This window comes from Ischnura elegans, chromosome 3, assembly GCF_921293095.1.
Source record: "Ischnura elegans chromosome 3, ioIscEleg1.1, whole genome shotgun sequence".
NCBI lineage: Eukaryota > Metazoa > Arthropoda > Insecta > Odonata > Coenagrionidae > Ischnura > Ischnura elegans.
In genome coordinates, this window is record NC_060248.1 from 124830071 (window position 1) to 125047918 (window position 217848).

At 38.0% G+C, this 217848-nt stretch overlaps 6 protein-coding genes and 1 long non-coding RNA gene across 18 annotated transcripts; 3 read left to right on the forward strand and 4 right to left on the reverse strand.

The window, feature by feature from the left end:
* Positions 1-26065: 26065 nt before the first annotated feature.
* Positions 26066-41153, reverse strand: LOC124156519. 5 transcript variants are annotated; one of them, XM_046531105.1, is made up of 7 exons: positions 41132-41153; positions 39888-40079; positions 38626-38736; positions 34176-34302; positions 33169-33293; positions 29240-29491; positions 26066-27433 (listed from the first exon to the last, which is right to left on the reverse strand). In XM_046531105.1, the coding sequence occupies exons 2-7, from the start codon at positions 40043-40045 to the stop codon at positions 27367-27369; spliced, it is 840 nt and encodes a 279-aa protein (XP_046387061.1). In that variant the 5' UTR covers positions 40046-40079; positions 41132-41153; the 3' UTR covers positions 26066-27366. The 5 variants fall into 5 exon arrangements, with proteins under 5 accessions (XP_046387061.1, XP_046387062.1, XP_046387058.1 ...); XM_046531106.1 differs by having other exon boundaries at positions 26066-27430; positions 40937-41140; XM_046531102.1 differs by having other exon boundaries at positions 40937-41140.
* A 97-nt stretch (positions 41154-41250) lies between these two features.
* LOC124156518 (coiled-coil domain-containing protein 63) lies at positions 41251-69256 on the forward strand. Of its 2 annotated transcripts, XM_046531101.1 has the most exons (12): positions 41296-41310; positions 41440-41610; positions 41710-41861; positions 41998-42166; positions 42279-42422; positions 48848-49029; positions 55810-55997; positions 56647-56816; positions 58510-58620; positions 62232-62379; positions 63509-63758; positions 68556-69256. In XM_046531101.1, exons 2-12 carry the CDS (start codon positions 41605-41607, stop codon positions 68731-68733), a joined length of 1698 nt encoding a protein of 565 aa, XP_046387057.1. In that variant the 5' UTR covers positions 41296-41310; positions 41440-41604; the 3' UTR covers positions 68734-69256. The 2 variants fall into 2 exon arrangements, with proteins under 2 accessions (XP_046387056.1, XP_046387057.1); XM_046531100.1 differs by having other exon boundaries at positions 41251-41610.
* Positions 69257-77164: 7908 nt separating this feature from the next.
* On the reverse strand, positions 77165-89978 carry LOC124156522 (coiled-coil domain-containing protein 42 homolog). 2 transcript variants are annotated; one of them, XM_046531113.1, is made up of 6 exons: positions 89021-89973; positions 88718-88928; positions 83515-83679; positions 82733-82900; positions 78518-78751; positions 77165-78366 (listed from the first exon to the last, which is right to left on the reverse strand). In XM_046531113.1, the coding sequence occupies exons 1-6, from the start codon at positions 89128-89130 to the stop codon at positions 78172-78174; spliced, it is 1083 nt and encodes a 360-aa protein (XP_046387069.1). In that variant the 5' UTR covers positions 89131-89973; the 3' UTR covers positions 77165-78171. The 2 variants fall into 2 exon arrangements, with proteins under 2 accessions (XP_046387069.1, XP_046387070.1); XM_046531114.1 differs by lacking the exon at positions 83515-83679 and having other exon boundaries at positions 89021-89978.
* Positions 89979-90083: 105 nt separating this feature from the next.
* LOC124156523 (protein NipSnap) lies at positions 90084-101820 on the forward strand. The gene is made up of 5 exons (XM_046531115.1): positions 90084-90191; positions 91510-91692; positions 91775-91940; positions 98280-98547; positions 100561-101820. The coding sequence occupies exons 1-5, from the start codon at positions 90118-90120 to the stop codon at positions 100707-100709; spliced, it is 840 nt and encodes a 279-aa protein (XP_046387071.1). The 5' UTR covers positions 90084-90117; the 3' UTR covers positions 100710-101820.
* A 767-nt stretch (positions 101821-102587) lies between these two features.
* Positions 102588-151420, reverse strand: LOC124156521 (serine/threonine-protein kinase Tao). Of its 5 annotated transcripts, XM_046531108.1 has the most exons (19): positions 151337-151420; positions 151142-151236; positions 150236-150392; positions 138184-138287; positions 136932-137220; positions 131361-131556; positions 130686-130838; positions 129916-130091; positions 124058-124220; positions 123510-123685; positions 120666-120875; positions 118872-119075; positions 116189-116370; positions 115759-115909; positions 114892-115131; positions 113758-113970; positions 112469-112651; positions 111375-111493; positions 102588-106640 (listed from the first exon to the last, which is right to left on the reverse strand). In XM_046531108.1, the coding sequence occupies exons 4-19, from the start codon at positions 138243-138245 to the stop codon at positions 106520-106522; spliced, it is 2838 nt and encodes a 945-aa protein (XP_046387064.1). In that variant the 5' UTR covers positions 138246-138287; positions 150236-150392; positions 151142-151236; positions 151337-151420; the 3' UTR covers positions 102588-106519. The 5 variants fall into 5 exon arrangements, with proteins under 5 accessions (XP_046387064.1, XP_046387063.1, XP_046387066.1 ...); XM_046531107.1 differs by having other exon boundaries at positions 151142-151409; XM_046531110.1 differs by having other exon boundaries at positions 118872-119072; positions 151142-151408.
* Positions 151421-162584: 11164 nt separating this feature from the next.
* On the reverse strand, positions 162585-200504 carry LOC124156524 (SH2B adapter protein 1). 2 transcript variants are annotated; one of them, XR_006864342.1, is made up of 8 exons: positions 199452-200490; positions 199272-199373; positions 198988-199109; positions 183850-184088; positions 181475-181668; positions 178067-178333; positions 172454-172519; positions 165306-165394 (listed from the first exon to the last, which is right to left on the reverse strand). XR_006864342.1 is itself a non-coding variant. In XM_046531116.1 (7 exons), exons 1-7 carry the CDS (start codon positions 200127-200129, stop codon positions 165197-165199), a joined length of 1800 nt encoding a protein of 599 aa, XP_046387072.1. In that variant the 5' UTR covers positions 200130-200504; the 3' UTR covers positions 162585-165196. The 2 variants fall into 2 exon arrangements, 1 of the variants encoding a protein (XP_046387072.1); XM_046531116.1 differs by lacking the exon at positions 172454-172519 and having other exon boundaries at positions 162585-165394; positions 199452-200504.
* A 1046-nt stretch (positions 200505-201550) lies between these two features.
* Positions 201551-204742, forward strand: LOC124156526. The gene is made up of 3 exons (XR_006864343.1): positions 201551-201647; positions 201962-202106; positions 204427-204742. It is a non-coding gene; the product is annotated as an uncharacterized LOC124156526 (long non-coding RNA).
* Positions 204743-217848: the final 13106 nt, after the last annotated feature.

Below are 217848 nucleotides of genomic sequence, written 5' to 3' on the forward strand. Positions count from 1 at the left end.
TCTGGTGAGTATACCATACCCCCACACACCCCGGTATTAGTTGCACCTAAGCCTCCCCCAGCCTTAATTCCCGGCTGCGCCCCTTCGAGGGACCAGTTCCTTCCTTATCCAAGGCCTCCTAACAGTTCGAGAATTTCATTTTGGGGTGTTCGAAGGATCCACACGGGATTTGTACCCAGGTTACAACGTTAAAAATTGTACGCTTGTTGCAACTCTGAGTTTAAGAAAATTATTCCCATTGCATTTTTTTCTCATAAATTACTAAGCTGAAGTATTTAACCGTTGTTCTGGATAGAAATATGATCATCGCGGATCAAAAATCGCGATAAAAATCCGCGATCCTAAAACGCTCTTCAGAAAGAAGATCTAACGAGCGCTACACTTAATATACCATTTGTATTGGCGTGAGAGAGAAAGTCGATCGGGGGTGGAGGGTCATACGATCGCAACTCCCAGGATTACGAACCACCTTCTCCCTAAGATCGTTCTATGGTTTCATTTCATTGCGCTGAGGCTGTCCGTGCAAAATAAAGGTTGCCATCTGCCCTCACGTTGTCTGTGTGAGTGAGGTGGAGGCAAGGGGAACGGAGAGGGTTTCCCACGCGAAAAGAAAGAAGGCTTCGTTGGACGGGCGAGCACGAGCGGATATCGTTTCCGGGATTTTGCGAGATTCCATCGCTGTGTGACGCGCTGATCGCCAAAAATAAAGAAGAGGAGGAGGAGGAGTATATATATGAGAGGGAAAAGGAGGGCCTCCAGGCACCCTACGTATTCTGGAATCCTCAGTCAGCGCATGCATTATACGCAAATACGACTGCACGTACATACACAGAGAGTAACTTCGTAAAATTAACGAGTTACCGGTAACTATAGCATTTTAGGTTACCTCCAACGACAACCATTTCATTTCAGTATTAAAATAAATATATAAAATAATTTAAAAACCCTCGAATTTATTTGAAATAAAAAGAAGCAAATGAATAGAGTAGCTTCCTTCATCAAAGTAAACGAAAGGCATTGATTGCGATTCGTTACCCACCATTATTGTGTTCACAATATACAAATTATTTGGTTTTAGAAATCCCAGTTTAGACGAATGTTAATGGTCAATTTTAACCTCATTTAAAAAAGGCCAGATTGGCGCCCATGCGATGCCATTCCACGTGAAGTCACAGGGACCTAGTTTCTATACGAGTAGATAAGAGTTTTATATCGTCTGAGATTAGCAATGCATGCATGAGGCACAGAGCTCAGGGAAACATGTCTTAATAATCACCTATTAAAACTGCCTAAGATCGGAAAGTTTCCTTCGTTTGATAGGGTATTAATAATCCTTTTTTAAGCCAAGCGCTACCTGCATCGTAGCGGTGCTCTTAGCCTCGCACCAAGGTGGCCTCACACGGCGACAGCCGGAACCAGAATGGCATCACATGGGCTTTTCCCAGCATTCATACTTAGCCGTCGCGTTTTCGCACGCTTGAAAATTTTCACAAAAAATTTTTCAAAAATAGATGTCGTCCTTAAAATATCAAAAAGCGTGAAATGCGTACTAAATGAGTAATAATCTTTCGATTTAGGCAACTAAAAAAATAGGAAACCACCCTATTACTCTCGTGGCAAAAGGTCCCACGTTAAAATTTTACAGATAAAAGACTACTACATGTTCCAAAACAAAAACGTGGTGTTCGTTATTACCAAATTCGTTTTTTTTAATTCGCTCAGCGCCAAACAATCCGAAACAGTTTTTAATCATCGCAAATTGTTAAAATTTATACAGCAGCTTAGCGATTGATACAAATTTAAATTGTCCAAGATAGCGTCTTAAGTATGAATGGCGTAAGAAGGCATTGTCATCTGGTTTTGATCTGTTCTGAAAATTTTAAGTCGAAAGCTAATCGGCAAGTGGGCTAAATTTGAGCTGCAAGATTTTTTCCGAAAGGGCAAAACGCAAAACAGAAAAAGACAGATATAGAGAGTCTTCGCGAAAACTGAAAAAAAATTAAAATATTACTCACATACTCAAATCATAGCTTTTTCTATCCGTTGATTTCAATAATCTCTTATATCATAGTGACTGAACTAAATGAAAGAGTACGATAACCCTTACGGTAGTCTTAAAAACTATGCACCTGTATCAGCAGGTGAAATGCATTTATTATTTAAAAACTAATCAATGAGTGTAAAACGGTGGCAGTATAATTTTCCAGCAAAAGCTTAATCCATTAACAGTAATGATATCCTTAGATTGGTATCCTGCAACTCTCCATTTTTCTATTTCTTAAGTCAGTACCTCAATAAATGTTCCCGCCTCAATATTTCTCACGTCATTCCTTGTAACACGTGGCCAATCCGACGAATTCTTTGTTGGCTTATTTTGTTCCTCTGATCCATCTCTACACTTACTCTTCTCGAACTTACCTCCACGTCTCTCACCTCATCCGTCCATCTGATATTCAGCAACCGCCCCCAGCACCAAATCTCCTGAGATACAATCCTTTTCCGATAAAAATATTTAACAGCCAATTCAGAAAACAACTTTACCAACTTCAAATAACAGAATTTCTCTTGGAAAAAAGTTTTTACTTGTACATAATATCATTTCATGTATCATTCCTTTCGCAGATGATGCAAGACGTATGATAAAGATGCGTTGAAGTGATCTTTAAAACTCCCACCATTAACGAGAAATTCACGAATCATTTGCATACATTTCCTGGCTTAGAAAATCAAGAATAATTGTATCAACCCAGATAGCACAACCATTTGTATACAAATGGTAAATCTTCTGTAACCTTACAAATTGTACCGATTTTTGTAATACAACTGTATTACAGTTGTATTCAAACGTTTTGTATACAGATGATTTGTAATACAGTTGTAATACAAAGGCAAAATACAAGGGAATTTGTAATACGATTGTAATAGAGGACATTTGACACTGTATTACAATTGTAATACGATTGTAATAGAGGACATTTGACACTGTATTACAATTGTAATACAAATGTATTACCACAAATGTGCTGTCTGGGAAGTTATTATTGATAGTTATTATGATTTCTTGATACCTTTCCATCGTGGAAAACGAAAGAACAGGCTTTGTTGGGTTCTCTAATATATTTGAAAAAGCACGACGCGGGTTTCGTGACGACGTAACCATTTTATGAAACTCGGGTGATGTTTTTTTCAAATATATTAGTGAACCTAACAAATTCTATTCTTTCATTGTCCATAATTATATCAAGGGCAGTGGCGCTGACTCCGTGGGGCCTGAGGGGGCCCGAGCCAGGGGCGCAGCTAGGAATTAAGGCAGGGGGGGGGGTTTAGGTGCAACTAATACCGGGGTTTGTGGGGGTATGGAATACCCACCAAGATAAGCTGTAGGTGCGAGATTAATAAATTGCGGAATTTTAAGATGAATGGTTCAAAACGGTGATTTTTACGGCTTTCTGAGGGATATTTTATCTATACGTACACTTTTCTATTAATAATATGAATCCAATCGAGAAAAATTGATTCAAAATTTCTCTGAACTCTGGGGGGGGGTTATCCCCCAACCCCCCCCCCCCCCCCTCGCTGCCCCACTGGCCCGAGCCTCCTAAAAAATTCGTTATGGGTGTAAGGAAAAAATGTGTCCATCTTGTGTCGATTTTCCCCGGAGCGTCCAGATATCGATATTCGAGTTATCAGGGTTCTAATGCTGATTGTATGACCCTTCTAAAATGCTTAAAAAACTTAAAACTCACTACTTATAAAATTTCTCAGGGCAAGATCCCCCAATATTTTTTGTAAGTCGGCATTCCTTATCAAGGGTCCCTACAAGTGATTTCCACAAAAGCATGGCTTTATCCACAAAAGCGTGCCTCTGCTCAGTGATATCCACACGTAGAACACGCGACGTGAAGGAAACAAATTTCTGGTCCCAATCCATAGGTCCTCGCGTACGGCGGAATCATTCATATGCACCTTAGCCCGCTCATTTAATAACGCCCTGTCGGATGACCAGAGACGCGACTGGTCAAGGACGAAGGTGATGCGACAGCTGGCAAAAAATACGATGTGGCCTAGCTACATAATAATATAAATTATCTATCATGATATTAATGTTTTTACTGATGACTGTATTCCTTCATTTCCGTATCTATAACCTTGTGAAGAGAGCCCTGGTCCAAAGGAAGAGGGGGCCGGATTGTGGCCTCATCTGGGCCAGATAAAAGAAATAAATCTAATCAAATAAATCAAATCCTGTCGCGTGCGCCCTTGCCACGAAGGTTTTCTTCATTCAGCCCCTGAACCCGCATGACAGGAATGATCAGGGGTGTTACCTGATTGCGAGGGGCAATTACGTTTACACAAGAAAGAGTCGAAGTTTTTTTCGGCGACATACTTTTGGGAGCGTGAAAGCCTAGTGCGTTAAGCGCTTGGCCGCTGATCTTGGAGATCCGGATTCAAGTCCCGAGTACAGCCTCGGGACACTTCCAAGTCAAATTTCTCGAATTGCGAGGTGAAGGAACAGGTCTTCCTGCCCTGAATGTGTGAAATACATTCTCCTGCGTCTTAGTCCGGGGTAAGTTCACCTATCCAAATCAATTGTTGGGTAAATCACCGAATGAGTGAATGAATCATAATTCGTTTTCAAACTTAGGCTGTCATCTTGAAATTTTCGATTTTTCGAATGCGAATTTTTTCCTCCTCAACATTTATCTGCACCTCGAATAAATATTTAACCTCTGAGAAAACATTAAGGGGACAATTTCATATTTAAGCAAATATTGACGAAAGTCTTCCCTAAATACGCTGAAAATATAGTAGCGGATACGGAAAAAAACTCAAGGGCGGGGGCGCAAAATATTTGTGGAGAACTTTTATCGGAATGAAAAATAAGTCGCATTCAAAGTTTGAGAAATTTTCATTTAAGCTGATTTTACACAAATACAAGATAATTCTATCTTATGATATAAAAAGGTTACAGTAGTGGTTCTGATATGTTAGGCAGTGCAGATGGCTCCGCAAGGGGGGGCTCGCGCTCCCTGCGCCCCCCATATGTATCCGCCACAGTGAAAATGTCAAGATATTGGCATGATTAATACCGTCGCGAGAAAGGGCGGTGGAGGTATAGTGATACGACCTAATGCCTTTCGGGAGATGAAACTATCGAGTGGGCCTCCAGCAATCAAACACCATTCAAATAGTTCATTCGCAAGGCATTTTTCTTCTAAAATGAAAATTCTATGAGAGTATCATCCTACATTAGTGTTCTCAATAATCACATCAAAACAGGAATAGGTAATCACTTCATTAAGTATTCATGCGTTTTTTTCGATAGGTCCCGTGGAAAAATATTGCGAGGCGATATTTGAAACCGGGGCTCATTAGAGCCTAACGCACATCTCTTATGGTCACAAAGTGACTGTAAGAAGCAGGGGCGCAGCTAGGAATTAAGGCTGGGGGGGATTAGGTGCAACAAATACCGGGGTATGTGGGGGTATGGAATACCCACCAGGATAAGTGGTGGGTGCGAGAGATATAAATTGCGGAATTTTAAGACAAATGGTTCAAAATGGTGAGTTTTTACTGCTTTCTGAGGGATATTTTATTAATCCTTACACTATTCTATTAGTAATATTAATCCAATTGAGTAAAATGGATTAAACTTAAAAATTTCTCTGAGCTCTGGGGGGGAGTTTATCCCCCAAACCCCCCCCCCCCCCTCGCTGCGCCACTGGTAAGAAGAGGTGTCGAGTTTCTCGCCGAGTGCATGGCATTATGATCATGGCGTCGAGGGCGTAATATGCCATCGTCTCCAGACTTATGACTAGAGAATGAATCGCATCGAATCATCGCAATCCCTCCACCGCCCTCCTTCGCAACATTTTCATTCAGCGGATATGACGTAGACTCTCGTCCATATTTTCCTGCGTTTTAAATATGAAAAAGTCCCCTCAATGTTTTCTCGAAACTTTTCGCCGCCCTGCGATGGCGGAGTACGCCCTCCGATCGTCGCTGCCGTAACCATGACGCCCAAAGCGTTGGGGAGCCCCAGACCGTATCAATCCGCAATCCGGAAAGCCAGAGAGCCTTCTTCGCTCACGATCCATTCTCCCTCATTCTCATTCATTCTCACTCGTGAACCGCACTTTCATAGCATTTTTCATAACAAATCATTGCATCGATCCACTTGGTATCGAACATCTTCCAAAGTTTTAAATTTTCGAAAATAAATCACCACTCAAAGATAAACAATCATTCATGTTTCACTATAATCCCTATGAGAGGCGGATACAGATGGGGGCACAGGGGACGCGCCCCCCCCCTTTTTGGGGCCGCCCACATCCGCATTGCCGAGTATCGCAGAATTACATTTGTAACTTTTTTATATCGTAAGATGGCATTGCCTTATATACGTGTATAGTGAGTTTAAATAAAAACTTTCTTAAACTTTGCACGCGGAATAATTTTTTTACGATAAAATTAAAGGTAGCTCAAGATATCTTTTGTGCGCCCCCCCCCCCCCCCCCACTCGAGTTTTTTCCTTATCTGCTACTGATACCTGTTAGGGCACGTTTATTTATCCGGGAATCTATCATAAAAGTAGATGCAAATGTATGACCATGCATGCATTTCAGATGCGTTTCAAATAATTACCACTGCCATTGAGGGTTTATTAGCATTAATATCAAGCGATAAAAATCAAAGTGAATGAATAAATAACCAAAGCATTAGCTAGATGACTTCCGCAGCGACCACCACAAAATCAGAATGATCTATACAGCCGCTTCCACTCTCCCGGTCCAAGGCGTCAATTCTTGGACAAAAACCTATAATAACGCTAACTAAATGGTCCTCGAATATTTAATGGCAAGCTGTGAATAAATTTTCGATTACCCTGAGAACTAATCATGAGGAAACAATAAATATTTGCGTTCCATGAATGAAGACTGTACGAAGAAACTAATAAAAAAAATTATAATTTCCTGCATTGCCTAAACTTTGAATGAAACGTTATAAAATTACTCCATCTCCTTGAAAGAGATACGACATAAAAAAAAGATTTTACTCATAAGGCGGGGATTCTCATAATACAGCACGTATCAGGAATATGGATTCTAAAGCTTGTCGCGAAATGATGCGAGTTTCGGCACTCACTCATAATCACTCGAATGAAAGACTTGAAATTGGCTATGCATTCCGAATTTCGCTCTTTTTCATTCAAACTATACACGATACAGTATGATATCCATAGAGTTTATATTACTATAAATGTATATGAGTGTAGAGTATTTATGGCGATAGCCTTGTGGGCGGAGGGTTTCACTCCAGACCGAAGACCACCAAATTCAAACTCCGCATGAAACTGTTAGATACCAAAAAATAATCCTTCGAGTTCGAAAGGGACTAGGGAAAGGAGCTGGCCCCCCTACTTTAGTTCGGGGTGAGCTTTCCCCCATCCAAACCAATTTTCGGGTTGTAGTAGTGAATGAGAAGGGGTAAATCGCTGTTGATAAATTTAAAAGTTGATAAAAAGATAGATATAAAAATGACGGCAACCTTCACACATAATTGACAAATACCGAAACAAAACTTTCAGTTTTAGAATATTTTCCTCTGCCGAACTGAACATAATAGTAATGACTAGAGATGCGTGAAAATCGCAAATGCGATAAATGCTATATAGATGCGATGTGCGCAAATAAATGCAACATTGATGCGATGACTGGACTTTTATGATATTTTTACGCAAATTTGCCTTTTCGACGGCAAAATTCGTACAATTTGTGCCGAGCGCAGTTTAAATGCTCCACCGACACTCACCGCTTGAAAGGATGTGAGCGACTGGCCTGCTGCTACTTGGCTGGGACTTTACGTGGCCGCGAACTACAAGTGGGCGCGGGCAAGCTACACCTCCGCCACTATGTCTTATTCCTTCATTTATTTTTGTTCTACAACATAATTATTTAAAATATTCTGTATTTTGTTATATAATTATGTTTCACTACATTTTATCGTCATCTACCTCATTATGAAAATAAAAAATAGACGCTACAAAATTCGATAAACTGTTATTGAAAGTGCGATAAAATAAAAATGAAAGTGCGATTTTCACGTATCTCTAGTAATGACCCACGTCGAGTGGAAAATTATTTATTTATTTATTTCCAACTTCCCCGTAAATAGCACCGCGCGGCCTTTACAACGGTGGATTAACACATTACAACACAAACATCCATGCCCTCGATAGGGACCGCCGACCCAGGCGGGATTCGAACCGACTCCCTTCGGTTAAGCAGGCGATGCCTTTTACCCCTCCGCCACCGAGGCCGGTCGAGATTCTGTGATTCTGTCAAGAGACGCAATTATCTGGCTGCACCCATGCGATCCCCAACATCCATAAAAAACATCCCTTGTGCTACATCTAAGAGTAGAGCAAGCCTTCAAGCTTGACTGCCGACTAAAAAAAACTGTTAGCGAAGCGGAGGCACGGAGAATACACAGACGATTCCGTGTGTTTGTTTTTTGGTTGTTGACTGACAAGATCAAGCAGAGCGAAGCTAAAAAATGGGGGAGCCTCGATTTCCGCTTTAAACATTAGACCCGAGATTGCATGTAGCTATCAAGGATGGAGGCGGGAGACGGAGCAGAATGCCAGGAATAAAAGCAGTACGGAGGACTGACGCGCAAGTTGTAAACGGTTAGTTAATCTTGGCTCGTTGAAAACTTTTTTACTTTATGTACCTCTTAATGTGCCATAAATTAATGGTGAAACGTTGGTCAAGGGAAAAAGTAATTGTTAATATTCCACCAAAACGCTGGGAAAAAACAATATTAGAAGAGTGGTCAAAAAAGAAAATATAACGCACAAACTACCGTGTTACGCTCGTAGTAGGAAAGTACCATGGTTCATGTACAGCGAAACCAGTAACATATTTATTTGATGCGTAACCACGGTCGGTAACAATTTTTTCATCGCTGTGAGCAGCAAATTTGAGATTTCCAGCTCTTGCTGCTTATCTATACGAATGAAGTAGAGATAATTCGTTCGAGGCAGAGCGGTAGGGTATGCAGCGAGGGAGAGTGCGTAAGTGAGGAAGAAAAGAGGGGGACGGGTGGAGTGGGAGGCGATAAAGGAGGGCGGGGGCGGAGTGAGGCAGCCCGAAAAACGGGTCTATCTGGGTGAGGCGACGAGTGTGGACATGGGGAATGATTACCAGACGAGGTTCCGCGAAATGGCCTCTCCGCAAGGTATTCGACAACGCCAGCGTCGGCAAATGATGTGGGCGAACCCGTGGCCGGAAATACTTTTTTGCGGGTTCACCTGGGTAGCATTTCCATTATAAGCATTTGATACTTTACTCGTGAGCCAATGAGCATGGTGATAGGGAGGGGGCAGTGGCGTAGCCAGAGGGAGGGTCCGGGGGGTCCGCCCCCCCCCCCCCCCCCCGAAATAAAAAAACAAATTATTTTCCTTTATAAAAGAAAATAAAATATTGAAAAATGATGAATTTTTCGAAATATTTGTACAGCAAATGAAGTTTTTTCGATTACGAAGAGTGTCAAAATTAGTTTTAAGGCCGTTTTACACGGAGCACGTACTTGCACAATCTGACGTGTGTACGAAGGCGCAGTCAAATTTGCGTCGTGTAAAGCGGTGAATTGCTAGAACATATGCGAGAATGCGTGGACGTGAGACGGCAAAATAGCCCGTTCTAATTTCGTTCATGCATTCGCGCAATTCCACGCCATTTTAGAAATTAATGCAGCTCTAACCTAAGCAATTCCGTGCCCCGTGTAAAACGGCCTTAAAACCCTATACTTAGTACCCTGATTTTCAAAATTTTTCCGCCCTAGTTTTGGACCCCCCGAACGAAATTCCTTGCTACGCCACTGGGAGGGGGAGTGGGTCAGGAGAGAGTCCTTATGAAGGCTTCCGTGGGATGATTTAAATCAAAATGTAGGTATGACGAGCTTTACTCCGCGGCGATGCACATTTACTTGCGGACGACAGTTTCGCCGCCATAGCAGTCGGCTTCTTCAGGCCATTGAGAAACGACACAGCATGAAGAGGGAGGATAGGGTCAGAGGAAGACGGATTGGGGGGTGGCGTGCAGGGGGTGGGGGGGATGCGCTCGGGCTAATCCAAATCCATGACATCCGATGCTGAGGCGTGAAAAACAAATTGAAATAAGCGCAACTTTCCTATCGAAACTATGTATACATATCGATGGCTGAGTTCTAACAACACGTATATCAGAAATAGCAACTTTTCAGGAGAGCAAAAAAAAAAAACGATTAAATTTATCTCCTTGTACGCTAAAATAAAAAAAAAAAAAATCATAAAACTGAAAAAGAAGCATTCATTTACAAACAAAAGAGTTGTTTTTTGCTTGAATTTTATCTTTTAATGTTATTACACTTTGTTTAAGATACCTGTGTCAAACTGGCCACATTTTTAGATACGTGTTGTTAGAACTTAGCCATCGATGTGTTCATCTGTATATTTAGTTTCGGTCCAAAATGGCAAGTCAGTTTGTTTTATTCTGTTATCAATTTACAATGCTTGGAAATTTTGCCAAAAGCTACAAATTTGCCAAAACGTTGGCATCAGAATAAATTGACTTTTGATCAGGGCCGGTTCCAGACATTTTTCTAATGTAAGCGAACAATACCCCTCCACCCCCACCCCCTCAAAAATAACCTTTGAGGTAATAGGGATCTCTCTGGAAGCGTTTTAAAATAAATACAAATGCTTTAGGAATAAGCGTTGAGACTTGAATATCAGCGTGAACTTATAACGTGCTCGCTCATACATATTGAGTTTGATATTTTTAGAGTTTAAACAGCAATTTCCGCACGATCGTCGGAACGAACTCGAACTGTGCCATTGCAGGCGTTCCCCGGAAAACACATTGGCATGTCTGGAGATTCAGCCCTGACTTCACGGTAATTTCATTAAAGAAGTTTATCACGGACAGGATATCCATATCCGATCGTGATTTAGAAATTGAGAAACTTGATGTAAAGAATGGCGAATACGCATCTTTCCGGGTATCTGTGAGTGCTGACGTTGGTAAATCTTTTCTGAGTCCAGATTTTTGGCCTAACTATGTGTCGATCAAGAGTTTTTTTTTTTTTTTTTTTTTTTTTTTTTTTTTCGGAAAGATCGCGTAAACCTCCCTCAAGGATAGTTCAATCAGATCTGATCGTTCTACACCTTAATGTGCAATGTTTACGAAATAAACTTCTAGAACTTGAAGTACTGGTCAATGAACTTAAACCAGATGTTATTTGCTTGAATGAACACTGGCTGAAGTCTGATGAATTAAAATCAATGTGTCTCTCAGGGTATCGAATTGTTACTGCCTACTGTAGGTCTAAGTTAAAAAATGGTGGAGTTATGATTTATGCTCATGAATCCATTGATATTTATCCTGTAAATGCCCCCATTTTGAACGAAGACCAAATCTTTGAGAGTTGTGTGACCGGCGTCACTAAGAATAACAAATGTTATGTAATTGCTTCTATTTATAGATCTCCTCAAAGTGCCTTTAACGATTTTATTGTCAAATTTAATGTTTTCCTTGAGATGCTGCTTAAAGCACCGGAGCCTTCCAATATCATTATTGCAGGTGATTTCAACTGTGACTTGCTTCAAGATTCAAGGGATCGAACTGACTTTCTCAATTTAATCACCAGCTTCAGTATTCAAATAACTAACTTCAAACCAACAAGAATAACTCAATCATCACAAACACTTATAGATAATATCCTCACAAATATTGATCTCAATGCCACAAAAACTGTTGTGGTAGAAACTGACATCTCTGATCATTTTCCCATTCTCACTACAGTATCAATCAAAACTCATTCTACACACAAAGTGATCAATAAAAGAAATTTCAGTGATCACAATGTCGCATATTTTCAATACATTCTTCAAGCTCAGGATTGGTCTGATGTATATCGTGCTAGTTCCTTTGAAAAAAGCTTTCATGCTTTTTACACTACCTTCCAATATCACTTTGATGTGGCTTTTCCGCTAGAAACCAAGAAAATCCAGAATTACTGTAAACGTAAATCCTGGGTCACCAAGGATATTCAATTTTACTCGAAAGTCCTTAAAAACCTCGCAATTGAATCAAAAGCATCTGGTAATGAGGATTGTAAGGCACATTACAAGGAAATGAAAATATGGTATAGGAAATTAATTGTAACTGCAAAAAGGACATTTAATGACAATACATTATTTAATGCAACCAACAAAACAAAAACTGCCTGGAAAATTATAAATGCTGCCAAAGGAAATCTTAAAAATCACTCTCTACCGAAAATGAAGGACACTACAACAGGCGCTCAAATAAATTACACTGCCCTTGCTGATCTTTTCAATCAACATTTCTCCAAAACTCCTAGCTCAACCTCATCCAATAATCCTTTCAGACCGTCATTCACCACTACTATGTCATTCTTTACCAGTCCCTGCAGAGAATCTGATCTCAAGTCAATCATTACCAAACTAAGCCGCAAAGAAAGTACTGGGCCAGATGAAATAACTGGGAAAGTGATATTATCCTGTTTTGATATCATAAAGTTACCTCTAATACACTTAGTGAATGAATCACTGAAACTGGGCATTTTCCCAACACCACTAAAAAGGTCAAGAATAATTCCTCTCTACAAAAATAAGGGCAGCATTGATGACCTCAATAACTATAGGCCGATTTCACTACAGAATACATTTTCCAAAATTTTTGAGAGAGTCATGTACACTCAATTAATATCCTACATGGACAAATTTAACCTCTTTTCCAAAGACCAACATGGTTTTCTTCAAGGTAAGTCTACCACTTCTGCAATTTATCGAGCAATCGACAATATACTACTTTCCATTGATAACAAATGTGAAACTTTGGGGCTTTTCTTTGACTTCTCCAAGGCATTTGACCTTGTGAATCATAAGCTGCTCTTGTGCAAACTAGATAGTATGGGCATCAGAGGCACACCTCTCAACTGGATTGCATCGTACCTTCACAATCGATCTCAGACGGTAAATCTTTTGATCGATGGCACTAAACATACCTCTAGTATTTGTTCATCCTCAATGGGTGTCCCACAAGGGTCTATTCTTGGACCTTTTCTATTCTTGATATACATTAATGATTTACCTACAACTTTATCATACACAGATAATATTACACCAATCCTATACGCGGATGACACAAATGTGATCATCTCCTCCTCTTCACGTAGCTACCTAATTGATAAAGCTAGGCAAGTTACGGAAATACTTGGTAAGTGGGCCAATGAAAACCATTTAATTGTAAACGCTGAAAAAAGCAAATTGATTCATTTCTCCAAAACGAAAAATCTCTCATCAAGCCTACTTATTAAGAGTAATCACAAATCAATTGAGCAAGTGTCTTCTCTTCAGTTTCTGGGTGTATGTTTGAGTTCAAATCTTTCTTGGAACCAACATACTGATCTCTTGAGTCATAAACTAAGTTCCACATGTTACCTACTAAGACAACTCAGTAGTTCAGTAAGAAGGGATACACTCCTTACTCTGTGCTATGGGGAGTTTTATTCCCATATCTTACACAGTATAATTTTTTGGGGCTCCTCTCATATCAACTCATTACGCATTTTCAGACTTCAGAAAAAGGCTGTAAGAATAATAGCCCAGAAACCATCCAGATACTCATGCAGACCCCTATTCAAGGAGCTAGGCCTTCTGCCTCTGCCTTGCATTTATATCATGATTACTGTGCTGTACATCAAATCTAATATCATAAGCTTTCCCCTTAATAGTGACCATCACCCCCATCACACAAGATGCAAGCATGACATACATTACACTACTACAAGAACAAACTTAAACAAACTGGGCCCGAGGGAAATGGGGGTACGACTTTATAATAAACTCCCTGCTGATTTAAAAAATATTAAAAAATTTAATGCTTTCAAAATACAATTAAAAAGGTTCCTTCTTTCAGGTTCATATTACTCTTTGGAAGAATATTACATGAGCTAAGGGCTTGATGGAATGTTATACGTGATTTTTTTTTTTTTTTTTTTTTTTTTTTTTTTTTTTTCCTTTCTTTGTTATGAGTGTTTTATTATATGTGATATATATGTACACTTATCTTATGCTTGTGATGTTTTTGATGGACGTGCCTTATACCTGTGCAAATGTACCTTGGTCTTTTGGGCAAATAAAACATATTATTATTATTATTACACCCATGTCTCGTATAGCGCAATTTCGATTAGCGCAATTTCGATATAGCGCAAATTCGTTCCTCGGGGAAACATTGCAACGCAGTGTAGCCTAATCAAAAATTTTAAACGCTCTCGTGATAAAACGTGAACTTGTGCTAAGTACACACGTAATTTCTATCAATTTACGCATATTAATATTATTTCTTGCCTCAAATCTTCTTTTTTGTTTATATATTAATCGAAATTCATTGCTGTGCAATTGCCAAAAGTATTACTCGTCATTGGGTCCAGATAGCCGGCCTACCGAAGATTTATCTCGTCTCCTTAACAGAATGATAATAAATAATTTAGATCGTTAATTAAGCGTGGGGCTAGTGGAAATGAGTTTTTTTTTCAGCAATACGGTTTGAGACGTATTTTTGCCGTCGTAGGTTACCGGGCGATTGACTTCCAGGTTAGAGGGTCTACGCTAAAGCCTTCAAGGTCATCGGTATTCACGGGGGAGAAATGGAGCGGTGGCTGAGTTGCGCATGAATAGCATCAACACATAAAAGGGTCCGCTATAGAGTCTCAAACACAATGGCTTCGTTCCCTCCCCGCAGTCATAGGCCTTCTGCGTCTCAGGAATACAGTTCAGCAGAAGAAGGTGATTTAGATAGAGCCATACAGAGTAAAAACCAAGAGAATATGGCAAAAAATAGGAATGCGTGTAGAAAAATCAAGAATTTATCAAGAAAAACCATAAACCTAGAAGAGGACTTGAGAGAGGTCAATTGCTTTGAAAATGGAGAGCGTCAAAGCGATATTGCGTGGAAGTTTAAACTCACGATGCCTTATTTTGAATAAAGACGAAGCTAAAATATCAGTGACCTCAGCCGCACCAACTTCAACCAAGCGGTCTACACATACGGAAAGTTCATGGTGAATCAGTACAAAAAGACGAGAGTGGTAATCGCTCCGAGACATTTAGTGAAAGCGGTTGGTTCCAGAATTTAAACGGCAAGCAGGAATTTTCAGTGCGGCGATATCAGGTGAATCTGCAAGTGTTGATAGCGCAGCCACCACAACATTTTCTGATGAACTCCAAGCTGTGATTGAAAGTGGCTCCTTTCCCCCTCAACTAGATCTAGTGTTGACGAGACGATATTCTTTTGGAAAAGAATGCATTCTCGTTCATTCATTTTCAGGGAAGGAAAACCTGGGTCAGGTTTCAAGGCATTTAAAGACTGTTTCACGTAGCTGCTAATGACTCGGAGGACTTCAAATGAAAATGATTTATCATTCATAAACTCCGCTAGCTATGAAATGGCATTTAAAGTAGCATTTTCCTGTCATTTCGATGAGCTACAAAAGGGCCTGGGTGACACAACAGTTGTTTTTAGACTAGTTTGAAAAATCGTCAACTGCCGGCAACGCATTACGATCCCCTGAGATAGCAGATGTTAGCCCACCCGCACGACAGGATGGAATTTCGAAAGCACGTAAGAATTTTTTTTAACGTGAATAAAAGTCTTTGAATGCGTGAATACTATCTTTAAAGATGTTTTAAACTATAAATATTTATAGAAATAATGTTTTCTAAGGCTTTTTATGGGAATATAGATGTTTTAGAGGAAATTCAATACCAAAGACCTATGCTACCAGGAACGCATCCCTATCTTCCCTATGTTAAAACGCTCTCGTATAACGCAAATTCGTATAGCGCAAAGACCCCAAGGAACGCATCCCTTGCGCTATACGAGACATGGGTGTATTATTGTGCATACAATTCAGAGTAAAAAAATTAAATAAATCAATAAATACAACACAAGCAGTGGCGCCGACTCCATGGGGTCTGAGAAGGCCCGAGCCCCCTAAAAAATACGTTATGGGTAGGAGGAAAACATGTGTCAGGCTTGTCGATTTTCCCCGGAGTGTCCAGGTATCGAGATTCGAGTTATCAGGGGTCTAATGTTGATCATATGACTATTCTAAAATGCTTCAAAAACTTAAAACTCACTACTTATAAAATTTCCCGGGGCAAGATCCCCGGTTTGGGCCCCCCCAATTATTTTTGTATGTCGGCATCCCTGAACACAAGTCAGCTTTAAAGAAATTCCATCATTTATTAACTCAACAATTGAAAAAAACTTAATAAGTTTATACTTCGAACACTAAAAAGAAATTTTTCTAGTTCACATTATGCCAAATCAGCATTTAACATTGGAGTAAACTGATTAGTAGTGAACATTGGACTGAGCGCTTCGGCTGCGGCGCCCCCTTTTGCCGGGCACCCTACGCGCCCGCGTACTTTTCTTACTGCTTAAACCGACCCTGCATTTTAATGTTGAACTTGAACTGGAGAGGAAGATTAAGCACCAGCAGAAAGAATATACATATGGCGGTCAAGAGCTGAATTTACCAAATACAGAATTATATGGGTGAATACCTTGACAACAATCACTTTGCCATTCCATCACTGAATTATTTGTACTGCACATCACACAGATCCAAGGTCGCCCACAGGGTCCTCCCGGATATTATATAAGGCCCTCCCAGGCCCATATGTTTTTAGGAATCCCTTAGGGACCCCCAAAAGAGAAACAAAAAATTAAAGGGGCAGAGAAAGGTCACTTAGGTGTATATAATTGGCTCATTCAGTGTCCGTGAACTATAAATGCAGAGCTAATTCCTCTTTTCCATTCATTCCACAGGCAATGCCAGCAGACTCTGATCTTAGCACTAATCGTAAGTACTGTAAATAGTTTATCATGAAATTACATTTAGTAATAATTTTCGATTTCATTTGAAAAGATCGCATAACCACTTTTATCCTCGAGAGATTAAGGGAAGGCTAACCCTTAAAAAAGCAAGTGCATATTACATCATTATCAGACGTGATTATGAGCTGGAATCCAAAAGTAATTTACAATGAAACTCTTTAATAAACCTCTTATCACGAACCATTTGTGGCCCATTTCCAAGGTCCCCTTTTTTCTTTAAATTTGACCTGCGTGGATACAACAACTGTTACAAGTCGTGACGTCAATACTGCAGGCCTCAGGTCTGAAGGCCCTCGAGAAGCCAGGGGCACTTACATCACCTTCCATTTTCCAAAGATCCTGCAAGTGCGTGAACTGTAAAATGAAAGAATATGCGATACAAGCCATGCGTGCAGGGCAAGCAGTGTATTTATAGGAGCAAACGAATGAAGAATCAAAATAATAGCAAGATAAAACAAGAGGCGCTAAAATATATTCGATACAGATATACAGTGGAGCCCCACACGGAAAATAGTTATTTATATATTGCCTATTTTCATCTATGAAAAGATGTACATATACCTAATAGATGCCTGTTAGACATCGATTAGATATATCTATATCTTAATGAAAATGATGCTGAAAAGCGAAACCGGTCGTTTTAATAAATGTAAAATTGTGGAAATTGCTCCTGCTTTTTCATTTTCATTATGTCACGTTTCCACTCCATCTCGCCTGAAACCTCAGACTATATATCTATATCTGTTAGACATCTCTTTGTCGTGCAGGTAACGAGGGGCGATTTTGGATGCATCTCCAATAGTGTGTTTTAAAACACATCTCATGAGCTATGGAAGCGATTTAACATTTGATTGAGGGACAAATATTTTGGTTCCTTACTCGAGCGATGGCAGACTGGAAAAATTTTGTGACGCTTTGAACGATGCTTGGCGACTTTTCCAACTATATCTATATATCATCTATTTTCATCTGTGAATAGATGTATATATATATTAGGTGTCTATTTAAGAGATCTATAGATAGATATCTATTACACATGATACATCTATTGGATAAAGTGTAAACTTCTAATAGATATGTACATATAGATAAATATATTTCTAGATAAATATATGTCTATGAGATAACTATATAGTTATCTCATAGACATCTACTGTAGATATCTATTAGACATGCTGCTGCTTTGATAATATTATACATATCTAATAGATATTTACGGTAGATGTCTGTTAGATAACTATTTATCTATATGTAGATATCTAATAGATGTTTATTTTCTGTGTGGGGGTTGACACTCTTGGCAAAGGAAGAAATGGTATCTCTGTTGATACCAACACTGGCGGACATATGGAGGCTTTAGCTCCCCCCCCCCCCCCCATTGGGTCAAAAATACACTAGATAAAATCGAAATTTTAGGAGGTTACCACTTTGTGTTAAACCATTTTGTTATATTATCCTGTAAATTTACATACTACAACGAATTAAAATATAAATTAGTTTTAAACTAAGGTATATATTTCATGATTTGGTACTAATAAAACGACCTTCTTCATGTGCATTTTTTTGCCAATACCAATACCAAGTACCAATGAATCAGCTTAAAACCGCCCTTTTTGAGTCTTGAAAATCCCAAATTTTCAAAATCCCTGAACTCTCTTCGGATGGGGGTAATTCCAAAGACCTCTGATTAGCCCCCCACCCCCTTGGTCCAAACTTAGATTCCCAACTGCAGTGGACACCATCATGGATACCAGTTGATATGTTGATCCACATTTGCTCTTCAGGTTAAATCGTGCGATAGGGCAAGGCATGACTCGCGCAAAATCTCATTCATGGTTGCCTTACGCTAAGGTATTAGAATTGTAACAACTTAGCACATATCGTTCCCAAAAAATTGTAAAATTGGCATCTCCTTTCACTAGATAACTTTAATCGGACCTTAGCACAGTGAAGTATACTGACGAGCTGTGATGCGGTACTTTAAGGGGTCTGAATTGCCCATGTGCCCTCATGCATGTATCTTTGAACCGCGTGCAGACGACGGCACTCTCTGGTTTGTCGCCTCTCTACTGGGTGGTAAGTGCTGAACTGCCTATGCTGCACTACTGCGGCAAAGCTTCGCTCCCCCATCCCAACAAGAGCTGCCAAGCGTGACTGAGAGATGGCGAATGAGCAGGGACTTGCTGGCCTCAGCGATGACTAGCCTTGCGTAATTCCACTATCTTCAGCGGAGGAGATTAGCGAGGCTGGGTGCAGGAAACAGAAATGCTAGAGGTTCTCCAAAATTAGTGAAACCGAGGGATGTTTTCCATCTTGTAATGTCGATTCTTCGGCAACAAGCAGAACAACTGGTGTCGTACCCTTACTCTACACCATTTTCTGAACTTTCCTCAAGACTTCTCAATATTTTCAATTTCAATTTAGCCATTTGCAAATCCACAGATGAACGAAAGTTTCGACACTGGCTTTAGCCCAGTTCAATTGACAGCAATTACGTGCCAAGATTAATAAAAAACAGAGGGGTGAATGAATATATGGTATGTATATCCTTCACTTCACATTCATTGGCAATTTAGCAATGGTTAAACTAGTTGACATTAAACCCAAGTATCATTGGATCAGTTCAAAAACCTATGAGGGCAAAAAAGATGACTTTATTTGCAAGAACACTGGAGGATTAGGAGCCCCTTGAAGATTTAAGTCCCAAAGGTCCTGCTTTTCACGTCGGCATGGAGTATGCTCACTTGCAAAGGTCCCAAGAGGCAGAGCACCACTTTGGGAAGCTAAGATGAGTGCCCTATCGAGGAACAAACCTATTTCATGAGTGACCAATGATCGACAGTGGTAAAAAGCAATTCTTCCCACAACCACATTGTAGAAATTGAGGAGAGAATTGAAAAGAAAGCCTATCCCCTTCCAACTCTTTTTTTTCATCAAAACTTTTCATAACCCAGCATATCTCCAATGCCATCCCCAAAAATTGTATAACGACACTGAATTCACATTGATGTTCTGCAATTGTTTCAGAGATGGAACAGGAGAAGCAAGCAGAAGGAAATTTTCACACAAGGGTAAGTGAGAGAGATATTTTCAAGCTGCAGAAGTATATTAGTGGAGGATTATCTTGTAATTTATATCTAAGTCACAACCTCATCTGAATTATTTGAGCTGAGAAATCAATTTCAAAGTTGAGGCCAGCAGGGGTTGCGGCAAGGGGTTCAAAGCATCCCCCCAAATGTTGGTTGTCATTGCCTACAGTAAACCTTTAAACAATTAACACCCCAAAATGTAAAAGCTAGTCCATGTAATGTATATTTAGAACCCTCAAGACAGAAATAAATTTCTAGAAATGATGTATTAGATATAAGTAGATCATTGCCTTCAACAAAATTTGAAAGAGAGAGAAGTATAATAGATAATCAAGATATATGAACATCATCTAAAATTGTAACATAATAAAGCCTAAAGATGGAAGTACATACCTACGTACATAAAATTCAAATTATAAAATATAAAACCATTTCACACATTTTTTCCAAATTTTCAACTCCAAATGGAACTAAAATATCATAACAGTGATTATAACCAATTTCCTATATTGTATGAAAATGTTGACATTCAAATTTGCACTCACAGGTGAGGAGGCAAAATCCAATGGATCAATTGGGACAAGAGGGTAAGATGCCCGGTGGAGGTGGACCAGAGGCCTTCAAACCTCCAGCGGGTGGATTCCCAGGAATGGAGTCACTTCCCTCCGACAAAATGTCATTCCCCAAAATGGGCTTTGGCACAGGGAGATAGCAACTTGGGCGTGTGAAAAGGTGACGATGGAGCCGCAACGCAAAAACGCAACAGTTACAACAAGAAATTTAAGCAAATAAAGAAAGTGACACTAATTATATAAGTCTTTCATGCATTCAATGAGATAATTTGACCACCTTAATAACAGTGATGATGATAACTGATCCCTATTGAGTCCCTCCAGAAAATCATACAAATGCATTAATGCAAGAGGGTATATGTACTTACTTTTTGCGATGAATTCTCTTCCTTATTCTAAAAACATATGATTATCAGGTGGGTGTCAATGCACCTAAATTTAATAAAAAATTCTGAATCATATAATCAATAGTTTGAGGTGTCGCTTGGTAAAATTGCCTCATTTAAGATAATATAATTTATTAAATTTCAAAATTAATTTTAAATCAGCAGTTTCTTTGCATGGCGACGTCATCAGAGATTGGCAGACACGTGCCAAAACTGGTTGTCCAAACTTATACGTAACATGACATTTACCAAGTTTTTCATTAAAATTTTTGAAGTTACGGGTCTCAGCTTTGGATCAAAATTTGTTCATAGATGTAGCCATCTCAAGAAAATGTGTGTGTCGTGAAAAAATTAATTCCTTCAAAATTTTGGCATAAAACAAGCCATGAATCATATTATTACATCAGGTATTAATTTTGGAGGAGTCCAATCTCTCATCCCCACCATATTTTAATTGGTGTATTCAATAGCAAGGGGGACAATCGACCACCTCACCTCACACCTCTCGACCAATGCTAGAACGCATACTCACGCCAAGATGTTGTACATCCAAATTTCGATTATCATCTGCTTGAAATTTTCACGCCTGTTTTTGTGTGTATCCTTATGGGGATGCTGTAAATGAAAATTGAATTGTCACATAAAATGATACATGTGACAAGGTATAAAAGTTTAACTTTATTGACCTCTCCCATAAGAACAATACTATTGGAAGCACATTTCCCACACTTTGTGTACTCTGTCTAAGTAGTGGTAGTGGTGCAGGTGGTGTTCTGAGCTCCACATCTCGGGGCCAGGCTGCTCAGCTCACTCGAGCAGTTTGAGCCGTGCTCACAGAGATTTTATTAAATATTTCAGAGGGGTTGGATTCAAAATAATTTGCCTGGCGCACACTTGAACCCAAATCCCCCTATTTTGAAATTTGTCACAAATGTGTCAGATTTCAAATGAGCCATTTGTAACGCCAATCCAACCCTAATTTCTTACGAATGGATATTACATAGTTTCTTCCAGTTCATGCTATCAAACATTTTTTTTTAAATCCACAGCTGAATCAAACATACCCAAGTTAAAATCTCAGTTCCCCTCTGCTGTGGTCCTCATCATTGCAATTGCATTTAAGGACGGCTTCTTCCTGAATATAAACAGATTGTAGGCCAAGTGCACATTAGTACTAACCAACTTTCATCGACAGTAAATCCTCAACTTACGAACTTTCAGAGATAAGAACATTTATTGGCAGAAATTTCAAGTTTGGCATTGGCTGATGCAACTGGTGGTGTGGCATAGAGGAACTTGCACTTTTGGGGCTTTGGGTGTTATGTGCATGTGATGAATTCTTTGCCGTGACATTGTTAAAGAAGTCTAACCCTGATCATTTTGCATTGTTCATGTCATCTAAGCCACCTCATTCTGGAAACTTTATGCTATTAAGGAAACATTATGGAAAAATCATGATATTTCACAATGAGGGTGGATAACCATATATTTTTCAAGGAGTACCTAAACATCATCACTCTACTGTTTAAATTAGAGATGGGTCGAATAGCAGATTTCTCGAATTCGAATATCGAATTCGAATATTAAATCATAGCTCGAATATTCGAATACCTCGAATACTAAATGATGAATGCTGGAATGTTTGACTCGGTTGCCTATGCAGCAGGCAACACAAGATTTTGGGGAGTAATTTTGATTTCCTTAAAATGATTCGAACAGGAATTTAGCTGATTAATGAATAATTTTATTTTATGGAAACAATTGGGCATATAATTAATTCAACTAACATCGCTTTACCCCCACTCCTGCTGCCAAGTGCTAGCTGACAATCTGAGGCATTTTGCAAAATACAAGCTCTTTTCCACCGGATTTTCTTCAATTATTTTCAGTCCATCTTTGGGAGTTCTCACGAGATAAGAAGATGAATTGGAATTGCTATCAGGGAGAAACCAAATATTCTGAGAAAATATCCTTTTGTCTGTGACTGTAACAATAAAGATTTATAGCACCACTCATAAATTGTAACTTGATATATGTTTTCGGAAAAAAATACGGCATCAACTTCCGAAAAGCTCTGCTGCTCATATCGAGTTTCGCCAGAATGCTAAGTCTCCCTCGTGTTTTGACATTTATTTCTTTGCGTAAAATGCTTCAATAAACTCAGAAATACGTCGTGTTTGGTCTTATTCTTTTTGAAATTACGCGCACATTACTAATATTTCAATTCAATAAAGGTGTAACATCAATTGACGAAAGTCATTCTTAGACACCCTTTGTGCTAATACATGACTCATGCAGCGGTTGACCTCCACAGAAATGGGGAACTTCGAAGCTGGTAGGAAAAAAAAGGTCAGTGGGGGAGGAAAGGGAGGGCCCGAAACACGTTTCTATTGTTCTCGCGTATTTTTTCGAAGCTAAGGTCTTCGTAATATGATCCCTGCGGGAGCTGTGACCTTTTTTTTATTTTGAAGAAGAGGAAAGCCTCAGAGGGGGGGGCTAGTGCTGAATGGAGAGGGATACCGGACCTTGGGAAATGCGCTAATGTAAGTATCCCACGGTACTCACACAGCAGTTGACCTCCAGAAATGGGGAACTTCGAAGCAGGTAGCCAGAAAAAGGTCAGTGGGTGAGAAAAGGGGGGAGGGCGTGAAACACGTTTTTATTGTTCTCGTAACTCGATATTTTTTTCGAAGCAGGGGTCTTCGTAATGCGATCCCTGCGCGAGCTGGGACCTTTTGTTTGATTTTGGAGAAGAGGAAAGCGTCAGAGTGGTTGAGGCGAGTGCTGAATGGAGGGGGATAGAGGATCGTGGGAAATGCCCTAAGGTTGCTATCCCACGGCACTGAGTTTCTCCTGGTGGGGGGAATCGGGGATTTTCGGATTTTTTCACCCGACTATTTTCGGTTCCCCTCGTCGAACACTTTTCACCGCTAAAATCCACGAATTTGATGCAATTCGTCAACTTGCGTAAAACGGCGCTGCGAGCACTAAATGACTACAGTGCTCTACATTTTTCCGAGTCACTACCAACGACGTGCGTGCGACAGTGTATGACGCGAAATTCAAAGTATTCGAGGCGGTACTTTTCGCATAACTATTCGAAATCTCGAATATCGAATACTTTCTAGTATTCGAGGTATTCGAGTATTCGCGGATACTATTCGCACATCTCTAGTTTAAATACATATATCTGAACAAAGCAAGCATTGTGGGTTTAATTTTATAGCATCGCATTAACATAAATGGCAAACCATCTTACTTTAGCTGGATATTATTCCTCCATAAATATATGACTACTTTCTCATTGTGGTTCAATTTCATGGAGACAGAATAAATATATTTCCTGCAAATTATACTGAAACATTCTAAATGTTTCATCATCAACGTTGCTGGCGCTGATGATAAAAAATCAAGGCTTTAAGAATAACTTTTTTTAATTAGGTAAAAATTGAATTAAAGTTAGAAATCCAAATCCATCAATTTTCCATTGCATGAGTTCACAAACTACATTTCAAAATTATGAAAATTATGTGAGAACAATGAACAAAGACAGCTTTGAGAAAAATGCATCATGGAATGAACATATGAATGATACATGATCTCATGAAATCATCCGACTCAATTCCATGAGATTTTAGATAAACTCAACAGCACTCTACTAACAGAAGGATATTCAAAGGGGAGATATTTTTCTGGGCAATAACGCTATTTTCGTTCATTCATCAACCTTGATTATAATGGCAGTTGCATGAATTAATTAAATTGCTCACTCAAAAAGTAATCTAAATACCAGAAAAACCTTATTTTCGAACATCCTGGGTCCAATGCGTTTCGGATTATTGATGGTATTGTACTTGGAGGGTGTAATTGACAGCAAGGTAATTTGTGCAACGAGGCTGGGAGAGAAGGATTGATAAAACCCCAGGGTCAGCATTAGCCAGCTCTTGAAGAAAGGCACCAGGGCTTATTGTCCCATCTGCCAGACATAGAGTTGCAATGGGAGAGCCCGTCACACAACACTCAAGCAGGGATCGGGCCCTTCGAAAATCTAAATCTCTGATAAGTTTCTGCCACTGCCACGACACGAACCCACACTCTAGCCACCACATTGACCTGATCATTGATCTTCTACTCCACCACCTCATCAATTATTAACTTGTGATGCATTAGCAAATGCCCACGGGTGACAGTGCAGTGACGAGCCAATACTCCTGCAATGCATTAAATATGTGAATTTTAGCGTAGATTTCGGAGCGTATACTTAGTAGAAGGTTTCCTCTATTATTCAGTCAGGTTGAATTGTGTTCATTGTGTTGTGCTCGAATGCATCATATTTTATAAAAGTTAAAGATAAGTGATTTACAAAAAAACTTTGGGTGCTGACGGGTTAATATGGATGACTTTCATTGGGTATCTCATTTCTTCAATCCCCAATATTGGTTTGCCACCACCATCATCAGCATAACAAAATTTCCCTGGTGTGAATTGAAACTTCAGCCTTGAGGCATATGCTACAAATGTTTACAATTACACCAAGATTTTCAACCAAGGGAAATTTTTCAGGAATGGAAAATTATGTTTCCCTTTTAGTAACATGAACATCTGTGGTGATGCTTGTTGTGTACACAAGATTATAGTGCTTCACTTTCCTGCCTCCAAATGAATAATTGTAACCTAGAAACAAAGCAGACTTAACGGAAAAAGTGCTCATGCTCCCTTTCCATAAAACCTCTGCTATGAAACACCCTCAGTTTTCTTTTTTTCTCCACTAAAAGTTTCACTAGAGAAATTCTACTGTACCTATAAACGTAACGTGACTACTAATACAAGAGTAAACAGAAGCCACATACATAGGTTCTTAATTTCCTAATACCACGATAGCAAATTTAATGACTTCTAAACCTCTTAGGTCATTGTAATGCAGTAAAAAAGAATTTGCTCAAGTTTTCAACTTTTTTAATTTCTTTTATTTACGCATTCATTTTCATTCCAAAGAAAATTTCACAAAAATCACAAATGAGGCAGTCTTTTTGCTTCATGACACACAAGAGAATTGACACACATGGAAGATTTCATAAGAAATACTGTAATCAATGCTGGGGTGAGGGAAGATAGGTTGAAACAATAGACTCGCATGTGGGGGAGGCATGACTCAACTGCACAAAATGAAATGGTGATGAAGACAGATCCCACAAGGCTTCATTCAGTCAAAACGATTATCATAGCTTAGCCTCAATAGCAACAATGGCTGGAAGCATATTAAAACTGTCTTCCAAAGATCACAATGAAAAGCTCACTTGACTCATCATATTTTCATATCTGATTACTTGGCCCTTCTTATATAACAATGAAGGCAAAAATTCTAAATATCTTCAATTCAAAACAAAAATCCCCTGATATTATATACAAGTAACAAAGAATCAAAATTGAATAGTCATAAAAAATAGGACAAATAACTAATGTCCAACATTTTGCAGGCTTCTAGAAAACATTTTCAAAACATTAACTTCTAATGTGACTACCAGTACATAAAAACCTTAAGATAACTATGCCATTGTCATTGTTAGTAAAGAAAATGTAATTGCTAGGAGTGGCAAAGTACATGATGTAGAGAAATTCATCATGGGCAAGTGGAAATATTTATGAATGTGAGTAAATATAGGACACCTGTGGAACCCTAGACTGCAATGGAACCCTATAAATCATATTATGTACGCAGTGAGAAGACTGTGATCCCTTCAAGTGATATTGGCAATAATGAGGGGGAAGAATGATATTATTTGTGCAAATTTGAGAAGTGAAGTTGTGGACTCAATTACACAATGAGATACACCCTCGTTCATAAATTTTCAGATACATTCTACAGCACTCGTGAATGCTTGTAAAAAATATAAAATATTAACAGCAAGCACAACCTTTATCCCATACATCCTATAAATACAATTCACGACATTGAACGTCTCCACTGCAGATGCTGGCTACCAAGACAGAAGATTTGATGGCAAAAACAAAATGCACATGATGCACCAGAAAAAAATGAGACACACTCAAAATCAACTCATACAAACTACAACACACATTTTCCAGAGCTAATGAGAAAATTCTTGGCTCATTGCAACTCCACGGCAGTCTAAAAAATATTCATATACAACAGGCATCCAAAATGAGAGACTGAAGAGGTGAAGAAGGGAGACCAACTTGAACTCAACCATTAGATGGAGAGAGATGGCAGCAGTGAAGTACATTCTTACATTTAAAATACACCATTAGTCTCTCAAACATGTCTCATTATAATTTACACATCCAGTACCAACCATTCAGAAGCATACACGTCATCATAAGATCAACACTCCATCTCATCCACTGCTGCCATACTTGCTGAAGGTGCCCGACAAGCTTGTGAGAATCTGCTGGAGGAGAAAGAAACATCATTAGTAACACTGCCATTACTTCTGGCTGTCCCATTAATGCTACTAAAAACAGGATACATTTTTCACAGAAAAAATCAATTACTCAATCATATGAGTATACTTAATAAACAAATAATTAAAAAATCGCAACAGTTCAACTTGAATTTTAGGAGAAAACTGGGAAAGCTCATGCTGTGTACTTTGATTAAATCACCCTCATTAGGAATTGAGTGCAAATATTTAACAGAGATTGGATTCAAAATCATTTGCCTTCCACAAAGCTGAACCAAAATGAGTGGACACTGAAGAGACAAGAAATTTTGACAAACTTTATTAACAACGATTCCTTAAAGAAACGTTCATACAAACTTTGTTGTTACAAACCTCCAGTTTTTTGGTCCCATGAACTTCGTAATAACGAGAGTCTACTGTACTTACACAAGTTGTTTTTGTGGATTATTTAATTGAAGTTATGTTGATAAGGGATACCTCTGGCCTCAAATGCTCGGAACAACAAGCAGCCATAAACAAAACAGTGGTGCGAGTCATTTCCACGCAAAACTCCTCCCTTGCCTGCTAGCACCATTACACGGTGGCATAGTGTAGCTGCATCAACCAGCACTCCAGTTGAGTGAATGTTATAGCTTATAACGTTCACTTTACTCCGTAACTTCACATATCTAGTGAATACAAATTGCAAACACTTTTTATAAGTTCTTCCCGCTTAAACATTGGGAGTGACGAAGAGTACACTCAAAGGCCACTATTTTCATCACAACAATCCCACATTTTTTGTTCCGCATGGTCAAGAATTGTCGTCCATTATTGACTGACTCCTTTATTGTTTCACTCCTATCGTCACAGAGAGATTGTTACAAACTGCAGTATACATTTGTCTATTGGAGTGCTTGCAAAAGAGCTAATTTGTAAACTGTGTACACTGCATGAATTAGTGAAGAGAATTAATCCTAATCCTTAGCATGTAATAAGACGTTCCTATGGTATGGATATCTTGTTGCTTTGTTTCTCTCCATTAAAATGTTACTTCAGATAGAATGCTACGTTTTGCATGGAAATGACTCAAACCACTGTTTTGTTTATGACTCCTTGTTGTTCCGAACGTGGTTTTGTGTGGTTCCGAGCGTTCGAGGTCAGAGGTGTCACTTGTAAGTTAAGTATGATAGCATTCATGAAAGAAGTGTAACTTAATAAGTAATATTTATGAGTTTTGTTTTTAAGGTTTCCGCAGCGATTAGATGCACCATTACAATCCATTTTTGGGTTTACGCCTGCGTGCTAAGTATTTAAACTCGACAGGAGTCTCCTGACGTCGTTACCAGCAGGAGGAACAATACGTCGAGTTTAAATAATAAGCACGTAGACATAAACCTGAAAATGGATTGTAATAGTGTTATATTTATGAGGTCAATTTTTATTTTAGAATGCTATTAAGTTTCCTGCATGATTTATCATTTACCAATTTTCTTGCTGTTTGCCTTTACCTCAATAGTTTAAATATGAAATTTGTACCATGCAAAAATGCCAATGTCGTTCATACCTGCTAAGCCCAAAACACAAACGGTTGAGACAGGTTCATGCATTGGTAAGAAGCAGTATTTGACAGTAATCCCTATTTTTGCACCCCAGGTGATTATTTCTTGGCCATTACCTTTCAACTTAGGTGTTTATGATGGGAATTTTTATAATTGAAGTCTAATATTAGTAAGAGTCTACTGCATCACTACTTCTGCCCATCTAAAGCACATTTGTCTCAAACGAAAAAGTTAACAGCACTGGAAAACTAACCCTGTGTCCATGGAGTTGAGATCCAAAGCGATGGTGTTGTTGTTGAATAAGGGTTGGTTGGCAGGGAGAGGAGTTTGGTCCAATGGCCGTAGCTGTGCACTCACTGCTTGCACCGAGTCCTCGTCCTCCTCCATTCCACTCACGCTCTGCGATGTCTCGGCTTTGGGAGCGAATCTCTCATCTGACCTTAAATGCTTGAATATGGATCCCGATGGTGGCTGCCACAACACTAATGCCATTGACGGCTTCTCCCTGATTTAAACAAAACATAATTATAACTCCTTCATATCCAAAGGACAACTCTACTTTAGTTAATTTCACCTTTTAAATGACTTTTTTCCAACCCATCCAATTTACGACACAATATCGCAATAAAACAACTCATTTTCAGAGTAAAATGCTTTTGTTGTTAGCCAATTACAGATAACTTTTTTAAATTTGGGCACGCACACATCTTTAGCCTCGGGGGCAATCTATTAAATAGTCGTATTTTTAAGACATGAAAAGAATTTGGCTAATCTACAATAAGGGACATCTAGGGTCTCACTGCTCCTGGTACGGTGGGTATGTATGTTGGACCTTTTCTCAATGGAGCCAAGATTTTCTCTTACATTGCAAAGGCACTTAAAAATATACAGGCTACGCAGAGTCATAATGCCCAACTCACAGAAAAGAGGCTTGCAGTGATTCCTAGGGTGTAAGAATGAAATTATCCTGGATGGCAAGTGGCCCCATTGTTCGATACCATATCTAAAAAAGCCTACTGCATGAGGCTCTCACGTCAATTTATGGTCCAGTTCAAATCCAAACAACAAATGGTGGCCGGTGGATTAGCAGCAGTACTTAACGAGAAGACCAGTGACTGAGTTTTATTATTATTTAGAACCAGACCATTAGCAGAAATCCAGTTGGAGGCTTCAGATAAAAAAAAAGTTTGCAGTTTTAGTCACGCTGTTATTCTTGTGAATTAAAGTACAGTGGAAGCCCCTTATAACGACAGCTGTTGGGAACAGAGAAATCTGTCGCTATAGTGAGTTGTCGTTGTTACCGAATGCAATTACATCATCACAAAAAAATCACTCATCAGGCGTCACCATGGCTGTTTCTGCTGAGAGGCGAAAATTGCAGCATGATAGCCGTTTTAAATCATTATTTTGAACATTTAATTCACTAATGATCATATTCACTTGCAATCTATGATCAAATCATATGTAATTAAGCAGGATGCTATATGCCGAGGCATTAAGAAGTCGATTTTAAAAGTCCCAGCTTCAGACTCACTCGTACTGAACTGTGCATTATGAGCTGTTATTATCCTTATTTCTTGGATGCTCCATATATATATGTACGTCATGACTACCAGTTACGGCTATGCATCAGACTTTAAATGCTAAAACTTCGGAATCTGTTCAAAAATTCATACCTTCTATCTTTCCGAGTAGTAATGAAAATGATGGGTGGCTGCTGCAATTGGGTGACGAAAGGAGCGTGATAAAATTTTAGGGTTCCACATGAGCAATGCAATTCTATCTTTTTCAGGTAAACGGCGGAATGAAGGTGGAAGTAATCTTCTTATGCTTCAAGTCTGCCTGCATGAATGGTTTACTATCGTGTTTCAAAACAGCCGACTCAAATGCTATCGGAATCACGAAACCGAACAGCATTACGGCATCTAAAAGCATATTAGTCATATCAATTATCTTCGGTGGAAAGGGTGAAAAACTGTTTCAAATAAATAGAAGGCCAAATGATAAATTAAGTCCACTCTTTGTCTGTCTATTAGCAATATTTATGTTTCGTAGAGATTCACGCAATCAGACGCAATATCAGCGGATGCAGAGACCTCTAGCGGCAGTAGCGCACACTTTTTGATAGGAATGCTGACTGGAACTGAAGAACGCTCGTAGTGTTAGGCGGCAATAACACAATTTTAACGTTTCTTAGTTCTATTGGTGGGTGGGCTGGGCAATTGTCAATGAATAATAGTACTTTTTTATTCCTTTCACCAATCCTGGCATCAAACGCTCGTAACCACTGCGTGAAGATAGCAGCCGTCATCCAAGCATTTTTATTTGCTTCGTAAGTGCAAGGGAGAGTTTTAACTCCCTTAAAACATCGGGGATGGGCGAATTTCCCCACCGCGAACGGTTTTAACTTATCTGAACCATCCATATTGGCGCATAAAAGAACAGTTACGCGGACTTTACTTTTCTAGTTCCAGTGGCGAGAGTTTTGTCCGGGAGAAGGTTAAAATATATGCCCGTCTCATCCGCGTTGTAAATATCGCAGGGGCTGTAATTGTCCAAATAGTCTTTAAGGACCGGAGCCCAGCCTTCCACAGCATTAACGTCAACACTTGATGATTCACCGGATAGTTTGTGAAGGGATATCCCCTTCCTATTTTTAAATCGTGCAAACCATCCATCCGAGGACTTAAAATTGTCTTCACCAAGCCTCTCACACAAATACTCAGCTTTAGCCTTCATCATTGGGCTGGTGATAGGAATCCCTGCGGCTCTGTGCTGGCAAAACCACGAGAAAAGAGCAGTTTCTAGCTGCGGATGCTCTCCGGGCCGCAGGTGTTTTTGAGTGCTTGGACGCCCTTCTTCAAGCACTGCCGAACGAATTTGTTCTTTTTTCTTTAAAATAGTGAACAATGTCGATGTATTAATTCCAAATCGCCTCGCTATTTCACTCTTTGAACACTCTCCACTTTCACAATCTGCAATAATTCTCATTTTGGTTTTTAAATCCAAGGACTTGCGTTTACCAGCCATGGTGCTAGCAGACGGGCGGAATAATTTTTAACCTCACTGCGGAGGCGCGGGAGGGAGATGACAAAAGAGCAATGAAATGTGTACTCGAGAAATTTATTAAGGAAAGAAGAATAGGAGAATACGGAACATGTAGACGTCGACGTTGGCGGAAAAAATGCCGTTTTAAAAGCATTGAATTCCAGAGATGTGGCACGTGGTCAAAAAGTCAACCTGTCGTAATTACGAATGGCGCAAGAGAGGAATCGAGCCATTATCGCTAATATGAATTTATTTTACATATAAATCATAGGGTTTAAAATGGTTCCTTGGGTAGCTGTCGCTAATTCGAGCTTGTCGCTATATCCCGTACTCGTTATAAGGGGCTTCCACTGTAGTATCATCAGCATAATGTATATACTTGCAGGAGACGTTAGACGGTAAGTCATTGATTATAATAAGGAATAAGAGAGGCCCAAAGACTGAGCCTTGAGGAACTCCATATTTTAATTTTAGGGGTGAAGATAAGCTGTATTAAAACACACTGGGATCGATCCGTGAGATACGATTCAAAGACTTGTAGTTCAACATTTATGAAGCTGTACTACTAGATTTTTTGAAGAAGAAGAATCAGATGAGCAACACAGTCAAATGCTTTAGATAGGTCACATGAAGTAATGGTAATGGAGAACGTATGTAGAAAAGCATTTAGAATTTCATCCATGGCGGACTCAACGGCTGAAGTGGTGGAGTAGCCTTTGCCAAAACCAAATTGTGACGGAGAAAATAAGTTGTTAACTTGAAAGTGTTCATAAACCTGAATCTTAATAGCTTTTTTGAGAATTTTTTCAAAACACTGGGATTATAGAGATAGGTCTATAATTGGAGGGTAAGGTTCTGTCACCTTTTTTATAAATAGGAATTGTGTTCGATATTTTCAAAGCATTAGGAAAGATACCCAATTGAAAACATGAGTTTAAGATTAATGCCAGGGGTACATCTATAATATTTATGAGATCTTTAATTAAGTTGACTTATAAGTCTGTAAATATTGGTGCACTTGGAATATTTTAAGTTATTAATGATTTGATGAATTTCATATTCAGTTACCCACTTCTATTTGAAGGGAGATGTGATTGCTGGAAATTTAGCAAAGTAGTGCATAGCAACACTTACAATTTGGACAGAATGGATGGAGGAATGATTGGTTCACTCTTGATATTCTTCATCTCCTCACTGAGAACAAGACGTTTCAGATTCCCATCCTCATCCTTGGGTTTGAAACCAGAAAAATCTCCCATCTGCATTCAAGGAAAATAAGACATCAGAAATGGCCATAGAACATGCTGAGAAGAGTGTTAACAACATTTCACATCTAAACGTTTTTTCTTCACCTTTCTTTCTGAAAGAACTCATAAATTGAACACCAAAAACATCATCACAATACTTACGGTTTGAGTTAACAGTGCAAATAATAAAAACAATTAAAGAAATGACAAACACTGCCCACTCACAAATTTTCAAGCTAATTTCAAATTGGTCTACTTAATGCCAATTTTCCCAAAAATTTACCCAAATTTTGGACAACTTTTCCTAGGAACCAACCACCATTGACCAAATGGGAACTCGAATCTAACCAAATGATCCAACCACCTCCCCCCTTCCCTCCCATGGCTCAATAACGTAATTGAAACAAATGCTATAAGTTTGTGTTACACAAAAAGTGAATCTCAAAAGAACAATGCAGTCAATCTGCGCCACTCCCTCAACACGTGCTCTCCCAGTGCATAGGGGTAGGAAGTCTGGGAACAACATCAGCCACTTTTGACATGATAGTTTAACATCCTCTGAAGAGATCCAATTAGTTTTTGGGAGTTCTGGGGCAAAAAGGTCGGCTTTTTTTAATGATGATAAATGATACTCTTTACCCAATAAGTGAGTCAGTGGATACTGAGTTGAGGCAGCATGGACTAAATACATCAAATTTGTTGTTTGGATCAGAGGAGAGTATGGGAGAGATCAGAGCGAGGAAGGGTGCGAGAGATGAGAAAAGAGGGATAGGAGTCAGTTGGCGAGGGTCTGACACATTAATAATTTGGCATATTGCTTGATTGTTGGCTAATTAACTCTCAATTTTTATTCAACATGAACTAGCATAACACACTACTTTACTACAATCATACCTTTGGATCTGGGGAAACAGAAGCTGGAGGTAATGTTTGATGTCCAGTAAAATTTGAGCTTATGTGCATTTCACTCAAACGTGCAGCCATTTTCTCCTCAGTGATTAACTGTTTTGTAAACCTAAGGCTGAAAAATAAGTCATTTAGTGAAACCAACTGCACTTCAAGACCAACAAAAATTGGCAAAACTTGAACAGTGAAACTTATACAAAGAATTTGACAAGCATCACAGCAAAAATACAAGTAACACTTTCACTAATATACACAGAAATTCTACTTTAGTGAGACAGTCATAAAAGGCAACATTTCCAGCTTCCTTGACAATTATATTTTTCCCATCTATAAACAGGAGTGATGTGATGACAGGATGAATCTTTGATACGATTACATCTATTTAATACCCAACTTTTCCATTACAGCAACTAGCAAACTGCAAATTGCTAGCACGAAAAACACCCGAAAATGGCTCCAAATATACATTATCTTTGAGATAACCACATAAGTTGTTTACAGTGGTAACTTCAATGAGTAAGCTGAGTATTGTGTTCGATGTGAATTCGAGTAGCTGAAAAATGTATACTAAGGTAGTAACACTCGCAATGGGAATGAGGTACAGCCACTTTCAAAAGTTTTAGGGGAAAGTTAGTGGTGCTACTTCTGCTTCTCAAGGACATTTTGTTTCCCTAGCTCATTTTGCTGTCCTTGCTTATGCTCTGCAAATATTGTGTGCATGAATAAAATTGCACTCAAGGGGAGAAGTTGTTGAACACTGTGCCCCACCACCTGCCTCTTGAAGCGGGCGATCTGCAAGGAGTTCATTACAGAATATGTTTGAAACCAACAGAAATCAAAAACCATTTATAAATTTGCGTTAACCGAATGATATGTACAATCCCTTGGTGCCAGCCTATAATTAGTATGTTAATATGAACTGACGCTGGCCTTTTATCCACCCTTTACCACAAAGTTACCATCTTTTTAATAATTCCCATCCTTTTAATATAGCCATTCTTAAAAATGTTGTAAACCATTTCCCAATTCCTAATTTTTATAAGACTCATTGCCATAAAAAAGTATATTAAAAAATTACAGTAAATTTTACGATTATTAGAAAACTGTAAATAAAAACAAAACATGAGAACTAATTGAAAAAATAATATTAGTAAATTATCCTACGACAGAGACCTGATCCCACAGCCTTCACCTTCTCACCAGCACATACTCTCCACTAAGCCACCTCAATGCCAACAAAAAGTGGAATTCTCCAAGTTTTTAACATATTGATACATGTTTTTATCATTTTTAAAACTTTGATTTATTGTAAAATTATCACTACTATCACTTTGGCATATTAGCATAATCGTCATAACCTACTGCCACAATTTATGGACTCAAATGTCAATCCAACTGTCATGTATTACCATTATAAATAAGAAGGCATTCTTACCTCAAATTTCTGTTTCAGGAAATAATTTTGAATTCCCTTGAGAAACAGAAATGGCACCTGTGCCCACTCTGACTTTGCCCTAACACTTTTCGAAGTGACTGTACAATACATTAGGAACCCTCCTTCGTTAATAAAACCATTCTGCCCTTGTTGTGTGTTCAGCTTTCAATTTCTCATGACAGTTTTCTTGGATGATAGGTGCTTCATAGTTTAGTAACCCAAAGTTATGTTACATTATTTTTAAATACTGGAGGGATAGTATATTCTCAAGAACTAACACAGCAGAAAACGTGCTTAGGCTACTACATATACTGGTTTACTTTCGACAAGAAATGTGAGAATAACTTGAGACAGATTCAACATGAGCAGGAGACATAGCAACGAAAAATTTACAACTTACACCAAAAGTACTACTGTGTACTTATTCTTCCCATTAACTTTCAATGGGAGGCGGCCAATTTTCGGGGCCTGATCACCTCCTCATACATGCAGCAGATTCAAAATGAAGCATTAGTACTCTTATTAATTCTTCATGTTAATTTGAACACTTAACTGACAGAAAGGTACGTTTTGTTCACATTCCTAATGGGAAGGAATCACTCCGGTGTGTATGTTTTTTCTTGACTTCAAGTTTTCAAATCAAATCGCTCGTCTCTGAATGACTTTTATCAAAATTTAATACATGCACGCAACTTATATTCCAAGCATTCTTGTGTGATGAGGTGAAGGTGGCTTCTAAAAGGAAATATGTAATTGATCTCCATCTTCATCACTCACAAGGAGACTTTGCAGAAGTGATGTCAAGAAAGAAGATGAAACCTTTTTTATTTGAAAGTAGACACTTAGATATGAATACTGTTAAAGGGTTTTGTCCATCTATGCCTGAGTTTGAGAGAAAAATTTAAAAAATTTGGTCGGATCAAATTTAATTTAAAAATTTCACCCATTGTTTCAAGGTCGATTTGGACTAGTGGTAGCATACCACGTTTTCGTTTTGAAAGACCAGGATTCAAGACTCAGAGGGAGTAAACTTTTTCCAGTCTGCCACCTTGTCAATTTTTTGTAATCTGTTCCATCTTCTTCAGATTTGTTCATTTCGCATGTTTTACATTTTTTTACTAGACTGCTTTTTGAGAATAAGCCCTAAACTGACATTTATGTAGCTAGCTAACCCTTGCTTTGAATTATTCTTTCCATTGCCAAGATTCATCCAAGCAGGAGTGATAAAACTGTGGTGCTGGCATCGAAGTGAAGGGAACTCATTTCCAAAGCAAAAGATTTTTAAAAATTACTGTCTTCGAAGATTTTCCCAGGTTCCATATTGGACAAAGATCATTGGACAATCAGGGGGAACGAAACTTGACAAGCTTGAAATGATCGACAGATGGGTATTCGATCGCTTTGTGGAAGCCAGGAACAGGAATGAGCTGGTGATGATCTGGACTTTACAAGAATAGGCTATTTCAGCACATATCTCCAGGATTTGAATTCTCTGCCAGTGCTTCATGGGTTGCATCTTTCAAGAAGAGACACCAAATCGCGCAACGTAAAATAACAAATTACGTGTCAATAAAAAAAGGTAAACAGTGAAAATGCAACTATGTAGCAAAATAGTATGTCCTAGTAGGTATAGTAGTAACTATACCTACACACCACTGCCATAAGACACTGACGCAACTAGTTCTGTGAAAAGCATGAGAGGAGTAAACATTCATGTTCACTTACGAATCATCATTTTAAGACTGTCAAATATGTTATCATTGAAGCCATCACACAGAGGAACATAATTAATGATCATGTATTCAAGACCCAAATAAAAACTCTTGGGTTTCTTTGAGTTAAATTCCATTCCATTGACCTACACATGCATTCGTGTAAGGGTTCCCCACTGGGTTCTCATGCCCACTGCAGCTGACGTTTTGATGGTGAAGTCATCCATTGTCTTCGGGCAAGACATTCCAACAGAGAAACTGGTGTCACTTATTTACAGGATTTCTCAGATCGTCCAAAAGCTGCCAGAGGCTTGCTGTCATTGCTCTTCTCCAGGATTCCTCTGAACGCCATAGCAGCAATGGACAAGTTGACACAGTGGAGAACCCAAACAGACTTCACTCATACCATACTTTTGGAAAACAATAGATCTTACTGCCACTCTGTGATTGCTACACTTGCTGACCCATAATGTGATCAGCATTCTACCACCATCGGCTTCTCTACATCAGAACTAAGACTAAGATTCACACAGACTCACACTCACTTGTAATCATTGGCAGGATCATTCACAACATCCACTCTCCCTCTTCTTTGGGTGCTTATTATGCATCAGCTGGAAATAAACACCCTTTGAGGAGACATTTTACTGATATACATGCAGCTGGCACTGCTGACAATCTTCAAGGAGATTCAGGTAAAGATCCAACATCTGCCTCAGATAGAAATTCATCGTTTCATAGCATACAAAAAGCAGAGGGAGAAATAAGGCGTTTCTTTACCACATGGGGCCCTCTGATTCCCCTAATAATTTAATTTCTATGTGAATGAGATTCCAAAGCATCCATCAAATTTCTTTCAACTGTGTCAACTCCAGCTCAATTACTAGTTTCCACAGATGTCAGCCACATTCTGCATCACTTGTGATGGAAATTATTTTTGCAAGGATGCATCTGCTCTAGGTAAAACTTCCTTTTGAACTTCTAAAGGTACGATGAAGAGAGAAGCGAAACTTCAGCAGCAAACGACTAATTATTATTTTGCATGAGGAATTTGAAAAGTCTTGCACTTCAAGAATTAAAACATTTGCATACTTGTGCAGCACAAGGATTATCTCCTTTGTTGGCCAATGACAATAATGGCAGCTTCCTCAGGGATTAATTCAAAGGATAAGGTAGTAGGGTTCCAAGAGAACCACTGCACTGAATCCCCTATTCCAATGCCAGCATCAAACACACTTCCAATCTTTCGTCACATAACCATTCCAAAACACCATCTACACCATCAACTTACCCATCCGCATCATCTTCCAGTTTCCTTTTATTATGTACAAAATCTCCAAATTTGACCACCTCTGCTCCAGTTTTGATAATATTTTGAACAGGAGTTGGTTCTGCTGTAAATCTGAAAAGAGAAACACAAATAAAGAATAAAAATATGGCCATATTTCAGGGGAAATGAATGCAAAGAGGTGGTCAAAACAATAGCTGTCAGAAAACATGAAAATAAACTTTACCCCTCCCTCCTCTACTCATCTGCCCAAAATGATGACCACTCAACCATCAGTGCCTGTTTGCAGTTGTTCTCCGCGTCAACTTCATTAACCCTTTCCTAATTACATCTATGAGAGGTAAATGTTTTCCATTGCTAGAGCCGACACTAGGTCTTTTGCATATTTGCATCACCGATATATTTAATCCATAAAAGAAGCTAGTATAGACCACAAAAATTCATTGCATCTGATTCTGATGGCAACAGTAGTTTTATTCAAGAGAAGTGGCTGAAATACAGCAGTTTCGATGGTCAACTAGTCCATCATACTGAGGGCTTAACTGCGACATTCAGCCATGAAAACCCATCCATTGAAACATTAGCAGTAACGCAGTGATTACTCCTTAGAAAACCCATGCAGACTTCACTGACTACATTGTCTCTTATCTACTTCAATGTATCTCTTTAGTCAGTAGAGAGAGAAACATTACTGTAATAAAGTCAATGAAAAAATATTCTCTTGGAAAATAAAACGTACAAGAACATGAACTAGATTTTTAAAAATTTTAAAGTGCACGCAGGTGCACCCTTTTGATGCATATTTTGGCAATACCTGCATCTTAATGTAAATATAGGGCTGATTCTTCTTCTGCCTTGCCTTTCTGGAATATTCTGGACTATTCTTCATTTTTAAATGTTACTGGGAACCACAAATTATGAGTATATCCTGGCTTCCAGTGATATTGATATGTGAAAAAATAATGGTCCAGAATGGCAATGGAATTGAATTCCACATAAACATGTGGATAATCACGTGAGCAGTTCACGAAAAAGAATGTTAAATATAGCTAGCTTATATATCCTATGCACTAACTCTCTTCGTGTGAGAAGTATTAAGAAGTATGTAAAGAGAGAGATACGAACCAAGTGGGAAGGAGGAGCTGCCCCTAAGTCTGCCCCCTGTTCATCAGATAAGTAGCACCCTATTAAAGTTTTCTTAGTGCACTCTCTCTGAGTAAGGGGCATAATAAATACATGATCTATACTTTCAATTGTCAACTTACCGGACCACTGCAGGTTGATTAGCCATTGGTATTCCCCAGGGCATGCTAGCTGGAGGTATTTGCAACCACCCAGAAGCTCCATCACCTCCATGATTAAGGATTTGGGGAATGACAGGGAAGCTCATGTTCCCAAAGAATGGTGATCTAGATGTCTCCATGAATACACAATTAAGTTTCTATTTCGGATAAAACCTGAAAAAAAGGATCCTGGTTGTAGAACTCTACACTGTGAAAGTAGTAAGCATAAATAGGCATTTTGACGTGCATTATGGGCAAGCCTGCTATAATCGTTCCGGCCGTCTCCTAAGGTGAACGTGAGATGCGAATTGCCATAAAACGCGTGGCATACAAATATAACAACTGATTACGACCAAAAACACAATTGCCAAGCAACCAATACACGTTTGCCACTGGTAATCATCAACTTCACGACCGATCACTACCTTAGCCAACTCCAACAAGAAAACATTTTAATACTATTAATAACAACAAAATGGCTAGTTGGTTGTTTTTTATAAGTTTGAATACACACCCATTAACGATAACAAAAAGTACTGAACATTAAATGCATTACAGTATAAATTAAGATTCTACTACTCTAACTTCTACAAAAATGTACCTTTAGTGCACATCAAGTTAATAGCAGTTGACTTCGGAGAGAGAAAGAACTAATCACAATTCATAAACAATGACGAGCTAAAAATAAAGCTGGCATGTAAAAAAGTGTTACAACAAAAATCTTACGCAAGCCTATCATAGAAAAATAAATATTTCCCCTGAAATTTCCGTAGAAGCCGTGCAACATCACGAATGTTTTTTTTTACCATCCTAACACCTCGATTAACACATCTCTCCACGACGTGCAAAAAATCACATTTTAAATGTAAATCAAGATTAAGCAGGTTAAAGTAAAAGAGTGACGCTTTTTTCGACATTAAAGGCTGGATGGAACAACGGATGCTCATCGAAACCGATAACCACCTCAATCACCACGCGTCAAAACAACATACATAGGACGCCATCCACTCGTAAACATAAGAAGAGTTTACCTTTAAATGCCCGTCTCCGAGATCAATCATATGATCAGGGCCAAATACCACTGCCTATACCATAAAGTGCCAAATGTACGTTCTAAAAACACTTTGCAAATCTATCAAGACAGCTTGCCCCCAATTTCAACAGGATGTGAACGGTATTAACGTTAAAAATCACATTCACAACACTACAAATCTACTCGCACCTACTTCAGCTGTACCACACGAGCATCACGGATATCTGGGCGTGGATTGGCTGCTACCCACAATGAAAATCCAATAAAATTGCTGCTATGGTTGCGATGTTCAACTATTTTTCATTGCCGTCTTTCGAAGTAGAATTCAGTGGAAAGAATTCTAATTTCCGCCAGTATATACTCTGTTTGAAGGTACCAAGGGATTGATTTTATTCGTGCCGCAGAAATATGACTTTCGTCTTGAAATATCAATATGAAATTGAAATTATTTTCAACAACAATGGCTCCGTGGTTGTGCAAAAACTTGTCGTTGCGGCCAAGGCGACGATGGAAACTCTCGTATCCATGGCAACAGTTGACTCTGTTGACTGCTATGAAAGATGGAACTACGGCAGAGATGCCTGGAAGAGCAGAAATACTAATATCATGGGATAATCTACTCTTGTGATAATTCATTCATCGGAACAGTAAGCTAGTTAGAATACCATGGCAGTAAGTAACTATTCTTGTAAACCTCCAGCTTCAAGTTTCTTCATCAATACTAATTAACATTCTATAACATTTGAACAAAACGTTTCTTTATACATTAAGGGCTTAGTGAGAAAGCCAGCTGCACAGGATGAGCTTGAAATGGACCAAATGGCTGAGGCTGAACTTGCCCGGCTGCAACGACAATATCGCATTATGGAGGGCGACAGGGCAGCCTACTCTGAGGAAATGAAATTCATTTTATATAAACAGAAGTAAGGATATTTATCACTGTCCCTTTATTTAAAGTGTTATTATTTCATAAATTTATTGTTGTGAGTGAAGTATTTATGGCAAGTTAAGGATCCAATCGCTCAGCAATTCTGATGTATAGTTTTGATGCTTTCACAGAAAAATGATCGAGGTACTTGAGGAGGAGAAGAAGGAGCTATCCTTAAATATTAAAATTGCAAATTCTCCTTCGAATAAGCATATGGACGTGCAAACTAGTTCCACTTTGAATCAACTTTTTGAACTTCATGAAAAATATGAACAAGATATTAAAAATGAAAAAACACAGGTAAATTGAAGTTATGGTCAAGCTTCAATTGAAACTCAAACCATGAATATAATTTGCAAAATGAAATACATCCTATTAGACCTGATCCAGAGACCTATTTTTTTATTTTCAGATATCTGAAATAGAGTATCAAATCAGGAAAGTCCACAAGGAAATTGCAGTCTTGAAAAAAAGTGACATAAGCGACCACACTTACCAGTCAAAGCAAATAGCTTCCCAGAAAACAATCAAAATGCTTGAAAACAGGTTAGATAATGTAAGTTAATTTTTGAAAAATCGACAACAAAAAAAAGTATGTGTACTTATATGTCCTTTGAAATTCGTAGTATTTAATTTGTTTGTGAGGGCAATGTACAAGATGTAAAATTTATATTCATCAATAAGGTTGGATTGCATTGGAACAATGAATGCTGGGCCTTTTCATCACAAATCAGCCATATGGGTATCAGGTGACCATCACCAATTTCTAAGAAAGTTACCTTATATATGAAAGCAATATTTTTATGATGAATAGTGAATACTTTATCTCAGCTCAGAGCTGAACCGTTATAAAGTTTCCATCCTTTGAACATTGCCGAGTCAGGCCTCAGAGTAAAAAATGAAAAATCACAGAAAAACTGATAAATGCTGATTACTAAGGAACCATGGCCCATAAAGCAGTGGTTATTGTTTCATTTTGAAGAAAATACTTTTATGCACATTCTGACATCAAGGCATTTAAAGCAATCATAAACAAATAGGAATTGTTTAAAGAATAATAATTAGTCGTTTAAAAATTTATTACTAAAAAGGCTACCTTTTATTTTCTTTAAAATTTCTCAGTGGGTAGTTTAAATGTTCTGCTATCAATCAGAAAAATAAGAAAGGTAGTAATTTTATACTTTTTGTTTTAAGGTATGTTAAAGTTAGGCATGTTTTGGACTCTTACACACCAATATTGCATACCTACAAGGGAAAAAATGAAGTTTCATTGTTGCAAGTAGTAATTTTCCTTACACTTTTAGATACAATTATACAACAGCTGTTGATAGGATTAGTAGTATCGTGTTAGTTTATCGTTGTTAGGTTGTTTTCTTAGGGTATTAATAATAATAATAATATTTTACACATAAAACAAGATACACCTTGCATTAGTCTTTGTCAAAAATTGATGTACAAAATTACAATCAGATTAATTACAAACACAGGAAATATTATCATTGCAATTAGAGGAAATGTTAAGTTACAAAGGTATCATATGTCACTATTGAGGAATTCTTTAATGGAGTAGGCCTTTTTTAATGAGCCAGATATGCCCAACTTTTTTACATTTGGTAGGAGTAATAAGTTTGGCTTCAGAAGGCACCTATTGAACAGGTGCAACTTAGTAGTATGAAATGTTTTATAGGTTATGGATAGTTGGCATTAGGGGACATTAAGGATATTCCCGTTTCTGGTGATGTGGTTGTGCACATTTTCTCTTGTCTCCAAGAGTTTAGATTTACATTTACATCACAAAGACACTTCATTATGTATATAGAGTACATGATCAAAATGCCAAGCTTGGTGAAGAGTGGCTTACAGGGTGCGGTCCGTTGAACGCTACCAATGCTTCGGAGCGCCACCAAGCGGTCCGTTATTCGCTACGGAGCGCTACAGGTTAGGCTGTGACGTCACGGCAAACGTCATACACCCGTTTCCCGCCTCGCTCCGGACCAGCTCCAGACGCTCCCCTGAAAACTTGGGTCAGCGGAGGAGCGAGTCAATTTTTGGCGGAAATTCGAAGGGAATGCACTGAGGCAATGGAGAGTTTACTCACGTTGCAGATGATGGACGCTGAATGTGGACGCCTTTCTCCTATATAAGTGACTACGAAGTAACGGAGTAGACGCACTTAGTAAATAGATGTAAATTTAATGGTGATTTAAATAAATATATAGCAAGAACTAAATATCGACAAACATTCTCGTATCTCCCCCGAAATGAACTCAAATGTCTTTGGAAGCAGCCTTTACATACAAAAGGCAACAAAAATTATTAAAAGGGGCATGTAATATAAAGAAAGGATTCTAAGAACATATATCGACAAATTTACTCATGCCATAAATTAAAATCTGAAGAAAAGTAGGGTATACATGAAATAGAATAATGTTTTTTAATAGTCGTTAACCATGATAAGTTAATATGTTTCAACTGGGAAAACGGTAGAGTACCTACTTTTTCCTTTACTAGGGTAATGAGTTTCATTGAGAAGGGTAGGCGAGGGTTGGTGTGAGAAATACAGTCCAAAGTTTCTTCCTTTACTATGTGGAGCCTCGATATTGAAAAATAAAATTCATTTTAATGATATTCAAACATATTTATTAATATTCAATGATCATAGTCACCTCAATTTGCAATTAAAACCACATCTTCGATTTCATAATCCCAGTTTGCCCACCCTCGTTCATTTCCGCCATCTTGACTTCGCTCCTGACCGGTCCGAAAAGAAATTCTCGTAGCGAACGTAGCGCCTATGGACCGGTGCTCCGGAGCACTTCCGTCTGTAGCGTCTGGTAGCGAAAGTAGCATTCATTGGACCGCACCCACAGTGATCCCTGGGCTGGGCACAAGAAATAACTCTTACTGCCTTTTTTTGCATTTTGAAGAGGCATGTGGAGGATGAAGAATGAGCCCATAGCTGAATACCATAATTTATATGGCAGTGGAAAAAACTAACCAATTTAAATAAAAAAGAGTTGTATTAACGATCAACAATAAAGAAGATGTAGTAATAAACGCCTGAATAGCAGCAGCTGAAAGATCATATTGGAGCGTAGTAAAACTATTTAAAAATAAAAGTCAAATAAAACAAAACTTATAATATATAAAATATGTAATAGTCATGCCAATATTATTGTATGGCTCTGAAGGATGGGCTTTTACAAAAGAAGCACAAAAGAAGCTCATATTTCTTCTGAAAACAAAGTTTTAAGAAGAATATTCGGCCCAATGAAGGAAGTAGAAAGATGGAGAAATAGGAAGAACAAAGAGTTGAGAGACCTATATTAAGGACCAGATATCAATGGAATAATTAAAAGCTAGAGAATAAGATGGCTGGGCCACCTCCGTAGAAGCAGTGAGGACATAATGCTGATACAAGTTCTGGAAGGCGAACTCGAAGGCAAAAAACCGGTAGGACAACCAAGAATATGCTGGGGCGATGAAGTTAAGAAGGATGTGAGAAAGATGGGAGCCCAGCTGGATATGGCAGGGGACCGTAGAATGTGGAGGCGCCTAGTTGGTGAGGCCAAAGACATTCTAGGTTTCGAATGGCCACAGGAGTGAGTGAGTGGAGTAAGGCAAGTATGCCGGGGTCATGTATTCTTTTGGGATCAGTGCTTTAATTTTGCGTAGCATGTACACTGCTTTCGATAGCTTACCTAATGTGGCTATCACATGTGGTTCCCAGCTTAATTTGTGGTCCAGTTCAATACCGAGCAGCTTGATAGTAACATTTAAACACGCTGTATTACATAGGAAGAAAGCAAGTGATAGGGTTTTGTCGTTGTTTAAAACTAACCCATTGACAGAAAACTATTTAGTTGCTTCAAACATGATTGAATTTGATGCAGTGCTGGTGTCAAGAAGAGTTTTTGAATTGTGAATGAAAGTTTTGTCATCAGCATAGAGTAGCGATTTCCAGGAAATATTTGATGGCAGGTCATTTATTAGGATGAGAATTAGAAGGGCCCCAAGAATTGAGCCTTGGGGAACACCATAACAATTTCTTAAGGGAGACAATAGATTACCATTGACATTAACACATTGAAGGTGATCTGAAAGATATGATTCCATGAGGTGAATCTCAAGATTACCGACGCCATAATAGTGAAGTTTTTGTGGAAGAATTGGATGTGAGACACAATCGAAAGCTTTGGATAGATCACTGGCAGTTATGGCAATAGGTGATTTTCCCTGGAATGCATGTAGTATTGGTTTAACGGCAGACTCTGAAGTGGTGGAATGGCCTTTTCGGAAGCCAAATTGGGAGGAAGAAAATAGAGTGTGAGTTTCAAAGTGATGGTGCAATTGATTATGAATCGCTTTTTCAAGAATTTTTCCAAAGATTGGTATTATTGAGATAGGTCTGTAGTTGGAAGGCAGAGTATGATCCCCTTTTTTGAAGATGGGGATGGTTTTTGACATCTTCTGCAATTAAGAGAAAATACCTGACTGGAAGCAAGTATTGAAATTTAAGGCAAGGGGTTCATCAACTACATTGCCAATTTTTTTTATTAAGTTGACTGATAACCCTTATATCTGTACTGTTAGAACATTTTAAAGAGTTAATGATGATTCTGATCTCATAAGGGGTCTCCCATTTCCATCTAAAGGAGGGGGCTGTACGTGGGAAATTCTGAAGAAAGTCCATTGCGGTGTTGTCAGTTGAGTCAACCCTGGAGGCAAGTTGGTAAATGGAATTTATAAAATACTTCCATAGACAACCAGATGAGATCGGGAGATCAGAATCACATTTGGAATGACCAATTTCCTTGTTTATTATTTTCCAAGGCGCCCTGCTGTGATTAGTAGCATTGCTTATAAATTTTAGATTCACATTGCACTTTGACTGAATAAGGAAATCGTTGTATACCCTCATAAGTTGTCGCCAGGTTCTTTTATCCTCCTCGCTTTTGGAGGTAATATACCTATGGCATAGTTGGAACACCTGAGATCTAAGACAGGAAAGTTCTGGGGTAAACCATTTCTGAGATTTTTTATGGGGAGCAGGATGTCTCGTAAGTTTCTTGGGAAAGCAGTTATGAAAGAAAAGGATAAAATTTTCAAAAAAGCGTGAAAAGTTATCATTACCATCTGAGAATGTAAGTATGGAGTACCAGGGAATATTTAACAATAGGGATTGCAATTGCTGAACCCCTTCTCGGGTGATAGGGCGACTAAAACTATGTGTGTTCTTGATCTTATTTTTGTTATTGCCTTTATCAATTTTGAAGTGAAAGTCGAGGGCAGAGTGGTCTTATATACAGAGATCAATGACTTTGATTTTGTACTTATCTGCACTGAGGCCTGTAATGATATTGTCGAGGCCTGAGTCTAGCCTGGTTGGTTTAAAATTAGTTTAATGCAAATTAAATGACTCTAGTAGAGGTATTAGTACAGTAGAAGCAGTGGAAGATTTGCATATATCAACATTAAAATCACCACACAAAAAAATTTCATGTTCAAACCTGGATAACATGACAAGACTGCTCAAGTTGATTACCAAAAATTTTGAATTCCCCAGATGGAGACCGGTATAAACAGACAACAATTGCATTATACTCTATTAAGGACATAGCACACATTTCACAACGAAATTCTACACAAAATCGACTAACATCAATTTTCTTACCAGCAAAATTTACCATTGAATAAATGACCGTCCCACCATTTTTAGCAAGTGACTCTTGAAAAGGATGACTCATGGATATAGTTTTCAATGCTATTGAGGGACATTTCCTCAGAGCACAGCCAATGTTCTGTGAGGCAAAGCAGATCATACTCATAAGCATTAACAGATGCCTCAACCATGTTGATCATATTCCTTAGGCATAGGACATTTAAACACAGTAAGGAGAGGGATTTCAGGTTACCTGTGGGCAACTGGAAAGACAGCATTACGTAATTCTCACCTGAATTAGTCACACTCAGGGCCGGCCTTAGGACCACCCTGCCCCGTGTTCGTGAAAAAAATTAAAATACCTATACAATAGTTTCAAACAAAATATGTATATGGAACAAGTGAAGAGAGATGTGAAAGAGAAGAAATACGTAGGTGTGAAAAGATTAGCTGAAAGGAGAATAGAGTGGAGAGCTGCGTCAAACCAATCCTAGGATTGTTGACCAATGATGATGATGATACGATAGTTTTGAATCAAGGTATCATAACGGCGTAATTACGAAGTCTGAATTTGGGAGGGGAACACATACTTAGCCAGAGAGTGGTAGGGATTCAAAATGCTCGAGTTTGTAGATAGGGTATAGAGTTTAATATTTTAAGTGAAGGGCCCCGCACTGAAGGTTCGCCCCTAGCCCCGCACCTGCTAGGGCCGGCCCTGGTCACACTGATTTAGTTTTCAAGCTACCAGTGACCTATCTTGTGACTCGCTAGTTTATTCATAACCAAGCTAATAAGAGTTGGTTCCTGGATGAATAATATGCATACATACAGTGTATCCAAGGTGAGAGATATGGTGCTGTACTGGGGAATGTGTTTTGTGAAGTTATCTTGTGTTTCCAGTTAGGTTAGATGTTCAATTACCTACAATATTTGATGTTATTATCCTCTTCAATGGAGTTGCTGATAGTGATGTTGAAGGGAATATGCAAAATTTAACGAGAAGAAGTTCTTGCTGAAGTGCCCTCTAATTGAATATCATTTTGGCACCAATTTTTGTTCTCTTTCATTCAAGTGAATGTATGGGTCATTTAATTAATTTCTAGCTATAAGAGGGTAGTTCTGGTATGCTGGCTTGACTTTCATTCATACTTACCAAAACATACACCAATAAAACTGAAAAGTTGGAGCAACAGTAACCCTCAAAAAATAACCTGAAGTTGCTGTCGAAAAATTATTGACAGTGAAATGTGTAGTAAGTTGTTTTCTTTCACAGTATTTATTGTATGGTACCTCTTTCTGATGTGTGTCATTTTCACCAGGTTAGTGTTAAGTTCAATAAAACCCTAGCAGTGAATGCGACTCTCAGAGAAGACATAGACCACCTACTGAAGGAGAGAGGTCGCTTCAGTGCTCTTTACCAACAGTTGATTGGGCGAGTAATCAGCGGGAAGAAAATTATGAATGACCTCATTGATCAAGCCAGCCAAGCCTATGATCAAAGGTTGGTTGTATCAATATCCACATCAATCTAAATCTAGTGCTCATATCAATGGTGTTTGATTTGTGTGAATATTATATGAAGTGCATCTCATTTTTGAAAGATCAGACATATGTGTTTCTCTGTAAATGAAATAGCATGTATGTTTGTGTCTTCAATTTGTTACATTCTGTTTTGTTTCATTTTTAGCAGCATTGTGAACCATATTTTAATCTATTTTTAAGCTGTAGGAAAATTTTGTTTGTACATTATTCTCTTCATGGAGAGGCTATTTTTTTTACATTTTCCAATGGCAGATATATCAGACTTCAAGAAATGTACTTCTCTTTTTTTATACTAGGAATTTTATGCTCATAACTTCACTCCTAAAGCTCAAAAATTCCTTTGCTATATCCTTTTATTACAGAAAGCCTGTGTAATTCTGAGTTTGTAGGGTACCACCTATTTTAAAGTAATAGTTGGTTTGATATTGACCCATTGAGCTTTTAGTGGGTATCTATGGAACTGAGAATGATTAGCATGAATTAATGAAAAATATTGAAAGATAGAGAATAGAGAAATTACTTACAACACCAATAATGCAAATATGTGAAACTTGCCATGTAAAATGCTGCTCAAACTTTTCAAGGGTGGCGGTGTCAGAGGAATGGTTGAAGCAAGAACCGAAGGGCAACCTTGAAGGTTCTTCAACCTTGAAGGTTACATTACGCATTATCAATACATGATGCTTGATCACAAAGTGTATGCTTGAAATTTTTTGCATGAAGAACTAGACAGATCTTGTGTATAAATTATCTTGTAGCTCATCAAATATACTTTCTGATGCTATTATGTTGGTTATGATAGCTTCAAACTTTTTTAAAAAAGAATCAATCATGTTGTAAAAAACACCAACAGCATATTTTTGCAACAAGAAAGATTTTCTAACGACTCCTTCATTTTTACTCTAGTTGATTTTGATCATTTCTCATTTAAAATTTCGATTCAAGCGGTGTTAAACAATTTGAGGTGATTTTAACCATGAAATCTGCCCTTCTCTGTTACTTGATGTCCAATACATATATCAATTGCAGTATTCACACAAAAAGCCCCCATATCACACACCAATCCTTGCTTGACATTCAGCTCCGATCTTTCTTTAAAAACTTGTTCTCTTTTTTGTCGCACAAGCTATATTTTTGTTTTTTATAACTTTTTTTATTAGGAGTAGTTTTTGAGTTATTCATGAAAAATCTTTTGAAAAAGTGATTTTTTCCGTAAAAATGCTAAATTTTCAATCATAAACTATTATTAAAAGTATTGTTTCGTTTAAAAAAATTTCATTTTACATTTTTTGCTAAAAATTTGGTCAATTTTCAGGATTACTTGGGGGGAAAAAATTCCTCCCTTAAGAAGTGATGTAAACCACCAAGAGGGTGTAATTGCCATTTGGCACTATTATCACTAATGCGTGCTGACACATTCAATAAAATATTGCAGAAGTATTTAGTCAAAAATAAATTTTTAATATTTTATAATCGTGTATTTAGGGTTCCCCTACACTTGCAACTCCCAATTACCCCAGTTGCACATTACACGTGCATGCATCTCACCCTCCCTCCATGTAATCCATAATCTTTATAAGAAATAAAATCAGACGCAAAAACACCAAGTACTGTATATGTCAGAATATAGTCCCCCCTGTTTTTCCAAAAATGCTTGTGGTAAAATTAAAGGGGTGGACTATATTCAAACGCATTTTTTTTAGCTTTTCCCGAAACTGAAGCCTCAAAATTAGGGGGGGGGGACTATATTCAGAGGGGGACTACCGTATAAGCGTGTGTAAGAGGCACACACGTGTAAGAGGCGCACCCCTATTTTGAGGAAGGAAGCCATAAAGAAAAAAAAATTTACGGTATTTTTTTTATCCTATCGTGCGGTGTTGAAGACGTATGCCTGGAATTTCGACAGTTATCGAAATTTCCTCTTTCAGTACTATTTGAAAGAGGAAATTTTGATAACTGCGGCGGTAATAGCGGCATAAGAGGGAGTAGAAAGAGTTCCGATCCTCTCTTCGCATACGCCATCGCTCTACGTTGCTTGTCCTACTCACGAACAATTTTGTTTAGAAGCTCTCGCAGGAGTATTGCAATAGAATTGCAGCCGTGGAAAATTTTAAGGCAAAACACGACAGGCACATAGCATGAACCTTCCCAAGAGATTGGACAACAATCGGGGAAATCTCAGCGCCTTAGGATAAAAACCACGTCGTAGATTTAAGGCCCCTTGCACACACACCGATTTTGGACGGCCGGTAAAATATCGGCCGTCCACATTCCAATAGTGAACAATGGGAGAGCATTGGAGCTTGCACACGTACCGAACGCGCGCCGGCACCGGCTAAATGCCGGTTAGCTGCCGGCCATTGTCACTGTGGATCGCCGTCGCCGGCTCAAAAACATAGCAACTTATCGTTTGACCAGTAAAAATCCGGCGTGTGTGCAAGCATCGCTTCGCCGGTAAAATATCGGCCGATATTTTACCGGCCGTCCAAATTCGGTGTGTGTGCAAGGGGCCGTTTTTTTCCTTTCCGGGACTCCATAGGAAAATAGGAAATTATCAAGTTACAGGGGATCAATGGAAACGAGTTTCATCCCTACCCCATCTCACCAACTGACCTTTTTCGGTCTACCAGGTTCAATTCTCCGAGTTTCTGGAGGTCAAATGCTAGGTGAGTCACCTTCTGAGCTCGAAAATATATCTCGATATCTTTCAGCAATTGTATGACACGCACGAGGTTATAAAAAGAATTAGACCTAACGCGACGTATATCTGACAGCATTTACGTTTTTTGAGCTCTAATTGATTGACACAAAGATTTATAGCTAAAACAAGGCTACTAATATTCAACTTAGTCCTAACAGCACAATTTCGGAAGAAACAAGCGTAGCATAAGCGCATTCAAACAAGACGAGACGGACTGGAAACTTTAGGCAACGCAAACTGCGTATATCACATTGCTGCGCCTTCGCCTCTTCACATTAAAGGCAACGACGTCACATGCAAGATCGGACGTGTTCTTCCCTTGTTCCTTCGCTCATAGCCTCGTAGCTTGAAATATGGAGCGCGCTCCTTCCCCTCGACCTGTCCTTCAGCGCTAGTCCAACAGTGAACACACTCGTTCGAATTTTTTAAACCGCAGGTTTTGACACCAATATAATTTTCAGTTGCAAAAATCCTCATATTAGCGTCTGAAGATAATTTTTGAAAAATCAGGTGCTCAGCGTAATGGAAATTGCTCGGCAAGACAGATATTGACTATTAACCAGGTATGTCCTTCAAAACTACGCGTTTCTATACGTTTGATAAGCGATTACTATATGCAGTATAAATGCCGCGGGATGCCCACTCGTGGCAGTAAATTTAGCGCGCACTCCGGAGCGAATCCCCCCGCGCGATCTTTTCAATGTTCACCTCTGGGGTACCGACGTGACGGCGCGATGCTTACAAGAAATTCAAACAGGAGCATTTTAAAAATACGTCACTAAGGGAGAAACTCCCCTACCTGCCGCTTGATTTTGACCCAGGGTTTAGGATGACTGACTCACGCTGTAAACCAAGGCCCCTCAGTTCCCCTTGGACTTGCAACCGGGTAGGGGAGGGGGGGAAGATAAAAAGTTTGTGTAAGAGGCGCACCCCCATTTTCGTCTGCAATGTTTGGGAAAAAAAGGTGCGCCTCTTACACGCGCTTATACGGTATATTCGGAGAAATACGGTATATCATGATCATTGTGTAACTAATAATTGAGGATCAGGTTAATTTAAGGATAAACAAAGCTTATTATTTCCATTAGAATTCCCCATGTGAAGCATAATTATTTTCTTTACTGTCTGACAAGGAATGTTTCAAGTTAACTTGGACGTCTGCTCTAATACATATACACCCATGCCTTGTTTAGCGCAAGGGATGCGTTCCTTGGGGTCTTTGCGCTATACGAATATGCGTTGTACGAGAGCGTTTTAACATTGGGAAGGTAGGGATGCGTTCCTGGTAGCATAGGTGTTGGGTATCTAATTTCTTCATAACCATATAATTTCCCATAAATAGCCTTAGAATACCTCATTTTTATAAATTCTGTTGTTTAAAATATCTTTAAAGATAGTCGGCACGCATTCAAAGACTTTTATTCAAGTTAAAAAATATTCGTACGTGCTTTTGAAATTCCCTCCAGTCTTTAGGGTGGGCTAACATCTGATATCTCCGGGGTTCGTAATACATTTGCCGGCAGTTGACGATTTTTCAAACCTGTCTAAAACAATTACATATTGTGTAACCCATGCTCTTTTGTCGCTCATCGAAATGACAGACAAATGCTACTTTTAATGCCATTTCATAGCTAGCGGAATTTATGAATGATAAATCATTTTATTTTGAAGTCCTCCGAGGCATTAGCAGCTACGTGTAACAGCCTTTAAGTGCCTTGAAACCTGACTCAGGTTTTCCTTTCCTGAAAATGAATGAACGAGAATCCATTCTTTTCCAAAACAATATCGTCTCGTCAACACTAAAAAGTAGTTGAAGGGGAAAGGAGCCACTTTCAATCATAGCTTGGAGTTCATCAGAAAATGTTGCAGTGATTGCACTAGCAACACTTGCAGATTCGCCTGATACCGCCGCACTGAAAATACCTGCTTGCCGTTTAAAATTCAGGAACCAACCGGAGCTTTCACTAAATGTCTCGGAGCGATTACAACCCTCGTATTTTTGTACTGATTCACAATGAACTTTCCGTATGTGTTGACCGCTTGGTTGAAGTTGGTGCGGCTGAGGTCACTGATGTTTTAACCTCGTCTTTAATCAGAATAAGGCATCGTGAGTTTAAACTTCCGCGCAATATCGCTTTGACACTCGCCATTTTCAGAGCAATTGATCTCTTTCAATTTCTCTTCTACGTTTATGGTTTTTCTTGATAACTTATTCATTTTTCTACCGCATTCCAATTTTTAGCCATTTTTCTCTTGGTTTCTACTCCGTATGGCTCTATTGAAATCACCTTATACTGCTGAACTGTATTCCTGAGACGCAGAGGGCCTATGACTGCTGGGAGGGAAGGAAGCCATTGTGTTTGAAACTCTATAGCGGACCCTTTTATGTGCTGGTGCTATTCATACGCAACTCGGCCACCGCTCCATTTCTCCCCCGTGAATACCGATGACCTTGAAGGCTTAAGCTTACAATTAGACCCTCTACCTGGAAGTCAATCGCCCGATAACCTATGATGGCAAAAATTACGTCTCAAACCGTATTGCTTTAAAATAATCATTTCCACTCGCTCCACGCTTAATTAATGATCTAAATTAACTATTGTCATTCTGTTTAGGAGAAGAGATAAATTACTTCGGTAGGCCGTCTATCTGGACCCAATGACGAGTAATAATTTTGGCCATTGCACGGCAATGGATTTCGATTAATATATAAATAAAAATAAGATTTTAGGCAGGCAATACCATTATTTTGCGTAAAATGATAGCAATTTCGTGTGTACTTAGCGCAAGTTCACGTTTTATCATGAGAGCATTTAACTTTTTTACTAGGCTTCACTCCGTTGCGATGTTTCCCCGAGGAACGAATTTGCGGTATATCAAAATTGCGCTATACGAGGCATGGGTGAACGATGAGTCGCAGAAGAAAACGTGATTGATAATAGAAGATTTCTTCCGTGGATAAGGAATTGGAAATGTAAAAAATGTTATCTATGGTCTTTAAATGTACAGCAGACTTCCGATTATCCGGCTGTGGTTTATCCGGGTTGCGGATTATCTGTGCATGATTTTTACTCTCGCTCAATTTTTTCTGCGATCTTTATTTTAAAAATGGATGCAAAATCATTGGAATTACTGCATTAATGCTAGGATAAACCAGGCTTATTATTTCTGTTAGAATTCCGTTAATAAAATGAAAGTGATCGCGTGTTAGCTGCATTCAAGGGAGCACCATGTTCCTGTTTTCCAAGCCTCGCAGTGCGTGACCGCACTCCTATAAGAAGATTGTGAACTGGCAAAGAAAGCTCTCATTGAGTTCGGGAAGCACTAAAAAATAACAGAATGACTACATTAATAATAAAATAATAATAATATATTGTTTGTTTTAGGTAAATTATGAACATTGCAAAACATTTAAGTGAAAGTTTGGGTTATCCGTGTTTTCCAATTATTCGTGCCGTCTCTGCCCATCATTAGCCTGGATAATCCGGAGTGTACTGTATTTGTGATGTCGCAATACAGCCCTAGGGAAACAGATTTCGTCACAGTCAGGCATATTTACATTGCGACCAGTCGAGGTCGAACTGGAGAGGAAGGGAAGGCAGTGGGGAAGTGGAAACAGAGGCAAAGGTAGTAGTGATTGTATAAGTCACAACCAGGCACTCGCCAGCATAGACAATTTGCTGGAGTTTATGAAGCATTCAGAATATGAGTGCAATGACATAATCGCTGCGAAAAGATTCACGGACGAGTGAAGAAAGCTCTAAATGAGTTCTTGAAGCATCCTAAAAAGATGGACTATGTGCTCAAATAGTAATATATTATGTATTTGATTTACGCAAATCATGAGTATTTAAAGAAATTGAGATTTTGGATTATTTGTGTTTTCAGATTATTTTTGCCATCTCTCTCCATCATTAGCCCAGATAATTGGGAGTTAACTGTAATAATTTGTACCCTGCTGTTCATTGATAATTTTCTCACAAGTAACTTTACAGATGATTTTGAGTTCTATTGATGTGACTTTCTTGTTGTGTTCAGGGAGGAAGCCCAAGCCAAGCTTCATGCTCTGCGCATGCGTGGGGCACTTGAGCAGCAAAAACACAGTCATGAGATGAGAGAACTGCATCGGCGCTATGACCATGACACCAAACTGCAAGATTTCCTCACAACCAAAGGTCAAAAGAGAACTATGGCTGAACTGGAGGCCAAAGAAGCGCAGAAAAAAAGTTAGTTTATTTTCTCCTTCCACTCAAGTGCTCAAAAGAGGAGCAAACCATAAATGTTGAAAAACTAATAAAATCTTATAAATGTTGGGAAGAGGATTAGTGTATTAAGACATTTTAAATGGGTATCCATTTGGGAACAAAATATATGTTGTTCTCAGTTGCATTTTTGCATGATTCTTTGAAATCATGACATCACTTGGGGATCCTTACAAGTTGCAGCTAACCAAAATACATAACTAATTTTAAATCTGAAAACCATGTATGTATGAAGGTAAGCTCAGAAAACTGCTTTTATTGGTAAGCAATTGTTGTTACATTGTTCTATGCTTCACTTTATTTGCGAAAGACTGTCTTGAGCCATTGCATAAATGCATGAAATTAAAAAAAAAAAACTTCATTAGAAATGAGGACTTTTTTTTGGAAAATAGCTAATTTTTTTGAGTTAAAAAATTAAATTTTTATTTTCATAAAGGCTGATAAATAAGCTGCTGTTAATCAATTTCTCAAATTGGTCATTCAAAATCAGTTATGTGGAAAATAGTAATTCTGTGATCACTCAGATTTCAGAAATCAGATTTTAAGTAACAGGTGGCCAGCTAACGTTTCATACATTTTACTGTGACATTAAATTTATTTTTAATTTCCACAGTTAGCCAGAGGGAAACTATGGAGAAGATGATCTACACCTACCAGTCACTTCTTGAACAAATCAAAGAATTTTGTGGAGAAAGTGACATTGACAAACTCGCAGCTCAGTTTATCAAACAGGAAGAGGAGAATTTTGCTCTATTCAACTATATAAATGAGCTTAACAGTGAGGTATGTGTTTGGTGATGTGGATAGGGTATATACCCAGTGATTATGGTATTTAATAATGAATTCGCAGCCGGCACAGCCCACATTGCCTCCATTAGCAAAGTGCATGCATGGTGGATTTACTTTGTTAAAGGATGCAGTGTGGTTCAATTTTCCCTTTCACCTCCATTTCTTGTCGCATGCCTATGCTGATTTAAAATATCACTTTCTGCTCTAGCAGTTTCACCTTTTATACCAGCTGGCACACTATCATGCGTGTACCTAATATACAATTAAACTGCAGGCGTGCAAGTGTATCATCTTATAAACGAATTTCATTTTACACAAGTAAACTAACTAGAGTGATGGTTACAAGCATGGCCCATTGAGAACATTATATTTACAACATTAATATCACATTTTTTACTCTACTTGTATCTGTGGAGCAAATGATTCTCACCAAATCTCCTGGTGAAGTTTAATGATGTAGTTTTAAGGACATATCTCAATTTTGCATGTTTGTATTTGCCAACGTGAAAATTTCAAATCCTATGGAATGTGAACATTGAATCTCTGTATTTTAAGGAGTAGATATAATATGACAAAGCCTATGTTTATATCATGTAAGACCAAGCAGGTGAATAAAATTTTTATTTATTTATTAACACAAGAATGACCAAGGGCAGTCAATTGATGGCTCATGTTTTTCTTTCCCTCACTACTTTGTGATTTTTTGATTTTATTCATATATATTCAGGAGGCTGAGGTTCATTTTTTCTATTAGTAATTTGGAGCAAATGGTTCTTAAATGAAGGTGTTTCTGGGGAGAATACTTCAGGTCATGAGCAATGCCAATTACTTACATATTACTCATAATGACCACGAGCAGTCAAATGACCATTCTTGTAAACAATTTTAATTTCTCCTGGTGATGCACAAAGGTTAAGAAAAGACTTAGCTGTTTCACAAAATAATATATATTTGGGACCGGTTTTGATACAGCGTATCATCATCTGGTGATGATGATACGCAGCCAGATGATGATACGCTGTATCGAAACCGGTCGCAAATATATTTTATTTTGTGAAACAGCTAAGTCTTTTCTTAACCTTTGTGCATCATGAAGGAGTTTCACCATGTTACGCCAACCACCATCGCATTTCTCCTGGTGAATTGTAACGATGAATTCTTCTTGGGTTTTCAACCAAGTTAACTCAGTCGTGTAGGCCGACGTTTCAGAAGATGACTTGTGTGAAGTTGGACTTTCATTTAGTAACACCAGTTGAAAATGGGAGACAAGTCGTCTTCTGAAATGTCAGGTTTATAATAATACTTTATGGTTATTATAATATTGTCACTCTGGGATTTATTGGCCGAATAATATCACCCCTTAAAAATTTTCATTTTCAATTTTTTAGTCCTTCTATTCCTGATGGTAATAGGATGTGTAAAAATTTGAAAAAAGCACACTTCCTGTGCTATATGTTTGCAATAATATAAAAGATTTTATTAGATAAGAAACATGAGTACACTTTCGTAAAGCATCAAGTGGTAAATTGTCTTGCCACGTGTGTGTATGCTCATAGTAATTGTTATCAGTTTTACCATTTTTTTCTTGGTGAATCTGATTAGTTTTCCCACTAACAATTCTATTGTTCCTTTTTAGCTTATTCTCATTGTGATAGTAATGGTTTTTGCTTTCTTCCATGGTCCTAAGCTGGAGGTCCTGAAAGAGCAAGTTGTGGACTTGAAGGAAAAGATAGAGGAGCAGAAAGGAGCTGATGCTCGCAGGGAGTTGCAACAAGAGGAAACTCTTTCTGAACTTCAGGTTATGGCTTTTCTAAACTAAAAAAATTGACACTTTTTTTTTAATCATCACAAATTACTTACTTAATGCCTTACTGCAACTACAGAAATAACAATATTTATTATTATTTCTATAGTTGATAATTCTTTCTTGATATAATCCCGCAGCAAATAATATTTGTTTGTTGCGGGGTTAACCCAATATACAAAATTAAATTGAAAGAACTTACAAGAAAATTACAAGAGTGCGTTACAATACAATTACATTAGAATTTACCTACATTGAAAGATTATTACTTTTAAATATAACAATAAATTATTATTAATGATTGCAATCCGGCAATTGTTTTTTATATACCTGTCATAAAGAACATTAATTGGTTAGGTATCATTTTGTTAGTATGTTGACAGCAATTACCGTATTTCTCCGAATATAGTCCCCCCCCTAATTTTGAGGCTTCAGTTTTGGAAAAAGTTAAAAAAATGTGTTTGAATGTAGTCCCCCCCCTTTACTTTTACCACAGGCATTTTTGGACTATATTCAGACATGTATGGTATGTTAGCATTTTTCGCTTAAAAGAAGCATGGAAATTATCAGTGTCAATTTCTTGTGATGCTCTGTTGAATAGCTTCTATGACCTGGTGATAAGATTGTTAGAAGAAGTAAGTAATATTGTGAGACAGCGCCATTCTCATCTGTCGACAACCCAGATAGCACAAAGTAAGAGAGTTAACCGTTTCTTATGGTTTTCTTACGGAAAAAATTGATAAGCAGCTTATCGTAAGCTAAGGGACTTATATAAGGCTAGGGTAAGATGTTAGGGACGATTAGGTAAGGAATGCCGTCAAATATCCTCAGGCAATGTAAGTCACTTCTGTTGGAGCGCCAAAGGCGGCTGAACAGCGTACTACACATGCTACGCGGCTCATCCCGACATGAATTTAAAGGCTATTGGTGAAATTAAGCGAGTTTTTATAAGGGCTTAACAACTGATAACAGATTTTCCCGTAAATAGAAAAAAATTAATAACTGCAAGCGACCGGCTAGTGAAGATGTAAAGCATAATACAAATACTCTATCCATGCGGTGGAAAGAAAAAAAATAACATCGGGGTAGATTCGAACGTGCGACCTAAGTAACCGAAGTCCTGTACGCTGTCTACTACACCACGGCAGTTGTAATAATTGGGAGGCGTAGTTACCAATTAAATATACAATTATGTAAAAAAAACTTGTTTGGCATGTGCATGAAAAACTGAAATTATTCAAGGTCCATACATTTTAACATTTATGACTTTTAAATTATGGCTTGATAACCCGATGACTACAATACGTATATTAGATGTTCCTACCGGCATTTTTATATTATTCTACGTCGCTATTCTTGTGAAATTGTGTGTTTTTCTTACGACCTTCGTTTTGCCATCAGTTCATAAATGTGAATGATTTTCAAATTATGGCGGTATGATGTTATTACTCCTCATAATATAGAAGCGCCAATAATAAAAACATTATTTTATTACATAAAGGCCTTAATGAACACACTGAAACGATGGGATAATAACAGCATCTACGGAAGTGCTGAAAGTTTGGCATCCATTTTGCCATTACTCTGGATGTTTGTCGCCCTGGCCGTAAGAAACCCATAACAAGCTTACTTGAGAAGCGACTTCCTTATTTCTTCCTTTCACCTTATCTCAATGACTTATAATGTGCTAGTTGGGAAGGTGAAGGACCGATTACAATATTCTGTGTCTGTTGCCCAGGCTTTGCTCAATGGTGAACGTGCCACCCATGGTAGAGTGGGGTGGTTCCCTGATTTTGGCTTCAAATTTAAGAGCTGGGAGCCAGGTGCACACTTGGGATGCACCGCCAAAAAAAAAAGGTACGACGCAATAGACAGGCACAGGATGTAAAAATTGGGTAACGTATACCTATTTTGTATTCTGACAAAGGCAATAGATGATTTCACAATCACCTGGCACAACTCCACACGTTGCAATCTTTTTGAAGATGGGTAATCTTTTAGTCTTGTCAAGCCCGAGGTCACATCCATTAAAAAAATTCACTTACTTCTCGTTAGGTTTTTACACTAAAAAAAAAAGAATCAACATGACAAAATTTTGTCATACAGTTGCTGTTGAGCACATTTAGGAGAGGAGAACTCACACCCCTCTATGGCCATATGGTGACCTCCATAGTTCGAGATAAATAAAAATTTTCTCCCGTAAAATAAACCCCGCAACAAAGAAACATTGCAAGTCAGAGAGAGAGAGAGACCGAAAAGAGGAAAGCAATGGTGGAGTGACTCAACATTCCGGTGTCGGGAGCAACGGGCCGCTCGAGGGAGGACCTTACATGGGCGACGACGAAGGTGTGAAAGGCCTTCACAAGGCTCCTCCTGACTGAGGGGAACGGACGGATGGGTGGAGGGAAAGGGAAGAGAAGAGGGGAGGGTGGTGGAGGACTAACCTGAAATTTTCCACAGTTCTAGTGCTGCCGATCGCAAACAACCCCCAAACTAAAATCCACAAACAGCTGATCGGTTGCACTGAAGTCGCGGTGGGAACGGTACAATTGTTTCTTAAGAATTTTACAAAGAAAGTATTGCAATTTCTTCTTGGGGTAACTAAACAATTAGAACTAATGATTCTAAAGAAAGTAAAACTAATAGTAAAAAATGTAATATCAGATCATTGGATGGTATGAGCTTTGGATAAATCATCAGAAAAATTCAATTTTAGGGGAAATAATAATAGTGCGTTCTATAAACACTTAGACTTACAGTACAAGGAGAACATTAGAATCCTACACTAAAAAGGGTGACCTAATGTATGATTTCATGTAGTTCTAATTTTTTCATATGTTGTTAGGACCAGTATCTAAGTTAAAAATCCATATTTGCAACTGCGAAAGACATGTCTGGCCCCCACGAAAATTTTGCTCTTTTTTTATATTTACTTTTTATTCCCAAACTATTTTATTTGGGGTAATTAGTTGTTATGACTTTTACAGATGAATAAATTTTCCACTAAATGATACTTAAATAAGCTCTGTGCATGTATAACTTCTGGGAAAAGAATATGAAAAAAGAACATTATTGTGCCTGGATGCCAAGTGGATTTTAGTATATGTTGATTATGCTAACACCCTCATGGATGAATATTTTTTTCTTTCTGATTTCACAAAGCATTTCTAGATAAAATGCTTACCACATAACCTTATCTTATTTTTTCATGTTTTTTGTATCACCATACTGTAAGTATGAACTTTTCTTTATAATCTGTTTTGCACAGAGCCTTTTTCTTGATAAGTTGTATTAACCATGCTGCTTTAATAATTTAATATTTTTTTGTATAATTTTTTCATTAAGCATTTCTTTGAGTTCTACTATTACACTGTGAATTTCTTTCTTTGTATCTCTTGGCTATTTAATGGTAGCACCACTACAGGCATTGCTTTAGGGGCTTCCGTTTCCTCATTTTATTATCTTTTTACAATTCATGTAAAAATGGGATGGAATTAAAAAAGATGTCCCATACTACCATTATAGTCAAAAGTCTTTGGTACTAGCTGAAGATGACTAATCTATTGGTGGTATCACTGACTACTTTAATTTATATTCAAAAACAGGATGAGTTGAAGAAATGCATGGATGAAAGCCAGGTTGCTGAGAGGAAGTTGCAGAAGTGCCAGAATATTTTGAACAATCTGCTTGAAGGAATTGAAGCTCTCTTTGCCATCACACATTGCGACAACACTCCAATTTTAGAGTTGCTAGGTAATTGATTGATTTATTCCTGTCATGTATTTTTGTTACTGTAGACACAATCTTCCTTTGAGTCCTTTAGTATGTAGTTTATCTGCCAAATGGTTGTTGACTCATAACTTACACTTGTGCTATGCAGGACTTTCCTCAACTCCTATCCTAATTGTCATCCCTCACCACTCCCTTAGTGAGATTTTTTCTTCTCCTCATCACTTCATACACTTCCCCAAGTCCCTCAATTGTGTACTCGATTGCAAAACTCTGAATTTTTGTACCCGAGGATGATACTGATATTTCAAAATATATTGCATCATGAAAAGAAATCAGTGGGAGAAAAAAAATCATGTTTTCTTTTGTCTAGAGCTTCCTTTCATCAGTTGAATTTTGAGATAATGGTTCAATCCTTATGAAATGTCTGTTTCAATTAGGTTGCTGTGAAATCTCTTCTTTCAAATGAGATGATGATGTTGCAACCACTGGTACGTAGAACGTAGAGACTGGTAATCTCATGAATCTTCATGAATCCAATTGAAACTCAAGTCTAAGGATTCAACATGATTTGAGCTATCTCCTTGCCCTAACTCCCCTCTTCTTCTTGTTATAACTCTTTTAATTTTGTGCAAATTTTCTGATGAAATTATCACTTAATGAATGACCTTTCACTTGAGAAAGACTGCTACCTATTATGCTCTCTGCAAGTGCTTTTCCTTCTTCATCTACACTACTCAGCTGCTCCGTCCCCCATCTCATTCTATAACACATTGCCATTCACAATTAACATACTCACGGCTTACATCGAACCATTTTGCTCTACCACACATTTGGAAATTCTACATGGTGTATTTAAGGGAAAGGAGAACATTACAAATATAATAAAAATGATATAATAATTCACTACTGAGGGAAGTGTGGTGGGTAGAGCATGGAGATACTAATCGGCGGGTCCTGGGTTCAAATCCTGGTACAGCCATCGAACACCCTTTGGGAGAATTGGGATTCTTGAAGCGTGAGGTAGCCCTGGGAAAGAAACTGCCTAAGACTTACTCAGATAAGAATTACTCAGACGAGAAAATGTTTGAACACTATTGATTTCCATGAAGCTTTAAATGCAAGGCCTCATTTTTATCTTGTTTATTTTCAGGAGATAATACTCATGTAACAACATTTAATGTTATGCTCTACCTTGGTATCATAGAAAAGAGGTGCATTGACTTGAATAATGTTGTGTATTATTTGGAGAGAAAGGCATCTCCTGAGGTTGAAGAGTTTGATGAAGATTATTTGGATGATGAGGATGAAGTGCCTGAGGAAATTTACATGAGAGTGGAAGGCTTAAGTAAACAGAATCCACCAAACATTTCGGAATTGGTCGCTGAAGTTCCTTGCTCCCTGTAAGTTTTCTAATACTTTTTATTACTGTGCTATTTTAAAGATGTGAGAAACATATAAGTCCCTCCAAAATCATTACTCTTTATCGAATCCCAAAGTTTTTTGAACCATTGCCCTGCCAAGTTTCATACATTCATTCCTAACATCCCCATTTATAAAGTAGGACCATAAAATAGAAATTTGTCCTATACAGATAATGGTGTTAGGTATGGAAATTTTCTGAGTTGATTTATTTTCTATTATATCTTGATGAAAGTTAATTATATGAATTAAGGCTGGTTTATTGAGGTTATTGTGATTATGTTGGCTTATAAATGCACAAAACAAAGTACATGTGAAATGATGCTGTGATGAGGTGTACTTAGAGCTGTGTGAACAGGGATTTTTTTTAGTCTTGTGAGATCAAATGAGAACTTGAAACAAATCTTAAATGTCTAGCGATATTTGTGCTTGAAATCCAAGATTTTCTTCCTTATTTGACATTTTTTTCCTCTGGAGATCTGGTCTGTTTCTCAATAAAAAATATTCTTTCTGTGGCAAAATGTTGCCATTTATTAATAGTATCATCAGGGCGTACAGTTTCAGCATTTACTTTGGACAGCTCTCATAACTCCAGTACCTCCCACTCAAATTATGTATTATACAGAACAAAATGGGAGCCCAAACGCAGTTATGATTTCATCCACCCTTCGCCCAAAATTGCATGCAGAAATCTGCATTTGAAAATATGCCCTCTCTTTGATTCTGCTGAGCTCAATAAATACCGGTCGCTTATTTGAAAGAAAAGAGTATTTTTGGAAGAATGTGGGTTGAGGTGCCTTTAGAAAAATCTTGCAGGTTCTCAATTGGGGCAGTGATACCAGAAATGCATAATCGTATCCAAAGGGACAATTCTTGGCATCAATGTGAAAGATTCTAATATGCATGTGACAAATACTTCTATTACTAATTGGTGAAGTCAGTCAGGACATCTTTTTTATCTTAGCAGTGTTCTTGTAACATTTCTGATCATGAGGGTTTATTCCATGATGTGCTCCAATTATTTTTTCCTTGAACTGATTTTGTTTTAATTTCACATCTTGCGTGTGTGAGGAACACCTAGAATAGTCTGAGGTAACTATAAAACTATTATTCTTCAATTTATCAATGCTATAGTCCAAGTTGTAGAAGCTTCTTAGTTCACTCTACATCAGCTAGTTGGAATAAAACTTTTATGTAAAAGAATTGGAAATCCTAGCAGTGCCATACATTTTGCTTTTACCATTGCTAATCTTAAATACTCATTCTGAGTGAATGTATTTCAGTGAATAATCGAAAGACTCATTGTTAGCACGTTCCCTGCCTCTGGACGAATCCACCCATTGCACCAAAGTGTTTTTCTTTTTCCTTTTGCATTAATACTTGAATCCTTTCTAGTTGAGTTTTCATGTGCATTCAGCTAAATGCACCCTGTTGGTGATATCAAATATGCAACACCGAAGTTGCTGTGACCAACAGCATGCTAAGAGAAGCCAGAAAAGTGACTCATTTTTCTATCATTATGATTGAACTGGCATGAAGATAAAGTATGCGTTTCGGTCATTATGACCTAAGCAGAGGTGAATTTGTTAATGATTTTGTGGCCTACAAAAAAAAGGTGCATAAATTATCCCTATTTTTAATTTTGGCTGAACCGCAGTATAAAATAGCTCCATATATGTAACAAAATTTGCCATACTTATAGCGCTCTGTGTTCCGAACAAAATTCTCGTGTTTATGCATAGGCAATTTCACCATAGCAAAATTTTTCCAGTAAGGAGGTATGGTGGAATTCTATCTATAGCTTTTACGGGAATGGACGAAAAAATATGATCTATGTTGACAAATGATGAATGTAGGAAAGTTTGGCAAGGTTGCCTATGGAGCAGGATTTTGACGAGTAATTGTAACATTCTTCGAAGGATTCATTCTGAAATTTAGCTGTTTACTGGAATATATATTAATTTTATGGAAACACTAAGGGAATATACTTGGTTTGACTAATATCTCTTTTAAATATCCCCTAAATACCCCCACTTGCTAAAAAATGTTTGCACACTGTCTCTGCATTTACACTGCCATGACTGATTTCTCTCTGATGTAAAAATTGCTTGCAAGTGTGCATATTGTAAATAAATAACATCCAATATCCATAATGTGTCAAAAATTGCATAAATAAAACACTATATTACATATTAATTATTCTCATTGTCTGATATTTTAGATTGCTTCAAGCAGGTGCACAGCTAAGAATTAAGGCTAGGGGGGGGTTTTAGGCACAACTAATACTTAGAGATGTGGGGTATTGCATATCCGCCAGGGTAAGCAGGAGTTGCTGGGGCCCTCCTGCAGAAAAATTTTAAAATAATGGCTCAATGGCGAGTTTTTTGCCTTTCTGAGGGATATTTGATTAATCCTAACACTATTCTATAATTAATACTAATCCAATTAAGTAAAATGGATTAAACTTTATAAATTTTTTTCTGAGCTCTGGGGGGGTTTTATCCCCCAAAAGCCCCCCCTTGCTGTGCCTCTGGCTTTAAGGACTCATTGAGAGCTTTCTTCACCTGATTGCAGATCTTTTTAGAGGTGTTAATGTCATTGTCCTTGTATTGCTACTGCTCCATGTACTCCAGCAAACTGTTTCTGAAGGCAAGCGTCTGGCTGATAACGAGTGACCTTTGAAATCTTTATTCCCTTCATCTCTGCTTCCATCATTTCCTTCACTTCCACCACCTTATGGCCTTACCTCCCATTTGACCTTGACTGACCACTGGGTGAACATGCTTGACAACAAAATCTCTGGTTCTCTAGGGCTGTATCAAAAGTGCAAGCAAGGCATTTTGCAGTATCCGCATACTACCCTCCTCTGGATTCTTTTCTACTTCTTCAATTATTTTCAGTTGATCTTTTAAAGTTCCCACATGCATCTTTGGGAGGGCCATGTTCTAAAGACAAATTAAATAAAATCAAAACTAATAAAGTGAAACGTGACCTTACTTAACAGAAATAAAAACACTCATTAGTTTGAAATCAACCCACACTGGAAAATACAGAACTACTCGTAACCGTGCCTGTTGTGTGCAAACTTTTAAAAAATCATAAAATATACACAATAAAAATATTACCCACTGTTTACTTGTATTCAATGTTGGCATTATACATTTGCCAATGTTGGTAATTTTTTAGGTGGCTTATTGAGGTATTGCTACTTAGTGATGGCATAAACGACTCTTTTTGTGGAGCTGCCTCACCGCTCATAGCATACTCCTGAGAGCCGCTTGCACGGTGCGACTCAGCAAAGCACTTCTGGGTTGAGGGGAGTGGAAGAAAGGGGAAGAGGGGAAGGTGGTGGGGGGAGGATTTCTGAAAGAACATTTCCTAGATCACCATTTGAAAAATTGTATTCAAATCAATCACGTATTGCATAGTCACAATGTTTAACAAGTGATAAAACTGGGGAACCATTTCTGCCGATACGTTATATCTTTCATGGAAGATGGAAAATGTATTCTGTCTCCTGTGCTGATGGCAATCTGAGATGATGGCAATTAAAAAAATTCTGTTGTAACAAAATATTCTCTCCAAAACTATATAATCATGTTAATAATTCATAATTAATTTCATCAATTAATCATAGTTGTTTGTGTTAGAACAAAATTTCATTTTTGTCTTGCATTATTTTCATAAATTGCTGTTGTCGAAAACTTTTACATGAGCATCTTCCACCATTTTTCTTTCACGATGCATGAAACATGCAGGAGAGTGAATTACGATAGGGGTCATGTGAGATTCTTTAGCTTAATACCCAGAAAACGAATCGGGAGAATATTTCTAGCGGTGTGAAAAGGTGGGCAGTGGGCTACCCTCGAAAAGTCCCATGTGCTCCCTTTGACCTGCCAAACGTGCAGTGAGCCTCACACGAAAATGTTTGTGGAAGGAGTCGTGTGCTCATGGAGTCAGACTTCCACCGCACATGACTCCAACGCGTACATTGTGCACTGAGGGAGTCGTGAGCACCAGGAGTCTTGACTTCACCCCGCACAATTCCAGCGCTCATTGTGCACGAAGGGAGTCGTGTGCGCATGGGGCCGACTTCTACTGCTCACGACTCCAACATGTCCAGTGTGTGCAGTCTGCGGAGGGGAGGGAGTCGCAACTCACCAAATAAGACTCTCTCACCTCACAGCTCTATCTGCTGAGTCGCACATTTGAACTGACTCACTTGCACAGTGCCCATCACTATTGCTACTTTTTTATTTATGTAAAAATGTCATATTTTTTAAGTATGTACTTCAAAGTCATCTTCAATAAAAGTCACTGAATGGAAAGGGGGTGGCAGGAGGGAGTGCCCTTCAGAATCTTAATTTAGGGAAATTGTATCTACATGCAGGTGAAAAACAGGTGACTTTGCCTCCACCTTGTTTATATCTGAGTGTTGCCATCAAGCATGGGTTTGCTTTCCTTGTCACAATATTTGATCAAATTCGGAAATAATCTGAAAGGGAGCTTAGAACAGTAGTGGCAAAGCATGTTCCAAATTAAAGCAAAAGCACACGTAGAATTTGTTTGATGTCTTTTACTTCTCTTGATCCAGGAGGCAATGTTCCTCAAAACGAAAAACTTTCATTTCATAATGAAAACTATTGCCGCCTGAATTTCTGGAGCATGCTTTCAACATTTAGCAAAAAATGCAAGCATTCAAGATCACTACCCATTGACCTCATTAAGAGGTATGGATGCATGTATTTTTAACACTCAAATAATTATTTCTGATTTAGATGCCTGGAGCAACAAGTTGATGCCATTGAAGATACAGAAGAGAATAATGAACCTTTGGATCAAGAAGGAGTAAAGGAAACAGTGGAAAAGACCATTGAATGTCCAGGAACAAAGGAAAGACTCCACAGTGAGGACAAATGCAGAGCTCCATACTTGCAGAAAATGTTTCAAAGATGATTTTTATCATTCATATAACTGTATTGTAAGTTTTTAGTCATCCCATGATTTTATATTTCATGTTATAAATGCATTTTATGTTTACGTACGACATTCTAAAAGTAATTAAACAGGGATAATTTTTAGTGGTGTCGTGGCATATTTAGTTTTTTTAGCAATCTTATCTTTGATTAAACTCATTGCTGAAATTTAAGGTTTGATGTACGTTTATTCAAAGCAATGCATTTGGAGTTAAAATAATCATGTTTTAAATTTTGCCATGAGCAGTAGTATTTTCTTGATAGTTGAATTCTACATCTTTATTCAACAGTGTACCTTATGGTTGATTAAATTTGAATCACATTCATAAGCAAATAACTAGGTAGGTACATTGAATTGGGCCAATGTGATCCAAAAGTAATTTTCCTTATAATTAACAAATTATTACCATCTCTACTTGCAAATATACTAAGGAGAAAAATAAAATTTGGCAAACCAAATTTTTGTCAGATTTTTTCAGAAATAAAACAAATATGTTTTGCGACTTGTTTACTTTTTCTGAAATTTTAACCTCATCTGACTAGATAATATTTTTAGTGTCCAATGTATATTTTGCAGTCTAAAACGGTAAAGCATTTTTCAAAAAAGAGGGACTTTGTCTCATTTTAATGGTCTTGAATTGAAGAAGATTTTTGTTTTAAGGAATATAAAAAAATTAATATTGTGTATAACAAATTCAAATTTTCAAATTGAGTGAAAGGTATAAGCTTTGAGTTTGAGCAAGTGAACAATGAAAAGAAGAAGTTGGTGAGAAGATTCCAGGGGGTGATTGGGAGCCTCCCGGGCAGCTGCTGAGGGAGATATCCGGTCCTTTCATGCTGATATTCCACAACCCAGGAAAGACTTGGTTTTAAAAATTTTTAGCTAAGCATCCAAAGGAATTACTTTTCACTTCTATCATGCTGATTTTTGAGTTAGGAGGAAACTACAGCTGTAGTTTAAGGCCCTATGAGAATTTCAACCACTCTAGTTGCAAGGTGTGATGATTATTTTAATGGCACTTTCTACATTCCAAATCAACATAGTATTTAAGCAAGAAAGTATTTAAGAAAATTGAGAAGATCTAAAAAGTGAGAAGCCAGTGGCAATGGCGATGAAAAATGTAATTTCAATGCTACGTTTTTCAACAAAAATTTATTATTTTTTATATTTTTAACTATTTATTTTTTTTAACCACAAGAACTGCTGACTTTGTTAAATTCAGGTCTCCAATTAAAAAAACAGTTGACCTTTTAAACAATTGCATACTTTACAAAAGGACTTTGGCATAATCATTTTCTAATCAAGTAAAGATGATATGTTAAATTTGGCGGAAATGGGCGACTCAAGGAGCAAATACCTGGTCAAATTTAGGCGGAATGGCTCCAATATATAATTTTTTTTCGTTCAGGGCTCGCGGATTAGGGTGGGCACGGAATTTCTTCCCTTTTTTTCCACTTGGTGTGTCATAAGTGAGCATAATTTGGGATCCAGGTTAAAATCCATTCAAATCAAATGATTTTCTTGCTGGAAGTTTCTTCCTTGAGTGTCCATATCTTAGCACTTACATAAGTGGATGGCATTTACAGTCTCCCAATTTTTAACTCAGTGCTCTTTAAGAGAGCTGTAATGGGTGGACCCCTGCTGCAATGAGTTCATCTCTTTTATTATGGTTATATCTAATTTGTTATTCTTGTACCCTTAAGGGGAGCATAAAATATTTGGATTATGCTTTGTAAATATTTGGTAAAGAAATGTTGGGAATAATTTATGAAATATCACTCACTCAACCTAAAATGACACTTATTGGTAATGTCCCAGTATAAAAGTGTGTCTTACTATATAAGATAGTGTCCGCCATGATACGGCGGAAATCTTTGATATTCAGCTTGGTAAAACCACTTGTCTGTTTCCACATACTTTTATTAACACCGACCATGGTTTCGGCAACTCGTGCCATTAACGAGTTGCCGAAACCATGGTCGGTGTTAATAAAAGTGTGTGGAAACAGACAAGTGGTTTTACTAAGCTGAATATGTCTTACTCTCAGGATTAACCTCTTGTGTTCTTCCACTGCCCAATCCACAAACTGAGCATCACATCACGTCTTTGTAAGGGTGATCATGAAAGTGACAGTAACTAAATTAACTTGATGACAAGTATGAACTACCTCCATCAGAGGTTGTTCATATCTAGTGGTCCTCACCAGCAGTGGATCCAATATAGGACAAGGAGGCCGGGACTATGGGGCTCTCCTCTCCTGTATATATTTGACAACTGAACAAAATTACCATTTTATATAGTGTAAATTGGACACCCAAGAGGGGGCTATAGCACAGCCACCTAGAGAGAAGGCCCACAGTTCATAGGCGTGTGACGCCACTCATTGTAGTGGTACCGCCAGAGCATGGCAGAACAGAAGTAGTCGTGGTGCTATCTGCAACAGTGTTTTAGCCACCGTAGTGAAAAGATAATTGATACCTAATTTACTCAGTCAATAAGAAAATAGTCAGCGGGTTCCGAGAAAATACTGACACGCATAAACAAGAATATTTTTCAATCTGAAGTTATTCATTAATATTGCGTCTAATCCACGTACCATATAACCTCGCCGTTCTCCAGAAAAAAAACTATTAATAACTCATTCATAAATTGTCGTTGTGAACTAGAAGTACTACATAATAAGATTAAAATCTGAAATAACTATCTAGAAAAGGCTCTTTGCATCCAAAGAGAATTTATTCTTCTACACAAAAGCGTCTCGAAATTCGATAGCATTAAGTGGTGATGTCAAGTATTTGATTAATCCTGGTTGCATTCCATATACTTTCCTTGGATAAATAATTTATTTCTGGCAGAGTAAAAGGTGTTCACACAAGGTCTCAAATGGATCTATTAATTAAGAGTGAAATTCTTCTTTATTTTGACACTGAATTTGATGTGCCCATGGGCTACGAAAATCTTACCCTAGAGCCGGATGAAAAAAGATTTTCAATGATAATTACTTGTGAAATATAAGATCGTTGACACATATGCTATTATTACGCTCAAATACATCAAAATGCAAGCTAAAATTTACCTATAGTCCACCCTCGGCTAATAAAATGTACCCGTCCCAGGCGCTTAAGTATTTGACATATCATTTGGGATGAGCAAAAGTTTCAATGTTATTTCAGTAGATGTATCAATCTGATAAAAAATCTGTTAGTCCTGCCAAATCACCAGCATTAACATTTGTATAAAGAACACGACGTCTCTTAAATCACTCTTACTTAACATGCATTAAGTCATCACCACAAAGAATTTTGGGAGGAAAGAAAAAACAACAGATAAAAAACACAAATATTTTATATTTTCGTTAGTCAATCACAATAATACCTGCAATTTTCTCTCATTACCATGAACTAATTTGGTGAAGCAAATACTGGTATTCTCTTTTGAACAAAAATTATTTAAAAGAGCACTGGCAGAAGCCATAATAACTATCTTCAATAGTTTCTCCAACGAATGTCCATTGTCACATCATCCACTCACAAAAACAAATCCACCATAGTCCTAGGCCCGTATTCTTAGTCGACCCTGTAGGGTCAACCGACCCTGGATACGTCATCAGCCCCTACATGAACCGATCTCGCCCTACGTACGCCACATCAAGCCCTACATATGGTCGTTTTTGGAACTAAACGGGCCCTACTTGATGTAGGGTACCCAAACCAGCCCTACACCCTACAAAAACATGGTGGCCAAATATCGCCTGCTGATCACTTCGATTAAAGAATCCACTTTACAATGGATATTAAGGGAGACGAGCTCACACAAACCATTTTAAAATGTACAGTAGCACAGCGGAAAGGTAATAATACTACCGCTTTATAACCACTAAGTTAAATAAATTATAAAATTGACTGAACTAATAAGAAAAATAAAGCGGTATACATGCACCTTGTTTCTATGAATATATAATAATATTGTTCACGATTGGCACTTGCTATACTTTTGGGAAACCAATACTTTGTTTACGTATAACCATAGAAAACGTATTTTCATGCCACTATTTGCCACATAATAAACTTAACTACGGAAGTTGAAAGCGAATGACGAAAGAAATGTAAGTTCCCACGTCAATGATCATATTTTCTCTGTACTTATTACTTATTATCTTGTACAGACCGCTTTTGAAGTAAGTTAAAGACAATAAGGTTCTACCTTTGGCTCGATATGAGAGTATTTGTAGCGATAATTAAGGTACCGACATGACCTGGTGGACGACACCGATTGTTTATTTACCTTGAGGCATTGCCCTAACAATACGCCCGAAAATTATCGGATGTCTTTTCGTAGTTTCATAGTTAGTTCCCATTACACCACCAGAATGGAAAATTGGCGCTGTGCCATCATCTACGTCATCTCAGAGAACTTGACGATGGAATCACCCCCGCACCACTTATGTAGGGTCGACTGAGAAACGCATGTAGGGGCCTTTTGTTATGTAGGGACGGATATGTAGGGTCGACTAAGAATACGGCCCCAATATGTCACTTCAACCACTATGTCATTCTGTCTTCTAGATGATAGCTTGGTAACTATGAAGACATGGCACCTTCCTCCAATCTGGGCACCATTAATTCAACACGAATTACCTTTCCCATCTTCTCCCGCAAGACCACAGATTCTTTTCTGATGTCACTCGCTGTGAAGTGAAGCTCACACAACTAAAATTAATAAATAAGAAAATACCATGTAAATTATTACGTAGTTATTTCATTTCCAATTTTAGGCATTTCTGCATGAGAAATATATCTAATGACTAGGCCAGTAAATATAGGAGATCATTATATACCTTAACGATTTTTTTTTATTTAAAACTAGAGCATAAGATAATTTCATGATGAAAGCAGGGCACAGATAAAGTACAGTTCATTGCACCTCTTGTAAGAGAAAAACTCATATTTTCATTTCCGGCTGTTCATACGCACAAATAACACATATACAGGGTTTGTCCGGAAAGTTATAGGACTGAGTCGATTTAAAAAAATTTATTGAGCCAATCGTTACAATTCTTTAAAAACTTTCAAAATAGGCTCCTTCTGCATCGATGCAGCGCTGGCGGCGCGATTTCCAAGCATTGAAGGCGTCACGGAAGGCATTCTGTGGAATTGCCTTGAGAGCTGAGGTGCATGCTGCTTGGATCCCTTCTGTTTTCTCAAAATGCTTGCCTTTCATCGGGCTTTTCAGGCAAGGAAACAAAAAAAAAGTCCGGGGGGGGGGAGGGGGTCATCTGGGCTCTAGGGTGGCTGCGGAAACGTTGGGATGCCGGCCTTGGTTAGGTAGCTGTTCACAAGAAAGGCGGTGTGAGCCGCAATTTCTAGTCGCCAGTGAGCACTTTTGGGACCATCTTTGCGCACACCATGCGCATGTTCAAATGCTCCGTCACAATTTCATGATTTTGATAAATTTAATATCTGGACAAATAAACGAATACTTAGTCGACAGTCTGAGTTCAAAACTTTGCGCACACGAGTCACATTGTCGGTGTTTGTCGAAGTCGCAGGTCTTCCAGCACGGTCTTCATAGGCGACCTCTTCCCGGCCCTCCAAAAAGGCCTGGTGCCACCGAAACACACCACTTCTTGCTAAAGCAACATCTGGGTAAGCCTGCTTGATCATATCAAACGTCTCTGTCGCAGATTTACGGAGTTTCACACAGAGTTTAATCGCGTACCTCTGCTCTAACGAGTGCTTGGCTTTCATTTTCGGCTTGCACCACTCACAGAAACACGTCACGCAAAAATGTCTGTCCTGACTCTCCAGGTGCTCGGAGACAAACGACCAGCCGCTCGTTCGTTAGCTACGAACACCCTCTACTGAATCCAATCGGTGCGCGCACACTCCGAAGTACAGTCGCGGCAGAAGAAAATCAGACCTATTACTTTCCGGACAAACCCTGTACGTTTCTGTCGAGACTCATGAATTTCTCATGATTAGATACTTTCCATGCAATTTATCAAGTGAGTATCGTTGGTATTACGAAATGATACATAAGCTGAAATTAATTTGAACTCAAGAACCCTAGAAATGTATGTGCTTTCCCCCGTAATATAAGGTACTTCCCCGAAAGTAAAATGACTCTGGTAGTTTCATCGAAAATACCTGAGTACATAACTTATCACATAAATAATTCAAATTGCTTTTCAACTCTAAGTTACAAAAGTATAGTTAAATAAGCAATGTTTTACTGAGTTTCAGACGCATAACACAGCAGATGGCAAAATAAGAAAGAATATTCAATACTCTAAACTTGGCTGCAATATTATAATTCCCAGCAACTCCTTCAACCTCACGTTTACTAAACGAAATACATAATACAAAAAAAAAAGACAGCTAAAATACAAGAATTTCCAATTGAATTGTCACCAATATATTTAAATCACCACTTTTAGTACCGGAGACATTCATCAACATCCCCAAGCCACATATAGAAACTACATCCAAATAATTACGGCGAAAAAGGGTACATACCTTACTGTTTTTCGTGGAGGTGAAATTGTCTTTTCTTATCCCCCAAATAACTTCTTCTTCAACTCCGGATTTTCGGAAAGCTAAAAACTTGAACTTTGGGTCCACTCCTGGAGTTTTCTTCACATCCCAGCACTACACACGCGAAAGGAACTTTTAACAAAAATGCCTTAAAAATACACATTTCTGAAGGCCAGCGAATGAAATTCAAAAATGAGGAAACTTCACTATCCTCAGAAACTAATAATAACAAAAACTAATTCCTAAAAAAATAATTCACCAACTGACACCACAAAAATCCCTAAAATGTGGTAAAACGTAACGTAAATTCACCCAACAGCAGCCGGAACAACACAGCACTTCTCGTGGTGACGTCAGAGTCACAGCCTTCGCTTGTGATCGGGCCTTCTCTTTAGGTGGCTATGGCTATAGCCCCCCAAAGCTCCTATCGGGATCAACCACTGATCATCACCACATTAATGACTTCTTTACTACATATAAAAAATTTTGATGCTTATATTTTTGAATGCAGCTATGACCTCTTGATGCCTCTTCCATTGGAGATTATTTATGAATCGTCAAATTAGATTTTTATCTTTCATAATCGTGTGAACTTGAAATCAAGTTCACTTATGAGTATCACCACAACTTGATCAGAGGTTTTCATAGTTGTAAAAAAATGCAATGCCATTTCAATCTTATAAGAAAAGAACTTTAGTAACTTCCACTCTTTTTACAGTCTTTATATCAACTCACCAACCTGTCTGTTTGTCTGGTACAAATCTTGTAACTGAAATTTGACTCATTCCTGTGAAGCAAAAACGCTGAAATTTTGCACACTTCTTCATTTCCGATGACAATACATGAAAATATAACTTTTTCTCTCCAACCCCCCTTTAACCACCCCCCAGTCAACCTATAGCCCCCCAAAACATGTTTTTGATCAAAGAAGTTCCAAATGGTCGATTTTCGTGTTTTGCGACCACAGTAAAAGTTATCCACCATAAAATTTCCCATCGACTCAGCCCTAGCTTGGGGGATTCGTCTTGCTTTACTCGGCGAGACCCCCGCTTTCGAAAATTTTTCAAAGTCCCTCCGTCGTCTCGGGTCCGGCTTCGGACTTGGAAAAATTTCGTCCGAATTCCGTCGTCCCAGGTCCGGACTCTGGACTGAAATTTTTCAGCACTTAGATTTTTTTCGAAAATCGTCAAAAAATTTTTCTTCCCTTCGAGCGCCTGCAGATTCGTAGTAAAATATAGTGACTTTTTTAATACGTCACTTTTGGTTTTTCGGGGTCACTGAGTTTTTTTGCTTTGTGTCATATATAAACGTTGCTCATCCCCTGTAATCTAAATATAAAGGCTGGTTTTAAAAAAAAAAAATTTTATAAGAGCTTATTTATTTAAAATGACCAGTTTCATCTGTGAGACCATCTAGACCTTTGTCTGCCTTGCCTTATGAACAGCTCCCCATTACCCCATCATACATTTACCCATTATACCTTGTTCCTTTAACCATTCCGCTATTTCTCCTCATCTAGTACCCTCTTTCACCAGACCTCTTCCCCACAGAGACCCTAACTTATCCTGTGTGAATAATGAGTAATACAGGTGAAGTCTTCTCCGAAAGAAGAAAGGAAATTTATGAGTAAAAACGCACTCAGCTAAGCCCAGGGATCCTGCAGCAGTGACTGTGAGTTACCATTCCAAATCCCCCTGGGTGCATGGCCCCTCGTTGCACCCTTCCTGTTACTTACTTAACCAACCTCCCCCGCTTTCTTTATCACCTAAAAAAGTTAGTTCTTTACTACTTTACTGTCCAAGGTCAAAAGTTCTTAGGTCCCATATCTTCATACCATCATTATATTTTAATAGTTTTGATAATATGTAGAGAGAATGGATTCATATTGAATTTTTATTTTCCAAAAACATTGGAAGTACTAATTCCATTGAACATGCAAAGACAATGAACGAAGGTAATACCACAGAACAAGGAAATACAGAGAGGTCATAATGAGAATACACCATTATAATCTTGTTATTGGAATTTTGCGTGGTGGCCATCTTAAAATGAGTTAAATGTGTTGACTGTATTTGATAAATTTTTATGTGGAAAGTGCAAAGTGTTTCACTTCATATCCAATATGAGTTTTTCCAATCAACTTATAATGTCTTAGACTTGCCCATATTTACTAATAAAACACCTTACTGGATTTTTCAGAAAGCTGAAAAAGTTGTATATATGTTGCAGAGAAATTTTTGCAGTTAATGGCAAAATACCATGCTAAACTTCTTTTCCTTTCTCTCTTCTCCTCGTCCATTTCCCCGAAGAGCTACTGATATCATCGACTGTTTAACATTTTTTAAATTCAACACAAATTAATGCCAGATAAAATATCTGAAATGCTTGTTTACTGCTTATGGATCACAATAAACTTATTTAGAACATGGTCAAGTATGCTTTGAGGGATTATTGCTGTTAGCACCCTCTGTCCTCTCTGTATTTACTTACTCTTTGGTAGAGCTACATGAATACATTACTACAGTTTACTCTTCAATTTACCAATACATTAAATTATTACAAAAAATTCAATGTGAACAGTGAAAAATAATGGTTGATTCTACTTAATTACACATAAATGCTGGGTTGTACTCATGATCAATAGATGGGATCAGAATGTGCCCATTCATGAAATTTAATTTGAGAAGAAAAGTCGTGAGTGATTATGTTTTTGGACAGTATGCATTGTCCACCCCCAGATTTGTACAGTACTAGATGTACTTAGACAATTTTCAGTGAGGAAAAATTTAATGTAGATGTGTGAAAATTATGAAACATATTTTTATAAAGATATCGGATAACATAATCCTGAAGTTTTGCAAATCCCATTGTAGGCAGGAGATGATTAGTTGTTTGATGGTTTTGCTTTGTTGGAATTGATCGACTGGAACTGTTCATAGTCTTTGCTCCACTTATCAAGCTCCCTCTCAGAGGGTATCATTGGCTTGTTGCCTCTATTTGATCTATTCATGATCCGCTTAGCTTCACTTATAACACAATTCAGCATGAACATGTTGTCCACAACATACTGCAGCTGCTCCTGTAATAATTAAAATTGTATAGTTTTCTTTCATTAAACAGTAAACGATGTCCTGAGAATTCCAAGCAACCATGGCTTATTTCATGTTAATAGTTAGACTCAAAATTTTCAGTTATCCATCCATTCGGACAAAATTATGCTAAATGCTTACCTTAAACTGACTTCTTTCGAATTCTGGTTCACGGTTACGAGCAGCGCACATGTTCAAATATAAGAGCCAGATTCCTTCAATGGCTTTTGTTATCTCAATATACTTTTGAGTCTCCATGTCCCTCACTCTCTCGATTGCCTGGGACCAGTGCTCTATCTCTGTCTGAATGTGGTACTTCTTGATGCGGAGGTCGGAAAATTGCCAGGCCAACTCTTGCATCTCCCTGATATTTTCCTGCAACATCATTTGCATTGAATAATGTCTACTTATGGTAGAATTTCTTTCATTGATAAACACTTTTCAAAAAAATAATTTTTTCACAACCTGCAACAGCCGGATTTAAGAACATATTCATTACTTGACCTTCCCCGCTGGATTTAATGCTGGCTGTGTTATTTTCTTGTTCCCGACATTAGAATTGTTAATATTTCAGTAATTATCATAGGTAATATGTTCTTGACAAAGAATTTGATTAATATTAAATGCAGATTTATATTTAACATACAGTGTGCATTTTTATTCTCTTATAGTGTATTTTTCTTCCATTTCGTATTTTTAGCAGAACAGTCACTCACTTACAAAAATTGAATAGATACATTTTTTCCCAATTATCCTAAATAACTTTCCAATTTTTCCTGTTATTTTTCAGAGGGTTTCTTACTGTTCAGAAAATAACTCGGGAAAATGATAGAAACATATTGATTAAAATTTCTCTAACTAGCCTCATAGTTCATTTGATTGGAATAAATTGGTGCAAATTACCTAGAATTATAATTTCAGGGTATTTAATGACATGGATTGCATGAATTACAATCTCTTGCCTTTGTAGCAACTTCCTTCCATTCAAGGACCTTATCTGTATTGTATTCTACAATAATTTAATTAGGAAGGTCGTCATTTAGCACTTTGAGCATGGCTTGGTGGGGCAATTTTTTCAATAATTTCAAAAATATGTTAAATCTTACTTACCTTATTGGGTTAATTTTTTATCTTAATATTGATTATTCTTTCTATAGGATAGGTGGGATGATATAAAATTACATTCTCTGTTCTATTTGGACTGAAAAAATATTAATTTTAAGCGGTGTGAGACCTAATATCACATATGAATAACAACATTATAGTTAAAATGCATATGGACGTAATATTACATCTTTTTACCCTGTAAGTTTTAAATCATAAATATTTTTCTACCGCCCTCCTCTCCTGTAATGCACCTGCAATTTTCCCTCGATTATATATATGTTTGTAGCTAAGGCGTTAAGTTAAACGTTATCTCTTCATTGCTGTTTCGCTAAAAATTACCAAATATTTTAGTTATAGAATGCTGCATAAAATGGAAGGCCTTCCTCAAAACAATATCAATTTCGTTCAGGAAAGCAACTATGCTGTTCGTCCAGCAATACATACTATGTAAATTCTGCATATATAATCCTGGACATAAGTTCTCGGGTGTGTATGCAAATGATGGGCAAAGAAGACAGATGTGTTGCCTAACTTGCAGGATGTTAAATGACCACTTTGAATGTATATGATGCTGAGCAAAAGAATGCTGGTAATATAGAATTTATTGAACTGGTACTTGGCCTAATGATGAAATCTTCAAGCGAAAAATACCATGACAAATTGTAAGGCTTCTTTGTTTTCTCTTTTCATGAGAGATATTTGGTGTAATTTTCAGATGGGTTAAAGAATGAAGTTCCTTTTTCCCCCAATCAATTCTTGTCTACAATATTTTTTCCTCGAATTACCATGTACAGGATGTCACATATTTTTTAATATGATTTTTCTCAAGCAGATAGATGGGTTGGCCACTATGGAGTTCACTGCTAGTTGTTACTATGACTACTAATGATAAATAGTTAATTAATGGACTTGAAAATTTTGATCTATCAATGTGTAATGAATTCAAGAACTACAATATGTACATAATTATGGATGGTCGGGTCGGATACTCGGATCAAAATATCTGGGGATAATGCACTTCATTGGATACTTCGGATCCAAATTCGCTGTAGGAAATGAATTTTTGATCCAAAATTTTAAATTAATGCTTCACTGAATGCAGCATTCCATAAGAGTGGAAAGCTCTCTCACAATGTGCCATTGCACTGCGATCTGCGATGCTTGTCCTACTCATGAACCATTTTGTTAAAAAGCTCTTGCAACATAGGTACCCAGCGAGGGCAAGGAGGGGGGAGCTGCCCCCCCAGAAGCAAAAATTGCAAATGTCTTTAAGGAAAATCATATTTTTTCAAGCAAATAATTTTAAAAACTAATAAAGAGGTGTTACAGTTTCCTTAAAATATTGGTTTCATTCACTTTTTCCATGCTCAAATCTTACCTATAACTCGAACAACCATGGCTTGCCCCCCAGTTTTGATCCTGGGTACGCCCTTGCTTGCAAGGGTTATGCATAAGAATTTCGGCGACCACAACCGTAACCATTTAGATCCTGAGTATGGAAATAAGCCGTGGAAAATTTTGCAGCAAAATACAACTGGCATATAGTGTGAATCTTCACAAGAGATTGAATAACAATCAGGGGAATCTCAATATCGTAGGATCATAACCACATCAAAAGTCCCTACGTCGCAAATTTCACAAAACTATCTTCGGCCCTTCATCAACCCTAGACCCATGCCTCCGACATTCCTTTTTCCTTTGCCAGATAACGCTGACCATAAATCATTAGGGTCAAAAGAAAAGATCACGAAATATAAAAAGTAACATGAGAGCAATCGAAACACGTTTTGCCCTGTCTTACCAACTGATCTTTTTTCGGCCTACCTGCTTCAGTTCTCACCTTTTCTGGAGCCCAATGGCTAAGTGAGTCACCTACTCGGCCCGAGGGTAGGTGGGCAGGAAATATTTTGGGAATGGGAGAGCATGCACGAGATTCAGAAAAAAATGAGACCAAACACTACACATTTCTGATGGTATTTTGACTGATTGACACAAAGTTTTCTGGTGAAACAAGACTACACCAGTATTTAACACTGTTCAAACAGCACAACTTTCAAATGAACAAGCTTGCCATATACACACTCAAACACAAAATGGACTGGAAATGTAAACTGCACGTATCGCATAGCTAACCCGGCTTCACTTTGAAGGCAAGAACGTCACGAAGTGGCAAGATCAGACATTGCTTGGAAGACCATTTTACTACTTTGCATTTAGTATTAGAAAAGTTACCATTTTAATTCAATGATGTGCTGAAAAAAATATCTTTCATAGCGTGGAAACATTGTAATTGAGATGAGGAGAACTCCATGTACGCCATTTTCACGCACTGTGGCATGAAACTCACACGAGGAAGTGCAAAACCCACCTCACCACTATTGTAGCTTCTGCAATTGAAATACTAGTCATTATGCGATGAGAAAGTGACAAATTTCGAGGGAAACATTCGATAATTCATTCAAAGTTTGAAACCTGTTTTCATTGCCGAACACAGGCATAACTGTTTCAATCATGAGCATGTAAAGATATTTGTATTTTTTTTAAATAACTTGAAGGCTAATGAAAATTATTTATTAAAAATATTGAAATGCGTATGACAATGATAATAGCATTCCTTTGATTGCATGTACCCAGAAGAAACAGGCATAATTGCTTTTTTTATAGCAGACAATTACAAATGAAATGCATTTCGATCCGAAAATATCCAAAGTTCCATTGCCTGAAATCAAGGACCCAATCCAGATCTGGTTAAAAAAATCCTTGATCCATCCATCCCTGATTATAAAAGATTACAACACACTTTTCTTTGTTTCAAGTATGACACATATTTTGGTACCCTATGAAATAGGTACCTATCTTTGTACGGGACTTCTGCCATTGATGTAACCACAAATGCTGAGATGGGAAAGCTTCAAGGTCTATTAAGAGTATTAGTTTAAGGACTGAATGCCTTAAGAAATGTAATCCCTCATAGTGTATAGAACTAAGAAGTTAAAGAATATATAACTTACATAAAATTAATCAGTTTGTTATAAGGGAGCAAATGTAGGCCAAAGTTTCTGTATATTTCCCTGCAAATCAGAGGGTATAAAAATACAAATTTCTGTACAAAAATGCCAAAATAATTCTCTGAATATTCACGATTTTGAAAATTCAAGCATAATCAATGTATTTCATGTTTTTCAAGGGCCTGTGGACAGCCAGGACATTATCATCAAGAGCAGATCAACAGTTAATTAGGATACATACCTCAGTTAGGACTTCAACATCCTTCCGTATTTTTTCTACCACATTCACATTGGCTTCGTGTAGTTTTTTTAATTTTTGTCTTGTCTCAACAAGTGACTCGTATCGATTCAGGACATCATCAATACCTCTGTATTCAGGATAGGAATCAATAACTTTCTGGAGGAATTCCTATGGAGGAGACATTAAAAAAATTACATCCCCTTGACTACTTTCTATAAGTTATTTCACTTCTTGCACATATCTTATTGGTATGTGTTTGACATAGATATCCTTTTTTGTATTTATTTTGACAACAATTAAAATTTTTTGACCCACACAGTAATAGAGAAAGTTAAAAAAGGAGAATGATGGTTAAATATCTATATTAATACCATTTCCCCCTTACTGTTGATTTTGAACAATCACGTCCTTTCTGAAGCACTGACTTTACTCATTCTTGTGGCTGTCTATGCATTTTTCTTGAAGGAAAGGGTTGATGGAGAGCATAGAGCATTATAATTAGATTAAGGTCATTTCATTGAATTTTAAAAAGGCTTTTTACTTTAGTTTCAAGATTGCCAATATGTACTAAGATCAAGTCACCAATGATGAGTTAATTTTGAAAGGATTCATATCTTCACTCAAATTGTAGAGTCAGTGAAATTAGGGCTCTTTGTGTGTAATAAAATGAAAGGTATTTTTATAAAAAATGATAGCTTCTCCATATAAGAATAATTGTTAAAACATCTGTTTTTTCCTGACCACAAAACAAAAACCTTGACATCTCATTTACTTGGAGTTACCTCATATACTTTGAATTCTTCTACTTTAGCTGACAAGGAAGCTTCAGCTTCATTACACCACTCAAGTTCTTTTTCCAACTCCTCTATCTCTTTCTTGATTCTTTGCTCTTCACTAACCTCTCCAGTTATTTGTTTCTTAGAGCGCTGCCTTTCCTTATAGTTTTTCTAAATGTTGGAGGAAGAAAGATGTGTGTAAAAATTAGGTGTATGAATAAATATAATGGTAAAAATTTGCAATAGATGGGAATTTCTTAATTTAAAATGAAAATTATCATTTGCCAAGCATGGCCAATATCATCATAATGTGCAAATTATACGTTGCATTGGTAATCAATCTAAATGAGAAACTTAAGGAAAATAGTTGAAGTTATTGTGAATAGTGAAAATTACTGAAGAGAGAGACTTCAACCATAATGCATGATTCTTCAAGGAGGGAGGAAAATTTAAATTGGATGAAAATGAAGAGAAGAACATTGCAGACGAGAATGCCTAAATTGTAACAATGAAATTTTTGCTATAACTCATTTACATTTATATGATTATACAGAACCGCTTATTTCAATAATTTCACTCGCAAAATTTTGATGGTTAAATTATATTAGTTTTACTTTCTTCGAAGTTAATCAGCTTACGAAAAAAATGAGAAGACCTTCCTGTGTGTAATTGAAAAGAGACATAATTACTCATTAATAGTAAGATATTCCAGACATGTGTAATGGCACAAAGTTTCAGGGATCTACAAAGCTCTCTTGAGTCTGAAATTTGGCCTAACTTGGTCGCTAGCTCACTCCTCGGGCCACTGGGGCTGATTGGCAGGATATACAATTTAAACCAAGCTAGAGGAGGGCTGGGCCAAGTGGGAATGTATTGCACAAGTTGTGGAGCTTTAAAAATGTGGAAGGGAATCACAAATGTTGGTGTTTTTAAAATGCTCACTACATATTGGCTGAAGGGCTTTGGTGGTAATGTATCATCAGCATTGGGGTGGATGGGCACCCCTGGCAGAGAGATACTTGTATTGTTATGCCACAGCGCATCCACCAATTATAAAGGTGATCCTTAGAGGTTTTGATAATCGCATAGCCTCAAGGCCAATTCTTGATCAGAGAACTGAAGCATTGGCCATCATGTGCTGCTGTACATGTTCTTTGTCCCAAAAATGTACAAACTTGGCAAATCACAGACACAGCCTTCAAGTTTGCAGGAATTGCATTCTGTGGTATGCGGAAGCTTCTTGGACCTTAGGGGCATTTAAATAGCACTATACATCCCGGAGGAACGGAGCGGAGTACATGTATCGCCTCAATTGCACCGACTGTGATGCGATTTACACCGGCCAAACAGGGAGAAGTTTTTTCATCAGAGTGGCCGAGCACCAGATGTGTCATAGACAGGGGAAAGATCATTCACATTTCGCAAAACATCTTATAGACATAGGGCACAATAGTGACTTCACCCCAACTATTCTTCACTTTGAGAAGAAAGGACAGAGATTAGATGCCTTGGAAGAGCTGGAAATTTTAATCCACAGGGATTCATACCTCATTAACGACCACCTTTACTCTTCTCCCTCCACTTTCCCCCTTACTCGTTCACCCCTCCACCCACAGTTATGCCTAACTTAACTCCAAACCCAACCCCTACCTCCCCCTAACCAACAGCTCCCGGAAATTTCCCTACCCAACCTTATATATACTTGTCAATTTACCTGTAATTCTTCACCTTGACAATGTTATGCTGCAACGAAACCATGGTTGGTCTCAGTAAATTACCATGTGGAAATAGCAAAGGTATTATTCCTTCTATTCCTACGATAAAGGATTTCCACAAAGTTACGCCCGCTACTATTAATTAGCACTATGCACATTGGAATTGAGCACTTTAAGACTAAATTTTGGTGATCCCCCTTCCACTGTGAATGGGAAGGCTACCCTGTTATACTCCCCCCTTTGGTATGCTACCAATTGTACCAGCCCACAATATCAAAGGGAGAGCATACCTATATTTTTTTTAATGATATCTTTTTATACTAAATAGCCATTGATGTCATATATGTACCCACTCTCTTAAATTCAGGAGGATCCATTTATAAGTGTTGAAGGGCAAGCCTTTACTGGGGTTCACCTAAGTAAGCGATGTGAAATTCACACAATTTTTCATGTAGAAACACCATGTACAAAGTACTGACGGTTGTAAGCTTAGTGGCACGTGCAAGGCGAGGCTTTAGGTATGGACGAGTCCCATTTGAAGAAATTCCGTCACTCAGGGGTGTAGGTTAAAATTTCCATTTTGGCTGGGAATTTGACTTCATTTGCAGTCTAAGCTTGGCTCAGTCGCCTCCCCTCCCAAGTTCCCCCACCATGGCCAATTTCCCCTCCATTCAATGGAGTTCTGTGCATTCAGGGGCCACCAAGTTTTGACATGAATGTATGTACATGATTCCATAAGTGTACAGATTATTTTTACGAAATAGTTTCCCATATCATAAGATATTTAACATGAATGAAAAATATGACGAGGGACTTTGCTAAATACTGTTGAGGAAGCTGCCTAATTCACAGTCCTTTTCGAGTTTGAAATTGGGAAGTCAAAGTTATTGATGTGCACCATGGATGAAATTCACCAAGAAAAAATGATTTTTATTTGCCGGGATTCAAACCCAGATCTCCCGATTATTGATATGGTATGCCTCCAGCGACACCACCAAGTCATCTTTTTCCAAGGAAAATTTCAGAGTAGGTTAAACAAACAAAGTGTTGACATCCTCAGTGCTTAGTAAGCATGACCTCCACACACTCACCCCAATGTGTGGCCTTGAGACATCAACATCTTATTCAGTAAACCCATTCTGAAGATGGCTTGGCTGTGTACATGGTGGCATATTTGACTGGCAGAATATCCAAGTGTGAATCCTGTCTACGTCAAATGTCATGGCAAATTTCATCCTTGGTGAATATATCTTTGCATACGTAGATTGAAGGGGAGTGGAGGATTACTCCCCCATTCACTGGAGTTCTGTGCATTCCGGGGCCACCAAGTTTTGACATGAATGTATGTACATGATTCCATAAGTGTACAGATTATTTTCACAAAATAGTTTCCCATATCATAAGATATTTAACATGAATGAAAAATATGACCAGGACCCCCAGTGGAGGATTACTCCCCCACTCCCCAGACGCTTCAATAGACAAGATTTTTAATATGGCCCCGTTATCATTGCGTTTGTTTTGCTTTGAATAATCAGTAGAGTTAAATGATGGAGGGTACTTAAAAAGTTCATCTTTCACACGTAAATTCAGGTATCTATAGTTATTTCCCAGGTAAAATAAAAAAAAAGTTAGCGAACTGAGATGGTATGAGGCGAAAGCCATCAAGGGGACAGAGAGCATGCCATGCAAAGATGAAAATAATGCTTATTGATTTATCCACTATTGATTGCATAGCATTCCACCAAAAGAGAGACCTGCTTACAGCGGGAAACTTAAATATAGAGGTAAAGAAACAATTTATAAGAACCTACATCTGGAGTATGCTCCTATACGGAAGTGAGGCATGGACAATGACCGCAGCGGAGAAAGCAAGGATAGAGGCCTCTGAAATGTGGTGCTACAGAAGAATGAAGAAAATCAAATGGATCGACCGAGTTAGTAAGGAGGAAGTCCTAAGAAGGGTAGGAGAGAAGAGAAGCCTCATGAAAACCTTAATAAGAAGACGGAACAACCTTATAGGCCACATCTTGAGACATGATGGCCTGATGAAGACAATCGTCGAAGGACAGGTGGAAGGCAAGAATGGAAAAGGAAGACCTCGAACAAAATATATGGAACAAGTAAAGAGAGATGTGAAAGAGAAGAAATACGTAGGAGTGAAAAGATTAGCTGATAGGAGAACTGAGTGGAGAGCTGCATCAAACCAATCCTAGGATTGTTGATCAGTGATGATGATTGCATGTTAATTATAAAAAAGTATAAGCTGACTAAAGAAAACATATTTGAAAACTGTTTCTTTTGAAATACCGAATGTGTAACTGATGTATAAAAAAGGAAATATATGATTGCAATAGGTAACTACACAAAATAATTATTATTCCCTAGCAATCAATAAAAAAGAAAATAAAGAAGAAAGCATGAAAAAAAATGTGAGGTGTAAGATAAACCAAGTGTGACTAGTCATCATCAAAAAGCAGGCATGGGTGTTAACACTGGTAATTTATGTTATGAAATCAGTACATGGGCTGAAGTTTTTATGAATATAGGGGCAGCGATAGAAACTGCCTAGTCAGATAATATTTAACCCTTTCGTGCCGAATGTCAGGTGGAGCCAATGGGCATTTTCATAAGCAGAAGACCTGACGTCGGGTAGAGGTGTCACGGATATTTCAATGTAAACAAATGGACGTTGGCTCTAGCCAATGCGAGGGAAGGGAAGTGACAGCTGAGGTAGCAAGTGTCAGATGTATTCAGGTCCGGCCTGAGACCCAGCTTAGTGAGTCCGAAGGGCCACTCCTTGGCAATTGAGCCCGACCCTCCCACCCAGCAGGAATTCAATGGGAAGTGGTCATATTGCCAATAGTTTTTTCAATGATAAATCTTGTTGTATGCTAAAATTTTTTAATACGTTGAAATGAATTCTTTGATTTGGTCTGTGCATAAGCAATTTTTTAACAAAATTTTAGTGTTAAAAATAAGCAATAAGCCTTAAGGCTATAAGCCCGGAAATAATTATTATTACCTTGTATTCACTAACTTTGTTATTATTAACGCTAGAAATCTGTTCAAAATTCCTCAATGCTTAAAAAAATGTCAGTAATTCTTTTAGAAGAGTAAACTATTGAATATCAAATACAATATTTGGTAACAAAAAACACTTGGTAATGTAATAAGTTGACTGTGAATTTGTGCTATGATAGGGATAGAGGGTCTAGTTCAGTGGATGGGGTAAGAGAAGAGTCCCAAATCTGAGGGACAAATTACCAGGGTAACTCCATCCCAAAAAAGAGCTCCGCACGGAGAGGTTTAAAATATTCTCATGCTACTTGTAGTAAAATTGTATTAGTATAGGTACACATTGAGCCCCCTATTTTGTATAATGCTAAAATTATGCATATTAAACAGTTTAATCTTCCATGTGTTCATAATTCCTCACACGAGCTGATATCTCTGTGAAATCAATTAGTTAAAAATCCTTCATTTTAACTTACCTTGAGAACTTTCTTATTTTCCTGGAATGAATTATGAAGCTCATTCTGTTTCTTTCGCATCAGATCCCAATTTTCATTTACTACTTTAGCTCTCCTGTCACAAGCAGCTTTTTCTCTCTGCTGGGCTACATTAATTTCAACCAAGTCTCGCTTAGCTGCAACAAGGTTTGCATCTGGTGAATCACGGGCTACATCCCACTCTGGCACTTTCCTTAAATGTTGAAGATTTCATTTAAGCAATGGGCAATGCATTGAAATTTGGTGATGATGCCAGAATCAAATTAATAAGCAGCATAATCCCACTTTATCAGTTCAGATTCCAATTTTTTACTAATTAAATAGTCTGCAACTGCCTTTTCTGGTGCTGTCTCTATGTCTGCTGGATATGATAAATCATGTGGAATGGAATCCATATTGAATAAATTCCTTCTGTATTTAATTACTCGAGAAAGCTTTACGGAGATACTAAAGCATTAATACCGAAGGCGAGGAGTGGTTAAGCGGAGTTAGTTTTCCTACGCTGCCATGGCAACTGATTGTTACGGAGTAAGTTTCCATAGTTACTTCAGGGCCTAGAATATAAAAATATGGGGAAACACGTGTTTCACACTCCTGGAATGTATGAAGACATGTGCTCCTACATTAAAAATTTGAAGGCGGCAGGTCTTGACTAATTTTTTGGCGGCGCGTGACGGCTTCCTCGCTGAACGGCGCGAAATCGTCATCACCATAAAAAAAGATTAAGCATCGAGTTTCTAGAATTAAGAAGAGCTTATTAAGCATTGTGTATGGATCATTGGCACTGATCATATTCAAGGAGATACAAGATCTAGCTTTCAGCCCACTCGGCGCCGTGGCGTTATCGATGTTGGCGGCATGGTAGATATTTGTAGGTATTCGAGGTAGAGTCGCTTTAAGAGTTATTCCCATCCCAGAGAAAGACCAAAATAGCTACAAAATACCATTCAAGATATTTGGTCCATCTGATATTGAAAAGGGAGCAGCCGCGTTTATGACCCTTACGCTAGGAACGTTCGCAACGTAATTGAAAAATACGCGGTCTAAAGTGTCGCCATCTGACAAAAGTTTTATATTTAGCCCTTCCAATCAATTTAGCTTACAATAAGAAGCCAGAAGCTAATATGTGTCGGTAGGAAGTAATAAAATTTTTTTCTTTACGATTTTATCAAATACATTTAGAAAAATCGTTGTTCCCTTACTTCTTCCTAATATTTACATGTTGGCAGTCTCTCACGAAATGCATAGTTGCGCACCGCGGCGTGATACCCATTCCCCCATTCCCCTATTCTTGTACCTAACCACCCCTATCATTCCCCGCTCCCCCCCTCCGGCTGCCATCTCTTTACTGAACCAATTTCATTGACGTCACGATACACATCATGGCGGCAGCCTTTGCGAAGTTGAGGGCTCTTACGTCCGCTAAGTCGCTATCTATAACATCTCTAGCAGCAAGGTATGCTGTCACAAATAAAAGAATTTTCAGAATTATTCAATAATTAAATGTGGTAATGTGATTCCAATTTGTATTGATGAAATTGAACGAGACTCGTATTCTATGGTATATGTACTCCTGAGAAAGAAATTAATATTGTGGGAAAGAAGGCGTAATCGGCTATGATCTATTATCCATGTAATTCTGTGTTATTTGAGGCAATAGAATGCATTATTGTGGTGTAAATGATGCCCGAGTCCGCCAGCTCAAGTCCATTGTTGCGAGGAAGTGATGCCCTTGATTCTTCTCGGTTACCGGTATAGCGGTCAGCGGAATCATTGTTCCATTTCCAAACTTAGTAACAGCACTTATTGAGCTTTTTATATGCATTCGATGAATCGAGTGTTTTCATTTGAGTAATTTTTTGTGTTAACTATATCGTGCGTTTATCGTGAATGGTTGTCGTGCTTGTTCGCTATGGCATTTATACATAAGGAAAAACGGTAAACCTATTTTGAACTCATTTGGAGTCATTTACGTCAAAGGTACGCGTATATATCAACAAATGACCATGGAAATATCCATAATTAACAGTTTCTTTTACATGGCTGTTGGTCACAGCCCTCTATAAATAATGGCATTGGTTTGCCTTATCTTCAAAACGCCGCAGAACTCGAGAGTTGATCGTTTGCCAGTAGTTATATTCGAACAATGATGAGCTGCATATTGAACACTTTCGCTACTCGCAACATTGCGCCTGTCTGTACCACTCATTCAACTTATCATCTTACCTACCCAAAGCTTGAAATTCATGCTCTTATTAAACAATTGGTGGGAAGGATTTAAACATGATATTTAACATTGCATGAACTATGCATGCGACAATGTATGCTCGATATGCATGCGAACAGCTGTGTATGTCTTCTCTTGGTTAATACATGTATGGTAAAATATTAGTGACCAACAGGAGTTAATATTAGTGACGCACACAGGCCTTTAGAGAATTTGATAGTTCAAAGAAATTCAAGCGCAAGAGGCTTCTAGTTAATGGGTTGGATGGGATTGGTACATGGAGGAAAAGCCTGGGTGTTATGAAGGCTGGAATTTTAGTGTTTTCTGAGGCCACAATGTACATTCCACTACTGAGATGTATCTGGTGATATTCAGTCTACAATCAAGCAAGAGATAAATTCCTTGCAAGCCTCATGAAGATTCATTAGCCAAGAAATATAGTGGCATTGATGTGAATGACTTGACTAGACTGATTTGATGAATTGACTAGACTGATTTGCCACTTTTCTATTGTATTATTTACTGTACGATTTTATTTTCTTTGAAGATCCATTTCATCAAGCACAGTATCATGTGACAGCAATGAAGGATGGCTGAGCAAGTTGCTTGTTCGGCGAATCGAACCAACAAAGGAATCCCATTCCCGTATGCTCTCTGACAAAGAAGTTATATATGAATTACTCACCCATAATGTTAAACCTGATAAAATGGACAACTATTTACAGAACTAGTGAGTATGTAAATCAAGCAGAAGTGATGGAATTTTTAATTTTTTTGAAATCGGAGTGTACATTTGATGAGTTTGATTTCAGCCATGAGTCAGTCAAGATGGTTCACTCTCGGCCTGAATTGCATTGTGAATTAGTTGCGAGTTGGACAGTGCATGTTGGAGACCAGGATCAGACCCTGCATCTGTGGAAGTATACTGGTGGATTTGCTGCTGTCGATAGTGCTCGGAAACAGTTGCTTCAGGATAAAGTTAGTCTCTTATTCTCAGTTAAATATGGCAAAAATTGAGATCCAAATTAATAAAAATTCCATGCATGCTCTTGTTATTATATATTGTTTTATGCATCTCACCATATTCATATTCTATATAAATTATTTAGATTTACCTTGTTTCTATTAATAAATGAGTACCTCTTTCAAATGTTTGCATGAGGAAAATCTCTGAAGATTTTTTCTCCATATTTTATAGAGGTGCATTTATTATTTTCACTATCATAAGGGCCCCCGCCCACTGGCATCTTCCTCAAAGCTACTAAATAGTTGCTTTGTAAGTGCGCGGGGGCCCTAAAATGGAGTCCAAATTTTTTTATTTTTAATATCATGGTGGATGTCTTCTTTCAATTCTGTTTTCACATGGTGAGTTAATTTTTTAATTAGGTTCTTTTCGTATCACTTATTGTGTTGATTGGCATTACATTTGCTGAAAGGAGTAGTTTAGAAAATGTAATGCTCGAATGCGAAAGGAAAGGAAAGATTCAAATTTCCTGTGGAACGTAGTCAAGAGCAGAGTCTCTTGCAGTCTCTAACTTGGCTTCTCAAATGGTTGAAATGTGAGTGTTGAGAATGTTACGAAAAAAATAAACAAACGAGGACATGAAATTATATCTAGTGGGGACCACTTTGAACTCATTTGGTATGGAAATGGCATCCTTATGTGACATGCTTCCCAACCATCCAGATTAAATGTTTGTTTAAGTATTAATTTTGACTTGAATTTAGAAATTCTGAGTGCAAAGATATTAAGTCTTTTCAGAACCTTGAACCATTTTAAATTATCAAAATTCTCCTGTGTTACTTAAACCTGTTCAATAATTGCAGTTTCACTTTTTGGAGCCACCTGGACATAGGAAAAGAATATTTATTTTGTACGTTCCACAAATGGTTAATAACAGAAAAAATAAATGGTTAATAATGATATTAGCCTACAGTAAGTGAAGAAAGTTTTCCCACACTAAATTTTGGAAAAAATAATGACAGATGAACTTTTTAACGACTTTACCCTGAGAGCACAAAGTTAGCTGTATACAAAATTTTAACCAAGTGGAGGTGTCTTAATCTGGTATACAGCAAACCTAATGGTTTCCCGTTTACCAAATGTAGGCATCTACATTTGATCTACACTAGGGGCAAATGTCGCTTTTTTTTGGGCTACTGGTAATGTATAATTTAGGTGTACGGTTTTACCAAATATAGATGTAAAATATTTTTTTACCAAAACATTCATATACGAGGGTGGTTTGAAAAGTTCTCGGAATCACCACGAGTTGTCAGCACTAGTGCAACGAGCTTTTCAAGTGATATCCATAGGAATGTTCGCTGTAAACACATACCACGTCAATTCTCGTGGAAGAGAACTGGCGGTGACGTGGCTTTTTTGTTGTTCCCGCATAGTGATTTGCGAAGACGGAAAAAATCAAGATTCGTGCAGTGATTAAGTACTTCGTGAAAATAGGTATGAAAGCATAGGACATTCATGCCGATTTCCAGAATACACTAGGGGACTCTGCTCCTTCATAGTCAACTGTTGCCAAGAGGACAAATGAATTAAAATTTGGTCGGGAGAGCTTAGATGATGGTCCTCGCAAAAGTCGGCCAAGAAGTGTCACTACTCCAGAAATCATTGTAAAAGTGCACAAAATGGTCATGTAGGATCGCCGATTGAAAGTGGGTGAAATTACTCATGCTTGCTAGATGTCATCTAAAAGGGTATATTATGTTTTAACTGAAAAAATTATCTCCAAGATGAGTGCCGCGACTCTTGACGCTGGATCAAAAACGCATGAGAATGGACATATTGGAGCAATGTTTGATCCGTTTTAGGGGAAACGAACAACGAAGTTTTTTTTGGCGCCGGTTTGTGACTGAAGATGGTGCATTTGGGTGCATTACTATTCCCCAGAAACAATATACAGCCAAAGCTGTGGAAACATGATGATTATCCACCACCAAAGAAAGCAAAGACAACTCTTTCGACTGGAAGGTCATGGAATCAGTGTTCTAGGATGTGAAGAAAATTCTGTTTGTAGATTGTTTCCCCAATAGGCAAACAATTACCAACTCTGCTAACCTCTTGGACTATTTGTAACAAAATTACACGAAAAAAGGCCTGGTTTAGTGAGGAAGAAAGTCATCTTCCATCAATGCAATGTGCGCCTGCACACATGTGCTGTCGCTATGGCAAAATAACATGAATTATGGTATTAATGGTTGCCAACTTCTGCTCACTTAATTCACCTGATGTGCCTCCGTCAAACTTCCATCTCTTCCCAAAACTGAAATTTTTTCATGGTGGACTTGGTGGATAAAATGAGTTGACAACTATTTTGCAGGCCTAGAGAAATCTCATTTTCTAGATGGGATCAAGGCACTAGAACATCTTAGGACCAAATGTAGTAATCTACAAGGAGACTACATTTAAAAACAATATAAGTTTCAGTGATGTAAGAACATTTTTTCTATTCCATTCAGAGAAATTTTCAAACCACCCTCGTAATATTGCTAATTTAGTAGTAATATGTAGCTTTTTAACTTAAAATGAATTTATGACAATTTTGATGACCAACCTTTGAAGAATTATCAATTACATATACTTACTAATAACATATGATGGCATTTTCAGCAGCAGCATAGCAGTAGGATAACAGTTCCAAACTCTTGGCAAGGGCGTTCAGGCTCTGTAAAGTTCACCTGACTGTCCAGACAAGGCGGGATACCATAGAGGTTCTTCTGGTCATGGGTTCTGCATAGGGTTTACGTACCTACATGCTCAAAGAAACTAAAAGCAATGAAACCAACAATAGCCTAGAATGATGGACTGATAATAGGATACGACTTAGGCAATCACTACGCAATGAAAGATAAAGGAATTACAATATGGAATATGGTTTATCCTGGAAAATTGAAGAAGCAAATGAAATAAAATTCAAGTTTCACTTGGGATACTTCAAGAAGTTAGATCGGAAGGAAAAGGAAAAATTGATAAATGAAATGCATATGTGCAATGTTTATTTAAGATATCAGAGGGAATGACCTGTACATGCAGACTTGAATAGATAATGAAAGAAATAGACAAAGTAAAATGGAATTTGATGCCATTGGAGAAAAGATGCTTATAATATGGCTAACAATGCAAGGGGGCTCCCAAAAGTAATGGGAATAGTGCTTTGGGAGGGGTGTCTGAGTGAGGGATCGCTTTTTCCCGTAAAAGGTTCTAAGCCTTGACATTTTATGAGTCAGTGTGTGTGAATCTTGGTCGCTCCAAGTCCATCCGTTTGTCTGTGGGATTTGTTTTGGTTAACCAATTTTTTCTGTTTCAATGAAAACGTGTAATGGGTGACTGCTGGGAGCAATGCGGGGCTGTGAAGTTTTGTTTTTTGTTGGGGAAAACTATTGAAGAAACTCTATTGATGATGAGCACTGCTTATGGGGATAGTGCCCTGAGTGAAACACATGTCTACGACTAGCTTTCGCGTTTCAAGAATGGAGAGATGTCGATTGATGACCATCCTTGTTCAGGGCATCCGTCAACATCAGGAACGGACGGCAATGTTGCGAAAATCAATTCCCTCATTCGTGAAACCTGTCGCCGAACCATTGACGAACTTTGTGAGCTGACCGGAGTTGCATTCAAAGGATTTTATCTGACGAATTACAAATGAGAAGGGTTGCAGCCAAACGTGTCCCTCGCCTTCTCACTGACAACCAAAAGGAGCGTCGCAAAAGAGGATCCAGATTTTTTTGATCAAGTGATTACTGGTGATGAATCGTAATAATATGGATACAACCCAGAAATCAGGCAGCTATCAAGTCAATGGAAGACAGCTGTCTCCCCCACCCAAAAAAAGCACACCAAGTGAAGTCAAATATCAAGACGATGCTCATTTTCTTCTTCGACTGCAGAGGTGTTATGCAGGCGGAATTTGTTCCTCCGGGCCAGACGGTAAACCAGTAGTTCTACTTGGAGGTTAAGGAAAAATATGTGGAAGAAAAGGGTGGATCTTTGGCACACAGGTGATTGGTTCTTCCGCCATGACAACCGACCCGCCCACGCTGCACTGTCTGTGAAGCAGTTTTTGACAAAAAACGGCATGACGCCAATTGTACAGCCCCCATATTCACCGGACATTGCCCCCTGTGACTTCTTTTTATTTCCTAGACTGAAAAGGGACGTGAAAGGAAAATGCTTTGGAAATGTAGAAGAGGTGAAACAAAAATCGCTGGATGGCCTAAAGAACGGTGAAAATATTTAAGTGAATTTCAAAATTATTTTGAAGAGTGGAAGAAACGATTAGATAAATGTGTTGCAGTGAATGGGGATTTCTTTGAAGGTGATAAAAATTTGTGGAAAAATATTGATCAATGAAAAGTTATTGAGTAATTCCCATTATTTTTGGGTCCCCCCTTTTAAGAGCAAGATTTAGGGAAATTAATAGGAATCACAAAAACACTAAAATCTGATGCTTTCCCATCAAATATATTCGGAATGAATAGAGGCAGAATGGAGGGAGACCACCCGGCTGGAAGCCCGAATAGCCTTTTCCAAGCACAAAAACACTTGATTGAGAATGATAGTCGATGTTTTTTCCATAAGATAACTGTACAGTTGTTTTAGGTTTACTCCTGCAAATTCAGTCTCATCAGAGACGACTAATTCATTCACTTCGTCCATTTTAACAATGTATTCATTAAAACTTCCACTTATATTAGATATGCCACAATCTGAAAAAATATATCTATCTAAATTAACGATGAAAAGTTTAAAATTCCACAAAACTGTCTGTTTAAGGCAATGTGATTTTAGGAATGCCAGTTTTGCGAGACTTACCAAATGAGGTCAATGCCTTTTTTCTAAGAAGCAATCGATTTCTTCCATGCAACTGCTTTTACAAATGATTTACATAGAAAAGCAATCCCTAACAACCAAAGAAGGTTTCCATGTGACCATATCCTGAAACATATGCAATTATTCAATCGTAGTATATATCGCGTGTATTCATGGTACTTGCTATTGCTTGTTGGGGTGGCTCTGCCCCCCCAAACCCACCCGTCAAAGGCCTGCGGTCTTTCACAGTCACTCTGAAGGTCTTACACTTTTTGTCTGCCGTTTGATATTTCAGGATCGTTCAATTTTCCATTGGCTAGATTAGATAATAGCCACATTCCATTTTCACGTAATACGAGCGCATGGAACATAAATTACATGATGGAAATAAATTTTTATAGAAGAGCAACATTTTCTGAGGAAAATGCTTTGGAAATGTAGAAGAGGTGAAACAAAAATCGCTGGATGGCCTAAAGAACAGTGAAAATATTTAAGTGAATTTCAAAATTATTTTGAAGAGTGGAAGAAACGATTAGATAAATGTGTTGCAGTGAATGGGGATTTCTTTGAAGGTGATAAAAATTTGTGGAAAAATATTGATCAATGAAAAGTTATTGAGTAATTCCCATTATTTTTACTAACTATAGGGACTAAAAATATATAATTATATATAATAATATATATTTCTATGAGTCTGACATAATCTCTAAATTATTCGCTTCAATTACAAAAAAAACGTTGAGAGTATGTTCCGCTGTTGCACTCAATTTATTCATACATCATTATGTAATAAATTTACGAAGTACAATTTTAATTGATAAAGCGAGTAAACACTGTTAAAATGTAGTTAGAAATACCAGTTTCTGATCGAATAAACTTATAAAGAGTTGTCAAAATACATACATAAACATTACTGACGGTCGTCAAAGGGACAATAAGCCGAAAACACTAATATTTCTATGAATCCTATTTTTCAAAATCCGCTATAAACCACGTGCAAAACGAAAATCAAATGTAAGAATAAGCATGTGTAGTTATTTTTCTTTCAAATGGTGTATGTTTCAACTGTACCTGGCCATTGTCACTAATTTAAATGTGCAAAAGAAAATAGGTCGACAGGCATCAATAAAGTATGTATTTCTTATGGAAATGATTCGGGGCCCGTTCCAGGGCCTAATGGGCCCTGCGGAATAATATTCACACCTTTTAAGCCTTTCCTGGATGTTCATAAAATATTTTAAAACCTAAGTTAGTCAAATCGGTCCAGCTGTTCTCGAGTTTTAGTGAGAATAACGACCAGCAATTCATTTTTATACAAATAGATTTAGTTGTTACATACTAAAAGCATTTCAATGTAAATGTTGGTCTAAAGTGAGCTGGAAAGGTGATTTAATAATTAATGTAAAACATTTTAGCATGGGATTGTAAAATTAATTGCAATGCTTGTTGCCTTGTGGTACTGATGAGCTTTTGATTTTGCATTTCAGGAGTTCATGAGCCTGCAAAAAGAACGAGGGTCTTTCCTTCGATCTCGCCATTTACAATATCTTCTTGCATTCAGCTACTGGCCCCCAGTGGAGCCACGTCAAGGTTCTAATTTATATGAAATTCGTAGTTACATCTTGAAGCCTGGAACCATGATTGAGTGGGGAAACAATTGGGCAAGGGCCATCAATTACCGCCGCAACAATGATGAAGCCTTTGCTGGCTTCTTCTCACAAATAGGCCGCCTTTATAATGTACATCACATCTGGTGTAAGTGCAATTTTTAATGACTTGTTCCATCTCTGTGTTATGTAATTCATATTGGGAACATTACCTTGTGTTTGCATCCTTTTAAAGCTGACATTTGATTGTTGTTTAAGTTCCCTTTGACCACAATCTTGTCACAGAGGTTTGGTTTTCATATTTAATTGACCAAAAGAGCTGTGTTGTAGTCATTATAATGGGCTATAGGAGCAGCCAGGGAAAATGAAAAAAACGGGATGGAAAATGTATTGTTTCAGTAGGGGAGGGTAACGATGGAAATGAAAATTGTGATGAGTAACTAGAAATTACTAGTTGAGGAGGCAGTATTTTTGTCAGAGTAACTAACTAGTTTTTAGGTTTGCTCGTGAAAGATTCCAGGCGATTCACAGATATACCAGATTCATAATTAGAAGAGAGAATATATGAAGAGAAAAAACTAGGTATTGCAGTCTTCCAGTGGAGGATGTTAAATTTGACTACTACTTGGATTAATGAAATGTAACAATGGTTTTAAATCGTAGTCGATGGCAGATGGGTGAAGAAGTGGAATTTGCAAGTGGTGCAAGTGTGTGTAATGCCTGATGTGTGGTGGAGGATAGTTTGTGGGAGGCTAGAGACATGGAAACCGAGGGAGAAGATTTGGGAGGAGTTTAAGTACAAATAAGAGGCAGAGGAGAATCATAAATGAAATGATAGGGTAACGGAGGAGGGAACAAAGGAGAAGAATGTAGATGCACAGCTGGGTTGGAGGAAATGTGCTACTCACATGGGGTGGGTAGTGAAGTGGTGGCAACATTCTCTTAAGTAGGCTGTTCCACTGATGGAGTGCGTACATAGGTTGTAATGGAGGCGTGGGAAAAGTTCGACATTGGTATGTAAGTGGGTGGAATAATGTTGAAGTCTGCTTGGGTTGCTAATTATGTACCAGCAGCTGATTATTCAGTCAGTATGCGATAGGCTTACAGGTGTGGGTGGATGTACTACATTAATAATGTCAACGGCGAGATGTTAAGGTTTACCACTTGAGATACCGAAGTATGTATATCCTCTTCTTTGGTGGAGATTTGTTTGCTTTAGAATACTAGGTGGTTTATACTGCCAGATATACTACATGCCTCAAGGAAATATGTTTTTGTGAATAGCACCTCAGTCCCGAGTCTATATCCAGAACTTTAGATGAGGTAGATGACATTCTTTAGATTATAGGCTTTCTCAGTAGAAATTGTTATAGGAAATAACTATAGATCAACTAGGAGCATTTGCACCAACGTAGTGACCTCCACCATAGAAGACGTCTTGGTAGTTAAAGACAGCTTGGCATAATAGGGGAGCACATTGCTGGAGAAGGAAAGGAAGGGTGAGAAGGCATGCTGGAAACAGTGGTGAATATCAAGCGTGAAATGAAATTTTGCTCAAATGGCTGAATCCCCCATCAAATGTCCGTACTCTCACTTATTTCAGTTCCATTTGGCATTGATACAAATTTGTGGGTAATCAAGTGCAAGTTCTTTAATTGCATGCTATCCATTGTAAATATGTGAGTGAATTTCAGTAATGAGGTTAAAATAAGGCAAGAATATAGAAGGTGAAGGACGAAAATGCAACTTATTTCCCTTGGTGATGAGGTTATTTACAAGAATGGAGGTTTCACGAAAACGGTATTTGCTTGTAGGTTTTATGATAATGGCCCATCAGAAAACGATTAAAAATTATGTTCCTCTTGATCAGTAAAAGTAGCTTCTTTATTCCATTAGGCATTCTGTGCATTTGTCTTAGTGTCAGCATAACTATGTATACATTTTACACATCACAACTTCCCCTATGCTGGCATTTGCCAAATGGAATATGCTAAAGTAAAACTCCTCGAGTGTGACTCATTTTCACTACAAAATTGTGCCTCTGAGGTGGTTCTGGAAGAAGATAGTATGTAGATATATTTGCACGTACATATTTTCTCCTACAATTTCCTGTGGTAAATTGGTGGTCCTGATAATTAATGAATGTTTTTGGTTCCCTCAGGTTATGGTGACCTGCAGGTGAGGAAGGAGACGAGGGAGTCTGCTTGGAGAATGCCTGGTTGGGACGAGTGCGTAGCATACACGGTGCCTCTCATTCGAGAGATGGACTCGAGGATCTTACATCCCACCATATTCTCTCCGTCTCAGTAACAAAATAATTCCTACAAAGTTGATTTATTGGATGGGCATCTTCATGTATTGTGGGCAAAATATTTCTTAGCCATGGTTTGAGAATTGAGATATTTGTTTACACTACCATAAAATCACCGTGCGCTCACTGGGAGTACCATGAATTATGTGCTGTGGTTCTTGCTGTACAAGGCCAATCTGCTCCAATGAAGTCATTGGCAGTTAGTATTTTATTAGTATTCATTCTCACACAAAAAGCCTTTGCAGGTCACTTTAACTTTGACAAGCCCTCTCAGAATTTTCAGGGACGGAAAAATGATTCTGGAGGTCTCACAGCTGTATTCCTTCCCCCATTGGGCTATTTTTTTTTAATCCAGTGGCAATCATCATCTCCTGAATCGAAAAGAGCTTTCAAATATTTTCCCATAGGACATATGTTGACTTGCATTGAGGAAGCTTCATCTTTTCTTGCAAATGAGGAATGTACCGACAATACAGCCGAAAATATTTATACTGCTCATTGTGAGGATGGATTACTCTAGGTTTATGTATGCAAGCTCATTACTCTATTTCTCGTGGTTCCTCTCATTGAAGTTTTTAAAGTAACTTGTGATGCACAGCAGACGAACCATTTTCCCACCTCTTCTCTTTTTTAAATAAATATCAAGCCTGGTGATGTAACCATCTCTGTTATTTTTGTAAACTTGAGATATAGGTGTTAGGTTTTATAGTGCATTATTGATAATGGCTTATAGTTTGTAATTATAAATATTGGCAAGTAAACTTAGTACAGGAATGTTGTTATTTATGATTTTGTTGTATATGGAGAATGAATGCCTCATGACACACCCGTTCGATTAAATTTTGTTAAGATAATGTTCATGTTGAGTAGTTTAAGTGTGGACATAGGGGATTTCGATTTTATGAAGTGAATGTGTTAGAAAGAAATCCTTAAGCCACATGCAAGCAGCTAAACAATGGATACCCAACTTGTTAGGTTCGATAGAACCAAGCTTCTGATGACTGCCAAAAGCCAGCCCATGCATTTGGTGCATCTAGTCTGCAAATGAATACAATAATTTTTTACAGATTGATGTAATTGAGAGTTAAAATAAAATGAAGTGTGTTGAGACATGAGCTTTTTCCTTCTACTGACATATTTGATAACAAGCACTCTATTTGTTGGAAATATTCAATACTAATTTTTGGGCTTCGCATTAAGACCCAACATGTAACTGGTCCTCATCATCTGAGATAGGTGTACTTCAAGTGACTTTTATTCAAGAACCAGTCTTTCTGATCTGAGCTCCATTTCAGGTGCGGTCAGCACAAACGTGCAAGGTTCATACCAATTCTCCATTTCCCTGACTTTTCCCAGGTTTCGAGATCTATTTTATTTCACTGGCACTAGTCATATTTTGGTGCTTTATGAAAAAATGCCTCTAAGTATCCTGTGAAATAACGTTAAGTATAAAAAATAGAGTGAGTGTTGTCCAGCCAACAAAGCAACCACCTTTCCCCACTCCGACTTGGCAAGCAACGCTCAACCAAGCATTCGACCACAATTTTCAAACTTTCTGTGACTTGGGGATTTGTCCCTGACCATTGCCTGATTTCCCTGACTTCCAGTCCCAATTTTTATTTTCCCAACTGCTATGAACCCTGTATGAGAACAAAATTATATGAAAACTTATTACCTGCATTGATGAATCACCTTTGCTACCCAGCCCTATGGCTCACTGAACATCTAATGCAAACATAGGTCTACCAGTGTACCATGCAAGAAATATAAAGTGTACACTATTTCAGGAGGGAATGTGTACTGAAAGCCACAATTAACCTCCTTTGAAGAACAGGCATTTCAAGGTGTATTGAAGACACTTGACCACACAGTGGCCGTTCTTGAAAATCTTCTGCCTTTATTAATGGATCAGGGTAAATGATTACAACTGGAAGGATAGGTGTTGGGCCTGAATGTCAGCAGAATAATTACAAAATTACAGATGTCAATAGCAGCAAGGAGGCATTATAAGACGGAAGTGTGAGGATTTGGGAAGGGAGCATCCTAGAAATTAGTCACTTGTGACAAAATCCACTTGCTGTAATCAGCCAGAGTCAAAAATTGCAAAATTTTTCCCAGCAGCTATGAAGTTCCTCCACTGCCAACCAAATACAATTTCAGATGCACTATGCAGTAGAACTGTGTCCCATTGACAAACACACTCACATGCACAAACAAGTACACTGATGCAACCTTGTGCATGGCCATACGCTAGGGCTGGGATGCCACAGCACCCTAACGACCAGTTACTTTTTCAGAATACCCAGCCCTTTTATTTCACTTCTATCAAAAGAAATGCGCCAAATGAAACGAGATATATAGAGAGAGAGATAAATTTGCTTCTGTTACATCACAAAGAATATACGCATATATTAAAGTCTGAGCACACGAGGATATTGAGAGAACTGTAAGATTAAACTGACCCCAAAAACAGCAACTTAATTGTATAAACCAAAGATTACCACTTCTGATCACCAATCCAACATTTTTATTTACATTACTATTTTGGGTAAGGTTTCTGGGTTCTATAAGGGTAAAACTGCAATAATTTAACAAAAGTATGACAAACACTTCACTGAAATATTACCACAGTCAAGCAACTTTTAGCACTGGTTCCACAGTGATAATCAGCATAGCACACAGATACTTGAAAATTATATATCTATAAAATAAAACAAGCCAAAATTAAGAAGTAAAAATCACACACAAACTTGAAATGATCATTACGGAATGATTAGAATAATTTACCGATTGCTACCTTTTGTTTTTGAGACCATCTAATAAGGTAGATACTATCATAAATAATCCATTAAAATTTATTACAATGGAAGGTAGGTTGCCCACTTAGATCAGACATCACACATGAAAGTAACAATATCAACTATGTTCCGACAATGTAAGGAGATTAGCTATATGAGCCTGCAACAAGCCATAAACTGGGTTAAGAAAACTGGAACAAATGATCATATGACTAAATGAGTAGCTGAATATAGAATCACACAAATTATGATTCAAGGGTATATTGAGAACAGATCCAAAGCTAATTAAAGAGTATACAACTATTGCGAACAAATATCCCTTTGCCTTTCATCATGTGCTTCAGTTATGTCATCCTCTTTGCTTTCACAACGACAAGACAAACTCAAAAGTTGCAATATGATACACTATCTCTACATTTTCAAGATGCAATCAAATGGGTTCCTCTTGTGTGAGGCTTTCCTTGTCACCACCACATCTGCACATACTGTATCTGACGCTGGCATCGTAACTTTGACTAGGAGTGTGTGGCAGCATATGAGGTAATTGAGTAAATTAATATATAGGCCCACAATGTTTTCGTCATTTAATGTATACCATCAGAAGGTGAGAGATGAAGAAATAAATAGTCACTGAAGAGGGTGAGAAGAGTAATATTTGGTTTGGCACAAACAGTTGGCAATACAGTGTGACTGCCAGACATGAAAAAACTATGGTTAAATTAGCCAGCACATGAATGCTTCTACCATATACCAGTCCTTACTTGGAATGCAAAAAAAGCAATAACTTAGCTCATTCAAGAGAGCCACTCATCATATGGCCAACCAATTGTGAGGATAAACATAGGATTTGGCCACCACGTGGACCAAGGAATTAAAAACAAAAGGGAAGAAGCAATAGAAGTTAAAGAACTTCAAGCCATTAATACACCTGCACTTCCACTGTATGAACATTAAATGAATACATGATTAACTCATGATTGTGTATACAAGTATACCACATCAGGAAAAAGCTGAACATAAACTGAAGCTACATCTGCTTTCCTTTTGACAAGTATAAAATCTTTCCAAATGCTCAATTATAATTCACATGAGAAAATTCCACAGCACCTAAAGAAGGAAAGGGAAATTTTCGTACATATCCAATACAATTGACTCATTAAAAATCTAGGAAATAAAAGGATAAAACATAAGAGGCAATACAACAGGATACTGAGAATGATTTTTCAGTATGTGAACTCTTCACTTTTCAAAGGTATTCTAAAATAATATATGAATATTCAATTAAGAAGATAGACAAGGATCTTGTTTTTTTTTACAACAAGGTTCTCACAGGAGGAACCTTTATTCACCCAATATACATACACAGTCCACGCCAGCTTCATATGCAACCAGTCACGCAAGTTGCTGTGCCTTCATCAACCATCTGACACACAGAGTGGGTGGCACGCTTCTTCCGAGGGCTCCTCTCACGAAATGCAAACGCACCAACGGCACAATACTACATATTTGCAATGACACACACACACACAGTCACCTGCTCTCACCACCATCAAGAAGTAGGCTCTTGCTTCTCCTCAGTCTCACACAAGTGCAAAACGCACAGAAAACACACACTTGTTTCCTATCTCTCTCATTGGCCAAACGCAGAGGAGTGGGTGGTGAGGAGGGGGATGAGAGAGGTGCACACAACGACAGATTAGAGAAGGCAGAGCAAGTTACGACAAGGGTAAGACTAGGAGGCCACTCGAGAAAAAGCCATTAAGTTACCCAGCAAAAGTATTAGAGTTTTTTCAAAGTTAATAATAATTATAATAAACGACAACACCCAAAGTGGTGTAGAGCCAAGGTTCAGACAAACAGATAACGAAAAACATTGACACGATGGGTAGGGGCCAATACATTTACACAGGGTCAGGGGAAACAAGGCATTTGTGAGGAGAGGATGTCCTACCAAGGGAGGAGGGGGGAAGAGGTGGGTGGGGGGGGGGGGGGCTGGAGGGGGGGAGGGGGTAACAACGCCTGAAACATTGAGCTGCACACCACCTTGAGGGACGATTTCACATGCGCACGCACACACTTTTGTTCTCACTCCCCACTCCTCTCTCCCAAACATCCTGAACTGCTTAATCATACACTCTTAATACTCACACGCACACACACACACACATATATTTATTTATTTATATATATATATTTATATATAAGCTTTTACTTTGATACACATATGTTTACAAAAAAAATAATAATTATCATCATTGTAATAATAATATAACGTTTGCATTTACCTGTCCTTCCTTTCCAGAGTTCCAATCTTCATGTCATCACATTCCCCTCGTGATTTCTTCCTAAATGAACGCTAGCGCACCCCAAGTTCAATCCATTCCAATCTCGTCAAGACCCTAAAAACCTTGCGCATCTCCTTCTCTCTTGATTTCAGCAAACACACACTCAACGCACATTTGTATGTACATGCCCTGTACACATGTTCATACGCATACATCAAACATAAATATATGTTTATGTAGAGATCTTCTGTGGTGCTTGATGCAGTGGTGCTCCCTTTCCGCCACTCGCAGAGTCCTTTCCCAGCAAAGGGGTGATAGGGGGCGGTGCAGGCAGTATGGATACCTTGTAGGCATGTGTAGCTGTGTGCATATGCGTGCGTCATGAATACATACACCTACATGTACTTCCATATGTACACACATTCACATACACACGTTTCTTTTTCCTTGTTAGAAATATCATTGTACAAAGACGTTTGAGGGTGAGGGGGGAAAAGGAGTGTGGATATCGTTTGGAATGGCTCTGGGGGCGGGAGGGGAGGGAAAGAGACCAAGTGGTGAGGATGCGGGGAGGGGAGGGGGGCTCACAGCTGGCTGGCCCCCTTCTGGCTGGCTGGCTGCGAGTGGTTGGGCACAAGACATTGAATGAAACGAAGAAGAAGAGTAGTTGAGCGGCAGGAAGGAGCAGGAGGTGGGGTGGGAGGGGAAAAGAAGGATTGGAGGGGGCTAAACACTGCCGGGTGGGAAGGACATTGAGCTGTTACTATGCGCCAGACTAAGAACACTTCCAGACAGGCTTTCGTCATCCGGGTACGCCTCCTTGGACGCCTCTGCAATTGCCAGGGCACTGAAAGTAATGACAAAGTGGAACATATTAATTGCAACACTAGTTAACGGCAAATTATCGCCTATGGAAAGCTGAATACACAGACAGCATGTAGACAAAAAGTTGGACCAACATGGAGTACATAGAATTTTTTAAAAGTTATAGAGATAAAAAAACAAAGGATAAATAAAATCAAACTTATGTGACAACAATATGCAAATGGTGAGCAGGAAATCAACATAAAGTGAATAATTTCTGCAGATGGAATACACGTGAAACCTAATTTCTTTAGTTTTAAAATGAGTGGGTTTGTGCAAGGAAATTTATCTTGGGGGTTGCATGCATTTGTCACCAGGCAGGCTTGTGATTACCATACAAAAAGGCTCTCCACTCACTTTTTATGGCCAATATTCCAGTAATATTGGACAAAATCTTTAAAACAGTGATTATTCTCTTTTAGCAATGATTAACTCTTTGAAGGTCAACACTGTGAACAATTACTGTTGAATTTTCATCTAATCATTCGGGGATTGATCAAGGCGTGGAGGATGATACTGATTTGAATACTTGACAATCTGTCTACCTACTACTAGGACTACCTAGGATGGCCCCCCTCAACAAATATCCTAGCCTGCATCCCAATCTCCCTTGCCACCTTCCCCTCCCCACAGTATCCCTGTAGCCAGCAGTGATCCCTTTCTGCTACAAAAGAGCATCTATTTGCTTGAACTGAAGTTCTAATGCAGCAGGCAAATTGTCAAAATGTCCCACCATTCTTGAAAGAGGGGAAGAGTTGCCATGATAATCACCACAGAATAGAGGGTGAGTTGCTGTGAAAGAGAAGGTAAGTCACACTGGGCACTATCCAAAACAGTTGGCTTTACGCTGAGGATTACGTCCAAAGTTCTCATACCCTTGGCAAAGGGCAGAAAGACCTTGACTGTGGCTGGTCCACTCGATTGCCCTCAAATGGGGACAATTGAAACTACAGTTGGGGAGTCACGTGGTCCCTACCTACCTAAGCGAGGAAAGTGCGAGACGAAATTTTCTAAACTCTTGAGGCTCATTTCTCCACAACCTTGAAACTGTTAACCCATTATAACCCAATGTTGCTTCAAAGCAACATAAAAAATGCATAAATTTTCTGCCCGATTTTGGAAATATCTAATCTATGCATCATTTTTTGGTGTACGTTGTAATGAATAAATATTTGGCTGACGCGATAATTATGTTTAAGTGCAAAATTTTCAATTTTTCAAAATGAAAAATCCATAAGTTTGATTTCTCCCTGAAGCAGCTCTGGGTTAGAAAGGGTTAAACAGCGACAGGAGAGATTTAGCTAGCCAAAGACTTAATAATTCAAAGGAGTGTCTATTGCAGAGTTGAGGAAGTGGAGTTGTCATGCTTCCAAAATATCTAGGCTAGAGAAGCCTTGATTGAATAAGGATCAGAGCCTAACCTACAGTGACAGAACCTTGATCTATTGCTCCTGCATTGATTATTTCCCCAAATTTATCGTTTGCCGTTCCTGGTCCCAAATAAGGTTCCATGTAGACAATGTGATTTTTTCCAGCATCTATTCCAGCATTTCCCGATGTACCGTTTTCCCACTTAGGTTGTTTGAAGATCATGGTGCCAATGTATTATTTTCTTGCATTCATTGTTTAACAAAACTCCCTTCAGCCTCCGCTCCCCTCCCCCCCTATGATGCTTTCCTCCTCACCTAAACCAAACAGAAGGCCCCACACACCCCAGATCATGGCTAGCACAGGTTTCATGTCACAAAACCATAACTCATTAATATCGAAAGAAAATATCAAGTTATGCGAAAATATTAGAAACGTGTTTCACCCTTCGCCCTTTCTCAGGTTACCTGTTTCAAAGTTCTCTGTTCTTGGAGGTCAATTTGTGCAATAGTCACCCATTGGCTCAAAAGGTGTCTAAGAATAACTTTCGGCACTTGGTATTATACCTTTATTGGATTGAAATATCAGTATTATGCACCTAATTATTTTAAGAATGAGACCAAACACGACATATTTCTAACATTATTTAAGCATTTTAAGCAAGGAAATATTTGGTAAAATAGGATGGCGGCTAAGCATCCTGACGAACTCGTTATACTCGCAGTAGAGCTTCTCGGCAGTAGATCTGGTAATTTTTTTCCGAAAACAAAATATTGGATTACAATTTGGAAGATACAGTAGACTCTCGTTGTTACTAAGTTCACAGGACCAAAAAACCGGAGGTTCGTAATAATGAAGTTCGTAAGAACGTTTCTTTTAGGAATCGTCGTCCAAAAAGTATAAATAATAAACGGGTTTAAATTATGCGCAAATACATAAATACTGGAAAATTAGTATCAGTTTCAAAAGAGAATGCAGCATGATGCAATTGAGGGTTGATATCCTCCTAAATACAGTAGGTCCTCCATATACGAACTAAATGCGTTCCGAGACCTTGTTCGTAAGTTGATAAACCTACAGTCCAGTCACCGAGAGTTGTCGGATGACAGGCAGAATGGTCTAGGTCAGGGTAGGGGGCAAGGTTGCCAGGTGAGAGATGGAAACTCCTACTTCACTTGTAAACATAATGGTTCCGATAAGAAAGGAGCCAGAAGGTACGACAAGCCCAAAGTAAAAATCACTTGTTTTGGTGATTCGAAGAAAGGGTTTGTTTTGGTGGAGCAGGCTTATTACGGTACTCCAAATGCATTTGACAACGCTGCATGACTTGTGGCATGAGGTGCGTTTGGGGGACAGCGATTGGCCGCAAACCGTGATGGCGCAAGGTTTTCCGCCCTTCCTTTTGTGCTCTCATCGGACAACTCTTGCCGGCCAGACTGCATGCAAATAATCAAGGAGTACGGTTATCCTGCTGAATAGAACACTGCATCACAACTGTGCGCAAACTTATGATTGTGAGGAACTGATCTAGCTGGGCTGGTATAACACAGCCAGAGCCAAAAGAAATTGCTCCCCACAGGAAGGAAGAGAGGGCGAAACGCTGAAGAGTTCTTAACTTCACACCGGATTCAACGATACGTTGTTCAGATTGTGCCCAAAGTGCGAGTTCCTATATGCCACACCACGTAGCATCGGTTAAATCGAAAGGCACCAAATTTGAAATTTGTGAATGCTCGTATTTCTGAAAGTTGGAAAATCGTATGTCCGTGGGAAAAGAGACCAACTGTATGTCCAATATATGAGCGGTAACGAGTGGGTCCACCATGATTCCAGAGGAAGGAAGTTTTATTATATGATGTTGCGTGCCTACTGAATAAAGAACCATAAAAGACACCCTTGAGCATAGTACACGAGAAGAACTTAAACGTGGCGCATTTATTAAAACTTAGCGTAGTGCATACCAACCTAAATGCTGTTGCTTATTCGTGGAATTTCGTAATTAAGTTCATTTTATAACCGCCAGGACCGGGGCTGAAGTTCATAATTTCGTAAAAACGAAAATTTCGTAACATTTCTTTTATTGTAACTTGGAATGGCCTTTTCGTCGGGACCAACGATTTGCTTCGTAACAACGTTGTAATTGTACTCTGTGGAAAAGTCGTCATAATTACTACTAATGTCTGAAGTACTTGTAGGATTGCATTCCCGAACTCTTTTCACATTTAAATTCAAGAAAATTAGTACTTAACTGCAAAAAACCTACCATGTGAATTAAAATCACAATGTTTTCATAGATTTCCCAGAGGATATAACATAAAAACATCGTCATTCTCCTGTCATTTGTTGTATATGTATTATGAGGACAAGTTAAGCTAAGTCGTTCCTTCTTTCTCACAGATTACACGTAGAAAATGACAATAACCCTGACCTATATGATTTGATTTATTTAAAAAATAATAAAAATTTGGCAAATTTTCCTATACAAATCTCGGCAACAGCAGTACACATTCTCAGAATGAACCCATATCGATGAATATATCGATATTGATATGATGATTAATAAGACATTTAAAGATTATTATAAGCAGATTTTTATATTCCACTGTTTAAATTCTCTTAAAAAATTTGTCCAATTTTATCTGCTTTCTATTTCTTACACGAAAATTAAGCATTATTGGGTTAAATTTCGCATGGATATCCACAGCATCATCTGCTACTGCAACACTTATCAAGTAATGACGCGTGTACTCCTCACACTGAGAAATGGATTTGGATGCATCATGGTCGTAGAAAGAGATATGTGGGATGAATGTAAGAAGGTCAACGGCTGATAATAATAAAATAAATAATGAATTCGGAGGTTTACACACTCGGAATATACTAGGAAACGACTTGCGGGATGCTTCATGGCAAATAATTAAGTGTACAACCCAGGAAAGCGCCACTATTTTAAGTTTACTAATCAAATAGTTTTACCTGTATTTTGCTCAAATGGTACTGGGACCGAGAGAAAATACTGTACTAAGGAGGAAAATGTAAGGAGGAGGAACGTACTAACCAAGTTCCACTGTACATAAAAAAATAACTCCATGAGTTGGGAACAATTCTTGTGGAACCTTGAGACCTGAAGTCACAAAAATATTTATTTCTGGAGAATGTGAGACATGTGGTAAGAAAACTATGCATTCATGAAAATTAAAATAATTCTTCCCTTCGCTCACAATTCAGTAGCTTGCATTATGAAAGCTGGACAAAAGCCTCTACTTGAGGGGGCAGTCTTGGAGAAAAGGAAACCACACTTGAAGTGAAAAACCAATAGAAAAAGTCATGGGGGAAATAAAAGACGAACCTGAAACCCAATCGGGCAGACTCCTCATCAAAATTCTCCAACTCACGGTCTTGCCCTTGGTGGAGCAAGCGGATCCTCTCCGATCGTTCCTGAAGAAACTGCTGAGTTTCCTCTTCCATCTGAGCATAGAAGACACAAAAGCATCAAGATTAATTTTCCATTGTGAGGCTTACTTCTTCCCTAACTATTCAACAACTTGGTATTTTGCAAGACTCATGAATCACGGGAATACAAGGTGGCAATCAATGATAACAGACTAAAATGTAATGTTCCAAAGATTTACAAAAACATCTACTGAAAAAGCATTTATTTACATTTACTCGCACACATGCAATGATGTTTAAAGCAATTCCATGTCAAATGATAACAGAAAACCAAAGTAAACATCTTATGAGATTTATTAAAAATTCTTGAATTTACGTAATTCGATATCACAAATTGCTGATTTTTTCATTTCAATGACTCTGCAACATCATCAGTTTCCTGTATCCATAAGATAAGAGTGCTCTATTTTTGGTTTAGTGATGCTCATGTTCATAATACTTTTAAATACAAAATGAGCCAGGTTAAAGGACAGAGAAAATATGCTAACCACTAAGGCATTAAAATCACTCTACATTGAGTTATTTTCTTAGACAAGGTGAGAAAAGCATCTTACAAAGGCAACACCACATTGGTGCAGCCACAATTGGTGGTCAAATTTCAGTCATCTCACCACTTGTGAGCAGCCACTATAGCAGCCCACTTCATGGACTGATCGACTTTCAGTCACAGGAGCATTTCATTGATCAATTTGCTAAGTAGGCAATTTTGAGAATGGATGCAACATGAATGTGAGAGGATAAATAGACTGTGCTCTAATCTGTTATGAGGTGCGCTAGACAGCATAAATACCTGGCACATCAGTGTGCATGTTATTGTATTACTTTGATGCTGCCAAATGCCTCTGCAGATTTTCAAGCTCAAGTTAAATCTCATTTTGTGATGCGAAGATGATCAAAGGATAATCACAGCCAAGTGATTATATTTGAAAGGTCCAGTCCATGAGCAATGTCTTCCTCTAGCTTTCCAACACAACAAAGGCCCATTTATACCTTCTGCTCAAGAAGAGCCCTTCGCACTGACACACGGTCCTCCAGCTCCTTCCGCTCCCTATTCCTCTGAGCTTCTGCTTGCATCTTGTTCTTCGACTGGTAAGCCATCAGAATTTCCAACTCATAATGCAGCCGCTCCTTCAGCTGATGACATTCAACCTCCTGCGACTCATCCAATCGTATCTATAATCAGAAAACAGCAATGGGTTAACACTTATAATGGAATGGCGCTGACCCGCCAGATGCTTCTTCAAGTGCATAAACAAATGGTAGTCGCTTGGCGCTAGATCGGGACTGTATGGAGGGTGGTTTAATTGTTCCCAGCCAAAAGAAGTGATAAGGTCTTGTGTTCGATTTGCTGTGTGTGGATGGGCATTATCGTGGAGCAAAACGACACCTGCACTCAGCATGTCAGGCCTTTTGTTTTGAATAGCGCGGCGCAGTTTTTGTAAAGTCCCACAGTACGCTGTTGCATTGATTGTGTCGCCGCAAGTCAAAAAATTGACCAACAACACACCCTTCATTGCGGGACAGTGCCATTCCGATGATGACGAAGTGAAAACGACCGTGAAGCAGTGGTTGTCTAATCAGGCGGCAAGCTTCTTTGACGATGGCATATAAAAGCTGGTCCCAAGATACGATAAATGCCTCAATAGTAAAGGGAATTTTGGAGAAAAGTAAAGTAAGGCCTTTCAAGTGAATAAATTATTTTTGAAAAAAATTTAAATGTTGTTTTTTTATGTCAAAATGGTACTTACTTTAAAAACACCCCTCGTATAATCTATAATACATAAAAATTATGTATTTTTGGACTATAGAAAAATTTCAAAGAAATTAATAAATGTTTCTATTAATTCTATTTTTTATATCGGGGTAAACTATAGGACTGAATAATGTTTAAACATTTTCATTATTTACAACAAAATATGCATTCTAAAAATAAGCAAAAGCCAATTTATTAACTTAAATTAATGTTTGCAACTTATTGTGGAAGATGAGTGTTGAAGACGTAGTAGTTTTCCCTAAGTTGAGTTACAAAACTCATGAAGTTCACAAAACGGCTAATTTTACGGTGCGCGGAGTCAAATATTGCACTCGTGTGTCTATATTTTTTAATTTTTCATAAAACAAGTCGTAAATTAGAATTGAGAGTAAAATTACCTTTAAAATGACATATTATTCATTATTATGGAATGCACTGAAGTCCAGATATAAATTTGCAAAGTACCTCGGCACATCATTTTGACGCCGACAGTAAGGCTATACAGAGTACATATGTTCACACTTACCGATTGCTTCTGCAGCATTTCAGCAATGCTTTGTTCATACTGATCGCCTAAGAGGGCCAGCTTCCGCCTCTGCTCGTCCTTCATCTTCTTGATTACAGCCTTTTGCTCCTCCTTTGGCGTTGTTTGAAGTATCTGTGCTTTCAGTGCTTTGTACTGCCTTGTTTGGATTTTGCACGTTTCTCTAAACTGCTTACGTATTTGCATTTCTTTTTGCTAGGAAAATTGGAGGAAACATGGAATTACAAAAAATGCATGGCTGGCTCAATATTGTACGATATTCCATTTGTACTTCCTAAGCATTAATTGTAATCGTTTTCCAAAAATGACATAAAACCAGTCTTGAATACTTCTACGATTTTCTCATTTCACTATTCCATTTATTTAACTATGAATTACCCCTACATACAATGAATCACATGTTTTCTGTCATAATTATTTTGGTATGATGGAAAATATGTAAATATATTTGTTCATGTTCAAGAACTCAGTAGTACACATAAGAATAATATACCCACACAAGACTTTAAAAAAAAAAAAAAAAAAAAAAAAAAAAAAAAAAAAAAAAAAAAACAAACATGAAGCCTTTAAAAAGAGCAGCATTTAAAAAAAATTTCTGGTGCTAAATATGGGAATAACATCAAACGTTGGGTTGATAAATATTAATTCTGGCTTATTCTACAAGCGGAGAGCAGATATTGTCCTGCACACGGATAAACAAGTAAAGGCCCAGGACAGAATTTGCATGAAATTACTATGTCAAGCTGCACAAACTATATGATACCACACTAAGCTTTCATTTACTCTAAACGTCTGATAAACAGTATTTTCTACCTGAATGACAATGACTATTCGCCATGAACAGATATTTTGAACTGTTCTTTTTACTGAACAGGTTCAAAGTAAATGGTTCATCAAAATGAACAGTTTAACCCACCTCTAGTAGGCATACGTGGATGGAGCCTTAAAATGTTGGCTTCCTCATTTCAAGTTGTTTAGTCACCACAACATTCATAATCTAGTTGTAATCAACATCTATCCTCTGCTTAGACCACCATTACTATTATATCCATGGTAAAAATTCTTATTTTTAACCAGAAACCAACTAAATTAGTTTTAAGTATCCAGTCAACTCACCTTGAGGCACTTTGGCTGTTGTTTGAGCTCCAAGGCATGCCTCTTCCTTAGTTCTCTCTCTGAGCGCTGCATGTAATCCTGTTGATTGGCTAACTCAGTGTGATGCTGACGAATTACCTGCTCCTCTCTAAGCGTATGAACAGCCTTTTGCTGCCTATACTCCAAATCTTGAGTCTGTTCGTGGTGACGTAATAATATTGCATGAGCCTGTTCCAACTGCTGTTGCCTCTTATTTAATTCCTGTAAAAAAATTATGTTGCAAATAAATTACAATGAAATTACCAAATGGATGAAAATAAATGAAAAATGCAAAGAAATTTTGATGACAGCCAAACTTTGACTTTTAATGTAGTTCGTCAACTTGCCTTTAACGGTGCTGCATGCACTAAACGACTAGAGTGCTTTACAATTTTCCAAGTCAACTACCAACGACAGTGTGTGGTGCGAAATTCAAAGTATTCGAGAGCATACCTTTAGCATAATTATTCGAGACCTCTGAATATCGAACACTTTCTAGTTTTCGAGGTATTCGCGGATACTATTTGCACATCTCTAGTTTACTGTAATTGCAACCTTCCACACTGAGTCAATGCTTCTCACATGCGACAGTGTAGCACTTTTAGGCCTACACTGAGGGTTGATTTAGCATTTTTTAACTTCAAAATATAAATCTGGTGGATTCATATGGGGACATAAAATACAATCGCACCAATTATTTCATTAACAAGATTACTGCGCATACATCTCCATAATGGAGCCTTAACCCCATAACTTCACAGGTACATATAATCAAGTGCTGATTTTGTAGGACCTTCCCAAAACTTGTAAGGCCAACCATTCAGATGTTCTACGTATTTAAATACTCACCTCCCTCAATAATTCTTGTTCTAAACTATGATAGATGAGGATCCTTTTCCTGCGGAACTTCCTAATTTCTAATTCCAAGTATTCCTTCTGAACACGAACCATCCTCTGCTCCTCTTGGGCCTCAATTTGCTTCAAGTTCTCCTTATGAGTCCTGATGAATTGAAAACAAAAGAAAATATGAAGAGGAGCATGCAACAAATTAAATGCTGTCAACTTTCCCAGAAAATGTCACCAAATGATTTATATTTCTGAGGTTAGATGAAAGATGGGACTTTCAAGTCCCAATCTCGCCCAATAAAGACAAATTATTGTCATTATTACTTTCCCTTAATGTAAATGTATTCCTTGGCCTGAATGTTTACAGAATGAACTAATAATTTAGGTATTGGTGCAAAAAATTGGTACCCAAAGGTAATTAAGAGAAACTCACTGGAGAGTAGCATCCCTCTGCCTCTTTGGTGTGGATTCATCAAGACTCAGTTCTCGCTTCCAACGTTCCTTGTTCTGCTTGTATTCCTTCTTCTTCTGCATTTCAAATGCCTTCCGATCCTGCTCTTGCCTTGAGGAAATATCCTTGACTAATTTCTTCTCCGAATTCCCATTCTGCTTCATCTGTAAATGTAAATAGTTATTAATTATTTCTTCAATGTAAATAATACAATTTGTGTGCTGCAAAGCTATTTCTTAAACTATGTATACGAATGGTAATGCCACCGTTTCCTCAAATTTATTCTTCCTAATAAAGAAGTTTATCTCCTTCAAAATGATAATGCAATACAGAAGTGAACAGAAATTTTCAAATCTTGATAGAAGCAAGAAATTTGACTGAGGGATCCAATAATTACACATGAAAATACTGGGACAAGTATTCAGAACTAGATCCTCTGAACTTGCACCCAGTTCTCCACCACTAAAGCTACTAAAGCATTTTCCTTCCCATTGTATTGGCTAGCTTAACACTAGAATGCCTCTGATTGTTTGCCTACCAAGAAAGCCTAATGCGGCCATTTTGATGTCGATTGATAAATCATTCGAAAGCAGGTTTATTTTATTCTCATTGAACAATATTAGATGATAAATATTCTTAGGAAGGATTCATAACCTCAGTGATCACATTACTACACACACACAATATTTGCTATCGTTAGGGACAAAATTATGTCAATGTCCGAGGCCTATTCAAAAAGAACACACTGATATAGACTCAACTCAATGAAAAAGAAATACAGTAGAACCTGGAATATACAACCATCAGTTATGCGATGACCTCACTTACACACAGATTTCTACTGGTTTCATAAATAACCCCATATGAACCCGTGTATCTCAAACCACAGTTATGAAACTTTTAATTTATATAATAATCTAGGTTACAACAACGTATTTTTCCAGTCACATGGTATGAAATATACTCACTTATACCACTTTTTGTCAGAGAGTTGTTCCATGTGAAAATTGCATCACGCACGGCCAGAATTGTGAACTACGGAATATCTATATCTCATGGAAGATTTTCTAAAATTTTGCTAATGTTATGTTTTCCATAGCTTTATCGAGATAACAGCCAAATGAACCTTTAAAAATTTCCCATGCCAAAATTTTGGCTTCCATGGCCATCCAAAAATGATAGTCGTATTTCGAGTATGCATGTTAAGTCGATGGTGATTCAATGCGATAGTAAAAGCAGCATTCATTACGCGTGCTAACCCCACATGAGACGAATGGAGTCGAGGGAAAGTTGCTTGTGCGGCACCCTGATCAAAACTGACTTGACTTGTATGCCACAATTAGTGGTTTTAAATGTAACACAGTTGGACCTTGTATAGCTATTAGCTTAACTTCGCAAGGAGGAAAGCTTTCATTTTCAACCGAACGGGAGTTAATATGAATTTCCTCAGAGAAAAGTGCACATTGTAAGTCGTCACGTTATCATTGAAGTCAAATTCATGACGTGAAAGATAAGGCAGTCCATTTTGACTCAGGAATGGCTAAGCACCATTATATCCAATTTAATACAAATGGTTTCCGACAATGTCACCAAAAATGGGAAAGCAAAGCATGAAGACTAATTACAGGGCTTGTGAGTCGAAGGTCCTGGCATTGCATTTGCAGAAGGATGCCAAGAGAGAAGCACTATTCCTGTGGGTTCTGGATTACCGTATAAACACATGCATATATTTTTCCATCCCTAAATTTGATGTTAATTGAAAATAGATTTTTGATCATAAAAAGAATATCTGCATAAGCGTATGCAAGAGGCGACCCCTATTTTGAGCATTGGAGCTAAAGAAAAAAAACTTTTCGGCATTTTTTTAATCCTATCGCAAGGTGTTGCAGGACTGCCAGGACTTTCGACAGTAATAAAAATTTTCACTTTCAATGCTAATAATTCACGAGGGATTTTTAAGCTAAATTTACACGATATGTATGGTGCTCTGAGATAAGAAGGTATTCACTTGTAGTCTTAACCCTATGATGCTTACCAGGGACAGTCAGGTCGGATACCTCAGATCTATATATTCACCTTAATGTACTTCCATTCCTAATTCGTTCGAGAAATTAAATCTGAATCCGAAATTTTCAATCAATGCTTTAGTGAATGCAATGTCCCATAAGAGGGAGTAGAAAGAGTTCCGATCCATGTCCCATCAGAGGGAGTAGAAAGAGTTCCGATCCTCTCTTTGCATACGCTGTTGCACCACAATGCTTGCCCTACTCACGAACAATTTTGTTTAAAAGCTCTTGCAGGAGTATTACACAATTGAATTTCAGGCGTGGAAAATTTTAAAGCAAAACACGACAGGCACATAGCGTGAATCTTCCCAAGAGATTGGACAACAATCGGGGGAATCTCAGCGCCATAAGATAATAACCACAGCGTAGATTTCACAAAATCACCCCGGCCCTCCATCAGCCCATGCCTGACACTTTTTTCCTTTCCGAGAACCCACAGGCCATAAATCACTGAGAGCAAGCACATATTGTTCCACATTGTAGGCTATTTTTTTCCATTTGCTTCACTGTATTGATAATGTCTAAGCTTGCAAAAACTGTCTCACTGCTTTCATGATATAAAGCATTTGCGAGGGATCTGAATGGTCTGAAATGCTTACCTTCTTTTCCTTCTCCTGCTGATGCCTTATCTGTAACTTCTCCAGCTCCTTGCTGAACTGCTGGAGAAGACTTTCATACTCCTTATCGAGCATCTGCTTGTGAGCCTCCATTTCCACTTTGCAACGCTCTTCAAGCTTGAGCAGGGCACTTTGGTGCTCACGCCTCATCCGTTTGTAGCCAGTCATCTGCTCATGCATCTCCTCCTTTGAAAAATCCAAAATCGAAATCACTCAAAAGCTTATCAGTACTTCAAGTGCGACCTTAACTAAATAATCAATAATAGTAGCAAAACTTTCCACATGTGGTCACTAAAAACTATTAATTTCACCCATAAAATCCTTAGACAACCAAGTGAACAATGGTAGATTCCAGTAGTAAGTGATCGCGAAAGTTAACGGAAAATGACAACTGTGTATATTTCTTATACCATTTGCTACAGTGGCCAACATTAGGAAATGAAGACTAGTGATTGAAATAAGTTTTAAACAGTAGTTGGCAATGTAAACATGACTGACTGAATTAATTTTATAACTTGAGAGTTTTAAAAGTAGTTCGCCAGAGGAAATTTTTCTTTCACAAAAACAAATGAGTCGTCATGATCACAATAAGCCCTCTGAATCCTTGTAATCACACTTTTGGAAAATAAGTGGATTGCAAATTAAATGTGACAGAAGTAGACTATGGTTGGTAATTAACAATATAAGACTCCCACAGGATGTTGTCTATTAACAGGAGATTTGAAATATCATTTCCATGGTTACGGGTAATTCACCCTTGGCATTACTTGTCCAATCAGCGAAATTTAAATTATGTATTAATTTCAGAGTTGGGGCAGAAAGAACATTATTGAAAATCATAAAAAAGAGAAGGGGGAATTGGATTGAGCATGTTATGATAGGGAAGGGGATTTTAAGTGGAAAAGTATAGGCAACAGTGGAAAATGAAAGGAGAAGAAGAGGAAGACAGATGAAGAAAGGATGAGCAGAAGAAGAAGAAGAAGAGAAATGAAGGAGGTGGAGACAGGTTAGGTGTTGATTGAGACCTGCCAGTGAGCAGACAACCAGTTGATGATGATGGATTTCTTTCAATTTTCAAAGATAATTTATATATATTATAATGAAAGCAATCAAAAAGGAAAATAGTTTAAGATCACAAAACGATCCCTAGTATGGATAAGGGAAAATTTATACTATGATGAGCAGACCAATAGAATATGCCACTCTGTTGTCTGTCTGAGGGCTTCCATCTGTGATAAGAAGCATGAATGGTGAATTTGCCATTGAACATGTATTCATTCAATATACAACCATTTCAATTGTTGTTTCACAAGGTTTAGGTTCTGACAGCATCATTGTATAGCATTCTTTGAACTTATCGAATAGATATTTTTTGTGTTCCATTACTTTCTACAAATACCAGATAAAAATTATTCTTCTCCATGCTCAGATTTGTCATGGTTCTGCCATAGAAAGTTGGATCCTAGTATGTACCAGAATAACCTGCACAAACTACAATGTGCACATATTTCTGGGCAAACTTGACTCATAGGTGAAGTGTGTGGTGATTGGCTAAGTCAAACAAAAATATTTAATTAAAAAATCAAGACACAATCACAAAAAAGTAAGGAGAAATGAAGATTTTTATCAGGGAATGTCAATAAGAGGATCTTGTAGCAACCCTGACTCTTCCACACCGTGGTGAAGGGATGGCTTTATTTCTCAGATTCCCTAGGCCAGAAACAACATTGAGAGTGAATGGTTCTTAAGGGAACGCCTCGAACGAAGCCACTCTACCTGCATGTGCTCCTTCTGCTGCTTAGTCACAATGGACGTTGTTCGTATTGTAGCAAAGTTGTTGGCTCCACCACTAATACCAGCACCACCACCCGCAAAGCTCAGGCCCACTAGGTCCCCACCGGCACCACCTCGGCCACCACCACCGCTGCTCAGGCCCGGACCCACCATGTTGGCCATGCCGTGATCAGCAGCAGCAGCATTACTCACCTGAGGAACAAAAGCAATTAATCCATCATATAGACACATTTTGAAACCACAATCAATAAACCACTACCACAAGCAACAGTTCCCATAATATAAAAATAACACTTTAAAGAATTATTTACCACCAAAACTACATACCAAAATATGGAAAGAATTATAATGTTAAGAAAACTGACGCTGCCTTCATTAATGTGTTGACAGGGTGGATTGTTTTGCCAAAGGCACATTGAATTCTCTGCAAGTCTATAAATCCATTTACTATAAAACAAGGGTACAACCAATTACATGCATATACAGTAGAACTTCTTTACTACGTTTTTTAAGGGACCACAAAAAATGAACGTGCTAACCAGGGAAATAAATAATAGAAATTGGGGTAATTGCAATCCCTGGAAAAGCTGTCATAATTACTATTACCGTCCAAAGTTCTAGTAGGATCGCCTTCCTGAACTCTTTTCACATTTAAAATCAAGAAAATTAGCACTTAACTGCCAAAAAAATATCACATGAACAAAAATCACAATGTTTTCGTAGATTTTCCAGGGAAAATTACAGAAAAATGTCATCATTCTCCTGTGATTTGTCGTACATGTATTAAGAGGACAAGTTAAGCTAAGTCATTTCTTCTTTCTCAGAGATTATTCGTAGAAAATGACGATAACCCGGAGTATATAAATTGGTTGTTTTAAAAACTCATAAAAATTGTGCAAAATTTTCTTAACCATAAATCTAGGCAACATCCATACACATTCGTTATCAAAATGAACCCATATTGATGAATATAATGATTGATATATCGATATTGATATGACGATTAATAAGACATTTAAAGATTATTATAGGCAGATTTTTATACTCTTCAGTTTAAATTCTCTTAAAAATTGGTATAATGTTATCTTCTTTCTATTTCTAGCACTGAGATAAAATATTTTTGCCTTAAGTTTCGCATGGATATCCACAGCATCATCTGCTACTGCAACACTTATCAAGTAATGACGCGTGTACTCCTCACACTGAGAAATGGATTTGGATGCATCATGGTCGTAGAAAGAGATATGTGGGATGAATGTAAGAAGGTCAACGGCTGATAATAATAAAATAAATAATGAATTCGGAGGTTTACACACTCGGAATATACTAGGAAACGACTTGCGGGTTGCTTCATGGCAAATAATTAAGTGTACTCCCCAGAATAGTGCCACTATTTTAAGTGCACTAATCAAATAGTTTTACCTGCATTTTGCTCGGATGGTACTGGGACCAAGAGAAAATACTGTACTAAGGAGGAAAATGTAATAAGGAGGAACGTACTAACCAAGTTCCACTGTACATCAAAAAAATAACTCCATGAGTTGGGAACAATTCTCGTGGAACCTTGAGACCTGAAGTCACAAAAATATTTATTTCTGGAGAATGTGAGACATGTGGTAAGAAAACTATGCATTCATGAAAATTAAAATAATTCTTCCCTTCGCTCACAATTCAGTAGCTTGCATTATGAAAGCTGGACAAAAGCCTCTACTTGAGGGGGCAGTCTTGGAGAAAAGGAAACCACACTTGAAGTGAAAAACTAATAGAAAATAGTCCATAAATAAAGGGGAGATAAAAGACGAACGTGAACCTAAGGAGGTGCTAAGGAGGAACATAATGACCAAGTTCCACTGTATTATGTTTTTTAATATACAGTGGAACCTTGATCTATAGTTTTTCAGGGGGATGGATGAAAAAACGATGAATGCGGGAATGTCTGACTAGGTTGCCTATGCTCCAGGAAACGCTGGATTATTGCGAATAATGATATCCATTTATGGATTCAAACAAGATTTTAGCTGATTACAGGAATTACTTTATCGAAACACTTAGGTCATATAGTTTATTCGACTTATATCTATTTCCAACATCCTAAAGGAACACGCCACCTTGCCAAAAAATGTTTGCACTCCACTCGGCATTTGCACTGCTTTTATGGATTTCTGTCTGACGTAAAAATTCTTACCCATCAAGCCATTTCAAGTACACATATTTACGAGAGCAATGTGCATGTTATGCCTAAAACAACCACTTTTGCCGATGCAGTGATTGGTTGTGAGGTGGATCACAATGGCCAAAAATAGTTAATTTTTTAAAATATTCCTTTCTAACAATTAAATTTTTAATATGATTAAGGCAATGTGTAAAGCGTTGACAAAGTTGTGCTGAGATGACACATTACTAGCTAGCAAGCATAGAAAATAATTGTTTTATGAGGGACTTGGAATGGTAATAGAAGGCCTTAATAAGGCTCACTAATGATACTACAGGTACCACTCAAACTAATAAAGATTGTAAAAATATCAATGAAGAGTGAAAAATTATGCATAAGTGGTCTGAGTCTGAAAAACTGGAGTTTAGAATACACGAAAAAAGAGTTTATTTTAGTGATGCATTTAAATAGAAGAAAAATGTACTCAACATATCTTTATGAAAAAAAATGGAAAATGCATGGTATCCAATTGAAAATTACACACGCATGGCTTCTGTCCTTTCTCAGTCCAATTCAAATGGCCAACAAATTACATGGATAATAGTAAATATTTAAAGAAATAACCACTGCTTGAAAAGCAGACGTGAAGTGACACAACTGCATGCATGCATTACCTTATGCCTATTTCTTCCCGAGGGATAGTTGTTGTCATTGCCATCTGCATTTGGTGGTAGGCTATTTGTAGAACTACTTTGTGAGCTGGCACTGACACCCATTGAATGGATACTATGCTCCGAAGTTATGCTATTGCTCTTACTGCTGTCACCTCCAGTTTGCTCGTCAGGAGTATCTGGAAAAAAAACAATTCATGAATATTAATACTGAAAATGATGACCAAATAATTATACACACTCTCCATTTATGATACAGATTCTCAATTATTTTCCAAACAAATGTATGGTCACACCAAGAGGGAGTTCATTAGTGGAGATATCCTTTCATATGGCTCATTGCCAGCCTCGGTGGCGCCAGAGTAAAGTGCTAACCTAGAGGTCGCGGGTTCGAATCCTGCCGGGGTGGTTTGACCACCATCCAGGGCACGGATGTATGTGATTGTCAAAAAAGTTAATTGTAAGAGAGGACTATCTAGTCCTAAATTCGCTTGTGAAATAAAGACGACATTATTATTATTATTATTATTATTATGGCAAAGGGCACACACCATCAGCATCCCCAGCAGCACTCTCCGTTTCACAAGCGTCCACCATAAGAATCTTCTTCATCTTCCTATAGTTGAGATTGTCAAGTTCTCGAACTGCAGCTTTGGTCCTCTGTATAAGGTCAATTAACACATGCGGTGACCTTTGTCTCGTCACCATTTGGTGCTGGAAAATTAAGGAAGACAAAAAATTAGGTCTCTAACAAAAGAGCATTCCAGCAATTCATGCCTTGACCTACTAATAGTGTAGACTCTCATTACCAAAGAGTTCACGGGACCGAAAAACCGGAGTTTCATGATAATGAAATTTGTAAGAGTTTCTTTCAGGGATAATTGCAAGAAAAATGTACCTGGCCAAAATTTCTCGTCTCTTTTATCTCCCAAACTTATAGTTGCATCGCGGAATAGCTTCATAGTCATGTGTACGATATAATTTAGTGCATATACATAAAAACAAGCGCATTCAGTAGATTTTATCAATAGAAGAATGTGGCTGAATTCCGGTAGATGTCATTCATCCCAGCACTTCCCCAATCATAACATATCATAAGTAAAAACCAAATAATACTAACTGTAATTAAACCACAGAACAATTGCATCCACCATGGATAGTTCAATGGCAGTTTCTTGTCGTCCTCCTATTGTCATGACCATCCCGCGTCTAACACATCCATGCGTGAAATACTGCTGCTGCATTACGCAATCGAGGGTTGATATTAGGGATGAGTCGATTCCAAATGTCGATTCTCGATTCCACCGATTCTCGGGCACGGAATCGGAATCGAGAATCGATCGCCTAAAGTCGATTCTGATTCCATCGATTCCAGGAAGATAAATGTTTTGAGCATAGACTATAAGTTTGGGGCATAAATGCTGCCACACACCTAAGCGGCCGCGGTGTCAGCCTTGCCCGCGCGGAGGATACGCCCCGCACGCGGGTGCTGCGACAAACATACCTAAGCGGCCTCGGAAACATTAAAATGTCGGCAAGAGCGACAAACCGACGAACCCTGAAATACCTCGTGTTCATGAGCAACTCTCAGAGAAAAAAAATTGGAAACCACGGGATCGGGAAGCAGCGCATGCGTTTTCCGTTCTTTTATTAACCGCTGGTCACGGCAAATCAAATTGTTACGATTATGAATCACATTCGGAGAATTCATCTGGACCACCAATTTTAAAGTATAATAGATCGAAATATATTTTTTTACTTTCGAATGATATTTGAAGTCTGATGATAATAAAAACGTGCAGAGAGCGGTTTTTTTTATATTAGTAACTTTTTAGACTAACACGCACCTGCGTCAATAATAAAAAAAAAAACACATTCGCGTTTGTATAGCCCAGTTTCATCAATGCAACCCTTGAGGAAGTTGATACTTGCTTGGCATAAGCCGCCGCGGCTTCCGGGCGGATTCGACAGGTTGCGTTCGGCCGCCACCGCGCACCCGCCAGGCTGCTCTGGTATGTATCGACGCCATGAACGCTACTTTATTGTTTAGCCACCGCGGCCAAACGAGAATGTAGCCACCGCGGCTATTGTTATTTTTAGGGATGGTCGGATCGGATACCTCGGATCCAAATACCCGCGGATATTGCCCTTCATCGGATCCAAAGTCGCGGAAGACATCGGATCTGGATCGGAAATTTTAAATAATAGCTTCAGTGAATGTAACGCCCCATAAGAGTGGAAAGATTTCCGATTCTCTCTTCGAATGCGCCGTCGCATGCGATTATTGTCCTACTCATGAACTGTTTTGTTTGAAAGCTCTCGCAGAGGTTGCAAGTAGAATTTAAGCCGTGGCCAGGATTTTCAGCATTTCAAAAGTAACTATGTCGTAGATTTCAGAAAACCACCCTCGGCCGTCCATCAGCCCGTGCCTCTGCTGTTTTTTTTTCGCATCCGAAATCACACGGACCAAAAATCATTGTCTTCTAAGGAAAATATCAAATCACACGAAAACAATTGAAGCGTGTTTCATCCCTACCTCGTCTCACCAACTTACCTTTTTTGGCCTATCTGCTTCAATTCTCCGTTTCTAGACTACAAATGCTAGGAGAGTGACTTTCTGGGAAAGTGTTAAAATTAGTTTAAAACCCATTATTTAGTGCCCGGTTTTTTCAACAATTTTCCCCCCTGGTTTTGGATCCCCCCCCCAATTGAAATTCCTGGCTACGCCACTGCTCCTTCCCCTCCACCTCTCCTTTACACGCTTTTGCTGCCCACTCCTTCCTCATGCTGAGCGGTTGAGCACCTCGTCGCACGTGACGTTATTACCGTTTTAAATACTTTTAATTGTGTTGCTGATTGCGCAGTTGCAATGTAATTTAATGATGCACCAATAAAAATGTCTTTCATTGTGTATAAACATTTCCATTAACAGGAAAACCAATGAATGCAGTGTGCGTGCACTATGGCGTAAATAATTGCGAGGATGTGCTAAATCCACCTCACCATACTGAAGCATTTTCGGATGAAACACAAGTCCGTATGCGATGAGAAAGTAAAATTCGGGGGAAACGCGTGTGAGGAAAATTTGAATTCAGTCGATAGCAGGGGGGTAGCCAGGAATTTTGTTAAGGGGGGGTCCAAAACCAGGGGGGAAAATTTTTAAACAACAGGGTACAAAGGAGAGGTTTTCAAACTAATTTTAACGCCCTTCATAATAGAAAAAACTTCATTTTTCAGAGATTCTTTTTTTTTCATTTTTGTAAATTCATGATTTTTAATATTTTGTTTCCTTTTATGAAGGAAAGTAATTGTGTTTTTATATTTTGGGGGTTCCTCTCGCTACGCTACTGGTCAGTGGTTCATCCTAAGATTTTTCCTATTTTCATTTCCAAACCCAAGCGTAACAGTTTAGACCCTGAGTAGGTAAAGATGTTTTTAAAAATCAACTTGAAAGCCCATAAAATAATTTTTAATTTATAAAAATATAAAAATGTGTATGAAAATCTAAAAAGCATTCCATTGATTGTATGTACCCACAATAAACTTGAATAATGACTTTGTTTAATGGCAGGAATTCGAAAATGCATTTGGAATCGAAAATATCCGATTCGAAAGATCTGGCTCCAAAAATCCTGGATCTGTCCATCCCTAGTTATTTTATTCCATTCAATTCTTAAAGTTTAATGACAGCGATGCTACAGATAAATCAAAATCCCACCTGCCATAAGGAGTAAGAATCGATGGAATCGGAATCGAGAATCGGGAATCGATTTGAAGGAATCGAAATTGGAATCGGAATCGAAAAAAAGTGGAATCGACTCATCCCTAGTTGATATATTCCTGAATACAGTAAGTACTTGACAAGATGCATTCTAATACCTTGTTCGTAAGTTGAATTTATTTCTAGTTGATAAACCTACAAAGGGCATCGAAAGTTTGGAATCCTGCAGAAGACAACACGGCATTACAATGTGTTGACTCACGATAGTGACCAACTGATCTAATAGCGCATGTGGTGTGGCAGGAGCCAAAAAAAATTTTCTGTCCACAGGAAGGAAGAATGGGCAAAACATTGAGCAGTTACTGACTTCACAATGGATTACTTGGCAATTTTCTTGGAGTGTGCCCAAAGTCCGAGTTCCTCTACGCCACACCGTGTTGCATCAGCCAACTCCAAAGGTGCCAAATTTGAAATTTTTGCAGGCTTGAATTTTTCGAATACAGTGGAACTTGGTTAGTACGTTCCTCCTTAGTACGTTTTCCTCTTTAGTACGGCGATTTCCCTCGGTCCCGGTACCATCCGAACAAAATACAGGTAAAAGAATTTGGTTAGTACGTTTGAAAAAATTGCGCTTTCCTGGTTAGTACGATCAATTGCTTGCCGTGACGCAACCCGCAATTCGTTCTCTAGTGTCTTCTTAAGGGTCGCAAGCGTCTGAATTCATGATTTAATTTATTATTATTAGCCATTAACATTCTTCCATTCATTCCACATCTCTTTCTTCTACCGTAATTCATCCAAATGCATTTCTGAATTCTTGTGATGTGCTGAATAATAAAATGCGGCCATTTTTCGGGAATGTCAGACTATGAAAAACTACAGCCAATAAGAAGCCCCAATTTTCCCCACCCCGAGCTCCTCACCTTCTGTTGCCTTTGGAGCGCTTGGGAGTGCCCACTGCTGCGCACCAAGTTCGTGAGTGGGCAATTGTTGCTATTGCACGAGTTATCATGATGATGAAATGAGTCTTAACGGTATTAGACAATTCCCACATTATCTAAAGCAGTGCTGCTCCATAAACTCGACATCGTGCGTATTTACTTGACTACTGTTGCGGGAGCAGACGATCCTCTGGATCTCCACGCGAAGCTTAGCTTAAAAATACTTGATCTCGGAACGAAAGCAGACGACATTAGACAAATTTTGAAAGTAAATTTCAACTGTTTAATATAAAATTTTCTTGTAATTACGTCGTAATCTAATAATCTTGCGTGTCATCAGTCGATATATCGATCGATTTTACAATCGAAATGGTATAATTCCAGAAGCGAATGTCTACGGCTGTTGCCGTAATTTGAAAGTCAATATAATTTTGCCCAATTTTTATGATGTTTAAAAAACCAGTTGACTTACTCCGGGTTGTTGTTATATTCTCCGAGTACGCTGTGAGAAAGGAAAATGACTTGTCTTCGCTTGTCTGAGCTTCACTCGTCCTCGTTCTGTAAATATATATAGGATAAATCACGGGAGATAGACGCCGTAATCATGGAATCTCCGGGATGTCCATGAAAAATTGCGATTTTTATTCACATGGTATTGTTTTTCATGGTAGCGCTCATTTTCTTGATTTTAAATGTGAAAAGAGTTCAGGAAGGCGATCCTATGAGAACTACCGATAGTAATTGTAATTATGACGACTTTTTCACTGATTGCAATAACCCCGACTGCTATTATGTATTTACTTTCCTCGTTAGTACGTTTTCCTGGTTAGTACGTTCATTTTTCGTGGTCCCTTCAGAAACGTACTAACCAAGTTCCACTGTATCTGTGCCTCTGAAATTTCGTAAATCCTAAGAATACTAATTTTTAATTTAAAAATTATAAAGTTGCTAAATAAAAATTAAATTATAAAGTTTTAAGAAGCACTTAATCTTCCAGTCTAATATCACAAACTTCACAAGTACGATATTTTTGGCGTACAATTAGTGCTGTAAAGTACAGTAGGTGAGGCAGTTGCACAAGTGCTCCATAAACCTTAGTGATAAATTATGGATTTCCTGTGACAATTTGTGGTTTCACTCTGAAGGGAGGGAAATTAAGAGAATCGCCCAAAAGGTTGACTGGTAGGTCATGAGCAGGAATTCGAGTCAAAGCCTCTCCTATTGGCCTACAGCTGCCACTGCTCAAAAGCCCACTTGTGTGACCGCATGATTGAGCACCAGCTGAATTAATGGGAGGTTACTGTTCCAAGGATGAAACTATGGAGCCTTAGTTTTCTTTGTCCTGATATTAACATTTATAACAGCTCCTTTTCTGGGTAGGACATAGTATCAAAACTTGCAGTATTTATAGCATAGTCATGAACCTTACGACTACAATTCGGCTGCAATAAAAATGACTTAGAATGCCTCAAAAAAACTGTTGTTATTTTCATCACAGCCACAATGAAGTCGATAAAATGCACTTCAAAATTAAATGTTCAGTCCAAGGCAATGAAGAAATGAAAAAGAACAATTAGGATTCAAGTAGTTTCCTTTGACCCTTAATATTACTTCGTTATTTCTTATTGACACTCGAGAGTACATTATTTCTGGGCATAGCAGGTTTTGCTTTTTACAACATTGGGAACTCTTAAAAATAAAAAAACAAATTTCTGAACTCTTGAATAAAAATGAAAAAGCTACTTACAGACAACAATTTACCAGATGTAGGACGATCATTTGGGTTCTTCTGCAAGCACGATTCCACAAAGTGACGGAAGACATCAGTCCATTCTGGAGCATGCATGAGTGGACTATCATTCTGGGCAATATGGTACAAGGCACTCATTGCATTCATGTTGAAGTACGGAGGCTTCCTTTCGGCTGGGGGAGACAGTTCAAAAGCATGATTTAGAGGTAGAAAAATTGTTACATTAAAGTAATTGTAATTAATTTAGATTAATTTTTAGACTTCGGATAGTTTCAGGAAGGCTGGCTTTGGGGCTCACTATGATGCAGTGTTTTCTTCTGAACTTTCGTCAATTGCCAGAGCCTTTTCTAATCAGAATGCTTTCTTACATTAGCTTGAAGTTATTTTATAGAATTGTACAAATTCCCAATTTTGAACTTGAATGTTCTTGTAGACAAGGAAAACTTCTGCCCAGAGCTAAATGAATAAAACCAGAATTAGTTATGAATGATTTTGAAAACATTTAGTGGAGAAAAGAAAACATCAAATTTTTACCAAAAACTCTTGTTTATCTGTACATGTTCCAGTTGGACATGATCTTTCAGCAACTGTATTTCTCCGACTATAGTGTCCCCATCGAATTTTGTAGAAAACATTTTTTCAAAAATAAGACTCTTACACTCAAATATAAACTGCCACTTTTCCTCCAAATATTGTGGACATTAAAGAGGTGGAAATATATTGTGAATAATAGAGTAAATGTGGCATGGAACCCACAGATTACTCACCTAATTCAATGCACGTGATACCTAATGACCAAACGTCAACCTTGCCATCATACTGCCCCTCATCCATGGCAAGTATCACTTCTGGAGCCATCCAATATGGAGTCCCAACAAAGCTGTTGGCTGGGCATTTGATACTGGCAGAACCAAAATCAGCTGTGAATAGGAGAAACATCAGCAATGGATTAACGCAACATCTTAAAAGACACTTCTTTGATGATGTTCCCAAGGACTTAGCTGAAAAATATCTTAGGATGAGAACTTAAGAATAAGAGAGACATCAAGGAAAATAATTTTAAGCATAGAAAAAATTCGTCATGAAATAATTACTAATAGCGGGCATAACTTGGTGGAAATCCATAATCGCAGGAATACCAAAGGATCAACAACTTTGCAATTTCCACATGGTATTTTATTGAGACAGACCATGGTTTTGTTACAGCGTAGCATTATCAAGGTGAGGACGCTGTAACTAAACATGGTCGGTCTCAATAAATTACTATGTGGAAATAGCAAAGTTGTTGATCCTTATATTCCTGGCATCATGAAAATTAGAGGGACATGGCTCCTCAGGAAGAGATTGTAATGCCTGCTCAAAAGATAAAAAAATACACAAGCACTCTCTTTTAACAATTCACACCAAATAACAACACTTGAAATATTAATCTCTTCACCCACCTAGCTTCACTGTGCCATTTTCCGTGAGTAAAATGTTCCCTGCCTTCACATCTCTATGAATCCTACCAAGGGAATGTAAGTAGTGAAGACCCCTGAGCACTCCCTCACATATTGCTGCTATTTCTTCCTCTTTCAAAGGACGCTTATGGACTTCAATAATATCTGATGCTGAACCTAAACAATACTCCATCACAAGCTGAAACGAGAAAGAGAGTGTTCTTTTATAATGGCTATGGGGACTAAGTAGAAAAAATATGCTACTTAAATTATGCATAAATCAATCAGGTTATCTGTAAAAGATATTATTTAAAAATGATTCAAAAATTTCAAGGCTATATAATGTTCAAAAAATTTTCATGCTACATTTTCAGATTTTTAATAAGCAATATGCATTGTATCAGGCTTTAATTTGATTATGAATAACCCACGCTACATCCATAGTATTACAAGAATAAAGTAAATAAAATATTATGAATATTAGGGAAAGAAACGAAAGACGAACAACGCCAGCAAAAGTACTAATGGCTTGGGGATTTTCACCAAACAGCCTGAAAAAATGAAATAAAAAACTATGGGGACACAGGGATTACAGGTTACAAAGGAAACGAGGAGTTGCCACACCTAGGGGATTAACAACAGAAGAAGTCTCAGCAGATTCCGAGTCAACAAGTATAAAATACGCTTTTGTTCAGCTCATCATCATCATCAGGAGTCATCAATCCATAGATTGGTTTGATGCAGCTCTTCCTCTTCTCCCATTGGCAAATCTTTCAACACCTACATAACTCTTCTGCTATACATTCTTCACTGTCTGCTTTATGGATCTCATGTGTGGACTACCTCTGCCGCTCTTCCCTTCCTCCTGCCCTGTTCATTTTTCCATCAAGTCTCATGATATGGCTGATAGAATTGTCCTGACTTCAACCCTAGGTTTTCAAAAGACTCCTATTCTCCACGACTCTTTGTTTGCTAGCTCATACAACACATTCATTCGACCTTCATCATTCTTCTGTAACACTGCATCACGAAAGCTTCCAACCTTAATTTCTCAGCTGCTGTCATCATCAATACCTTACTACCATAAAGAAGTATCCAGCAGACTCCCAATTGTCCGGATACGGCTTATCCATGTTGCGGATTATCCGTGCATGAGTCCATACTCCTTTGATATTTTCCGCGATCTTTGTAAAAAAAATAAAAGCAGGAAATTTGCATTTTAATGCATGGCTACACGGGGCACATTACTTACCTGTCAAAGCATGCTGACTTAATCTCTTCACTTTACTTAAATTCTTGAGCCATATTTCTTATACGTGGGATGGTTCCGAAAAATATCCAATCCTTAGTATTTTCACTCGAGTAATGCGCTAACTGGTCTAGTCGATCTATACATAATCCTTTTCAACATCCTCAGTTTAGTGTTTTAAGTCAACGAAGATGATTATCCATGCTTTAAATGACGACTTTCAATACTAGTATTTTATTAAACTCGAAAAATCGGCCTCAGTTACCGAGCCTCAGAGTTCTGCGGCGTGTAGCTCAGCCTTGACGCATGATTGAAAAATCGCTCTTATTTCCTTCGTCTCAAACTTTTTTTTCCAAGATTTCTAATTAGCACTCTTTAGAAATCTCCACTTTATATTTTGATTCAAATTTTCCGAGTTATATTTTTCGTAAACGAAAGATAATGTCTACTTTTTGTCAAATTTCACGTGAAAAATGGGTCGGCCATTTTGAGTTGTAAATTCAGACAGATGAGAGCCAAAATCTTCAGAAGTCATTAAAAGTATAGGCAAAGCACCAGGTCAAAGGAATATTGCGTTTTTTATTCCATAAAACTCATACCAACGCAAAATCACCTGGATAAATTCAAAGATTTTTTTGGGGTAAAACGATATCTCACATGGCATTGAAAAATTGATCATGTTTGGGCCATTGTATCTCACTTAAGGGTCGTATTTACTTAAATGGCATATAAATCTATATCTGGTAATGATTTATGAGTATTTACGCTAATTTTCACGTCTCTATCCCCAAAAAGGTCATTTTGGACTTTGTTCCAGCTTTTTCCGATTTTGGACCAGTGTGCGCCAGGTAGGAATACGATCGGCCGCCGCGGCTGGCATAAAGGTGTTCGGCGCCCACGTCGAAAACTATTGTGTATTCGGCAAGCTGAAACTACCAGGCCAAGGAATTAGAATGACTTATCGGCTTTAAAAACTGCATCATTACATGAGTTTCATGATAGCGCTTCCTGTCGGCAGATTGCTGGACCTACTAGCCTCGAAAGCTCTGTAACCTGAACTACTCGACTCGAAATTCATGATGCTACTCGAAACGCTCGAGTCGAGTACCAACTACTCGACTCAATATGAATTTTCGAGTACTCGCACATCCCAAGATATATGTTTTGTTATTACGATTACGTGGTGCAAAAATTTGAATGACTGTTGGAAATGCGGTCGTACATAAATTTGTGGTTTGATGTACAACTGGAATCGGAATCGATTTTTCACTTAGGCAAGTACTTGTTTTCGATTCCGGTTCTTGGTCGAGAATTGAGGAATCAAACCAACACATCACTAGTCGATGCATAGATTTTCAGCTTGTTTCTAGTCATTGTGTTATCCACAGTTAATAAAACTATCTCATGGTATCTCTCCGTCACTGCTATGTCATTGGCAACTTGCAGCATGAAAATATTTTCACCATGGACTTATGTCAATTATTCTTCAGCCATAATAAAAAACTAGGGATGGGTCGAATAGTAGATTTCTCGAATTCGAATATCAAATCATTGCTCGAATATTCGAATACCTCGAATACTAAACGATGAATGTGAAAATGTTTGACTAGGTCGCTTATGCAGCAGGAAACCCAAGATTTTGGCGAGTAATTGTGACTGCCTTTTAAGGATTCAAACAGGAATTTAGCTGATTAATGGAATATTTTAATTTCATATAAACAATAGGGTAGTTTCCTTCATTAAAAAAAATGAAAGGCATTGATTGTGATTTGTTACCCACCATTGGTGTATTCATAATATACAAATTATTTAGTTCTAGAAATACCGGTTTAGACCAATGGCAATGGTCAATTTTATCCTCATTTGAAAAAGGCCAGATTGGCACCCATGTAATGCCACTCCAGTTGACATCACAGGGACCTATTTTCTACACGAGAGGATAGGAGTTTACATCGTCTAAGGTTACCAATGCATGCATGAGGCACAAAGATCAGGGAAACATGTCTTAATAATCACTTATTAAAACTGGCTGTGGTCGGAAAGTTTTCTTCGCTTGATAAGGTATTAATAATCCTTATTTTAGCCAAGCGCTACCAGCTAGCATGGTACTCGGCTACCTGCTAGCATCCTGCGTCGTGTTAGCGCTCAGAGCCTCGCCCCAAGGTCACCTCACTCGCGGCAGCAGGAAGCAGAACGACGTCACGCGGAGTTTTTCCCGGCATTCATACTTACCCGACGCGTTTTTGCGCGCTTGAAAATTTTCACTTTTAATTTAATCGCAAAAAATAGATATCGTCTTATAAAAATCTAGAATCGTTAAATACGTACTCCAGGAGTATTAATATTTCGATTGAGGCTATAAAAAAATAATAGGAGAGCACCGTATTTGAGCATTACGCCAAAATGCTAAGCCTTCGTCGTATTTCTTCGTCTTACCGGCATTTATTTTCCTGCGTAAAATGCTTAAATAAAGTCAGAAATATGTCGTGTTTGGTCTTATTCTTTTTTAAATTACGCGCTTATTACTAATATTTCAATCCAATAAAAGCGTAATATCAATAGCCGAAAGTCATTGTTAGACAACTTTTGGGCTAGTAGATGACTCATGCAGCAGTTGACCTCCAGAAATGGGGAACTTCGAAGCAGGTAAGCAGAAAAAGGCCAGTGGGTGAGTAGAGGGGGGGCGTGAGACACGTTTTTATTGTTCTCGTGTAACTTGATATTTTTTCGAAGCTAAGGTCTTCGTAATACGATCACTGCGTGAGCTGGGGCCTTTTGTTTGATTTCGGAGAAGAGGAAATCGTCGGAGGGGGTGGGGCGAACGCTGAATGGAGGGGGATAGCAGATCGTGGGAAATGCGCCAATGTCACTATCCCACGGCACTGATGAGTTCCTCCCTATGGTAGTTTCATCTCCTGGGGAAGAAGGGTGAAACGCGATTCTTATTTTCCGGTAACTTGATATTTTTTTCGAAGCTGAGGTCTTCGTAATACGATCCCTGGGCAAGCCGGGACCTTTTGTTTGATTTCGGAGAAGAGGAAATCGCCGGAGGGGGTGGGGCGAACGCTGAATTGAGGTGGATAGCGGATCGTCACTATCCCACGGCACTGAGCTTCTCCTGATGGGGGACACCTGGGATTTTCGGATTTTTTTCACCCGATCAATTTCGGTTCCCCACGTTGAACTCTATTCACCGCTCTAACCCGCGAATTTAATGTAGTTCGTCAGCTTGCCTAAAACGGCGCTGCATGCACTAAACGACTAGAGTTCTCCTCATTTTTTCGAGTCAACTACCAACGACGTGCGAGCGACAGTGTATGACGCGAAATTAAAAGTATTCGAGGTATTCGAGACGGCACCTTTGGCATAAATATTCGAGATCTCGAATATCGAATACTTTCTAGTATTCGATATTCGAGTATTCGCGGATACTATTCGCACATCTCTATAAAAAACCTTTTAATTTCTTTCTGGAATACAAGCAATGCATTCCAATCCATGTTATCAAAATCCTGTTCTTAGTCCACAAACATGACTAATGCATGTAGGTTTGTTCTTCTCCATTCTCTTCTCAATGAGCAGCCTGAAGATCAATATGGCCTTTCTTGTGCCGTTGTTTTTCCCAAATCCGAATTGGCCTTCATTCAGGAACTCTTTACCTTTCAATTCCATTCTCCAGTACATGATTCTTGTTTTCTTCAACTCATGAGTAAGACTGATGGTCCAAAGTCTTCACATTCTTCTGCTCTCTTCTGTTTTGGAATAGGAATGACGATGCTCTTCTCAAAGTTCCTTGGAATATTTCCTATTGCGTAAATGTCACAGACGGTTTTGCAGAGCTGAGTTTATGTCTTTTCCCCTGCATTTTTAATAAAAAGTGGAAACTGGATAATTCGAACTTCTTTAATTCGAAATATTCTTTAATTGGAATACTTCTCTTGGTCCCTAGCATTTTGTATTCGAACAATGCTAAAAAATCATGGATAATTTGAATTTCTCTAGCTTTCCTCATTTAGTGACTTCTTTTGTTCTCTTTTCTCTAGCAGTTGAGTTATTTTATTGCAGTACTTCCTTCATCTTTCAATGAGTTCTATGACTCATCCTTCATGCTTACACGTTCATCCTCAATCTATGGATTTTTAATGAAAATATTCCAGTACAAATGTAGCACCTTTACCTAAGGCACTTACTACACAATCCTTCAAACTCCTCTCCTATTATCACATTTAACAGAAAAAAGTATGATCATCCTACCCCAAGCACAAAATTCAGGCACTACATAGGCACTTATAATTAGGAGAAAACACAATAAACCTTAACCTTACCCATGCCGTATGGTCCCGCAAATAGCATCCTTTGTACTCAATCGTGTTGGGGTGATTGAGCTGACGAAGGAAACGGATCTCTTTGAGTATATCTTGCCATTTATCCACGCTCTGCTTGCCAAGATAAGACATCTTCTTGATGGCAACAATCTCCTTAGATACCACATTACGAGCATAATACACAGCACCAAAGCTTCCATGGCCAATCTCCCGCAGGTCTTCAAAGATCTTATCTGGGTCATCTTTGTCAAAGAGTTCGGCTATCTCAGGGTCCTTCAAGCTTCCAGGCCTGAAAATTTTAATGGAGCAATGAAGAATGTGCACAAATGATCACAAAAATTATGAATAACTATGTCCTAGCCACAAGAGGGGATCCATACATTTTAAGCTAAAAGATCAAGAATTTAACAAGCCAAATATATTTAAATTGCAGTGTTAAACAAAGCTATAATGACAGCCCCTGTGAAAGCTGCAAGAACCAAATTACAATCATATCCTATTTAAAGGTTGGTGTGATAAAATTAAAGAAAACAATTTGAAGGCTATAAACTAACATAAATGTGTTAAAAAAATCAGGAACTACAACAGCCATCCAAATCACCTGAGCATATGAGACCTACCCACCTATTTCATATACACCCACTAAATGGCAATTCGAGTCACAAAACTTGTCCATTCATGTGTTCACTTGGCCAAGTCAACATTATTCTCAGAATCTCATTCAAGATCTCCAATTAAAAGATCACCTTAGTCTCCGCGGTATGAATACACCTCAAGACCCCACCATTGAAAACACTGATAATTTTTACATCAATAAGAAAGATGATTTCATGCACCATGGTAATTGAAGATACTATTCAACAAGCAATTTCTAGATTTTATCATGGCGAAATATAAAGTGAAGCATGAAGTAAAGTGAACAATTTGAATGTAAAATTTTAATAAAAAAGTAGCAGTTACAAAAGTATTTAATAAACACAGTGAATCTAAGTAGAAAACGATATTTTCATATTTTTATGACACATACTACAAGTAACACACTTTGTCATTGAATTATACCTTTATCCCCCTTCCCATTTAATTTATCAAGCCTTCTCTATATTGACTTTGACATGGCAAGAAGTCAATTATGTATATCCATGAAGACAGAGCAAAATAGCAACTTGAAAGTGCTTTCCTCCCACCCTGACCTGCAGATGCATTTAAGAAATGACGAGGTTTAAGAGGATTGGAGGGGGGAGAGGTGATTTACCCAATGTGGAGACAAGGGGCCGTGGTTGGCCTCAGTGCAATACGTGTAGCGATGCCACTCATGCTAAAAGTGGCAACAGAAGCCAGTACGAGTCTCCTTCAGTCCTGCAAGTTGAATTGTAATGTGTGAATAGATGTGAGGTGCTTCGGATCACATGTGAAATGAGATTCATCTTCAGCAATGCATCTTCTCTCAGATAATCCTATTAAATATAGTGACTGGTTCAAAAGAAGAAGAAAAAAAAATAAAGTCAAAGAAAAAATCGTATTCTACAAATAGATTAAAACTATTTCTATTCAATTTAATTCTCAATTAACTTATACAATAAAAAAGTAATACTATTGCACATAATCTAGGGTCATTATAAACCAAAGTCTGTATACCACAAAACTTGATCTTGGTCTAAAAGTGATTATCCATGCATTGTACACGCTCAATTTTGGCGTAGTGGTAAATCGAGCATCACAGCGGCATAGCATCCTAGCCGGAATGATATCATGGTTGGAACTGTCTTAGTTTAATTTGCATTGCACTTAGGACCCAGGATACATTGACCATTTAACTTTATCTTTCAAACGTTATCACCGTAAAAGTCGATTATTTATGTCGAAGAAATAAAACGTTTACTTTCTCATATACTGCTGGCTTTTCTTTAATTTCTGTGCAATCTTGTTTTTATCACTGTTTCCATCCTGCTAGGCATGAAGTAGATATTCCAATTGTAACATAACGATGATGAGTAGTAATTCAACCATTAATCCTAAACAAAAAATGGGGAAAAATCCATTCAGCCACTTCTATGTTATGAGCGTTCTACAATGCACAAGTTAAATAGAGATTCATACTATGATGATTTAGCTAACAATGCCTGAGTTCGCAGAAATTCTTACATATGGAATGTCTTTTAGATGCTACACAGAGATGTTTCTCCTACATATGGAAAAAAATCTCCACAGATTTACTCAATCGTAGTCCAAGAGGAATAACCCTACCTCAAACATTAGCTAATGAACTGCTAAAAACATAATGACATTATAGTACCGTGCACACACTTTTTTTTTAATGAAAACAAATCAGAAAAATATATTTAGGGGATAATTTACGGTTTCACCATTGTAGACACTCGGAATTTGAATACAAGGGTCACTCATCTAATGATCAGGCAATTGACAAGTCCCTGCATTTTTTACTGCAAAGTAGGCTATAAGTTATTCTAGATCTTCTAAAGTCAACCTAGTTTGGGATGTTTATGTCACGCTAATCCACCATGACAGAGACTTAAATAAAAAGTGCGAGTCTAGCAACTCTTAGAGCTTGCACACCAACTTCTGACTTTAATTCACGACATATAATACTGTACTAGGAGAATTACAAATTCAGGGAAGATTTTATACCCACCAGTATTACATAGTTCATGCATGTTGCATGCATATTAGTTCATAGAATTACATTTGTACACATTGTAATTGCAATCTAAGTATTAATATTGGATAATTGGGGATTCATATTATTTTCACATTTAAAAATACTCTCAGATGAAAAGAATCGGGGGAACAGGATTTAGATTAGTCCACCTGCAAGTGCAACAACATATTAATTTAAGTAGAGCGGGACTAGCCAAGGTGATATCTTTACAGAGTCACCCACAAGGCACAATTTGTGCAAAAATTCCACACAGAAAAAAAATCATTTGCCTTGACCGGGATTTGTACCTGGATCTCCAAATTTCTGGTCGAGTGCTTTAGCCAGTTAAGCTACCGAGGACTCATTCCCCTCTGTGGACATTTGTGGACTGTACCCGACAAGACCGCTGTGCATATTATGCCACTAGCAGTCCAAGTATTGCACGACAACCGGAGAGCTAAGTCCAAACTTTGAACGCTTAGAATGGTTCGCTCTCGACTAATTTGAGTCAATACTGAGACCAGCCAGGTGATATCTTCATGGAGTCACAAATTTCCACACAGAGGAATGATGCCTCAGGAGTTGAACTGGCTGAACCACTCAACCAGAAAGCAGGAGATCCAGGTTCAAATCCTGGCAGTGGCGTAACTGTGGAGGGGGATGAGGGGATAGATTATGAAAGCCCCCCCCCCCCCCAAAGCATCAGAGAAATAAAAAAGTTATTTAAATATATTGCCTAGTTTTGAAATGTGATAACTGCATATGCTTAAATTTAAAATTTTAGGGTCAAAATGATGTATATTGCAAAAAAATGTATATTCAGGCATGTCATTTTTCAAACATTTTCCCGTCCCAGGCCATCTCATCCCCTCCCAAAGTGTATTCCTAGTTACGCCACAGAATCCTGATTAAGCGGAGTGATTTTTTTCTCCGTGGAATTTTCGAGCATCATATGAATTAAAATGCAATTTCCAACCAACTGAACCATTCCCTTTGGCAATTTAGTCAGCCCGCAACAGGAATTTCCTGATGCCCTGAGGGCAGCAGATATGAAATGTAAAATGAGTCAAAAGCTGTATGTCAAGAGGCTAGTGTCGGTGACTTAAAATAAAAGACCAGACAGGTCACAGAGCATGATACAAAATCACTAGTGCTGTGGTACATGGTAAATTTTGAACACAATTCACATACAACAATGATTTTATGGAAAAGATTAAGGGGATATTAAATCTTGACAAAGGAAATATTATGATAATACTTTTAAAACTGAAAATAAAAATAGGAAAATCTGAGGCCTTATATATGTAGATATGTACATGCAGTCGATCTACTCTCTATCAAAACACCCACTTTAGTAGAAGATACTGGAAAAATTACATCACACATTAACCAGATTATAAAATAGGCTACCAACTACTACGTGGTGACTTTCTTCCCTGCATAAGCAAAAATTAAACACAGGAATAATAATTTTCTTTGACTTGAACCCCTCCAGAGTTCAAGTCAAAGAAAATTATAATTCCACTATAATCTACTTGAAGGATTCTAAAATTTTTACAGATGTTTTTTTTTCACTAATTAAACTGAATGAAATATTCCCCGTAGATATTTTTGGTGGCCCTGGGGAACATGCTGTTTTGCATGTACATGCACACATAATTAAACAGGCAGCTAAGTTAAAATGACATTAAGGCCCACAGGGTTGAAGCCAAACAACAATAACAAAAGGTCTGAGGTTTCAGGCGAGATGGAGTGGAAACGTGACATAATGAAAATGAAAAAGCAGGAGCAATTTCCACAATTTTACATTTATTAATACGACCGGTTTCGCTTTTCAGCATCATCAGGTACAAAAATATCAAGTGTGCTGTGCTTAAATAGGAAGGTAGGTACCTTGATATTTTTGTACCTGATGATGCTGAAAAGCGAAACCGGTCGTATTAATAAATGTAAAATTGTGGAAATTACTCCTGCTTTTTCATTTTCATTATAACAAAAGGTGTTTGCAGCAGGAAAGAAGCATAACAAACACAAAGGCCTTAGTTGGCTGCAAGCAATTAATCTAAATTAAAGAATCCTTATTCACGTCCAAGTGAAGAAAGACGTTTTTTTCTCAAAAGAATTTTCATATATTACCTAGTTTCCAGTATTTCACCAAATTTATACTGCTAAAAAAACTAAATGAGTAAGTCCTATAAAGCTAAAAATAGGAATCTGAATAGTTTTAGGAAAATGAATAGGAACAAATAGATAAAAAAGGTTAACCAAAACTGTATTTTTAAATCAGGGCAGATACCCAAATTATAATAATCTGAAATTTCCTGACTTTCCCACACCAGTGTCATAAGTTTCCACTGCTACATAAAATTTGTAGAGAGAGTAATTATATCTTCAAAATTGACAAAAATGCATTTAAGTCATTGAAAGATTAAACCTAACACGGAATAGTTAAAATTAAAATAATATTTCAGTGAACGGTTACTTATCATAACCTAAATAACAAGAAATTGCACAACTTGCAAATATTTGATTAATTTTATGACAAAAGCAAGGAATATGCCACAATTTCATTCTGAGTGACACAAGATAATTCAATGTTGATGCAATGTACCAACTTTCCATTTTGAATTTCCATGATTTCCAGTTCGATATTTTTAATTTCCATCACTTTACATCAGTGGCAATGCAATTGCACACAGCAGCTAAGGAAAAAGGTGCTGAAAATGCAGTAAGATGCATTGTGAAATGACATTAATGTATTTATTCCAGGAGTATGTCATATTTTAGTCAAAATTCAGAAACTAGACAAAAGTAAAATCTAAGCAGTCTTAGCACAACAATCTGTGACCATTAACCCTTTTAGTACGGCGCGCTGATATATCGGCTTTTAAGTTATTGTTTTTAAATTTGAGGACATTGAAATAAAAAAACTCATACATCAGTAAACGTATAAAATGTTGTTGTTACATATTGTCCAATTTAATCTCATTAATTAAAAAAACTGCTTAAAGATACCTAAAAAATCAACTATATAAGGTTTATTTTTCCTATCAGCTAAATTTTATTCAAATACCCTTCGCATTTTTCGACTGTACTCCGGGAAGAAGGATAGCACTAAAAGGGTTCAAAATCACATAAATGGAAACTAATCCTTGGCCTGCTTTTGTTGCAGCAACCTGGTCAACCTTTATAGTTATTTACATGGCCCTCTCAGTCACCAAATTACCCCCCTCGGCCTTAACATCACCCAAATTTAGTGCTAATTACCCCATCTTTGCTGTCTTCTTAACACCCTTCGTTGTCATTTTTCTTAACACAAGCAAAACAAAATGTCCACCTCGCTGCTCAAATGAAGCGATGCTCTGAGTAATCGACTATTTCCACCTTTATGCCATGCCACCATAGATTTTCCCTAAATGGAATCTATTTTCCTGGATATTTCCCCGAATTCCAGTCTGGATTTTCATTTCCCAGACCAGTGTGAACCGTGCAATAACAGCATAACCACTGTGCACAGAAGTAGGGCCAGTGTCCATCAGTAATCTCAGAGCTCCAAAATGTTGAAGATATACCAATGCATTAGAAGATGAGAAATATCACCATTCAACTGATACAACAGATATGATTTTAAGGGATATTCTTCATTTTCCTTAACACCCCCTGACATTCCACTCAAAATGAAATGCCCTGAAATGCGTGAGTACTCTGCTACTGCTATATGTCCGTGGGTGCATTAAGCAAACAGCTGCATGGCAATGTGTCCCACTCCTAAGTCCTGGGTGAGCAACTAAAAGGTACATACATGGTGGTCCGAAGCCAGCAACAAAACAGTAGTCATGTGCCACTCTAGTCACCACTAGTACTAAGTAGTTTCCATAGGGAATAAAATAAAACTGATACAGCATACCTACTGCTAAATCTGTGATGTTGAAAGCCCAGGTTTAAATAAAAATGTCTTAGTGATATGCAAGATGAAACTTATTTCAGTCCTAATTAACAAATTAAAGAATTGCATACTATTAATTAGAACTAATTTTCAAAGAATCAAACACAACTTCAAAAAAGCATTGGTGCAGTACTTGATAAACTATCAGTTTCATTACTCACATCACTTTACTCATTCCGACAGATCAAGTAAGAAAAATAAGTTTCAAGTCTTTATAATTGGGATAATCATTGAAAACATGGCTTATAAACATGTGTGGTTAGCCATGATTTGCCTGGTGAATAGGATATTGGTTTCCTATTGGTCACTTCATGGCCAATCTTCAAAAACTTTTGAAATAAGACAGACATCTCCGAAAGTTACCTACATATGAGAAAAAATAACAGAATGAAGCTCATCATTACAATGAAAGCATAACAATGATGACAACACCACACTAAGTACCACACACAATTTTTTTCCATTCCTCAACTATCAAAGTTGACTTTTGCTCAATTAAATCTTAAAATAACATTCATAAAACCAATGCTCTTTTTTATGGACACATTGAATGAATGGTTCATATATCATTCCTTCACTGATACCTGGGGTGGAATTTCATAAATCTATGAAACTATCCAGATAAAGCAGTAGAGGTGATGCTTTCCATTGTAAGAAAATATGCAGCACCTTTTAGGATTAGGCTTAATTCAAAACACTACACCAAGCCCTTCATAATGTCAGTAACTGGTTGATGTTCAAATGGCAGAAGCTGCTCTATAATCAATAAAATAACATAGGGAGAAGTGTTATTTGCCAGTCCATTAATTGTAGTAAATTAATTTCAATAATCAATAACATGGGATTTAATTAAGTCTAATACATATTTAAGTATGGGCATTTTTCATTTCTTGTAAGAGCACGCTGCCTATTTAATTCTCTCTTGCTGCCATCAGTATAATGCAAGTTTCTCAAACAGAGATAAATGTTACTAAATTTCTGTGGGATTTTGAATGTAATTTTTTTGTAATGAAACCATGTGTTAACACATGCCATGAGGTGTCACCCATCAGTGGGTCTTCCTCCCTGTCTAACAGCAAGTTTTAGTTCATCAGTGGTTATTTAAAATAAGATTAAAGCCTCATTATACAATTGGGATTCAGTATTTTGTAATTTACCCTGAAATTTTCTATTAAGTGGCCATCTCTCTCAACAGTCACTTTTTCTTAGAGCCAGCAGTTTTACAGCATTTCCATCAATTGCATGACACAATGGGAACAAATTAAGATTGTAATCAAAGTCACTCAATGGGTTAAAGACACCTGTATATTCACATGATCCTCCCCTAATGCTATGATAGGACGGTGACAATGACGTTGGTGACAGGAGCAATGACCGTGAAAACTGAAAGAAAGATTAATAGAAAAGAACAGGCAAGAGTGCTATGGTGCGTAAAGCTACATGATGTAGAGGAGTATGCATGAGTTCAAGATGAGGGTGTGGATGGAGACAAGGAGGGGAGGTCTTTGAGGAACAACAGACGTGCTTGCCATGGTACATCAGGAGGAGAAGACGAAATGAAGATGAGGCTGATAACGTGGATGGATTGTGAGATGAAGAACTAAGTAATGCTGATGAGAAGGAAAGGGTCAATGACTTATTTCATTTAGAATGCAATGAAGAAATGCTTGTCTATAGAAAAAAATATTGCCACTGATTGGACGTCCTAACATGGAAAGACTCAAACAGGTCACTTTGCTTCCCTGCTAACCTAGCCCTGATGGCCACTTTATCTCATGAAAAAATGAGTACCAGCTATAAATAAACTACAAGGAGCACTTATTTGAGATTACAGCATAAGTGAAAGGGGGAAATAACCCAGTTAGAGATTACTGAACCGTACAAGGTCAATGGCTGCGATCATGGAAAAACATTAGCTCAAAACCTGGGCAAATTATCATTGGGAAGTCGAGTTTATTTTGTAATGGTGAGTCCAAAGTGAGGTAATTTTATGTTTCATAACTTTCCACTAGTGTTATGTTAACTATTACCATAAATCATGAATATATAAAATAACCAGGCCCTGCAAAACAAATTTCCAGACGAGGGACTAATGCAGCTAACGAACAACAGAACTCAATTTTGGAATAATGAGGGATTTCATCGGACGAAGCAAATAACCAGATTTAAATATACCAGGATGAGCCACGGTGATATCTGTATGGAGGCACCGGCAGGCAACTCCGTAAAGTTATCACCATGACTAGTGCCAGCCAGCACACTTAAATTCGTCAAGAGCGAACACCTTGAACATTTGTTCAAAGTTCAGACTTTGCTCTCCAGCTGTGGCACTGTGCGCACGATTTGTACTGCATGTCGCATCATCTGCTGAACAGTCGATACTATCTTGCCTAGTACAGCCCTCCACAGATGGGAATGAGTCTTCAGTAACTTAACTGGCTAATGCACTCGACCGGAAATCAGGAGATTCAGCTTCAAATCCCAGTCAAGGCAAATTATTTTCTCCGTGAACTTTTTGCACAAATCAACAGATATTTTTCATTTATCACAAAATGGATTTTTAAAATTTGTACATCAAAATTTCTAATTTTCTTATTTTTTGTAATGTACCTGTATCTATGGTAATGATTCGTAGAAGGACATTAGACCGTACAATAAATATTATGATTATCTACTGGCTTTCCTTTTAAAATAACTATGACACTGTTCCACAATTACTTTAATGGGTACAATGTGTTTTGGCTCAAAAAGCAACTGTCTTGTACATGATGATGGTTTTGTAAGCCAAAGCGTGTTATTCCCATTAAAATAATTGTGGATAAGTTTGACTATACTTTACAATAATACGACCGACTTCCACTACATCTTACCTAAATTGGTTGAATTTATACAGATTTTCCTGTTCTTGGCTTTTGGACTACCAATTTGATTCCTCATACACACACTGATTAAAAAAATGACCAGATATCCTTTAAGTGAAGTTTTACACTTGCTAAAAAATATGACTACAGTGAGTCCTCGTTCCACGTCACCCCGTTTAATGTCATTTCGCGATAACGTCATGAAAATTTTGAGACCGTCATTCGTTTATCGCACCTACACTTCGCGATAACGTCAGGTCTTTTAAATTTCGCGCGAAAAAAAAAGGCGAGGCGGCGGGCGTTGCAGGTTGTTCGTTTTGTGGGCGGTAATACAGTCAGTCTAAGCAAAGTGTAACACGGTGTATTTTTTCTTAATTGCGATTACGGTTTTAGCAAAAATTTCTGCAAAATGCATTCTTGCGTAGGTGCGCAAGGTTTTACTTGACATAATGCTTTTCAGGAACCTAAAAAGTGATTTCAAGGCATTTTTCCGAGAGTTTATGTCGTCACTTTTTTTGACGAGTTCACAATAATTTTGGTTCCTGCAACAGCGACGATGGTTCAGCGATGATGATGCCCAGGCGACGCTCGCCCGGGCGACCACCATAGCGAAGCCGAAAAGCAAATGCTGGAAGATACAAAAATGGAGAAGGATTTACGTCACTGCTGCTATTGTCGTCGATGAAGACAGGAACTCGTATTTATGCGATAGCTTGGCATTCCACAGTAAAAAATGCCCCAGATATAATACGCTAACATTTTTTTCGCATAGGAATTGTGAGGTCTAGGAGCCGATATTCACTTTTTACATTGTTTTTAATGGGATATTATGCTTCGATTAATGTCATTTCATTTATCGTCACATTTTTCAGGAACGGTAAGAGACGTTAAAACGAGGACTCACTGTATGTACCACCAAGCCAAAGCCTTCATTCAATTCAGGATAAGAAATGCATTTTACACAGATTTCAATCAAAAGAACATACAGCCAGATGGTTAACCACATCATCCCAGATTCTCTAGTAGTTCCCTGTCAGAGTATCATCCTTAACGCTGCAAATTCGACTTTGCCTGCCACCCATTAATATTTTTCAAATTTGGCAATATTTATTATTGGCAATGGATGAAAGCATTTTTGTTAATTAATACAATCTTTTTAAAAACAGTTTCCAAATGCTTACACACATGGTTTAAAACCTTGTTCCTTTTACTGGCAAACTTTACATATCACGATAAATACATTCAATTTCCAATCAAGACAAAATTAAGGCAACACGCAACTCAATATAAAAAACATTTACCAAGCCAATAGCAAAAAAAATCTCAACGCATCATACAGTTCCTAGGAACACATGAATACATTCTACTGGGCTATTAACAAATATATCACTTTAGATCCATGCTTCCACCAACAAATTAAGTCCAACAATAAGTGAACCAAAGATAAATAAATATAGCAAAATAGACATAATTTAAGAAAAAATACTTGCTTCCACAGAGAAAAATAACCTATTCAGCCATGGCTGCTCAGAACTATTAATGAATGACAAACCAGCCCAACAATACCAGTGCTTCAAACAAATATTCACGATCTCCAGTTTTCGTCAGTCACAAATGCAAATCAGTATTTTAAAGAAAGAAAACAAAAATGACAAAAACTTGATATCTCTTAGCTGGGTTAAAAAGATTGAAAATTAGGCAAATGGTAAGGATAATTCCAAAAGTAGATGAGCAATATGATCCCATAGAAATATTTTCTATGTGCCTATAAAATAGTAGGGATACCAGAGTTTACTGTTGTACCTCGGTAGCAACCCAATCAGTTGCATGGAAATAAACTGGAAATAAAAGGAAACTTCTTATTTAGTTTCCTCAATATCATCAGAAGTTTATCCTTACGTTAATTATTTTTATGAAAACGGTACAGGTTTTAACACTTGGAAAAGAGAAACTCAGTACACTATTTTCTTGAAAATTCTTCACGTTCTGACATGAGATTTCATACAGTGAAGGAACAGAATCTCATAAATGAATTCCACAGAGAAACCTTAACTATAGCTGTATGAGCACTAGAAATAGCTCCAATAGGAAACTCTGCTTTCTTCGTACTTCCTAAACTTGATTGCAAAAGAAAATTTAACAGCTCCGATGGCACAATTGGCAATCATTGGAATAAAAATTATACTTATTAATTGCTTTTTTCCTATAACGCTTGTCCTTAGTTCAGAGATCAGCTTCATGATGAAGGAGAGCGAAGAAAGATGTTCAAGGAAGGGAAATGAAACAGCGAGCACACATGCAACTTCGACCACTGGTGACAAACCTAGCAGGATTAACAAGCATTGACTAGTCAATTGTTTATCTCCTTCTCATGGGAAAAAGCAGCTCTTAATGTAGCTCTCCTGGGTGGAAATTTTGCAGTACAAATTGATGCAAACTGAATTCATAAAGTTTTGTGGTTTTAACTCCAAAATTTGTCAATTGTGCACAAAGGCTTTTAAACATTTTTAAGTCCTGAAATAAAAAAATGGCTATTTCCTAAAGCAACAATTAAGGTGCTATTAAAATAATTCTTAAGTTGTTCCCTGGGGAATTGGTCTAAATTCCATCACTGGATGGAACTACATGTCACTAAATGGAGAGGTTCTTTTAAGAAAATAGCGTTCAAAGTCGAGTTATCATTTTCAGGGCATAAAAATCGCACCTCAACTTATTATAAGTCAGATAAAAAATTTGTTATTGAAACCATGAATTTCTGTTGCCATTTAAGAAATGTATAAGTATTATCAAATGGGTAGATACATGGATACAGCACTTCAAACTGGGAATCTCAACTTTATGTAAGGATAGTAGAAAAATTGAACATAATATGCCCAGTGAAGTAATGGAGTAAAACTCTTTCAGTGAACCATCCAAATCAAATAAATATAAACAGTATGATATTAATTGGATGAAGAATTAGCCAATTACCTTACTCAAAATAGGAAAATAGTCAGAGAGCAAGAACCAAAAACTCGCCATCAATCACATACACTATTATAAACACGACTCTCAGAGATAACCTGTAACATGTACCAAGGAACACGCCTGCTACTCCCAAGACATTTAAGTCCTGAACTCAAGAGGATAAATAAATGTAGTCACCAAACCAATATCACTTAAACAAAATTACGCAGTTAAAATTCTAAACAGAAATGCATAGGATATAGAAATTATCTTTAATCAATAGTAAATTACCAAAGTCTCTAACTAATACTTGTAGATTCCCCCGGGAGGTACATACTTCTTTGATAGTTGAAAATTACTCACGATAACGTATTCACATCATGGTGCAACATTATGAAATACATTTCCCGGATTAAGAGCAGACACAACAATTTCGAAGGGGTTTGATCAGGATGCTTCCTTGAGAGGTTCCAAGGGTCATTAAGGGATGAAGCATCGAAGTGTTGATTGGCCACGGAATGACCTTACCACTAGTGTCACTGAATTAACTTTTATTCTTTCCAAGAAAGCTACCAAATTTCCAGCTAGTATAGTAACAAAGCAAGAGATTGATCACTTTAAGCAAAGACGCCCGTGAGCTACATGACAAAAAAATAGCTAAGACATCAGGGCAGTATGTCCCCTAAGAATGAGAAATGGGCCTGGAATTGTCGATTTAAACTGAAAATGAATTCATCAGCAATTTAAGTCAGGGCCCATAAAATGAATGCAGTACTTTTAAGAGAGATATGAAAAATTTTCACAAACAGTCTTCTCGGGAAAAAGCAATCAACTCCTCTAACTCCACACAAATTAAACATCTATTGATGGCTGAGCTCTTAGAACAAGGGCTTACCTTGGAACAGCTGGCATAGTAAATCTGTCACGTTAGTGTTGCACCCGACCTGTGTCTACTCGGTGGAATGCAACTGCAAACTTTATTGTGCGACATACAAAGTTGGCGTCACACCGGATTGCCTTCAGCCATTTCTACCATGTAGTTCGACCATCACCTAAATAAAAAGTAACAATGCAACCGAAGATTAGAACCAGTTTTTGCAAAGTTACGTTTCACACTTCACATTAAAGAGCATAGAAGCATTCACTTCTCTTCCAGGAAGAGTAAGGGAGCAGCGAAAGGCGAGTAGTGCTGCAAAGCAACGATCAGTTTCCGTTCTTTAACACTAAAAAACAAATCTAGCAAGAAGCATAGTTATGCAGCAGTAACTTTTCCTCCTCCCCAGAAATGAAGATTAGATCACCTATCTAACGAATTAAACGACGTACTTGCCGACAACGGTAAATTTTCAACATTGTTTACAAATAAAGGGATCAAAGGTTCACACAAATATGGTCCCTGTGCTCCCGGCATTGTCAATGCACTGACAATTTTGCATACCCGCGATCTATTGATGGCACTTCTTCCAAGGGTTAAGAATGACAAAACAAACAATGCTACCACTAATGCAGCATAAAGAGTTAAAGTCTGATGCTATATTTCTCATTACAATATCACTATCTTAAACATAATATTCACAAAAAATCAATCACAAATTGTTTAGCTATGACATCTAAGCTTAATGGACTTCGCGAGGAATAGGGAAGATGATGAAGTCGTTTCGGTCTCGGCAAGACCGTTTGGTTCTTCCAAGTATTTTTCCTGCATATCATAACTATTCATTCATCGAAATACGAAAATTAGAGCGGTAAAATACAACCACGGTTACAACAATAAAGTAATTTGACAAATTCTGCCACTTACCATAAAATTTTCTCTTCCAAGATGGCGTCTTTCAAGCATGCGCACTATTGAATTGTAGTCCGGATGCACGATATGCCTTGGTTAATTCTTTGCACCTTACATGGGATAGAATTTAAAGAAGACCATTATTGCGGCCGATTACAGTGATTCTCAAGGTCATAATTACAGAAGACAAGCCATTAATTCAAAACCGACATTTCCCTGGCTATTGAATTGGCTAAGCAGTCTAGTCCATTCTCAAAGAATAATCACAACAAGAAATGAAATGGGTGGAATTTTCGATTGGGTGTGCACTGATATTTCCACTTTTTGTCCGCTAGAGGCCAACACCAACAACTGTCAAAGAAAACTTACTTAAATACGCGGTTAGTTTAAATGCTACCCGATAGGAATATTGCTCACAGAATACTTAAATTCAACTTTCCACTACGCAGGAGGTGGATTTAATAACTTATATTTTGCCTAATCTCATTGTTTACCAATGCTTCCATTTTTGCGATAGTGATATCGTATGGAAGTATATGTGACACATACAAAACTGCTTTATGATTATTAAACATCTGAAAAGGCTGTAATTGAGCCTTACTCTCAATTTCATGAAAGAAATTACCTGCGTTCCGTAAACTTCGACTGCAGAAGCAAAAGTGGGAGCGCTGAAATGCAATGAAATCCACAGACTCTTCAGTTATTGAAATACAGCGGGCAATTACTAAATAATTTCGCTTTTAACTAACGCACTTATGAAATAAATGAGGAATTCATTTCCATTGAATCAGAGAACCTTTTTCAGGACTTTTATTGATATATTTGGAAACATCCCACTACTCCCTGTAGGGATCTCGGAAAATGAAGGCAAGTACGTAGTTACAAATAATTCCGTTGTGTCTCTACTCATCAGCTCGAGAACGAAGAAAAATAGGAGACGGCGCCCTCGGGATGCAGCACGGAAAATACGTTATCTCAGGACAAAAATAGCGGGACATTTACGCAACAGGAAATAGTGGACCAAACCATAATTGCGGTCAATTCGCATGAGATAAAACGCTAAGCGCTTTGGTTTCATATCCCAAAACCACAGCGGGAAAAATAAGTCTCGAGGGTCGGAATCATGCAGTTTATTCGCTTAAAAAATGTATCCACTTCAAACATTCAAGAATGAGGCAATATGGTACACGATGGTGGAGAACGTGCAAGCAGCCCTTCCACAGCATTAGGCAGAGCGACGCAACCATGTTCGGTCATGCCCTTGCGTGAATTTAGCAGTGATGACTTGCATAAATACATTTAAAATTATAGAGACCCAAATCTAAAATTCAACTAGTAACAGATTTTAAACAATGTTTTAGATGCATGATTTGATGGCACACTTTTAATCTTCACTGAAATATCCATAACCTTAATACTTGAACACAAAACAAGACTAGAGATTGTTGGTAAACCAGCAACTTTTCTACAGTAATCACACTTGGTACCACAAGCAGCTATGGCTGTAATGGAATATGCCTGCCATTTTTAATAACTTTACAAAATAAATCATTGTGACTAATTTTTCTACACAAATTCTATAAAAAAATGTTTCACAAATGAAATTGAAAATTCACAACAAAGGATGACATTGACATTCAAAATAGGTAGTCATATAGTCAGTCTTAAACACTACAAAAATCATGAACTGAATACAAATGTAAATGCAAAAGATAATATACAAGGAACTTCATACCTCTAATAAGGCCAATCATAAAAACTTTGTGCTTGATGAGGCAAAACAATAAGGTTATTGATAAATAATTACCATGAAATAAAATATCGAGTAGAATCCCACAGATACATTAGGGGGGCCTATTTGGTATATTTTCAAGAGCACTACCATAGTTTTATTACATAGCCAGTCATTCCTGGTGAGGTATTTTGGAACCAGGAACTACCAGCATGGCATTGCCATTTACAATTCTTTATTCTAAAAATACCATCACTGCATCTTGGTATCTCATTCAAATACAATAGCAGTCAACCGCGCCTCATAGTAGGTACAGTTCTCACCATCGCAGGAATGTGGTATCAATAGCTAACCTAAATTATTGGCACTGTAGCAATAAATCCAAAAGGTGGAATCTTTGTACTATAAAATACAACTAAAAGCAGACCGTAACATATGTTTGAACACACACTTTGACACAGGATTACACTTACAACAGGACTTACTTCAGTCATAAATTAGACAATACATAATTACATGTAATGAGAATAATCACAGTAGTCTGATCTGTATGCATAAAAAATGTACATCTACACACCATCCAAGGGATACTGAAAGACAACTTTTTGTTGCGTTTTGTGGCACCAAGCAGTTAATGTTCATAAACCAGCACACGCTTCAATAATCATTTGTTTTAGCATCATAAGCAGCCCTCTTTACCAGCTTCAACTTCAGGAACAACAGGCACAAAGCTTTCACAGTAAATACATCCTCACTCAATCCAAACCAAGCATAGAACCTTGTGGTATAATACAGTCTTGAAACTTCCAGCACACAGAATCTTTGAATAATAGTACATATTTCCTAAGTGACAAACTGAATATTTGGTCACTTTTCTGTGCACAAAGCATCTGATCTAAAACACCTTACAAATAATGGCAGGAGATAAAATGAGAAGAAACTGAAAACCACCATAAGTAAGCATACAGAGAATAGCCATATAGTTCCAAATGAAATAAATCATTTTGACTACAGCTTATATTAATCAACAATTTTGTGTACATTCAGAAGCTAGTATTGAAAAAATAATTTTTAACAATATTCATTTATGTACCTCATCCTTACATCAAATAACTCCTTTGGTAATAAATACAGGCATAATAATTAAGATTCTATCTATCTATTCATGAAAATATTTTATATAGAGCTATGTAATGAAAGAATGACAGCATAATATTTTACGGTATCAGCTAGATTAAGTACATACCAATATGAGCAGACTCCACTCCACACAAAATTTCAATGTAATGAACCCATATTTTTATATAAATTTACAATCTTGTATGCATGATTTCATACAAGAGCTAGGTTTGAATGCAAGATGCCATCATCAATTTTATTTCTATCCATGGTAAATTTAAATCCACCCATCATAATCTTTCAATCAGCTAATAGAAAAATAGTATAAGATGTAGTTATTGCTTTGAAAGCAACTTTATTACATTTATTATTAAAAAAATAAATTTAATATCAGTGAAATTTTGAATTTCAAAATGACTGTGCAAACTAATATAATCTGTGGAGAGTGGTTCTTAGAAACAACTTTCAAGAGAGAATTTCTGATTAAGTCAGTTTTTTCCTCGTAATTTATTCTGCAGCAAGTAAAGCATTATTACTTAATATACAGAATAAAACTGGAATCAATAATCGACTAGCATACATTGAGGAGCTCTCGCCCCACGTTTACAGTACAAATGACAAATTAGCATCACGGAATAAAACCACCGGCGAAAGCAAAATTTTAAACTTGGGCATCTTTGAGAATTAAAAACAATTGCATTGAAAAGAACAGAAGAACAACAGAATAGGGAATCCAAGAGAATTTCCCATTTGCATCGACAAAAGAGAAATATAATTCACACAAAAATATGACGACTCGACAAAAGAAGAATTTTTCACATTTCAATAGGCAATTGATTATGGTCACAATAAATAATACTGATGCAGAGCATACTAGATAAACTTAATTTGATACAATTTTAAAGCAGCTGCAGTAGAAATATGAATACATGTGGCTTGAAAATATATATATCCATCCATAATTGAAAATGCTAATTAAAAGTGGGTACATCTGAATTAGCTTCTCCCATGCTTGCATTTGGCGGAGGGGTGATCAACACAAAAATGGACAAGAGCTGCAGGCTCTACTGTATTTACTCGAATGCATGGAATGTTCTTTCCATAAATTCATAACTAATAGTAGAAAAAACTAATAAAAAGAGTTGTGGTCCAGTTTAAGATAGAATTTTAATGCATAGAAAACAGAGGTTTGAAACTAATAGACAGCAACTATCAGGTAAGGGGTCCCCAAAAAATGTTTTCAGCACTCAAATGGGCAGGGGAAGGGGTGGGAAACAAGAAAACATTGCTCTATGCCATTGCAAACGTCTCCTGGCTGCCCTATGGCAGTTTTCCCTGACTGGACACACATTGAAAACAAAAAAAAGTTTTGACTTGACTCCTAGATAATGACTGGAGGAAAATTAAAATATGAATGGAAAGCACAGCCCTCCTCTAAAATGTTTTCCATTGTCATGACTATCCACATTAAACCTTCTGAGGAGACTAGGGCCATGTTTCCTTTCACACTCTGTTTCTTTGATAAATTTACATTTCATAATGTCTGCCACTAACCAGCAATGAACTTAACTTTCATCAGTATTAATAATGAAAAACACTTTGTTACTTCCACAAAATTCACAGAGTTTTATTTTATTACCGGTTTCGGCTATTACAACATTTTCAAATACATGTATTTGTGGATGTATTGGAAAATGGTGTATTTGAAAATGGTGTAATAGCCGAAACCCGTAATAAAATAAAAACTCTTTGAATTTTGTGGAAGTAACAAATTGTTTTTCATCATTAATATGGAGCCCTTCCACCACGTAAAAGCTTCAAGTTTCGATTTAACTTTCATCAGTATCCAAACAAAATATTTAGCAGATTTCATGAGATATATACTTTCTCAACACGTGCAAATTCACAACAAAATATCATTACAGGCAACCCGCATCCCATCTGAGCTCCTCCGCCAAGCAAATTTCTGCCAACGTACCTGACTGGAGGAGCCTATTGACAAACATTACACAGGTATCCTAAAATCATACATGAACAAGGAAATGAGATAAAATGAATGACGAAACACAACCAATATAAAAGAGGAAGAATTGTAACACTCGAATCACCAACATAACCTATTAATTAATCTACAGTACACTCCCAATTATCTGGGCTAATGATGGGCAGAGACGGCATGAATAATCGCAAAACACAGATAACCCAAAATTTCCCTTTAATGTCTTGCAATGTTCATAATTTAGCTAAAACAAACAACATATTATTATTTATGCAGTTATTCTGTTAATTTTTAGTGCTTCCCGGACTCAATGAGAGCTTACTTCACCTGCTTGCGATCTTTTTCGGGGGGATAACATGGTTGTACTCGTATTATTAATGCTCCACGTAATGCCTGGTTTCGAAAACCACACATCCATGGCTGAGTGATCATGGATACAGACAAGTGGTTTGCACAAATGCTTCAAAACTACTGCTCGACTTTGGAAACTACACTGTCAGGCACTACGCCAAGTAGTCACATCTCGCACAAGTTGCCGGCGTTGCAACTACTGCGGGATGAGCATCCGTGAACACGGAGCGCATGTAGTGCACTGTGAGGCTTGGAAAACAGGGACTCAGTGCTCCCGTAAATGCAGCTAGCACCCGATCGCTATCATTTTACGAAGGGGATTCTAACGGAAATAACAAGCCTGGTGTATCCTAGCATTAATGCAGTAATTCCGATGATTTTGCATCCAATTTTATTTTTTTAAAATAAAGATCGCGGGAAAAATTGAGCGAGCGTGAAAATCATCCGCAGATAATCCGTAACCCGGATAAACCGTAGCCGGATAGTCGGGAGTCTGCTGTATACAGTAAAAGTCTTGCATTGATAAAATAAAGAGAGGGTTCTGAGTAGTATGCTTAAAGTGCCAAGGTCTTAGATTGGCCCAGGGTTGGATACTTCGCAACTTCCCCAAGATTATGGCAAGGCCCTGATCAACTGATTTCCTGTAGTGTATGAGAGCCATTACATAATCAGCCAGCAGAAGCTAATTGAAAATGAAATTAACTGCAAATGTAGATTCACAAATTTGGTGTTTAGCATCACTGACTGGATTACACATGAGAAACATTACTTATCCGGCATGAAGAATGGCAAAGGATGGCATATCATGACATATTTAGATCAGATGACTATGAATTCAAAGAAAAGAAATACATTAAGAAGAAAAGATAAGTTGAGGGGAGAGAGGGTGGATGTGGTAGCAAATCAATCTCAGGAGAGCTGACCAATGACTATGATTAGGAAGCTTATAATTAGGAAGACTGCTTAAAGATACAATAATTATGAACACTTTTTCATCACTGGTGAGTGCTTTGTTTCCTCATTGTTGATTTTTACAAGGAAAATTATAGAGATTTTGGAGAGGTGGGGCACAGCACTCCCCTGGTGAAGTTAACGCTGAGAAATAAAAAAAATTATGGGTCACTTAACAAAAGCCTTGATCATAGACAGAGATTGTTTTGAGGGGTTTATTTGGGACATTTTGATTTTGTGGAGGGGAGGGGGTTTACAATTAAGACTGTATCTCCTAAACATTTCGAAGGGGGGGGCGGAACTCTTGACAATGACCTCTTGCTTGATATAGCTTTGACACACTGCCACGTAATGCTTGTACCACACAAATGTGGTAGCTTGCCCAATAGACAAAATACCGTAAATGTCTGAATATAGTCCCCTCTTTTTTTTCCAAAAATGCCCATGGTAAAAGTAAAGGGGGGGACAATATTCAACACATTTTTTTAACTTTTTCCGAAACTGAAGACTCAAAATTAGGGGGGGGACTATATTCAGAGGGGGACTATATTCAGAGAAATACGGTATGTAATAAAAAGAAGAGATGTGATTGATGTGGTGGTGGATGTTGGCTTCCCAATGGAAGTGCATAGGCTCAAATTGTAGCAATGGTGGAGGTTTTAGAGATGAAGCCTGATCCCTGCTTGGGTGGTGTATACAATATAGCAATTGATTTTTATACATAGCTGCGTAAAATGAATATACAAGGAGCAGTAGAAAAGTCCCATTCTAAGACTCAACTTAAATAACATAGCTTACACAGAAAACAGTCAACAGGTTCGAAGACGGTCAAATGATTAGACATGACTACATATATACAGTGGAACCTCGTTAAAGCGAGTACGGGCTATAGCGACACCTCCGCTATTACGAGAGATAGTCGATGCACCGTCAATTGACCCTATAATAAGCGTGTTAAAAAATTCGTTTTTACGAGACCCTTTCGGTGTTGGCTCTCGCCATAGCGAGGGTTTCACCGCCGGAAGACTTTCATCAAGACTCCTTAACCTCTGTAATTGCTAGCGATCTGTTAGAAATGAAGTTAATGTAGTGCTCAGTCTCAAATTTATGTGGTAAACTGTCGTTCGATAAATATAATGATTGACGAAACAATGCTTTGCGTGATTTTTATTCAGTGCGGCGCTACTAAATTGTTTGAATAGTTAGTCGTTATTTGAGTAAGGAAATTTAGTGATACAAAAAAACATCGCCTTTCGTCTGGATTTATGCTTACGTTTATCAGATAGATGTTTATCTGTCGCCGCACCACTCCTGTTCCTGTATATCTGTTCGCAACAGGTATATTGGCTATAATTTGCTCCACCTCCGATAAAGCGACAATTCGCTATAGCGAGTGTTTATTAGTGCACCGTGGGGTGTCGTTATATCGAGGTTGCACTGTACTTTGCTTTGGTGGAATGAATTTGAGGAAAGTACACACTTATTTGTTTACTTGTTGTAAACAAAATGACTTTGACAGGGAAAACAGGTACAAAGAAAATCATACAGTGCTTATGCAATGGATCAATAAGAAATCGTATATAGAATCTACTGTTTAACAAGGCACGTACTTGCAAAAAAAAGTATTAAAATCAACAAAATTAACACCTTCTGATGGGCGAAGGAACAATGATGTTTTAGATGTGATGGAAGATTTTGCGATGAATGAAATCATCATTTAAATTGACCACTGGTATGGCCCATGGGACAATATTTTCACATAATCATCTGAAATGCAACACGAAAATGAGCTTATAATATGACCACACCAAAAGGAATAAAATGAATTTCACCTAAAATTTGCAGGGGCCAAAAATATTAACATGATTGTTTACAGATTTTATAGGACTATCTAACAGATATCAAGCCTATTACCATAACTTTTAAAAGCAAAAGTTATGATTAAAAATATGAACTTTTTTAATGATGATATTTTCAATAAGGAATTAATCTTATCAAAAACAAAAATGACAGAGACATTTCTGCAGAACTAATATACTCCAGTACATAAAGAGTTCAAACCCTAAATTCATTATGTCCTTGTTATTCCAGGAATACTATATAGGATGAGATGTTGGCTTCATATTGATACATACATGTAGACTGAAAGTAATTCAAAATTTCTAGGCAAACAGTCAGAAAATCCAGGAAAAACTCTTGAAAACCATGAGTTTTATATGATTTGTATCATCAACTTGAACGTCTTCCTGTGGCTGAGAAAAGGTCAAACTATTTATACTAACATGTAACTGACCTCCATTGCTACGTAAAACTTGTTGTTGATTTTTTTCCACTTACACCCTTCTATTTCAGCAATTGTATGAAGCAAATCAGCTTTCATTCACACAAAAATGACTTAAGGCAAAGATAAAATTTTCATCACAACTCTCATTTGCATAGTATATAAACCAAGGAATCATGGGCGTGCCCAGCAGTGGGGCGTATCCCCCCTAGAAGCAAAATTAAATTTAGTTCAAAGAAAGTTTTGAAAATTTTTCTTTAAATCCAAGAAAGGCGATATTAGTATAAAGCATGCAATTAAAATAAAAATATTTTTCTGAGCAAATAATTATATAATCTAATAAAAAGCTGCTATAATTTTTTTGAAATTTTGGTTTCCATAACCTTTTCTGTGTTACAACCTGAACGACCTTGGCTTGCTCCCCTCTACTTTTGATTCTGGCTACGCCCTTGCACGGAATAACAACATTTGAACTTAAGAGCACTTGAGGAACTTTGGTAAATCAACATTGTTTATAACCCAAAACTTAGGCCAATTTCCAATTCTTCGCACAGCTATTAGCTATTTTTAATGAAGATATTTTAGTGCCTTATACTCCATTAATTTTTGCCCTTATTCATCAATTAAAGCATGTTTGGAGAAAGAATTGATGAAATATTAAATGAAACAATTAACAAAAAATTTGCTTCAGAGCTCTCAATTGTTTGAGATAGGAAAAAGTAATTTTTTTAAGAAACTATATTAAAGTTGAACTGAGTCGTTCATTAGCTACCTTCACTCATTCTGCATAACTTATTTCTCATTTCCTTTCTTAACAACCATGTTATTTTTCACTCCAAGATGCCCTCTTTCATGATTAAAAGTTTAATTAAACTAAATATGGAGGAAAAGCACAATAAAGAGATGACTACAACACTGCACAATCAAGACATTTCACATCATTTCAAAACCGATCAAAGCTAACACTAATAGTGGGATGATTTTAGGATGAAAAAGTTAAACAAAGATGATATTTTGCACCTATCAGGCCACACCTTGAATACACAGCTAACACATAGATTCCAACAGAGAAAGCCTTTATCTGTGAACACAATATCATACAAAGGAAAGCTGCATGATTTGTCATAAACTGCAACGAGAATAAAGACAGCATTATGCAGCTTCCAGAAGAATTAGGCTGGGAGAGTCACAAGAGAATATAAGGCTAAGTGCCAGGCTTAGATTGCTTGAACAATTAAGAATAGATATCTTTCAGAGCAACATGGAGAACATCTTAGAACTTTACTGTATTTCTTGATAGATATAAATGATAAATTACATGACATATTTTTTCCAACAGATAGGTTTAGTTATTCGTTTTTCCCCCCAAGCAATAAAGGTCTGTCATAAATGCTTAGCGGAAGTTTGAATGAGCATTTTTTTTTTAAGAGCTGGTATCCTAACAACCCCAGCCACACGTCCATTGAGGCAGCTAGCAGGTTAATATGCAGGTGTTATTATTCTCTTTATTTAACGAGGTTTCGCGCTATTTTTTTCTAAGCTATCAACAAAGAACATGTTCCAAAGGATTGATAACTTTTTTGCCTCCTCACCAGCAAGAATGTAAAGGAAATGGGATGATCAGGGTAAATTAGAGTGGACGATTAGAGTAGTGGTGGCCAGTCAACTAATTGCCAGGTTGGCAAAATAAATAAAAATTCTCCAGACCTTGCGATGGGCATCAAAATATAACTTTAGAAATTATTGTGGAGGGACCTCAACTGCCTTGGCCCTCAAACAAGATATCAACAAAAGTCAATGCATAATATTTTATAACACAGCTTTTTTTACTAAAAATATCTATCATAATTGACAAATTAAAACAATTTCTGAATAAGTCCATTCCCAGATTTGAAGGCTTTCAAGGATCCATTAGACAATGTGTGAAGCCAATATAGGGACAAGAGAAAAGCATCATTTAGCATGCAAGTGAGACATGGACATGGACAGCAGCAGAAAAATCAAGAAACGAGTGTTGTTCGAAATGTGTTTACAAAAGAATGATGAGGATCAAATGGATTGACTGTGTGAGCAATGAGAAAATTCTAAATAGAACAGAAGAGAAGTCTTTTGAAAACCCCAATGAGAAATAAGAAGGCAGAATAACTTAATCAGCCATATCTTGAGGCACGACGGCCCGATGAAGACAACCTTCTAGGGACAAGTAGATGGCAACAATGGAAAAGAAGGGCCATGAATAAAATAAATGACCAGGTAAAGGATTTGAAAGAGAGGAATACTTGGATTTGGAAAGATTAGCTGAGAGGAGAATTGAGAGGAGTGCCACGTCAAATCAATCTTAGGGTTATAGATCAGTTAAAATGATGAGTTTACTCAGGATGCAAATAGAATTGGAATAGGGTAGTTTCCTTCATCGAAGAAAACGAAAGGCATTGATTGCGATTCGTTACCCACCATTACTATATTCATAATATACAAATTATTTCGTTTTAGAAATACCGGTTTAGACGAATGACAATGGTCCATTTTTATCCTCATTTGAAAAAGGCCAGATTGGCGCCCATGCGATGCCACTTCACTTGACATCACAGGGACCTAGTTTCTACACGAGAGGATAGGAGTTATACATCGTCTGAGGTTACCAATGCATGCAAGAGGCACAGAGCTCAAGGAAACATGTCTTAATAATCACCTATTAAAACTGGCTAAGGTCGGAAAGTTTTCTTCGTTTGATAAGGTAGTAATAAACCTTTTTTAAGCCAAGCGCCACCAGATAGCATGGTACTCAGCTACCCGCTAGCATCCTGCGTCGTATCAGCGCTCAGAGCCTCGCTTCCACAAGGCGGGTGGGGAACCAGGAATGAGTCACACGGACTTTTTCCCATCATTCCTCCTTACGGGTCGCGTTTTCGCGCGCTTTAAAATTTTCACTGGTCATTTAATCGCGAAAAATGGATATCGTCATTTAAAAATCTAAAAGTGTGAAATATGTACTCCAGGAGTAATAATCTTTCGATTTAGGCAATAAAAAAATAATAGGAAACCACCCTATTTATGACAAATAATTGCCACAAATTATTTCATAAAAAAATGAGAACAGGAGTCCAGGATAAATACAGTTTACAAGCAGCAATGGAGTAACTGACTGTAAATAACAATTTAACAGCTGGAAACTGAAATCTGCCTGCTTACAAAAAGTGCCTTCCCATCATCACGATTTCTGTCATAAATCATTGTTAAGCCTCAAGATGGTCTGTCCTGGCCAAACAGAAGCTTGAAATAAATGAATGAAAAACATCTCATATTGCCAACAAAATAGCTAAGCTAACAAAATAGAGGTCTCTGATTCCATGAAACTTAAGACTTACTACCCAGGTGGCTTCTGAAATGATTTACGACTAAAAGTGTAATTATTACCGTTCCATACGCAATGGCAATACATATTTACAGAATTCATGAGAAATCCTGATTCAGATGCGAGCCACATACAACAAAGATTATTATTGGATCCCACAGTAGCACTGAAGACATGCCTGCATATGTTTAACTTCCCAAAAGTCAAAATAAATAATAAGAAAATGCAATTAATTTGCCACAAGTCCACAAGAAAAAAAATTTAAACTGTCAAACGCAGCCAGGTGATGTGAAATTTAAAATATGGTCAACCTACATTGAGCTTCTGGATCATCAGCTTCTGCAGAAAACTTTCTTTACATCATCAACAGATGCACCAGCTGTATGTAACAACAAAAGCTGTATGTATCTGATAATTCATGATCATCGGAGTTAATTCGCAAACTCTCTCCACCCGAGTTATTTCTGTGAAGAGACAGAAGTTTCTTTATTTTGGACAATCAGGGATTCAAGGTAAAGATAACGTTTTATATAATGTCATCCAACACCATTCAAGTGCAACTGATCGATTTCATCCATCCAGCACATGGTACTACTAGCACAAGGTAGGTCATTCCCATATCCAAAATGAGACCAGTTCTGTGTATGACGTCATCAGAGTGCAATTTGTGGTAAAGGTGTACAAAATTGTAAACTAATAAACAAAGATAAATGAAAAACTATAACATTGGCACTGAAGTTGTGGAAATAAGATCAAATAATTTAGTTTACAATGACATCAGCAATGCATCAGGTCACACAAGTACAGAGAATTCTCATTAATACGAACAACCTTCTTACCACGTTCTCGTTATTACGAAGATCGCATTGTGTTGATTGTTGAGATTTGATGTTTACCTAATCATAAGTGGATTTCAATTTGGCTCATCGGAAAAATTAAAACAGTATGGAAACATTTTATTAGTGCATAAATGCACATAGTTGCGTGGTCATAAGTACATATTTGAGATGCATTGTGTTTCTGATGTGAACTTTGACTTCTCCGACAGTTCCATCGATGGTGTAGATTGATGTAAGAGAAAAGAATGAAAATTCACTTTTCCCGAGAGAAAGTAAATAACACTCCTTAGCTACCAAACCTTTGATATACAAAATCGTAAATCCGATGATGTCACAACTCATAGCAAAACGACCTTCATTGTCTTAGCAGTACCATGGCCCAGAAATTTAGACCCTTTCTTTTCTCAATTGACTTTTGGCTAGTGTAAGGATAAAAGAATAGGTATGTTATACCCCAAAACAACTAATTTTTTTCATGTGGAGCCCATGAGTCACATTCTATTCAGAGGCCAATACATTAACTTGAGATAACTCAATTAAGCTCTCTTGAATCTGGGCCCTCAGCAACTAAATTGAACGGAATTTTTCTTTTTCTTCGAAATTTCAATTCTGAATGGAGTACTTAAAAATGACCTACTGAAACAAGATGCAAGGCATAAAATCACACTAAAACAGGAGAAGAAATTAACTAATAAAATTCCTTGGCTCACATAGTCAAGGTCAATTCTTAAAATCCTCATAATTTGGTTACTGGGAAAGCTTATTTCCAAATATTCCACTAAACCTTTTCACGAGTGTATAAACCTCTCTAAAAATCATTGACACGTATTAATATATACATACTTGCTTTACTTCATGCAAATACATGAAATATTCCCTATGATTTTTCACATTGCCTATGATAATTGACTAGCACTCATGTAAAGCAACCTTAAAACTTAAAATAGTGATAAATATTATCACAAAGCAAGCTATACTTATGGTCCCTCCACATTCATCGCAATCACTGATGAGTTTTTGGTCACCATTCATTTTATAAAAATCTGCAATATGTAATTGCAGAAGACTATGCCACAGTCTGCATTCCTTGTGAAAATAATACCCTCCATTATTCGAGTAAATATAATAGGCAGCCTTTAGATGCATCACAAACCTAACATTTTCCATTTTGCCCCATTAAATATGGCCATTATGGAACTTCATTCTCAAGTTTTGTTTTCCCGCCTAAGCCACATGGAACTCAAGGAAAGAAAAAACACACACCAGCGAGCATTCTCACCCTTTTGCTAAGAACAATTTTCAGTGCCCCAAATCCAATAGATACCATCGTGGAGAAGGTACAAATATGTGAGTGAGCGCACCGTTCACAGCACAATTCCCAATCGCTCACTCCTGCGCGGGAGGCCCCGACGCCCGGCGCGAAGACAACAGCTTGTTTGAGGGTCATACGAAGCTGTAGGTGTTCTCAACGGCACGGCTGCCTCCTCCTCCTCCACTGCTCCCCCCGCTTCCTCCACTGGCGCTGCCTGCCACGCCCCCCACTGCGCCTCCTTGCGCAGCCAGCTGGCTCTGCTGCTGCTGTTGCTGCAGGCGCTCCATTGACTCGGCACGTGTGCGCACTGAGCCCCCGTGCGTGGCCACCTGAATGAGACAAAAGAGTCCATGGGGACACCTGTGCACATGGCCACGTGATCCTTGCGCAAGGGTTAAAAGATTGCAATCACTGAATGGGTTAAGATAGCGACCAAATGGTACCTTTGAAAGAAGGGAGTGAGTACATACTGACATCTTCATCTGAAAAGGAAACAAAGAGTGATAATACAAAATAAAGATATTGAGGATTAATGAATTGATTATTTGGAAAATGCTACACATGGTAGAATCAACAAGCATGGTACATTTCCAAGCTTAACAAAAAAAAACCTGTTTTGACAGTTAAATCCAATTGCCTCTGATCCATCATTCTAAAAAAAAGAATCAGACTTGTCCATCGCTTGTCCAAGGATGCAGGAGGGGGAAGGTGGATCTGGAGTTGTGATGATGAGTAGACACCTTTTCTAGACCTTTTGGCAATTTCTATAGCCTCCATGTAGAAGCCCTAAATCAACAGAAACTTTGGTTAGTTAACTGGGTAACTATGCTAGCCATTATCTGACCACTCCCAGGCACCGCAGAGCCATAGACATAGGTAAGAAAATTATCAAGCTATCAAACAGACAAGCAATCTGATCCTTCATGGAATGCAAGAAACTACCATCAAGAACGTGATAGCCTACACTGAAGTTTGTTTCCCATCAACACCTGAAGGATATAAGGTTTTCCCAGTGAATAGACTGGAGGAAGAGTTCTTGGGTTTCCAGCCGGGTTCAAGGGTTTTTCAGAATCGATGTTTCGAGGGCGAAGTCTGCCATCGTCTTCAGGGTGAATCGAATTTCACCCTGAAGACAATGGCAGACTTTGCCCTCAAAATGTCGGTGCTGAAGAACCCTTGGACCCGGCTGGAAACCCGAGAACTCTTCCCCAATCAACACCTGGATTTTGGAAAATTTTGTCATTATATTCACCCAATCCAATTTTGCCACTTAAAAAAAGAAAAAAAAATATATAAAACCTTCTCACATAAATGTTATACTTATCAATACCTCGAATACCTTGAATACTTTGAATTTCGCGTCGTACACTGTCGCACGCACGTCGTTGGTATAAGTTGACTCTGAAAAATGTAGAGAACTCTAAACTACCATAGGGAGAAACTCAGTGTCGTGGGATAGTAACATTGGCGCATTTCCCACGATCTGCTATCCCCCTCCATTCAGCACTCGCCTCACCCACTCGCCACCCACGCTCTGACACTTTCCTCTTCACTGAAATCAAACAAAAGATCCTCGTTCGCGCAGTGATCGTATTACGAAGACCTTAGCTTCGAAAAAAATATCAAGTTACACGAGAAAAATAAAAACGTGTCTCACTCCCCCCTTTTCTAACCCACTGACCTTTTTATGCCTACCTGCTTCGAAGTTCCCCATTTCTGGAGGTCAACTGTATACCGGGACACTTTAAACTAGTCTAGAGCAAACACCTCTTTGTGTTCTATGTCCGGGCCTGCTCTCCGGCTGTGGCGCTGTGCGCACGATTTGGACTGCTTGTGGCATCATATGCTCAGCACACCAGCAACATCTTGTCCGGTAGTGTCCGAAAATATCCACAGGGGAGAATGACGCCTCGGTAGCTGAACTGGCTAAAGCACTCGACCGGAAATCGGGGGATCCGGGTTCGAATCCTGCTCAAGGCGAATGATTTTTTCTCTGTGGATCTTTCGCTCGATTGTGCATTGCGGGTGACTCCCGTAAAAGTTATCACTGCGGGGATATTCGGAATTTTTTCTCCGGATCATTTTCGGTTCCCCACATCGTACAATATCTTTTCACCACTCTAATTCACGAATTTGACATAGGTCATCAACTTGCCAAGAACAGTGCTGCATGCACTAAACAACTGGAGTCCTCTATGCTGTTTCCAAGTCAACGAGACGACATTCGTGCCACAGTGTCTGGCGCAAAATTCAAAGTATTGGAGATAGTACTTTTAGCTTAATTATTCGAGACCTCAAACATCGAATACTTTCTAGTATTCGAGTATTCACGGATACTATTCGCACATCTCTAGTATCTTGCTATTAACACGTTGCAAACAGATGGCGAGAATTATCGACATTTTTTTCCTGAGCATTCCAGACGGATGACGAAGATTCTCATAATTAAGGCATGTCTACTTAATCCATAATATAGATTTTTGGTTGTACATTTTCAGTTGTTGTTTGTTACTTATTATGATTGGACGTATCGTTATGTTTGATAAGGTAAAGATATATTGTAAATATTAGCTCTTTAACCATGTTTAAACCAAAGGCAGTTCGCTCAAATTGTCTCATATTTTCAATCTCAACTCCTCTACCTAGGTATATTGTTCCTCTATATTTAAAAACCACGGTACGCAACATGTTCACTGTGCTTAAACATATTTTTGGGGAACAGTAAGAAATTTTTACACGATGGTATTTACAGTCTTATAAGAAGGCATTTTAAAATTATTTTGCCTCATAATTACCACAGCTTAGCATCAATAGCTAGCTGTTAGTTAACTGAGATGGCTGAAATTGAATTTAATTTGAGATGTATCGAAGTTCTTGAAGTATTCGCCAGTGAACATTCACAATGTCATGAAGTTCTGTCAGAATCCTATGCTGAGCATCATTTATTTTCAACGCAACACCGAGGAAAATTTTTTATAGGTAATGAAGCTGAAATTACAAATATAAAACACTAAAACACAAGTTTTCATTGAAAACATGAAAAACAATAGATTCATTTAGGTGCCACTGATCTCCATTTGGGGTTGAGAGGATGAGATGACTGCCTGGAGCCGTTCGCATGACTAAGCACTTCCCATTGACACATGGTATAAATGGTTTAATGATACTAATGGCACGAGTGTAGGACTTTTTCCACTCCTTCATGAATGATGCTCCTCTCTGCGTAGCCAAAAACACATCAAACGTGAAGTGGTTAAGGAGACCACCCACATCACACCTCATCACCACTACAAGTCAAGCCCATTAATAACAGTGTGGCTGTATGAATAGATTATTGCAGGTGGCTTCCTTGCTTTTATGACAGTGTCAGTGAAGACTATGATTATTAATATTTTATGAGATGGTTTCCAGAACATATGCTCTCATAAATGAATGTCGACTGTAATAATTTTCTATTGACTGAGGTTACATCTAAATAGCATTTGGTACATGAGCATTTTTGGGGACTGTCCAAAGACATCAACTTATTTACACCTTCCCGAACCTGACTTTGATGTATTGTTGCAATTGATATATCACTGAAAGCTGGCATCTTCCCAGACAAGATCAAAAGGTTAACCCCATGATGTTTCCTGTCATTTATTTATATGTCTGGAGCACATACATACACAGATAATCTTGCAGATGAGCTATCCTTTAATACCGCATGCTATTAACAACTTCATAGAAATTGAACGATTTCATACATTAATTGTTCTCTAAAATGGGCTTGACATCCATTTAGGCACAAGGCACAAGATATGTGCTCAAACTATTTTTCAAATGTTCATGATCAACTTCTTTAAAAATTAAGTTATGGAGATAAAAATGCATTTTGTAATAAAATGTGAATTCCATTATTGTTACCTTATTTTAAAATGCACATTTAAATTACTCCATTAGTAATATTTAATCGTACTTGTCTACGATGATTTACATAATCTTTATTTTTGTTAGTTCTTATAATTAAAAACCTTGCCACTAAACAGAACCAAATCAAGCATAAGATAAAAAATGAAATATTTGACCAACTTTTAGCAATCATGGTCAAAATAGAATGAATATTTTTTGTAAAGGGGACTTTTTAAAAGAAAATTTTCAAGATGGAATGGGGTAGTAAAAAAATTTAAAAAATTAATTTGCCCAGTTTAACAGTAAAGCCTGAATGAAGCAAGAGAAATAGTTGTTTCATATGTGACCTGGATTCATCCAATAATAACATGGAAGAAATACATTTTCAATCTCTGGAAAGCAGTTAGGCTCAAGAATACTTGAAATTAAGAATGAACAAATAATTTCTACAAAAAAAATACAAAATTATCTACAACCTCATTAAATATTACAAAAAAAGCCTATTTCAGAGAAAAAAGCATATTCCTACCACACAAATCAGTGTGATAATAATACATAGCATAAAAAAATTTATCATATGAATGGACTGGCAAAAAAAGCTCAACAAATGGTTATTGGGCAAAAATAACACCTCCAGGAAGAAATACAAATGCCAATTTATCAATCACAGACTTACAGTTTGAATGGACAGCTGTTAAAGGAAAAGAGTTATGAATTTTCCTGGGAGACTCATTGTATAATTTTAAATGCTCACCCTGCTAAATCAGGAATTTACAGTGGAAGCTCGATTTAATGAGTGCCCATAATGCCAAGGATATCATGCATTATATAGGGTGCTCTTTGCATATGAAGATGAAGGAGGAAGCCTCTCAATTTCCTTAATCACCTTTTATTACAGATTTTATTTTGTATCACTGCTAACACAGAGAAATAAGATTTGTGTTTGCCTTAACTTGGGTGTTTGAAAATAATTTGACTAATTAAATATTGATGAAGGATTTGGTGCTTTTCCTGCAAATCTTGCTGCTGAAGACTTCATTATAAAATGTCACTAAACAATCACTGGAGATCATTTACAAAAACCATACATCCGTGGCCGAGTGTCACATGATGTATAGCTGCATGGTCACAGGTCTAGTCTTCCCTGGGATTGGTATAATGCATCAAATCTCCACTCAACGTAGCTCCTTGAGCATGGGAGCAAAATTGTGGCTTTTGTGACGCTAAAAAAAAATTAACAAAAAACTCTTGCGAAGGCAAGTAACGTATGATCATGCCATCGTGCATCATGCAGCCATAGATGTGTGGTTCTTGGATGCAAGTGGCTAAAGATGCAGATATTTTCGTGAGTGAAGTTGCCCATGCTCATTTTTAATCATGATCTTCAGTCAGTGTTGCTCTATCTCTCTTTCCCTCTTCATGATTGAGAAATATTTAGACATCTGGCATGGAAACTCCTCCAGAAATAAGCATATGAATATGTTACTTTCTGTTCATGTTTTATTTAAATTTTGGTTTATGAGTCCGAAGACTTGATTTCCTACACTACTGTGGTTTTATTTATTTTAATTGATAACATTAGCTGAATTCACACTGGAGTGAACATAGAGAAAAGGAAAAAAAACAACAAATCAATCGATGGTGGAGATCAGTGGTGCAGGGAAGGTGCAGACCAATGTCAACAAGCATGTAGTTGATGAACAATACTGATAGATTCGTTCAATCGTATTAGGCTCAACTACGTGGAAGTTAATACTCGAAAATGAAAAGGAGACTTCGTAGATTTCCACTAATTTATTTTGTCCGTACGACATGTTTCGAACCATAGAGGTCATTATCAGGTGACAACGAAAATGAAAAGGAGACTTAGTTGATTTCCACTAATTTATTTTGTCCGTATGACATGTTTCAAACCATAGAGGTTGTTATCAAGTACTTGATTGGTCATTATCAAGTACTTGGTTCGAAACACGTTGTACGGACAAAATAAATTAGTGGAAATCAACAAAGCCTCCTTTTCATTTTCGAATACTGATAGAAAACACATCAGTCTGTGGCAAGGACTCTCTCCAGCTAAGGGGTGGTGCCAATCAGCCCAAAGCATAGCCTTAGTGAGCTCTTGACACTGCCCCTAATCAACAGCAGGAAGCCCGGCATGCAGTCTGTCTCTCCAGTCTCAACGAGGCTAATCTGGTTTTAATATTGTGAATCTTTCATAAAGATCAGTGCCCGCAAACTGAGTAGTCACTCAGTTGAGTTTTGCCTGGTGATTTAATCGCAGTAGCTACGTTCCTTGCATTTTTGATGCTTAACACGTTGACCGCCATGATGTTTTTCGTAGATAAGTCCCCTGATGCCATTAGTGTTTTTCATTCCGTTAACTATTCCCGGATCATGAAACATTAAATGTGTTTTTGTACTTTACTTTAAAATAAATATTTATATTCTGACGCCACAACGGTCATGGCCCATACGTTAGCAAGAGATTCCGGTCACTCGTGGCATCAGAAATCCACTTTGAAACAGTCGCTCGGAGGCCGATCACTATGACCGGCGTGGCGTGACGGGAGCCACTCGACTCCGGTCATTATGACCGGCATGGCAGTCAACGTGTTAAATGCTTAGTGGATGACAAAATAAACAACCTACACTTGTTTTGGGAGTTTTGGAAATTTCACCTGTCACCAGTAAAATGGGTGACCCCTCTCTACTTTCCAGTTTACCAGTTGTGCACCCTCGGAATAGATACACCTCATAAAACTAAGCACATAAAATGGCAGGGACTTTTTGGCCTTGCTACATCCATATTTCTTTACATTTTAATCGTGGGTCTTTCGGAGGTGCACTGCCCATCAATCATTATAACACCACTTTCACTATAAGTTGCACCCACTAAAACGAGCTTCCACTGTAAATGGCATGATTGATTAATTAAGAGGAAAAGCAAGAGTGGGGTTTAATCAGATCTAACTAATTTAATTATATGACGAAAGGTCACTCCTCAAAACTTCTTCTTCTTAAATAATGGACCAGGACTTGTGCTGGATTCAAATGCATGGGAAAATGAGAAAAACTACACAAAGAGCACAGGAGAGCCAATCAGATGATTCGCTTTTTACGTCGCGATTCTCACAACTGTGAAGTGAAGCATCTTATAGGCTCTTGCATATGCTTCACACAGTTTTGCTCAGTCTTGCATGCATGTGAAATCAGCTTTAGTCATTAAAACCTAATCATTTACAAACTCTAGCAACGAAAAATAAAAATAAATGAATAGCCTAATTTTACCGCCTGCATGTGAGCATGAAACAATGAATTTGAAATGCAAAAATGAGGACTGAAATCTAATGAAGATAATTATCTAGTGAGGCCCTCCTATCAAGATTCAATAGCAACATTAAAGAAATTAAAGGGAGATTTCTCATCCTCCATTAACCATTTAATTGCGAGAATAAGGTTTTAGTCTGAGATTTAATCAATCTGCAAAAGTTACTCACATCAAAATCCAAAGTTATGGGCACCAATTCTTTGAGTGGGTTCTGTCGTACCTGGGATGTTCACACCTATGAATTACACGTACATTTCACAATTAGCAGAAGTTGTGAGAAGATGGTATGATGATGTGTAAAGAAAAATTTTAAGGAGTCCAAGGATGAACAAAATGTGTGAATGTTAAAAAAAGAATCAAAGAAAAAAAAGTACATAAAGAAAATCCAAATGTGAGCTTTACTACAGGAGGCGATTTCCTCCAAAACAAACACAAACCTATATCACACAACCAAAAAACAAAACACTGAATATGTATGTAAAAATTCCATCCTCGGTATCAAAACGGAGACCGTGTAGTTTATTTTTAATTGAAGTGAAACTGTAAGCAAAATGTTAATTCATTAAGTTGTGATATCCTAATCCTGGTGCTACCTAAGCATTCATAGAATGATAAAAGTCTCATTATAAAGCAATGAATACTTAGAACAGGCAAATCCACAGCCATAAATATCCAGAGGGATCTGCTGATGATCATGATTAGATGGTGAATATGGCTTATTTACTGGAAGGTCTCTTGCAATGATTTACACCAACCAAAAGAACCTTAAGTTAAAAATTGATTTAAAGTTTGCAAAACCATAATGTACTTACATTCAGTTCATTAGATTTACACACTTCCGTAAAATTTAAAATCTTCGTCCCTCAAGGGAATAAATGAACGATATGACAAATTATCAGACTTGATTTAAGTTAAGCCTTTCTCAAATCACAATTCACAACCTCACATTGTGCATACCAAATTGCCTCAAATCCATCCACACCCCAAAATATATCCAAAGAAAGTTTTAAGGAGAAACATCCTGTTCATAACAGGGGCTATTCAACCACAAGACACTACCTCACTAATAAAGTAATTTTATTCGCAATAATCAGCTCCAATGTGTAAGAAAAAAATCAAACATGAGGAGGAGTGAGTACATGAGGGATACTTTAAGTTAAAGCACTTTCAATCAGCAACAATGGCAACAAAGCAACAGCAATCAGCAATTGATTTTTTTACATGATAAATTCACAGTCTAACATTATTGAACCTTTAATGTAGAAGGTTAAGAAAATTAAAAAAGTAATTTCACAAAACAGACTTAATTATAGACATCTGCATTATAGAGCATAGTGAGATGAGCGTAATAAATCAAGGATAATTTAAAAAATGCATCCTATCAATTTCTTTAACTGCAGGGTGTTCCAAAAATGGAATGCTAGGCAAATCCACAGATAAGTCTTACATGACATTAAAATACCCAAGTTTCTTCATATCCTATGATGCTTTTGGTTACGCTATTGATTACTTTATAGTTTGTTTGCTGATTGTTTTTCTACCATTTATCCCTCTTCTGCAGCCGGAATGGCAAGACCTATTGCCCATTGGGATAGAATAACATTAATTGGAAAAATGTAGAAATGAAGTTCTTTTTTTTTGTATTTAGAATAGCTTTGAATAATCATAAGGAGAATGACACTATGTAAAACATTGATGATTAGTAACTATTTTACTTTCAAGAACTTTAGAGTTTAGTGGAACCACAGTTGTTCACCTTCAGTTGCACAACACCCCCAGTTATACGATGCAAAAAGCCTAATCTAACCACGCTAACCTATTTACATGTAAATCAATTTTTGTTGTAGAATGCTGCTAACCTCTTGCCAAACGTCACTCGTCCCATTGATTAAGTCTAGAGTGAACTATCACCAGCCTCATTTGAAGCAAATGGTATTCCATCAAGGATTATTTTAATCAGCTTAGCCTCACTCTTAAGTTTTAATTAAATCAGATAATTTTATGTAACTATGTTTTACATTTACTGTTTGAGGGTATAATATATTTATTCAATGGAAAAGAAAAATATAAGATTTATAACAAAGAAAAGCACTACTTCTTATATTTCATTCATGTTTTTCAGAAAAAAATATTTACCAGCATTATTTAAGAATGCAAAATAGGCAGAGTTGTTGAATTAATTAAATTTTTTTAAATAATTTTTTGTTTTTCTTGTGTTGATTTATATACACAGCAAAAATCTCAAAATGGGATAATATTGTTAATAATATGATGTGTTTTTCTTAAAATTATGGTAAATATGCTTCTTAAAGCACAACTTCTTGAAACTACGACATTTTTTTCTTAGAATCTGGAGCATAGTACAACTGAGGTTGCTCCATACTCATCAGTAACAGGCGCTATAGCATTATCAGTGGGATAAAAAAATACATCAGATACTGTACTCCCCCAATTTAAAAGGACTCAATTTCTAGAAAAAAATCACACTTGAATGCGGTACTCCCTTTACTTTTGGGGAGGACTGAATTCATTACTTCAATGAGGAAGTCAGTACTCTCCTTTAATGAAGAAGTTCTATATTCACAGCAACATGGTACTCATTCATAATATTATATCTCTATAAAAAAAAGGGCTATTTCATTTAAGTTTTCTTTCTGATGTTCATGTGAATTGAAAAATGAATTAAATAATGGGACCCAATTACTATGATTCCAAGGGGTAGAGGATTTGCCTAGTTTCCAGAAATGGAACACCAAAACACTGTACCTAACAACACATATGCATTAAAAAATATACTTGGATTTTTATAATGTAAAAATGAAGAGTCACAGCAATGTATTTGTTGGCAAAAAGACGAACCATTGAGTGAAATTCTAAAAATATTAGAAACCTGCCTTGAGTTGATCAGTGTAAAACGTAGCTGAAACAACACGTAACATGCTGGAAGCAGCATACTCATAGGATTGACAATATTTTAATTAATACTTAATGTAACACATATTCATTTTATAAATCAAAGCTTGACAATATCGCTATGCACGATAATTCTCATTAAAAGGTTGCATATTGAGTTGAAGACAGTGGCGCCGACTCCATAGGGCCTGAGGGGGCCCGAGCCCCCTCAAAGATTTGTTTGGGGGGGCCAAGCCCCCTCAATAATTCAAGAAAATAATTAAGTTATATTATGCTTTGTGAAATCACAAAAATATATCAGTAATTTTTTTCCCCATGCTTGACGATAGTTACCTTTTAAAAAACATTCAATAATGAGTTTAAACGAATAATTAATACAGTAGAAGGCAGGTTAGCTGAAAACAAGTGGTGTGCATCATGATAGTGTTTCGGTGCTGCGACACACTTTGAATTTAACCTCTTCCCTGAGCAAGACCTCCGATATGGGCCCCCCAAATATTTTTTACAAGTCCTTTACCCTGGTTGAAGACACTAAACTACACAATTTCTAAAGGTTTTCAATAAATGGAACATTAGGGGGATCGAGGCAACTTCATCTATAGGGGCAGAAATACTATTTCCTTCCACTCACAGAGTATCTTCACATCATGCAAATGTTATTCTTTGATATACTAAGCTGATCCAGTCAAACTTCAAGGCATATTTTGAGATATCTGTTGTGTATTGGAGAAAAAGTCATCAACACATGAAGCTTCCAAAAAAATCTATTCAAGACATTATAACCCTTCTCTTCAAACCTAAATTTTACTCCATATTTGAAACTAAAGAAAGAGATTTTTTAAATAGTCAGTACATATCTGATACCATTACAATTAGATTAGCTTTTTATTTTACACATGAAAATTGAGAAATCAGCATCTAAGAAATCATTAAGAAATATCCACAGAACACTGCATATAAAACAAAAAACAGGAAAGGATTGTGTAAAGGCAAGTGCTACACCTCAGTTGGCAACGCCGAATAAATATCTTAGCAATCTCATCAACAAAATTCACTAACTCTTGGTTAACTATGTGGTATTCCATTATTTCCTGGATACAGACAGTTACTTATACCACTTATTTTATAAGAGCGCGACCCGGGTTTCAATGAGTAATCATCATCATCAGGCGCTAATTATAATTTGTTTATCTTGTTGTTAATCTTGTTGTTACCTAGTTACTTGATGAATTTTAAAACGGACGCCAGAATAGGTGAAAAGGATGGGTAGAGGTATTCATTCATTTATTCATTTTATATATTCATATAAAAATTTTCCACCCTTCTCAAAATATGTGTGGCACAAAATTATTTCAAGTTCGATGGTAAATTTTACAAACAAAGTAGTGGCCTCGCTATGGGCTCACCACTTTCTCCGTTGCTGACAGATGTTTTTGTTGATAGTTTGGAAAGGAAAATTTTTAGCTCAGGGCATAGCCTACTAAAGTCTGTGGTATACTGGTACCGGTACGTTGACGATATTATTGTGCTTTGGAATGGAACTGATCGGCAACTGGATATGTTCTTGAGTTTTTTGAATGACATCCATCCTACAATTTCATTTACCTGTGAAAGAGACTCCAACCATTGCTTAAATTATCTGGATCTTACAATCAAACTCGATAAATGCCGGCATTCCTTCTCCATTTTTCGGAAACCCTGTTATACCGATCATGTCATCCCAGCAAGTTCAAGACACCATTACTCACACAAACTTATGGCTTTTCATTCCATGATTCATCGCCTGTTAAGCATACCACTTTCCAAAGAAGACTTTAAGAAAGAAATCATCACCATTAAACAAATTGCTTCTGCCAACGGTTATTCTCAAAATTTAATAGATAAACTGATTTTAAAAAAACAGAGAAGATTGGCTATCGACCAAATGTTTTCGGCGGACGAGGATAAAAAGAAGCAGTGGTGCACAGTGACGTACCTCGATGCACTTTCTCTGAAAATGGCTCATCATTTACCCAAGGACAAATTCCGCTTGGCTTTTAAACCTTATTCCACCTTAAGGAGACTGATCGTTAAATGCAAGGACCATATAGACCGATTGGATAGATGTGGAGTATATTCTTTGAAATGCAGCGATTGCAATGGTGTATACGTGGGACAGACAGGAAGAAGTTTTGAAATTAGGAAAAAAGAACATTTAAGTGCTTACAAACATAATAAAGATGAAAAGAGTAATTTTGCGAAGCACTTAATATGTAACTGCCACAGAAGCGATTTTAAAATGAATATTTTAAATTTTTGCAATGACCGCCGAGAACTGGATTCTAGGGAACAGTTAGAAATTTTAAAAATTATTGAAAATCAAGATGATACCCTTATAAATGAATACCTCTACCCATCCTTTTCACCTATTCTGGCGTCCGTTTTAAAATTCATCAAGTAACTAGGTAACAACAAGATTAACAACAAGATAAACAAATTATAATTAGCGCCTGATGATGATGATTACTCATTGAAACCCGGGTCGCGCTCTTATAAAATAAGTGGTATAAGTAACTGTCTATATCCAGGAAATCTCATCAATGCAAATTCAATGAGTAGCACCTCTTTCTTTAAGACTGGGCTTAAAACCAATGCTGAAAATTTTGGCCCAAATACATCCAACCAACTTCGTTAAAGACCCTTTTCTAAAATTGTTCCAGAACAATAAACACTTCCTAGTCAAAGGTGCATTTCCTTGAGTAATTAAGTAGCAACAGGAGAATTCAGGAGAAAGATAATGGATGGTTTGTGGAGAATGGAGATTGAAAAGACCCCAGAAGATGGATAGAGAATAGATGGATGAATTAAATGAAACACAAACTCGACTGACCTCCCTGGGCTCCGGTATGACCGGAGGCCTTCGCCCATCCCTATCCCCTGTGCCCGATGGTCCCGTTGATGAGCGGCCATTGCTGCTAGACACACTCCCTGCCACCGCTGGCGCCACAACATACTCTGTCAAGGTGACATCCGACGCCCCTCCCGACTCGAGGGGGATAGGGTGCTGACGAAAGTGCTCCAGCATGTCAAATATGGTCGGGAACCACAAGTGCTGCACTCTGCACTGCCCCTCGGAGTTAAGCGTCATGCGAAGGTGCTGCAATCAAAAACAAGGCTATAAACACCTGAAGTCATCGAGGGACAAAAGCAATTTGCCTTGGCCCACTCACTCTGCAATTCAACCCAAAGGTTGGTTTGCATAGGTGAGGGTAGAGCTCACCCCAGACTTATTCTAAGGTGTGTGAACATAACACATTCAGGGTGTGGGAGCCAGTTGCTTTCCCTAGGCCACTTCACTCTTCCAGAATTTTAAGAGGGGGTGTCCCAAGGCTTCACCAGAGATTTGAACCCAAGACTCTTTGGTCAGCAGACAACCTTTCTACCCATTAGGGTCCCCTTTGCCTTGAAGGAAGATTATCGGTGACTGAAGGCCTAAATTTCCAGTGAAGCCTAAATTAGAGGTCAGGGTATGTGTGGTGGCTTCTCAACACCCGGGCTCAGGTTCAAATCCCAGTGGAGGCAGAAATTTTTCAGACTGCCCAATTCCTAATTGTGTTCTTTGGGACATGTAATCAGTACCTCCACTGCACAAATGCTCAACAATTGCCCACCAAATAAAATCTGCTCATCTATTACAATTAGGGCTGCTAGATGACTGGATTTGATTCGGTGGGCAATTGTTGAGCGTTTGTGCAGTGGAGGTAACGCAATTCTCTCAGTCCATGGGATAATCCCGTTGACACCTTTCATTATGAGCAAGCTATTACCAATGCAAAATTTCTCTCCGCTTTTCCCCTAACAGGCCATTTCAAACATACAAAATGACCTGTGCTGTTGGTCGCTTCCTCCAAATTTTAAAGTAATCCGCAGAACAATCTAATTGAGACCATGCAATCTTCAAGGAAAAGCATAAGCAGTAATAAATGATTATGAGAATAACATGATCGATATAGTGGAAAACATTTTGTGGAATTTTCCAACATTTAAATGAGAACAACGGCAATCCTACTGTGGTATTAGATACAATTTTACAATCAGTCTTGATATCTTTACATCATTTCATTATTTCACATTTCATCATTATTAAAAGGTATGTCTGAACTAGAAGATGATGGAAAGACAGAAAACAGTCTTAGCATAAAAAGTTTTTAAAGCTACTACGGAAAATTGAGTGTTCTTCTTTCAGGTTAACAATCGTAAGGTTTCCTTGAGAGCAAGCAAGATTTTGCAAATCCTCCTTTCAACAGCAGTTTCTTGCAGAAAGCTCAATGCCAGTAAAAAAAATCCCTAAGCAAAAAGAAATGTAATTGCTAAAGCTAATTGAAAGTTATGCAACAAACTATTTTCTGAAGACTCTTCTGAAGACAAAATTTACAAGTGTAAGCAGAGGGAGGTTTTGTTACCATAAATTATGCAAGTACGAGGTCAACTTTTAACTGTTACCCTCACTTTACTAAATTCAGCATGTCTCCTGTTTTTCATTTTTTCAAGCAAATCAAATTAAAAATTTGGAACTCCATGGCAAAAGAGGAATTTTAAAAACAGCATGCACTACAAGCAGAAACAGTCAACCACTATGGGAATAACTATAAAGTTAAATCATCATAAGGGGTAAAGTTTTGTTCCCTCACAACTTTCAGTTGGGCCTTGGGTAGGTGGGGGGGGGTGGAAGAGGGGGACAACAATCATTTTCAAAGAGAAATACTGCTGTAACTAAGATCTCCCATCCTTGCTACGACGACTCGTTACCCCTCAACCACACTTCATGGTCAAAATACCTCATGCATGATTCACTCCTACAATTGATCGGGACTTCTGTTTAATAGATCTCTACTAACAAGGAGACATCGCCAAAGTGATGTTCGGGATCTGGATGCGGATGTTATTTTCTAAAACTATATAGGTAAGATAGAAAAAGTGTCAAGGCTTTCTTCCACATAGACCCGGGTACGAGAGATATTCACATGTAAAGATTTCCTTGTAAGCAAGTATTTAAATGATACAATTACCCAATCCTGCAGTGCTATCAATCACTTGAGTGCAAATCAATCAACGACAACAGTTTTTTAATTCCACCTAAAACAACCCCCAGTACATAGTTAATATACTCTTAACCCTTAACCAGTGACGTGCAATTCTTGTACAGCTTCTTTAATTCAAGTAGTGCAATTAAAAATGCTTCTTACAAATTATTAATTATTCTTATGCATAAAAAATCACTAAGAATTGTTTCTAACAACTTGTTGAATCATTTCCACCAGGATTACGTTATTTGATTTATCCAATTTAGTGACGAAGGTCTCACAGACCGCTAATCGAATTTAGTAGCATATTTATGGAAACAAATAATAAGGACATTAAATTTTTAGAGTTCTATGTCCTTTTTACATAAAAATATGAAGCTAACAAGAATTATAGATGTTTTGAAGTAATAATTATGAAAATATTCATGATTTAAGAAATGCAGAGGTCTCTCAGACTGTACATCACAGTTTACGGGTTAATATTAAAGAATTCAACGGCACAAAAAGGATATTCCACACACATTCATGACTTTTTAATAAATGAAATCTTGACTGGGACAATCACGAATCCTCTTTATTGAAGACACTTACCACTAAAGTTATTATGATCATATGGCAAGCTAGAATCATTTCAAGCTTGGATGCATTTGTACTTTGCTTAATCACCAAACTTACATCTCATATGGTGTAATGTTTAAGGGTGGTTCAGGATATCTATGAAAATTTTCTTTATGCAAAAAAAGGCAGTTAAAGTTATGAAGGGTGTTTCTCTCCAAACTTTTGGCTAGCAATGGCAATGTTACTCTTTTGTGAGAGCTTCCTCACAGCACATTTTGCTCATACTGTTTGACTCTTCGCAAAGTTACATTTACTCATGGAGAGAAGAAGAAGGGGCACGAAGGAATGGAGGCAAAAAATGAATTAAGCACCAACGAGCACCATCTAAACATAAACAAAGTATTACTCACAGGCTTGTGAGCATCCACAAGTTAGTTTTGGAGGCATAAAAAAAGTCTTAACTTAGGAAATAAAAGGGTAAAAAGGTATAACTCTTTGTAGCGTCCGAGGCATATTTTAAGTTTTTTTTTCCCATTACGTGATCTGAATTTGCAATTTGTTTCACATGCCAGGACAGCATACAGTATGCTGGAAAAAAAACTCCCAACTCTCCGTCCATTTTTTTTCATAATGAGCAGTAAATTCCTTAAACAAACCTTTGCCCTTCCTTGAAAGTTGAAAGTGAGAACAAATTCTCCCTTTCGAGTTTCACTCTGGCGAACGAGGAAGACTCCATGGCCACCAGCACCCTCGTGCAGCACCAGTTGAGCACCCTCTGAGCGTGGAAGTGTGCCATGGAACCACGGATACTCCCGCAACGACACAGACACATCTCCCTCAATTTCAGACACTGCAATCAAGCAAACATTTATCCTGAATGCAGCTCAATAATAATTGAGGTCATCAGCAGTACTTTCAACTTCACTCACTCAGTGCTCGAACCTGGAGAATGGGAAGGGGCGAGGATGGGATTCACGGATTCGGGGCAGTCCCTTTCCCTTTGCACTTCAAGGATTTTCGAGTGGGGTGTCCACAGAATTCACCTGAACTCTGAAACCAGGACCAATGGCCAGCAGCAAAGCACTAACCATTAGACTATCACGCTTCCTCATCTCTTTGTCAATAACAATATTTATAATTGCCAGGAGAAGACAAACACTAGAACCAACTATGAATGAACACTTCTGGAATCACATGACACTATGCAGATGGCTTCTCTCTCACCCTTTCCCCACCCTCTCCGTGCTCGTTAGAGAAGATAACTATAATCAACATTTTCACTCATATTGGAACACATTTTACTACACTACTAGAACACTACGGCAAATTGAAAAATAAAATCTTTATTTCCTTTTAATAATAATTTTCCCTTGCCAAACCTTGGATACTGTCAGTGCATTAATAGGTTTGCTAATGCATTAGAAACCTTCTACCCTGAACCTAGCTTAATAGTATCAACAGATTTAGGCATTACTTGGTGGAACGATGAGATATTCATGGTTAAATAAAAACACAGTACTATTCCACAACCTTATATTTTTGCAGTCTACTAGTTTCAACGTTACAACGTCATTATCAAGATATTATATCATATTCCCTCACACTATTGTTGGATAAATAAGGCTGGATGTTGTATGCTTTTCTCAGTTAGTCTTGATAATGACGTTGTAACGTTGAAACTAGTAGACTGCAAAAATATAAGGTTGTGGAATAGTACTGTGTTTTTATTTAACCATGAACTAGCTTAATAGCTTCAGTGAAACATGCAGAGCTTGCCCGAAATTTCTAGAATGCAAAGGAAAGGGGAGAACATACAGCAAAGCTTTTTGATTTGTAGTACTGTCGATGTTTTAGATCCCATGCTGCACCTATTAAAACTTCATGAAGATTTTTTCCCTACTGTTTGTACATCGACTTCGATTCAAAATTTCTAAACAGGGACAAACTTGCAATGACGTTTATTTACCATATGTTACCATACCCCATTACTGTGACCAATGGCTTCATAACAACATCATTTGTATTAATGAGAGTCCACTGCATTTGCCACAATGCAAAACCAATAAAGAAAAAACACCTACGCATTGGAAAATCAATGAAAATACATGGCGAATGAAAATAAACTATAAGTATTGTAAGCAACTGCTGTTTAAATCCTACTGCTTACCATTTGGTGGATTTTAAAGTCCCTTAGAGAACATAGAGGGTCAGAGGTAAGTGACCCTTCCCAGTGTATTCCCTAGTCGAACTTCATAAGTCCTTCAGTCATGATTATTCAAGTAATTTTTTTAATAATTTAGGTAACATTAATTATTATTCCAGATAAATTTATTGATTAATTCAAAAATACTGAAAACATTTATTAATCAATTTCAAAATTAAAAAATGAATGCAATGCATTAATTATTTTACTTTTGTTGAATGACATGGTCAAGGCTTTGAAGAATATTTCCAAACAGCAGGTATCCCTAACAAGGGACACCCCTGAATATGAGACAATGTTTTTTAGCCCCAGGCATGTATGCCATCAGGAGGCTGGACTGTATTAGGATGGATCCAAAATTAAAAGTACCAGTAATGGAAAAAAAAACCCAACAAACTAATTTAAAAAAGGCATCTTTTGTAATCTTTGGGTGAAGCTGTCGGATGTTATTTATGCGGTGCATACTAATTGATACCATTTAACATTATAAAATAACATTAGTTCCAAAATAATTCTACACACTGGCTTATAAAAATATTAAGACAAGCTTGAGAATTAAAATAAGATGACTAATTTAGGTTCGAAGATTTTCGCGGCGTTGATTAGATGATCTCTGCGTTCTATTCGGTTTGTCACCGCGTCCGTTGTGTTTTAGTGACAACAGTTTCGCTGACATTGCAGTCCCTAAACTGTTGTCACTAAAACACAATGGACGCGGTGAAAACTCAAATAGAATGCAGAGATCAAGATGACTAATTTTCTAATCTGAATGATATGAATGCAGAAGATGAAAACAACACAAGGGAACAGTTAGCAAATACGACATACATTGTTCTATGTCTGTGCGAGATGTGCACAGTTCAAAGTTGCTGTTGCTGGAGAGGCGAAGTCCAGGAGTGTCCGCACCACCAGATCCCCCACTCCTGACGCCACCTGCCAGCCGAGGTGGCAACTCGGGAGGGTGCTCCCCTCCCAATCCATCACCCGTCAAAGTGTTGCCCGCATCTGACTTGGAGCGGTCGCCGCCACGCATTCTGAGATCACCTCCGTCACTCCCAAGTAAACTCCTGCTCAAAATGATGGATGAACATACATTAAATGCTTTGTGCCACTGATTCCTTCTTTTTTCTGGTATCTTAAAATAAAATAATCATAACATTGATTTGTCTTAGGATCATGCAACAGAGACACTACATAGATTCAGACCAATTAAAACTGCATCACAAAACACAGAGGAGTGCAGAAATAGATTAAAAAATGGAGCAGATACGCAATACACACAATGATAAATAACAGTAAGAATTAATGATCAGACTAATAATTTATCATTCAAATATTCTTAAATACAATATTAGCACTTACCTACTAATTGAAAAAGTGTGGCGGGAATAAAGGAAAAAGTATTTGAAAAAAAAAAAAAATGGACTGATAATCTTTGATTGAATTAATGGCATTAAAGCTTATTAATAGGAAAATTAAGGATGTAATGATGCGTTGATAAGTGCACAAGTACCACAATTTATTTGAAAACTTAGAAGAATCTTTTACCTGCCAAATTAATGCATACAATAAAGGATATATAATAAAATAGAGGTCCACAAGAATACATCTTAGGTCGATGACACATCTCTCTGTATTATTTATATCTAGGGACATGCAAAAGGTGGGGTTATTTTATAGCCAAAAGTGGTGTTATTTTTCTACAAAAGCGATGTTATTTTGCCCTGAAATCGGTGTTATTTTAACGGCAAAGTAATTTATGTTGATTGAGAGCCATCCTTCCAGTGGCCCACCCATTGCCCTAAATTTAGGATATTATTGATCGGGAATAATTAAAGCAATAATGTACATGGAGTATTGACTGAATTAACCTATTTTACATATTTATCCTTCGCGTATACATATATATAGCTTACATAGAGAGAAATTACTTTTAAATGTCTGTAATTTCAAATGAAATATTGCTATTGTGATCAAGTTGTCATCTTTTACATTGGTTCTCTTATCTGTTAACACAGTGCTATAGCAGGAAAGAAATCTTTCTCAGTCCATGTTTGCAGAAGGGATCCAAATTGCTTAAAGGCACTTAGATGCAAACGATGTCTCAGACATTTGAGCTCCTGGATTGCTGTAATTACATCCACTGAACCGCGGGAATTTTGCTTTTGTAGTAGTTTCTGTAATTCTCCCAACCCCAACATCAACTTCTCTGTCTCCATTGATTCCAGGCCATGAATTTTTTGTTTTTAGGTCAGGGTTCATGTCTGTAGACGGAACTTCTTGGGGATCAAAAACTGACAAGGAGACTTTGTCTAACTGATGTCAAGAAAGAAGATGAGACCCTTTTTATTTGAAAGTATACACTTAGGTAGGAATACTGCTGAAGGGTTTTGTCCAAATACGCCCGGGTTTGAGAGAAAAAAGCATTTAAAAATTCAAAAATACGGTCACGTTCAATTTAATTTAAAAATTTCGCCCATTGTTTAAAGGTCGATTTGGCCCAGTGGTACCGTATCGCGCTTTCGTTTTGAAAGGCCAGGGTTCGATGCTCGGAATGAGAAATTTTTTTCCAGTCTGCCACTTTCTCCATTTTTTGTACTTTGTTCCATCTTCTTCAGATTTGTTGATTTCAGACGTTACACGTTTTTTTTACTAGACTGCTTTTTTAGAATAAGCCTTAAATTGACATTCATGTCGCTAGCTTACCTTGCTTCGGATTATTCTTTCCGTTGCCGAGATTCATCCAAATAGGAGTGATATAACTCTGATGCTGGCGTCGTAGTAAAGGGAACTCGTTTCCGAAGCAAAAGATTTTAAACATACCGACTTCGAAGAGTTTCCCAGGTTCCTACTTCGAGTAGAGTTTTACCTGTCTACCTCTATGATCAATTTTGAGTACTCCAAGTGCTAAACGTAGTTCTTCTTACATTTATTGCTGTCAATTAGTCTATTTTTAACTTGGTAATTGTTAGAAATGTTTTATATGCTAAATTTTCAGGATGAAGTGAGAATCGTTACTCATTATAGCTCTTGCCGTCGAATGGACCCCGACTATTGTTTGGCGGGCGGCAGGTACGCGGCCTTTGTTGGGCTAATGAGCGGTGCCTTAATCTCTTACCCGCCGTCTCTGTTTGGACAAACTATAGGACGAATTTTATTTTAACACGTGCTAATCCAAACTGGCGGTCGAAGTTCCGCCTTAATTTTTTGATTGAATAATTCAATTTACGTATCCTTTTTTGAAAGGATATTGTTCGCATTTTCCTATCTTTGGCATTAGTTTGAGCCTAAACCTTCATCAGTTGACATCTGAAGGGCAGAAGTTTGGAATAAGGGCTTCATAATTGAGTATACCGTGCGAAATAAGTATTTTACCTGTGTATACAATGGAACCAGATCCAATCCCTGGGCCCTCTAGTGGCAGTGCCGTAGACGATTGTTATTCAACGTTAAAACATGCTTTTAGCAAAGATGATTTAACGGGAGCTGTTCGTCATTTTGAAGGTAGGCATATTTTAATGATGTAAATAATGCTTTTTGTAGCAAACCCTATTCGTGGTCCATTATTTTTAATAGTATTTATTATTGAATGCAAATATTTTATCACATTACGGACACTTTGCGTGGGATGCAGGCTATTAACGACCCAAAAAACGCTTCTGTCACGCGATGCTCCAAACTAATCGGAGATGAAGTTGTTGGGAGTTTTTTTGATATTTTGAATGAGTTCAAGTTTGAAGAAGTAGAGGAACTGTTTAGTGCCGGTGAATCTGACAATCTCCTAGTGCCGGATGATGTAGCAGGAATTTTAGGCGAAGAAAGGTCCAGTGATGACTCATCGCCGACGGACCACAGCGAGTATGATCCCAGCCCCAAAAGGTCGACTCACCAGCACATCCCATTAGATGTTAAAGTGAAAGTTGTGAATATGGCTAAGGAACATCCTAAATGGAGCCTTGCCACCCTTCAAACCCTAGGTTCGGTGCATTTAAAACATAAGGGAATGTTAGCCATATGGGAGAAAGACATAAAATCAGGGGGAACGAAACGCGATGAGCTGGAAATGATCGACAGATGGGTATACGATCGCTTTGTGGAAGCTAGAAACATGAATGAGCCGGTGATGACCAGGACTCTACAGGAATGGGCCATTTCCGCGTCGTTTCAGCACATATCGCAAGAGTTTGAATTCTTTGCGAGTGCTTCATGGGTGGCATCTTTAAAGAAGAGACACCGAATTGTACAACGCAAAATTACGAAATATGTGTCAACAAGGGAGCATGCTTCAATCGAAGAAATCCTGCAATCAGCAATGAAGTTTCAGAAGCAAGCAAGAAGCCTGATTTCCAATTATAATAAGGATTTCGTAATAAACACAGATCAGACCGGGTGTGCGTACAGGGTTGATATGAAGAGGACGCTCTCTAACAAAGGAGACAAAATTGTTAAGGTGGCTCTTGGGAGCGTGAGGAAAATGACACACTCGTATACAGCGCGGTACGCTATTACTGCTTCAGGAAAGCTGCTTCCTAAAGTTTTTTTTTGCATGCAGGAACCTGGAGGTGATTTTGGTCCGCGAGTTTGTGAAAGTGTGAAGAAAATGGAGAATGAATTTGGAAACGTTTCCGTTGTGTGTTCCAAGTCTGGAAAACTTACAACTGCGTTGTATATTAAGTTTTTAAAAAATGTTCTCCAGCCATACGTTAAAAACAATAAATTTTTATTGCTTATCGATTCCTGGGGGGGCCAAACTAATGCTGCCATTTACGATGAACTATTTATCGACGAGGAAGGAGAACCGTTATGCAGCATAAAAATTATACCACCGAAGTGCACAAATCTATGCCAGCCGTGCGATGTATATTTTTACAGACAGATAAAACAGTTTATTGCACGAATCCAGAACTGCACCTTTCTTCTTCAAGAGCAAAGGGAGATTTCCTCACGTGAGGATGGAATAAAAATTCATTCCATTGTTCATCATCAGTTGTCCTCGCCAGCATTCAATAATATGCTTAGGTATGCTTGGTATGCGTCAAGGTTAGTAGAAAATAGAAGTGTTTTCAAGAACTTACGGGAAATATGTTTCCCTGAAGACTTAAAAAAACGCAAGTGCAAATGCTCAGGTAGCAGTTTTATTAAATGTTCATGGTGTTTTTCAATTTTGTGCTTTTCTTGTTTTTTTGACGCATATCATCCGAGTTCATGTAAAGGGGAAATTAATAAATAAAAAAGGAAAAATTGGAGAAGGCACTGCCAATATAAGTAATAATCAATTCTTTTATTCTGGAGTCCTATATTACTGAGGTATTTCCTAAAAGAAATGGTCCTGTATACGGCAACAATTCCTCGCGGGGTTATACCTTATGGTCTCATGAAAGGAAGGGAAAGCTGAATGATATCGTGCTGCAGAGAAAAGCACAAGTCAGTAGCAGAAAGTGGGAGTCTAGGTAGGCCATGGAAAGAGAAAAGGGAAGGGATGAACCGACATACCAATCTAAAAATGATACGATCGTATGGACATCGACTTCAAGCGTTGCGGGCCATGAACCAATTTTAAGTTAGCCTAGTAGTATAATCCAGCTAATAAAAAGTTCATATGTGCCAACAACTCCTTCCCCAGTTCATACAGTTTGTTTGAAAGCTTTTGCCCGCTAGATACGCAGAAAGAAGGAGACTGATATTGAGGGGAGGGTGAGTTAGGGGGGAGCATATCTCGCCTAGCGATCAGTTAGGGAAGAAGGAATAGGGGATAATGGTTGACAGGGTGGTCAAAAATGACTTTTTGGACACTTTACACATACCGAAAAAAAATACAGAACTTCAACCTCCTATTCAGTTTATTAAGTGTTAAAAAAACTTTGTCCTATTGGTTCAGCCCTTCAACTATCCAAGTGTAAAGGACAAAATTTCTTTTCAAAATCCCACCTGCCGCCCGCCAAACAATAGTCGGGGTCCATTCGACGGCAAGAGCTATAATGAGTAACGATTCTCACTTCATCCTGAAAATTTAGCATATAAAACATTTCTAACAATTACCAAGTTAAAAATAGACTAATTGACAGCAATAAATGTAAGAAGAACTACGTTTAGCACTTGGAGTACTCAAAATTGATCATAGAGGTAGACAGGTAAAACTCTACTCGAAGTAGGAACCTGGGAAACTCTTCGAAGTCGGTATGTTTAAAATCTTTTGCTTCGGAAACGAGTTCCCTTTACTACGACGCCAGCATCAGAGTTATATCACTCCTATTTGGATGAATCTCGGCAACGGAAAGAATAATCCGAAGCAAGGTAAGCTAGCGACATGAATGTCAATTTAAGGCTTATTCTAAAAAAGCAGTCTAGTAAAAAAAACGTGTAACGTCTGAAATCAACAAATCTGAAGAAGATGGAACAAAGTACAAAAAATGGAGAAAGTGGCAGACTGGAAAAAAATTTCTCATTCCGAGCATCGAACCCTGGCCTTTCAAAACGAAAGCGCGATACGGTACCACTGGGCCAAATCGACCTTTAAACAATGGGCGAAATTTTTAAATTAAATTGAACGTGACCGTATTTTTGAATTTTTAAATGCTTTTTTCTCTCAAACCCGGGCGTATTTGGACAAAACCCTTCAGCAGTATTCCTACCTAAGTGTATACTTTCAAATAAAAAGGGTCTCATCTTCTTTCTTGACATCAGTTAGACAAAGTCTCCTTGTGAGATCTTTTCAAATACCTATTTTTCTGCTTAGGTCTTCTACCATAAGAGAACTAAGTTTGGTTGACGCTTTTTCAGCCATCTGCATAGGTATTGACTTTACAGCAGCTGCTTTAGAGGTTTTCATGTTTTGCAGATGTAATAAGTGGTTTTATCTAAAAAAAAGTACTCTATATGAATTTTCTCGAGGCTCATTTTTAACTTCCTTAACTCTTTCTAAATGGTGGAGTACTCTCCTTAACATGAATGCGGGACTGCGCTCCATGAGACTCTTCGGTCCCCTCTGTATGGAGCATTTATGTTGGACATCTGTTAAGAAAGGTCTTGCAGATAATCAAACACTCTCAACACCAACCTTTTCTGATCCTTCCTAGTGGGCATTTTGCATTATCTTGGACTCTGAGGGTAGTTGGTCTCCCTCCTTTCGTGGTTTACAACCCTACCAGCAGCCTTGGTTCGCTGTCAACTCATGCTTTGTTTATGTGGATAGCTATACGGATGATTGTTGCTTGCATGTAAATTGCAGACTTTCAATTGAATTCCTCGATTTATTCTGAGAATTTTAAAATTTTGAATGAAGCTCTACCGTCAGCATTAACGAATTTAATGCCTTAACAATTTCCATGTTGATTTTATACTGAAATCGAGATATAAGTTAATATTTATGGTAGAATTTCGTTTAAAAATTTATAAATGCTAAATTCACTAACTCTTGGTTAACTATGTGGTATTCCATTATTTCCTGGATATAGACAGTTACTTATACCACTTATTTTATAAGAGCGCGACCCGGGTTTCAATGAGTAATCATCATCATCAGAATTAGCGCCTGATGATGATGATTACTCATTGAAACCCGGGTCGCGCTCTTATAAAATAAGTGGCATAAGTAACTGTCTATATCCAGGAAATTTATAAATGCTGCCAAAAGACAAAGAATTCAATTCCTCGTTTATATTTTTTGAGAAAGAACCATATATTTATTTCGCAAACTAACTGAATGAACAATTGTATGACTGCGGTCCCTTGCCACAAAGAGGGGTAATAAGAGACGAGGGTCTAGGTTCATGCTTCCGGATTTCGGAAGTTACAGATTTTGCCAGTCCATGGTGTTGGCCTGTGTTGGGTCCCGAAACTAAGACTTTGCGAACCCACGAATGTCATAAAAGGAGGAGAGCAAGGAAACGTATTTTCGGCATTAGGCCTGCGTAGGAAAATCTCAGACGAAAATTTTCGCCTTTCGTCTCCTGGGTCAAGAAACGCCCTGCCGCATATTTTCGTCATTAGTAGCGAAAGGGTTAACTCTTTATAGAATGTGAGTATTTGGATAGTTTGAACCCTCCAGTAATTTTATTAAGTCAACCATCAGATTCCCATGGCATTTTTGCTACTTTGTAGACATCGTGAATTCGGTTTAGACATCCTCCGGACAAACAAGTCGCCTTATTTCCTCGAGGGTGTTTCTTTGTGGAAACCATGGATTTTCTCCAATTCATGGGCGATTTTCACCAACTCAGATGCGAATTTCATCGTTTTTTCCTTCTGCTCTGCATGAAATTGTTTTTCGATGCGTAAATTTAAGCCGTAATTTTTTCACGGCTTTGGCCGCTCACAGACGCGACTAATTTCCGCGGGTCGCCGTTCCCGCCACAGCGCCGTGAAATCCAGAGAGTAGTCTTGTCGGAAAGTGGCCTGAATTTTACGGCGCTGTGCAGGGAACGGCGGCCGGCGATAAGTCGTTTTGGCACAAAGCTGCCACAATGTAGCTCCGTGTGTATTTCACGGAATAGACGGCGCACAGCCACTTTTTGCCGCTTTCAGACTTTTGCTTTGCTCCGGCCGTCGTCAACGGCACGGCACTGTGCTTTCAAATAACCATTGGTCTCAATGCATGTCTTCAAGCGAGTCGAATCGCGCAGTTGACGGCACGGCGTTGTTGACGGTCAGCAAGGCAAGGCTCAATCCGGCCCGGCGGTGCGCCGTTTATGCCGTGAAATACACATCGTGCTACCTTGAGGCTACTTTCAAACGCGACGACTTTTCGCCGGCCGCCGTTCACGGCACGGTTCCATGAAATTCAGGCCACTTTCAAACGAGACATCTCACGGCGCTGTGCCGTGAACGGCGGCCCATGGAAATTCGTCGCGTCGGAAAGCGGCCAATGCAGTGAAAAAATTACGGCTTAAATGTACGTCTCGAAAAATAATTTCGTGGGAGGAGCATGAGCAGAAGAAAAAAATGGTGAAAATCGCGTCTGAGTTAGTGAAAATCGCCCATGAATTGGAGAAAATCGCTATTAACACGAAATTCGCGTATTCGCGGGAAAACCCCGGAAATCGCGTATTTCGCGGGAAAATCCCGGAATTCGCGTTAAAATTCGCGTTATCGCATTTGCATGTCCCTATTTATATCTTTCATATAGGGTTACTGACAATTCTTAGTATATAATAATGGAGCTCAGACAATGGACTCGAGACAAAAAGTTGGATAACCCCAGAAATTGTGAGCTTGAGCAAAACAAAAAGAGAGCTATACACATAGTAATTACAAACAGTACGCAACTGTGAAGAAAATAGATCACTTTACAAAACATTAATCACTCATTACAACAAAATTATTCATTCTGCTAAATCATCTTATAACCATCAGTGGATAGAAAATTCAGGTAATGCCTCAAAGGCAGCTTGGTCAATTATTAATTAGGAGAGCAATAAAAAGAGTGCCCCTCAAAGAGAGAATTTAACCTGAAATGTCGGCACTCTTATATTTTCTTACCAGTGTGGAAACCCAAGAAAGTTTATCCATTCTATTCTTCGGGAAAGTGTTAAATTGAACACATAGGATTTAAGCGTTTGGCATTCATTTTCTCTAGTGACAAACCATCAAATTGTTGCAAATGCCTTTCATGACAATTATATTGGAACTCCAGAGAGAATCCTTGATGGAATTAATAACACCCATGCAACTCAAGATACCCATCATAAGCTAACTGCATATGAATGCTGTAATTAACCTTTTCTTTACACTGCCACATTGCAAGAAATTCCACCAAAAGGCCACTCTCTCCATTGCAAAATGTAATCTAGTTTTAATGGTATTCCTGATAAGATTATTAAAAATTCTATTCCTTTCATAATGAACCACCTTGTGTAATTTGCCAATTTCAGAATGGCTTTTCCTCCAACAGTTAAAGATTAGTTAAGTTTTCTCTCTCTTTAATAAGGGAGATAAGGCTGACTGTAATACATACAGCCCCATAAGCTTACTTTCAGGTTTCTCCAAGAAATTGGAGAAGGTCATGAAAAATTGCCTTTTATATTTCCAAAAACAAAAATGCAATTTCAACTGAGTATGAATTTGGCTTCAGACAAAACAGATCAACATCTCGTGCACATTTGAATTTCTTGGTGATACTAAAAATGCTCTTGACAAAGCTTTAACTGTAGGGCTGTTCATGGACCTCACAAAAGCTTTTGATGCTCTCAGCCAAAACACGTTGCTGCAATGTGTAAACAGCAGTGAAATTACAGGCTTAGCCAATATTTGGTTAAAATCTTATTCAACTAATAGATATCAAATTGTCCAAATCTCTCATTTTGAGTCAAATATAAACTAAATAAATACTTTTTCCTCAGATATAAGATATGTTAAATATGGCGTACCCCAGAGCAGAATCCTTGGGCCACAATTATTTACCTTGTGCATAAATGACTTTCCTGAACATCTCTAATATCTAAAAACAATTCTATTTGTATATGACACAAGTATACTAATTCAATCCCCAAACTAACACGATCTACAATAAATTCCAAAATTCAACATACTCAATTCTGGCTAAGAAATAGTAAGCTAACTATTAACCTAAAAAAAAAACTGTTTGCATAAACTTTAATTGTCACCTGCAGCCAAAAGTATAAATAATTAGTATTGAAATTCAATATGCAAACATATAATATGTATCTCTTTTCTTGACGTTAGTTTGGTTAAGTCTTTGAAATGGTCAAGGCATGTTGCTAGTTTAACAACTGAATTGTCAAGGACCTTAAACATATCAACTTAGCTACTTGCAATCCAGCATTCCACGTAATGTCTTAAAATGTTTATTTACCAAAATTTCAGCCATTTATATCCTGGGGCATTGTTTTCAGGGAAGTTAGCTGAAGTAGCACTGGGATATTTACTATTCAAAAGAAAGCTCAAAGAATCATGTGAAATCTAAATAATAGAGAATCTGGTCGACCTCATTTCGAAGCTCCAAAATTTTTAACCCTTTCTTCCCTTTGTATTAAAAATCTTACGCTGCCTATAAAATAGCATACCAAGTCATTAACCAAAAACACTGATTACCACTCGCACCTTACAAGAAACAAGAATAATTCACATGTTCACCCAGGAAATTCAAAAAGATGATGGTCCCTTTCATTAGGGTATGGTATCAAGTTATAAAATATTTTGCCTGATAAATGAAAAAAATTCACTTCAATGGAGCAATTTAAAATGAAACTCAAAAATTATTTGTCAAAGAAACCATTGAATAGTATTGATGAATACATTCATTATTGCAATGAAGATAATAAACATGTCTTTTTTTCTTCAAAGCTAGTGATTGCACATTGAATTATGCATTGTATACAATATGATTTTTGTAGGTATCATCGCAGGTGACTAGATGATCTTATTTACAACTTGGAATATGAATTCATGCATATAAAGAAAGATTTAGTGCTTTCCTGACATGTAGACTGCGTGAAGAGTTCTCAGGGAGTGATGCAGTTCCTGACCTGGTGCCAATCCCAAGAACTCTTCACGCAATGTATATATATATATATATATATATGTTGAATCCTTATAAAAGTTATCCACTTACATGGGAATGGAAATAAATACATTGCAAGGATAGAGGCAAGTTTCATGAGGGTAGGTATAGTACTGTGAGGGATATCGATGACTAAAAAAGGAGGAAGATTCTTGATGATAGGCCATCAACAATTTTACAAATTATTAAGACAGAATAAGCTTTCAATGATAGTAAAATACATATTTATGAGAAATTACCAACGATGGATGAAGCAAGAAAGAAATAGTCTGTAGAATAGCACAGGTGAAGAGGGCTTTCTACAAAAAGAAGAATCTTCTTACAGCTGAGAATACAAGCATAGAAGTAAGAAAAACAATTCATCAGATGCTACATATGGAGCATGTTTCTCTATTAAAGCGAGGCTTGGACGTTGACAGCAGCAGAGAAGTCAAGAGTGGAAGCATTCGAAATGTGGTGCTACCGAAGAATGATGAAGACAAAATGGATTGACTGTGTAAGTTACGAGGAAGTGCTAAGAATAGTGGGAGAAAAGAGAAGCCTCCTAACAACCTTAAGCAGATGACAGGACAACTTAGTTGGCCACATTTTGAGGCATGATGAAGACTACAGTGGAAGGACAGGTCGGAGGGAAGAAGGGCAAGGGACGGCCCCGAATGAGTTACATAGGACAGGTTATAGAAGATCTAAAAGAGAAGAAATGTGTCACTATGAAAAGGTTAGCAGATAGAGAGAGAAATGGAGAGCTGCATGAAACCAATCTTAGGATTGTTGACTAATGATGATGATGATGATAAGCAAAAAATTGAAATGTCACAACAACAAGAAAAATTAATCGGCTTATAAGACCGTAGGCCTGAGCGACTAGTGTGTATACCAATAACCTTCAACCATCATGTCCAAACCATTACTTTCAAAAAATACCAGAAAAGATTGAAAATTAATTAGGGAGTGTTTGACATTGATCTGTTTTCATTATGGCTTGTTGATTCCAAAAAAAAGCTTACAATATGATTGGAATTCCGTTCTAGAAATTATTCATTTGACCAATAAGATGACAAGGCCTCGTAATGAGCAGTCATAATGGAAAGTTTCAAATGCACTGACTTCAATGTCTGACCAAGTTACAAAGTTAAAGTGAACCAAATTTATTTAGTTTGTAAATTAGAGGCATCGTAAATGGATTTTGTCTCGGTGCATTGTGGGTTGCAGGCATTTGACAAAAGCCAGGCATGTGATTACCTTCAAAAAATGCTTCCCAAGTCACTTTCTACAGCCAGTATTTCAATAATCATTCAAGGGCAAAATTCCACCTTCCTGCATGCTTACTCTAGTATTTTTTTAAGGAGGCGGTGGTCTCTGTTCATTTCCTGAATAGTCTGCCGTTTCTCATCGCCCTCGATGGCCCAATCAGCTGATGACAAGCAATGGATTCCCATCACCCTCCCCTACCCACAATAGATTTCCCTTCCAACGAACTTCTCAACAAAAAGATATTGCCCCACCTCTCGCATCTCTCTTCCCTTCCTTCTGGTCCAGGGAAATCAATTAGACTTCCATTTTGCCATATCACTCCTGAAAATAGTTCTCACGATTGTACGTGATGCAGGCTGTACGCAGTCATTCTGAGGTCTTCCTTTTACTTGAAGTACAATGGATATGGCACTAAACTTAACATTCTTTGCTGAGGTGGACGAATAATACTACTAAAGATATTAACCATACATTAATTTATGCTTAGCAAAGCATCAGCTGTATTTTAATATTTATCTGGACAATACGTCAAAGGAAATTCTTAACCTCACTATATAACACATTTAAATGAGTAATCATGGGACTTTTGATGGCACATTGTTTATTACTAATCATTGTGCCATTCTCAACATATATCATTATCATCATAACAAGTTTCCAAAGTAAGTTTATATGAAGATACTGGGGACCTTTGGGGGGGTGTACCCACATAAATTATGGCTGCATGTTACCATTGGCACTGTTAGCATGAAATAATTTTCTATGGTGGTACAAATTCCTATCAGCCATGCACCTCCCCCACTCATAATCATAGCCCACATTTGCCATTGTAGCTGTGTATTCTCAATGAAAATATTTTTTTTTAAGCATGCACATTATAGGGTGCCATTATACTGAAAAAAAACTGCACAAAAAAATTCATGCCTTTTAAAGTTGAAATTGTTGGCATAAAACATACTTAAGTCACTTATGCATGGATAAAATAATTTTACAAATAAAGGAACTAAATAAAATTATAAAGCATTTCTCGTGAAAAATGCTGAAATTCAAAACAAAAAAAAGACTTAAAGAGGCAAATGAAAAGACGACCTATTACTATAGATAGGTGTGAAAAACGGTCCCAACCCCTTCTGTACTTCCCCTATTTAATTTAGCATGCCCTCCACTTCATTCACTTACAACCTCATGTTGCATGTGATTTTCCTTTCAGCATGCTAAAAATCACTACTTTGTGGTTGACATACACATATTCAATTCTCATTCCGTTTTGTGTTTGTTTCATTATTATTTTCACCATGATCTTCCTAGTGGCTCTTCCAAAAATGTATGCCCTACTGAGTGCGTGAGTGTTTTGCTTGCTTTGATAATGTGATTGTGGCTCCCTTAGTAGGGTCCTATGACCTCTCCAAAGGACCCCACATTATAACTAAGGTTTCCTTGACAGGGTCCCCCATCAGCCTAGCAAAGGATTCTATTTGGGTTGTGTCTATGAGGTGGTGAGGAAATAACATTCCTGTTAACCACCAATGGGATGCATACTGGTGTAGAGGCCAGTTGGTCCCAGTTGTGGAATCCACATTCCCACTGAAGACGGCTCAAATAGAACTGAAGTGTCAAAACAAACTGCTTACTCAAATTAACCGTTTCGAAAATGAACTTCTCTAAAACTCGCCATTCACGTCTGCCCTGCACTCGTCTGGTGTATTTGGGCCAGTGAGTATGCTCACCGAGACATATTTTGGACTGCAGTTCAATCACTAGCTTTCTCCCCAGCAAATGCATTTTTGATGAAACAGATAGTGGTTATGATGCAGACCATCGAGGGCGCGTAAACTGCGCCTGACTGCACCAAGCCTCTCCCATGCCCCTCCTCATTGCCTCAAGTCAGCACCCCCACACGACAATGAACAGTTCAACTGCAGAACGGTTTGTCTGGGCACTCATTTTCATCTGGCTGTTTGTGTTCATTTGGGTGTTCGATTGAAAAGATTTCGCTTTAGTGTTCCACAAAGTGTTTGTCGAATCTGTTCCTTCAATATTGAATTAAAATTTGACATTGAAGGGGAGGAACTTCCAACTCGGCTGAGTAATTAAAAAATAATTCCGTACACCACATCGATTTTATTGGATGAAACATGGTATTTCATGTTTTTTGTTCAACTTTTTTCATGTTTTATACTTCACTATGTTACAAGTCACGTGGGTTCACATAAACATATACAAAATATTTAGTTAGAAGTATATACTTAAATAAAGAAATAGTAAGTCTGGGTGGGAGAGAAAATTAATAATTAATCAGAGAGAACGATGACTTCAACTAAGTTCTCAAGAACAATGTGAGTAAAAGTTTGCTTCTTCATTTCTTGGAGAAAATAAAATTATGCCGAAACACAGTTTCAATTAAATATATGTAGGTCTACTACATAATGTCAGTAGGTACTGATTTATTGCATCAGGGTTTTTCAAAGATACCTTAAGACTAATGTTAAGAGTATTGACTTAGCTTCACAAAGTGGTTGAATGAAAATGACTGCGTGTCAGGAAGTAATGAACAACATTGTGGAACAAGTAAGAGAGGGATAGCATCAACATCCATCATATATCCAAGCAGGGGCAAAGTGGGAGAGGAAATAATATGGCAATCATACAATACAAATTACGTGCTCTGACTCCTTACCAAGAACAGATGCTTACAATTGTTTTTTTTTTACTGACCACGATGAAAATGAATGGCTCATCAAAATGAACATATAAACCCACTCACACATACCCACATATAAACACAGTAATATTTTTGTCTCTTATACTGATGGCAAATTTTACGGCTTATGGTGACTATTTTTAACAGTTCATTAAAGGACAAAATATCAGTACTCCTCTGATAAGTAACTAAGCCACCCATCCACCAAAGTACCCATATTTCCTTTAGGAAATTTTAAACAAAACTCAAGGAGAGCCCATAAAATGATTACAAGTGCTACCTTAGTAGGTTGAAGAGGAGCCATTAGTTGAGAAATCAATCATAACATGATGATGATATACACTACTCAGTGAACCCACCTACCGGGGAAAGTACATAAGGCACTTCCTCTGATGATTATCATCATTTAAGCAACCAACAAGAAAAATGATAGATCAAGTTAAACACTCAGGGAACTACTCTAGCAGGAAAATAGAATAATAAAGCTTATTACCTTCCATCGGGGTTTTCACTGCTTGGAAGAGTGGTCCGCATGCAATATTTTATCGTGGCAAGCCAAGATCTCATGTCATCAGTATCGTGGGCTTCAATGACATACTCCATGTTATTTTCAGCCTTAAAAGACAAATGAAAGCTGAAGTGAAAAGCATGTACGACACCAATGATCAGACGACAATTTCAACAAGAAATTTGAACTGCACAGATTTCCCAGTTCGCACTACAATAGAATGCAAACGCACAAAAGCATAAAATTTACACATAAACCACTTAACTCACTTTCAGAACGAAAGTGTTCTCATGGTCAGGCATCTCCAATGCTGTTGTCTCCCTTGCCTCGGTAATCAGGAAGCAGAACACGCCACTCTTGGGTTTCACGGCCTTGAGTGAGGATAATACATTTGTGAGTAAATCATGAAACCAGTGGATAAATTGTCACTCCTTGAACAAATTACAAACCTTAGGTGGAGAGTAAAATTCCAACATGTACCCGCCAACGGTCTTTACCAAAGCCAGCCGACATCTTTCCCATTTTTGGGTTCCGTCCATGTTTTCACCCATTAAATAATTAACAATGCCTTCTTTTCTGCACTCAACAACTATCTTAGCTAATTTGGTCTTCGAATGTTTATCATGTTTTGAATGCTTCTCGTGATGATGGTGGGAGGACAATTCAACTTCGTCTGAATGCTGCTTATGGAAAAATCCCTTACCCTTTTTTAATCCTTTGAAAGACAGCCTCCGAAAAAAGGGCTTGTGGTGTACTTTGGGCGATGGTGAGTCGGCTTCCTGCTCTGAATAATCACTGAATTCCTCATGACTGTTGGCTCTGAGTGCTGAGCCAGAGGAAACTGTGGCTGAACCACTGACTGACAAGCTGCCATTTACAATTTTATCCTTACTATGATTAGCTACGTTTCTTTTGGCCAACTCGTTCTCGAAATGATCAACAAAACAATCTACAAACTTGCGCACAAAATCACGATGAGATACGGTTGTTCGAGCACTTTCTGGTAGATTAGCACTCACGTAAATACAGAAAGCCTTTGCAAAATCCGACGCAGCACCTTTAGCATGCTTATCACAAAATTCAATCCAGTTTAAACGTTCTTCACTATCTTGCGTAGCACTAGCCATACTCAGATGAGGGATGGGAAATCGTTGACCTCTATAATTTTATAGCCACATTCACATGCTAGTATTCACATTTCTGCTTTTGGGGCACAAATGAAAGATGACATTTCAGCCGCCTTGACGAACGTCGTCATATGTAATCACAACATTTTCGTCCACTCCTTTCCGCCATATTGACATATGACTCAAGTCAAATTCAATACTGATACATATGATATGTTCTGATTTGCGTCATTTTAACGTGGAAAACGGTTTTTAAAGTTCCATCATTTATTATTAATTTAAATATTTTGTAATCAGTCAATTATAAACAGTCAAATAGTGTTCCTATGCGGTTAGACCGGCCTTATCGCACTGTAGAAGAATTTTTCGTCTATCGGGACAGAGCGTGACGAATATTCTCAGCTATATTTGTCAGAAAATTGAAATCGAATAAGAGGTTTTTACATTTTACAATTTCCATAATAACCCCAGGAAATATTGTCACACGATACTTTACAATGTTATTGAATTTGGCAGTTGATAGAAAAATGAAACACGAAATTATTGTGGCAGAGGCGCCAAGAAAAGTGATATTGAAATGGCTGAGGCAAATGGAGAATTTTTGTCTCCTTCCACACATTATCTCAAGAAATCTTGTGACCTACACCAGGTAATTATTCATCTTATTTATTAATAAAATAAGTTAATAGTTAGAAATGCTGTATTAAAACACTTTTTGTCCTTTTTTCACTGATCGATATAACTGACCTATTTCGATGTCATCAGTATCAGAGAAATATGAAAAATACAAGAGTTAGCCACTGTGTTTAAAGACCTTTGTTGTGTATACTGATATTCGATGCATCTTTGAATTATCTAACAGCAAAAATTTCATGAACTGCTGGCGCGTTTGAAGAATATGTTTATTATTCATGGTACTTTGAGGACGCATTTTATGTTTGATAGCTAATTGCCCATAGCTACGGACATTTATGTTTTTATCCTTGTCGAATTCCCTTCATATTTTCATGACCATTTCCAAAGAATTTTGTGGGCAGGACAAAAGGGTTTTTATGAAAGATTCCAAAGAATTCAAAGAGGACTTGATGCCTTATGGAGCCAGTGAAAAACCTCAAAAAGTCCTTTCAAATACTCCAAACCACCCAAAAATGTGATAGTAAATTTTTAATCGCTATAAAGAGATTTTAAACAGGATTTGTGAAGGTTTCATGACAATCAACTCCCAGACGTTTCCCAAATTGATAACCTCTGAAGAGGTTCCCAAGACACTTGTTACAGTTTTTCTGTTGTGCTTAAATTATGTTAAAGTTAGGTTAAAGCAGCTTGTTGACAGCATGAAGAAACAATTGAGCAACGTGATAATGGGCACGTTGACAACGCGAAACAATCAAAAAGGGGAGAAATGTAATAAGAGTACGAATAGAAATGTAATTCAGATGTATGCGTCGTCACTTCCAATGTTTCGCTCTAAGTAATTATGTTCATAATGTGTGTGTGCAGTTTGATTTGTGAAGTAAGGTACGTGTTGCGTCTATAATTTGTGTTAATATGACTTGTGAAGTAACAGAACGTGCCGTAGCTTCCGATTTTCTTCGTACTTTTCCTGGAACAAGTGTGTTTGCAATTTGTGCTTATTTGATTAGGATCTAGGATTGTGTTGGTTAGGATCTAAAAATTCTAAGTAGAGTTTTTCAACAGGATGTGTAGTTTTTTTAGCAGTCAGTTCAGAGAAAATTCCATATTGGCACATATTTTAAGTTAAGAAAAAAAATCGACAAAAAGTCCTCTTGAAAGCATTACGAAAATCTCTTTGTAGCTGTTAGTTTTTTCAGGTATCCAGGGACTCGACAATGCCCAGAGCAGACTTCTGTTTTTTATTCACTAAAGACTACGATCACTGACGGAGCGAGTAATGAAGATGTAATTAGAAAATGGGATAAAAAAGAAGTATCCTGAAAATATTTGGAAGAAAGCGAGGTGAGCCTAATGGCCAAAATGAATGTATGTTCTATTCTGTTTTAGCGTTTATCTCCTTTTTACCATTCTTAGCCCATTTGCAACGAAAGGAGAACTTCAAGTTTCCCTCCCTTTGACTCCAACACTGGCAGTGGTTAAAAGAGGAACTTCGAACATCTCGAAAATTAGTCCAGATTATTGTGCCCTCTTTCGCCGCTAATCTGAACTTCGTTGCAGCCTGTCTCCGCAAGGAGGCGACGTTGTCGCTCTGAATCGTCGTCTTCCAACATCTTCCTATCTGAAATTGCAGTTTACTATTACCAGTCGTCGAAGTGTCTTTGGATGTTGTGGTTGTGCGTCGGTGCCTTGCGTCAAAATTGTAATATTTCTGGAATTTTTCGTGTCGTATCTGGCTTAGGACAGTGTGATTCATACTTCCAATTGGATAGATATCGATGTTGAATTGGTGTATCGTGGATGGCGTGTGTTAAGTGAAGAGCTGTCAAGTGTTTTCATCAAGGTTCTCTTATTATTTGCTGCTTGAGTATTTACTAGTTCCACGTTGATTGCAAAGTTAATCCCTGGCGACGTCCCTGGAATCAGCAAATCGTCACGGACCTATAGGTTAGTATTTTGGATTAAGTATGCTGATGAGTGCACCATATGTTTTTTCATTGTTTTTATTACACCGTCGTGCTCACCTTTCTGTACTTGTAATATTTGTATGTGCGTTGTCAATGTCTTTTCCATGCCTTGTTCAAATTATTTCTAACGTTGTTTTCTGATGGCAACAACCATTTTTGTAATGTAAGGTCTTTTTAAAATTAGGAGTGGCAGGGTAGCAATTTTCGTTGTGGTCATTGCACCCTGATTTCGTTAATTACTAGGCATGTTAACCTATTTTTACTCTTTTTTTTATGAAGTTTAACATGGTCTTCCATGGGATGGTACCTAGTTGACGAGAGAATTGTCTAGTATAGGTTGTTAAAGTAACCATGATCACGAAGCGTGTGAAGAATTCTTGGCAATAGTATTTTTATTGCTTTTAGTTTTTCGGGCCAAAGTTTGTTTCGATTGTGGAAGTTGTTATTCACAGCTGAACTGTTGTTATTCTGTGGGAGCTGGATGTCAGTGTTGCTGGTGACGTTATGCCTGCATAAGTCCGCAATGCATTACTTCGCTTACTCGTCTCTGTGTGACTTAAGGAGGTTCCCAGAGATATATACGCCCAGCATTGATGGAATTCCTCTGTGGGGAGTGTGAGATTACTTTGTTCTCCCATGAGTGTGTCTAACAGTACTCTTACTTAATATGAATCCATGACTGCTCGGCACTGAAGACGATGTTGAATCATGTTGGTAGGTAAGTAAAATTACCCCCTGCAGATCGAAGGGTATCTCAATTTAGTACCTGCGGCTGGCTGTCTTTCCGCTGCATGCGCTCAAAATTCTTTTACCTCATCTTGAATGCTTTTCTGAGATGAAGAAATGCATTTGCTTCAGGGGATCTGCTGAGCAGATGATTATAAATGTTCCATCTATGGTTTCAGGTACTTACTTCAGGCGTTGACTTCAGTTCACTACAGTTCGATGTGTACGCACGTTGATGTGTGAAGAGAGTTGAGGAGAGAAGTAATTCGGATAAAAACAGTTCATTAAACAACTTAGAACTTTTGGCGATATCTAATTTACTTATTATCGTTAATTCAGTTCTTCGAAATAGTATTGCACGTGTAGAGATGATGAGCGCTTGAATTTTGTGCGGAAATGTGAAAGCCGCAAAGGTTAATGCAATCATACTTACGTTGCCGAGTGTTTTCGGTGGACGCGTGGCAGGCGAGAGAAGCAGATTCCTCGCTTGTTGTCCGATCAAGAACTTCCCCGAAGCCATCCGCACTTATGCAGCAGGAAAGTGCTCGACGCTGATCGGAATTATTCCGATCGGTTTTCATTCCGAGCGGTGCAAAGCTATCGGAATTCGTTGTGGTTGAAACTTTTCACTCCCACGATTCACCAATAGAGCTTACAATTTCGCTAGAACGAAAAATTTAGAACTCAACAAATTCATTGTTTTACAATGCAAATACAATCGGAATCAGCCGTTGGGAATGAAAACTGATCGGAATCCCCCAAGGGTAGGAAGGAATTATGGCAGAATTTGACCTCCGGTTTTCTTGTTACTATACCCTGTATTGGGGAATATCGCGAATTTAATCTCCAACGAAAAACATTTCAATTATGTGGCCTTTCAAAATTTTAAAAACATTAATTATGAACAGATCGTGTAGTTGTTTTATTTTCAATATTCGACCAATTTCTAATTAATTCGAGTGAATTCACAGGAAAACTTTACATTGAAGGACCACGGAATGAGACGGTGTGAAAGTTATGAAGAGTGAATATTGCTTAAAACATTTAGAAACCTGGTGACATTGAAATATTTATGGTCTTTTCATCATTTATCTATAAATATGCGTGTCAAATGAAGCTTTCTCTTGCGAATTTTCTCTAGTCTCAACAATTGTTTAAGTAGGGAGTGTTTTTTTTCATCCAATTTATTCACAATCTATAAACATTTGTTAATTAAGTCCATGAAAGCCGCCGGCGGTACCATAACTTTCATGACTTTCCGGAAAATGTCCAGAGCCTCTTACTAACAATAAGTACAACTGTACACAACTCATAAGTAATAAAATCCATTAAAAACCTGTGTACAACTCCCTTTACTTTTAGTATCCCTTCGCTTTCAAAGTTTAGTAATGGTACCAATTATATGAGGGATACTGTGTGGGAAAAACGTGGCGGGTTATGAAATGTGGGCGTTCACTCTGAATGTTGCCACTGCACTCGTCGGCAGATGATCTCATCGACTAGGGGAGAAAAGACGTGTCTGCAGTGCTGCACCTTCCAATCCCATATGACGATTCAATGGGTAAAACTGGGTTATTTTTCTAAGTTTAATGTCACGGTCACTCAGAACCCACTTACTAACAGCACTCGGCCGGAAATCGAGGGATCCGGGTTCGAATCCCGGTCAGGGCGAATGCTTTTTTTTAATCTGTGGATTTTTCACACAATTTGTGCATTGCGAGTGACTCCGTGGCTAGACCCGGTATACTGAAATTCCCCAGAACCTTCTTATCACTCCTTATTTGAGAAGATCGAGAGAGGTGATTCGCGAATTCGCTTTTTATGATGGAAATAAGGGCTTAGGACAAGGGGCTAGTTTCTGGGGTCTAAATCCGTAGGTAAGTTGGGAAACCCAAAAACATTTTCTTGACAGTCCCCGTATCGGAGAGAACTTGCCTACACCTTGTTCACCCTTATCAGTTGAGGTATCTATTATTATATGTTCTTTTCGTGGTTAATTGCCCAAAAAAACTCATCTATAGTGTAAGAAAACATAAGAAACAATAACAATATAACAAAAACAATATAAGAAAGACACGCCTCTCTCTCTGAAATAGACTGTCTGTAATATATTGTCTATGGATGTAGCTGTGGCGCTATGATTTATGTCTTTAGTCAGTCGTGTATGACACTATTATCCCTTAGGCTCCTTGTAATATACATCCGTGCATGTTATATCTGATTTGAAAGAAGCATAACCGTAAGGATGATACAGATAAAAACGTGCCCCTTGCGCGCAATTGCGCAAAGTACTTGCGTCAATTAATAAACTTCTCGCGGGTTTTCGCGCGGGTATGAAAAGATAAGGCAGTCGACGTTTCCATCTCGCTACCCATTCTCAAGGCTACGGATTACGAGACGGAACCCGAAACGTCGCGTCGGCTACCTTAAGTCTTCTTACCCGCGCGCAAACCCGAGAGAATTTTATTCGCCGGGAAAGTATTAAATCATACATGCTATTGCCAATTGTCTTACTCGTTGACCAATCATAACCGGGGGTAAATATTTAGTAAAAGTATGAACTATGACATTCGCAATTGGTCCGTGAGTCGGATTAGTTCGTAGTAATGGGTTCTCTCGTTGAGATGCTATCCTGGAACAAATATATGTGAGCATGCACATCACTTTTATTACACTGAATTCTCCGATCGTCCTATGTATGTGTTGTCAGCCGGCACGCATTCGCATTGGTTTATTCAGGTCCCCACTTGCGTCGCTGAATCGCAGAGCGATCCGAATTTATCGATAAATAAGCTCTTAATTAATGCTGTTAATCGAAATTCATATTCGTTATGATGTGATCTGTCAAATTCCTAACTTTCTAATGCTACTCCTTTCGATGGTTAGTATCATGTAGTTAATGTTTGGAATAAATTGATCGCTGTCACCTCGCTGAGGAGATTTTTGAAATCTATTGAAATGCGCCCAAAGCGGTAGTCTGAACATAAATCAAGCTTGAACGGGACGGACTGGTGCATCCTATGCTAATAGTCCCCTGAATGCCCATCCATTGCCTGATCGCTTTGGCCATCGTGGGTGATGCGAATAATCATTCCCGTGTGAGTGTTAATGGGAGGATTTTTTCCCAGTTACTGGATGATACGCGCGTGGAAGCTGCTGAATAAGAAATTGATTGCTTGTGAAAGTTGCACAGGGATATTTAAAGGGAATCGCGTAGGTACCATGCACCTCCTCACCTCCATTCTTCCGCGTGCCAACACTGAGTGCCTGCTTCGCTCCCTAACGACACTAAAACTATTTTTTTAAATCTTCCGAGAAAAAAAACTAACCTCATCATCGTCAAAATAAGGCTAAAATCGTAAGATAGGCTTGACGCAGCTCTCCATTCCGCTCTCATATCTGCTAGCATTTTCGCCGACGTATTTCGTAGCAGTGCCGTAACTAGGAGTATGATTTGGGGGGGATGATGGGGCTTTGGGGGATGAAGGGAGTTAGTGTGGGCAACCTCCCTTGGAAGCGGGGATTTAAGGAAAAATTTTAAATAGTAACATGCCTGAAAAATACATTTTACATCATTTGAAACTTAAAATTTAGCTTTAAGCAGACGCAGTTAGCATATATCAAATCCATACAAGAAATTTAAATAATTTTTTGATTTCTCTGAGGCTTTGGGGGGGGGGGGGGCATCTCCTCACCCCCCATAGTTACGCCACTGTTTCGTTGACGTATCGACGTTGCGACGTATTTCTTCTCTTTCGCATCCTCAATAATCCATTCGCGGCCTTCCCTAGCCCTTCGTCCCGTCCACCTGTCCACTCTTCATGAGGCCTCATAATTTGGCCGATTATGTTTCCTCGTCGTCATATTTGGGTTTTAAGTAGACGTCTTTTTTCTCCCTCTCACCTTTGCACATCCTCATTGCTCATTTGGCCGATGTATTATAAGAATTATAAATTACCAGAATCAATTCCTTCGCTTTCATTGAGAAATTCCCTCTTAATTGTTTGACGTCTTATATTTTTTGTTGGTGCTTGATTACGTGGTGATCACCTTGGTCCCATATCGCTGGTACAATATAAGAGTGAGCATGAAGGTGTCATTCAATCCGCTCTGAAGCTGCGCTCAATAGACCGGCCTCCGATCAACGCGTCTGTTTGCGATGTATTTGCTCGGCAACCGCACGCACGCTCGCTGCTAATTCCCGCGCTCTTCTTTTGCCGTGCCGCCTTCGCGGCTCGGCTTTACCGCACCTGATTCGACCGCAGTCGTGGTCGGTTTCAACTCGACCTCTCTCCGTTCATGTCTTTGTGCATTGCTCGTCGGCTAGCCTCTGTCCCAAGATACACAGCTTCCGCTTGGTTGCCCGCTTTCGCACTTTGTAAGGCGCACGATTACTCAAAGGACTCAACCACCGCTTCAGTTGAAAACTTAAGGATTTATTGGATAAAATAAGGCTGAAAGTAACCTAAATGTTTATCACGCCTACATTTTTCCGTGGTTGCTACCTTTCGGGTATTCGGATGGAAATATTCTTTCGCCATCATAGGATGTGGCTCACCCACGATTTATGTTGATGAGCAAGGGGACTGCATGATAGAGGGCGCACCAGTCCGTTACGTTTAAAGTTGTTTTTTTGTTTCCAAGTTGGGCGCATTTAAATCGGTTCAAAAACTATCCGCAATGCGACGATGAGGAGAAAAAGCCATTCATTCATTCCCAACAACCCTGATGACGAGGTACCTCCATTCACTGATGACGAGGGACGTTTCGGACCTCGGAACGTTGGAGAAAATGGACACTGACTAGGCTGGAAGGCCGAGAAAACCTTATTCAGAGGGTGCGTTCCTAGGCGTTTCCCAAGGGGATGTATGGCGGGGCAGTCGCCACCAAGGGAAAACATTTCGGAAGGAAGCCCCCGTAGGGATTTTTCTCGAACGAAAATTCATGTTCCTGCAAGTCAACATCTACATCTACATAATACCCTGCGTGCCAACTCAAGGGTGTTTTGCAGGGGGTGATCAATCACCGGCATGCAGCATGAAATTGGACTCCCACATGCACACCACACAGTCCAAAAAACGTCACGCATGCTAACAAATTATAGTACCATATGCTGTTACAAATAATAATAAAATTAAGAAACATGCATTAAGTTTTACATGGGTAAGTAGGTTACATTACATGTCATCTAAAATACTTATGAGTTCTATCGCTGCCGGTATAATATCTTATTGATCGTGGAAAAAATGACATTCTGAATCTGTCTGTTCTACAGTCTATCTCTGTTACTTTATTTACATGATCTGATCAACCGTTTTACGTTGGCGTTCGTATGATATTGTTAACTTCGTCAGAGAAGATCTTGCCCTCGAATTTTTCTAAAAGGTTTAGTCTATTTTTCAATCTACGGTTTGGCAGAGATTCCCATCCGAGTTTATCTAACATGTCACTTACACTAACAAGACTATCGTAACGATTTTTCACGTACCTAGCCGCTCTTCTTTGTACGCGTTTTAACTCTGTTTTTAAGCCCATTTAATGAGGGTTCCAAACCCTGGCAGCGTATTCTAAATGGGGTCTAACGAGGGAAAAGTAGCTAATTTCTCTCATTTTGTCGTCGCACTTTCCTAATATTCTTTTAACAAAACCCATGGACAACTGACCATTCATCTTATTTAAAACTACCTCGGCCGAATGCACCCCTCAGAACATATTTTTAGCGCTTCAGCAGTTATGTTATGTTATTTGGCTTCTATAGTATATATGTATATATATATAGTATACTGCATCTATTCTGTGACCATTTAGCAAGATATTGAATATGTCACTCACTGCCTCCGTCTGCGATAATACGATGTGTGTGATGAGTATTCCTCATTTTGAGATAAGTCATCGCTACGTCTTCTGAAAATTATTGCTTATCACTCTGAATTAGTGCTGAGAAGTTCTTCGGTGATTGAATCTTCGAATGCCATCAGAGCGCTATCTCGGCAAAGGCGGCAGTCGGAGGCAAACCGAGGTAATCGGAGGATATGGAGAGTTTCGGAGCGGTGAGACAAACATGACTGCCTTCGCCGAGCCCCGAGATTGCGCTGTCATATTGCTGCGCCGTGTATACAGCAAACATAAAATGTGCATATATTCCGAAAAAATATCGACATGGTAGAATATTTGAAAGAAAAGATATTTTTCCAAAATTCACCTCTAATCAATAAAAAAAAAGCGCGAAACTGACTCTCATTGTTTTATTTTTTTCAGATTTTCCGCAAACTAATTCTTTAATTATATTATAATTAATATCCAGTTTATTCAAGTGTGCGCATGCATAGGATAATGACCGTAACCACAACAAAATAGAATAATTGTAATTATCAAATGACAACAATAACCGATTTTGGCGATGTATAATTATGAATGATATTTACGGAAATTGCTTGATTTTCAGCATATTTAGCATGGTTCACAAATGTGAGATGTTTCTCATGGGTTTTAATGGTTCATGGGTGGCATGGTACGAAAAAAGGACGCTTCGGAAATACCTCGTCAGGCATGAGTTATCGGTAGCTCAGAATGAAAGCGCGACAAACAATCGCTCCGAAAACCTCTACTCCTTGCCAAGCAATACTCTGAATGCGTCGCAGATATTCCACCTCTCACGCATGTTGTTACGCATTAATAACTTTACAAGTTGCCAGGTATCACTGAATTAGAATGGGCTTATGAGCGAAGTGACATTTTTTATTTAAAATTACCATTAGTTTTTTTTTTGGAGAATTTGGCTTCGTGTTTTATGAAGAAAATTGTAGTTTTGATGTTTCAAGGTAGTAATACCGAATGTTGGTTTAGATGTGAGTCTCCGCGGCCATTCATGCATGCAGCATCGCGTACTCGGGATTGCCTCTTCCCCTGCGACAGTGGTGAAATTCGTTTTTGGGTTTTTGTCTTCTGTGCATCTGCACTAGACGATGACGCGCCATGTTGAAACCTAGGTCGTACATTAAATATTTATCTGGAATTACAGAGTTTTCATTGTGTTCAAGAAGGCTTCATCTGGATTTGAACCAGGCACCCTTGGATGAGTTTCCATGTGCCAAAGTCTATGTAGAGTATTCCATCGCGCCAAGGAGCTCTTCAGATGGATAAGCGGCTCTAATTGGATACACGCAGTTGCAAGCGCCCATGAAGAGAGTTATCGTCACATTTTATCACAATACTCTATTACAACCCATACTTATGGAACTACCAAGAAAACCCACACTTCAAATACAATAGACCGAAAAGATCAATTACTCGTCGTGAATAATAGCACACAGAAATAGCCAAATAACACATTAACGCCAGATTACACGAAAAAACCAAACTCCGATTATTATCAGCAACAGCAGAACATCGAGAAAATATGTGCTAAACACAGTTACAAAACAGCGTAGCGTAGCCCGTTTCGTAGGCAACATTTCGAAGTCCCATGCACACGCAAAGCGTGCGAACGTAGGGTGAGCCATTGACCGTGATTGCGACCACACCGACTTATCTTTACAGGTGATCTCTACCACTTCCAAGAGAAGGCCCAATTTATTCGTGCTCTTCCGTTTGAGGTGTGAACTTAAAAAACAGGAACCTTTAGTTTTTATGAGTGTTGGGAGACTGTTTGCATTTTAAGTGGACAAAAATAAAACCGTGCGCGTGTTTACTCGTGCATCAACACTACTACTTTACATTTTGAGTGGATGTATTCTGTTTAAGTAATTAAAAATGATCGTGTAAATATTTTATCTCGTTTTTGAGGGTTGGCCTTCCGGGGCCATTGGGTTATCCCTTCGCCGCTGATCGTCGCATGGAATATGTATTGCGTGTAACTGATAATTGCGTGTTGGTAGTGGGTGATCGACTGCGTGTTTCAGTTGCCCTCGAGCCTACCCCAAGGAGCCAAGAATTGCGCCGCGCCGCGTTTTTCTTTGCCGCGTGGACCTTGACGGGTTGCTGTGGCAGGATGCAGCAGGTTCTTTCTCCACAGCAAGGCAATCGGCTCGTTTCGATGCCTCTCCCCATATCCTCGCAAACCCGAATGTCCCGTGGCTTATCTCTGTCATTTATGTTTATACCCATCGCTCCGCAATCTTTTCCCGAATCGGAATGCCTCCTCAATTTCCCTCTTTCTAGAAAAAGGTGTTCTGTGGAATTGCTGCGCTTTAATCACGAATGTATCCGGGGATCGGGTTGGTGTGGTTGCTAGAGTGTTGGCTTCCCACCCGGTGGGCTCGGGTTCAAATCCCGGCAGCGGCAGAGAATTTTCACATGCTGCCCGATCCCTGCTTGAATGTTGTGTTGAGGACATTTCAAGCGCAACACTCCGTCCGTCGGATGGGACGTAAAGCCTTGGTCCCCTTGGCGCCTTTCGTTAAGAGCAGGCTAATGCCGACGCCGGGTTTTTCTCCACCCTTCCTTCCATATCCTTCCCTCATGGCGCAAATGACCTCAGCTGTCGGTCGCCTCCTCCAAATACCATACCATACGGATGTATCCATGGAAACGTCTTAGGAATACAATCCAAGTTCTTAAATTCACATGGAAATTTTATAATTAAACAACCTGGATAGCGTAGGTCTGCGCAGTGGCCTATAAAGCCAAATCCGTGGTTCGATTCCCGGTCTGGGGAAATTTGTTCTCTTAGCAATCCATGTATCCACTGAAGAGAGATTTCCTGCTTTCCCGGCGAATAGACCTAGTGAAGAGTTCTCGGGATCGCCACCGGGTCAGGAACTGCATAACTGGCGACGTTTCGATACTCGACTCGGCCATCGAAACGTCGGCAATTATGTAGTTCCCGACCCGGTGGCGATCCCGAGAACTCTTCACTAAATATACCCACTATCGTTCATGCGGCAGGCTTGAAATATAACACATTAGTAAATCGGTCCTTTCACTACTTGAGTACTTCATGTTGTATCTATGACAACTTTGCCTCTGATGCGTTAGTACATTCCCTGCTAACTCCGCTTGCTCGGACGAGAGTGGAAATCATCAGCAAACCCTCTTGATTGTATTCAGTATGACTAGATTGTAATGACTAGATGGCAATATCTGTGATTCGAAGACAACCTATTTTCCGCCTTTTTTCGTTTCAATTTGAAGACGTTTCGTTTATGGAACTATTTCTGGCTACCTTCCGCTAAGTTTTAATAATAATTCGCTCCCGCACCGTATCTTCCTCATAGCATTCGGCTTCGCTAGCAACATCTCTTCGTATTTTTTAATGGATTTTCGTCAATATCTATAATTTTCAAAGAGAGAGAGGGAGAGTTGGTCCCTCCTTCTTTAGGAATTGCTGGTGGAAAAAAACGAATGGAATACATTACAGTGGCGGTTTTATGCTCCGAGAACAAAAAATGGATTCATTGGCGTGTTGATGGTGTCAAGAACTTCTCGCCAGACTCATATGCTTGCGAAAAATATCCGTTGTTGGGTTGTAGTTTTCTCTCGTTTCCCACCGGGTCAGCAGTTGAAACTGATCTGTATTTTCGATAGCGCATCCTGCCGTCGTCTTTATGGTTACTTTCATGCATCAGGCCCGAATACGACGGCCGTTTGCGCTGTCAAAACGTCGGATTAGTTTCAGTTGTAGGCCCGGCGAGAAATCCAAAAACGACTATATACTTGATCGTCAATTTTATTTAGAGAAAGTCGTCAATTTTGTATTCGATTGGGTAGAGCGCTTGGATAGGTATTGAAGGGTCCCGGGTCCAAAGCTGGTTTAAGTTTTTGGACTCTCTCTCTAACTAAAGTGCCTGTGGGGAGATTTAAAAAATCGAAATAAACTTGTCTCCCTTTTCGCCATGCGGGAAATCCGTGAATCGATAGTAAGGCATCTCGTTATGCTTAGCTCATCGTGCTGTTCAGCCGTGGAGAAAAAAATGCATCACTCTGTGTTTACCCCAGAAATATCTACCGATTCACTGACTCGCCAAAAGCGTTCGCTCATACAGTCACCCGCCTGTAGCCTATTTCGGGGTGGGCGAGAGAGGGAAAAGAGTCTACTGCTGCCAATAGTTTGGATATAAATCCCAACCGATTGCAGAGTAAATTAAGTTATCTGAACATTCCAGGTGTTCGAGATGTCATCCGTAAATTGGAATGGGTAGAGCTTCAGTGGTGCAAATTTGAAATTTCTGGACTTATTCACCATGGTAATTTCTGTCACTTTGCCCAATAAGCATCAAAACATCTCATACAAATATAACATTTTGCCACATCCTGATAGAGTTTTCTTTAATTCGAGGCGTCTCTATTTACCTACTTGTTGCTTTGATTTTGATTTTTACTATGTTCGTTATCCTAAAGCTCAATGGCGTCGCCACAAAATGCGATGGGTCTCGTGCGCTGATTGGCTGCTACTGTTCGTATTCAATAATGAGAAGCGCGACGGCAACAATTGATGGACATGGCGATTCCCATCATTGCTGACCAATTTAGGAATTCTAAATTCCACCTAAAATTAAACAGCGAAATAGCACATTAAGTGTATTCCTTGATACTTATGAAATTATTTTATTTAAGCTGGGCCTTTACCTCCTAGACGACTTTACCATCGCCATCTCTCATCAGCTTCTTCCTGACGATGTCGTGGGGCATGAATTGCCTTTCACACAGTATCTACCTTGCCTTCAACTCATAGTTTACGCTCGGTATAACAGCTTGCCATTTACTCCTATTAACAGGGTGTTTTGGTGCAGAGAAAATGAAAGGGTAGACTTTTTAGAGCCACAACCCTCACTACACCCTGATGCGACACAGCTTCGTGGCGTGTCAAATATCGCCGAAGATTAAGCGAACGAGCACCTGCCTCAAATCCACACCGTGAATTACCTTAGGCTTAGCGTTTAGAATTAAAAAAACGCTGAAGAACTAAATTAAATAGTTTTTCAAGTGCCACTTAACTCAACTATTTTCAACTCGCTTAAACACACGTACAGTCCGGCCGCCGAGAGTTTTCCGTTGATAGCTAGAAGGGGTAGGGGGCAAGGTTGCCAGTCAAGAAAGGGAAACACCCACCTCACATGTAAGCAAAAGGGTTCCGTGAAGAAAGGAGCCAGAAGGGACGACGAGCTTGAAGGATCCAAAGGAAGAATCCTTTGTTTTGGCGATTCGCAGGAAGGGCTTGTTTTTGTGGCTCAGGATTGTTTCAGTGCTTCATATGCACGTGACAACATTGTATGTATATTGTAGGCACAGGCGTGAATGCGTGCGTTAAATCCGTTGTAGCCTGATTCACCAGAAGCAGCTAGTAACATTCAGCAACGTCGGACGGCGCCACTTGTATGCTAGTTCGCGTTTTTGCCGTAGGAGGGCACTGCTCTCTCTTTCAGCGGTAATTTTGAATCTTCTAAAACACCCAGTACCACGCATTCTAAAGGTGACTTACCAACTTAAAACAATCTAAAAAAGAAAATTATTGAAACCAACGAAAGGTTTCACGAACAAGGAGGCAATTGAGAAACATCAAGTGTTAATAAATGCTAGCATAAAAAGGGAAAAAAGATAGTTACCCAATAATGCCCCAAAAAAGTTTTAAGGAACACAGGATTTATTAAATTTTTTGCAGTTTTTTGTTCTCAACAAAACAAAATTTAAACACACACAACACAGATATAGAAAAAAGAACATCTCCCTCCATAACATTTTTATGCTCAGGGCACTTCAGGAAATCAAAGTCAAACTTCCCTTTGCTCTCAGTGCAAAGCCACTCACTAACTTTTTTTTTATGGCTGTCCGTTTGCAGCAGCTCCATCATATGAGGTAGCACCTTTTCTATCAATACACAGAGTTCCTCACTTGGTGTGATGCTCCCCACACACCTCGACTCCAGCACCATGAGGACATCAGGAGTATCGCTGGAGGACACAATGTCTGCCCGGCAAGATTGGCAGTCTTTACCCCTCAGCACATCCTCCGCAACTACAGCAGCCAGGTATCCCATGGACCTCCACTGCTTTCCGGATATTTTCCAGGCCCTAGACACCTGGCTGCGATGCCCATTAGGTGAGGCGTCGTCTGGAGTGATTGCACCACTCACAATCTCATCCAGGCTTGTGAGAATGGTGCAATCATCCACCTCACAATTTCCTCTGGCGGAGGAACTTAGAAGCCCATTGATTATTGCTGTTTTTAATGCCCCGACAAATAACTGGGCATTTGGGTGGCGGTTGCACCCGCAGTTCTGCCTCACCACACCGAAAAGATTTTCGATGGGATCTTGGTTGAAACTGCGGGTGCTGATGCTGGGTGCCACATGTCCATAAACCTCCCAAAGGAGCTGAATGGCCTTGATGGTGGCCATCCATCCCTTCTTTGATGGCGCATTGACTCGCCGACCTCCATTATTCATGTCAATGAAGTGCCACTTTTCAATTTTAGAAGTCATATCCTTGAAAAGCTGATGGTGGTGGCTCCTCTGCGTCATTGGCACCTTTAATTTCCGCCTCTCATCCACCTTGCTCCCGGAATCACCATTAAGGGAATCAAATAAGTCATTTAGAGACAGGAACATTTCCGCGGTCCCCAACGCGTCATTCCCAAGGAGTCCTGAAAATATGAAGCAATAATGTAACTGATTAGGGACCAAATAAGCTTTTGAATACCATACAACATACATATTTACTATTACAATTACACTTTTTTGCTTCCATGCACAATGATCTCTTTGAAGTCCAGACTCATTTTTGCACAATTCCTCTAGCAGTACTATATAAATCTTTGAAATTATGGTAGTTATTGTGTTGTTTAAATACAATTTCTAAAGAAACATGGTACCGTCAAAGTGGGTGACTTGGGACAGTTTTAGCATTCAAAACTCAAATTTTCTCTCCCATTTCAGTTAATTTTTTTGAAATCAGTATCAAAGTGCAAGCTATGTGCCAGGAATAATTACTAGAAAAATAAATTTTATTGGGTAATTATTTGTGGATTTATTAACTAATTAGAACTGTCCCAAGTCACACCTGTGTAACCATGCGTGAAATAGCCTAGAAACTGCCATGTGGTCAGAGAAGACACTGTGATAGAAATTTGTCTCATTGCATTAGGCATTTTGTAGTAGTGTCAACCTAAATAAAATGATACCAAATTGTCCCAAGTCAACCCACTGTCCCAAGTCACCCCCTTTGACGGTACCAAGATCATTAAGAAAACAATTTTGAACACTTCGCTATCGTTTTTGTAAACTAATCTGCAAGCAATTACTGACTCTTGGTAATGAATGATCATGCGGATGATCATGTGGATGATAATGCGAATGAAATCATTTGCTGTGTGTAGCGGCCTTTAAATTTCCTAAGTTAAACCATAAAAACTGGAAACTTCGTTAAAATAAACTGCATGTAAATGCCTTGGTCTACTTCCCTGGTGTAGTTTGTTTAATGCTAATAAAAGCATTACAGCAGCTCTTGTTTAATTAATGGTGTAACTAAACTGTTCTGTTATTTTTGGTGGTACAAAGTTAGCCAAGTCAGCTAGCATTTAAATTAAATTAAAGACATATTTCAGCTTAAATACAAAGAGTAAGTTATTCCCTGAATAATAGAAAGGCATAGAAATGTTGAATTATACCATCTTCTTGAGTTTTAATTTCCCTCCCACTCACAACACAAGTTCATGATTTAGTACTTCATTCTTCCTCTCCAGAAAACAATCTTTAATTTCACACATAATTGATCAGGTAAATGTTAACTGAAAATTTGTATAACTGATATCAACTACCCCTTCTCCTACATCAAACTCCGAAATTCAGTTTTGCGTGTTAAGGTTATGCAAAGAACTTCCTAACAACTGCCAATAAAAAAAAACAAAGTGATATAGTGAAGGACCTCACCTTTAGCTACTAAGCCACTCAATCCCAGTCCAACAAGCCGGCTGAACACTTGTGCAGCTAGGTTTACTTTCATTTTTGAGAAACCCTTAGGGTTGATATGCCTCTCTGTGAGGCGGAACATCCTGAAACATAAAAAATATGATTTAAGGAAATGCAGTTCATACATATCATAATGCAAAATTAAGTCTCAAGTTGATAACATAAGATGAAGTTAGAAATTACTATTTTGGCTAAATGAGTTCAAACAAGAGAAACATGTAAACCATACTTAAATAATTAACTTTGACATTCATGGAACGCCTTGGTAGTATTTACCTTCCAAAGGGATTCTTCCCATCGTCCTCAAAGAGCTCCTCCAAATGCCTCCATGATGCCTTTAGTGTCACCTCTTGACCACCAAGAGAGACAGGTACCTCCATATCATACGTAAACAACAAATTTCGGTAGCACTTGAGGAGATGAGGTGGATCGTACACTGTGAAAACAGTTTGGCCATCATATTGGAAGCATGGGTTATCAAATGATGCTC

Bases quoted from the DNA above. Each gene is read 5' to 3' on its own strand.
- LOC124156519 (XM_046531105.1), bottom strand. From the start codon at position 40,045: ATGGAGACATCTAGATCACCATTCTTTGGGAACATGAGCTTCCCTGTC. The intron at 38,737-39,887 runs GTAAGTTGACAA...TTCTCTTTTCAG, and splicing joins AATCAACCTGCAGTGGTCCG to ATTTACAGCAGAACCAACTC. The intron at 33,294-34,175 runs GTATGATTGTAG...CCTTGAATGCAG, and splicing joins CTGTTTCCCCAGATCCAAAG to ATGGGAGATTTTTCTGGTTT.
- LOC124156518 (XM_046531100.1), top strand. The intron at 56,817-58,509 runs GTATGTGTTTGG...CATGGTCCTAAG, and splicing joins TAAATGAGCTTAACAGTGAG to CTGGAGGTCCTGAAAGAGCA. The intron at 58,621-62,231 runs GTTATGGCTTTT...ATTCAAAAACAG, and splicing joins AAACTCTTTCTGAACTTCAG to GATGAGTTGAAGAAATGCAT.
- LOC124156522 (XM_046531113.1), bottom strand. From the start codon at position 89,130: ATGGATTCCATTCCACATGATTTATCATATCCAGCAGACATAGAGACA. The intron at 83,680-88,717 runs GTAAGTTAAAAT...TCCAACATTTAG, and splicing joins AAAATAAGAAAGTTCTCAAG to AAAAACTATAAGGAAAGGCA. The intron at 82,901-83,514 runs GTAACTCCAAGT...TCTCCTCCATAG, and splicing joins AAGAATTCAAAGTATATGAG to GAATTCCTCCAGAAAGTTAT.
- LOC124156523 (XM_046531115.1), top strand. From the start codon at position 90,118: ATGGCGGCAGCCTTTGCGAAGTTGAGGGCTCTTACGTCCGCTAAGTCG. The intron at 91,941-98,279 runs GTTAGTCTCTTA...TTTGCATTTCAG, and splicing joins AACAGTTGCTTCAGGATAAA to GAGTTCATGAGCCTGCAAAA. The intron at 98,548-100,560 runs GTAAGTGCAATT...TGGTTCCCTCAG, and splicing joins TAATGTACATCACATCTGGT to GTTATGGTGACCTGCAGGTG.
- LOC124156521 (XM_046531108.1), bottom strand. From the start codon at position 138,245: ATGAGTGGCATCGCTACACGTATTGCACTGAGGCCAACCACGGCCCCT. The intron at 130,092-130,685 runs GTGAGTAATCTG...TGTCTCCCCCAG, and splicing joins TATCACGTGCATTGAATTAG to CCGAAAGGAAGCCTCCGTAC. The intron at 106,641-111,374 runs GTTCGTCTTTTA...CATTACTTTCAG, and splicing joins TCTGCCCGATTGGGTTTCAG to TGCCCTGGCAATTGCAGAGG.
- LOC124156524 (XM_046531116.1), bottom strand. From the start codon at position 200,129: ATGGCTAGTGCTACGCAAGATAGTGAAGAACGTTTAAACTGGATTGAA. The intron at 199,110-199,271 runs GTGAGTTAAGTG...TTGTCTTTTAAG, and splicing joins AGAACACTTTCGTTCTGAAA to GCTGAAAATAACATGGAGTA. The intron at 181,669-183,849 runs GTATGTCGTATT...GCTTGATTGCAG, and splicing joins TCGCACAGACATAGAACAAT to TGTCTGAAATTGAGGGAGAT.